This window comes from Micromys minutus (genome assembly GCF_963924665.1).
Source record: "Micromys minutus genome assembly, contig: SCAFFOLD_112, whole genome shotgun sequence".
Lineage (NCBI taxonomy): Eukaryota > Metazoa > Chordata > Mammalia > Rodentia > Muridae > Micromys > Micromys minutus.
Genome location: NW_027667875.1, coordinates 918,486 through 1,185,359, shown reverse-complemented (window position 1 = coordinate 1,185,359; position 266,874 = coordinate 918,486). Strand labels below are relative to the sequence as shown.

The 266,874-nt window shown below is 39.7% G+C and overlaps 3 protein-coding genes and 1 pseudogene across 4 annotated transcripts; 2 read left to right on the top strand and 2 right to left on the bottom strand.

Moving 5' to 3' along the window:
• Window positions 1-26,182: 26,182 nt before the first annotated feature.
• On the top strand, window positions 26,183-122,820 carry LOC308416111 (chromosome-associated kinesin KIF4-like; the record flags this gene model as incomplete). Its single annotated transcript, XM_080942590.1, is given in 29 exon segments — window positions 26,183-26,308; window positions 26,390-26,527; window positions 27,255-27,396; window positions 28,655-28,985; window positions 30,034-30,071; window positions 47,897-48,087; window positions 50,150-50,182; window positions 50,186-50,242; window positions 53,227-53,393; window positions 53,613-53,707; window positions 76,679-76,782; window positions 76,786-76,795; window positions 77,680-77,855; window positions 83,651-83,712; window positions 95,449-95,521; window positions 95,655-95,711; window positions 97,101-97,286; window positions 101,203-101,306; window positions 102,389-102,533; window positions 103,890-104,000; window positions 109,637-109,720; window positions 110,341-110,454; window positions 116,827-116,982; window positions 117,097-117,197; window positions 118,930-119,059; window positions 120,549-120,719; window positions 121,405-121,464; window positions 121,468-121,512; window positions 122,598-122,820. Coding segments are annotated over 29 exon segments (3,366 nt in total). The 3' UTR covers window positions 122,757-122,820.
• On the bottom strand, window positions 73,287-75,328 carry LOC308416102 (E3 ubiquitin-protein ligase RNF4-like; annotated as a pseudogene). The gene is made up of 2 exons: window positions 75,305-75,328; window positions 73,287-73,885 (listed from the first exon to the last, which is right to left on the bottom strand). The product of its transcript is annotated as an E3 ubiquitin-protein ligase RNF4-like (transcript).
• A 4,345-nt stretch (window positions 122,821-127,165) lies between the features above and the next one.
• Window positions 127,166-129,893, top strand: LOC308416112 (chromosome-associated kinesin KIF4-like). Its single transcript, XM_080942591.1, has 4 exons — window positions 127,166-127,444; window positions 127,608-127,724; window positions 129,385-129,507; window positions 129,737-129,893. Exons 1-4 carry the CDS (start codon window positions 127,442-127,444, stop codon window positions 129,872-129,874), a joined length of 381 nt encoding a protein of 126 aa, XP_080798717.1. The 5' UTR covers window positions 127,166-127,441; the 3' UTR covers window positions 129,875-129,893.
• Window positions 129,894-134,570: 4,677 nt separating this feature from the next.
• Window positions 134,571-161,098, bottom strand: LOC308416092 (coiled-coil domain-containing protein 186-like). The gene is given in 10 exon segments (XM_080942582.1): window positions 134,571-136,664; window positions 143,092-143,181; window positions 147,111-147,230; window positions 148,080-148,292; window positions 149,245-149,373; window positions 150,297-150,344; window positions 150,346-150,424; window positions 153,119-153,576; window positions 153,578-153,814; window positions 160,958-161,098. Coding segments are annotated over 9 exon segments (2,226 nt in total). The 5' UTR covers window positions 153,782-153,814; window positions 160,958-161,098; the 3' UTR covers window positions 134,571-135,779.
• Window positions 161,099-266,874: the final 105,776 nt, after the last annotated feature.

Here is a 266,874-nt window from a genome sequence, read left to right as displayed (position 1 = left end):
ACATGACTACTCACAGAGTGGACTTGCAGCAGAGGACACAAGTCTCTCTTTCCTCTCTGCTCCTAAGTCAAGGGACAAGGATGTGTGTGTGTGTGTGTGTGTGTGTGTATGTGTGTGTGTGTGTGTGTGTGTGTGTGTGTGTGTGTGTGTGTGTGTGTGTGTGCAACAAAAGGCCAGTTAAAATAACAAAAATTACCATCTGCTGAAATTGGTTGGGCAGGCTAGGACTCATGGAAACTCTGAAGATTCTTTAATCATCTGAGGGTGGACATTAGAAAAGTTTTTTTTTACTTAATTAAAAAAGAAATTTGCAAATTCTTTGGATACTGCTGATTTTAAAAATCACATTTTATTCATTTCTAAGTTAGTCACAAAATACTAGATCTTACCTACTTAGCATTTCACCTTAAGGATTCTGTTTTCACAAAAACAATGATTAGCACTGAAGAACTCAAGTCTAGTTCACTCTTGAACACTAGTCCCCAACCATCTTATTTCCCCAAGTGGCAATACAATCAAACAATCTAATAGTTAATGGAGAATTCCAAACTGTTAAGAGACAACTGACATTCTTGGCAAAGTGTTTGTCAGGATTTGAAGTGATTTTTATATAGTTCAGAACTCAAGACACCTACAAAAAAAAAAAAACTGGTCCTGAATCAAGGGATCTGAGGGGTTACAGGTATTATAAGTCACCTTCTAAAGGTTCTGGAAAAGAAAACTAGGTCCATTCATTTTACACACACACACACACACACACACACACACATTATGTATGCATGTATGTATGTATGTTTGTATTTTGCCTGTGTGCATGTCTGCACTATCTGTGTGCAGTGTCCATGGATGTCAACCCCTTTGGAACTGGAGCTGGTTTTGAGTAGCTGTATAAGTGCTAGAATCTAACCCCATTACTCTCCAGAAGAACAGTTTTTCCTCTTTTAACTACTGAGCCACATTTCTAGAGCCCTTATTTTACCTTCTTTCTTTATTTATGATATTAATGTAACTACAATTCATGATACCATTCTATTATTTAGTTTGAAACAGTTATTAAAGTACCATAGCTTCAATGAGTATAATAGTTGATCTTAGCATTAAGAGTTTAGGAATTGAGGCTACTATGAAGTTAGACACCTATGAAGCACCACTTGGAAAGTATTAGCTCTCAAGGCCAGCCTCATAGCACACACACATGCATGCAAGTACACACACATGCATGCACTCAAACAGAAATTGAAATCCATAATGTAAGCAACTAGGGCAAGTCATGTTTCTCTGGATCTGGGAGGAAACACTACAGGATAATGAACAAATGAATAGATATGTGTCATCTCTAAAGGCCAACCAATTTTGTATTCTGTGTTTCCCCAACACTGGTTTTAAGCTTTCTGAGTGAGAGAAGAGGGACTCCTTAAGCCGGTCTGTGAGGAATTAAGTGTGGAGCTATAAAATCCACAAAGATCACAGAACCTCCTATCAGAACCTGTTTATTAAAATTCTACCCATCTTCTATATAAGCACCATATGCCAAAAGAAAATGACTCTTAAACAGTGTCTGCATACAAGACAGTCTAGAAGTGTAGTAGAGGAACATAAGACATGTTACATAGAAAATTCAGTCCAGGCATGATGACTAATGCCTGTAACCCTTTTACTCCAGAAGACAAGGTGAGAGAATAGACAAAAGTTTGAGACTAGCCTGGGCTAAGTGTGAGCTTCAGAAGACAAGCCTTAGGTAAAGTGTGAGACCTTGTTCCAAAGACCAAACTCTAACGCCCCCCTCTCTAGATAGTAAAGCAAATATACAACTAAAATTTGGAGTCAGAATTGTTCTAAGGTTAGCAAGCTGGCTTTTCAGTTAATGGTAGCAGCTATCAGCCTGATGGCCTTGAGTTTAATTCCTGAGACCTGTGGTCTTGGAAGATCCAGTCTGAGACCACAATGTCTTGAGAGCAATGTTATTTGGACAGAGATGTAGGAGCAAACATTAGAAATGGAGATTTAAGACAGCAGTAGTAGGTCCACTTATAAACCCAGCACATTGGGAGATGCAGGTGCGAAGGAATTGGGTGTAAGTCCATCTTCAGCTACATAGTGAGCCCAAAACCAGTCCCACAGAAACAAAAACAATAAAATAAAACAGCATAACTTTGATGGTGGCATGCTAGAAAGTAAGAAAGAGCTGGACAAGAACAGGGTGGGGTGGGGCCTCCAGGTACTAGATGCAGTATTTCCATGCCAGTGTGCTTCACAGAGGAAAACCAACTATGTGCAGAGTAGGGAGGACAGGGACAAACACTAAAAGCAACAGTGAAACATTCAGAACCTCAACCAATTAGAATGGTTGGAGAGCTGACAGACTGAACAGACTGAGCAGTTGACTAAACAGGACACAAACATTAAGAAGCTACAATGTGGCTACAAGATCATTTCACTAAGAATCAGGGTCTTACCACATAGACCTGGCTGGTGTGAAGCTCGCTATGAAGGTCAGGTTCCCTTGAGATCTGCTGGCCTTTGCCTTTCAAGAGCCGGGATAAAAGGAATGTACTACAACAGACTACCCATTTTACTTAATTTTTTTTTTTTGGAAACAGGTTTCATGTGTTCCAGGTCATATCAAACTCATAAGGAATTCAGGAACCTTCCAAGTAGCTCAGTTAAAGGTACAAATTACCTTTACAGATTAAAAAAAATCTAAATTTCAATAACTATTACCTAACTTCTAATTAATCTCCTATTCCCTTTTGTAAATCTGGCCTCAAACTCATGATTCTCCCATCTCTGCATTCCCAGTGCTGTGAGTAGAGATGTCACCATTAATTAATCTTACTTCCTGTTAAGCACATCAGCCATAAGAGAGCAGACAGACTGGCTTTATGCAGTGCCCAACATGCAGGCAGTAATGCCACTGCAATCTCTGACAGATTAATCCAAGTGTTTTACAACCATTGCTCAGGAGACTGGCATCAGTGACCAACATGCAGGCAGTAACGCCACTGCAGTCTCTGACAGATTAATCCAAGTGTTTTACAACCATTGCTCAGGAGACTGGAATGAGTGCCCAACACGCAGGCAGTAATGCCACTGCAGTCTCTGACAGATTAATCCAAGTGTTTTACAGCCATTGCTCAGGAGATTGGCATACAGATCTCTAAATTCAAGGTCAATCTACAGAGAAAGATCCAGGACAGACAAACTTAGGCAGTGAAGAAGTTAGAAATGAGGAATCTAGTGATAATGTAATAGAACACGGGGGCCATGTTCCAGCTGTGCAAGCAGCAGAAATTGGCAGCTTTGGTCATTTGGCTCTGGCTTTCTATTCAGGAGAAGAAGGAGATGACAGGGACAACTGTCTGGTTAGCTGGAGCTAAGAAGTGATGATTAAGAAGAGACCAGCATTACTGAGGTGAAATCTTCTGGGAAGTTTTCTGACTCTTAGGTTGTACCTCATGCTGCAGCTGTACTTGGTAATGTGTAAGAATCACCCAGCTGGTACTGGTTTTGAAGGCCTGAAGGTGTCATGAAGAACAGCTGAGGCTTGACACTGTGAGAGGCCATGGAAGGCCATTGGTGAAAGTGTAGCCTCAATTGTAGTTGACAATCTAAGATTGAAGAGGTCATGCAAAGGATTTGAGTGAGGCTCGGCACCATGAAGGGAGCCTGTGAGAAGCTATTGGTGAAGCCTAATTGCAACGGAGGACCCCAGTATATTAGAGATGCCAGTACCATGGGATGATCACCAAGAGCAACATCAGAGGTATAGTGGATCAACCTGAGGTTGATGTGCTACAGAGGGCAGAGCTGGAAAAGTAAAGGCAGCCCTTGGAGGAGCCCAGAAGATCCATCCATAGGGAGACACAATGTCTTCATCTAATGTGTATGAAGACAACTCAGTATATTCATAACCATAAAATAAATAAAGCCAATGGTTCCTAAATCATTGATACAGAACCCACAAATACAAGAAAGCCAATTGCATGTCATGTTGATGTGCCCATAATACATATAACCCTACCACCTTCCCCATCACTCTCCTCAACAAGTCTCTCACTGAGCCTAGAGCTTGTTCTTTGGGGGGCTAGATTAACCAGCAAATGTCAGGAATTCTCATTCCTGGCCTAGCACAGCACTGCAGTACCAGGAGGCCATGCCCACTTTTTACACAGGTTGTTATGAAATAGATTGTGCATGTGCAGAGGTTGGAGGGTTATCTGGGCGCCCATGCCAAGGTGTTCCCCTGAGAAATCACTCCATGCAATGGATCTGGTATAAAGGAGGTTTGTTGCGGAAAGGGAGAGAAATGAGGGCCTGGGGAATGGGTACAGGTAGACAGATGGGAGCAGAGTCTTGGGGACAGAGAAGTGGGGACTGAGGATGAAACTGGGAGAATACAGCTAGGAACATGTGTGAACAGAGAGAGAAAGAGAAGGAGAGAACTGGGGTATCAAGCAGTCCTTTCACACACCCTCCAGAGGTAATGGCTCAGTTGAAGATGTAAAGCATTTCTAGGTCCCTCTGAGAAACCCCTGTAGGCTAACTTAAGTGCTAGGATCCAATACACATCCTCATGTTAGTGACATGTGTTCACCCAGTGCCTCATCTAAAAAAATATTTAGTTTAAAACTGTATTTGTATATACTTTATTACCAAGAGGCTAATACACTGATCCCCAAATAAAATACACCCATCCAGATATATCAACTGTTAACATTTTATATCACTTACCTACACTCATGCAGGTGTGTATGTGTGTGTGAGTGTGTTTTTCCCCAAATTTTATTTTTATTTCTTCTCTTTCTTATTCTACTATTGTTGTTTCTTGTTTAATTTATGTATAGTTGGCTTAATAGGTTAATTTTGATGTCAACCCCAACTACATGATAAAAGCCAGGTCAAGGGGCTGGAGAGATGTCAGCAGTTAAGAGCACTGACTGCTCACAACCATCTGTAATGGAATCAATGTCCTCTTCTTGTGTGTCTGAGAGATACAATGTACTCACATGCATAAAATAAATAAATCTAGAAAAAAGAAGTGTATTAAAAAACAAATCCAGGTCAATTTGAGCTACAGGTCTCAGGAAAGTCTGAGCCTTTGGGACAAATAAGACCAGTCTGGACTTAACTCCCTCATTAGCTGTGTGGCTTCTTTCAGTTTCCTTTGCACAGGAAGTCTGGGCCTCTGTGACTTGATTATCAGGACTAAGTCAGCACTCACAAGTGAATGGTTGTCACGCATGTAAATATTTCTCAAAAATGCAGTCTGATCTCCCCAACTAGTCATAGGACAGTAATTACAATTTATACAATGTATCCTTTTGGTCTTTGCCTTCCCACATCTCTCCAACTTTCCTTTAACACCTTGACATGTGCACAACAGGAAGTTAATAAATGCGTGTTAGTAACTGAGAAATTCCACGCTTCCACACAGAAACTTGCACATGTGTACAAAGCAGCTGTTGAGAGTATGCAGGCTATTCAGAATACCCATGAAGTAGAAACTGTACAAATGGATGGATAAATGAAATAAATGTGGGATGTCCATACACTGGAGTGTGACTAAGTGATGAAAAGGAAAAGCACACGCACATGCTATATCATACGTGACCACTAAAAACATTGCATGAAGTGAAAGAAGCCAGTTATAAACAGTTCACAATGTATGACTGCATTTCCAGGAAACATCCAAACAAGTTATAACAAACTCCTAATAGAGGTATGGTATGTTCGTTGTTTCTTTTTTTTATTACTTTTTTTTTTTTTTGAGACAGGGATTCTCTGTTTAAACCTGGCTATCCTGAAACTCTGTAGATCAGGCTGGCTTTGAATTCACAGAGGTCTACCTTCCTCGATCTCCGCAGTACTGGGATTTAACAATGTGCACCACCACAATCCAGCTCTAATTATTACACATTTATGTGTTTGTTTTGTGTGTAAGGGGTGTGTGAGTGCCATAGCACACAAGTGGTGATCAGAGGACAGCTTGTAAGAACTGGTTCTCTCCTTCCACCATGAGGGTCCTAGGGATGGAATTCAGGTCTTCCTACAGGCTTCAAGGAAGCAGCATAGGCTTGAGAGATGGCTCAGTGGTTAGAGCACTGACTGTTCTTACAGAAGTCCTGATTTCAATTCCAAGCAGCCACATGGTGGCTCACAACCTTCTGTAATGAGATCTGATACCTCTTCTGGTGTGTCTAAAGACAGTGGCAGTGTATTTATATATAATCAGTCTGAAGAAGAAGAAGCAGCAGGAGGAGGAAGAGAACCTTTAGCCACTGAGCCACCTTTCTGGGGTCAAATTCAGTTTCTTTAACTACTGAATAATATCACCCTCCTTAATGGTTATTTCTGAACTGATGAAGTGGTTCAGTAATTGCCTTACAAACAAGTTATCAATCTGAGTTTAATCCATATGGCTCATGGTAGAATGGAAGAGCCTCCTCTTGAAAGTTGTCCTCTGGGGCCCAAGGCGATGGTATAGTGGTGAGGAGTACTTTAGCACTTGCAGGCCTGAGGTCTGTTCTCAGCACCCACACTGGTTATCCTGCAACTGCTTGTAAGTCTAACTCCGATGGATACAACTCGTCCTGGATTCTTTGGATAGATGAACTCACAAGTACACATCCCCTACACACACATGTATACATAACTTAGAAGTAAATTTGAAAAGAGAGAGAATTAGGAACCTGTAGAATGTTTGCCTGGCCCAGGTTCAAATCCTCAGTAACACACACACACACACACACACACACATCACACATCCACACACACACACAGAGAGAGAGAGAGAGAGAGAGAGAGAGAGAGAGAGAGAGAGAGAGAGTAACATACATATACACAGACACGAGACTTATTTTTCTTTGAAACAGGGTCTCACTATGTTGCTCAGGCTGGCCTTCAACTCCTGGGCTCAGATGATAGTTCTATTTCAGGATCTGAGGTAGACAGAACTCCAGGTGCAGGTACCCATCAGATTGCTTAGCTGCTTTGTTGAAACCCTAACTAAGCCATCTTCCTTGCTCCATCAGGGACAGAGGTTTATAGGGACAGAGGCCTCAGTACCTTTATCTCTTCATTTTCTCTGAGGAACCAAAGCCTTCTTGGTGAGAGCATACTGCTGTGCCATTTCTGCCAGCATCCATCTCTTCCCTCCCAGTCTTTAGCAGTTGCAGTGAAGGCTCAAAAGTTGCCAGCTTGTGAGTGAACACAGCATCTCTGTCTTAATGGTGCTGGGCAGCTGAATTGGTTCCAGGCCTCTTCTACCCCATGAGCTTATCTCAGGCTTTCTCCCATGTGATTTGTGTCAAAAGAATTGGCTGTGCTTAAAAGGCTGAGTGTGTGGCATCAGGGCTTTCACTTTCCACACTCCATTCTGTATGAACACTGAGACGAGGAATTAGGGGGTCTTTGACCTGAAAATCTAATCCTAGCTTTATCTCTGAGCATTTAGAGGACCTACCAGCTCACTTCCTTTGAGTAGACTACAGGGGCAGGAAAGTTTAATATGTAATCCTTTATGGTGAGTTATAACCTCTATTAAAAAGAAAGAAAGAAGTTTAATCTCCAGGCTTGGTGACTGGTGGTACACATTTGTTGTCTCAAAATAAAAAGTAGAAAATGGTTTGGGGCCATCACACAGTTGTTGAGAAATTGCTGTTATGCAAACAAATGGATGCATAAGTAACCAAACTGGAACTGGACTCATAGCAGGTATCCCCAGCCTTTAGGAGGTGGGCGGCCAGAAGTAGCAGGAATCCAAAATCACCCTCAGCCACATAACTAACTTAACAACAGCCTAAGCTACATGAGAGCCTGTCTCAAAGCAAGCTAAAACAAAACACCCCAAAATGAAAAAAAAAAAAGATAAGTAAACAAATTAAGGTGTGAGGAGATGGAAATGGTACACCAGTCCTAAGGGAGGTCCTCTCAGTGGGACTGACTCTGTGTGTGTGCCGTGCCCATAAATATGTACAAAAAGTATGTACGCATGAAAGGCAAATCCCAATTCTTTTCCTTTTCCTTGTTGGCATCTCCTTGCCTCAGAAGTAGCATAGAGACTGTGAGGCCCTTTCCTAATTCACCTCATTTGGGGCTTCTCCCCTGCTGCCTCAGACCCTGTACTTAGTCCTTGTTTTCTGGAAAGACACCTGGGCCCCAGGACTCACAGCCTGCCTCCATCTCTGGGATGCTGGTTTTCAGTCCCAAGTGATTCACTCAGCTCTGTTTCCCAATGTGTGCCTTGAATTTTGATTTACTGAGGGGGAAGCCTTCCTGGAGGCATGGAAGAATTTCACACAGAGAGGAAGAGTCTGACACATGCTGGGTGACCTGAGCTCCTTTTTCCTCAGGGCATTGTCCTGTGTGTTGGTGAGGGATGATCTCCCCAACTTCTTTACCCAAAAGTTTCTGAAACATTCAAGGGAGTGGGGTACTCAGGACCACAGGCTTCCTCTAGCTCTCAGCAAGGCTGGTATGGATCTGCCACGATGATCAGCCAGTTACAACTCCTGCCTGCCCCACGTCCCTCTAGGATTGTGTTTGTGGTTCCCTGTTACACTTCTGATGTCTGTGTTATGCCAAATCCTCACAGGGAAGAAAGACGGGTGTAGTGGCTGCTAGAAATGCCAGTCTCCCAGTGAGAAAGGGTAAGGCAAGGTCTTTAGGACACCTCGGAGTGACAGCACCTTTGACACCTTTCACTGTTCTCACACCTATTTCTTTCCTCCTGAGCCTTGAAATGGCCTGCTCCAGGCTTAGTCTTAGGAGCATTGTGTGACTTTCAGGCATGCCACACCCTTACAAGGCAGCAAAACTGGAGGAAGTGTTTTTAAAACTATTTCAGAGGGCCTCCCAGATAGCCCTCCAAGACCAAGGGTGTGGCCCTGCTTTACAGGGCCTTTGTCCTTTTTTCATAACCCTGAGGCAGAGGAAGAGGAGTGCTGGGGAAAAGCTAGACTTTGAAAGAAAAGACATCTAAGTGTAATACTTCCACTGTAAGCCCAGCACTTGAGCTGAGGCAGGAAGATCATCATGGCTAGCCTGGGCTACAAAGTGAATACCAGGCCAGTCTGGACTTAGAGTGATATCTTGTCTCAAAACAAAAACAATACAAAAAATTTCAACTACAACTGCTTTTTAATTTTTTCTTCTACTTATTTCTAATTTGTTTATTTGGTTGGTTTGGTTTTTCAAGACACAGTTTCCCTGAGTAGTCTTGGCTGTCTTAGAATTCACTCTGTAGACCAAACTCTAAGATATATCTGCCTGCCTCTGTATCCCAAGGGTAAGGTAAGAGGTGTGTGCTACCACACTCAGCTAAATATATAATATTTTCCCACTCTCCCTGTCCCTGATACAGTGCTGGGGTTTTCTGCGCAACAAGAATTCAACTCAACAGCATTTGTCCCCACTCCTGCTCCTTCCCCTCACTTTTGGATTGACTGTGCCTTTAACAGATAAATGCATTTCCTTCCTAGTTCCCTTCCCTAAGAAGTCTGTCCCTGTCTAGGTCACAGAGTTCTCCCCTTTCCCAAAATTACCCAGGTGGGACAATTTTACCTCTAAGTCATGCATAGCTGTGTTTTAGTTTAGCATTTGAAAGGGACACTTTCCAATTATAGTTCAAGGGTTTGCTTCCCAAAGATGATCAATAAGTAACTCTAGGAGGCTGGGATGTGGCTCAGTTGGTGGAGGATTTGCACATGCTCAGCGTTCTGGGTTTTTATCCCCCAGCAAGATATAAAGCCAGGTATGGTGGCAAATTCTTGACATCTGAGCACTTCAGAGCACATCCTCTAGAAGAAGGAGAATCTAAAGCTAAAGACCATCCTCAGCTATGTTGTGATTTTGAGATTTGCCTGGGACACATGAAATGCTTTCTCAAATGATATTAAGGCAAAATGGGGGGGGAGTGGTCGAGAATTCATATCCTTATTGGTAGGATCTAGTTTTCAGAAATGCATGTGTTAGTTATTAGGTCACTTTCTCTCAAACCCTGGTGCTTTGATTGGGAACCTTGAGCTATCCCACCCAGATGCTTGGAATTAAATTTCTCTCACTCAAGAACAAACCTCATTGTCTCTTACTGAGATCACTAAGTACCTTTCTAAGCAGTGATGTGTGTCTCAGGGAAGGGATGAAGAACGTAGTCCTCAGATATAAAAGAGACCTAGTAGAGGGGCCCTCCTCAGGCTATGCCCTCCTGGGAGCAACCCTCTGTAAGGAAAAGATGACGGGGCACCAATGAAAGGAAAAGTCACAGGGCACCAATGTTGTGAAAGGATAATGATCCGAGTCACGGCACCAATGTTAGGGGAAGGATGAAGAGAGTGGGGGGCATATGGCCCATGGAGGTGCGGCGAGGCCTGGGGGCAAGGGAGATGCCTCTGAGGGGTCCATGTTGGGAATCCCTTCCCTGAGGGACCAGCCACACAACAGTATAGTACGGAATAGAGTTTATTCAGGTCATGGGAGAGTTAAGAGGGTGGTAGAGACAGAGAGAGAGAAGTAGAGGAGTAGAGGCCGGCCATGAGCACGAAGGAGAGAGGGGGGAAGGGAAATGGGAGAGCAAGGCTGCAAGAGCACAAGGGCAGGAGAGGCCAAGAGAGAGAGGAGGGGGTCAAGCAGCCCTTTTATAGTGTCAGGTCACTGGGGTGGAGCATACCTGGCCACTGCTGGGTAATTGAGGGGTGGGGCATACCTGGTTGTTGCTAAGCAACTGATAGGTGGGGTTTACAGAATCCCAACACCCTCCCTGTTGTCACTGAGGTAAAACAGGTTCGTTTTAGTCCAGGTAGAGATACCACATGGACGGGCAGCTAGAAGTCAGAAGCAGTGGTTCTCAGCTTGTCATATTTAGTCAGTTTTATTGACATGATAAATCTAGGGTTTGACAGAGCAAACACAAAGCAAGGCAAAACCAAATCAAAAGAATGCCTCAGGCTGGCTGTGGTGGTAAAGGCCTTTAATTCCTAGGACTCTGGAGTTAGAGGCTGGCAGACCTCTGAGTTCAAGGCCAGCCTCCTCTACAGAGTTCAAGGACAGCCAGGGCTACACTGGGACATCCTGTCTGAAAAAAAAAAAAAAACCAAAGAAAGAAAACAAAGCAAGACTGTTTTTTCCCCCAGCTCCACACAAGGCTCCAACACCCACAAGCACATGAACCAGCAAACAATAACATTCCAATACTTTTTCTGTATTTTTGAAATTATTAACTTCATTTTTGGATACAGGGTCTCGAAAAGTGCAGCCTGGCCTTAATCTCTCTGTGTATTTGGGGATCACCTTGAAATTACAATTCTCTCGATTCTCTTTTTTTAGTGCTGAGGTACTAAGCATGACTCACCACACCCGACTTCTGCAACACCAGTATTAGATCCAGGGCTAGGAAAGAACTCTACAAAACATCTAGCCTAAGATGATCGATGTTTTAACTTCTAACTGCCTGGAATCAGAAAGATCCAGTTGCCTAGATTGATGAGGGAACTGATCTTCACAGGTAGCCAAAATTTCGCTGAATATACAAAAAAAAAAATCCAAAATCAATTACTGACAAAAATATATTCATATAGTTTTATGCCAAAAAAAATTTCAGTAAGAAACATCCCAACCTGCAGAACTTAACCCTGCAGAACTTAACAACCAGAAGCCCTGTCAGCAAGAGTGAGGGCTAGAGGTCCTGAGGTTTAAGGCCCCTAATGCTGCCTGTAAGGGCAATATTTAGGGAGAGTTTTGAATGCCTTCGGCCTTTCATTCTTTCCTTCATCCAGCCTCTGTTGAGCACCTATTTTGGAACACAGAGCTTTTAATTTTAGGTCTGTGTCTTTAAATTGTCCATACAACTATCAGTGAGAATTCAATATCCATGATTACAGCACAGGCAGAACCTTCCCTCTGCTTTTTTTTTTCTTTCTTTCTCTTCTCTGTTTAAGAGATATAAGTGCCCAGGATAGGAACAGAGTCTTGGGCTGAGCATCTACTTCATTTGTCATGAAGCCATTTAGAGGATTGAAAGGCACTTTTCCAACTGGGAAGGTGGCACATAAGTTTAATCCTGGTACTTAGAAGGCAGAGGCAGGAGGATCTCTTAGTTTGAAGCCAGCCTGGTCTACAGAGCAAGTTCCAGAACAGCCAGTGTTACACAGAGACACATGCATGTATGTACCCTAAATAAATAAGGTTATCTGTATGTACCCTAAATAAAACAGGTTATCTGTGAAGACTGTCAAGGTCATTATGAGAGGAACAGAATTAGCAAACCACATGACTTTCTTATGAGGACACCTTAATAGTCCCATTTCAACTTAATCACCTGTTAAAGAATATTTTCGCTGGGTGGTGGGAAAGACAAAGCATTTCCACATAGTTGATTTCTGCAAGTTCTTTCATGGACAGATGCCTGTTGACACTGAGAGGCTGAGGCAAGAGGATTAAGAATTCCAATTCTGCTGGGCAAGCCTGGTATATGCCTTTGATACAAGCATATAGGAGGCAGAGACAGGAAGATTGATCTCTGAGTTTGGGGCCAATCTAGTCTACAGAGCAAGTTCCAGGACAGCCAAGGCTATACAGAGAAACCCTGTATTAAGCAACAACAAAGAGAAGACCCAGTCCTTCCATTTCTGGGCATAAACCCCAAAGATGCTACAACTTGCAATAAGGACACATGCTCCAAAATGTTCATAGCAGCCTCATTTATAATAACCAAAAACTTGAACGAACACAGATGTCCTGTTGTATATAAATGGATACAAAATTTGTACTATATTTACACAATGGAGTACTACTCAGCTATTAGAAACACTGACTATATGAAATTCCTAGAAAAATGGATGTATCTAGAGAATATCATCCTGAGTGAGGTAAACCAATCATAAAAGAACAGACATAATATGGAGTCACTGATAATTGGATACTAACTCCAGAGATCTCTGAATACCCAAGAAACAACTCACAGATCATATGAAGCTTAGAGAGAGAGAGAGAGAGAGAGAGAGAGAGAGAGAGAGAGAGAAGCCAAAAAGTGGAAGCCTCAGCCCTTCTTAGAATCAAAACAATAAGTGTGTAGCACCTTCTCAAAGTAGGGAACACCTACACGTTAAATCATTAGTAACTAAAGAGCTAAGAAGATAGCCTTGTGGCAATTTTTGGTATCTAAAAATCCTATGTTTAATCTTAACACAAAAAGAAAACTTTGTCTATTTCCATGTCACATTTAGTTTCACCTGTACCTTATTCTCATTGAAACTAGGAAAATTTCAATGCATGCTATCAAACCTTTAAAAGAATCAAGTGCTGACAAAAGTATATTCTTATAGCTTTATGCCAAAATGCTTTTAAAAATCTAAACATGTAACTCTTTTTTTTTTTTTACACAAAGTTGTAAGAAAAAAAAAAAACACAAAAGGGCCTGGCATGGTGGTAGTGCCTGTTTGTAATCCCAGTGCTGGGGAGGTGGAGGCAGTCCTTAGCTCACTAGGTAAAACACAGTGAGTTCCAAGCCAGCGGGAGTCCCTGTGCAAAAGAGAAGGTAGACAATACCAAAGAAATGGCAACCGAGGTTGTCATCTGACCTCTAAATGTATTTGCACACCCATGTACCTGCACATATATGTGAACACTCACACTCATGGACACACACAGAAACAGTGTTTGGGGGAGTTGATATAAAGGAAGACAAAGAGGGTCAGTAGCTTGAACACAGGGGAGGAGAAGTCAGGGAATCAGGGGAGCCTTGGGATCAACATCCTTCTGTGAAGCAAGCAATTTGCCTGGTACATCCTTTGAAACCTTCTAGGGTCGTGTTTGTTTGTTTGTTTGTTTTTAAGATTTACTTATTTTATGTATATGATGCTCTATCAGCATGTACACCTGCTTGCCAGTAGAGGGCATCAGATTACATTACAGGTGGTTGTGAGCCACGGTGTGGGTGCTGGAGATTGAACTCAGGACCTCTGGAAGAGCAGCCAGTGCTCCAACAATTGAGCCATCTCTCTGCCCCCAGACACCTTCACCTTCTAGTTTAAACACCACAGAAAAGGTGGGCGGCTGTAGGAAAGCACATGGGACATGGGCAGATCCGACTGGGGAGATGATGCTGGTCTGTGGGAGGTGATGTGGTTTGGAAAGGAATGGAGAGTGAGGAAAAGAAAAGTGGGAAGGGCTAGGATAAAGCTAAAGAGCGAGACAAGAGGCTAACCCAAGACAGCAGTCAGGGCTCCTGACACTAGGTATTGCTTAGTGCCCTTAACTAGTCAGCAAGCTTGTACAAGGGGTGTGCACTGCCTGTTTTTGGTTCACAGGGGAGATGAAGTTCATGCTTTGCTCTTTCTGTGTTGAACCAAGGCCAATGGACTTCAACTATAGGTAGAAGCCCTAAAGTCAACCTAGAAGCATGAAGCCTGCCTCCATGTTGAGGGGTTAGTGTGCCGCCCCTGCCCTGCACCTGCTCAACTCCCTGAGCACTTAACACCTCATTCTCTTCCCCTTGTCCCCATATGTTCCTCTGCCCTCAGTCCCCTTGGCCCCTGCAGATTTGAAGACAAGGACAAATATAGAGTCTCTGGTGGTATCATGGCTGCCGCCGACCTGACTCCACCCAGATCTCTAGATACAAACTCTACTAGTGAGAGAAGAGAACAGAAGATGAGGCAGATGGTGACTGCCCACCAGGGGGCCGTGAAGCTCAGTCTTGGGACGTCAGGTCTTGCAGCTGAAGAAGAAAGTGAAGCAGTGTGAGCTAACCCAGTTAGGTGAATAGTCCTGGGCTTGGGAGGGTCATGAGCAAGCTGAGTGGAGGAAGAGTGACCCCATGGCCTTCCAGCGACCTTGGAAGGCTGTACAAGTTGAAGCTGGTAGCTTTCAACAAACAGGAGGATGGCTATGCTGCTGTGTGGAAGGGCAAGACTGAGAAGGTGCCCACACTAGAGTCCCCTTTTCCTTTTCCATTGCCAGCCAGCAGACAGTGTGCATGCCACAGCCACCCAGCCTACCCTTAGACATACCCCTCATTCTGAAGCTGAGCAGAGCAAATGGAGAGAGTTTGTAAACAGAAACTTCATGTGTGATACATGACTGCATGCTCTAAATGTCATTGCAAAGAAAACAATGTTTAGGTGGCCCTAGGAATGTATCATGAGATGACTGGACTCCAGCAAGTCCAACAGGGAATATCAGAGAACTGTGAATAACTAGTTGGCTCAGACACTGCTGAGAGGCAAATGCCATTTTGCCCAAGGGCTACAAAGCTTCTCAGGGAAGGCAGGGGTGTGCAATAGCTTCCATCCAGAACCCTCAGCGCCAGTTAGCAGCATGATACCTCTATCAGGCTGGCCTTTGATAGGGCTGCTCCCTGGGATCCACACCCACTGGAAGCCTCCAAGTGTGAAGCTACTTGTGAAGAGGGCTGTGACAGAAGCCAGGTGTTCTAAAGATATCATAGGAAAGTAGAATAAACCCTAATTGCAATACCTGGCAATCATAGAATATACAAGGATGTGGTTTGGAAAGGAATGGAGAGTGAGGAAAAGAATGGAGGCACACTCCTGTGTTTACAGCACTTGACCTAGGACCTCAAACACAGAGCAAACATTTTCCCACGACTGGCCATAAACTGGAAATGCAAAGGCAGGAGGGTCTAGCAATTCAGATCAGCAGGGCTACTCATCAAGCCCCTGTGTAAAGTAAGGCCATAATGAAAAACACACAGAGATGGAGACTGCTGGGAGGAGACCGGAACCACAGGCCACCCAAGAACCAGATCTGGAGGAGGCAGGAAGGAGCTGTCATGGAGCCTGTCAAGTCAGTAATCTCCAGGACTTGAGGCCTCCAGAGCCAAAAATTTCTATTCCTGCTGTTTTAAGACAGCTATGTGTAGTCACATAAAACAACACAGCTCTGCCTCTAAGAGCCCAAGAGGAGACATGTGCTGTAGATATTTCTAGAATTTCCACAGACCATCTGTCAAACAGGCTTGACATGGAAGGTACCAACATCCTACTTTCTTATTAAATTTGGAGAGACAGCTAGTCTAACTCTGGTAGGAAGGCCTCCTGGAAGCCAGGAACGCACTCACACAGGACCCCTTTTACTATGAAAACAGAGTCTCCCTATGGAGCCTAGAGTGACCTTACAGTCCTAATCCTCCTGCCTCACAGTGACTGGGGATATCAATCTGCCTTCAAGAGCAATTGATTCATAGCCTAGGAGGAAAGATCAGATTCAGGCCCTGTGGCTGGAATCATCTAAGGCACCAGGGTGATAGAATTACCAGGATCATAGTGGGCTTCTTCAGCCTCACTGTACAGTCTGAGTCAGCTCTGCTGTAGGACAGCCCTCTGCCCCAGTGACATCACACCAGGGGACTCCATCTCACATAGGCTGATATAGGAAAGAAGTAGACACTGAAAAAGCACTGGCCTCACTCCCACTGAATCCCCTGTGGGAAATGCCTGGAACAACAGCATTTTAGATTTTAGATCTTTCTGGATTTTATAACATTTATAAATACAAAAAAGGAGATAGGCATATAATGTTTACCTGTGATCTCAGGTGTGGGAAACTGAGTCAGGGAGATTGAAGACTGCAAGCTCCAGGCCAACCTGGATATAAAGAAAAAAAATTATGGTGAAGATTTCATTCAAGTAAAAACCAAGTGCTTCCACCTGAGCTCTGCCATCCACTGGTCAGCCCTCTCACCCTCAGAGCTCCAGGGAGACCTTGAAACATTTACCACTCTCTTTAGATATCAATCCATCTCATGATTCTAAGTGAGGAATCTCCCAAAAGTTGCATCATGTGAGAGACATAGGAATATCCAAGTTTGGGAGAGATTAAAAGTTTACATTTAGAGATGATCTAGTGCTGTGGTAGAGACCTTGCCCAGCATGTGAGAGCCTCAGGTTTGACCCCAACAGTAAAAATAAAACCCCAAATGATGAAGCCAACAAAAATTCATCAAGCCAACACTCCTGAACAATCTCCCCAAAAGTTCTCAGTGACCTGGTTTTACATTTTTGATTTAGCATGGCTTCTGTGACCTGTAAGAAGAGCTCTAACATGGGAACCAGGACAGAATAGCCTGCCCTTGTGGATACCTTTGGTGACAGTCGCCACCCAACCTCCTTGATACCCACCTACATGGGGGCTCAGCACTCATGTCACCAAGAAAGCCCAGGCCCTAGCGCCAGCATGAGCAGGTGGTGTAGAAATCATGTCTCTTGTGGACATCAGTCGTTGCCCTTGAAGTGACTCTGGCCTCAGGGGATGTCACCCCAGAATGTTTGGGTGTCAATGGCTCTTCACAGGCCAAGGCTGGGATACTGTTAGAGTTTCACAATGCAAAGCATTGCCTACTATAGAACCAAATGTTCTACAGCTGTGAGAGGCAGGTGCTATGCTCGTCACGCCCCTTCCCCAGCAGTATTTAGTTGGCTCAGAATGGGGCTTCATGTCTGAGGCACTCCCGTGGAGAATGGCGGATTCATCACAGTGAGGTGCAGGGTGAGATCTGAGCACAACTGGATGGAATTTAGGGGTACCAGAGCCTTGGCAAAGAACAGATTCGGGGCTGACAAGCAGCTGAGCCAGAGAACTGGCAACCAAATAGTGACTGCCTGAATCCCTCCCAAACTGGAAGGCTTCTGTGCATGCTCCTGAGCTAGGGTCCCAGGTGCCCTTCAGAATTTGGTTTGTGCATAGATTTTGGTGCTGGCAGCTGGTGGCTTAGCCTTAAACTTTCTAGCTTTCCCATCTGGGGCACACTCACACTCCTGTGTTTTATGTTAGACATGTTCTAATATAGTTTTGGGACAGGGTGTCTTGTAGCCCAAACTCGATGTGTAGCTTTTGCTACACTGAATGTAGTCAAAAAATAACCTTGAATTCAAGATGCTCCAACCCCTCCCTCCCGAGTCCTGGCATTACCACCTCCAGCTGAGACCATTTTACTGCAGCATAGGATATGTGTGTTAGAGTGAGCTTTGGAAGTATTGGAGCTCTGATTGTTCCTTAAAATTTTGGTTTCCTTATTTCTTGAAAGACATTGTGTGACACTGAGAAGTAGTGGGGTTACAAAATAGTCAGAGTAACACCTGGGAGATAAACCCTATTTGCACCCAATTGTGCTCAGTGAAGGTGGAAGACTTAACCCTGCTGCTTAGCACTTGATTGTAATTGGGAGGGTCCAGAGTTCAAGGACAGCCCTAGTCACATACCTAAGATTCTATCTCAACAACAACTTTGTAGCCCATGTCTTTCAACTCCCTGTGTAGACAAGGCTGGCCTCGAACTCACAAAGATTCTCCTGCCTCTGCCTCTGCCTCTACCTCTGCCTCTGTCTCTGGAATTAAAGGCATATGCCACCACACCCAGCCACTAGTTAATTTTGAAATGAGAATGCTGGTACATACCATTAATCCAAGGGCTCAAGATGCAGTGGCAGGCAGATCACTGGTTTCCAGGCCAACATAGTCTACAGAGAGTGTCAGAACAGCCAGGGCTAAACAGAGAAAATGTGTCTCAAAATATAAACAACAGAATATATATATATATATATATATATATATATATATATATATATATATATATATATATATATATATATATATATATATATATATATATATTGCAAAATGAAGGAATGAGTTAACAGTGGATTAGAGGAAGAGATCCAAGGGACAGTAGGTAGTGCAGAGTCTAGTATAGGAGCTGTGGCAACAATTGCCCTTTTAGTTAATATGCTGGTGCACAAAAATACATGCAGGTATCTGTATACATAAAGTAAATTATTTTCTCATTTATTCTTTCTTTTTTACTGGAGACACTGTTTCTTTTGTGTAGTTGACCTGGAACTACCTCTTTAGATTAGGCTGGTTTTGAATTCGCAGACAAATGCCTGCCTCTGCCTTCTAAGGGCTGCAAGATGGCTCAGTGGTTTAGAACACCAATTGCTTTCCCAGATGTCTTGAGTTCAATTTCCAGCAACCACATGGTGGGTCATAACCATCTCTAATCTGATCTGATGCCCTATTCTGGTGTGTCTGAAAACAGGAACAGTATACCCAAATAATTTTTTTCATTTTTTTTAAGTCTTCTTTGACACATGAACAATGTGTGATCCAAAATATGGCTAAGTCAGTAAAGTCTTGTTGCCACAAGGTTCAACAGTTGTGAATGGCAAAGTTGAATAGATGCTGGTCAGAGTGAAAGAAAGCTGACCCTTTGCAGAGAAGGCTATTTCCTAGTCCCCTACCCCAACCCTGCAAACTCATCCCTACTACTGGAGCTAAAATAACAAATCCAGAATGTTCCAGGTCTCTGTCCATCATCCACCTAGACCTGTGCTACATGTGACCTTGTCAAGTCCTCTGTCCCATTCCTAAGGCCCCACACCTATCTGGATGCTAGTACACCAGCCTCAAAAGAAAGGAAACTTGTCCTGAGGGTAAGCTCTGGTCCCTCTCTGTCCTAAGGGTCTCTGAGTGACACAGGCATCTGAAGAGTGAGGGAAGACCATAGCCAGTGTTCTGACTTCCATGAAGGTGTGAGAAAGGTGGGATTCATCCTGTGGAGCCTGTCCTGAGAGCAGCTCTCACCTAGGGCCCAGCTCCCACAGTCAGAAGGAGGTAGGGGGCTGTGGTCTTTACACGGCTCTCTAGCTAATGAACAGTACTTCTCTCTCTTTTCTCCTGCAGGAAGCCTGCAGCTGCTGGCGCAGGTGCAATCCCCAAGAACAAGGGCAGGGAAGTGCCAGGTGAGGACTACCAGGGTCCTTTGAGGAACTCTCTGTCTGTTATGTCTTTATAATTATCTCTGTTTAATTTTGTTATTCCTTGCTTATTCATCTCACCAGAGGGGTGGGCAGGGCCATAGCATGAGGGTAGGAGATAGAAGACAAACCGTGGAAGTCCGGTAATCCTTCTATGTAGGGTACCAGACATGGAGCTGTGTCATTGAGCTTGGCCACAAGGTTTTTACATTCTGAATTTTGCTGGCTCTGATTTCTAAGAAATTCTCATAGAGCCCAGTAGGTCAGGAAACACCTGAACCTCCTACCTCAGAGTATTGCCATCTAGTCTGTAAAAGGGTTGAGTTATTAGGGGTATTGTGGCTGTGGCAGGCCAGCAATACATGTCTGAAGCTTTCTCTCCTAAGTGCCATGCCTTTTGGGATTGGCACTTTCCATTACTGAGGTGTCATTGGACTGCAGTTGTCCTCTGGAGAGTTGGATTCTCTGTTGCCATGGCAACAGGCCCTGAGAGTGGAGGTCTGGACGCCAGGCCTGCCTTCCTCTTCAGAAGCTGCATTCCTTTGAATGATGTGCTACTGGTAACTGTGGCACAGGGTCATATAACCAGTTCTACCTTGAAACCACCTGAGCTACCCAGAGTGGGCACTGGGAAGCAAATTCAGGTATCCTGCAAGGGCATCTAGTATTCCACAACCCCTTGCTTTCTTTAATTATAATCTGGGCAGGGGCTCGAATGGCATCCACTGGAGTGTCCAACCACTGGAGTGCTTTCTCTTCTTGTACCATAGAGGGCCTGAGGATCAAACTCAAGCCTTCAGGGTTGACAGTGATCCCAGGACCTGGCTGAATTAGGGTAGCGGATGGGGGTTTAGTCCTAGAAATGGAGTCCGGGACTTCAAATATGCTAAGCAAGTTCCTAATTACTGAGCTACATTCCCAGAAGTTATTGTTTTGTTTATTAAGATGGCAGGGATGGAACTTGAACCCTCACCATGTCTAAGTAGCACCTACCACTTAGTGACCCCAGCATGCTAGTCTTCTTTATAACCTCTGTGTCTGAATGCTGCCTGGTTTTGTTAATTTAGCCATGTTGTCATGGTGACTCAATCTTCATGGAGAATTCCACTGTTAGATGGCTGCAGACAGGGTCCAAAGGAGAACAGGAACTGGTGTGGAGGTCTCATGGTGCTTATGTGAAGCACATAGACTGTTTGTCCAAGATGGCAGAATGCTTAGTGGGTGTCCCCACTGTTGGAAGGAAACAGGACCCAAGATCCCTGTATTTCATCAGACCTGAAGTTTCCTAGATGACATGCTAGTTTCCTAGCACATACCTGCCATCCCAGCACGTGGAAACTTAGTCAGGAGAACCTCCTGAGACCAGGAATGTGAGGCCAGTACTTTCAGGCATTACCTGCATGTCCAGTTGCAGCCACAAGTCGAGCATTCAGACATGCTCAGCCCTGCATGTAAGGCCACATAACACACCAGAAACCCAGTGAGTTCCAGATTGCTCTGACAGAACAACTTCTGGTAAGTAATATGGAATAGGACTCCGGGTGCCCAGAGGCTGCTGTCCTTCTGAGCAGTGTCTTGGTGGGGTCCTACGCTGATGAGAGAGCAGAGTAGAGCAACTGCAAGACATACAGGAAGCAAAGAAGAACAGGCAACCCGTGTAGAGATCTTGGTGTTTGAAGAAAAGCTAGGAAGTGGGGTGCAGGGTAAGGGGAGCAGCAGGCTGTGTCTATAGAGCTGAGGAAGCCCAAGGACAGAGTTCCCTGAGCCCAGGGGACTTCCAGGGTGTCAGCAGCAAGGGGTTGGAGAGTATCTCAGGGGAGAGAATTCTGTCCTTCTTGGGACAGTCTCCATCAGAGATTGAAGAGCAGGGCCTAGAAAGGCTAGGAGAATTAGAATGAGGGAGGACTGGAGAGTTGTGGAATACATCTATGGAGAAAGTGGGGCCCACGATGTGGAATGGGTGATTCCAGGCAAAATTGGTCCTTGTTGGTCCTATATTGGTCCAGGCTGGAGGCCCCAGCACAGCAACCACCAAAGGGAGCCAAAGTGTCTGAGGAGGTCTGCATCTGATTGAGTCTCATGAGGGTTCCACCCATGGTAAGGGCAGGAACTGGGAGAGGAAAGTTTGTGAGCATAAACATCCTCACTTCTGAAGGGAAGAGGCAGCCATGGCTCACACAGTGACTGACTGTGCATGAACTGGAGCCATGTGCACTGGCTTCCCTGTTTCTGGGATGCTGAAGGCTCTTCCTGCCTTCCATTTTTGTTTTTAACCTGGTAGCTTCATTTATTGAGAAGCTTTGGTGGCTGAGGTGCAGAGGAACAAATTACAGCTGAGAGGAGAGATCTAGAGTGTTCTGTGGTCAACGGTCTCTGAGATCTGATCTGGACACTCAGGCCAGTGTTCCTATTTATCTTACTTAGGTGCAGGCTCCAGAGGGTCAGAATCCTGCATATGACCTGTGTTTTCCAAGAATTTTGCTGTATGCAAGCTCTGGGCAAATTCACTTGGCACTTTACATCCATCTACTGTGCTCTAGATGCCTTGGCTGGATCTTGGGAGAGATCCCCAAATCCCTACCAAGACAGCAGTGACATCATGGCATTATCCTGTAGGGTTCCAGGAATGGATCTTTTTCTTTTTTCCTGTTGATATAATGAATAAGGAGATAGGAAAAACAAGGCCAAACCTTGTTGAAGAGTTGAAGCAGACTCCCTCAGAGAGGGGCAGATCCTAGAAGATGTGGGATATTTTGTTGCTTAGGTTTGTTTCATGGTGCATGAGAGATGCCAATGCACACACATGTAGCAGATCTGGGGCTGGAGAGGTCATTGATCCCCTAGAACTGGTGGCACAGATGTCAGTGGGCCTTAGAAAGGCCCTAGAACTGACACTACAGACAGTTTTGGGCCTCCATGTGGGTGCTGGGAACTAAAATCTGTTCCTCTGCAGGAACAACAAGCACACAACCAATGAGCCATTTATCCTTCACATTTTTTTTAAAATTACACTTATTTACTTGGAGGGGATGTGGCTGCCTTGGTACAGAAGACTGAGGTCAGAACAGCATCTTGGTCTTACACAAGAAACTGGTATCAGGCTTATCCCTCTGTCCCCGGCTTAAACTTTATAGAATATTTCGGTATTGAATCCTACTTATTACTTGATGCTTGTTCCTAGTCCAAAAAGCTGCATACAAGAAGCGTTCTATTAATGTCATATAAACACTAAGTGTCCTGTGAAGTGTACTACCACATGCAGTAGGTGCCCTGTGCATATCTGGAAGGCTGAAAGAGCCAGTCTGCAGGGAAGAGAAGGCTGAGCACTGTCCTATCACTGAGTATAAAGGACTAGACCTCTCTTTATTGTAGGCTCCTGGTCACACTCCAGGTTTTCCTAGTGCAGGATTCATGTTCTATGGGAAACCACTGTGTGTCTTGCAGGAGGAAGAGTGGTGGAGTCCCAGTACCTCAAATATGACAAGCAAACTAAAAAGGTAAAGAAGTCCTTTACTCCTAGAGACCCTGTGAGTGGTTGAGGAGGAGGGCATGTTGTGCACCCACAGTGTGATCCTGTAGGACACATTTGGGGATTTATCAGGTGCCTCTGCCACACCCATGCTTGGACAGGGTGATGAGTCTGGTGAGTGTAGCCTTAGCATATGTCAGTCTCCATGGTCTACATCCCCTGTACCTCTTCACTGCCCTTCTTGTTTTTGGGACCCCTATTTTGTTTGTTCTTCAGGAACACCCCCTGGATAACCCAGGTAGCTCCTAAGGTATGGGAACTGACAGCAGGCATGTGGTATGGATCACAGGCAAAACTGTCTTGGGACATTTTTCAGTCCTACCCAGAATGCTGAGAAAGGCCTCACTTCCATGGAGTTCACTTCTGGAATTTCCTGAGTGATATTTTTATCAGTAGATAACAGGGCATTCAGGTTCCAGATTATCTGTCAAGTTCAGTTTATAATCAGAATGTTCTGTGTTCAGTCTCTGCCTGAACTGTACTCCAAGAAGAGTGTTGGGGGTCAAAATTTCCTGGAGCAGCTTCTAAGGAGACCACACCTGAGGGAAGGGATTCCCAAATGACCCTACAGGCAGCTTCCCAAAAGTTCCTGGTCCATTTAGGCTGCTGTTGAAGATGCCTTGAAGGCATAGGCACAGCACCCTCATGTGTTCACATATGTTTTGGTTCAAACACACTGATGCTGAGTCTTCTCCTGCCCCAGCAGGAGGCTGCTGCATCTGACTGGAGTCTTGAGTATCTGTGTTGTCATGATAACACCTGCAGTTTTCTCCTGGGGTAGAATGAATCTCAGAAGGGCTAGGCAAGTGTGTAGGTCTCTCACTGGCTGATGATTCTTGGAGGGCCTCATCTCCATGTCTTGAGTGAAGGTATAGGGCAGGAGAAAGCCTGGATCTGAAATTCTGTGTTTTCAGATCTCTGGTTTTGGAAGAGAGGTACTCAGCCTGTGTGCATGTGCACATTTATTTGTGTGAATGCACATGTGCGCCTGGGATGAACACCAGCAGTGCTCCTCACCCACTTTACACCTAGTCTGCAAGCAAGCTCTGTGGCTCATTAATTAGTCCAGCAACCCTGCTAATTGAGCACCACCAGAACAGGGATTCACATTTGCTTGAGTGCATGCGTGTGCATGTACATATGTGTTCCCTACTCATATGTGCTTCCTCTGCATATTACCTCAGAGGGATGGTCACAGATAACAGCAATTTTGGAGTAAGATGACACCATGTTCTGGAGCTGCTGCGGAGGCAGCGAGCAGGAGTCAGCAAGAGCATGGCCAAGGCAGACACCTGCCTGGCTTTCAGGCAGGTACAAGGTAGAAATTATGTTCTATTCTTCATTGTTGATTCTTTTTGTGCCCTTTTGCCTGACTGGCACCTGCCTGGAGACTGCTGGCTCCGATGCTGGCCTAGACAGCCAGTGCCATGGCTGATGGATGCCCAGAATGATCCTCAAACTGGGAAAACATCTTTTCTCCAGTCTGAATATACTTGGGTGTTTTCTGCAAGGAGTGGGTTTTAGTTTTCTTTCATCCAGCTTCCTTGTTTTCTTCAGAGGATCACCTGCCCTAGTGATAAAAGAAAAGGGTGTTAACCACAGCACCACCCCCACCATGCTTCTTCTTGATCTATGGTAACAGTCAACATAGAACCATTTCTTTAGGTAGTCCTGTTGCTGTTTCTAAGCTTTGAGAATTTATGCCAGCCTAGTAGTATGTGTAGTCATCCTGGTAACAATACAGGAATTTGGTCCCCAGGCCTCAGCACACAGAAGCACAGACCTCAAGATATGCCTAGGCATTGAAGGAGGTTCAGCAGACATGCTATTAGTTTCCTGTTTCTGATGCATGTGATTGTCCCCCCACTTAAGAAAATATGTCCATTATATAGAAAACTCTTAACCAACTCCAGACCTCTGAGAAAGAACATCAAGGAAAGATGGCTTGACCTCTTAACCTCTGTTCCCATAACAGGATTCTTCATCAGCCAAAGGAGAAAAACCACCTGAGGGAATGAAAGCCAGCAGAATACCTAGGAGAAGAGGTGGGGCCTGGTGTGGATCGGGACAAATGGATGGGTGGAGAAACTGTAGAATCAGGATAGAGGCTGCCAGGCATCCCCCAGAGCAGTGAGGACAACCACACATAGTCATGTTCTTAGGCCAGTCTGATGCAAACTGTCTCTCATTTTGAAGGTAGTGTCGGGGAACTGGAAATTGGAAACTGGCCATCATGGGGTCTCTGTCAGAAAGGATATGGTTCAAGGGTTAATTAAGGGAGCATGGGGCAGAGTGTCTGAGGGAACAGACATATGTCCACAGAACTACCTGCAGATCCAGAGAGCAGGGAGCCAAAGGCCAGGAGCTCCTGCTTGCTGATCCCTTTTAGGGGATCTGCAGAAATTACAGCACAGTGGCACTTGGGAAATGGAGGCAAGATCACTTCAGGGTCTTTGGCCACATGAGAAGATTGAGGCTAGCCATATGCTGTGGCACCAGGAACAACTACCAGCAATGGCAAAATGAAAGATAAAAAATTGGTTTCTCAGCTTTGATACTGCTGACTTGGATGGGTACATACAGTTCACCAAAGTATCAACCAACAGCTGTGGCTCCACCAAAAGTCACAAAGAAGTGGCCCAGCTCTAAAGTCAAATGTGGGCATACATTGCAATGGCTTAGGTCCTGTTTCAACTCAGATGCAGAGCTCTCAGGATCCATAAAAGTCCTGCACACACACACCTGAAAGAATTAGTTCTGGGAGCCTCAATAGGTACTAAGGGGTGAAGGCCACTGCCTCCCTGCCCAGTGGCACTGACCTTGTCATTTTTTTGGGGGGGGGAGAAGAAAGGCAGGTGATGAATACAGGCACTGTTCAGTGCACCATGCAGAAAGGGCATGGCGACATTCCACCAGACCAAGACCTCTCTACTGGACCCCTGCAGGATCTGCAGCAGATCCTGGGCATGATGAATTCACAGGAGCTGCGGCTGACCCTGCTCTCTATAAAGGTGAGCATAGTTCAGCCTCATGTGCACCTCTGTGTCTTCTGTCATCTCTCCACCCCTCCTGACTCAGTCTTGTGCCCCCAGATGCAGAAAAACATGGCTCTGCTGCAGGAGAATGTGGAGAAGTACTTCGCAGCCATGTGCCGTGTGAAAGAGAGGCTGCAGCGCCAGCTGCTTCTCCGACAGAAACACAAAGAGCTGTGTGCTTCCCTTTATGCCCAGGTGGATCTGAGCATGCTCCTGAAGCGCCCAGGGCATACGAGGGAGGGAGATCTGTGCAGAATGTGGTCACCATTTGCACTCTGACCACTCTGCTCAGGATCCTGGTGTTATCGTGGTGCTGTACTAGGAAGATTGGGAGAAAAGGCTCTGTATGGCTTACACTTCCATATCACAGTTTATCACTGAAGGTGGTCAGAACAGGCACTCACACAGGGCAGAGCTCTGACGTAGAGGCCATGAGGGAGTCCTGCTTACTGGCTTGTGCCCGGGCCTTGCTCAACCTGCTTTCTTGTAGAAACCAGGACCACCAGCCCAGGGATGGCACCACCCACAATGGAAAAGATTCTTGTAGCTGGATCTTGTGGAGGCATTACCTCAACTGAGGTTCCTTCCTTTTTGATGTCAACTTGACACACAAAACCAGCTAGTACATATTATGCAAGGACACCTGTATGCCACATGCTGTGCAGGGTAGTCTTTGGCACCTGCCAGCTCAAGGGGTAGGAAAATCAGCTTCTATCCCACCCCAGTGCTTAACACAGTAACCCTTTCCCATCCAGGGCAGGTCAGAGTGGATCCTGTTGCCTGAACAGGCTGGTCCATGAGAATGGAGACATGCAATGCCAGAGCAGTGCTTAGCATACGCAAGGCTTACTCCATCTCACACATAGCTCCTTGTTGTGTGGGTGAACACAGCATGGCTTACTGTGTCTCCTCCCACCTGCAGATTGAGGTGCTGAGGCATCTTCCGCCTGTGAAAAAGCACTTCAAGGGGGAATGCAAGATACCTGGCAAAGCCGTGGACACCAGTCGACACGAGCTGCCCGTGCAGGCTGTCCACGTGGAAGGAAGTGGTAAGGAGCTCCTAGGTAGGCATCTCCATGGCAGGAAGGAACCCTGAAACCCACAGGAGGCATTATGGGTGCCTCAGCTCTGGCTTGGTATCAGAACCCATGTCCTCACCAGTGTGGGTAGTACATGGGCAACTGAGTAAGAGATTCTGTGCCTGGGCTGCTGAGCTCACAACTAGAAGGCACTGGGGGGAATGGTGCTGCACTGGTCCTGAGCTGGGCCCTGTCAGTGAGGTGGGAGTGTCGGTGAGGAGGTCAGTGGCAGAGTCCTGCTGCATGCACTTCGGTGATTCTCTGGAGATGGTTTAGCTGCATAAGGTTTGCTTACTGCTGTCTTACCCTCATGTCTAGAGTTGTGTTCAGGACTTCAAGGACAACTGAAGCCACTGACCCTCAAGTTTCTTCTAGAAGTAGCATAGTGGGACTGGGCACAGTTATATGTCTGAAAGCCCAGCTCTTGGGGACTGAGGCAGTAGGGAATACTTAAAGCTCAGTAGTTAGAGTCCAGCCCAGGCTATACAACAAACCATAAAAGGTACAGTGGCCCACAGCTAGCCTTTCAACAATTGGGGGCTGTGAGATCCAGGATAGCATGAGCTAGGAAGTGAGAGCTAGTGTCCTAAACCGGGCACAGTGTTGAGCTGGAACCTGCAGACATGTTAGATAAACTAAACTCCTCATAGCTGATGTCCTGGACCCAACACTGACCTGTGCACTGACTGACAAGGGGAAGACAGAACAGTAGGCTGCATATACTGCAGACAGACACATGCAAGTAGTAGGGATTTGAACCCTAATGCCTTTGCTTGGTTGCATGCGTGGTGCATGTCTGGACCTGGGAAACTGAAGGCTGTGAGAGCATCAGCACCTCCCACCACTGCTGCAGGTACCAGAAGCTTGGTACTTTTAATGTGCTGTCAGGAATGACAGGGCGCAATGGAAGAACAGGATGAGAGAGAGCAGGAGGGCAGCTGGCAGGCTGGATCCTCAGCTCACTTGGCTCACAGGAAGCCAACCTTGGCAGCTGTGTGTGCAGGCCATTCCTCTGCACTCTAGACCTGGGCATTCTCTTTTCCGCCTGTGCCCTTGGCTCTCACACTTGCAAGGGACAAGTGAGATTTCTGCTGAAGTGCCTCTCTCACTTTCCACTTTATCTCTAGAAGTGAGAGAAGAGCCAACGCCAACATCACCCTCAACCCCAACCCCATCCCAACCTGACATATACAAATAATGCTTTGGGAGCAGAGACCTGCTATAATGACTTTTGTCTCCACAGATGACTTGGAGCCAGCCCTAAGGACAACCCAGCAGCTCCTGTGTGATCTGAGCATCTGCTCCCCAGGAGTCAGCTCCCAAGATCCCGGAGCCAGCACTAAGAAGACTGGAGCCAGCGCAGTAGAGCCTGGGGCCTGCACGGGGGAGCATCGGGCCACTGCTCAGGTGCCTGGAGCCAGCCCACAGGAGCCTGAGTCCAGCATGGGGGAACCTGGGGCCAGCTCACTGGAGCCTGGAGCCAGGGCATGGGAGCCTGGAGACAGCTCAATCCTGGATAGTCTGCTGAAGGAAATGAAGGCACAGCTCACTAAGAGAGACCTGGAGCTCAGCAGGTATGGGACTCATCTCCTTCTCTAAACTCCCTCCCCCTATTTCTTTTATTATGATCCTCCAACTTTTTTTTCTTTTGAGACACTGGGGATGGAACCCCACCCAGTTGGGATCTCAGATGAAAGCTCCTTCTGTCTGCCATTGAAATTATAGAAATTCTCCTGCTTCAGCTGCAGACATCTATAACACCAGGAATACACCACCATAACCACACCAGGAATACACCACCATAACCACACCAGGAATATACCACCATAACCACACCAGGAATACACCACCATAACCACACCAGGAATACAACACCATAACCAACTATTGCAGGTTGGAATTTTGTTGCATGCATGCACCTGTGTGTGTGTGTGTGTGGAAGAGGGAGAGATCCAGAGAGAGAGGAAAGACAGAGAAGAGAGTATGTGTGTGTATGCTGTTTGGGCACATACATGATACCAGGACATTAGCGTAGAGGGCAAAGGAGTTTTGAGTCTGTTCTAGCATTGTGGAGAGACTGGATCCCGAACTCTTGCTTGCTAGGCATGACAGCATAAGTCTGCCATTTCAGCTACTTAGAAGGCTATGTAAGATCAATTCAGGGTCAGCCTGGGGAATGAGGATTCTTTCTGAAGTAGTAAAAACAGAGTGGACTGTGGGGATGGAGAAATCTCAGAGTCAAGATTTCGAACTTAGTAGGCATTAGATCCTGGTCTGTCTCCGGCAAAATGAACACACACAGCACATGTGGACATATACTCATGTCCACCAACTTTACAGCCAATTCAAACATTGTACCCAGCCTCACAGCATTTGCTTGATGCCAAACACACTTATACTTGTAAGATGGCTCATCAAATAAGCCCAGAAATCCTGACTTCAGTCCCAGGACTGACATGAAAAAAGAGAACAACTCCTGTAAGCATCCTTTTACCTCCTCAGGCAAGATGTATTTTTTTGCACCACACACAAATTCACATAGTTTTTTAAAATTGTTTTTCTAGGGCCCCATTACAGTTTTGGCTACAAGCAAACTTGTCCTTTATCTTTCTCTGTCCACAGACTTGTCCAAGAAGTGGAGGAATTCTCTTCAGAGGCCAGTAAGGAGGCAGAACTGACTAACTAGAATGTCTGTGAAGAGGCACGGGGCTTTCTCACCAGCTGCCAGTGATACTTCAGTCCAGATGCTGGCAGGGACCACAGTCCCTCCCAGGACAGCAGACCCAACCCCTGATTTCCTCAGGCAGCCTGTCTGACCACCAGTGAATACCAGGCTACCACCTTTCCCTTCTGTAAATAAATAAATGCAACTGTCTATTTTCGCAGAATGAGAGCCTGAGAGCCAACTCACTGGACTGAACCCACAGGATTGTTCTCTCTAACTATCCCCATGTTTGTCTTGAAGCTTCTATCCTCCCTACAAATAATCTTCCAGACTGGCTGACTCCACTTTGTTCTTTTGAGGGGATTTCTCTTCTAAGCCTCATACTAACCTTGGCAGTACGTTCTGAAGGGCCCTAAGGGGCTTTCACCAGCTTTATACCCACCTGACTCAAGTCAAGACTAGCCCAAGTATCATCTTCCCTCCTCAGGTCAAGGATAGGCCAAGATCCATTCTCTGCCCACAGTTCCCAGGAGGAGCAGGAACATTCTTGAAAAACTGCAGAATGTACTGATAGTCACTGTTAGGGGAAGGAGGAAGAGAGTGGGGGGCATATGGCCCATGGAGGTGCGGCAATGCCTCTGATTACAAGGATTACAAGGAGCTGCAGTGAGCCTATGAAGTAAAGTCCAGATGAGCTGGGCATGGAGGGGCATTCCTACACACACACACACACACACACACACACACACACACACACACAGAGTGTTTCTCTGTGGAGTCCTGGCTGCACTGGAACTTGCTCTGTAGATCCCACTGGCCTCAAACTCAGATCCAATTGAGAGCTGAGATTAAGGGCATGAGTCAACATCTCTTGCCTAGGTAGGGCACACCCTTGATCCTAGCACCCAGTAAACAGAACAAGGTGGGTCTCTGTGAGTTCAAGGCTGGCAGTTCAGGTACAGATACCCATCCTTATTGCCTTCATAAATCTCAAAACAAACAAAACAACAATAACAATATGTGTTGGAACTGGGGTTATAACTGAGCGGCAGACGGCTTGCCTGGCATTCAGAAGGTCTTAGGTTTAGTCTCCAGTACTGAAACAGAAAGACCTGGGGGAAATGGCAAAGCAGTTAAGAGCACTTACATCAACTACTTATAAGCCCTGTTCCAGGGGGATGACACCCTTTGACTTCTGAAGGCACCCATATGCACATACATAAATTCGAAGGCACACTTACATACAAATAGATAAAATTGTTCTTAAAACAGAAACAAAAATATATTGTACATATTGAATTATACCCCAGTCTTTGGAGCTGTTGGGGTAGCAACCAAAGCTTTAAAAGCTCTTTGTTCGTGCACTAAAGCACTGGCAAATAACATTGAGAATTAGGCTTGCCTGGCTAATTTCACCTACCACCTTAGTTAGAAACGCTTTTTATCTTGGTATATGAACTTTGTACAATTGTATAAGACTCATGTAAGAAGAATACTAAGTTATTGAACTAAATATTTATGTAGAATGAACAAAAAAATATTCAAATAAAAATAATGACCACAAAACTTATAATAAACTTTTTAATACATAGCTTTAGTACTCCCCTGAGTGTAAATTTGTGGCCTTATTTCCCATAGATAACAGAAAGAAGAAACCACCTTTTAATATGGCTTATCAAAATGTTTTTAAATATTTTTTTCTTGTGGGAAGCAGACACATGCCTCCATCCCTAACCCAGAAGTTACCTCCAGTAGAGAGACATTTGCAGATGAGAAGTTAGTTTTCTCCAAGGGCATCTCACTAGGGAAACAAATCATTCTTAAGGGCAGGCCACATGCCCAGCGGTAGAAGACCAACAAGAAACAGACTCAATGGCATCTTTGGAGGGTCCTTGTCTTATAATGTGTAGTCAGAGTATGTTGGTCATTCCTACTTTACCTGTCTTTTGTGAATACATTATTGCTTTCAGTTTTGGGTCTTTACAGGGTTTCTATGTGTATTAATATATGTGTGTCTGCATAGAGATGTGTTTTTGTGCTTTTTCCTTGGCTATTTTTCCTGCTTGGTTGTTTTGTCAGACTGATTTGATTTTGAGTTGTCTTGTTTTATTTTAATTCCTTAGATGCCTGTTTTCTAAGGAGAAACTAAAAAGTCTGGATAAGAGAGGTGACAAGGAGAGACAAGAAGGAGTAGGGGTAGGGGAACCATAATCAGAATATATTGTGTGAAAAAAAATCTTTTTTCAATAAAGAAAATTTTTTGTGATTTATAGTTTTGAATTATTTTAGATTTGTGACTTATAAACAACATTAACAGGTATCTGTATAAAGTTATTGTGGAATTTGAGAATTCTTCTTTGGAGATCCTTACATGTAAGACATTGTAAGTGATTATTTTTTTCAGTGATTGGTATCAGATCTTTAACTGGTAGCATTCTTCAGATGTTTTCTAATTGACATAGCTTAAAAAAAAGCACCATTTCATGCTAGGCATCTATTTTGGTACCCACCAGCCATTCATTTGTCTGACTCTCATCACTCAAAGATGAGTTCTCAGTAACCCTGACTCATTGAACCACCCAAAGAGTACAAGGTACAACTATCTACTTGTTAGAATATAACTGCTTTTTTTTTTTTTTTTTTTTTTTTTTTTTTTTTTTTTGGATAACCACAGCTTGTTTTGAGTTGCCTTGACATTTAAGCTTGGCAGCACAGAACAGCCTTTGTTTGCTTGCAATAGATATTGAAGATCTTATGGGTTTCACTTTTTGAAAACTCTTCCCATATTCTTCCTCCATGGAAATCTCAAACTTGGCTCTGACATTGTTTATCCTGTTACCAGCTAATAAATCTGCTAATTATAATTGAGTAGAGTATATTATTTTATTCCCAGTAACTTCACACAAGCCCTATAACAGTAAGGATGCATTACTCTATACTACTTGGCCTCTCTCAGGTTCCCCAAAGCTTAAACTTCCTCAATTTCAGGGTAAATCCTCCTTTTCACCAGATCCAGATTTCTAGTCACAACCTGCAGAGAGGTTCAGTGGATTGCTACCCAACAGAAACACCCTTTTCTGGGTGGATGGGACAGAGGGCATTGCCTACTCTACTTGACTGATGTGCTCTCCTCACCTGTGAGGGCAGAGTGTGTCCAGACCCGCACACTGCTATGGAGACCGCCACTGGTTTCTGAATAGTTGATTTGCATGCAGCCTCAAACTCAGCATCACTGCCCTCTATGGAAGGTTAGTTGAATTCCACCAGCAAGCCTGGTTTCAAACTCCCACTTTCCAAGTAGCAATCGTACCCCAGGCTTTTTCAGGCTGCTCACTGGGTATGACTACAGAAAAGGTGAAACTGCCTTAGGTAAAACAAAAGCTTCTTTGTCCCTAAAGAAGGTTGGATGAGGAATAAAAACATTCCAGGTGTCTTTGTGAACAACAATGCTGGCTGTCCAGAGTAAGATAATGAAGAAACAGTTAAAAATAGGAAGTTGAAAATAAATGTAACTGCGGGAGACTGGAGGGATGGCTCAGTGGGTGAGGTGCTTGCTGTGAAAAATAAGAGAGTATGTCTGCAACCCCAGCACTAGAGAGATATGGGGGGAGGAGAAAGACAGAGACTAGCTGACATCAGCAGCGTGATGGTCAACCAGTCTAGCTAACTTGAGAAAGCTCCAGATTTCGTACTAGACCTATCTTTAAAAGCAAAATCAAAAACACTGGAGGGATGCAAGAGCAGTGGCTGCTCTTCCAGCTCTGGGTTCAGTTCCCAGCACCCGCATGGGAGCTCACAGCTGTCCTGTAACTCTACTGCAGAAGATCTAACACCTTCACACAGACATACTTGCAGATAAAACACCAACACACATAATATAAATAAATATATGATAAAAGGACCCTAAAAACCAGCCATCACAACAAAACCAAGCAATGACAATGAAAGGAATTGGAGATGCAGAAGATATGTGGCTTCAGCCTCTGGCCTCCAGACCAACACATGTAACACACAGACACAAGGAAGATTTGGATAACAGTGGATAAAGTAAGGTATATATGTAAAGTGTTAGAAATGAGTACTGTCTGAAGACTGTATTTGGTCTAAATGATTATGTATTAAGGGGGAAAAATCACATAGCTTCACCTTGTGCTGCATCATGTCTATTTTAAGAGTTCCATTGCTGTGACAGACACCCTGACTAAGAAAACTCTTATAAAGGACAACATTTAATTGGAGCTGGCTTACAGTTTTAGAGGTTCAGTCCATTATCATCATGGTGGGACACATGGTAGTGTGCAGGCAACATGGTGTTGGAGAACAGCTGAGAGTTCTACATCTTGATCCAAAGGCAGCCAGGATGAGGCTGGACTTGTTTCACACTGGGCAGAGCTTGAGCATTTAAGACCTCAACGCTCCACCCCCACAGTGGTATACTTCCTTGAACAAGCTCACACCTTCTAATAGTGCCCTTTCCTATGGGTCAAGCATTCAAACATATGAGTCTGTGGGGACCAAACCTATTCAAATCAACATGGTGGCCAGTGTAAGAATGCAATTACCAAGACTGAAAGAGAATATGTATAATTGAAAGAACTCTACTCACAATGGCAAATCTCCAAACTATAAATGAAAATAGCATTATTTTCTGAAATCAATAAGATAAAATGGTATTAAAATGGGATGAATGTATAACCAGCATCATCTGCAAATTAAATATGTACAACTTAGTGATTTGCTAATTTTTTCTAACATTTTGAGAAGATATAAATGCCTTCTTTTTAATAGCAGGCCTGCAATTAAAGTATGTAATTTCAAAGAACTTAATATTGTTTATTCATTGGAGAGTGGAGACAAGTCTCTCCTTCAGAGTCATTTGATGTAAAAATCAATGTCAATGTCTGTATCTCTAACTATTAAGAGCATGGTTTTTAGCTTGTGTCACCCTTTGCTTATGGGAGAACAATTTAATATTACTTTTAGGTAAAGGACAGACAGGAAAAGATTGATCTTCAAAAACAATTCATGGAAACAAATTGCACATTATAAATCATTCATAGGCAGTGCACTGTAAAAACAGAGACTTGGAAAAAGCCCTCTCTCATTCCAGTATGAACACAGAGCACATCTTACATTTACAGCGAAACCTGGAAAAGTATTTTTAATTGCCGGGTACTAAGTTAGATGTGATGGTGAATGTCAGTACCCCAGTCTGTACTCAGGAGATAGAGACAGGAGGATCATCACAAGTCTGAGATCAACCTTGCCTGTTGAACACAACAACAAAGTTGACTGGCTTACACAACAACAAAGTATTCCCCTACTTCTGAAAGCAGAAAGCTCAAGACTGACATGTGAACAGGGCTAGCAAGGCTTCCTTATCTCCATTATACTGTGTCTTTATGTGGCCGCCTTCTGTGCCTGTGAACTCCTGGGGTTTATCTTCAGGACCAAATACTCTCTTCTGTTTTAAGATAAATTAAACTATGGCCCCCTTAAAGACTCCACCCTACCTTAATCTCCTTTAAAATGGTATCTCCAAATATAGCCAAAATCTGAGGTATCCAGGCTGAGAGGTTCTGGCATAGAGATTTAAGGGATGCAGATGTGTCCATAACAAAATGAAATGGCTGCTTCTGAGGTTACCTGGGGGGTCTGGGAAAATGCTTCTTAGAGAATGTTTGCTCATTCCTGAATCTGTGGTGTAGGTATGTCAAAACACAAATCAGGTGGCAAGGGCCCCTAGAACCCACCAGGGGTCATAAAGGTAAATAGTAAAATTCAGGATCTGGTGCTAATTCAGGATTTTAAGAGTCTCCCAATATGTAGGATTTCAGAGTCACACTGATTCATTTTTCTAAACAGTAAATCAGTATTTCAGGGTTGCAAGTTACTCTCCACAACATCAGAGAAGACTAAAGTTTCTTTAAATTACATAACAAGGACCTTACAAGACCCCTAGCTTTAACCCTATATTACTAAATTCGAAACACTTAGCGACTTCTGTGTCTATCCTAGTCAAATTGAGCAGAAAATTGAGTAATTACTTGTTTGCTTACATTGTACAAACAATTGTCTTAATAGTAAACTTTGTTTAGCTCTTGTGAATTTGATTCCTGTCTGACTTCAATAGCATGTCTGTTTAGGTTCAGAACATTTAAAGAGACTATTTTGATGCAGTGTTATAGATTTAGCTCTTTTGCTGTCAAAAGCACTGACATATTTTTAAGACACATGGTAAAAAATATTCTATTAAACTTATAGCTTTAAAATTATGTTGGAGGACTGAGGAAATGGCTCCGTAGTTACAAACCCTGGCTGCTTTTCCAGGAGACCCAGGTTCAATTCCCAGCACCCATATGGCAACTCATAAATGTCAGTAACTCAAGATCCAAGGAATCCAATATCCTCACACTGACAAAACATGCAGATAAAGCACTAATGCACATAAAATTAAAAAATCATTTAAAAATGTATGTAAGTGGCCAATAAGATGGCTCATCAGGTAAAGGTGCCTGCAGCCAAGTTCAATGATGTGAGTTCAAGGCTCAAAACCCACAGGACAGAAAAGACCTAGGCCCCACAGACTGTCTTCTGACCTGTACATGTGTCTTATGTGGCACTCGTGGGCACACCTGAGCAAGCACAGTGTATACACACAAAGTAAAGAATGTAGATCTGTGTCCAGAGCCAGAGCTGGACACTGCCATTGGGACACACAGTCTGCTCAGAGAGCTGAGCACCCAAAGGAGACTCAGGAGCACTCTCTCCTGATACCACAGAGAGAGACCTCCGGGAAATCTCAGGGCACAGGTATTGAAGTACTGCCTGGGTCTGGAATCCTTTGGGACTCCATCTGTGCCCAGAGGTAAAGCTCAAAATTAACCGCATGCTCATAGAGAGCTGAGCACCCAGGACCAATATCCCTCTGGAGCCTATGAATCCTAAGATGAACAGGAGAGTAAGCTACAATCAGAGACAAGATCAACTAATATCAAAGACAACAAAATGGCAAGAAGCAAGCACAAGAACCTGAGAAACAGAAACCAAGACAACCTGGCAACATCAGAACCAAGATCTCCTACCACAGCAAGTACTGAATAACCCAACACACCAGAAAATCAAGTTTTAGACTTAAAACCATTTGTCCTGTTGATGCTGGAGGACCTCGAGTACCACATGAATAACTCCCTTAAAGAAATACAAGTAGAAGCCCTTAGAGAAACATCAGAAAACACAAGTAAACAAGTGAAGGAATTGAACAAAAGCATCCAGAATCTAAAAAGAGAAATAAAAACATTAAAGAGAAACAAAAGGTAAGCAACCCTTGAGATAGAAAACCTAGGAAAGAGGTCGGGAGTCATAGAAACAAGCATCGCCAACAGAATAAAAGAGATGGATGAGAGAATCTCAGAAGATACCATAGAACTCATTGACACAACAGACAGAGAAAATACAAAAACCATAAAGCTCCCAAACCAAAACATCCAGGAAATCTAGGAAACAAGGAGAAGACCAATCCTAAGGATAATAGGTGTATAAGAGAGTGAAGACTCCGAACTAAAAGGCCCAGTAAATATCTTCAGCAAAATTATAGAAAAAAACTTGAATAACCAAAAGAAAGAGATAACCAGGAACATACAAGAACCCTACAGAACACCAAATAGATTGGAACAGAAAACAAATTCCTTCCAACGCATAACAGTCAAAACACCAAATGTTCAAAACAAAGAAAGTACACTAGAAGCACAAAGTAAGGGAAAAAGAACAAGTAACATATACAGGCAGACCAATCAGAATTACACCAGAATTTTCAACAGAGACTATGAAAGCTAGAAGATCCTGAACAGATGCCATGCAGACCTTAAGAGAACACAAATGCCAGCCAAGGCTACTGTATTCATCAAAATTCTCAAGTACCATAAATGGAGAAACCAAGATATTTCAAGACAAAACTAAATTTACACAAGATCTGAACACAAATCCAACCCTACAAAGAATAATAGATGGAAAACCCAACACAAGGAGGGAAACTACATTCTAGAAAAAGCAAGAAAATAATCTTTTTGCAACTAAACCAAAAGAAGACAATCACACAAAAATAATTCTACCCACAACAACAAATTAGAAGTAAACAACAATCACTATTCCTTAATATCTCTTAACATCAATGGACTCAATTCCCCAATAGAAAGACATAGACTATCAGACTGGATACAAAAATAGGACCCAGCATTTTGTTGCATACAGGAAGCTCATCTTATCAACAAAGGAAGGGACTACCTCAGAATAAAATGTTGGAAACAAACCTTTCAAGCAAAAGGTCCAAAGAAACTAGTTGGAATAGCCAACCTAATCAGGAATAAAATAGATTTTCAATGAAAAGTCATCCAAAAAGGCAAGGAAGGACACATTTAACTCATCAAAGGAAAAATCTATCCATATAAATTCTCAATCCTGAAAATCTGTGCTTCAAATACAAGGGCACCCACATTCAGAAAAGAAGCTCTACTAAACCTCAGAGCATATATTGCACACACACAGAATAATAGTGAGAGACTTCAACACCCCACTCTCATCAATGGACAGATCACAGAAGCAGAAACTTAACAGAGACACAGTGAAACTAATAGCAGTTATGAACCAAATGATTTTAATAGAACAAAAAAATATATAGAGCAAAACAATATACCTTCTTCTCAGCACCTCAGGGCACCTTCTTCAAAATTGACCATATAGCTGGTCACAGAATAGTCATTAACAGATATAAGAACATGAAAATAATACCATGCATCTTACCAGATCACTATGCACTAAGGCTGGTCTTCAATAATAGTAACAACAACAACAACAGCAACAATATAAAGCCCACATACACATTAAAGCTAAACAATGCTCTACTCTATGATAGCTTGGTCAAAGAAGAAATAAAGAAAGAAATCTAAGCCTTTTTAAAATTTAATGAAAATGAAGCCACAACATACACAAACTTGTGGGATACAATGAAAACAGTGCTAAGAGGAAAGCTCATAGCACTGAGTGATTCCAGAAAGAAACTAACAACTTGACTGAACACCTGAAAGCTCTAAAATGAAAAGAAGTAGATACACCCAAGAGGAGTGGACATCAAGAAATAAACAAACTCAGAACTGAAAACAACCAACTAGAAATAAAATGAACTATACAAACAAGCAACGAAATCAAAAGCTGGTTCTTTGAGAAAAGCAACAATATTGATAATATTAATAATAGTCCATTAGCTAGACTAACTAGAGGGTGGAGAGTATCCAAATTAACAAAATCAGAAATAACACGGGAGACATTATAACAGAAACTGAGGAAAATCAAGAAATCATCATATCCTCCTATAATAACCTTTATTCAACCAAACTAAAAAATCTAGATGCAATGGACAATTTTCTAAAGAGATACCAGTTATCAAAGTTAAATCAGGATCAAGTAAATCATCTAAATAACCCCATAACCCCTAAAGAAATAGAAGTAGTCATCAAAAGCCTCTGAATTCTATCAGACCATCAGAGAAGGCCTAAAACCAAAGCTCTCCAAAGTAGTCTACAATATAGAAACTGAAGAAACACTACCCAATTCATTCTTTAAAGCCACAATTACACTCATACCTAAACCAGACAAAGGTCTTGCAAAGAAAGAGAACTTCAGGCTAATTTCCCTCATGAACACTGATGCAAAAATACTGAATAAAATTCTTGCAAACCGAGTTTAAGAACACATCAAAATGATCATTCACCATAATCAAGTAGGCTTCATCCCTGGGATGCAGGGATGGTTTAACATATGGAAATCAATCAACGTGATCCAACATATAAATAAATTCAAATTATAGATAAAAAAGCACATGGTCATCTCAATAGATGCTGAGAAATCATTCAACAAAATTCAACACATCTTCAAGTAAAAAGTCTTGGAAATAGCAGGAATCCAAGGCCTATACCTTGACATAATAAAAGCAATATACAGCAAACCAATAGCCTACATCAAACTAAAGAGTGAGAAACTAAAATCAGGGACTAGACAAGGCTGCTCACTCTCCCCCTACCTATTAAAATAGTACTGGAAGTCCTGGATGGAGCAATAGAGAGCAAAAGAAAGTCAAAGGGATACAAATTGGAAAGAAAGAAGTAAAAAATATCACTATTTGCAGATGACATGATTGTGTACTAAAGTGACCCCAAAAATTTCACCAGAGAACTTCTACAACTGATAAACAACTTCAGCAAAGCAGTTGGATATAAAATTAACTCAAACAAATCAGTAGCCTTCCTCTACTCATAGGATAAACAGGTTGAGAAAGAAATTAGAGAATTGACACCTTTCACAATAGTCACAAAGAATATAAAGTACCCTGGTGTAACCCTAACCAACCAAGTGAAGTATCTTTTTGACAAGAACTTCAAGTCTCTGAAGAAGGAAATTGAAGAAGATCTCAGAAGGTGGAAAGATCTCCCATAGTCATGGATTGGAAAGATCAACATAGTAACAATGGTCATCTTGCCTAAAGCAATCTACAGGTTCAATGTAATCTCCATCAAATACCAACTCAATTCTTCATAGAGTTAGAAAGAGCAATTTGCAAATGCATTTGAAATAACAAAAAGCCCAGGAAAGCAAAAACAATTCTCAAAAATAAAAAAACTTCAGGGGGAATCACTATCCCTGACCTAAAGCTACATTACAGATCACTCATGATCAAAACTGTATGTTATTGGTAGAGCAACAGGCAGGTAGATCAACGGAATAGAACTAAAGACCCAGAAATGAACCCACATATTTATGGTCACTTGATTTTTGATAAAGGAGCTAAAAACTTTCAATGTAAAAAGGATAGCATCTTCAAAAATTGCTGGTTCACCTGGCAGTCACCAGGCAGAAGAATGCAAATCAATCCTGTCTTATCTCCTTGTACAAAGCTTATGTCTAAGTGAATCAAAGACCTCCATGTAAAACCAGGTATACTGAACCTAATAGAAGAGAAAGTGGGGCAAATCTTAGAACACAGAGACACAGCAAAAATTTTCTGGTCCAGAACAGCAGTGGTTTATGCTCTAAGATGAAGAATTGAGAAATGAGACCTCATAAAATTGCAAAGCTCCTGTAAGGAAAGAACACCACCAACAGATTGACAAAAGATCTTTACTAATCCTACATCTGACAGAAGGCTAGTATTCAAAATATACAAAAGAACAAAAACAAAAACAAAAACAAAAACAAAAACTCAAGAAGTTAGACTTCAGAGAATCAAAATAATCCTATTAAAAATGAGGTACAGAGCTAAACAAATAAGTATCAAGTGAGGGATACTGAATGGCTGAAAAGCACCTAAAGAAGTGTTCAACATCCTCATCATTAGAGAAATGCAAAGAAAAGCAACCCTGAGATTCTGCCTCACACCAGTGAGAATGGCTAAGATCAAAAACTCTGGTGACAGTATAAGGTGGAGAGGATGTGGAGGAAGAGAAACACTCCTGTATTGTTGGTGAGTTTGCAAGAAAATTGGACATAGTACTACCTGAGGACCCACCTATCCAACTTCTCAGCATATACCCAAAAGATGCTCCAGCATATAACAAGGACACATGTTAAACCATGTTCATTGTAACCTTCTTTATAATAGCCAGAAGGCCAAAAAAAAAAAAAAAAAAAAAAACTGGGATCCAGGAGGACTGTATTGAAGCCTCTCACCATCCACTGGGCTTTACCCGGGTGCCATAGCACCAACAGGTGAGATTACGGAAGTGAGTTTGAATACATAGACAAAATTTAAATTTTTACACCTATTTTTAAAAATTTGGGGTGATTTTTTTTTCTTTCTTTTTTTTCTCTTTTTATTTCTCCAGACAGTATTTCATATAGCTCAGGTTGGTTTTAAACTCACAATGTAGCCAAAGATTGGATGTGATGGCACATGTGTTTCCCTATTACCTATGAGGCAGGAAGAAACAACTGATTCTCTGTAAGTTCAAGACCAACTTGGTATGGTCTATGCCTCTAGGCTTCCAGGCAGGGCTACATAGTGAGACTCTGTCTAATGTGTAGTGTTTATGAAGTGTGAATTGTACTATAGAAGCTATGGAAGCTTCACTGTCTTCCTACAGCGCAGTATGAGAATTGGAAGGATGGCATTCAACTCCTTTGTGGGAGTTTAGGTTAATTTTCAAGCATAGGGATCTTTTGAGATAGATATTGAATGATAGGTGGGATTTTTTTTTTTTTTTTAGATAGATTTTTTCCCCCGTAAGGCCCTTGAGCACTATGGCCAGCTAGTAATCTTTACTGCAGAAGCTAAGCTTTTAAGGGCAGGAGTCTAAAGAGAATAGGACCTGAGGAGATGCCTACTTGTCATACTAGTTACAGTGGTTATTAAAATTTCCCTTTTTATTAATTGAGAATTTCATACATTCATATACGTGTTTTTATCAAATAAACCCAGAGTAAGTTCACTATTACCTGTATGTCAGATCTTGGTCGCATCTCTGAAGAAAACTGATTGTCCCTCCTCCAGTTGCTATCGCTTGCTAGTAGCTTGTTACCTAGGTGTGGGACCTCATGAGTGTAACCCTGTGCCCGTTCTGAGAGTTTGGGCTGCTTTGATCTTGTGCAGATCTCAACAGTTATTCATCTGAAACTTAGAACCCTATTGTACTAGGGCTTTTAAATGTTAGATATTATCTAGTTTAACTTTTCATCCAAATTCTCTCTAATAATTGGATGAACCGTTGGTGTCTTGTTTGTGCCAGGGTCTCATTTAGTCCAGGCAAACCTCGAACTAGATATGTAGCAGAAGCTGACCGCTAACTCCAGATCCTTCTATCTTTACCCTTAACATGTTCCGGTTATACACATTGCATCACCACGGCCATCCCCAGTGCCTTTTTCAGTGTCTTCTTTGACAGAGAAGTCACAGAGACATGGAGTACCCCTACCTGATAGTTGCTTTCTTTTGGACGACTCAGTCTTTTTAGTTACTATTGTGTGTGTGTGTGTGTGTGTGTCACAGTGTGTGGGGGTGGCTCAGAGGACAACTTACAGGAATTAGTCCTCTCCTACCACATGTGTCCCCCTGGCCTTCACAGGTACCTGCATGCATGCAGGGCACATAAACCCACCCAGATATACACACTTACAAATAAATTAATCACAAATGGTTGAGGAAAAAAATGAATTCCTTATGCTATTCTTGCTGAACTATGGTGTTTTCACTGTAAATTTACAAAAAGAAAACTTAAGCAGGCAATGGTAATCTCAGCACTCTGGAGGTAGAGAGGCAGTTAGATGTCTGAGTTCAAAGCCAGCCTGGTCTAAAGATAAGTTCCAGGACAGCCAGGGCTACACAGGAAAAAAAAAAAACAAAAAACAAACAAAAGATCTCCAGAAACTTAAAAATGATGTCATGTCTCAGGGTCTCTCAAATATCTTTGCGTATGAGTAAAGTGTATGTTTGTACAGGTATCCTTGCTCATGCATGTCTAGTGAAGGTCAGAGGTATTTTCCTCTATTGCTCTCTCTTGTCTTTTGAGATAGGATCTCTTGCTGAACCATTTCAGCTAGGCTGACAGTCCAGAGACCTCAGGATCCATTTGTGTCTGCTGTCTCAGTACGGGGCTGCACAGATACACTCTATCATATCCAGTTTTTCTATGGGCACTGGTGGTCTGAACTCAGGTTTTCAAGCCTGCACAGCAAGCAGTTTACCCTCTGGGACACCTTCCCAGCCCAGCCTATATTTATTCATGTCTTCTCTACTTATCTGTTGTGTGTGACTTGTGTGTGCCTGTGCATCACGATGAACATGTGCTGGTCAGAACACAACTTGTAGGCATCAGTTCTTCCTCTCCATGGGTTCCGAGGGCCAAAGACAGGATGCTTCTTGGCCTTAAGTGCCCAACCAGGCCATCTTGTCAGCTCCTGTTTTATCTTCCTTTAAGACAAGGCTCATGGAGTGCTGGCTTTCCTGGAACTCACTAAATAACCAAGGATGACCTTGAACTTTGGGTCTCCCTGAGACCTCCCCTCGGCCAGGATTCCAGATGTACACCATCCTCCTTGGTTTGATTTATGCTGTGTTGGAAAGCAAACTCATGGCTTTGTACATGCTAGACAAGTACTCTGCCAAGTGAGTTATAGTCTCAGACCAAATACCTTGTAAAACTTGAAAACACTGTAGCTATAGAGATGTTGCAAGGACAGCATAAAGGAGCCATTTATTTCTGGAATCATTGGTAATAAGTTGTTGAGCCTGCAGTCCCTGAATTCTTTACCATATATTTCCAGTAAGAGTAATCATAACATGACAAAGCTATCAAAGTCACAGAAGTGGAAATGTCGCATTATTACTTTCTAATCCTCAGCCATATTCAAATGTTGCCAGTTGTTCCAGTAATGCCCTTGATAGAAAAGGATTTAGTTCAAAAATTGTTATGAATAGCTACACCCTTCCTTAGTCTCCAAGTCTAAAGTAGTTTTTGAACCTTTGGTTTTTATGTCTTTTTAAAGCTTTTTTTGTTTTGATACTTGAAAATTACAGGGCACTTATTTCTGTTTGCTTTTCTCTAACATTATGATAACATTTGAACTGGTTTTGGGTTTTTATTGTTTGTTTGGTTGCTTGGGTTTTATTTTCCCCCGCAGAAGCATAACAGGCATGCATTCTCACTGATTCTGGTCAGGCAGTATATGATTTTGATTTGTCTTATTACTGTTATTGTTAATATATCACTAATCTATCAAATCTTTCCCTGTAAAGTTAATTTTTTCTTCCCTTTTTGCATAATTGAAATTATGTAGTTCTAATTCTTTTCTACTTTTCTCTTTTACATGATTTTGTTTAATTCTCTTCTAGTTTACTATTTCTTCCCTCTACTTTCTTCTTCATTCTATTCTTAATAATTAAATTGCTCCCTGCTTCCTTTCCCCTCTCCAACTCCCACCATGTCCCATCACTTTCTCCCTTAAGTAGGTGTCCTCTTTTTAATTGCTGTTACATATACACTCACATACTCGACTGCATGTGTATCCTGCTTTCTTTTGAAAACAGTCTCATTGAGTGTATGCCTACCTTGAACTCATTCTGTAATGCAGTAAAGACTAGCTGTGAGCTCCTAATTCTTGTGCTTCATTCTCCTGAATGCTCGGCTTACAGGCCTGACCCACCACGGCTAACTACCATACCATTTCTTTAGCCATTTCTGAAATAATATTTTTTAGACTTCACTATCAATTCAGTTTTTTCAAATGCGCACCTCCACAGCTTAGTAAGTGTCAATAGTTGTACTTTTGTATCCTTTTTTAAAAAAGATTTATTTATATATCTTATGTGAGTACACTGTCACTGTCTTCAGACACACCAGAAGAGGGCATCAGATCTCATTACAGATGGTTGTGAGCCCCATGTGGTTGCTGGGATTTGAACTCAGGACCTCTGGAAGAATAGTCAGTGCACGTAACTGCTGAGCCATCTCTCCAGCCCTTTGTTAGTCTTTTTATTTATCTATTTTTATTATTTTTAATTGTTTATATATCTGTCTTGTCTGTCTCACTGCCTGCCCATCTGCCTGCTTGCCTGACTCTGTTTTTGTAAATATGTACATATGGCTCCAGATGCTTATAGAGGCCAGATGTGTCACATTCTCCTGGAGCTGGTTGTGAGTCACCAAAAATTGGGTACTTAGGAGTTGAACTCAGGTCCTCTGGAAGAGTAGTACATGCTCTTAAACACTTAGTCATTCCTCCAGCCCCTTCTCTTACATTCTCAACCTGGAAAACATGAGAATTAAACTGTATTATTTGCTGACAGTGGCAGGTAGAAAGTGATTCCAATATATGTGTTTTTAACACCATTCTTATTTGTAAGAACAAATCTGGTCTTTTTATATTCACCTCAAAAGTACCCTTTTATAGTCTGGACTTCTGGTACCAGAGTCCAAAGTGCTTTAGACACAGTACATGTGGTTGCAACAGCCAGTGCTCTTTAACTGCTGAGCCATCTCTCCAGCCCCCATTGAATTACTTTTAACCCACTTTTTTCAGTCAATTATATCTTGAACTTAAAAAAAAATTCTGTCCTGTTTTAGACACAGAGTATCCCTATGTAACTCAGTCTGGTCTTGATTTATTTTTAAGGCAGGGTCTTAGTATTTTATTTTACCATTGCTGTCCTGGAACTCACTATTTCTATGTAGACATTGCTGGCCTCAAACTCAGAGAACCCTCTGCCTCTGTCTCCAGAGTGCTGGGATTAAAGGTGTGTTCTATCATACCCAGCTTAGATAGAACTTTTGAAAGTGCTATAGGAAAACTGCCAGGCCTGATTCATGAACATCTATGAATGGATGAATCTTTATTAATACTCCATATTAGCAAGGGTTCTGTGTCATATTTAGTCATACTTAAAGGCTACATGTACATTGAACCCGACAATGTGGCTTTTGTATGTTCAGATAGGGACTTCTTTTCATTTATTTATCCACTTTATATCCTAATATTAGCCGCCCCTCCCCTTCCATTTTTACCCTCACACAGCTCCTTTGACCATCCCTCCTCTTCTCTGAGAGGATAGATCATGCCCTGGGTTTCACCCAAACCTGGCACATAAATTCCCTGCTGGGCTAGGTGCATCCTCTTCCACTGAGGCCAGACATGGCAGCCCAAATAGGGGAAGGGGATCACAGGGATGGCACTGCGCCCTCCCCCTCGGTTGTTTGGGAGACCACATGAAGACCAATCTGCACATCTGCTATGTGTGTATAGGGGCCTAGGTCAAGCCCATGCTTGTTCTTCAGTCAGTGGTTCAGTCTCTGGGAGTCCCAAGGTTCTAGGTTAGTTGACACTGTTGATCTTCTGGAGTCCTCAGATAAGAATTTGTTATTTGTCATAAAAAATTAAAATACTGCTTATTCAAATTCTCTTTCCATCCCAACTCCTTTTTTCTTTAAAGATTTATTTTTTTTTATTTTATGTGTATAGGTAATTTGCCCTATGTATGTCTATGTATCATGTGTTGCTGCTGGTCACAGAAGCCAAGGAGAAGCCATAAAATCCCATGGTACTGTAGGTATAGATGGTTGTGAGATGCCATGTGGGTGCTGGAATCGAACATGGATCCTCTGGAAGAGCAGCCAGTGCTCTTAACCACTGAACCTCTCTATATCTCCAGTCCTAATTCTTAATCCTTCTGTTTTAGCCACCCAATTTTTAGATACTGACATGTGCTTTCATGTCTGGCAAGACTTTCATAAGAAAATGCATACCAGAATCATTTTTGTCCCTGTGGCTGATTAGTGTTTGTTTCTCAGTATAGCCTTGGCATTTTTGGAAATCACTCTATAGACCAGGGTGGCCTTGAGGTCAGAGAGTCCCTTGCATCTTCTGCCTTTGCCTCTGCCTCCAGAGCACTGGGAAAAAGCCTGGCAGAGACTTGTATTTATTTTCCATAATTTAGAATTATTCAAGTTTGGAAGTACAAATACTCAAGTGTAAATCTTTGAAAGGTTCTTTACCATGACCTGGCGGCCTTTATTATCTTAGTCACATCTATATTTGACTTCTTAGCTCTTAAGGGCTTTCAAAAGGTGGCACAGTCGGAGGTCAGTATTTTTCTTTGCTTTTCTTGAGGAATTCAAAACCATGGAACACACAGAACTTTGCTTTGTATTTGCTGTTCTTAATAGACTCTGTCCTAAGAAAGCAACCTCAGGTTAGTTACAAGCAATGGCTCATGGAATTGTAATATGTTAACTAGACGAATAGCTTTGAGAACTACCATCCACATGGCTTCTGTCTTGCCAGGATACAATGCAACTGTCCTGGCCTATGGGCAGACTGGATCTGGAAAAACGTACTCAATGGGAGGTGCATACACTGCAGAGCAAGAACATGACTCGGCCATTGGCGTTATCCCCAGGGTAATACAACTGCTCTTCAAGGAAAATATTCAAAAGACTGACTTTGAATTTACTCTGAAAGTGTCTTACTTGGAGGTAAGTGATTTCTTTCAAGGTATTCTAAATTCAAGAATATCTTTGAGAAGGAAAATACATCAAAATGAGATTTTTCTTGGCAGGACTCAAATCAGCAAATTGAATTTTTAGTAAATTGTGTTTTAATAAATTGATAGCCAAAACTTTCTTGCTCAGTTGGATCTGGATGCTACCCAGTTCTTAATTAGAATTATATACTTAATCTGAATATTAGAAGAATTGGCACTGTTGTACAAAAATATGATAGGAATTCTTTAATTTTAGTTTGGCTTCTATTACTGATTCTCTGTGGAGTCTGCAGAAAAGTGCTCGATTTCACTTCACTGCTAAGGCTTGAATCATAATGCTGCTGCTGTTTCATGAAGAATGTTATTAAAAATCAGGCGAAATATTATGCTGTGTGTAAGTGGTGATAAAATGTATATTTATGTAACAGATACTTATTGAACATCTACTATGTGCCAAACCCTGATCTGGGTACTTAGATCATGTATTTGGGAGATATCAGTGGACTAACAGATTTTAAACACACTGACCTCATGAATTCTAGTGTACATCAGTACAAAATTGACTGTCCTACTTCATGACACCAAAAGGCATAAGGCATATTTAGAGACTCTGGCTTCTGAGAAGCTAACTTATTGGTTCTACTCAAGTGACGCAGTGATATCTATATATGAGGAACTATGCTAAACTTACAAAGATTTTGCATGTAATCCAAAATTGTATGTAAGTTGTTCATCCTGATGTTGAATTGCATTGTTATCAGATATAAGAGATAAAATGAGAAGGGGAGTTAAAGATGATTACAATTACCCTTTATTTTAATGTTTTATTTTAAATTCTGTGTTCATATATATGTAGGTATGTACACATGAGTCCAGGTTCCTGAGGGAGCCAGAGGCATAGGATCCCCTGGAACTGGAGTTATAGGCAGTTGTAAGCTGCCAGTCATAGGTGCTGGGAATTAAATTTGGGTCCTCTATACAGTAGAGGACCGTTGAGCCATCTCTCCAACCCCACCACCCAGATCAGCCTACTTAGTTTTGATTAATCCAGCCATGGTCAAGGTAATTGAATATACAATGACTGGAGAAACTAGCATATTAAATAGTGACATCAGCAATAGCAGTGAAGAAGTGTAGTGCATATCACATATGAAACATTCTCATAATCATTTAAAGTTTTACTGTTTTATTGAAGTATTAGTTAACAACTCTTCTTTTCTCTCGCTTCCAACTTCCACCCCGTCTAAAGCTTACATTTTAATTGGTTAAATTGGTAAAAGTGATGCTGTTATGATACCATTGAGGAACTGAATTTTGGGTCTGGAGAGGTGTCTCCATGGAGAAAAAGCACATGCTGTCCTGGAGAATTCCCAGATTTGGTTCTCCATGCTCTAGGGGATCAGATGCCCCTGGCCTCCATTGGCACCTGCATTCACATATGTATACCCACATATATACAAACATATACATAATTAAATAAATAATGCAAATCATTTTTACAGCACTGAATTTGAACACCAAACATAACTTTGTGTGCTTGCTATTTCCAAGAGACTATCTTAAAAGCAATATTAATTTTGTTATATGAATATATCTCTATACAATATCAAATTCATACATTTAAAGTCCTTTTTCTTCCTCTTTGCCTTTATTCTTTCTTCTACCCCTTCTCTTTTTCCTCTCCCCTTTTCCATCTCCTCTGATCTTTCTTCCTTCTCTCCTACTGCCCTCTTTTCTTCTGCTTTCCTCCCCTCTAGTCTTCTCCTGTGTCCACCCATCTTCTCTTTATTCTCTCCCTTCCGCTCCCCTCCCCTCCCCTCCTCTCCCATCCCTTTTCCTATCCTCTCTTCTCCTCGCCTTTGTTTTCTCTTTGCTTTTGTCATTTGCAATGCTAGGGTCTTGTGAATGGTAGGCAAGACCAGAGCTTTACCACAGAGTTATTCGATGCCCATTATAGCCTTTATAAGTATTATCAAAAATTACCGATAATCTTGCAATTCACATAGAGATGGCCACTATTAACGTATTTTGTCATTTTCTTTCAATAATATCAGATATATAATGAAGAAATTTTGGACCTTCTATGTTAATCTCGTGAGAAATCTTCTCAAATATATATCCGGGAGGATCCTAAGGAAGGCATAAAGGTGTGTTTACCCTTCCTTCCTTTGTTTCTCTTTTCTTGTTCTTTTTTACTTCTCACTTTTTGATGTTATTGCAAATGTTGGTAACATGTTGTCCCTTGTTTTTACCACTGTGCTTTTGATGATTGCTAACATCCCAGTCTTTCAGGTTGTGTTTAGCACAAATTCCTTTAGTTAATCTAGAATTATTAGATGAGTGTTCTTATGGGAAGAAATCCAGTTTCATCATTTTCTTGCTATTTCTTAAAGCATGTAGCAGCAATTAAACATTAATTGTTTACAGGATTTTGAAACCAAGCTCTTTAGTATGGTAGCCACGTGCTACAAGTATAGTTAATTAAAATTGAGCAAGCCAACCCTTAGGCACACTTGCCTCTTATCAAAAGACACCTTTCTGATTACTTTGTTGTCTACAACAGATGTGAAAGATAGCCAAAATCAAAGAAAATTCTACTGGATATCCAAGCCTTATAACTAAGTTTTATTTTTTTTTCTAAAACATTTATTGGAAATTCTCTGCATTTACATTTCAGATGTTATCCCTTTCCCACAATTCCACCCTCTCCCACCTCAGCACCTTGGTGTTCTCCTACACTGGGAAAATTAGCCTTCAATAATAATATGGCCTTTCCCCCCACTGATGTCAGAAAATGCTATTCTCTGCTGCATATGTACCTTGGGCCATGGGTCTTTCCATTTGAGCTCATTGGTTGATATTTTAGTCCCTAGGAGCTGTGGTGGGCTTGGATAGTTGTTAATTTTATTCTTCCTATGGGGTTGCAGACCCTTTCAACTCCTTCAGTCCTTTCTCTAGTTCCTTCATTGGGGTCCTTGTCTGATGGTTAGCTGCAAGCATCCTCCTCTGTATCAGTAAGGCTCTGGTAGAGCTTCTGAGGAGTCATCCATATCAGGTTCTTGCCAGTAAGCACTTCTTGGCATCAGCAATAGTGCCTGGGTTTGGTGGCTGCATATGGGGTGGATCCCCAAGTGAGACAGTCTCTGAATGATCTTTTCTCTAATCCCTGTTTCTCCATTTGTTCCTTTATTTCCTCCCATGAATGTTTTGTTCTTCCTTCTAAGAAAGACTGAGGCATCCACTTTCTGGTCTTCCTTCTCTTTGAGCTTCATAAGTTCTGTGGATGGTTCCTTGGGTATTCCAAGCTTTTTGGACTAGTATCCACTTATAATTGAGTGGATACTATGAGTGTTCTTTTGTGATTGAGTTACCTCACTCAGGATGATAGCTTCAAGTTCCATCCATTTGCCTAGGAATTTCATGAAATCATTGATTTTAATAACTGAGTGAGTACTACACCATTGTGTGTATGTACCACAATTTCTGTATCTACTCCTCTGTTGAAGGACATCTGGGTTCTTTCCAGCTTCTGGCTATTATAAATAAGGCTGCTACGAACATTTGTGTGCATGCTTGTATTTATAGGCACATGTGTATGGGTGGAGCATCTTTGTGGTATATGCCCAAGAGTGGTATAGCTGGGTCCTCAAGTAGTACTATGTACAATGTTCTAAAGAACGCCAGACTGATTTCCAGAGTGGTATAACCAAGTTTAATCTCTGCAACCAATGAGATAAAAGTGGAGAACTGACCCCTACAAGTCATCTGACCTCTACACGTGTTCTTTGGCAGATGCATTGCAGTAGCAGCTAAGTGTGTGTGTACACATATGCTTGTACAATAAATGAATTGTTAAAAAAGACTTTTTATAGTGAAGATAACTATAGCAGGAAAGTTAAATAAGCCTAGACCAGTCTGTCTGGGACAGAAAACTTGGTCTGGGAAATGAAAGAACATGTGTCAGAAAAAGATTATGAAACATCTTAGTTTCTCTCTATGCCCTAACCCCTACCAACAGTATGCAATTATGCAAACTTCTGATGAAAACATTGTCCTGGCTTCTCATAGTGGGTTTTTTATCTTTTGTATCTATATTTCCAATTTTGTTGCTCCTGGAACTTTAGAGAGAATTTATTGTTGTATCTTCATCATCTAGTATTGGTGTTAGTAGTATGCTGGCATTTCAGGAAGGCTGACTGGAAATGAATTGAAAGGGAGAAAGATTAGGCTAATAGAGATGCAATTGGGGAAATCATTGCCTTGTTTTTCCACACAAGGTAATGTTGCTGTGGGTGTGGTTTAAAAAAAAAAACCAAGGAAGTCATCAATTCCTAAGAATATCTGAGTTAGTGATGTATGGATATGAAGGAGTAGGAGGAACTGACAATGATTTAAAGTTTGGAGACGTTGAGGATAGTTTTTAATAAACATGAAGCAGTAGGAAGGAGGCTTGGTATCAGTGAAAGCAAGATGAATTTGGTTTATAATGTACTGATTCTAACGGATAAGCAGGCAGCCGCTAGAAATAAAGAAAGAGAAATTAGAGTCTCAGATACAGATTAGACTAAGATCATAGCATACTAAGGCTAGCAGGAAACTCATGAATTCCCTAGGCCTATCACCTGACCTCCAAACTTTTAAGAGAATGACTTCTGTAAATTCCCCCAGGTATTTCAAGTACTATGCCCAAAACTTGATGTTTGTGGTTTCCTAGATCCAGAAAGCCTGCCATACTGTTTCCTCTAAAAGAAAAGCGAGTATAAAGTGGATTGCTGGCACAGGAGGAATTTGGAGCAAACAGAAATGCTGTAGCAATTGTGTTATACTTGATCTCTTTGGGGGCAAAAGTTGACTTTGACTTGGGACTCCTTAGGAACCAGCTAACTTTCAAGATCTAGAGACCTACTCTGACTCCAGTATTATCTATTACCCTGTTTTTCAACTTTGTAGGGAAGATTGGAGACCTTGCTTCTTAGACATCATCATAGAGTTTAAAAGTCCACCTTTTCACAACTCTCGTGTATACTGCTATTTTGCTAGAACAGGAAGGCATTTCTCACTTGCTAATCCCTATATTGATGTCAAGTATTAGAAGGAATTCAAGGAAGCTTTTTTTCCCTCTTGCAATTAGATTGTGGGACTGACAGAGAAGACTGTGCTAGTTGCCTCGGACACTGTTTCCTGTCTAGAGCAGGGCAACAACTCCAGGACTGTGGCCTCCACGGCTATGAACTCACAGTCATCTCGCTCTTATGCCATCTTTACCATCGCCATCGAACAAATGAAGAAAAATGGCAAGTAAGTTAGAGTGTCACAATTGTGTTCTGTGGAGGCCAAACGCCAGGTGGCTGCCTAGGTTGATTTGACGTTCAAACTTTAGAATGATGAGCATTAATGACCACTGGAGCTACTTTTACTGTTTTGATCTAAAATGAGAGCTGGCCAATCAGCTCTGATAGCTCAACTGCTCTTAAGCTTGTATATTGTTTTCACCAAGCCTTCCTATTATTATCACAGAAATAGCAGTTTTCGTTCCAAGCTGCATCTTGTAGACCTTGCTGGATCAGAAAGACAGAAGAAGACCAAGGCTGAGGGAGATCGTCTGAAAGAGGGTAAGACATTTACAGTCAGCTCTCAAGGAAAACCCGCATGCTTTTGTTGCTATTGTTGGTATTTTGAAGGGACTCTTTCAGTTCATCTTCTAAGTGTCTACAGTTCAGATTTGAAATCACTTTCAGAAATAGTGAAAAATTATTCCTTTCCCTTGCACTGATTCACAAATTCAGGTGTGAAACTGTAATCTCCTCCTCAGTTGATTTACATCTGGTCCAATAAATTCTAGTTTTAATATATCTCTATCAACTTATAATTAAAATAGTCCAGTTTATTGTTCCGTGTACTCACTGTTCCTTTCAGATGTTGCCATGTGTAAACCTTATCAGCATGTTTTTTTTATATCTTCGCTCCAGTCACATTACAGTAACCCAGAGATACGTATGAGTTATTCTTTGGCATCTGGTTTTCGTTTCTGGATGAGTTTTATATACGCCCTTCTTGTTTTATATTCACACTTGGATTTTTAGCTTTCTTAATATACTTTTAAAGGTTCTTGCCTTCTTTTTTTTAGGTGTTTAGTTCTGAGTTGATTTTTGGGAAGAGATTTACATAATTGAAATACAATGTGTATAAATCATATTGTATTTACAACTGTACATGTAAATGGATTTTGTATATTCAGAGTTGTGCAGACATCACCACAGCCTCATCTCAGAATATTTTGTCACCCCAAAGAGAAGCACCATAATCCACAGAGCTCACCCCTCATTCCCATCTATCTCTAGAGAAAACATAGGAGCTTTGGTGACTGATGTCTCTCACTTAGCATAAAGTCATGGAGCATGTTAATCAGTACCCCGTCCTTTTATTGCTGAGCAATATTCAGTTGTATGGTTATATCACATTTTGTTCCTTTCATCAGTTGTCCAACGTTAGCTTTTGTATTATTCTCTGAACCTCTCTATATAAGTTTTCATACAAACAAACTGGTTTTGTTTTTGTTTTGAGAAAGGGACTTTCTCTCTATTTGTGGCTCACCCAGAATTCAGTATGTAGCCCAGGCTGGGGTCTCATAGGGATCCACCTACCTCTGTCTCTTGAGTGCTTGAGGTAAAGGAGTGCCACTGTGCCTGACCTCAGACAAACTATTATCTTGAGAACATACATAGGGATAGACTTGCTGGGTTATTGGTTAACTCCATTTTAACCTTTTTTTCTATAAAGACAATTCAGTCCTTTTAAAACTATACAATGAGTGGATTTTAGCATATTCATGAGGAGTTGTTTAACTGTCACCAAAATAAATTTTAGAATGTTTTTATTCTTCCTGGAAAGAAGCTGATACCCATTAGCAGTCACTCCCTTCTCTTTTCAGTGTCTGCTTCTGCCCTGGCAATAATGAATTCTCTCCTCTACACATTTCTCTTTTGAGCATCTCGTGTAGAAAGTTTTATAGTATGTGCCCTGTTTTCATTAACTGATATTTTTAGAGCTAGTACCTAAGTTCTTGTGCATGCTAATCTTGAGCTATGGCCCTAGCCCTTCCTTCATTGACTGTTTTTCTTAAATCATGTTTTCATAATTCACCCATGTTATAGCATGTATCAATGTTTCATTCCTTTTCATTGAAATTTAATAATTGGTTTTATAGAAATAACACCTTTTATTGATGCATTCTTCCTTTCAGTGGTTTCCAAGTTTTGTTTGTTTGTCTTTGTTTCTTTGGTTATTATGACTAATGATGCTAATTTGTTGGTTTGTTTGTTTTTTTAATCAAGTATCACGTAGCCCAAGCTAGCCTTGAACTTACTATGTAACCAGTGCTATTATTATAGGCATGTGTTACTACCATATTGGCTATGAATATTTATTTCTTTTTGGTATATATGAATAGAATTGCTATCCTGAAACTCACTATGTAGACCACAGTGGCCTTGAACTCACAAGGATCCTCCAGTTTCTGCCTCCTGAGGTCCGGGATTAAAGGCCTGCACCACTGTACTGGGTATTTAAGTCTTTTAAAAAATATTTCTTGAATTATTTTATATATATTTAGTATTCTATTTGCATGTATACCTGCATGCCAGAAGAAGGCATCATATCCTAATATAGATGGTTGTGAGCCACCATGTGGTTGCTGGGAAATGAACTCAGGACCTCTGGAAGAGCAGTCAGTGCTCTTAACCACTGAGCCATCTCTCCAGCCCATATTCATTTCTTTTTAATTCTAGCCCTCCTAGTAGTTATGAAATAGTATCTCATTGTGGTTTTCATCTATATGATGAAAATTGCTTCACATACTCATTGACAACTTGTATATCCTCTTAGGGAAAATGACCATTTGTACCAGTTATGTTTGATTCATTTCAAATAATTTTTGCATGGAGGTTAAGATTATTTTCTTATTTCTAATCTTGTTCGTGTGTATATCCAGTTATCAATTATCATTTGTTTGAAGACTGTTCTTTTCCCACTGAATTTTCTTGGCCCCGTAAGGAAGTACTTAGACTAGTCTCTTCACTTTCACCAGCAACTCCCTGACTTGATTACTATACTTGGTGACTTTTAAAGTTGGCAAATGTGACACCTCCCAACATATTTTTTTCAAGATTGCATTGATTCTTTGAGGTTCCTGAAATTTCCATGGCAATTTAGGGATCAACTTATTGATTCCTGCAAAGAAGCCAGCAGGAGATTTCATAGGTGTCATATCCAGTCAGCAGATCTATGTGGAGAGCTTTGCCTTCAGCAATGTTCAGTCTCAAAATTGTGAATGCTGTCTTGTTTTCTTTACTATCTTTTAATGAGCTTTACTTTTTTGAAGTATTACATTAATGGTTCTGTTAATTTCATTTCTAAGTATTCTTGTCAGAGCTATTAAAATGGAATTGTTTTGTTAATTTCATTTTAAAAGTGTTTATTGAGTTTAATAAGTTGATCTTGTATCCATTGACCTACCCAATTTGTTGGTTCTAATAGTTTGGTTAGATCTTTTGGGATGACTTTAGGATTTGTGAAGAGAGAATTTTAACTTCTCTCATTACAATCTGGATGCTTTTCTTTCTTTCTTTCTTTATTTTTCTTTTCTACCTATTTGTCCTTGTAGAAGAAGCTTCAGTACATTATTTGGTAATAAGTGAATATTGTAGTGTTCTTGATCTTGAGAGAATAAACAGTTTGTTTTTACATTGAGTTTATGTTTGCTGTGCATTTTTCATAAAAGCCTCCGCCCATGTTGAGGAAGCACCATGTCTGGTTGATGAGCATTGCTTTTATTGTGTATGGGTATTTGTCAAGAGCTTTTTATAATTTTTAACATTGTTTTTATGCTTGGATTTATTCCTAGTTTCTGGTGATGCTGTTTTAGTCGGTTTCAGTCCTGTAGCTTTCTTGAACTAACTCTGTAAAGTTTGTATTCTCTCTAGTTTGCCTTCACACCAGCTTAGTGATGGGCTAGTGACTAGTCTCATATCTCCTTAAATGTGTGGACTTGCAAATCTTCCATTATTTTCCAAGGACTTTGTGCATAGACCTTCTACACCCAGGCACCTTATAACTCTGCTTTAGCATTTATTCATTGCTTGAGCAAATCTCAAATCTTATATGTTTTTCATCAATTATTTTGCCAAATAGAATTGGCTATTGTTAGGGTGATTTTTTTCCTCTCTTTTTAAGTTTACTGAGTTTTATTCTTTACAAATAAACATCATATATGTTCAAAATAGTGCAATATTTTAATAATATAAATGTATTATGAAATGATTGGCAAGGTCAAAGCTAATTAATATATCCATAGCTTTACGGTTTTAGTTGGTGTTCTATTGTAAACACCATAACCAAGGCAACTCTTATAAAAGAAAGCATTTAGTTGGGGGCTTGCTTACAGTTTCAAAGACTTAGTCCATTATCACCATGGCAGACAGTTTGGTGGCAGGCAGGTATGGCACTGAAGAAGTAGCTGAGAGGTACATCCTAATCCACAAGCAGAGAGAGACTGGCTGACTCTGAGAGACTGGGTCTGGTATGGGTTTTTAGGACCTCAAGGCCTACCCCAGTGACACTTCCTCTATAAAGGCCACACTCTTAATTCATTCAAATATAAAAGATGACTAAAAAGATTAACAAAATATAAAACAAAGCTGAAGCAAAAAGATTATAAATTCTAGGCCAGACCGGGCCCATAGTAAGACTTTAAGAATGGGGCTAGAGAGATATCTCAGAAGTTTAGAGAATTTGCTGAGCAAGCATGACCACAGTTTGGATCACAGCACTCTTGTAACAAACCAGAAATTTTGCTAATACCTACAGTTCAGAACAGGGTGGAGACAGGAACACCATTGTGATTTGTAGGCTTCCGACCTACCAGAGAAAATGTGAGTCTCAGTCAGGTTCAGGTGAGACCCTGCCTCAAAAGAATAGGCATAAAACTATAGTGGAAGACACTCAATGTCATCTTCTGGCCTCCACGTTCACACATGCACAGATATTCAGATACACACATATATAAATAAATAAATCATTAAAAAATAAGGCTGACTTTAGTTGTAGCCAAAGAACACAGTTGTTCAGCATGCAGGAAAATGGAACCAATTGGAGATTATATTAAGCAAAATAAGTCAGTCAGAATAAAAATATGTTTTCTCTCATCATGGATTCAAGATTTTATACAGGCACATAAAATCTTTGTGTGTATATGTGTGTGTCTGTGTGTGCATGCATATTAAAGGTAGAAAATCTGTATATGAGCCTATGGGGGCTATTTTATTTAAACCACCAAAATCTGCTCCCTGGCCCCATAGGCGTGTAGCCCTGTCATAATACAAAAATGTATTAAGTCTAACTTCAAAAGTTTCTGTACACTGTTTAAAAGTTCAAAGTTTCTTCTGAGACTCATACAATCTCTTAACTGTAACCCCCTGTGAAATCAAAATCAAAAAGCAGATCACATACTTCCAACATACAATGGCACATTATCATTCCAAAAGGGAAGAAAGGAAGCATAGGGAGGAACTATTGAACCAAAGCAAGAAAGGCTGCAAACCATAAGAGCAAACCAAAAATTCTGCGTTTCTGCCTGATGTCAAAGCACTCTTCAGATCTTCAACTCCTTTCATCTGTGTTGATTATAACATACTTTCTTTTCTCTTGGGGGTGGTTCCATACCCTTTTAACAGCTCTCCTTGGCAAATATCCCACAACTCTAGCATCTTGAGCATCTTGGTGTCTCAGAGGCGATCCAGGCTTTGTCTTCACAGCTTCACATAATGACCTCTCTGGTCCATTGGTTTGCTTTGTAGTGCTGACAACTGAACTTGCACATGCTAGACAAGTACTATACTACTGAGCTGTGTTCCTCAGCCTGGCATAATGTTTTTGAGGCTTATGTATATTCTTGCTTTGGTTAGTGATTGTCTCTTTGTATTTCTGAATAATGTTCTAGCCTTTAGCCTTTTATTAGACAATGATTTGACTTCCATTATCTTTTTTGATTATTTCAACTTTTAGCCATTATGAATAAAGCTGTTCAGAACATTTGTGTGTGTGCCCTTTTGTGAACTCCAAGATATTCTTAGGAATATAAGAGGGTAAAATATGTGTTCATGTTGATTAGCAATTATCTACCATACTTGGTACCATTTTATATCTCCAGTGTATGAGGGCTTCCACTTGTTCATGTCTTCACAATTCAGAATGCTTCATACATTGTAATAGGTGTCAAATTGTATATTCTCATAGTTTTAATTTTATTTTCTAGATGATGTTTTCTGGCTCCCTCTTAATATTCTTACTGTCTACTGGCTACTCTACTTTTTCTGAAGTGTCTGCTCAGATCTTTCTTGCCTTTTTCAGAATTTGAATTTTTTTATCTTTTTGATGAGGTTTGTATTCTTGATATTTTCTGGGTTTAAGCAGAAAGTACTTAGGTTACAAATATTCTTTTCCAGATTGCAAGTTACCCGTTTTTTGTTTTGTTTTGTTTTGAGATAGGGGTTTGTTTTGTAGCTCAAGCTGGCCTGGAACTCACTATGTAGCCTGAGATAGCCTTGAGCTGTGGATCTTCCTGTCTTTGCCCCTGACTGCTAGATTATAGTGGGTCCCATCACACTTGGTTCCTGCCTATTTTGTTTTGCATTTTTATATGTGTGCATACGTTTGTGTATATGTGTATGCTCACAAGCACATGCCAAGATCGACATGTAAAGATCAGAGGATAACTCGTGGAGTTGTTTCTCTTACTATGTGGGTCCTGGGGATCATACTCAGGCAAGCACCTTTACCCACCAAACCATGTTATTTACCATTGTGTCTTTGGTTTTTTGAGACAGGGTTTCTCTGTGTGGCCCTGGTTGTCCTGGAACTCTCTCTATAGACCAGGCTGACCTCAAACTCAAAGATCTACCTGCCTCTGCCTCCAAGTGCTGGAATTAAAGGTGTGTGCCAACACCACCCAGCTAAATCATACCTGTTTTAATGATGTCTTTTGTTAAACAAAACACATGGAGGTGGTTTAAGCCGTCAATTTTTTTCTTTAATAACATACTGTTTTTGATGTCTTATCTAATAAATCTTTGCCTACTACAAAATTATTAAGTGTGTTCCTACCTGGTTTTATGGACTTAGTTTGAATTTAATATTCCGATGTGTCTTAAATTACTTTTTGCTTATAAAATGAAATAGGAACTGAGGAACATTTTTCCTTTACATGATATCCTGTTGTTTATTAAATAGGAGTTCCTTTTAAAGCACATATTTACCCTCTTTTACTCCTAAGTATGTCCTGGAGTGAAATTAAAACATCTTCACAAAAGAGCATGCACACATGTTCTGAAGAGCATTATTCATTAGGCAGGGAATGTAGCTCAGTGGTAGAATGCTCACCTAGCATGCACAAGGCCCTATATTCCGTCCTCACACTACAAAAAAAAAAAAAAAAAAAACCTTGAAAGAAGGATTTATTTCTAGACTGTTCTGTAGTATGGATCGATTGTTTTTGAGTGCATCTTTAAAGAGTCAGGTGTTTATTGTGTTTTACTCTGGAAAGGCAAGTTTCCCTATCTTTTATTTTGCCAGAATTGCTTTCTGAGAATTTTAGAATGATATAGTCAAGTCATGGAAATTGGAATTCAATTAATAAATTAAGAAAAATTTGGGTAAATTTTACAGCTGTCTTGATACAATTTATTTCATTTATTTACATGCTTTTGTTGATGTTTTCTATGTCTGTCTGGGAAAATATTCCTCTTCAGATCTTGGTCTGGTACCTACCTACCTCCTTGCATCATTGCTTTCTTCGCTTCTTTCATCTACCAGTTGAGTTTCAGAGATTGTCTCAGTGGTATCCACTGTCCGTCCATTGGTCCTTCCTCCCTCCCTCCCTCCCTCCCTCCATCCCTCCCTCCCACCCTTCCTTCCTTCCTTCTCTCCCTCCCCATGGCTGGTTCAGAACTCACTCTGCAAACCAGGCTGCTCTTGAACTCAGGGCCACCTGCCTCTACCCCGTCTCCTGAGTGATGTCACATTATTTTCAGTTAAACACTTTGGACTTTCCATTTCATTCTGCCTCACTTCTTTTGTTAACTTCATTAGGGTTATACGGGTTGGTGCCAGTGATAATTGGCATTCTTCTTTTTTTAATACTCCAGCCAGAAAGTTCTCAGTGCTTCACTGTTAGCTATCTACTGTACATTTATAGAATATAGCCATTATCAAATTAAGAAAGTGATCTTTAATTGCTCATTTGCACTTTTAAATTATTATTTTATTTTATGTGTCATAAAATAAATGTGTCCTGCTTGAATGACTGTGTACTGCATATGTGCCTGGTTCCCCCACAGGTCAGAAGAGAGAGTTATAAGTCACAATTTAGGTGCTAGGAATGGGATCTGGGTCCTCTGGAAGAGCAGCCAGTGTTTCTAATCACTGAACCACCTCTCCAGCCCTAGTTGTATATTTTAAAATAAAAAATGAGTATCAGATAGTCATAATAGACATACCATATTCCCAACATGTAGGAAGTAGAAGCCAGAGGCTCATGAGTTCAGGGCCATCTTCAGCTACATAGTGAGTTGGAGGCCAGCCTGGACTATATATATGAAATAGATATATAGGAGAAGTATCCTTTTTCTTATACTCTGTTTATAGAATTCTAAAAAATAGATTTTCTATAATGTACTTAATTGACCATGGGGGCTATGTTTTCTCTCTGCTGATGGATTTAATGTGTTAGTTATTATATCTTAGAACTTTTGCGAATCTATCCATGTAAGAAAGTGCCTATAACATTTTTGGTATACATGCTTTCTCATCTAATAGTAGTTTGAATATAAAATGATTTGGAAAACTTTTATTTTTGTTTTAATACCATTTATACAATAGTTGAATTATTTTCAAATGTGCTTTTGATGATTTGATTTTTAATATGTTGATTTAATTTTGCCAATTTGTGTTTTCAGAAAATTATTCATTTTCTGTAGCTTTTCAAATTTGTTTACATAATATTGTAAATAGGCTTACTTTATATTTTAATTTCTCTCAGATTTTGTGCTTTGTTTTAGTTAGTATATCTTCCTTTTCTGTGTGACATTTGAGAGATTGGTTGACTAGCTTTCTGTTTTTATTTTTATTCTTTCACTTTGTGCTTTGGTTGTTGGATTTTCTACTCCTTGTATGGATTTTTGGGTTGATTTATTTATTTATTTTATGTATATAAGTACACTGTGGCTGTCTTCAGACACACCAGAAGAGGGCATCAGATCCTGTTAAAGAAGGTTGTGAGCCACCATGTGGTTGCTCTAAATTGAACTCAGGACCTCTGGAAGGGCAGTCAGTGCTCTTAACCACTGAGCTATCTCTCCAGCCCCAAAAGGGTGCTTTATAGAATGTTTTACAAGCATGTACAAAAGTGGTATGGGTGATGTGATGACTCCCCTCGATATGTGAAGCAATTTTAATGGTGATTAATATGTGACCAGTCTTGTTTCATCTGTATCTTACCTACTTTCTTTCTCTGATAGCATTTTGGTGAGGTAGGCAGATTTGGGGCCAATGATGGAAAATATTCTTAAGTGAATCCCAGATGTCTTGTTTCATTTCAGTGTGTATATGTAAAAAATAAGAACTCTTTAAAAGACTCTTGTCTAAAATGCCTTGATTAAATTGTCTCCAATTTTATTTGAATAATAATATAAATAAGACCCATACTTTGTTGTTATTTGATAGGCTCTTGGTTTTGTTTCCTGTTTGAGACAGGTTCTCACCGCTAAGACCAGGCTGGCCTCAAACTCATGCTCCTTCTTAACTCCTACTTACTGTCCCTGTCACCAGACTGCAGTTGCAGTTATGAGGTGCCATATCCTGATTTCTAGATCCTTTAAAATCTGTAGATAGCTTCTCTACCCCTTCTTCCCCTCACATTCTTGGGAACTTATTGACTGAAGAATTCAGATTGTCCTACAGATTCCCCAGTCTGAATCTCACTGATTGTGTGTATTTGGAGGGCTTTATCTTGCCTTGTCTTTGATCTACTACTTTTACTTGCCTCATTTATAAAACTTATTTTCTGAGATATGACGATTCAACAAATTCATTGTTAGAAACTAGTAGAAGTCCTAGTAACTGGTAGCCTCATTATAACTATTAAATTTTTGTGTGTCTAATAAAATGATGTCTAATAAACAACAAAGTATGCTATAATATTTTTGTAGTTTGTCAGTTACATTAATACTGCAGAGTTTGGTAGGTGCTTGTTAGCATTTGAAGTAGTTTTGAGTGTAGAAGAGGGTCTTATGGGGGTAGCTTCTACCAGTGGAATTTTGTCAATTTCCATTCTCAAAGATAAGTCTTCCTCTGTTAGGATTCACGTTCTACCTGTTGTGAAATACGAAAGTTGTTAGACTCCTCCATAATACCTGCAGAGAGGGTGGGTACAGCCCGTCTGAGTACTGCTACATGCAGTATTATGGACATTGGGGAAAGCAGACTTATCTAAATGGCTGATTTGATTTTTGAGGCAAAGAAGGTAATAAAAATCTGCAGTTGAGTCCTAAATAAAGTGAAAGGTGCTAAGAACTGAAAGAAAGGCAGGAATGAAGCACAGCCATATGTCACATAATCACAACAGTGGGCCACATGCACAACTTCGGATCCAGAAGATTGTATCTCCTAGAACTATTGTTGTCATCTCAGTTCATGTGTGATGTTTACAACAATAATCAACTTACCTAATGTGCTTGTTCTTGCAATGCCTCCTGCTGCCAAGTGACTAGTAGAAAAAAGACCACAGAGGAAAAACTTTTGAATATGATTTGGAGTATATCAGATTTGGAATACATATTAGAAAAAGTCCTGGAGGAGGTAGTTAATTCTGGATATTAGAAACATCTGGGCTAGAGACATATATTTGAAAACTATGGAACTAGATAATGAGAAAGCAACACTACATAATAGCGAGGAACACATACTTTTTCAGGCCAAGAGTAAACTAGTCAAATAAGACATCATCGAGGAGTCAGAGATTGGTGTGATACACAGAAGCTCAGGTATGGGTTTCCATCCGAAAGGGATTGTCATTTGTGGCAAATGCTTCATTGTTCTTACATAATGAAAGCTGAGAAAAGGATAGATTTTCCCACTGAGGTTTTCAAGGGATTTTGCCAAAGCAGTCTAAGGAATTAGGTCAGGTTACATTGGATTAAGGGACAGATTTAACTACTATTGTAAGTGTGGGCTGTCACATTTGTCTTTTTCATTGATTTCATTATTTGTGTACTTTTTAGCAACATGTACTGATTTTCTGCTAATTTCTAAACTTAACATAAATGGCTTCATTATGTATGTGTGTTCCGTAACTATTTTCTTCAACATTATGTTCTTGAAATTCATCCATTTGGAAATATATTTGTGTTCCAATACAATTTTTATTAATTGCAGTCTTGAAGTTTCTTGATATGAAATTGGTAAAAAGAAAATTACCTCTGCCAATATTTATTAGTATTATTTCTCTTGCCTTTTTTATTTATGAGTAAGAGGGGTGTCAAAGAATATACCCCGGGTTTATGAAGTTGTTTTTCTCATGGGAATGTAGCTTCCAGATTAAATTTGAATTGTTTTAATATTTTATTATTTGAGATGATAAATGGTATTGTTTTTGGCAAATAATAGTTAATTGTTTTAGTTCTTTCAAGAGTTTTTTTTTTTTTTTTTAATACTAAGTTATCTTTTTCCTTCAACTTTAAAACAAAACAAAAGTTGTGTTTTAGTATATTGCTTCTCCTCTCTGGCTGTTTAGTACCTTGAGTATATAAGTTTCCTTTGTTCACTGAGGCTCAAGCATTCGGCTGCTGTGCCATGGCAGCCATCTACATGGAAAGGGCACAATGCTTTCTTCCCATGAGCCAACACTTAGTAGCAGCCATGCCACTGAGCAGCCTGGAGGAGGCGTCAGAAGTGAACAAACAGCCCTCACCGAGTCTCTCTGGCTGCACTCATGCAGTCTTACTCGTACGACTGGCCCAGCAGCTGCTTGGTGGAAGAATACTCAACTAGATTTGAGAATCTAGGGCATGTGGCATACCTCAATTTTCCATCCTTTCCCAAAGTACAAAATTTTAAAATAGATGCTCTCTTATTCCCAAAAAGGCACAGCATGAGTTGATTCCTCTTTGTACTAAATATTGTTACTGATTTGCTAAGTGAAATTGTTGCCTCATGGGTTGAATATACTTTTATGTTTATAGACCATGTTTGTTCCTTGTTGAATTGCCTCTTCCAGGTATTTTTCTTCCTTTAGTTAGTAAGCATATTTCCCATTACATGTATCCCCATTTTTGTTTAGATTTTGGCTATTTAAGCGACCACCAGATAGATTACAAATACATTACAGGAAGTTAGCAAGTGTGTTAGCTCACTGAAGTATTAGTGTACACATATGAAAGTGCCTGATGATAGTTGTACTGTTTTAGTGAATGTTTACTAAGTAAAATACACACAAGGAGCAGTAAGATGAAGAAACGGTATTAGAAGTTCCCAGAAGTTCATTTGTGCTCTTTTCTATTCTCCTTAAAGGAGAACCACAGCCCAAACCTCTAGTCCTACATTATTTTTTTCAGTATGGACTCCTTTGTATCCGACGTCTTGCACTTAGTATAAATTCGCCAAAGAAAAACCAGTATTCCCAGCCTAGTTTGAATTTCTACAGTTAGAACTACTGCGAGGTGTATATATTACAAATGGGTCCAAACTGTGTTTTCAAATATTACCTAACTTTTCTGGCTGTGCGTGTGTGTTTGTATGTAAAACACAGAGGCCAGTCTCAGAAGTCATTCCTTTGATGTTGTCCACTGTGAGTTTTAAGACCACATCTGTCACTGGGTCCTGGGGTTTACCATTTAGCCTAAGCTTTCTGGCCTGTCTCTGACCTCCATGGAGTTAGAATTATAAGTATACACTTTGCCTGCGTTTTTACATGGATGCTGGGGTTTGAACTCAGGTCTCTATGCTTGCCAAACAAATCTCTTCACTGACTATGCTATCCTCGAACTTTTGTCAGAATTTTTAAAAGGCTTTTTATTTATATGTATATATGTATGTTTTTAATGTATGAGTGATCTATCTGCATGTACACCTGTATGCCAGAAGAGGTCATCCAATCTCATTTTAGGTGGTTGTGAGCCACCATGTGGTCACTTAGAGTTGAACTTAGCAACTCTGGAAGAGTAGGCAGTGCTCTTAACCACTGAGCCATCTCTCCAGCCCCCTGTCAGAATTTCTAACTTTTGCTGGTTGAGTAGGAATGAAATCACATTTCATTGTGGTTTTAATTGTCATTCCTGATGGCTATGGGATTCATTATCCTCTCATATTTTTATTGGCTACTCATCTTAAACTCACAGCAATCCTCCTACCTCAGCCTCCCAAGAGCTGGCATGAGCCACCACACTCAGCCTTCCTTGCAGTATTTTTAAAGAAGGGTTCTTTATATGTTATTCATATAATTACATTCATTGGAGCTCTTCCAGTCCTGTATGGTGTGCCTGTGTCTTCTCCACACTCATTCTAGAGATGGAGCCAAGGCCACGCACATGTAACTGATCAAGCTACATCCTTAACCTTTACTTTCCTCACTCATGTAGATGTACTTTTCTACTGTATTTAAGGTCTTGAAGACATTCTGCATTATTGGTGAAAGTTTCACAGTTTATCTTTCACAGTTAAGTCTCTTATCTACCTAAAATGTTTTTGTATGTGATATGATGGATAGATCTAATTTTGCCATATAAATATCCATTTGTCCTAGCTATATTTTTAAAAATTTCTTTTCTCACTGAAAAGCAGCCACTTCTTTTATATGTATAGATATGTATTTATCAAGTACCCAAATATGCCTTGATCTGTTTCTGGGTATTCTATATTATAAAAATTAGGATGGTGTGGTACCATGTACTCCAATAGTTGGAAGGCTGAAGCTGAAAGATCACATGGGTCTAGGAGTTTGAGGTCATGCTGGGCAATGAAGCTATTTCACCTCAAAAATAAATGAATAGGTAGCTAAGTAAACCTGGGGAGATGGCTCAGTTTCTAAAGTACCCACAGCATCAGATGGGGGCCATAGTTTAGATCCCTCACACCCATGTTAAGGCATGGCAGTGTTTATCTATAATCCCAGAGTTGAGAGAGGCGTAGTAGATAGGATCCTAGCTGCTAGCTGCCCATCCAGTCTAACCAATCTAGTTTCAGTTTCAGGGAAACACCCTTTCTCAAAAATAAGGTGGAAAGCAATAGAGGGAGACACCTAACAACCTCACACATATGCATAGGTGGACCATGTACACAAATAAAACATTTAAATAAATTATTAAATATCAAATATTCTTGTATACATGGGCCAGAGATATGACTCAGTTTATTGAATTGGCTACTCTTTCAGAGTACCCAGGTTCGATTCCCAGTGCCCACATGGCAGCTCACAGCCATCCATAACAACAGTACGAGGGTATTTAACACTCCCTTCTGCCTACTGTGCAGTACATGGACACAGACACAGATGCAGGCAAAGCATCCTTCCATACAAAATTAAATTAAGAATATTAAATCTATATAGTATTTCCATACTTACTTGTGGCTTCAGTATTTCCAGTATTTTCTTTGTAGAAGTTTTATATATCTTTTGTTGTAGTCCTATGTGATTTTCTGTGAGGCTGAGGCATGAATTCAGAGCCTTGTGCATGCTTGGCAAGTGCTATACCACTAAAGCAATCCTTGGGTTTTGCTGCTCTTTTTTTTTTTTTTTTTTTTTTTTTTAAACAGTCTTAGCTAAGTACAGCAGGGCTACATAGCAAGCTCTAGTCCATCTTTGTTATTAAACAAAAGGGTACTAGAAGGGATGGAGAGATGGCTCAGTGGTTAAGGGCACTGACTGCCCTTCCAGAGGTCCTGAGTTCAATTCCCAGCAACCACATGGTCGCTCACAACCATCTGTAATGGGATCTAATGCCCTCTTCTGGTGTGTCTGAAGACAGCTACAGTGTACTCATATAAAATATGTAAATAAATTTTTTAATAAAAGAGGGTACCAGATCACATTATAAATATATGATTATGATTCTTGTACACATTATTATAAAAAAAAAAAGATTTGGTTAACCTTCAATGGACAGAGAGATTGGATAACGTGTTTATTCTTTAGGAATTTCATGCAATGTATTTTTATCATATTCTTTCACCTTCCTTAACACCTTCCAGATCCTCCTCTACCCAATCAGTTTCATGTGTTCTCAGCCCCACTCTTCCCTCAGCAAGTCCAGTTTGTATTGTCTGACTGTTCCTCTCTGTGAGGCCTGCTCTGGAATGGAATCAGTATGTCTGGTGTCACACCATAAAAGAAAATTGACATTCCTGTCAGAAATCAAATACCAGTAGCTCCCCAGGCATGGGTAGGACTTTGCACTCACCTCTTGTCCATGCTGAGATTCTGTTTATATTGTGGTTATACAGGTGTTATTCATACTTTTACAAGTGCAATGAGTTCATGTGTACATCTTCCCTTTTCCCTTAATGTCATCAACTATCTGTGGTTCTTAGCAGCTTTCCATCCCCCTTGTCCCCATCCTCATTCTTGTAGATCCATGAGGGGTGAGTTGTGGTACAGATGATCCTTATGGCTGAGTATTATTCCACAGTCTCTTGTTCTCTGCATGTTGACAGTTGGAGCTCTGCTCTGTTTAATCACCATCTACTGCCAGAAGAAACTTCTAATTAGGGTTGAAAGAGATGCTGATGTACGTATGTATGGGTAATAGTCATTAGGAGCGTTTTAAGCTAAAACTGGATACCCCTTTTTAAAAATTCTCTTGATTTGTACATTTTTACTATCATTTTTTTAAACCCATGATTCCTTTTCTTTTTGCTGTTCCATTAGATCATTTTTGCACTCAGAGTGATTGCCCCAATTGGGAATGAGTGCCCACCACCTGCTGTTAGCTCTTCCTTAGCACTATTGTGGAGATGCACCTGTTTCCGTTCTCTCCATGTTGTCTTTGCCAAGTTACCACCATCCTGCACATCTGGACATAGTGGTCTGACTGACCATTAAATTATACTACATTCCAAATACTACACTATATCAACTCTTTAAATGCCACTTCATTTGTGATGCCTGTTGCCAAATAGAAATTCAAAGAGCTTGTCCCACTTATAGGATGAACTCTAAATACTGCCACCTTGTCTTTCAGGCCCTTTGTCCCCAAACCCTCACCTAGCTCCTCTGCTATAGATTCCCAACACACACTATCCACTCACGCTATGTGGCCCCCACAACATTATTTGGTTTCTGCTGGGTTCCCTAACAATCAAGCTTTCTCCGTCATTGCCTTTTAAAAATGATTTCCCAAGATTTTTTTTTTTTGTTGTTGTTGTTTTTTTGCGGGGGGGGGGTCTTAAAGTCTGTGGTTCCAGGATACTGTGTTTTTACTCTCTGGATCCTGTGCAGATATTAAAATATTTTAAGCTCAGCAACTTATGTTGTCATCCATACAGACCATTATCCAAATAGTTGCCCCCTTTCCTGTTTCTCCCCATACCTGATCCATTTCCTCTCTCCATCTCTTCTCCTACCCAGTTCCCTCCCTCCATCTGCTTTTCATGACTTTTTTTTTTGCTGAGCTTAAAATATTTTAATATTTGTACATAGTGTCACCAATTTCATCATATTAATCCTCACATACTATATGTGTCTTCTATAATGTACAGAATGTCAAACATATTCCAACATTAACCTCATACATGATGTAACTAATGAAAACAATCAAACTAATAGGATGAAAAATTATCACTGTCAACGATTCACGGTCACACAAAAAGAGAATTCCTTTAATGTGTCCTCATTGCTGATTCCTATGACTTTTTTATTCCACCTTCTATGGGATAGTCAAGATTTCTCACTTGAGACTTCCTTCTTGTTTAGCTTCTTTGGGTCTCTGTAAAGTAGCGTGAGTATCTTGTATTGTAAGGTTAATATCTACTTATCAGCAAGTACATGCATGTCCTTTTGGGTCTGCTTTTCTTAACTCAGGATAATATTTCGTAGTTCCATCCACTTGCCCACAAAATTCATGATGTTTTCATTTTTTAATAACTGAGTAGTATTCTGTTGTTTAAATTAACCTCATTTTCTGCATCCATTCTGCATTCTTTGGTTGAGGGACATCTGAATTACTTCTAGTTTGGGGCTATTATGAATAATGCTGCTATGAATATAGTAGAACATTTTTAAAGTAAAAATAAATTGTCTTTTAAAATTCATGTGTATATGTGTATGTCCTTGAGTATGTATATATGAGGACAGGTTCCTACAGAGACAAGAGGAGAGCTTAGGCATCTGTGAGCTGTCTGACTTGAGTGCCGGGGACTGAACTTGGGTCCTCTGCAAATCAGAATGTGTTCCAAACCTTTGAGTCATCTCTCTAGCTCCAAAACAAATATTTGTTTTAATCCCCAGAGTTCTCAGGGACTAAACCACCAACCAAAGACTATACATGGAGGGACCCATGGCTCCAGGTGCATATGCAGCAGAGGATAGCATTTTCTGGCATCAATGGGAGGGGAGGCCCTTGGTCCTGTGGAGGCTTGATGACCCAGTGTAGGGGAATGCTACAGCTGTGAAGAGGGAGTGGGTAGGTAGTGGGGGAGCATCCCCATAGAAGCAGGGGGGATGGGATAGGGGGATTTCTGGAGAGGATACTGAGACTGGAATAGCATTTAAAATGTAAATGAATAACATGATTAATAAAGAAAATTATGAATGAAGGGAGAATGAGTATATATGGGCTGGTATGTGTGAGGCCTGTGATGTACTTTGGGTGTGTACCTTGATTATCCTCTTTGCTTGCTTGCTTTTCAACAGAATCTCTCATGAAACCCGAAGCCCATTGATTCAACTAGGCTAGCCAGCCTGTGAACTTCAGGGATTGACTCTCTCCTCTTGCTGAGGTTCCTGACATTTTTTTCCTTGATCTCCTGAATCCAGATTTCTATCATTTCAGTAGCTATCCCTTCTCTAGTAACTTAAAAGCAAAACCAACCATTTCTTTAATCATTCATAGCTCCTCCTTGAAGGTTAAGTAATTGTCTTCAGATAAAGGATTTCAGTCTCAGATATCTGACTTAGCAAATACCTAGATTATCTAAGATACTCCACATATTTAACAAGAATTAACTTGTATATGGCTCTCAACAGATGACATTTTATTTCTTCTTTTTACTTGGTATAAATTGTTTTATTTCTATCTTTAATACTAGTCCCAAAAAGACTGATACCCATTAGCATAGTTTAAATGTAACAAAGAAACAAACTGTCTTTAAGAAGAAAATGAATTTTTAAGTGGGTGTCACCATAATTACCAGTGAACTGGCTGCATGGTTGCCTTGTCTCCTTGAAGTCTGGCTATCATTAGAACTAACAAGACCAAGTCCATGAGGCCTGCAGGGAACTCAATGGCTGTGACATCCAAGGGGAAGGCACATACCACACATCACAATGATGAGGGTTAATGCTTTTACCCTCTGATTCCATGTAAAAAACTTATTCCTCTCATTCAAACTAACTGAAGTCAACCAGTTAAGTCAGAATGAAGAATAAAACTATTCTCTTTTCACATAGAGGAGGGACACTCGTTCAGCTCCATTGAAAGTGAGTTCTGTGCGAAATCCCTGCTTCAGAACAGTAAACTGAAAGTCAGTTATTGCTAACAGAGCTCCAGTGGTCCCTTTCCCACCTCAAAGATGTGTCACACAAAAAGGCTATTGGTTTGGCTTGAAGCCCTCTGAGAAAGTAGTGTGAAGGTGAAGGCAGGCTGGCATTCAAGGTCCACCCTTTACGAGCCATCCTGTGCCTGGTGTCCCCAGGGGCAATTCACCATCTTCACTGTCTCCAAGATCACCAGGGGCGCCCAAACATAGAGAGTGGAGCAGATTGTTATGTGGTCCCACTGGGAGGAAGAGGCACCACACTTAACTGATCAAAACCTACTGAGCAGTCAAAAGTCCAGAGGATCAAAGCTCAACTGGCCAGAAGAGCGTCTTTGGAAATACCTATCTATTAAAGGGGTGTGGGAAAGCCAGGGCAGTCATAGGTTGAGTAGGGCAATACCTCTGATACATGGACAACAGTGACTTGGGCAAGAGCATGTAAGTGAACAGCTGATAAGGCCATCATTCCTGCTACCACCTCCTGGTATCTATGCTTGGGCAGACATTAGGCAGTGGGAACTGAAAAACTGAGAAGGTTATTGTAGACAACACGGGACACATCTTAGCAGAAAGGAAAGGACACTCAAAAACTAGCTTGTCCTATTAGCCTTGGATGCTCTGTGCCAGGCAAAGAACTTTGGAGCATGGGAAGGTTCCTGAGAATAGTTGGTAAATAGAGATGGGGTAGGATGGGCACTGCTTCCATAGGCAGCACTGGGCTGAGGACACTAGCAGTGCTACATCTTCCAGATTGCTGAATGGATGAAGAACGGACTTTATTGCACTTTCTCATTCTTAGGAAACAGGGTTGCCCTGCAGAGTCTGTTGATTTGCAGAAAACACTTCACATCAATAAGTTTCAGGCATAATCACAGGTCACCTCTGCTCTCATGGGAAGGAAAAGTAAGTCCACCAGCTAGTCTTTTTCATGGGCAGTTTATGTACTGGTGTCCTTGGGCTAGATGGACTGTCTGGCCAGGTCACTGTTTGGCAGGCAGAATAGCTAACTGGCAGGTGCCTTGGGAAGGTTCTGCACCCATAAGAGCTGGGGCAAACTTTCCCAACAGGGAAACATCTTGGCCAACATGTAAGCTCCATAAAGCGGCTGGAGCCATGATGCTCAAGTCCAATACGCCTGACTCCATTTTTCATACTCTGGGTTCAGACCACCCAGAAAGGCGGAGATGCTGATCTGATCTGGGAGCATCCCTGGATCGTGCTCCATAGCATCAAGCTGGAGATAACAAAAGGATGTAAGGGGTTGGGGAAAAAAGACCAGTTTACATCAGACATTGATTTTGAAAGTCTTTTTGAGCTCAGAAAACTGGAGGTAGATACCATGCAGAAAAACCAGTTCTGTCCATTGGTCCATCTTGAGCAGCCGTGAATATTTCATATATATATGGAGAGGTACTGTTTATTGTTGGATCTTTTTCCTGCAAGTTTGGCAAGTGCTAGCATTCTTAAGGGAATCACGGAGGCACTGGCTACAGAAGACGTGGCCACATTCTGTAGAAACCATGAGACGCCCTTTCTGTACAATCTTAGAGTATCCATCCATGCAGATTAGACAACTGACGGTACCCGAGGGCCTAGGTCCAGTAACTCCTTCATCCTTGGTGCTTGAAGGAGTATGGGTAGTCACATACACATCTTTGTCTCTAGACAGCTCCTCATCATCACTGCTAACCACACAGCTGTCAGCATGGTCTGCACAACCTTCTCCCATTTCTCCTTGGCCTTCTTTCTTCAACAATCAAAACAGAGTCATTGTGAGTCAGGTCCACAACCACAGGCTATAAAGATTCACAGGTGAGGTCCACGATTTCCTCTCCAACAGTTTCAACAAGCTCTATAGATTTGGATTCTGCTTCCAAAGAAATCTCGGGGGTTGAAGTTGTTTCCCGAGTTCGCTTCTGGGTTTGTGTAGAATTTACAGTTCCACCACGCCACTTTCTCTGAGGATTTCTTGTTCTTACTGTGCTCTCAGGCTTTAATCCACAGGACAGGAAGTGATCTACACCAAGGTTTATGTTGTGGTAGAATGTTCTCGATCTCTCATACCCACTGAAGACTCTTCTTGTGGTTTACAATTTGGAGCCAACTAGATACCAAGTATTTCTAAATTCTACGCCAGCAGCTCAAGCAAGTGGAGACCAGCTCAAGCAAGACTCCTGATATTTTATTTCTTATCATAGTGCATTATTTAAGGAAAGGATTGCTCCTGTTTTATGACAAAGGAAAAGTTGAAATATGTTGCTAAGTGACCGAGGCCACCAGGGACTCTTCTCACTTTCTCTCTTTTGAGTGGTTACCTCTGTAAGGGTTTTTGCTTGTGTGGTTGTTTTAAAACCACAGATACCTCAGGCTGGCTTTGAACTTGTTATATACCCAAAGGTTACTTTAAAATCTTATTCTTCTGCTGCTACCTTCTTCTAGTGCTGAGATTACAGGTATGTGCCACCATCAGGATTTAGCAACCCTGAATATAGAATCCAGGGCTTCCTGCAGTACCTGCTTGACAGGTATTCTACTAACTGAACTACATCCCAATCCCCTGTGTAAGTTCTAAAATCTATCTTGGTAACATATTATTTCATTCCTTCTTGACTGAACACCATAATATACTATTATTTAAGGTTTTACCAAAACTTATTAGCCAGTCTACCTGCCTTATATTCATACATAGTTTTCCTCTCATGTTAATCAGGATTTCTCAGCTATGATAATAATGACAATTAGAATAGAATAACTTTGGAGGTATGTCTTATAATAGCAGCCTTAGTGTTCTTAGATGCAAGAAGTATATGCAAGGCTCTCACGTCAAGTTGTGACAATCTCCAGATACTGCCAACTGTCCAGTAACAGAAAGATTGCTACTTCATGTTTCTCCTACACAGGCTTTTCCCTACAGTGGAGGTGCCCTTCTCTCTCAGCAGCAATGACTATTGTAATGTGCCTCTGTGGTAGCTTTAAAGTTGTATTTCTGTTTTTACTGTTAAAAACTTATTCTTTATAATATATTTTTCCATAATGAATAAGAACTCAGTAGTACTGGGTAATAGCCTCAACTTTCTTATTGCTTAGTCTGTTTTCAATCTTACAGAGTTTTAAAAGAACTCTTCAGCACATAATTTTACCTGGGAAGTTTTTGTTTTGCTTCTTTTCTAACCATCCTTAACCCAAACATTTAAAAAAGATTATTTATTTTATGTGTTTGGCTGTTTTGTCTGCATGTATGTATGTGAACATGCATATGACCAGTGTTCATGCAGACCAGAAGACTGTCCAGTCTCTTGGAACTAGAGTTACAGACAATTGTGAGCCACAGTGTGGGTGCTGAGAACCAAACCCAGGTCCTGCAAGAGCAACAGTGCTCTTAACTTGGACCACCTTTGCCAAGAACTTACCATTTTAATGTCTTCTTGTTTCATTTTTCAAGACAGGTTTTTTTTTTCCTGTGTAGTTCTGCCTATCCTGGAACTCAGAGACCCCTCTGCCTCTGCCTCCCAAGTGTGCGTTGGTGCCACAGGCTTCTTTTGAATGTCTTAATGACAGAAAATTATATGGAAAGCAGAGGGCTAATCTGGGGCTTAGTACCTGTTCTGCAAACAGACTTCCTGAGTGAAGTAAAGTGCTCTGCAAACTGCTACATTTTCCAAATTGCAATAAAAAGAGAACAAAGGGATCAATTGCTTAAAAATACTGTCTGTGATATAGATGAGGGGCACTTAAACATGTATATATAGATTATAAAGAAGGAATTAGTGGGAAAAATGAAATGAAGGTCTATGAATGGGAAAATACATAAAAGCATCTGAGACTAACAGAGGTAAAGGACAGAGCCATATTACTACCTCTTAATAATGTTTGGAGATCAAATCTCAACGTGAATTAGAAAAAGATAAAAACATTTAAGCCAAAGTAGCATATATTTAACATTTAATTTTCTTTTCTTTATAGCAGCTCATATAATTCTTAGCACAAAGCAATAGAACAGATATATTTGCCTTATTTTTACAGAGGAAGTAATCTATGCGCCTATGACATTGACAGAACAAGGATTGGAAATGTAGGTCTCCATGACACCAAAGCCCCTGGACTCAAGCAGTATCCCATAAAGCCTTTGTACTGTAGCTGTAAGAGCGGGATAAGTCAAATACTTTAGAGAGACCTCAAAGATTTTGACCATGTTTGAATTAATTAGTAAAGTCCAACTCAGGATGCTGAGGTGGACAGATTGCCATGAGTGAAGAACAGCCTGGGCTGCAGAACGAGGCTCTATTTCAAATTAAAAGTAGATAATAAAGTAATACAACAATAAGTATGGTATTCTAATGTGGTTTGAAAAGCATAAGATTTGGCTGAAATTCTGAAGTGGAATCTCATGCTTACCACTTACTTTTGTATGTAGGCGGTCATTTGACCCCTCTACTGCTTTCCTTACCTGTGGAAAGAGAGTGGTGGTGAAAATAATGATAATGAGGTTACTAGAATACTTATAGACCAGTGCTAGTTTAATAATGGATACAAAAGTTACTAACTATATGATTGTTATCTATGAGAAAGTATAATGGGCTCAAGGGCACAAACCTAACATTTGAACCTTTGTCCTTTGAACTTTAATTAAGCATCACTCAGCAAAATGAATAGAATTAAGACATTACCTTAGTATTGATGGCAATATTTCTATGAGGTCTTTGTTTTTCTTTACCAGAAAAAAAGTTGATATTTCTTAGCTGTTTTCCAAAACAAGTTTTTGAATTTTGTTTCCTGCTTATTAGGTATTAATATTAATCAAGGCCTTCTGTGCTTGGGAAATGTAATCAGTGCTCTTGGAGATGACAAAAAGGGGAACTTTGTACCCTACAGAGATTCCAAGCTGACTTGACTGCTTCAAGGTGAGCCTAAAACACCTCTAAAATAAGGAGTGGCTTGGAATGATAGTGTTGAGAAAGCAAAGGTGAAACAGGCAACAAACTCACGGACTGTCACGTCTACTACAAGGTGATAAGTAGGCAATCAGCTCTCAGATGATGGAAATGGCTTACCAGATGGCTCTAAGAGCCAAGAAACCTGGACTTAGGACTTTGAACCTGAAAGTGAAGTTGCTTATTGTTTCTTTAATTGAAAATATGCTAAGAAGAATTCTTTGGAGAATTAAAATCTACATGGGGGGGCATCCTAGGAATATTTAATCTCAATAGATAACTTACCTGAGTTGGACCTGGTTGTTTTAAACCTGATTAACTGATGAACTCATAGTTTCTCTTGAGTATAATGATATTTAAAATAAGATTATTAAATCTATGTCATTTTACACAGCTGAAATTTTACTATTTTTATATCAAAACAAATTTTTAAAATGACCCAACATTCATGAGTATATTGCCGCACAAATTGCAATCAGTGAGCTATAAGAACAAAAAAAAAAAGATGAAATTAGGAGGGGATATAGGATGGTTATGGGAGGAGTAGGGTGAAAACAATATATATATATATATATATATATATATATATATATATATATATATATATATATATATATAGTGTGTGTGTGTGTGTGTGTGTGTGTGTGTGTCGGTGTGTGTGAGATTCTCAAGCAATACTTAGAATTATTTTAAAAATTAAAGCCAAGTAGTCCCAAAAAATAAAATCAAGATCAAACCAAAAGCATTACTATAAATTTTTCTTTCATCTTTGAATTTAATCAATCCAAATAGCAGCCTTTGTTTGCATCCCGTTTGTTCAATTTCATTTGCTTTCATTATCCTTTCTTTTGCAGATTCTCTAGGAGGCAACAGCCATACTCTTATGATAGCCTGTGTGAGTCCTGCTGATTCCAATCTAGAGGAAACATTAAATACCCTTCGCTATGCTGACAGAGCAAGAAAAATCAAGAACAAACCTATTATCAATATTGATCCCCAGGCAGCTGAAATAAATCATCTTAAACAGCAGGTATAAGATTTTATAGGAAAGTTGTAAGTATGTGGATGGAATGATAGAGTGTCTATTTTTTTGTTCTATCTGTACTTTTAAGATAAATCCTAATACTGTATTTGCTATCCATTTAAAAGATTGGGGGTACCATCAGGGATTTTACTGATAAAAGTAAAGGGTAGAAGATGAAGTAAGAAACCCTTACAGGAGCCAAATCCTGACGTGCCTTAATATGTTCTGTTAAAGATCTTGGAACTGGAAAGTACTGAGAACTACAGATTTTAAGTAAGAGAATAGCATGATTAAAGTGTGGTTGAGGGAAATCTGTTTTCTATGCACTTGTACAGAAAAACACATGAAAGGAGGCCATAACTAAAAAGAAGTGAGTAAGCCAGGCTTTGTATTACCCTGGTGAGAACTGTGCCCTGAATTAAAAACAGTAACAATAAAGAAGGAAAGGTAGCACCTTAGAAGACAATGAGCAAGAGGAAAGTAGAGTTTGGGGAAGTTGCTTAGTTGTGGAGTAAATGTAGAAGAAGGTCTAGTAGAAGGAGCCCAGTTTGATCTTCAAGTTTCTTACTTGGGTTAGTGAATAAACGTCATGTTGTCCAAGGAATGCAAATGGAAACCCAGAGTTGCACATAAAAGCACAAATGATATATTTAGTTTGGGCCATTGGGGAAACGTGAGTGGAAAGAACACATATCCAGGTGGCTCGAATGACTCATTACCAGAGCCTGTTACTAACTGATCGAACAACTTTTGCTCCCCCTGCTATCCTCAATCCTGCCACCCTACTCCCCGAAGCAGGTGACTCTACTCCTGTGCACCGATGTGCTAATGTCCTGGCCAAGGAGACTGGAATGAGAAAGGACCTGACTGATCAACCTTGGCCAGGCATGCCTAGCTGGTATACGGATGGCAGCAGCTTTGTTGTGGAAGGAAAAAGAAGAGCAGAAGCAGCGGTGGTAGATGGGAAGCAGGTACTATGGGCCAGCAGTCTCCCAGAGGGGACGTCTGCCCAAAAAGCTGAACTTTTGGCACTAATTCAAGCTCTACGCCTGGCAGAAGGTAAAGCTATCAACATCTATACTGACAGCCGCTATGCCTTTGCCACTGCCCACATTCATGGGGCCATCTATAGGCAGAGGGGCCTGCTCACATCGGCAGGGAGAGACATTAAAAACAAAGAAGAAATCCTGGCTCCTCTAGAAGCCATACACCTACCCAAGAAATTGGCCATTGTCCATTGCTTAGGACATCAAAAGGGGACTGATCCAGTTACACGGGGAAACCAGATGGCAGATCAGACAGCCAAACAAGCCGCCCATGGAACCGCGGTGCTAATAGAAGAAACCAGAGGTTATCCACCAGAGCCCCCTGAGCTCCCACACAAAGACTGTGCCCTGACTGAAGATGGGCAAATTGTCTTACCGGCTAAAGAAGGGCAAGACTATGTAAAAAGATTACATCAACTAACTCACCTCGGAACTGAAAAACTTAAACGCCTAATTAAAAGTTCCAAATACTATGTTCAAGACTTACATACCATAACAAAACAGGTAGTGGAGACATGTCAAGCCTGTTCTTTGACCAATGCCACCCGACCGTTCAAGGAACCTGGAAAGAGAATGAGGGGAGATCGACCGAGAGTTTATTGGGAAATAGACTTTACCGAAATTAAGCTGTGAAAGTATGGTAATAAATATCTTCTAGTTTTTATAGACACTTTTTCAGGATGGGTGGAAGCCTTTCCCACAAGATCTGAAACTGCTCAGGTGGTGACCAAGAAGATACTAGAAGAAATTCTGCCCAGGTTCGGGATTCCCAAAGTAATCGGGTCGGACAACGGCCTAGCTTCTGTTGCCCAGGTAAGTCAGGAGTTGGCCGCCCAGCTGTGGATTAATTGGAAATTACATTGTGCTTACAGACCCCAGAGCTCAGGACAGGTAGAAAAAATGAATAGAACTCTAAAAGAGACCCTTACTAAATTAGCTATTGAGACCGGCGGCAAAGACTGGGTGACCCTCCTCCCCTTTGCGATTCTTAGAGTCCGAAACTCGCCAGGGCGTTTCGGCCTTACCCCTTATGAAATCCTACATGGGGGACCGCCCCCCTTAACGGAGTCGTGCGGAATATTGGATCCTAGCACTATCTCCTCCTCCTCCTCTGTTCTATTTGCCCACTTAAAGGCCTTAAAAGTTATTAAAACACAGATCTGGAGTCGAATCAAAGAAGCCTACGCTCCAGGAACCACTGCGGTGCCCCACGGGTTCCAGGTTGGAGACTCAGTCCTGGTCAGACGACATCGCGCTGGCATGCTTGAGCCCCGGTGGAAGGGACCCTACCTGGTGCTGTTGACTACCCCCTCGGCAGTTAAGGTCGACGGAATTGCTGCTTGGGTCCATGCCTCCCATGTAAAGAAGACACCCACTCAAGGCAGAGATAACCATGAAGACAATTGGACAGTGGCAGCTGGTGACAATCCTCTTAAGCTGTGCCTTCGTCGTAGCCCCAACCTTGGGTAATAACCCCCATGCCCCTCAAAAATTAACCTGGGAAGTGCTAAATGAAGAGGGCGACGTCGTGTGGTCAACAACCGCAGTGCACCCCCCTTGGACTTGGTGGCCTGATCTTGCACCCGATGTCTGTAAGTTAGCAGCCAGCTCTATGGCCTGGGATCTTTCCAGTTATACCAATTTAGAAAAGCCACCCCCAGAAGAACAGTGTGTCCCTCATGGCATAGGGAGCACATTGGGGTGTTCAGGACAGTTCTTCCGAGCCAACCTTCAGGCAGCAAACTTCTATGTCTGCCCCGGACAGGGACACACTAGAGAAATGAAGAGACGGTGTGGAGGGGCCTCAGACTATTTTTGTAGTAAATGGAGATGTGAGACCACGGGAGAAGCCTACTGGAACCCTTCCTCCACTTGGGATCTAATTATAGTTAAAAAGGGTCGTAGGCCAGGGGAGCCAGAGAAAGGGGAAAGAGATCCATCCAAATACCCGGCTTATAGGACTGGGTGTGCCTCTGAAAGCTCGGGTAGCCCTCAGGGACCGTGCAAAGACAGTTATTGTAACCCTCTAAATATCAGCTTCACCCCACAGGGAAAACAAGATCATCAGTGGGTAAGAGGAAACTGTTGGGGATGGAGAGTCTATACTGGCAGAGGGGACCCTGGATTAGTTTTTGTTATTAAGATAAAGATAGAGAGTCCGCCCACAAAACCCGTAGGCCCCAATTCGCTGCTTGATAACCCTGTACCCAGGCCTGAGAGACCTCCTCGTCTCACTCTGTCACCAAAGGAGGACTTGTATCCACTTTTGACCACACCCTCCTATCTCCCTATGAGAACTGAGGACTGCCTGTTCAATCTGCTTGATAGTGCATTTGTTGTTTTAAACCTCACTAACCCTGCTGCTACTCAGTCCTGCTGTCTGTGTTTTGCTTCCAATCCCCCTTACTACGAAGAAATAGCTCAGCTACGAAGCTATAAATGTGACTCCTGACCACTCACTCTGTCCCTGGGGAAGCAAAGGAAAGCTGACCCTGTCTGCAGTATCAGGAACTGGGCTATGCATAGGAAGAGTACCTACCAGACACCAGCCCCTCTGTAATGTAACTATCTCCAACCTGACAGCAGGCCCAGATAAATACCTAATACCTCCTCCCGATACTTGGTGGGCTTGTGGCACCGGCCTGACCCCCTGCCTGCATACTTCACTATTTAACAGTACTAAAGACTTTTGTGTTTTAGTCCAACTGGTGCCCAGGGTCATTTATCATGATGATACCTCGTTTATAGATGAATTTGACCACCATACTCGATACAAGAGAGAACCTATAACTTTGACCTTAGCTGTCTTGTTAGGACTTGGAGTGGCAGCAGGAATTGGAACAGGGGCAGCTGCCCTCATCCAACAACCTTACTACTATAATGAACTCAGAGCAGCTATGGACGCAGACCTGGGAGCATTAGAACAGTCCATAACCAAACTAGAAGAGTCATTGACTTCATTATCAGAGGTAGTGCTACAGAACAGGAGGGGATTAGATCTGCTTTTTCTAAAGGAAGGAGGGCTCTGTGCTGCCCTAACAGAAGAATGTTGCTTTTACATAGATCATTCTGGTGTCATAAAAGATTCTATGGCAAAGCTTAGAGAAAGACTAGAAAACAGAAAAAAAGAAAGAGAAACATACCAAGGATGGTATGAAAATTGGTTTAACCGGTCACCCTGGTTCTCTACATTAGTCTCAGCTTTGGTCTTTGGTCGGGCCTTTACTCATTTTAATGCTAATCCTAACCTTTGGGCCATGCATCCTCAATAGATTGGTGACTTTTATAAAAAAAAAGGGTGAGTGCAGTACAGTTAATGGTCCTAAGACAACAATACCAGATATTACAAGAAGCTGAGGGATTGCTCTAAGATTAGAACTTTTTACAAAAAGAAAAATGGGGGAATGAAGAGTAAAAGGTTGTCAAAGGACACTGATTCCTTGCCCTAGGGATTTTCTCTGCAGGAAATTGCTCCCAGGAAATCCCACCTAGGAAATCCCACTTTCTTGAGATTTGAGTTCCCAAAATACCACAGAAGGTCCAGATGACCTCTGTGGAATGTTTCAACGCCCTAGGTGTGCCCCGACTGTACTGATAAAAAAATGTATGATTCTTCCCCTTTGAATGCCCGCTTTGAATTTCCTCATTCCCCCTGTCCTCCCCCTCCTTTGTGATTTTTGCCTTTATAAGCCCATTACAAGTTCAGGCCGGGGTCGAACTCCTCTACCCCTGCGTGGTGTATGAGTCTCGACCCCAGCATGCTGGCCTGAGATCTCACTCTGTTTCACTTTCAATAAACTTCCTCGTGCGATTGCAGCAAGTCTGGTCTCGGTGCCTCACTGGGTGCGCGCCTCTCCTGAGATTTGAGTGAGGGTCTCCCTTCGGAGGTCTTTCAGTGCCAGTGTGGCCACTGTGTAGAAAGCAAGGAAAGAGTATTACAGTGTGGAGTTAAAGGAAAGCTAATATCAGATTAAGGATTTGTGAACTGTGTAGAAAATTATTTTAAGGTAACACTGAAAGTTGACATTGCTAAAAGATAGCTTGGCTACTGTATGGAGCAGATTAAAGCTGTACATGAATGTGTGGATCCCATTGCAGAAGGCCCCATAATTCAAGTGGGAGGTACTGGGGACTTGAACTTAGGATGATAGAAGTGGTGATAGGAAAAGGTAATGAACAAATAAGGGTTTGGACATATAGAAATAGATATTCACTGACCTGGAAAGATACCAGATATGAGGATAGTAGGCAATGAAATGAAAAATTAGGCCAATTGTAAGGTTTGAGTTGAAAAAAGATAACAGTTAAGATAGACTTAGAAGGCACAAATTTGTATATGGTAATTGAAAGAGTAGATGAAAGTTGAGAATATAAGGAAATAGTATATAGATGATGAAGATCTTCGGGAGACTTGGCCATTTATGGGATGAGTGAAACAAGATGAACCAAGAGACAGCAATCAGAAACATTGAAGAAAAATTAGAAAGTATATATAGTATTCAAGGTTTCAGAGGCAATGAATAAAATTACCCTATTGCTAATTGTGGTGAATTCATTACAAAGAGATAAGTAGCATTTTGCTGGTTGGGGTTGACAGTCTTTAACTATGTATTCTGGTCTGGCTTAGAGCTCAGGAACTCACTGTGAAGCTAGGGTTGGCCTCGAATTTTTAATCCCCCTTAGATGTATGTACATGCCTGGTGATGAGTAGCTTTTAATTGGCAACTCGCTGATTGTTTTCATTGTTTCTCTCAGGTCCAGCAGCTGCAGGTCTTGTTGCTACAAGCCCATGGAGGCACTTTGCCTGGGAATATAAAGTAAGTCATAGATGAATTTTAAAGATGTATTTTTTATGGGCTATTCTGTCTGGTAGCTGTTTTCCTCTGATAGCCTATGCTTTCTCAGGCCACTTGATGTTCGGGAAGTGATCTTGCTGACCTTGTTGATTTCTTAGGACTTGGGGAGTTATCCTTTTAGTAGCCCAGTGTAATGGAAAGAGTATGGATTCCAGACTCAGAAATGTATTAATTAGAATGTTCCTGTATCAAAGAGCTATCTCTGCCATATACTTATTTGACTGCTTAGTTATATGCATAGATACATGAATATTTCTTTTATTCTTAGGGTAACATCCAACATTATCATTTGGTTTATTTAATTGTCTATATAGAGCTTCTTCAGATTGAGTCTTATTTTCTTTAACAAGTGTGTGAAGATTTTCACAAGATATTACAAATGATTCTCCCTGCACCCAGTCAGAAATTAATCATTTCTCCAAAGAAATGCATTGGAAAATTCATTGGAAAATGCATTGGAAAATGGTGTTTAGAAACCAAGATCTGTGGTTTCTCTAACTCTGCTCACTGTTATTGAGGTGTCATTGCCGCTGGACCTTGTTGGTGGGTAGAAGTTTCGGTATGTGTAATAGCCTACACATTTATTCAGTTACATTTTTTGGATCTGCTTTATATATATATTTAAAAAAACAGTTTTCTACTGATAATTCCTGGTTTTATTCCAATGGGATTTATTGTATTTTTACATCTTAAATTTGATTGTACCCTGAATATGCCTAAGTGATTTTTAAGTGCAGAAAAGATAAATATGTGACTAAATTGACCTCAACTCCTCCTATTTCTTCCAATTCCACTGAGCTATATAGATAGATTTTCCTAGTAAGAGATTTATAGCACATCTTAAGCCCAGCAGGGAATACTGTCTTCAGCCATTCACTGGGATCAATATCTCTCTCATCCACATTACTGGGAGCAGTGATCTAGACTCCTCCCTTCCCACACCAATGAAATGGTATATGCCTCTGAAACTTAACTGTTTCTAGGTTGAATTCACCAAGAGAGCCCAAGTGCTAGATTCTGAATCCACTGCCCCAAATAGGCTGGCTATCCTGATTGCTACCTACACCTCATGAACCTGTGTGTTACACAGAGAGCTCAGGCCCCAAATAAGGAAAATGGGAGCTTAGGTAGCATACCACAGAAAAGGAGATATTTATTATTTCTTCCCCCATCAGTAAGAACTTTTTTATTTATTTGCAATCTGCCTATCTATGTACTCAATTCTGATATATACATAAAGCAGTGCCAGAAACTATATTAGTTAAGGATAAACTAAAGCACTATAACACATGAAAGCAATTTGGGAAGGAGTTCCTTTGCTTTATAATTCTACACTGTAGTTCATCATTGAAGGAAGTCAGTTTATAAACTATTCAACAGGAACCTGGAGAAAGGAGCTGATACAGAGGCCATGAAGGGTGTTGCTTACTGGCTTGCTCGACATGGCATTCTTGCCTGCTTTCTTACAGAACTCAGGACACCCACCAAGGGATTGTAGCACCTACACTGGGCTGGACCCTTCCACATTGATCAGGACAAAAAATGCCCTACAGGCTTGCCCACAGTTCATTGATATTTTATGTATTTACATTTTAAATGTTATCTCCTTTCCTCTCTCACCCCTTCCCCCACCCTATTCCCTTGCTTCTATGAGGATGCTCCCACTCCCACCCACCCACTCCACATCATTGCCCTGGCATTCCCCTAAACTGGGAAAATGAGCCCTCACTGGACCAAGGGCTTCTCTTCCTATTGATGCCAGACAGTGCCATGCTCTGCTACATATGCAACTGGAACCATGGGTCTCTCCATGTGTGCTCATTGGTTGGTAGTTAAGTCTCTAGGAGCACTGGGGAAGGAGCTAAAAACATCCAGTGGAAAAAAGACAGCCTATTCAACAAATAGTGCTGGTCCAACTAACTGGCAGTCAGCGTGCAGAAGAATGCAAATTGACTCATTCTTTTTTTTTTTTTTTTTTTTTTTTTTGTCTTCAAAACAAGATTTATTTTTTTTTAACATGAAAATACATGGAAAATACATTGGTCTCTTATCTGTTACAAATAAGACTCAAATTATTAATCATAACAAGAAGTGTTTCTTGAGATATTTTAATCTACACAAAAGACTAACAGCTTATTATTTTTTTTAAAGATTTTAAACATTTGTTGCTTAAAATTATACATTTTTGTCAGTACTGTTTTTTCAGACATTAAAATAAATTTTACATAAAACCATGTGAATATGTTTTTTAGTCAGTACTTGATTTTTTTTTCAAGGGCTTGACAGTATGCATTGAAAACGTACTAGTTGCAATAAGCGTAAAGTACATGCAAAACAAAACGCAACATGGAAATAGTCAAAGTCTTCTTGTTTTGTGAATATATGTATAGTTTTTGTTTTCTTTATTTCTTGGACTTCATACAGTCTGTGAGTTGTTTCTGGGGGAGTGCAAGCCTCTGGGGTTAGCATCCCACTATCAGTGACTGCATATTATGTCTGTTCTTTTGTGACTGGGTTATCTCACTCAGGATGATCTTCTCTAGATGCAGCCATTTTCTTAAGAATTTGGTTAAGTCATTGTTTCTGGTGGCTGAGTAGTATTCCATTGTGTATATGTACCACAATTTTTGTATCCATTCGTCTTCTGAAGGACATCTGGGTTCCTTCCAGCTTCTGGCTATTATAAATAGAGCCGCTATGAACATTGTGGTGCATATATCTTTGTTGTGTATTAAAGTGTCTCTGGGGTATATGCCCAGAAGTGGAATAGCTGGGTCTTCAGGTAGTACTATATCCAATTTTCTGAGGTATCGCCAGACAGATTTCCAGAGTGGTTGTATTAGCTTGCAACCCCACCAACAGTGAAGAAGTGTTCCTATTTCTCCGCAGCCTCGCCAGCATCTGCTGTCATCTGAGTTTTGGATCTTGGCCAATCTGACTGGTGTGAGGTGGAATCTTAGGGTTGTTTTGATTTGCATTTCCCTGATGGCTAAGGATGTCGTGCACTTCCTCAGATGTTTCTCGGCCATTCGGTGTTCCTCAACTGAAAATGATTTGTTTAGCTCTGTACCCCATTTTTTAATAGGGTTATTTGATTCTCTGGTGTCTAGCTTTTTGAGTTCCTTGTACACCTTGGATATTAGGCCTCTATCTGATGTGGTGTTGGTAAAGATCTTTTCCCATTCTGTTGGTTGCCGTTTTGTTTTCTTGACGATGTCTTTAGCCTTACAGAAACTTTGCAGTCTCATTAAGTCCCATTTGTTAATCTTTGACCTTAGAGCTTGAGCCATTGGTGTTTTGTTCAGGAAATTTTCTCCTGTGCCTATGTGTTCTAAGGTTTTCCCTACTTTCTCATCTAATAGTTTCAGTGTATCTGGTTTAATGTGGAGATCTTTAATCCACTTACACTTGAGCTTTGTACAAGGAGATAAGAACGGGTCTATTTTCATTCTTTTGCATGTTGAGTGCCAGTTGGACCAGCACCATTTGTTGAATAGGCTGTCCTTTTTCCATTGAATGTTTACTGCTCCTTTGTCAAAAATCAGGTGACCATGTACATGAGGGCTCATTTCTGGATCTTCTATTTTATTCCATTGATCCACTTGCCTATTTCTGTACCAGTACCATGCAGTTTTCAGCACAATTGCCTTGTAATATAGCTTGAGGTCAGGGATAGTGATTCCCGCAGATGTTTTTTTGTTGTTGAGGATGGATTTCGCTATTCTAGGTCTTTTGTTATTCCATATGAAATTGCACATTGATCTTTCCAATTCCATGAAGAACTGGGTTGGAATTTTGATGGGGATTGCATTGAATCTGTAGATTGCTTTTGGTAGGATGTCCATTTTTAAGATGTTGATCTTTCCAATCCATGAGCATGGGAGATCTTTCCATTTTCTGAGATCATCTTCAATTTCTTTCTTTAGAGGTTTGAAGTTCTTGTCATACAGGTCCTTTACTTCCTTAGTTAGAGTCACACCAAGGTATTTCATAGTTTTTGTAACTACTGTGAAGGGTACCTTTTCCCTAATTTCTTTCTCCACATGTTTGTCCTTTGAATATAGGAAGGCTACTGATTTGTTTGAGTTAATTTTGTATTCGGCCACTTTGCTGAACTTGTTTATCAGCTGTAGGAGTTTTCTGGTGGAATTTTTGGGGTCACTCAAGTACACTATCATGTCATCGGCAAAGAGTGATGTTTTTATCTCTTCCTTTCCGATTTGTATCCCCTTGATCTCCTTTTGCTGTCTAATTGCTCCAGCCAGGACTTCCAGTACTATGTTGAATAGGTAGGGAGAGAGTGGGCAGCCTTGTCGAGTCCCTGATTTTAGTGGGATTGCTTCAAGTTTCTCGCCATTAAGTTTGATGTTGGCTGTTAGTTTGCTGTATATTGCTTTTATTATGTTTAAATATGAGCCTTGGATTCCTGTTCTTTCCAGGACTTTTAACATGAAGGGGTGTTGGATTTTGTCGAATGCTTTCTCAGCATCTAGTGAGATGACCATGTGATTTTGGTCTTTAAGTTTGTTTATATGGTGGATTACATTGATGGATTTACTTATGTTAAACCATCCCTGCATCCCAGGGATGAAGACTACTTGGTCATGATGAATGATGGTTTTGATGTGTTCTTGGATTCGGTTTGCAAGGATTTTTTTGAGTATTTTTGCATCAAGGTTCATAAGTGAGATTGGTCTGAAGTTCTCTTTCCTTGTAGGGTCTTTGTGTGGCTTAGGTACGAGGGTTATTGTAGCCTCAAAAAATGAGTTGGGTAATATTCCATCTGATTCTATCTTTTGGAATAGCTTGGCGAATATTGATGTTATATCCCCAATAAATGTCTGATAAAATTCTGCACTGAACCCGTCTGGACCTGGGCTTTTTTTGGTTGGGAGGCTTTTGATGACTTCTTCTATTTCTTTAGGTGTTATAGGGTTATTTAGATGGTTTACTTGGTCCTGGTTCAACTTTGGGACCTTGTATCTGTCTAGGAATTCATCCAATTCCTCCAGATTTTCCAATTTTGTGGAGTATAAGTTTTTGTAGTAGGATCTGATGATTTCTTGAATTTCCTTAGTTTCAGTTGTTATGTCACCACTTTCCTTTCTGATTTTGTTAATTTGGATACTCTCTCTTTGCCCTTTAGTTAGTCTGGCTAGGGGTTTATCAATCTTGTTGATTTTCTCAAAGAACCAACTCTTTGTTTTGTTGATTTTTTCAATGTTTTTTTTTGTTTCTATTTGGTCTATTTCTGCCCTAATTTTGATTATTTCTTGCCGTCTACTCTTTTTGGGTATATCTGCTTCCTTTTGTTCTATTGCTTTTAGCTGTGCTGTCAGGTTGCTGATGTGAGCTCTCTCCAGTTTCTTCTTGGAAGCACTTAGGGCAATGAGTTTTCCTCTCAATACTGCTTTCATTGCATCCCATAGGTTTGGGTATGTTGTGTTTTCGTTTTCGTTGAATTCTAGAAAATCCTTAATTTCTTTCTTTATTTCTTCTTTGACCCTGCTATCCTTTAACAGAGTGTTGTTTAGTTTCCATGTGTATGTGGGAATTTTGTTGTCTTTGTTGTTGTTAAAGACCAGCCGTAGACCATGGTGATCTGAGAGGATGCATGGGAGTATTTCAATCTTCTTATATCGATGAAGGCTCGTTCTGTGTCCAATTATGTGGTCAATTTTCGAGAAGGTGCCATGGGGTGGTGAGAAGAAGGTGTATTCTTTTACTTTAGGATAGTATGTTCTGTATATATCTATTAATTCTAGTTGGTTCAAAGTCTCTGCTAGTTTTGCAGTGTCCTTGTTCAGTTTCAGTTTCCCTGATCTGTCCATTGGTGAGAGTGGGGTGTTAAAGTCTCCCACTATTATTGTGTGAGGTGAAATGTATTTTTTGAGCTTTAGTAGAGTTTCTTTTATGAATGTGGGTGATTTTTTATTTGGAGCATATATGTTAAGGATTGAGAGTTCCTCCTGACAGATTTCCCCGGTAATGAGTAAAAAGTGTCCTTCTTTATCTTTTTTGATAACTTTTGGTTAGAAATTTACTTTATTCGATATTAGAATAGCCACTCCAGCTTGCTTCTTGGAGCTGTTTGCTTGGAAGTTTTTTTTCCCACCCTTTTACTCTGAGATAGTGTCTGTCTCTGTCTCTGAGATGAGTTTCCTGTATGCAGCAAAAGGCTGGATTTTGTTTATGTATCCAGTCTGATAGTCTATGTCTCTTTATTGGGGAGTTGAGATCATTTATGTTAATAGATATCAAGGAATAATTGTTTCTGTTTCCTGCCATTTTTGCTTTTTTGGGTTGAGTTGTGTCTGTGTTTTTTTCTTTAGTTTTCTTGTTTAGGAATTTTCTTGTTTTTACTAGGCTGTATTTTCCCTCCTTGTATTGGGTTTTCCACCTATAATTCGTTGTAGTGCTGGGTTTGTGGTCAGATATTGTGTGAATTTTGATTTGTCTTGAAATATCTTTGTCTCTCCATCGATGGTGATTGATAGTTTTGCTGGGTATAGCAGCTTGGGCTGGCACTTGTGCTCTCTTAAGGAGTGCATGATGTCTGTCCAGGCTCTTCTAGCTTTCATAGTCTCTGCTGAGAAATCGGGTGTGAGTCTGATTGGTCTGCCTTTATATGTTACCTGACCTTTTTCCCTTACTGCTTTTAGTATTCTTTCTTTACTTTGGGCACTTGATGTTTTTACTATTATGTGTTGGGAGGTATTTCTTTTCTGGTCCAACCTATTTGGAGTTCTGAAGGCTTCTTTTATGCTCGTGGTCATCTCATTCTTGAGGGTAGGGAAGTTTTCTTCTATGATTTTGTTGAAGATATTTACTGTGCCTCTTAGTTGATACTCTTCTCCCTCTTCTATTCCTATTATCCTTAGGTTCGGTCTTCTCATTGTGTCTTGTATTTCCTGGACATTTTGGGTTAGGAGCTTTTTGTTTTTTGCATCTTCTCTGGCTGTTTTGTCTATGTTTGCAATGTTGTCTTCTGCCCCCGAGATTCTCTCCTCGATCTCTTGTAATCTGTTGGAAATGCTTGCTTCTGTGACTCCTGATTTCTTTTTTTGGTGTTCTGACTCTAGGGTTATCTCCTTTAGCGCTTTCTTTATTGTGTCAATTTCTGTTTTAATTTCCCTCTTCCATTCCTTTATTTCTTTGGTTCTGTTTTCGTCTCGTTCTTTGAGTTCTTTGAGTGTTTTTCTTGTTTCTTCTTTAAAAGCTTCTGAATCTTTTTGCTTTTCCTCCCTTTCTTGTTTAAGTAACTCTATCAGCGTCTTGAGGCATGTTTTCAGGTCTGTGTCTTCTTTCTCTGGAGTGTTTGGAATTCCTATGTTTGCTACTATCGGAGAGCTGGGTTCTGGTGTTGCTAGATTGTCTTGGTTTCCTTGGGATATACTCTTTCTCTTTCCTCTTGCCATTTTGTTGTCAGTGATATGTTCTTGCCTTTCCCTTGTATCTGGTCTGTGTCCCTGGTACACTTTCCGTGTGCACTCCTCAGAGATCTCTCTACTCCCCAGCAGCCCAGGTTCCGGGTGGCAGCTGGGACAGGCTCTGCTCTGCGTCCTGAAGTCACCCCCAGGTGGGAACAGACGTTCCTAAGATCTGTTCCTGGTCACAGATGCTCAGCCTCTCCGAGCCACCTTTCCGGCTGGCTGTTGGGCCAGGCCCTGCTCTGTGTCCTGAAGTCGTCTCCGGGTGGGAACAGAAGTTCCTAAGATCTGTTCCCGGTCACTGGATCGGGGAGGACAGGGCAGGTCAGGGCAGGGGGTGCCCTTTCCGTGTGCACTCTGCAGAGATCCCTCTGCTCCCCCGCAGCCTAGGTCTCCCACTCACCAGTTGCTCAGCCTGTACGAGCCGCCTTTCTGGCTGGTGGTTGGGCCAGGCTCTGCTCTGCATCCTGAAGGCCTCTCCGGGTGGGAACAGAAGTTCCTAAGATCTGTTCCCAGTCACAGTTGCTTAGCCTGTACGAGCCGCCTTTCCGGCTGGTGGTTGGGCCAGGCTCTGCTCTTCATTTCTTGAAGCTAATACACATTTCTAATTTTGTAAATTTTTGCTGAAATAGCTAAACTGAACTGTTTGAAGAAGAGATCATGAAATATCGGACATGTTCTGACCATTAAGTTTATTATATTAAAACATTTATAGGATATATATATATATATATATATATATATATATATGTAATTATACATAAATATTTATGTTTTCTAGCAAACTGGTGATGCAGATCTGTAATCTTGTATTCCCAGAAATTAATAATATTAAGTCATGGTTCATCATTCTCTTCTCTCTTTCCTCTCCTCTCCTCTCCTCTCCTCTATTCTCCCTCCCTCCCTCCCTCTCTCTTCCTCTCTCTTCAGGAACATCACAACTTTAAGAGTGGTCTAGACTATTTAGCAATATTCCTTCAAAAAAACAAATACTCTTATTATGGATGTAGTTTATGGATAGAGGTCCAGTTTTATTTATGTTCTATAATTTATTTTTTATGTTCTTTGGTGTCTTACATGCATGTGTGTCTTGTGAGGGTGTCAGAAGCCCTGGAACTATGTATATACATATATGCATGTAATATCATCAGTGAAAAAAGAGACCATGAATTTAAAAGAGAGAAAGGGAGGTTGTATGGGAGTGTTGGGAGGAAGGAAATGGAACAGAGAAATGGTATCATTTTAGAGTAATTTCAAAATAAAAAGAATGTACTGAGTTAATCCCAAAACTTGTGAGGCAAAGACAGAGCCTAGTCTACATATCTAGCTCCAAGTCACCCAAGGCTACATAGTGAGACTTTATCTCATTTTTTTTTTAATTCGGGAGCTAGAGAAGTAGGCCAGCATTTAAAAGTACCCATTGGTTTTGCAAAGGATTGGTTCCCAGTTCTAGAGAATTTGATGACTTTTTCTGGCTTCTGCTGGCACCAGGCATGCATGTACAGGCAAACCCATAAAATAAAAGTAAATAAAAATTTAAAATTAGTTCACTCAAACGTTATGGTGTAAGATCACTTGTATAAATGGTGATAGCGTTTGGAAAAAGCAGGACTGAAGAAAAGGGACACTGGGACCCTTTCAGCATCTATCTAGCCTTTTTGTTACATTTGCAAATAAACGATTCTTGAGGCCAAAAGATGTGCTTCCAAAAGCAAAGAACCACTGAAGTTCTTTTAGAAACTTTTAGAAAATGGCAAGATTTTATATACTTGTTGGAGAATGACCAGCACAAAGAAAATTTCTCCCACTTCTAATTCTGCTTAAATTGATCTGAAATATCATATATAAGAAAACCTTGTGAGTTGCCCCAAAATTATGATGATATAAGGTGTAGAAGAAGCCTACTAGAGCTAAAATTTACAACCACTGAAATTAAGGCCTCAAGGGTGTAGTGTTCGTGGCCACGGTGACTTTAGAGGATTTTATTCTTCTCATTTCTGAGCTCTGAGATCACGAAGGCTGAAGGAATGATTGTAATACAATAAACCATCCTCACTGAGGTCTGGCAATATCACTTGTGCCCGGTGTGCCTGTAGGCAGATCTGTTAGTGGTGACCGGCTCAGAGGAACTCTAGAATTGCTGTCTGCCACTAAAATGCACTTGGCACACACAGTTGGAGAGTGCTGAAGATTATTACAAGCTGATAAAGTTATTGGCTTCCATCCATCATCATAATTAAGCAGAGTAAACCCTTTTAACCAAGGCTCCTGCTAGACTCTTGAATCAGTTTTCCTTCTCTATTGTCTGAAGACCCTCCCAGTTGCTTAACTTTTTAAAATACACAATGTATCTCCCTGGCTTTTATTAACACTTACAACAGTAAAAGCAAAGTGTTTCAAATATAAGTACATGTGCCCTTCATTCTGAATTAAAACTATTTTTATTTTAAGTGACAGGTGAACACCCCAATTTCAGTTATGAAAGCAACCATTGTTCCTGGACTTTCCTCCTGGGGCTTTAGGTACCAAGCTGTACCCTTAAAATACAATCAAAATAAGCTTTTTTGGCTGCAGTATCCTGTGAGGAAATCCAGGCAGTCATTTGAGTTCCTGCAGAATCAAGTACTATTTTTGTCTGATAGATACCCTCCTTCAAAGCAGAGTTCATAAAAGTATTTAGCAAGCCCTTTCCAAGCACATGCTTCATCAGGAAGGCTCTGCTGTTTAGTGTAAACAAACTACCCTGCTTTTCATCCCATGACCTTGAGTAAATAGTATCTTTTACTTTAATGAGGTTGTAAGCTGCAGTCTTAGATTGGTCAAAGAAGAGAAAAGGATAGTTAGACTGAAATAAATTCCATCGCTACATATTTTTACACTTGGAGTTGTGAAACCAGAATCATTCTATGATTATACAAAACACGTCACCATAGCCAGGAGCTGAAATGTTGGCATTGTAAAATTTCACTGGGCCAAAAGCCATATAGTTTGATCTTGACCCTCTTTAAGGTGCCAGGAAAAGACTTTAGGTTGGATGTTTTGTTGACTGCTATAATCCTGGATCTTGGGACATGGGGAAAGAGGACAATGAGTTTGAGAGTGGTTACATGAGTCCCAGGCCTGCCTGAGCTACATTGCAAGTGGCTATAACAAAATGGGGGTGTGGAGTCAAATAAGACAGTGTTATAATCCTTTATAATCTATGATAGTTATATAAATAAATATACTGAAATTTGAACATGGGAGAGAAGAAAGGGCCATCATTAAGCAATCCTAGATTGGTGCTCCATTTTAAAGGACTTAGTGTGCCCTACACCTGGAGGCTTGCCAAAGCTGAACATAAGGATGAGAATGTGGAAACACTGGCGCTTCCTTTGAGTTCTCTTTGATCCTCACTGGCTAGAGATTTCTGAGCAGGCCAAGGGAAATGCTTTACAAATAGCTCTTATTAAAGAACCATCTCCTAACCTTTAAGATAACCAAGACTGCAACAACTATGTGTTCTTTCACAAAACTGATACAGACTCTGCATGTTTTAACTCTAAATTCCTTCATTGCTAAGAAGCCAACAATTCTTTCACCTCTAAACTGCTTTACCACATGACTTCCCAAGAATAAAACTTTGTTTCTAAGGTTTCAGAATCAATGGTGTAGAAGCAGGGATGTATATGCTACAGTGCCAAGTAACACGTAAACTTCAGTGATGAGAACAGCCTGCTCAGAGGATCATCTGGAAACAAATTTCTCTTAATAAGTAGTTTTCGGTTACATTTCTAGGTGTTTGTTCCAGTGCCCAAAAGGATTAGCTGTTCTCTAGGAGGGGACTTAACCTGCTGAGGTGCTTATTGTTTCTCTCCTACTAACTACCTACAGCACCTTCATATGTGAGGAGCAGAGCTCATAGGACATTTGTGTGACTTGATGAATACACGTTTGTCCCCAGCATACTGATTAGGACATCATCGATTTCCTTATGGAATAAGAGCTTTCTATCTTGACTGGCTATAAAACTCAATGCTACAAATTAATTCCACCCACTTTCCTGATGCACTGCCATTCTTTTCTGTTTGGTTTTTGATGGTTTGTCTACGCAGGCGTGCCTGGGCTTCTACCTCCATGGACAGGGAGTGATAAAACGAAGCATAAAACGAAAGCGCGGCCATCTATAAAATGGATTCAGTTTTGACCTATTAGAATGGTTAGATGTTTCACTCTGCCTTGGTGATCTTTGACTTCTTACCACGGAGACCTTACTTTGTTTTCTCAGAGACTACATAATCACCCTTTTGAAAAAAGAAAGACCCCCGAGAGCTTGGAAATGGGAACACGTAGCTGTTAGGGTATCTGTGACTACAAAACCAGTCCAGTACCTTAAATGACTTCTGTGTATACTTCTAAAATATCAACTTTTAGAATCAGATAACCAGTATAAAAACATTTTGTAATTTCACTTTTGTATTTTTTTTGCTACAGGACGAAGCTGTTGCTTGCATGAGTGCCACCATTGATAGTGCAGGGGAAGCTGACACTGTAAGTAATTGACACCTTTTGTGTAAACCCTGGAGCTCTCACTGCCGCTTCTAAACCTTCCTAGAATTGATCAATCATTCAACTCTGGAGAGGATCTGTGGTTATTACCATTAGTCATAGAATCCTCTAGAAATTCTGAAATCTTTAAGATCTCAGTTTCATAATACTTCATACAAGGATGAGCCCTGTTTCTGATTATAACTGGTAATGAGCAGTGCCTCTCAGGGGCATCATGTTTTATTTTTCAGTCTGACTTACTTCTTTTCTATGAGGTGCTAGGTCTGCATCAATTACCCAAGAAGTTAAAACAAGGAAAGGAACCAATTAGGTAATTATGACAAAGTCAAAAAGCATTGCAGGAGAATGTTTTCTGAATATATTTTACTATGGATGCAGTGATCATGGGCTGAAAAAAAAAGAAGGAAAATGTTCTGAGTGTTCTAAGATCACAAGGATAGCTAAGGTGCATCTGCTGTTGACCTTGACTTAAGGTTGCACAGTAAGGTTAAAAAAAAGAAAAGAAAGTTTAGTCAGTGGCTTCTTGAGGCAACCTTTTACCCTGAAACAAATGCACGTTAGTAGTTCCTTATTCTGAATGAAGCAAGATAGGAGAAAAACTAGGTGATAAAAGTCAGCCGTGTCAGAATAAGTGACTCTTCCATTTCCAACGTAACATTTCCAGTGTCCTATCCTCTTTAGGGGCCCCTTGAGATGAAATTAAAGTAAGGATTGTTTGTCAGATTAGTATAACAAAGAACAAGAAAACTTGTACATGTTACAGAGTATTTTAAGAGCAAGGGAATACGCTCCATAATTAATTTCAGCTGTTTGAACCAATAGCATATAAGAAGCCACAATAGTGAAAGAGCACAGGTATTGCTGATGGAAAACAGATGTAGAGAGTAAAGTACCTAAGGAACTCCAGCTTCTTGCTTCTCTTAAATTTGTATATGGGGTGCACAGCTTTATTAGAAGGATTTATAGGCTGTGGTCCAGCTAATCCAATAACAGCTGCCTATGTACGTTAAGGTTCAAAAATCCAGTAATTGTTCAGTCTACAAGGCTGGATGTCTCGGCTGGTCTTCAGTACATGCCAGAATCGTGAAGAAGTAGGCTCTAATGCCAGTGGAGGAATGGACTGTGTAGTGTGGTTGAGAACAAGCAGGCAGAGAGCAAGCTTCCTCCTTCCATGTCCTTTATCTAGGCTTCCAGCAGAGGTTGTGACCCATATCAGAGGTGGGTATTCTCACTTCAAATGATACAGTTAAGTGAAAAAAAAAATCCTTCATAGACTGTGCTTTGTGATTTTTCGGTTTTAGTTAATTCCAGATGTAATCAAATTGACAACCAAGAGTAACTATCACAAAACTATTATCTATCTTTTCTCAGCAGGTGCAAAGCAGTCCAGATACCAGCAGGTCTTCTGATGATTTCAGCACCCAACATGCTCTATGTCAAGCTCAAATGTCCAAGGAGCTGATTGAATTGAGTAAAGAACTTGCATTGAAAGAGGCCCTGGCTAAGAAGATGACTCAGAATGACAACCAGCTACAGCCCATTCAATTCCAGTACCAAGTAAAGTGTTTTCTTTTTTCTAGTGCAGCAGTTGGTCATGTGTACCATATTAAATGGGGGGAAAGCAAACTGGCGAGACAATTTTGGTAATGAAAAGATAAGTGTTTCCCCATTGTCTGTTTCCAGTGTTGCTGATAAGAAGTATCTGGTGATCTAGAGTTTTTCCCTCTGGCAACTCGGTATTTTTTTTTTCCTGGCCCCAGGTAGCATATGCTCTCACAATGCTAGGCTTATTGTTTCCTTGGGTACTGTCACTTCACTCTATTTTCTTTCTTCAGCTGCCCTTACTCAGATAATTCACTCTGCTTTTCTTGCTGCCTCCTTCCTGTTCTCTAAACCCTTGTCCACTCTCTAGATTTCCTTCCACTTCTGGTGACTATTTTTATTTGCTTACTAACTCCCAAGATCCTTTTGATGTTCCTAATTGTTCTTGCTATAGAAATCTTTTTGTGGATGTAGTGTCCATATCTAAGATTAGGAATTAAAACCTATCAAAACTTTATTCTTCTTCTTTGCTTCTTTTTTCCACATTTCCTTTCTTTTGTATGTTTTATTCTCTTTTACTTAAGAACCTTTCTTCAAATTTCTGGTGATCTTTGGCCATCAGTACAAATGTAAGAGAGAGACAAGCCAATAGGAAGTTTTCCATGCATACACTTCTCCTGGGTTCCTTAGTTACCCTACAGAACTCTTTTCTTCTCAGCCTGGAGCTATGTGGGCACAGTGCTGGGAATGTTGTGGTCTCTGTGCTCATTTATTTCACACAGGTCAGCAACATGACTCCTCATGTCTTCAGTAGCTAGATCCGGGCTGGCCATGCAGCCTGAAAGTTTCATCACTGCAGAAAGGAAGTTTTTACTCTTCTCTGTCTTTCCATGATACAAACTAGTGTGTTGCTCATTGGCATTCATCCTGTAGGAATCATATTTTAACATTTTTCCATTCCAGAAGGCAGTTACTGTTTTCTCTTCCCAGAGTCTGTTGATATGTCTTCAATATTGACTGCCTACTCTTCATGCTTGCTCATTTACACAACTTTTTGCATCATTCTAGGCAGGATTACAGGAGAAAGGTTAAATATGTAGGTCAGTTGTCTATCTGTGATTTAAGGCATACAATGCAGCCTTTCTCAGGTCAAATGTGGTTCTGACTTTTCCAGGATCAATAAAAGATTACTAAGTTTCTCTCTTTTTTGTTTTTATTAGTTTGGCTTTTTAAATTTCTTTGTTTGTTTGCTTTACTTACTCCCTTTACATCCCACTCCTTACCCCCTCCTAGTCCCCCTCCCCTTCTCCTCTGAGTGTGTGGGACCCTCTGACTATCCTCCCACCCTGGCACTTCAAGTCTCTGAGGCTAAGTCCATCCTCTCCCACTGCGTTGTCTACCTTGTCTAGTCCTTCTTCTTATACTACCCAGAAATGGGAAGCTCGTTCCACCAGAGTATTTCCTACTCTATAAGGAAGCATATATAAATAATGTGGTGTAGCTCTTAATTCAGTAATAATATCTAGTCTTTTCCCCCTAAAAACCAAGAAAATTAACTCTTAATAAAAAGTAATACCTTTGAATCACATGGAAATCACCACTTCTCTTTTTAAGAAATATGCATGTGTGAATTGCTACATGTTTGCAGAGGTCAGAAGGCCACGTTGTGGAGCTGGTTTTTTCTTTCTATCTTCACATGGCTTTTATAGCAAGTACTGTTATCTAGTGAGCCATCTCATAACTACGAAGTATTTTCCTACCATGTATTATACACACACACACGCACTCATATATATAAAATGTTAAATATGTAAAATATACATATGTAAATAGGGAAATGTCTGGAAGATAAAAAGCTATGATTTCCTTCTGAAAAGAGGAGGGTAGATGTTGGCAGGGCTGAAGTAGTCAATGTGTCTTACTTTTTATATGGGTTACCTGAATTATTTTTTATAGGAGATCATAATTAAATATAAATGCATTTGCATGTACTTTTTTATTTTCTTTTATTACCAACCAGTTTAAATATGCAGGGTAACTATAAAGCTATGATAATGACTTCCATTGCTTATACTGGAGTGGCTAGGCCTAATGCTTAGAAAAGAGCTCTAGCAAATTTAGAAATCTTAATATAGCCTCCAACCTGTTTTTGCTGCTTTCTGCCGGTCCTGTATTAATCCTGAGCCTTCATGTAATTTTGGTTCTCAACCACTGACTTAGTCAATTTTCTTTGGTTCTGGTTGTGAGGACAAGATAAAATCTGACCAAAGGGATTTTTACAGCCTAGAAAACATCTAAATTTCAGTTTCTAAAAGTTACTACATAAATGCATGTAGAACTGCAGTTGCTATTGAATTGATGTTTGAAAGTTCCAATATAAGAATACTGAAGGCTGAAGATATAGCCCCATTGGTAGCATGTTTACTTAGCATGAATAAAACCCCAGGGTTGATCCCTAGCACCAGATAAACCAACTGGGTTTGGTAGCTTGTAATCCTAGCACTTTGAGGCAGAGGCCAGAAGATTAAAAGTTCAAGGTCAGACTCAGCTACATAGGGAATTCTAGACCAGAAGAGATCTTGCCTCAAAACAAAAACAAAACAAAACAAAAAAAAAAAACCCAAGTTTATATAGCTCTTTATAGGTTATAAATGTCCTTACCATTTAATCCCGTTTTATCTTTTTAGCAATCCTATAAAGTAATATTAGTGTAGAAAACATTGTTTTTTTAAACTTGTTTTTGAGATGGCTCTTGCTATTTTATTCAGTCTTGCCTCCAGCTTCTGGGCTCAAGTGATACTTTTGCCTCAGCTTTCTGAGTAGCTAGGACTCAAAGCATGCACCAGTATACCTGGTTGTTCACATTATTAATACGGGTAGAAAAACTTGAGAGAATCCAAGATGATTTCTAAATCTAATAACCCACTAGAAAGACTCAAAAGACTCAGTAAGTACTCATAGTCACAGTAAAGATTTATTATGGAAAGAGTACAAAATAAAACCAGAAAAGAGAAAAAAGACAGTATCCAAACACAAGCTTCCAAAAATCCTTTCCCAGTGGATTCCACAGACTTTTTATTCTTCCATTTATTTAATTATATGTGAAATATTCTTTACCAGGACAGAACCCCCTGACCCTAAGCATTCGGGGGTCCATCCTATAGGCTTTCTTTGTCTAGTGCATACCATAATATCTATAACCCCTGATAGAAGACAGGTGTTCTGGGAAAAATTGCAGTATTTACATAGTTTAATCGTAAGTGAGCCACTGTTACAGACAAGGATGGCCCTACCAAAAATCAAAGTTACCAGGCACAATCAAAGAGCCAGTCTTGCAAGGAACCCTTTTTATTGATAGTAGTCTCAGAACTACTATATTAACTCTTTTCATCATAGAAACTAGGGATAAAAGGGGTTGTTTCTGATATGCTTTGTGTTATAGTTAATATTCAGATCCAGGCCTTTGAACTTCAAGTCCATATACATATATATACCACACAATTTTATTCTCAAGTCAAAAGGAAAAATATTGTAGTATGCAATTGATGTAGTAAAATTTAATTCATAAAGCCAGATGTGGAATCTCTATAACCTTAGTCCTTGTGAAGGCATGAGTATAGGAAAGAGTCCAGCCTAGCCTCTATACTAAGGCCCTGTTTGTTTACAAGAAGCAAGGGGGAGAGTGGGAGGGGAAAGAAGGAAAAATAAATTAATAAAAATAATTCGAGGTTGTACACAATTTTAATACAAACATTCAAGAGACAAAAGCAGGCTTATCTCTGAGTTTGATGCCAGTTTGCAAGTTCCAGGCCAGCCAGAACTATATGAGACCATGTGTTGTTGTTAATGGTTACTAGAGACAGAATGCTGAAGCAATTATCTTTGTGTTCTATATAAACTTTTCTTTTTTTCTGACCTGTACTGTTTCTAGGATAATATTAAAAATCTAGAATTGGAAGTCCACAGTCTACAGATGGAAAAAGAAGAATTGGTTCTTGAACTTCAAACAGCAAAAAAGGATGTCAACCAAGCCAAGTAAGAATATAGTCATTAAACGTTAACTAAGTACCTGCCATATGTAAGATGAGTTGTCAAGACTAGAGAAATAGAAGACCCATTTACTGCCCCTAAACAATTTTATCATAGTAGGTAGGGAAAGGAAACCTAGATACAAGAAAAATAATTGAGACTTTACTTTTTTTTAAATTATGTTTAATTGGGGGGGGGGGGTAGTATGTGCACATGAGTGCAGTTGCCCATGGAGACCAGAAAATGGTACAGGATCCCCTGTCCGTGGAGTTACAAGTGGTTGTGAACCACCCAATGTGGATGATGAAAATTGAATTCAGGTCAGCTTCAAGAGCAGCATGTACTCTTAATTCCTGAGCCATCTCTCCAGCCCTAGTAAAATAGCATCTCAGGATGACAGTAAAACAATTCTGTAGTAAAGCAAACAACTACTGCCCAAATAACTTTTAGCAGTGATTAAGAATTATGTTAAGACTAAGTAGAATTTAGAGTTTACAGACAGGGGCTGTGATCAAGAAAGAATTTATATGAAGTTAAATGAAAGCTGACATTTGGAAAATAATGTATAGACCTCTGAGATAATTTCTATGCCCCTGCTTGTGAATATTAATGTCCAAGCTAATAATTAAAAATCAATGTAACTATCCCTTGATTTGGGATATTTCCTTTGAATATGACTAAGCCAATCAGAAGCCTCTCCTCCTTTAGACTTCTACCTTAGAAAAAGCCTAACTTGCCCAAATTATTTTTATTTGATCTTGAATCTCAACTTTATGTTCTTTAGAGTGATGATAAATGTTTACTTTTCTGTCTTCAACTTACGTCATCAGAATTATTCCCTTACAGCTCATGTACAGTGTCTTCCTTTTGCTCTGAGTGGTGGGGAAAAGTATATTTGAAGCAGTTCCTTATTGTATAGACTCAAAAATATGTTGCTTTACTCTGATATGAAGCTCTCATTAGTGAAATAGTTTTGATTGGGTGGGTTATAATCATTATTTTAGATGACTATATCAAGGTGTGTCCCAGGAGTGTCCTATTTCATATTTTAGAATAAGATATTTCATTCCTATCACACTTGCGTTTAGGTTGAGTGAGCGCCATCGCAAACGTCTTCAGGAGCTGGAGGGTCAAATAGCTGATTTGAAAAAGAAAGTACATAAACAGTCCAAACTTCTGAAGCTGAAGGAATCCACTGAGTATACTGTCTCCAAGCTGAACCAGGAGATACGGGTAATAAGTCCTACCCTATGTTAATAGCTGATAGTTGAATTTGTCCATGATCTTAGAAAATAATTCCTTTTTTAAAGAATTATTTATTTTGGGGCTGGAGAGATGGCTCAGCGGTTAAGAGCACTGACTTGCTCTTCCAGAGGTCAGGAGTTCAAGACCCAGCAACCACATGGTGGCTCACAACCATCTGTAATGAAACCTGAAGCCCTCTTCTGGTATATCTAAAGACAGCTACAGTGTACTTATATATAATAAATAAATAAATAAATAAATCTTAAAAAAAGAATTATTTATTTTTTGTTCACTATACCTGTCTTCAGACACATCAGAAGAGAGCATCAAATCTCATTACAGATGGTTGTGAGCCACCATGTGTTTTCTGGGACTTGAACTCAGGTCCTTAGGAAAAGTAGTTAGTGCTCTTAACCATTGAGCCATCTCTCCAACCCAGAAAATAATTTTTTGGAGCCACCTTTAATTCCAACTTGGAACTCAGGATACAGAGGCAGTGGGATTTTTTTTTTTTTTTTTTTTTTTTTGTAAATTCAAGGTCAATTGGATCTATGTAACTATTTATTTATTTATTTTTTATCTATTTATTTATTTATTTGCATCCCAACTGCTACCCTGCTCCACTCCTCCCCCCCAGAGTCCATCCATCCTCCTTGTGCCTCCTCACAGAATTTCTACCTCCATCCTTCCTCTTATTTAAGAGTGTGTCCTCCCCCATCCCCCTGTATTCCCCTACCCTGTCATATCAAGTCTCTGCCTGATTAAGCACACCCTCTCTCCCTGAGGCCAGACAAGGCATCCCTGTTGGGAACTGAAGGCCAATGAGAGTTGCATTGTCAAACACTGTCTCAAAAAAATTCTTCCTTACTTTAAGGGTCTGGAGAGATGGCTCGCTCAGGGAATCCAAATTTTGTTCTCAGCACCTACACCCAGTGGCTCCCAACCTATCACTCTAGCTCCAGGGAATGTAACACCTCACTAACATCATAGATACACAGACACACACATGCATGCACATACACATGCTCACACACGCAAAATAAAAAATAAAGCAAATCTTTAAAAACAAAGAAAAGAATTCCTTGAGATTCAGATTAACTAAAATAAATGTGGGGCAAGATTTAGCTCTCTTACTTTTGGGTCTTTGTATAGTCTATACTTGAAAACTCTAAGTTTAGCAAGAGATAGCAAACCTAATGAGCATTTGTGGTTGACCTCAACTTAGCTCTGACTTGTCTCTCTTTATGGTTACCCTGTACACCTGTACATCAGCCCAGAATAAAGTGCACGTGACTAATACACTGGTTTTGTTTGATTTGGCTTAGTTTTGTTTTGTTATGACAGATGATGAAAAACCAGCGAGTCCAGTTAATGCATCAAATGAAAGATGATGCCCAGAAGTTTAGGCAATGGAAGCAACAAAAAGACAAAGAAGTAATCCAGTTAAAAGAACGGGTACGTTAATTAAAGCTCCTCAAAGGCCCAGGGAATGAGCCTTCTCTGAGCTAGAAATACTAAATATTCTTTGCAGATATCTGATATCTCCAGATGTGTGACAGTCACGAATTAAACAGCTTTCGGTTGAGTGTCTGCCATGTACAAGGTACTTTTGACTAGGTACTATGGAAATTTTCTGAGTAATAAATGTGCTCTATCCTTTAATAATGTCTTATCTATTTAGGAAGAAGGTGCAGTGTAAGCATGGGTTTCTTCAATATATGGAATAAGCCATTTAAGAACGATACAGATAGGCTAGTGTGATGGCTCTGCAAGTAAAGCTTGACAACTTGAGTGATTCCCCAGAGCCATACAAAGATTGAAGTATAGAACTGTCTCTACAGATGGTCCTATGGCCTCCACACATGTGCCATGGTGCATATCTCCACAGAATAATAAATAAGATAAAATAATTCTAAAAAGAACAACACACAAGAAAGATAGATAGTCACTTGAGAAGAAAAAACAGTAAAGGAAAACCAGGACTAGAAAGTATGAGACATAAAGCAGAAGGCAGAAGATGTGTTGAAGCACATTTTTCACATTCAGTGTTGCTGTGAGACCATTTCTATGCAGGGACACTTTCTGCTTTTGTCCAGTGATGGTGTGCTAACAGCAAAAAGATCTTACAAACAATTCAGCCACTTGGATGTTTCTAATCCTAAATACATGAGAGATTTGTCAAGGGGAAGTTCTGAAGAAACTGGTGTCTTCGGGGGATACATACTCCTGATGATCACTCATGGGGATATAGAGCTCAAAGAATCAAAAATATAAAACTCGCTTTAGCAAAATCTTTTTTAAAAATATTTATTTTATTGGGCAGAGGGATGAGGACACCCACAGTCTGAGAGGTCGGTTTCTCCATTATGTGGATTTCAGGGGGTTAAACTCGGGGTTGGTAGTAAGCACCTTTTTCTACTGAGCCATCTAGCTGAGACATCAAGATTTTTAGCATAGCATTTTTCAGAAGGATTTTCTAAGTGTCTATATGTGGGTTTTTGTTGTTGTTTTGGGCTTTTGTGGGGGTTGTTTTTGTGTTTCTTTGTTTTTTTAGTTTAGCCTTAACAATGAGCAGTTCAAAACCAAGCAAAACTATTTTATATGGTACTTAGGCAAAAAAAAAAAAAAAAAAAAAGAGAAGAAAGTGTGGTATATATAACACTAATCAGACAACTGAGTTGTTTATTGGAACATGTATACGCATAGAAATCACAGTGCAATAATCACCCCATATCCAGCCACTATTGTTTATATTTATTTATCTCGTATATGTGAAGATCAGAGGACAAGTTGCAGTAGTATATTTTCTCTACATGTGAGTCCAAGGAATCAAACCCAGGTATTTGAGCTTGGCAGCAGGTACCACCACCCTCTGAGACATTCTGCTGGTCCAAACAGAGTTACCATAAAACTCAGAGTACTTGAGACCCTGGCTTCCATCCTTAGCATGTGCACACATGTGCACAAACACACACACCAACTTTAATCCCCAACACTCACATATACAAAATCTTCACACATACCAGACAAAAAAGGAACTGACAAAATCCAACATTGTTTGATGATAAAAACAATCTTTGAAGATGATTTCCTGAATCTGACAAAGTTGTATATGAAAACCCTACTGCCAATCTTAGGTTATACTTAATGATAAAAACAAAAAAAAAATCCCTTCCATCAAGAACAAGGTATACCTAAATTCACACAACACATTAAATAAATAAATAAATAAATAAATAAATAAATAAATAAATAAGCACAGTCAACACAGAAATATTTTATTTGTGTATATATAAAAATAGGGAAACCATCCAGTTTCAAATAGTATCAATACAAATACTTAGGAATAATTAGCAAAATAACTTTCTAATTTTCACTCTGAAGACTACAAAACATTGAATTTAAAAACCAAATAAAAGAAAAGCTAGTTCATATTAATGAGCAGAAAGATCTGATATTCTAAATATAGACTATCCCTCAAATCTCTTTGCAGATTCAACACAATTGTAGTCAAAATTTCAGTGATTAAAAATGCTTGCCTAGCATGTATGAGGCCCCAAGGTCAGTCAGAAGTGCTAGAAGTAAATAAAACCCATCTGACCTTTTCACAGAAATCCACCAACTGAAATCCTAAAATTCAAATGGAAATGTGAGAGCAATCAAAAAGTAAAGGCTGAAACAACTATGACCGCTACTGCCAGAACTTAGTTTCTTATTTTTAAGATTTATTCTTTGGAAATTTCATACACGACTGCAGTGTGTTTAGATCTTATTTATGCCTACCAGATTTCTTTACCTAATTCCTCCCACACTCCCCCTTCCTATCCCATGTTTTCTTTTTAATATATTCATTTTTCCAACCCCAGTCTCACTGAGTTGTGCAGACTGGCCTGTAACTTGCTTTCTCCCAACCCCTGGGTAGTTGTGGGATTACAGACATGTGACACCAGACCTGGTGACCCAATTGATTTTCAGCATTGGTGCCAAGACAATGAAGAAATAATAGCCTTCTAAAAGGGGAGGTACTCAATACCCAACCAGCCTGGGCTGTTCTATAAACCATAGGTCCCAGTGAGACTGTGTCTCAAAAGCAAGATGGACTGCTCCTAAGAAATAACACTTGAGGCTCACCTTTACCAGCATGTGCACACATATGTATGCCACACATCTTCACACACATTTATTTTCATATAAGCAATATATACAAGAATAGTCTTTCCATCCTACAATGCCAAGTTGACAAGATAATCATGTAATAAAGTTGGGACATGCCTCACACCATATATAAAATTAAACTAAACTGTATAAAAATCTCTTTGTGACCCAGTGAGATAGTTCAAGTATCTCTCACCAAGCCTGAGTTCCTTCACTGGGAACCACATATTAGGAAAGAACTGCACGCACACACATATACAAAATAAATAATAAATTTAAATATTTGAGCTAAAACTACAAATCTCTTAGAAGAGAGCATAAATGATAGTTTTGTGAGTTTTGATTAGGTAAAAGGTTTATTATTTTTAATGGGATACCTAAAGGACAGTCAAAGAAAAATAATATTAAACAAGCAAAAGCTTTTGCACTGTAAACAATACCAGTTTGAACATAGTCAGTACACAAAATAGTAGAAAATATTCATGTCATTAAAATAACAAGGATCTTGTAAGCACAATTTATTTAAAAAATACTTACCACTCAATAAACATAGCCTAGTTGTAAGATTAAACAAACAGTAGAGTTCACAAAAGTCAATCGGCGTCATTTGCCACCATGAAAATGCAAATGGAAACCACAGTGACATACTATTTTACACCCATGAAGATAATTATTGTGAAAAGATAAGGCTTGGCAAGGATTCAGAATTAGAAATGCCACACATTTGCTGGTAGGATGGGCAAAGTGGTATACCCGCTGTGACAAACAGTCGGCTGTTAGGATAGATAATCTACAGGTATTTATGATCCATTGATTCCACTCTTAGTTCTTTCTACTGAGAAGGTTCAAAGACATGCCTGTGTGAAACTTGTATGTGTATGTTCATAGAGCATAAGTGCTATTAACCAAAACTGTGGAGGCAAGCTTTAGTATATCAATAAGTAAACTGATAAATAAAAATATGCATACAGTGCAATATTATGATCATGAAAAGAAATTTAGTACTGGCACATGCTGCCACATGAACGAACCTTGAAAACATTGTGCTAAGTGAAGAAGCCATTAACAAATAATGATATAATATATTATAGGGCATACCCAGAATTGGCATATTTATAGGCAGAAAATAGTAAGTACAGTGACAGGGTTGTGTGCCATTACATAAAGGACAAGAGATTTCTTTCTATGGTAATGAAACTGTGGCAACACTTGGATTGTGATGGTGGTTTTTACATCAACTCTTTGAATATGCCAAAAGCCATGAATCATACATTAGGTCATTAAGTGGTATCATGCATTAATTATCTCAATAAAAGCACTAAAGAAAAGAGGAAGGCTTATCTGTAAAGTACTAAATTAATTTACAATAGTGGATATGCTGTATTGATAAGAATCTTCATTTTTGTTAAAAATAAATACAAATAAAGAGAATCTTTATCTCACAGAATGAAGATTTTAGGACTGAGAAGGGATGAAGTAAGGTATATTGGGAGTGCTAATGATACTGAAAGTTGTTAAAAGTAAGAACAATAAATAAAAAAGACACTGGGTTAAATAGGGAAAAGTTTTCAGGACAGCAGTGGGAAGTAATTTCAAGTAAAATGTAAGAAAAACATATCACATTAGTTGTATAAAATGAATAGCTGTCTTCTTTTCCCTGCTACTCAGAATTAAACCTAAGACTTCATGCTTGTTGGACCAGCATTCTGCTCCTAAGCTGCAATCTTGACTGGTAAAATGAATAGCTCTTTTTTAAAAAAAATAATCAGTCTTTTAATTTGTCGTGGATGCAGTATCATTTCAAAACTTCTCTCCAATTTTAAGCAGTTATATGTTGTAATTTTCAGGATCAAATAATTTCAAAAGGTGAATGAAAACGAGTGCACCAAGAATCAGCATGTTCGACTCTTTTATTTAATTGAAAAAAATTTTCATGCAATAATCACAAACTCCATGCCTTCTCTCTCTCTCTCTCTCTCTCTCTCTCTCTCTCTCTCTCTCTCTCTCTCTCTCTCTCTCTCTCTCTTTCTCTCTCTCTGTGTGTGTGTTTGTGTTAGAAAACAAATAGGCAAACAAGCCAGAATAATTTTTTAAGTACAAGAAGTATGTACACAGCAACACACACACAAACTCTTAAAAATAAAAAATTTGAAACTATTTTATATATAGTTCAACTATGTTGGCCATTTCATAAGAGTTCTTGTATGTATGCTGGCAAAGATATGGCTAAAATGGCTGATCACTCACATCACCCACATTGGGTAAGCAACAAGTAGAACTGGAGAGCTTAATGGATTAGGAAGATAGGGAAGGGGGCTAGAGATCACAGTGTGTGGTTGTTTGAAGCGAGTGATACCCCTAGTGTTTCATGGTCTTGATTTTTCTTTTCTGAGCAGAGAGGCTATATTCAGGGTATGCTATATTTGTTAAGAAATGAGAAGCTTCTTTTACTGGAGTTGTCCTAATTTTATAGGTATCTGCCTGTGTAGTATCTTTCTCCTTTTTCCCCAACCACTGGGTTATATGACCAATCACCTCATACAGTGGAGAATAAAAGAATACTGATCTATTTATTAATCAGTAGACCTGAGTCCTAGCTCTGTCAGTAGCAACCTATGTAGACAAGGCTGTTCATTGAATGATCTTTCAGATCTCACATTCTACAGTAATATTTAAAATTGACATAAGTCTGAGAAACAAACAATTTGGCCACAGAACAATAAGCTGGGGAAGACAAGGATCTGTATGTATATGCAAACCTAGTTTCTAGAACTTCCAGTTCCTAATTCTGATAAAAGAATATAAAAGCAACTCATAGAATTGTACTAAGCCTTAAATATAAAGGACATCTGGGAAGTCTTCTTGGTTTAAGGATTTATTTTAGTTACCTGAACATCAGTTAAGATATGTTTGTTTGTTTGTTTGTTTGTTATCAGGATCGTAAAAGGCAATATGAACTGCTCAAACTTGAAAGAAACTTCCAGAAACAGTCTAATGTGCTCAGACGTAAAACTGAGGAGGTATGTAAAAAAAAGCCAATCTTCTGGGCCACAAGCTTTATCATCTTAAACATGCTCACGTATCTTAGGAAACAGGATGTTAATATTGGCCTGCAAAATTCATGAATTATTTTCCTTGATTGGTTTTTTTAGTGGGTTTGTTCTTGGTTTCTGTTTTTTTTCTGAGGTCAGAACTTATGTAGTTCAAGCTGTCCTTGAAATATGTAGCTAAGGCTGGCCTTGAACACCTAGTCCTTCTGACTCTACCTCCTAGGTGCTGGGACTGTGAGCATGTACCACCATGCAAGCTGAGTAAGTCCAAAATCTTGATCTCTTTCTTTATCTAGTATGGCTTGTGAACAAATAAAACCTAGGTTGAAAACTGTACCATTCAAATGTGAATTTTTCTTTCTAATAGAGTTTTTTCTAACACAAACAAAACAGACTACTAGCAGTACATTGCCATTCAGTTTAGCCTGAGGGATTTCCTATCCTCCTGTGCATTCTGAAGCAGTAGCTATCCATCCATTATCATGTCCATGGCAACATAAAAACCCAATTCCTTTAGGAATTGAAAACTACACATTTTTTTTTTCAAATTAAAATGTTCTTCAGCATAGCCACTCACCATTTGTATTTAGGCAGCAGCTGCAAACAAACGTCTTAAGGATGCTCTCCAAAAGCAAAAGGAGGTTGCAGAAAAACGGAAAGAGACTCGGAGCCGTGGGATGGAAAGCACTGCAGCTCGAATGAAGGTATGAACATTTTTAACTGACATTTTTTCTTACATGCTCTGGGGATAGGAAATAACTTTCTTCTGATTTAAAAGTAAATACGGAATTGGAAGGTCTGCCTGAAATCCTTATTTTCCAAAAGATACATCTTTAAACTATTGTCAAAGAACAAGCTGACTATGTATTTCTTAACTGGCTTCCTTGTCTGGCCTTAGTGGGAGAGTGTGTCTAATTCAGCAATGACTTGAGGTGCCAGAATGTGTTGGTACCAAAGGGAGACCTCCCACTTCTCAGAGCTGAAGGAGAGGGGTGATAGGAGAGGGGCCATCTGATGAGAGACTGGGGGGGGGGGGGGCTGATATCAGGATGTAAAGTGAATGGATGGATGGATGGATGGATGGATGGATGGATGATGGATGGGAAATACTTTTTAAAAAATCTAGGACCAAAAAAAAAGAGTGGAGAATTCTTTGTATCCCTGCCTATCATAGCTCAGTTACTATTTTATTCAGGTATAATTGGCATACAGTGAATGGTTTATATTTAAATAGCACGGTTTGATGAAATGTTGGGTCACACCATACCATGGACTGGGGTCTTAGACTGAATAAAAAGAAGAAAGTAAGCTGAGTGTTAGTATTCCTCTCTGCTTCCTGACATTCAGCACAGTGTGATAGCCCACCTCCTACTCCTGCCTTCACACTGTGAAAAACAAAGAATTGCTCTTTAAGTTGCTTTTGTGGGGGGGAGGGGGTGGTAACCAATATACATCATCAGTAGAATCATCAGATGTGCTTTCTGGCCTGGTATGGTAGCATACCTGTGACCCTCACAGCATTTGTGAAGCTGAGCAGAAAAATCTGAGTTCAAGTCAGGTCTGAGCTCCATGGAATCCAATTTGAATCTAATGGTTCTTAAACATACATGCAGGCACACAGTGCCTCTAAAAATTTTAAACATTTTTAAAATTAAAAACACATCACTGATAATTGGATACTAACCCCAGAAAGCTCCAAACACCCCAGAAACAACTCACAGACTATATGAAGTTCAAGAAAATAAATAAATAAATAAATAAATAAATAAAAGAAAAAACCATTATGCTCAGTCCTTACACACCAAGAAAACATTGACTAATTCCAGGTTACATCTTGTTTTACATGTACTTTATGCTCATTGTAACTAGTAAGGTCTTAATGCACACTATCCAACCTTTAAAAAAAAAAAACAAGCACTGACAAAAATATATTCGTATACTTTTATGCAAAAAAATGCTTAAAATTTGTACCTTTATCTTTGTTTTTTAAAATAAAGTTGTTAAAAAAAATCCACAGATATAACCAGGTCGTGGTGGCACATGCCTCTAATCATAGCACTGGGGAGGCAGATGCAGACAGATATCTATCTGTGAGTTTGAGGCCAGCCTGGTCTACAGAGTTTTAGGATACCCAGGGATATACAGAGAAACCTTGTCTTGAGAAAACAAAAAGAGAGATTTTTCTATCACTATATATTTGTTTTTATTTTTTATAGTTTTAATAAAATGGAATTGCATGGTTCTCTTATTCAGCATAGTTATTTTCACATTTGTCCATATGATTACATACATAAATTACTTTTATTACTGAGAGACATCCCATTTGTAGTATCAATATGCCTTGTCTTATCTGATCACCTACTGGTGGTCATTTGAGTTCTTTCCATCCAGTTTGGGCTATTAGAGACATTGTGCCGAATATCCTCATACCAAGTTTTTGTGGGCACCATATATGTCTTATTTTACTTGCTTTTTAGTTTTTGTTTGTTTGGCACACAGGGTCTCTGTATTCCTGACTATCCTAGAACTCACTATGTAAATAAGGCTGGCCTCGAACTCACAGAGATCCACCTATGTCTGCCTCCTGAGAAATGGGATTAAAGGCATGCACCAACACACTCAACCTGCGTGTGTGTGTGTGTGTGTGTGTGTGTGTGTGTGTGTTTTGTGTGTTGTGTGAAGTATCTAAATATTTTCTTTTGATTGGTTTGTACTTTCTATAAAATTTGAATTCTTTCTATAACCTCGAAATATATCCAACAGATAATCCTGTATTTAACAATTTATTTTTTCTTAGAGTGTGACCTTTTGGGGGGTGGGTTTTGGGGTTTTTCTGTTTTGTTTTGTTTGGTGGTGGTGGTGGTTTTAGGGTATTCTTTTGAATACCAAAGCTAGCTACTTACTTTTCTTTTTTGAGACAATGTATTCTTGGCTAGCCTCAAATTCACTGTGTAGCTGTGGGTGACCTCTAACTCCCTGCCTCTATATCCCAAGTGCTAGGGTTTCTGTTCAGATTGCATAAATCTTTCACACTCAAGTTCCAGGGTCACAGGTATGCACCACCATACCCAACACAGGGTTTTAATTGATAGCATTCAGTGTATTGATGCTTGCTTTTTATGATTCATAGTCTTTGTGTTTTATTTAAGATCTTTAGTAGATCTCAAGATTGCTAAGATTTTCTTGAATTTTCTTCTTGAAATGTGTATTTTTAATCATGATACCTCTGTCAGAATTATATGTCTGCATATCTATTTGTAAATTCTATTACATTGATGTACATATATACTTTTAGTAGTAAATGCTGTCCCTTGATTTCCAAACCATCAAATTGTGCAAGTCCTCATAAGTCCTTATTCTTTTTTTCTTTTTTTCTCTGCATTTCTATGTGAAGTTTAGAATTGGCTTACACATTTCTAGCAAATCTCCAAGTTTGATTAGGATTACATAAAATTTATAGCTAAGACATAAGAATATTAAGCTTTTTATCAAAAATGGAGGGGAGTGGAGTGGTGGCTAAGTGGTTAGAAGCACTGGTTGTTCTTCCAGGGGAACCAGAATCAGTTCCCACACCACATCTTAACTATCTATAACTCTAATGCTAGGAGATCAGACATCCTCTTCTTGCTCCAGCCAGTACCTGGAAAACACGTGGTACATAGACATACATTCAGACAAAACACCCATATACATAAAAAAATACTTTTTTATTCAAATTTTTTCAGAAGTTTTTCCTTTACTAAAATAACCTTATGGTTTGCATATTTTAGCCTTCTAGGATGGCAAATGACATTGTAGGGTTTTTTTTTTTTTTAACCCAGTTTATTTTATTAAGGTATAATTAACATGAAGTAAAATGTGTGTGTTTTGTTGGACATTTCAGTAAGTGCTAAGGATTAAACCCAAGGCCTTGTACGTGCTAGGTAGCTAACTCCACTGATGAGTACCTCATCTCTCCTTTGCATTAGTCTTATAGTTAATAACGTAAACTATGACTTCTTTTAATGTGATGCATTTCAAAGATGGCTGTGTTATTTTTATCAATACTTTATGCTTTATTTGTATATCTATTTCAATGAGTCATAGTCCATTGCCTTTTTTAGACAAAGGATGGTCTGGACAGGTTCTGTGTGCCCAGGTTGACTAGTCTCTAACTTGCAGTAGTCCTCCTGCTTCAGCCTCCACAATGTGGTAGTACAGTCAGGAACCGCCACCCCCAACTAATAAGTTTGAATTAGATTAGTTTTTTCAGAGAAACAAAACCAATATATATGAAAGATTTATGAGGATAAATGGCTCACACGGTTATGGAGGTCAAAAAGCCCAAAGTGGTTATTCTGCAGGCTGGAGATCCAGGATACCAGTATCACCGTTCAGTCTAAGTCTGATAGCTTCTAAACCAGGAAACTGATAGTGGAACTCTGAGTCACAGGTAAAGGCTTGAAAATCTGGAGGTGTTGATAGAAGTGCTGGAGTCCAAAGATCAAAGTGCTTGAAGCTCTCCTGCCCCAGCTCCAGGAAAGACAGGACTTGTTCTTCAGCCTGGTCGGGGTGATAGCTGTCCACACTGGTGGTAAATCTTCCCAATTCCCCAGGTGTGAGTAGGAAGGAGCTTTACCTGTTTAAGTATCCCTTACTCCAATCAAGTCACCACCTAAACTCAGCCATTACATGAATTAAGTTGCTATTTTAAAAGTTCACAGGCAGCTTTCTTCCTAAGTATAGTCGTTTCACTTTGGCATAGAACTAAGAAACGGATTACACAATAAGTTCATACAAAAACCCTATATGTGTTTGTGTTTGTGTTTGTGCATATGTGTGCAGTGTGTTGGTAGGTGTGAACCTAGAGGAAGTCAGAGATTGGTGTTGAGTCTCTCTGCTGCTGATTTCTCACTGAACCTAGTGAAAGACCCCCGGAGGGTATCTTCCGTCTGAAGTGACCCCTCCCAAGGAGCAGCAAGACCACTCACTTCGGATGCAAGTAGCAAGAGGTTTATTTACACAGGTACCTGTGGGCACACAGTCTCTCAGAGGACTTGTGCGCCGGACAAAAGGGCAGTCCCCTTTTTATAGGGCTTGGGGGGCAGAAGCAAGGTACAGAAGCAGAAGCATAGCAACAGGGTTCTAATTGGTTAGTTTAATTGTGGCCAGGGAGTGAGCCCAAGGACAGGGCTCTAAGGAAACAGCTCCTGATACCAGCTGGGGCTGCAGCTCCTGAGAATAGTTGCCTTGGGCTTATCTAAGTATGGGAACTATGGCAGAAATATGGCTTTAAGGAGGCAACTCCTGGTACCAGTCAGGCTGCAGCTTCCGAGGATAATTGCTTTGGGCTCATCTAAGTGTGGGGACGGTGGCAGAAATATGGCTTTAAGGAGACAACTCCTGGTTCCAGTCGGAGGCTGCAGCTTATCTGAAAGCTGGGCTTGTCTGAGTGTCTCCCTTTCTTTGTCTATTGCTAGCTGGCCTCTCACCGGTATCTTGCTTGGCCACCTGGGACCCTGACCTAGCCTGCCCCGTGTGTGCACAGCCTTACAGACATGGCATTTACTGTTGCTAAGCGGGGGTCTTTCACTAGAACTCACAAGTTCAACTAATCTAGCCGTGATACTCAGTTACCCTGAGTGCTGTCTCTGCCTTCCAAGTGCTAAAATTGTGCACAGGTCATCACACCCCCATTTCTTATTTTTACACAGATGCTGGGAAACTAAGATCGAGTATTCATATTTCTGCAGCAAGTGCTTAAACCACTGAGTCTCCTCTCTCTTAAGATTAGTTTTTGAAGTTGAATAGGGAAGGAAGTAGAGGGTTCTTGTTTTTATTTTAACCCCACCACTCCAACTTGTGACTCTTTGCTGTGTGGCCATCCACAGGAGTGTGGTCTACCTACCAGTAGCTAAGGTACACTAATTCTTCATCCACTGACAGTTGTCCATGGCTCCTTCGTTAGGGCCAGGACTTTTAAGCCCACTTTCCACCTCCGGGAATTTTGTCTGGTTTGAGTTTGCACAGTTCTTTTGAGAACTTTCTTCAACTTGAATTGATGGTTGGTTGATTAGTTATTTGTTTGTTTTGTTTATTTGTTTTCCTTTTTCCTATTTTGATATTGGGGGTTACATTTATAGCATTTTGAATATGTGCTCCTATTCTACCAGTAAGCTATACCCAGCCTTCAGGTTTTACTGTTTCTAAAATTAAATTAAGATAATTATATTCTCCTTTTAAAAGCCTTTCCATCTACTTTATTTATGCTTTATTTTTAGTTTATTATATTTGATGTGTGTGCGTGTGGCTGTTTGCACATGAGTGCAAATGTTTGAGGGTGGCCAGAGGCATTAGATTCCCTAGGAGCTCGAGTTATAGGCACTTATGAGCCACCTGACATAAGTACTGGCGATCAAATTTGGATCCTCCGGAAAAGTAGTATGTCCCCCACCCCTTAACTGCAAAGCCATCTCTCCAGCCCCTCGCCCACCATCTACTTTAAACATGTCATGACTAGTGAATGGCAAAAAAACAAATATTCTAGTGAACAATAAATAGTAGTAGAATACCTGGAGAAAGCCTCTGTGAACACTGAGAATTGAAGCCCAGGGCAGTACATTTGCATTTGAAGCTCAGGGCAGGTTCAGCAGACTTAGGTGTGGCTGTCTCTTGGGATCCCCTTTTGTCCCTGATCTTCACACCTGGCCTCCAAGAGAGATGTTTACAGGATTTTTGATTATTAACTTGCTTGTTCCCTATGTTATCTTTCTGCATGAATTAAAGTGATTTAAAAGACGACTAAATAAAGAAGACTTCACTTCAGCCTCAAGACTGGCAGAAGTCATGTTACAAATTTGAAAAATAAAAGAAAGAAAGAAAGAAAGAAAGAAAGAAAGAAAGAAAGAAAGAAAGAAAGAAAGCCTCTCTGACTGTTGATAATAGTTCTTGGGAGGGGGTGGTTTTAGTGCCTTAGACACATAAAAATCTCACTTCTGCTTTCACAGGCTCTGGTCCCAATGAAATAAGTTCAACAGGGTCTATCTAGCCCATGTAGTCCTCATCCCCAACTCCCACATGACTGATTTCTCTTCTAGAATTGGCTAGGAAATGAAATTGAGGTCATGGTCAATACTAAGGAAGGCAGACGACATCTGAATGGCCTTCTTGAAGAGAGAAAGATCCTTGCTCAAGCTGTGGCACAACTCAAAGAAAAAAGAGAATTTGGAGAGAACCCACCACCTAAACTCCGAGTAAGTGTCATGGGAAAATGCTGTCAATAACCACAGGGAATTTCCATCAAATCCCCACTGCATTTGAGGACTCTTTCCTTTGAAATTCCATCTTCTTGCCCACTATCTTTGCAGAGGCGCACATTCTCACGAGATGAAATACATGGTCAAGATTCAGGAGCAGAGGATTCTAACGCAAAGCAGATTCAAAGCCTAGAGACTGAATTGGAGCTCAGGTAAAGAGGCTCTATCTGAAACATGAAATATGCCTGGAACCCAAACAGACACCATCAATCCAGTCATTCAAGGGTCTCCTTCCTTTTCAGAAAATTTTTATGGGGAAAAGAACCCCAAAGAATGTAACAATGTTTTGAACCTGTGTGTTTAAAGTTATGTTGTGCTATATAGATTGCATCCATTGTGCTAGGATGAGGTAAGTGCCGTTCTTCCCACCTTACAAATGTAAAATGAAATTGGAGATCTTAAACTTTTTGAAAAAGGGACCAACAATACACATTGCAGCAGACAGCACCTTCACTTCAACAAATGGTATAGTTCAAGCTGCTTGGGTAGCTACATGTAGAAGAATGAAACTAGATCCTCCTCTCTTGTTCTACACAAACAACTCCAAATAGCTTAAAGCCCTGATACCATAATTTAATAGAGGAGAAAAGAATGAACACATTTCAACTTATAGGCACAGAAAAGGGCATTCATTCAGAATAGGACTCTGGAAGCACCTGATTTTGACAATTGACAAATGGGAACTCATGAAATAAACAAGTAAAGGTTTTGTATGTCAAATGACACCATCATTTCGGTAAAGAAGCAGCCTATAGAATAGGAAAAATTCTTTGCCAGCTACGTATCTGACAGAAGGTTAAAAACTGGACTTTACGGGGAACGAAGACAAATGAGCCAGGCTGTGGTAGCACACCTTTAATCGCAACATTCAGGAGGCAGAGGCAGGTAAATCAGAGTTTGAGGCCAGCCTGGTCTACAGAGCAAATTCCAGGACAGCCAGGGCTACAAACCCTGTCTTGAAAAAATAAAAATAATAAAATAAAAAATATCCAACTGTTGGGGTCCAGGAGTCTCCCCACAAACCACCGGAGCTCTGGTCTCAGTCAGGCAGGGATGGTTTATTGAACACACACCTAAAGACTGATCATCCAGGGCAACAGCTCAGACTCACGAGCTGAAAGCTGCACACTGGACATTTCTCAGGGACAGCTTATAAAGACCACAACGAGCTCATACGCAGGTGCTGGAAGTGCTGCTGGTAGCTGGCCCTGACTCAAGCCATCTTAGACAGAATAGTTCATACTGGCCTTTAATTTGATAGGTCCTGCCTGAAGCTTATGGTTGTGGAATTTTTTAAGATTAACACACCTCATAGCATATAGACTATAACAGAGTATGTGGTCAGCATGACCTTGCTCTGAGTTGTTATTTTTCTGGGTCAATGACTGGCAGGCATGTTATAACAAAGATATGAAATAGGTGGTGGCCATGGAACAGAATGGCTACAGCTATGCTGGGGGGATGGGCTTCAATACAAATACAATACAAATACAAAGCCAGGTATACACATACCTGGCTTTAAACAAAATTGAGAAAACAGTGAGACAAAGAAGTAACAGAAACTTCACACACCATAATGTGATCACCTCTGTACCTATATATGCACAGAGAAATAAATAAAAGGTAGAATTTTTTCTACATTTCAATATATATGTTCCATTTATTTCAACTGATATTTAATTAAATGAAAGCCATTTGGTTATTTCATTGGGGTTCTTTTTGTTACAGGTCTAGAAGTACCACATAAAATTTGAATCAGGTGCCTTAATTTTCTAACTGATCATTTCATACATAAAATTTTTTTCATGTTTTACTCAGAGCTCCTCCCTTTCTCCTTGCTCTTGAGGCTGATCACAGTAAATGTCACTGTTCTCTCCCTTGAAGGAGCGCTCAGATTGCCGACCTACAGCAAAAGCTTCTGGATGCTGAAACTGAAGACCGGACAAAACAACGCTGGGAGAATATTGCCACATATCTCGAAGCTAAATGTGCCATAAAGTATTTAGTTGGAGAGGTAAAACCATTCTTCTTAGCAACAGCTCTAGGGGAACTGCTGCGTAGGTCAAAGTATACAGTGCTGGTCAAAGTTTCTTGGTGCTGTAGCTACTTTTCATGGTAGAAACCCCAGTGATGCTAATACTAAAGCCTTTAATGAGTAAGCATTGGTTAAAAAGAAGTAAGTCCAAGCCAGTTACTTAGAAAGAGCAGAAATTTATACTCATCATACCTGACATAAAGCAAATATTCATTTATGTGAGCTACTGTTACTAGGAAAAAAACCCATAAGAAGTTACTGGTTAAGCATAAAGTATTGTACTACATTTAAAAACATGTATGAGGTGTGTATTTAAAAACTTGAGACACAGTCCCAAGGACAAAAACTTAACCATTTTTGATATATATAGATTCATTTTAAGGAAAGTTGATTTGGAGGGAGTTGTTTGTTTTCTGTTTTATTTTAGTTTTGGTTTTTATTGAGACAGAGTTTTTCTGTGTAGCCTTGACTTTCCTGGAACTCACTCTGTAGACCAGGCTCCCAGAAATGTGACTGTCTACCTCCAGAGTGCTAAGATTAAAGGCGTGTGTCACACCTGGCTTTCTTCACTCATCTGAAGTTCATAATAAACTGTCAGAAGATGAATCAAAGTTATCACTCAACCTATATATTTCATGAATCCACAAGTTTCTGCATTGCTATGCTTTATACATTTTTGTCTTGGGCTAGCTAATGTATTCTGCTAAGGAATCCTGACTACTCTTGGGAACCTACTCATTATCTGAGCTATTAGTAAAAATAAAAGTGGGTGGGCCAGTGCAAGATACTAGTCTTGCCTAAAGAGGTATATCTAGAAAGATCTGCAATTTTAGCACTCGTGTCTATGAGTTCTAACATGTAAACAGGAATTCTAAAACAAAATTGGCTAATACACTGTGTCCTGTGTGAATTCCTGCTTAAAATTTAAGATCTACTTAAAGTTTCAGAGTTTTGGAATTGTCAGATTCTGTCCATGTTAAGTTTATTCTTGCCTTGAAAGAGAGCAACAGATAAATGACCCAGTGTGGCTTCTACCCTGTCTTTGCATAAATATTGACTTATGGCCTAGGAATGAAACTATCCTTTTAGGGGGCTGGAGAGGTGGTTCAGGGAACCCATTTTTGACTCCTAGCATCCATGTGGTAGCTCACAACCATTTGTAACTCTAGTTCTAGGTGATCTGACATCCCTCTTTAGGCCTCTGCAGGCACCAAACATATCATATACAAATGTACATGCAGAAAATATTCATATACATCAAAAGTAAAAAAAAAAATTAAAGCCAGTTAGTAGTATTACTTCAATTCACTATTAGAACCCACATGACATGGGAAAAAATGACAATGGATTTAGAGTTTCTTGGAAGCACTTTTCTCAAACTGTTTCAAAAAGCTGACCTTTTCTTGCCAGATGAATGGGAGAAGATAGCTCATTCTCCAAATAAAATTACTTTCTCTTATGTTTTCAGCTGGTCTCCTCCAAAATACAGGTGAGCGAACTTGAAAGTAGCCTGAATCAGAGCAAGGTCAGCTGTATTGAAGTGCAGAAGATGCTGTTTGAAGAGCAAAATCATTTTGCTAAGATAGAGATGGATTTCAAAGAAGAGCTGGTCAAAATGGAGCAACAGCACCAAGAAAAGGTAACTGAGCAAGACAAGGATTTGCTGAGGCATGGGCTGAGACTGCCTTTGGTTGCTCAGCTTTTCAAAGCGGTGGAATGTGCCTGGCATGCTGGTGCTGCCTGTAATCCTAGCACTCTGGGAAGCTAAGGCAGAAGAATCATCTCAAGTTCAGAGTCAGTCTGGGCCATATTGAGACCCTGTCACTATTTGAAAAATAAATAAGCAGGCACCAGTGGCCCATGAAGCTTCCTTTCAAAAGTTTATGTGGCCTTTTCCACATTTTGCAAGTACCTGAAACAGAAATAACTTGTCTAAGTGGCTCTTAACCACTGGCTCAAATTCTAAGATTAACACATGGAGAAACACCCTTTCTAGGTTTATTACTTTGGACCATGAAAAGACATTCTTTATCTTTAACTCACAAAATAGTTACCTGGGGCTGGAGAGATGACTCAGTGGTTAAGAACACTGACTGCTCTTCCAGAGGTCCTGAGTTCAATTCCCAGCAACCACATGGTGGCTCACAACCACCTGCAATGGGATCTGGTGCCTTCTTCTGGTGTGTCTGAAGACAGCAACAGTGTACTCATATATAATAAATTTTAAAAATCTTTAAAAATTGTTACCTGGACCCTGCTTGAGCTAAAGAACACCCCTTCCCCTCACCACTTGAAACCACCCAGTGTGTTGTGTCTCTCTCTAGGTGTTGTACCTTCTCAGCCAGCTGCAGCAATGCCAAATGACAGAGAAGCAGCTGGAGGAATAAGTTAGTGAAAAGGAACAGCAGCTGCTTAGCACCCTGAAATGTCAGGTATGCAAAACATGATGGATAGTCCTGACTCATTTGGGCCATGGCACTTGGCAGCAGAAAGTAATTAACCACTTACAAACCTGAGCCTTTACTCCTTTGAGGCCCTGTTGAATCTGGTTAAGGGAAGATCAGCACAGCTCCAATAATAGCCTAACTTTCAGAACTAAAACAGAAGCCTCCACATCATACTTATGCCTCCTGATTCTTGTGCCGAAACCCTAAGCTTCAGCGCTGAAGAAGTACACTCATCTAGGATTTACCTAAAATCTTGATGGCAGTAAGCTGAAGCAGGCTTTGTGGTGAAGATTGCTCAGTGTTCTTGCAGAGGGCTTGAGTTCCCAGCACATGTCTGTCAGCTAACAACTGCATGGAACTCCAGCTCCAGGAGGAATCCCATACCTGGCTGTCAGCCTCTCCACACATCTGCACTCAAAGGCACATGCACATAATTAAAAATGATAAAAAGAAATCGAAAAAATCCTAAGGGCATTCAACGGTTCTGAGCCAATGCCTGCCATGTTAGTAAAATGTCCAGGATCTAAAATTCTTTCAAAGGCTGGGAACACCACACCCTTTAGAAACATGTTGGAGCACTATTTAGTCCAATGTAGAATCTTATTCCTGCTCAGTCTCCAGGGTTCCCTTAGCTCTTCCTACTGTAAGACATATTCAAACTCGTTAAAGTTGTATACATGAATCCTGTTGCCTTAACTGCAAACAAATATAATCGGGCTTGTTAGAATAGGGTGCAGACTAGTCTGTGTGAGAAGGGTGCACAGAAGCACCTGCAGATTTCAGGGAACAGCTAAACTAATGCTGTGTGGGATTCTGAACCAGCCTGCTTATGTGCATAGGCGAGAATGGGAAAGGATAAGAAAATTTGCTTCCTTCAAGTATATTCATGACTATTGGGGAATACTGAAATATAAGAGACATTCAAAGAAGTAAAGCTGTGTCTGGCATTTAAAATCAAACAAAAACTATCATCTACCAGACACTTGAAAGCAGTGTTTTAATCTGAGTTATTTAGTAACTCTTTATGTGGACCCAAAATAACCCCACCTGTAACTGCAATCTGGAACTAGAAGGAAGAGCTTAGGAAGATGCAAGAAGTGTGTGAGCAAAATCAGCAGCTTCTCCAAGAAAACACTGCCATCAAGCAGGTAAGACGTCTTTCTACCCACTTAATAAGCCTCAGGAGACTCCCACTGAGGCTCACCCTTGGAAGCAACCTTCAGTATTGATGACTATATTACCCAGTTTTGTGTGGTCTCCATTGAGTTTTTATATGACACAGTCATGTACATTTCAAAGTGTTAGAAACACAAGATTTTGCAAGGTATGGTTGTATATACCTGTAATCCAGCATTTGGGAAGCAGAGACAGGCTGAACTTAATGAGTTTTGAAGCCAGTTTGGTCTATAGTAAACTCTTAAGTCAGCCAAGGATACATAGTAAGGTTCCGTCTCATAAAAACCCACAAAGAAAGAAAGGAAAAATAAAGTATACCCCTTCCTAAATCTAGTAGTGATCTGAGAAAGTCAGTCCTCAACAACAGTCCTGTCACACACCTCACTTGAATAGCAAAACAGTAAAGGTTAGCTCCTGTCTGAAATCTTTGGGTTAGCCACTCCTCAGCAAACATTTATACTATTATAATTGAAATAGTGCTGTGAGCTGAATGTAGATTAAATGGCCATGTAAGCCAAGGAGGTAGAGTTCAGAAGCATACACAGGAACAGAAGGATCGAGGACCTAACTAACACCTTTGGAAAGGAGTTTGCAGGCATGAAGCAATTATGGGTACACTTGTTCTTGGGGAAACACTGAAGCATAGCAAATATTGTAACCACATACTACCTAATATGAATCATAGTCTATTTCTAAAACACTATGAAATGATGCTTTTTAGTTTGGCAAGTGACTATACATGAACTTTAAAGAGATCAAGTTGACTCTCCTACTTAATAACCTCACAATATGCAAATGCTTTGGCCACTCTTGATCAGACTGCTTGGAAGACACATTAGTTATACATAAAGACCATCTTTATTGTTGTTTCACTATCTTGTACTTACTAAAAGGATACTGTAGCAGGCACCGAGGATGGCTTTCTCAGAACTAATGGCTTCCTCACTAAGACGCTAAATGATAGGTCACATGTTATAGTAGACAGAGTAACAACCCAGAAGCTAAATAGGCATGGAATCTATCTAATCTGGAATTTATCAATAGTTCATTGAGTAACTTTGAACGAGTCATTTACTCTGCCTGAGTCTGCATTCCCTTGTATGTACAATGAAGAGATGAAACCAGCATAGATTACTTCTAGTGCTAATGTCTTGAGTCCAAGGACTAGTCAAAATATTAATAATAGTACCTTTATATGATGTTATAATATTGTATATGACATCATATAAAGGTACTATTATTAATATGTGTGTGTCACCTTGTGAAGAATAAGATAATTATTTATATTTTTATTAAGGTACTGAAAGCATCTTTAAATATTTCTCATTTATCACCTGGGGGTGGGGCACATCTTTATTAGTTTTGTTCTTTTCTGAGACACTAGCTTGACCTTGAACTCCCTGTGTGGCTCAAGCTGGCCTCATGTGTGGGCCTCCCAGTACAGGTGTGTGCTGCTATATGTGCTCAAAAGAAACAGATACTCTTGTCTATATTTTGTTGATAAAGAGCTGAACTTGAAAGTACTTTTTCAACGGTCATGGCAAATGTTAATTTTAGGAGTAAACACTTCTAAGTTCTACCCTGGTATTCTTTATTCTTTGAGTTTAAAACTTGTTCTTCTGAGATATATTGAACACTCTGCTAGAATTACAGACTGTAAAATGGTATCCTCAACCCTAGTTTTTCTCAAGGGAAATCTTTAAAATAGAACCTGGGACTCTACCTCTAGATGTTCTGACCAGGTTGATCTGAGGTAGGATTTGGCATTTTAGAACACTTCCCCAAGATTTCCTTTCTTTCTCTCTCTCTCTCTATTTCTTTCTTTCCTTCCTTCCTTCCTATGTTATATGTTGTGGGTCTATGTGGGTGAATGCCACATGTATACAGGCGTTGAACATAGATCGTTAGAACCCTTGGAGCTAGAGTTACAGTTGGTTACAAGCCACCTAATATGGGTGCTGGGAACTGAACTCAGGTCCTCTGAAAAAGCAGCAATCACTCTTAATCACTGCTCCAACCCTTGCAGTGATTTCTTTAGCCCCTGCTGAGAATCTGCAAGCCTAGGAGTCTTTCTGTTCCTTGTGATATGCTAGTGGTTTGCCAGCAGGTTCGGTATAGTTGTGTCAAAGTCTCTCTGGCATTCTAATCTGCTTTCTTGAATGAGGGAGAAAAAGATGAAATTATACCTTACGTGTGTGACACTCCAATCTGCCAAGTGTATTATGAGCATTCAACTATACTGTGACCACTACCATCTAGCCTCTGCTGCCTTGAAGATTAGCAAGAGCAGAAGTTCATAGCAGCTGCTGGGTCCTGCATATGGAAAAGTCCAGTCACCCACGACAGTTCTTGAGCTGTCATTTGTGATATTTATCCCATAAGATGAAATAGACAAATGCTGACAGGGTAGAAGAGCATTTCTGAAGCCTGTAGCTAATTCACAAGTGGACAACGGACCCAGGCTACAGTAGGAAATGGAGCCCATTCTGAAGGGGCTTCTATAACCAGGTCATAGAACTCTTTATCTTTCACTAGTTTTATTCAAAGGAGCTAAAGGGATTTTTAATTTTATTATAATGTATCTTGTTGATAAAGGTGACTAAGATGGGCATTCTTATCTAATACTGTTAGACATGTAAATTGGTTTACCTACTCTAGAGGGCAACCTGAAACTAATCAGAAACTTTAAAAATATCCCCATCATGATCACTTTAGGAGCACATATATTAAAACTTTTTATATTCTTTGATCCAGTTGTTATATACATAGTAAGGAAATAGCCATCAATATGGAGCTTGCTGTATTCATTCAGTGAATCTTTTCAAAGTAACTTTGTGCCAGGAATGAACACTATTTCTGAGAATATAGCAGTTAACTTTGTCATTGTGAACATATTCTTGTAGGAAAAGACATAGTAAGCAGAAAAACAAAATAATTCTGGATAGTGATACAGAAGAGAACAAAAATTCCATGTTGACTTTGTAGGAAGGATGGGGAGGGCAAAGGCTTTCTGCGAATCAAAGAGAGGGTTAAGATGAGATGGAGACAATGTGAGGAAACCAGGCACCTGTAATCCTGGTTCTCTAGAGGCTAAAGCAGAAGAATCTCACATTCACGGCCAGCCTGTGCTAAGTGATACAGGCCTAAGTCCCAAACAAGAAAGTGAGGGGGAGGGAAGTGAAGGAGAAGAGGCAATGAAAAGACCTCAGGGAAAGAGTGGACTTTGTGTCTCAGCACCCAAGAAGGTCATTGTCAAGGAATGAGTGAGAAAGGTAAAGATAGCCATAGAGGCCCAACTAGTCTACCTTCTATTTGTGTATGAGAATATCCACTGCAACATGATTTGCAGTAGCAAATGTTTTCTTTCAAAACTATCCTAATATCTAACATTAGGGGACTAGTTAAATAAATTGGTGTATCGGCATGATGGAATATTGTGTATAGCTATTGAAATCATGGCTTTCACATTTTGTACTGATATGTGTTATCCTCCTGTTCAGAAAAAAAGATGTTATTATGGTTTCCTTTATAGCTACAGAACAAACACGATAGATCTCATGTGCAAAGCAGCTAAGATCTTGAATGTTATTATAAACTTAGAATGAGTCCACAGAGATGTGCAAGAAAAAAATGCTGACAGTTATGCTTTCAGGGCTTGGGGTGTTTGGTTTGGGGTTTGGTCTTGGGAGATTTTTTGGTTTTTGTTTTGTTTTGGTTTGGCTTTTTGCTTTTGATTTTTTTTCAAGTCAGGGTTTTTAGACAACCCTGGCTATCTTGTAACTCACTCTGTAGACCAGGCTGACCTCAAACTCATAGATATGCCTGCCTCTGCCTCCCAAGTGCTGGGATTACAGGTGTGCACCACCACTGCCCTGTGATTTCAGGCCTTGTTAATCACCAGACTATTGGATTCACTTTTGTTCTGGATTTGAAGGGGTGGTTTTGGTTTACTGAAAGGATCTCACTATGTAGCCCTGGCTACCCTGGCCTTGGCGGCCTCTGCCCCCCTGAGTGCTGGGGTTAAAGGTTTGGGCTGCCATGACCTGCTGCACGGACTACTTTAAAGCTAGTTCTCCCCATGTATTACACTCATACAGATGATGTAGGAGACTCAAATGCCAAACTTGAATTTATTATCCCTATTGTATTTTTTATTTCTCCTTTCAGCCTATAATTGCAGCCTGTCAAAATATTTTCAGATTGTAATTTTTGTTATCTTAACTATTAATCATCCTTCCAGCTTTCTGCTATTGTTAGAGCCTGATAAACATGGCTACACTGTAAAGTGGCTGTGAGAGAGAGAGAGAGAGAGAGAGGAGAGAGAGAGAGAGAGGGAGGGAGGGAGGGAGGGAGGGAGGGAGGGAGAGAGGGAGAGAGGGAGGGAGGGAGGGAGGGAGGGAGGGAGAGAGGGAGAGAGGGAGGGAGGGAGGGAGGGAGGGAGGGAGAGAGGGAGAGAGAGGAAGAGAGAGAGAGAATGTAGATGAGTTAGTGCTCCAAACAAAGCCCTAGCTGGACAAAATGTAAAAATGTGCATTGAAAGAAAATCTAACTCGGTCCTAAAATAAACCTAACTGTACTACCATATTGCTGCCTGCAGGGCTTTGCCCCTGAAATGGTCCCCAGTGTTTATCTGGTACTTGACACAAGCAGGTGTTAGGACAGCCTCCTTATCTATCTTCAGCTATACTGCCCAAAGTAGAGCATTGGATTGTTTGTATAACCTGCTCTTCATTAGCCTATGGTACTTCCTGGTGAAATGAAGGAAGGGAATAGAGAAGACAGATTTGATCAAGATGATGAACTTTCCTTTCTTTCTAAAAAACATGTGCATGTAGAGGGATAGGACTTTAAAATGTCCATCAAATCCTTTCAGTAATGTGTCCTTCCACAAACTTGTTTTGCAGTGTTCCTGCAAAGGCTGGTGCGGGAACAAGCAATGTGGATGCAGAAAGCAAAAGTCAGACTGTAATGTGGCCTGCAGCTGTGACCCCACAAAGTGTCACAACCGCCATCAGAACCAGGTAGGAACAGTATTGCTTTCCCTTAACCATACCTTTGAACCTCTCTGGAGTTTGTATCCTTCTTCTTCTGCCCCAAAAACCTGGAATCTCCTACAGTTATTCCTACCCTTTTTTTCTGCACCCAGAAAGAGGCTCACTCCTCAGGTATGCACTCCCCACCCTCACCGCCAGCCTTGCCATGAAGCTTCTGTATAATTTCTGAAACAGGAACAAGGGACAGGAATGCAAGAACTTACAGGTAAACAGGGACACAGGATCAAACTAGTCCAGAGGCTTGGCTGAAACTGTGAAAACCTCGTGCTGAGATGGCAGCTTCTAGAAAGGAATTTAATCCTTCTAATATCTTGAGACAGTAGTTAGTAGACCCTAAAGGAAGCAAGCATTCTGTGGCTGTAAGAAAAGACCCACAGGAATTTCATCTACTAGTCACTGTTGTGAGCCAAGTTAACTACAGCTTTCTTTATGTCACTTCTAGGAAGAGCAAACTCTGAGAAATAAAATGTGCCCTGAAAGAAATAAAATGAGCCATGTGCACAGCAAGCAGGCTCAATCCCTGACCTCTCCTTATGCCTGCCTGTGCAATGGCAAGAAGGCTTTGCTATAGCCCTTGATCCAGAATCCAAGACTCCCACCAAGTGTGGTGTAGCAGACATTTGTCATACAGTTCCTAGACATTTACACAGGAACAATTTGGCTTGGGACTCTCATTTCAAAGGTTAGTTCTAAACTAAGCATCAGAGGACTAAAATGACAAGCTATGTAGGTCAGGATAAATGTCAGGCACATATTTGGGACCTGTAAGGGTTCCCTGTTTCATGGTTTTTCATTTAGGGTTCTAAAACACTGAAGCTGCTGCATGAAGGAATCTTTGGCCAAAACCTTTAGAATTCCATTTCCATCAAATCCATGTGCTCTTCACCTACTTTCCTTTTGGGCCTCCCTCAGGATTTCAGTTAAAGAAAACTATTGATCTGGGCCAGTGCTTCCATTTTACAGAAGAGGAAAGTAAAATCCGGAGGCAAGCTGACATGACTTGCCTGCTAGACAGCTGGTCATGGCAACTGAGATGAAACCTCTGGGTTACAGACAGCTACAGTTTTAAGCCCAGCTCTATGCAGAGTCACCTTGTGATTGACCTAAAGTGACTTCTGTCCTTTGGATTTCATTTTCTTATCAGAAAGGAATACTAGTGCAGGTGGCCTCCTATAGCAGTGCTGTTGTAGGTAGTAGAACTTTAATCAAAGAAATAATCAAGGCTTGGCCTAATTTCATTCTAGTTTATTTCTTGAGTAGGTCTTACTTGTTAAATACCCAGGTTAGACTCAAACTTGTCATCCCTCTGCCACAGCCTCCCAAGTTCTGGGATTGCAGATATATACCACCACATCTACCCTGGCCAAATTTTTAAAGTTTCTTTCACAGTATGTCTCATTCCAGACCTATACAGATCATTGGAGTCTGCCTCTTAAGTATGACAACATTTATCTCGGAACAGAACATGTTAAGTGAGCCCTATGGCTTCTCCAAATTGTAGCTCCCTTACGTTTGCTTTGAGTAATTGGCTGATCAGGTCCTCAGAGCTGGGACCTACCTGACTGAAGAGGAGCTGTTCTGTAACTCAGATAGCTAAATTACATTAAGCCTATCTGCTTGATTTCAGGACGACTTGGATGCTATTGAGCTAAATCAAGATTCTGAAAATTCCTTCAAATTGGAAGATCCCACAGAGGTGACCTCAGGATTAAGTTTCTTCAACCCTGTTTGCGCAACTCCCAGTAGCAAGGTGGGTGGCTAAATACAAGACTTGAATGAAAACTAAACATACATCCTTTTCTGCATTAGCTGTGATAGAAGGTTATGGGAGATAGTTGTGGGGAAAGATATTATCAAATTGCTGGCCACTGGCTGGAGTCTATTTATCTAAAAAAGCAGTTGCAGGGGATGCCTTTTGTGGAGCCTTTGTACTGGCTCAGCTGGGTCCATGTATTCACTTCTGTCTCTGTCTTTCCTAGATCCTGAAAGAAATGTGTGATTCTGATCAGGTACTGCTGAGGCAGCCTGCTTTTTCCCCTTCTTCTGACCACCCAGAACTGAAATCTATAGGATCAGAATCACAAGAAAATAAGGCCACAGGAAAGAAGAAGAAATGAGCTCTGGCCAGCAATTCGAGCTTCTTCTCTGGCTGCTCTCCTATCCAAGAGTTCCACTGAAGTTAGGGCCATTGTCTCTTCTTTCTGCAATGGACACACTCTTAGCTGCAGCACTGAGGGGAGGGTCACTAATGACTTCTGTAGCTTTTAGGTCTTCTTGCTATTGAAAAAAGGAGAAAAAGTGTCCCTAAAAGGAAGAGGATCTTTGCTGAGTGTTGGCCATTACCGTCTATGGCCTCCACTTACAGACAACTACTTTGCTTCTCTAGAAGGTGCTGAGCCTTCTACTGGAGAGAACCAACTGACCTTCCTGATACTCAAAAGGAACCAGTCCCCAGGACAGTCTAGCTCGCTCTTTGTCAACAGTTGAGTTGTCTCTTCATGGAGCCGAGGCCAACATGTTCTCTCGCGATCACATCAGCTTAATGGAAGAGCTTCGAGTAAGATGGAGACCTGCTTGACTCCCTCGCCAAACCCCAGGAATTGGGCAGGGAGCTTTCTACTCCATTTCAACTCCGGACTTTATAAACCCTTCAACTGTCTGTCACATGTGTTACTGAAGTTAGTGAAACATTTTTAAATGTTAATAAATAAACCTTAGCTCATTTACAGTTTGAAGGAGATCCTTCTATGATAGAAGAAGAAATAAAATTCCAGCATGTTTTCTTCGACCCCTGGGAAGTCTTAAAGAGATCCATTTCAATTTCCCCACAAATACACATACTTCCTTTTTCTGGGAAGGCTGCCTAGTTTTTTGTTTGGTGGTTTGTTTTGTTTATAGGGGTAGGGATTGAGCAAAGGGGCTCAGACATGCCAAGCAAACATTCTATCACAGAGCTTCCTGACCCAGCTTCCTACCCTTCCTTGGAATGTTGTGCCACTGTTGCTCTGCTGCTCTGGGGGAAGAAGGACACTGACACATTTAATGAGAATCCCCATACCATATTTATGCCAGAATTGTATTTGCTTCTCAAAAAAGAAAAGAAAAGAAATCGCTGGGCCTGGAGAGATGGCTCAGAAGTTAAGAGCACTGGCTGCTCTTCCAGAGGTCCTGAGTTCAATTCCCAGCAACCACATGGTGTCTCACAACCATCTGTAATGGGATCTGATGTCCTCATCTGGTTTGCAGGCATATATGTAGTTAGAGCATTGTATACATAGTAAACAAATAAATCTTTAAAATGTTCAAGGCCAATAGGAGCCTGTACTTTGCATAGAAGAAAATAAAGTGTCAGCTTTACCATCCAATAGCATATTTCTGAGAGAACGCTTTCATTGGGAGAATGTGTTTATCGTAACTCATGGTTTGAAGGTCCTAGGACATGGTTAGAAGCCCATATTAAATCATGACAGAAGCATGGAACAGAGCAGCTCACCTCATAGCCAGGATGGGAGAAAATAGTGGAAGGACCTGGGTCCTATCACCAGCCTTCAAGAGCATACTTCCAGTGGACTAAAGACACTTCACAAGAACCTACTTTTTAAAATTTCCCTCAAATGGTACCACTGGCCAGGGAACAAGCCATGAACACACCACCCTTTTTGGGAACATTAAATATCTAACATGCAGATGGTACTGTGGTACAAAGAGGTAGTTATAATGTCAGTGAGTAATAGAGCTAGGAACGGACCCCAAACATTTACCTTATAGTTCTTTCTAATGTCCTGTAATCTGATTAACGGTAGAGAGCTTTTGAGTTACAGAACAAAACTATTGCCCCTTTGCTTTCTCCCTTTAAAAGGGAGTGGAGGGACAAGGATTATAGAAGCTAGAAGGGGGCCAGCCTTGCAATGCCACATACAGGCTATATTTGAAGCCTCTGGGAGTTTACAAACCTTGATACTCATCTATGCATACTGACTCCTGTCCCCACCCCCACAGCCCCTAAAAGGCTCTTAAACCATCCCCACAAGAAAACAAGACTCCAGAATCCACCACAACCCAAGCAAAGGAAATTGAAAAACAACCTGCCAAGAATGACTCCCAGTGGAGGACTAGGTGACCTGCTGGCCCTCCCTGGCTTCCTGCCAGCAAGCAGTCTTGCTTCTCTTTGCATTTTAATTCTGAGAGAGTTAGAGTATCTCTGTCATTGCCAAATACAGCCTCTGGATACAATGGGAAAGGTGAGAGGGAGGGAAGCAGCTCCTGGCAGAAAAGAGCAGTCTCCCTCACAGGATAAAATCCAGTGTGTGAAGGGGGAGGGGAAGCCAGCTTATCTGTAAGGAGTCATCCTTTTCCACCAACACCCCTATAGTGCTCACAGACCCCAAGTCACTGCATCAGCCACAATCTAAGCTGTCCATCAAGCCCCTCCCAGCTCACGTGCAACCCTGTACTTTTTATACGAAGCTGAACATAGCTTGCTAGGCCACCAGCTTCTTTTGTACACATTCCTCTTCCAAAAGCCTGGTACCCTAACACCTGTTTGCAGTATAAACCTGATGAACTGAGCTTGATCCCAGGAACACAGGGTGGAAGGAAAGAACCAACCCCAATAAGCTGTCCTCTTATCTACACATACACAACAACAACAACAGCAAAACGGCCCAAAGTCAACGGTAGAGACTCAAAATCGAAAATGACTGAAATCACTGCCAAAGTGACGGAAAGGTTGAAATGACCCAAAAATCACCCAAAACGGCACAAAAGTCACCGGAACAGTTTCAAAATTGAAAATGACTGAAATCACTGCCAAAGTGACAGAAAGGTTGAAATGACCCGAAAACCACCTAAAATGGCCCAAAAGTCACCAGAACAGACTCAAAATCGAAAATGACTGAAATCACAGCCAAAGTGACGGAAAGGTTGAAATGACCCGAAAACCACCCAAAACGACCCTAAAGTAACTGGAACATTCTCAAAATCAAAAATGACTGAAATCACTGCCAAAGTGGCGGAAAGGTTGAAATGACCCGAAAACCACCCAAAACGGCCCTAAATCACCAGAACAGACTAAAAATCAAAAATGACAGAAATCACTGCCAAAGTGACAGAAAGGTTGAAATGATCCGAAAACCACCCAAAACGGCCCAAAATTCAACGGAACAGACTCAAAATCGAAAATGATTGAAATCACTGCCAAAGTGACAGAAAGGTTGAATTGACCAGAAAAATCACCCAAAACGTCCCAAAAGTCACTGGAACATTCTCAAAATCGAAATTAGTGAAATCACTGCAAAAGTGAAGAAAAGGTTGATATGAACAAAAAACCACCCAAAACGGCCCGAAAGTCACCGTAGAGACTCAAAATTGAAAAGGACTGAAATCACTGCCAAAGTGACAGAAAAGTTGAAATGATCCGAAAACCACCCAAAACGGCCCTAAATCACCGGAACAGACTCAAAATCGAAAATGAATGAAATCACTGCCAAAGTGACAGAAATGTTCAAATGACCCGAAACCACACAAAACGGACAAAACATCTCCCGACCAGACTCAAAATCGAAAATTACTGAAATCAATGCCAAACTGACGGAAAGGTTGAAATGACCCGAAAACCTCCCAAACGGATGAAAAGTCACCAGAACAGATGCAAAATCGAAAATGACTGAAATCCCTGCCAAAGAAACAGAAAGTTTGAAATGACCTGAAAACCACAAAAACGGCCCTAAATCACCGGAACAGACTCAAAATCGAAAATGACTGAAATCACTGCCAAAGAGACAGAAAGGCTGAAATGACCCAAAAACCACCCAAAACGAAAGAAAATTCACCGGAACAGACTCAAAATCGAAAATGACTGAAATCACAGCCAAAGTGACGGAAAGGTTGAAATGACCCGAAAACCACCCAAAACAGACGAAAAGTCACCGGAACAGACTCTTCTGGCAGGCAGGTATTCAGGCTTTAGATAGAGCACACATATATATTGAAAAAAAAAATGGAAGGAAGGAAGGAAGGAAGGAAGGAAGGCACAAAGGAGGGAAGAGAGAGGAAAAAAATTCTAGCTTTTGTCTGGCTGTGTGGGTGGCAGAGGCAGAGAGAATGGACCTCAGTGAGTTCACAGATAGCCAAGTCTACAGTGCAAGTTCCAGGGCTCCCAGGGCTATACAAAGACAAATCCTATGTTGAGGTACAACAAAACAAAGCAGAAAAAGTCCTGGCTTTTATTTTAGAGATGTCTCTTCCCTCTAGTACTATTGCCTATAGAAATTGATCATGTAGGCATGTTGATCTTATGACAGGGTTTATCTTTGTGTGTGTGTGTGTGTGTGTGTGTGTGTGTATGTATCTCTATGGCTTAGCTAGGTCCCACGTCAGAGTTGTGTTTCAGTGGTCTTTATTTTTTGTGCTTGGGCTTGTGTAGGTACTAAGCTACCACAGTCCTGAAAACACACACACACACACACACACACACACACACACACAAATCACCCAACAAACCAACCAAGCAAATAAATATGCCTGCCTGCATGCCTGCCTGCCTGCCAGCCAGTTGCATTTTGTTAAACAATTTTTGACTGACTTTATTTCACCTCTGATTGTGTATCTTTCTTAGGATAAGAAAGTAAAACAATAAATGTACTCAAGGATCATTTTACGATGAGCTGTTTTCGGAGTTTTGTTTATGTAACTGAAAGACCTCCGAAGGGAGACCCTCACTCAAATCTCAGGAGAGGCGCGCACCCAGCGAGGCACCGAGACCAGACTTGCTGCAATCGCATGAGAAAGTTTATTGAAAGTGAAAGAGTGAGATCTCAGACCAGCATGCTGGGGTCGAGACTCATACACCACGCAGGGGTAGAGGAGTTCGACCCCGGCCTGAACTTGTAACAGGCTTATAAAGGCAAAAATCACAAAGGAGGGGGAAGACAGGGGGAATGAGGAAATTCATAAGGGGAAGAATCATACATTTTTTTTATCAGTACACCCCCAGGCACACCTAGGGCTTTGGAACATTCCACAGAGGTCATCCGGACCTTCTGTGGTATTTTGGGAACTCAAATCTCAAGAAAGTGGGATTTCCTGGGAGCGGCAGAGGAAATCCCTAGGGCAAGGAATCAGTGTCCTTTGACAACCTTTTACTCTTCATCCCCCGTTTTTCTTTTTGTAAAAAGCTCTAATCTTAGAGCGATCCCTCAGCTTCTTGTAATATCTGGTATTGTTGTCTTAGGACCATTACCTGTACAGCACTCACCCTTTCTTTTATAAAAGTCACCAGTCTATTGAGGATGCATGGCCCAAAGGTTAGGATTAGCATTAAAATGAGTAAAGGCCCAACCAAAGCAGAGACTAGCATAGAGAACCAGGGTGACCAGTTAAACCAATTTTCATACCATCCTTGGTATGTTTCTCTTTCTTTTTTTCTGTTTTCTAGTCTTTCTCTAAGCTTTGCCATAGAATCTCTTATGACACCAGAATGATCTACGTAAAAGCAACATTCTTCTTTTAGGGCAGCACAGAGCCCTCCTTCCTTTAGAAAAAGCAGATCTAATCCCCTCCTGTTCTGTAGCACTACCTCTGATAATAAAGTCAATGACTCTTCTAGTTTGGTTATGGACTGTTCTAATGCTCCCAGGTCCACGTCCATAGCTGCTCTGAGTTCACTATAGTAGTAAGGTTGTTGGATGAGGGCAGCTGCTCCTGTTCCAATTCCTGCTGCCACTCCAAGTCCTAACAAGACAGCTAAGGTCAAAGTAGCGGCGGTTTAAAACAACAAATGCACTATCAAGCAGATTGAACAGGCGGTCCTCAGTTCTCATAGGGAGATAGGAGGGTGTGGTCACAAGGGGATATGAGTCCTCCTTTGGTGACAGAGTGAGACAAGGAGGACTCTCAGGCCTGGGTGCAGGGTTATCAAGCACCGAATTGGGGCCTACGGGTCATGTGGGTGGACTCTCTATCTTTATCTTAATAACAAAAAATGAATCTAGGGTCCCCTCTGCCAGTATAGACTCTCCATCCTCAACGGTTTCCTCTTACCCACTGACGATCTTGTTTTCCCTGTGGGGTGAAGCTGATATTTAGAGGGTTACAATAACTGTCTTTGCACGGTCCCTGAGGGCTAGCGGAGCTTTCAGAGGCACACCCAGTCCTATAAGCCAGGTATTTGGATGGATCTCTTTCCCCTTTCTCTAGCTCCCCTGGCCTATGACCCTTTTTAACTATAATTAGATCCCAAGTGGAGGAAGGGTTCCAGTAGGCTTCTCCCGTGGTCTCACATCCCCATTTACTACAAAAATAGTCTGAGGCCCCTCTCTTCATTTCCCTGGTGTGTCCCTGTCCGGGGCAGACATAGAAGTCTGCTGCCTGAAGGTTGGCTCGGTAAAACTGTCCTGAACACCCCAATGTGATCCCTATGCCATGAGGGACACACTGTTCTTCTGGGGGTGGCTTTTCTAAATTGGTATAACTGGAAAGATCCCAGGCCATAGAGCCGGCTGCTAACTTACAGACATCGGGTGCAAGATCAGGCCACCAAGTCCAAGGGGGGTGCACTGCGGTAGTTGACCACACGACGTTGCCCACTTCATTAAGCACTTCCCAGGTTAATTTTTGAAGGGAATGAGGGTTATTACCCAAGGTTGGGGCTACGACGAAGGCACAGCTTAAGAGAATTGTAACCAGCAGCCACTGTACCCAAGCAGCAATCCTGTTGACCTTGACTGCCAAGGGGGTAGTCAACAGCACCAGATAGTGTCCCTTCCACCGGGGCTCAAGCATGCCAGCGCGATGTCGTCTGACCAGGACTGAGTCTCCGACCTGGAACCTGTGGGGCACCGCGGTGGTTCCTGGAGTGTAGGCTTCTTTTATTTGACTCCAGATCTGTGTTTTAATAACTTCTAAGGCCTTTAAGTGGGCAAATAGAGCAGAGGAGGAGGGGGAGTTAGTGCCAGGATCCAATATCCCGCATGACTCCGTTAAGGGGGGCAGTCCCCCATGTAGGATTTCATAAGGGGTAAGGCCGAAACGCCCCGGCGAGTTTCGGACTCTAAGAAGCGCAAAGGGGAGGAGGGTCACCCAGTCTTTACCGCCGGTCTCAATAGCTAATTTAGTAAGGGTCTCTTTTAGAGTTCTATTCATTTTTTCTACCTATCCTGAGCTCTGGGGTCTGTAAGCACAATGTAATTTCCAATTAGTCCCCAATAAACAAGCTAATATCTAACTTACCTGGGCAACACAGATGGCCCATTGTCTGATCCAATTACCTTAGGGGTGCCAAACCTAGGGAAGATCTCTTCTGGAATTTTCTTAGCTATGACCGCTGCTGCCATTTCTCTCTTTGTGGGGAGGCTTTTACCCACCCAGAAAATGTATCTATAAAGACTAATAGATACTTATATATCTATATCTTCTTGGCTCAGTTCTGTAAAATCCACTTCTCAGTAAACCTCAGGTCTATCTTCTCTCCTCCCAGCCTTCTACATACATTTGCTTTCTAACATGGCACACAGTTATCTAGTCAAATCTGGCACAAAAGAATTTGACCTCAAGACAGTCTTTACAAGTTTGTCTACCTCTAGATGAGTCCATTGATGCATTTTCTTCAAGTGCAGTGCTGTACACCAGGTCCTGAATAGGGCAATGAGCTCAACAGGTTATAGGGGTTAAGTACTGTGAGGTGGAGTTCTGCCACCAATTTGTTTACCTCTCAGAGATCTTGAACTGTCCAGCAGTCGTTGGTTCCATGTTTCCGCACCAGTAGGAGAGGCACACCTCAGGATGATGGACACATACGAAGTTGTTGGAGTAACTGAATGATGAGTGTCTTGATCCCGTCTCATGCCTCCTTTGATATGGGGTACTAACGCACCACTAGCCTGTACTTTCAGCTCCATATGGGCAGGGGCTGGTTCTTAGCCTTCCTCATTCCTGAAGTCTCCGCCCAGGCCTGTGGATATGCCTGCAGCCACCAGTCCGTCTGATCTGAGGCAGGCTGTTTAGAGTTGGTACTCGTCCTCCAACTGGATGGTTAGAACCTGCACAGGCTCCCCTTCTGGACCTCTAACCTGTGGTCCATCAGAGTGGAAGTGAATCTGTGCCCCATCTTAGTCAGGAGGTCTCTCCCCAACAGGGTGCAGGGACAGTCTGGCATTACAATGAATAAGTGGGATACCCGGCCCACTCCGAGATCCACAGATCTTCGGGTAGTCCATAAATATTTAAAACTTTGGAGCCACATGTCCGGGGCTTCTGTTGCTGGTGTCCCCTTTTTTTCTTGTTGGGGCAATTTTTGTCTCAGTGGCCTTCTTCTTTATAGTAAGCACATTGACCTTTGCCAAGAGGCTCCCTCCTAGTGCCAGACTTGATTCCTAACTCCCTGGCCCTTCACTACTGTGGCCAAAATCCTACAAATTCCTTTTTTGTCTACTACCCTCCGGTCCTCTCTTTCCTCTGCCTTCTGCTTCTCGCTTTCTCGCTTCTCTTCCTCAGTCTCCTCCTTATGAAACACTTTCTCTGATTCCTTCACCAAATCCTGAAAGGTATAGTTTTGGAACCCTTCTAGCCATTGTAACTTTCTCTTAATATCTGATGCTGACTGCTGTATAAAGGCCATAGCCACCTCTGCCTGCTGACCCTCAGAGGTTGGGTCAAGGTATAACCCCTGTCAAGAAACACAGACGGCGGTTCAACAGGTCCCTGAAGAACCTCTCTTACCTTAGCCAAATTCGTGGGTCGCCTTGCGGCTCCCTTGAGACCTGCCACTAGAGCCCGGCGGTAGACCTTGAGACACTCCTTACCTTCTGCAGAGTTGTAATCCTAGTCAGGGCGGATCAAGGGAAAAACTGCATCTATAAGATTAGGGAGATTGGTGGGGGTCCCATCTGGTCCTGGAACATTTTTTCTAGCTTCCAGGAGGATCCTCTCCCTCTCTTCCGTAGTAAAGAGGACCTGCAAAAGCTGCTGGCAGTCGTCCCAAGTGGGCTGATGAGAAAACATCAGGGACTCAAGGAGTCCCGTCAGGCCCGAGGGGTCCTCTGAAAAAGAGGGGTGGTTAGTTTTCCAGTTATACATATCGGCTGATGAAAACGGCCAATACTGTAGAGGGACTAGTTCTCCTGGAGCTGGGGCGGGTCCATAAGCCTGTAATGGTAGGACAATAGCAGAGCCAAGCCCCGCGCCATTTCCCCCTGGGCTTTGAACCCGGGGGCTTCGGGTCCCGGCCGCTGGTCCTGTTTCAGAGGCCGTCTGGGAGTCAGTGGGAGTCGGCGCCTGTGGGGGACTTGCATGAGAAGCCGGTTGAGGGTATGGGGGTGGAGGGTTGTCGAGGAGAAGAAAACCATCATCAATTTCAGGATAGATCTGCGTGGGGGCCGATGGAGCAGGTGCCGGCTTGTTCGAGGCCACGGCCACCGTTGCCGTTTCTGCCCCCGCTGTCCAGGGTCTCACCCAGGATGTCGGGTTTTGGACCAGGTCCTCCCACACGATGATGTATGGAACCTGATTGGGGTGTCCCCCTGAAGCCTGAAAAACAATTCGCTTAACAGCGGAGATAAGAGATAGATTAAAAGTTCCCTCCGAAGGCCATCCTACGCCAAAACTCGGCCATTCGGAGGAGCAGAAAGTTTGCCACGGTCCTTTCCTGACTTCAACAGAAAGATTATGGGCCCTTGTCTTAACGTCCGTCCAATGGTTCAAAGTCAGTGTTAGTGGGGTTGTCACAGTCTGGCCCATTTCTAGTTCTGACACACACACACAAAACACTCACAGATACTACAAAACAGAGAGACAAAGTCAGTCGCCGACCTCGAGTCGACCTGAAATCCCGAAAAGAGCCAGATGGCCCACAATTGGCCCTCTGACACAGATCGTCAAGGAGAAAAACTGATCTCCCGACTTTTCCCGTGGGGGTCCACCAGGCGTCCCTGGTCCTCCCCCTGTCCTCCTGGGACGTCTCCCCGGGCGAGCAAACGGTGGACCCTGGACACGTCTATCCCCGTCCACTCCACTCCTCCCTTGGAAGAGCAGACTCGGTTAGAGCGTTTGCGAATACCGAACTGCGATCGCACCAGACCTCTGAACAAATCACAAACACAGAATCACAATCTGGACAATCCACAAACACAGAATCACAATCTGGACAATCCACAAACACAGAGTCACAACAGGACAACAAAGAAAGAAAGGAAAGAAAATCCTTACCTCCAAGTAGGTCTAGGGCCCCTGGGTGGTCGCGCAAATCCAGGACGAGCCCCCAAATAAAAGACCTCCGAAGGGAGACCCTCACTCAAATCTCAGGAGAGGCGCGCACCCAGCGAGGCACCGAGACCAGACTTGCTGCAATCGCATGAGGAAGTTTATTGAAAGTGAAAGAGTGAGATCTCAGACCAGCATGCTGGGGTCGAGACTCATCATACACCACGCAGGGGTAGAGGAGTTCGACCCCGGCCTGAACTTGTAACAGGCTTATAAAGGCAAAAATCACAAAGGAGGGGGAAGACAGGGGGAATGAGGAAATTCATAAGGGGAAGAATCATACATTTTTTTTATCAGTACACCCCCAGGCACACCTAGGGCGTTGGAACATTCCACAGAGGTCATCCGGACCTTCTGTGGTATTTTGGGAACTCAAATCTCAAGAAAGTGGGATTTCCTGGGAGCGGCAGAGGAAATCCCTAGGGCAAGGAATCAGTGTCCTTTGACAACCTTTTACTCTTCATAACAAAACTGAGAAGGTGGTGAAATGTCTCTCCATGTATTTTTGGCTGTCTGGAAAGTCGCTATATAGACTGGTTCACTTGGCGTGATAGATATCTGAAACCAGGTCTACCTAGAAAGTTTCTTGAAGTTCCAGAACAATGAATGATATTTATGTTGATTTTTTGAAAAATACGATTAAAAACTTAAAAAAAACGGAGGCCAAAAGAAAACCGAAGAAAATCCAGAAACCCTTCCTGGGTAAAATAAATAGACATGAAACTGGGTGTGGACATGCCTTTAATCCTATCACTCAGGGAGGAGACAGAGGTTGGTGGAATGCTGAGAACTGGAGGAGAGTCTGATCTTGACAGTGAGTTCCAGGGCTATGTAGAGAGATATCTTCGTGAAATCAGTGAGTGATGACAACTAACTCTCTGTTCTCTCAGGTCCATCTTGCTCTGGCTCCTGCAACTGACTGAACAAAAAAAAAAAAAAAAAAAAAAAAAAAAAAAAAAAAAAACCCAATGGTTCTCACCTAGCTCTTTGGAAATGCTAATGGCGTTGTTAACACACCCTAACAGAAAGAGGAAGCCTTCATTGAGTTGTTCTCAACCCAGCCTCGCCCTGCCCTGCCATTTTAGGGATTTCAAAGGCCAGGCTGCATCTGAGCCATAATTACAGAATTTGGTATTTCTACTTAATGTTTAGTGTTTAGGTAAATAAGGCTTGTGAATCACAAGAAGAATGGCTAAGAGCACTAACTGCTCTTCCAGAGGTCCTGAGTTCACTTCCCCAGCAACCAACATGGTGGCTCACAACTGTCTGTAATGGGATCTGATGCCTTCTCCTGGCATTGTGCCTGAAGACAGCTGCAGTGTATGTACTCCTATAAGTAAAAGCAAATACACTTTTTAGAAAAATAAAACAAACCTCTCGAAGAAATCGAGGATCTTGAAAATACCAGGCATATTTATCCATCTCTCTACTCCTTTTATTTTATTTTATATATTTTTAAAAATATTATACACTGTATATATATATATATATATACAATGTCAAATAAAGAAATAGATGCAATTAATTTGGAATAAACCGAACAAAGTAAGAAAAAAAGGAAGGCAGTAATGCGGTGGCCTAGCTTATTTATAAGATGAGCAAACACTGGTCTGCCATTGCTTCCTCAGTTGAAATCACACACACACACACACACACAAACACACACACACCCCACCTAGGATGAAATAAAGGAGGGGGGGATGCGACAGGCGACATGGTAATGCATGCCTTTGATCTCAGCTTTGGGGAGGCTGAAGTAGAGGCAGGATTTACTTGAGAGGCCAGCCTGGTCTGTCTAGTATGTTTTGGCACCATGTAGAAAAAGGTTGTCTCCCATCAATGAGCAAATACGGGAAAATCTATCTGTCCATCTACATATGCTTTGTGGCTCAGAGGGTGAAGCTGCTGCCTATTGAGGTCTAGGTAAAATCTCAAGGAAGGCCTAGATGAAATGTGAAGGCCTAGGTCAGATTGGTTAAGGCCGAGGTAACTCTCACCTGGCTAGCTTACCATTTTGTGCTGTTACTGATATTATAAGGATGCTTTCTCATATGTCCATGTATGTGGACAAATGACTTTCTGGTTGGCAGGTCGAGACATAAATGTTAGACAAGGCAAGTCCCCTGCCACAGTCCAGTTCCCCAACTAATGGGAGCAGGATAAGTGGGCGGCCAAGATGTGTTCCTAGAGAAATTCACCTATCCTGAATCCAGATGGGTGTAATAACTTGGTACAGATTTTTGACATATGCAGTTCTGGACTGTCCCCCTACCTCACATGCTGGGCCAGGTGCCTGACAACCTGATTTTGTTATTTAGCGTGTGTGTGTGTGTGTGTGTGTGTGTGTGTGTGTGTGTGTGTGTCTCTATGGCTTAGCTAGGTCCCACGTCAGAGTTATGTCCAGTGTTTTCTGCAACTTTTTGATGGGAAATCTCTGATAGGATCAGTCATGTGCACACATGATGCTGAACATCAGGTTTGTATTCCCAAGACTAAGACTGGTACGGGTCCCGAACCAGGGCTATATATTATCTTGGTGTATAAAGGTAAATATTCTCTCTGTCTTAGCATCTGATGTTTGAAAACGTACAAAATATACAGTTCCATGTCTCTAAAAAAAAAAGAAAAGATCAATCACGTGGTGTGCGTGTGTGTGTACCTGTGTCATGGAGGCCAGAGGTAACACCAAGCCTCTTCGCCAATTGCTGTCCACTTTATTTCTGAGACAGAGTATGGACTTCTGAGAACTGATGGACTTGGCTAGACTGGCTGCCCAGTGCACTACATGGATGCATGGAGCCACCTGCCACATCTCTCTTCACCCCAACAAAGCCAAGGTTAGGGGTTCACACTGCCTCACTCAGCTTTGTCTATGGGTGCTCAGGTCCTCAAGCTTGCACAGCAGGTACTGCCCAAGGAGACGTCTCCACACCTTAAAGTGCAGATACTTGAATGCAGGAACTAACCTGCATTTTAACTAACTGCTTAAGAAATGTATGCACACGCCCAATTTGGCAGGTCTGGAACGTGTATGAAAACAGAGTTCTGATAACTGATCTATTTCACAAAGGATACGTACCATATCCTGACAGTTTTGCCGGATTTGCTCAGCTTCCTCCTTTGCCTGGGTTAGTTTTGTAGTTGTTTCTTTGAGTTTATCTTTGGTCTCCTGCAGTGAAAACATGAGAGACAACATCAGCCACAGTAAGATGGAGGACAATGAGAAGAAAGGCTACCCTCTTGTGGGGGGCTCAGTAACACTAACAGGGAGGTATGGCCTTGTGGTTTCAAAGCTCACACTTTTTGATACCCAAGGACCCAGCTGTACTCTGAGTCCTTCTCCAGCACCATGTCTGCCTGCACTCCGCCATGCTTCCCACCATGCCGACAATGGACTAAACCTCTGATGCAGTCCCCAGTTGAATGTTTCCCTTTTCAAGAGTTGCTGTGGTCATGGTGTCTCCTCACAGTAATGGAAACCCTAACTAAGGCCCTGCTGTAGACCTAGACTGGGGACTAAGCAGGAGTCTAACAGTTTGCTTGTTTCTGACAGGGAAAATGGTTAACAGTAAGACTGACAGACATTAAGTAAATGACTACAGTGGTAAGAAAAGCAGAGTGTTCCAAAAGTTCTTTGCACACCCCAGAGACCCTCTGGTTGTGGCTTGACATCCATTTGAAGCTCCCTTTTGATTGAATGATGCTACTAAACATGGCCTCTGTTTGGAGACTGCTGAAATGGCAATTCTTCATATGGGATTTTTAGGGATTGTCTTCATTAAAACCTGTTGCTTTTTCCTCACTCATTTTTTTACTCACCTGTTCTAGTCCTGACTGCCCAACTCTGCAAAGTTCCTTGCCCCCAATTCCCATTGAAAACACACTTTCTTTTGTATATTCTATCTTCCTTATTCCTTGCTTGATTCCTGCCCTCTGGTGATCTCTCCCCCAGCTTCCTGACTGCAGATGGAATATGATCAAGACACTCAGACTGCTGGCCATGCCTTTCCTGCTATAATGCAAAACCACAAGCCAGAAAGACCTTCTTTCTGGCACAGCGATGAGAAAAGTAATGACTGACCCCTGCTGCTCCTGTGGAGGTCCAGGCACCAGCCTCTGCTCAGCATCCCACTCCCTCTACATCTCTCTTGTTTACACTCGGACAGCTTAGCCTTTCTCTCTTCTACATCTGCCCTGCACCTGGGCTCCATACACTACTTCATATGTCATTTTAACAACACACATCGTATAATTAAGCACTTATCTACCCTGAGGTACTGGTCTTTGATAGTCAGTGTCCGGTATCACTTAACATATAGTAACTAAATAACCTGAACACTCGTTCAAAGAGTCTTAGACTAGGTATAAAGGACTGTGGTTCTGCATCCTCACTGCTATAACTAAGACACACTGACATATAGTCCAGTCTGTTTCAACACCCTAAATCCAGCAAGTGAGACTCCTGTGTGCCAGAAAACTTTAAACATTTGAATACATGAAAACAAAGTGTCACTTTGTTAGGTTAAGGATGCTTACTGTATATCTTCTACCCGTGAGCTGAGCACTTGCTGACACTGCCCCTTTCTGTGAAATCTTGTATTTGAGTGTGCACATGTGCAGCGCTCACAGATAACCTCAGCTGTCAGTCCAGACCTTCCACCTTGTTGCAAATGCAAGCACCAGACTAGCCTACAAGCTTCTGCCACCGCCCCCCAACAAACATAAGCAAGCACACGCGTGCACACATGTGTACCGACATAAGCACACATGAACATACATAAGATACACACAAGTGCCCCTGTTTTGACATGAGTTTTTGGAAATTTGCCCTCAGGTTCTCATTTGCACAAGCACCCTGACCCACTGAACCATCTCTGCAGCCTTTATAGGCACTGTTTGATTCTCAAGGGAAAGAGCTGTGTAAGCAAATAAAAATCTCTACCCTCAAGAAGCTGACAGTCTACTGCTAGAGGTAAACAAACTGTTAGGGACAGGTGCTAAGGAGAAATGAAGTGACAGCAAAGCATGGGGAGTGGGCAGTTCAGAGCTAGAGCAGAAAGGCTAAGCCGCTTCAATGTGCACAGGCTTGAAAAGAGTAAGATGAGAGGCTGGATGTGCTGACTGAGAGATCAAGGTTGAACCCAAGTCTTTTGTCCTGAAAGTAGAAGAATGGGCTGTCATTTATTGGGATAGGGAGGTGGTGGAGGAAGGAACACTATTAGTTCATCTTAATCTGCTGGAAAATTACTGAAGGTGTCAGGTATAAAGGATACAGCTGAACATCACTAAGTTATGTATTTGGGAATCACTCACATGAAGTTTGTTACTGCTAATTTGTTGTTGTTTTGAGAGAGTGTCATGCAGCCTAGGCTGGCCTCACACTTGCTATGTGGCTCAGGTAACCTTGAACACTACCTAAGTGCTGGGGTCATATGGAAATCGAATCCAGGGCTCCATGCACTCTTAACTCTTACCGACTGAGCCACAGTCCCAGCTTGTGTATGCCTGTCTAATCTTATCTTGTCGTCTGCGGTATTTCATCTTGTTAGTTCTGCACAATACCCTTTTCATTATGAACGCTGTATCTATATTAAATTAAATACCATCCATGTCTCCTCTTATCTGAGTCAAACTGTCCTTATGACCTCAGAGATTCTACACCGAGTCACTCACTCCTTTGTTCTGTAGACTGCATTTTCCTACTTCTTTGCACGCTGGTAATTTTTCATTAGATGCTAAACACAATGAAATATATGCCTAAGCAAAGCTTTTTATAATCATTTAAATATTTATATAATTCATTTACCACAGAATTTACTTGAAATAAGCTTGCTTTTAAAGCTAAGGTGGCCTCCAAACCTAAAGAGGTATTTTGCTGAGGGCCACCTGATGTCACGCTCTTTGAGAGATCCTGCAATCTGGCTAGTGTTAACAGTGACATTTATTCTCCAGTCAGTCCTGTGTGAACTCCAGTTTGGGCCCTATTCCTTTTGCACTTCTGGACCAATGCCCTCCTCTTTTCCATACCTTCAATTCAGGAAGACTGCTGGGCTTGGTGTCAGTTCCTCTCCCAGTGCCACATACAGAGCCCAGCGTTAACCTCGTTTGTGAGGCTTCACTTAGAGAGCACTCTATCTATGTCTTTCTCTCAAGTCTGAAAACCTTCACATATTTTTATTCTTTTCCTCCCTTTGTGTGTTTCCTTTTATTTTCATTTCTTTATTTTTTGGTGGCCGTTAGTCTAAGGTGGAAGGAAATGTCTGAATCTGGCTACCAACAGAGTATAGTCCTGGATCTGTAAAGTAAGATGGCAGCTTACTAAGTGAGCTAAAACGGCAACAGTGCCATCCCGTCAGCTCTAAATCCCAGCTAAGGAACCTGACGAGCCATGTGAGACTGCGGGCGGCAGACGGAGGCAGACGGAGGCAGGACTAGCAGGAGCCACAGTGACTGCAGAAAGCACATCACAGGTCCTGGCTTCAGGCAGCTGAGCAGAACAACACATGCAACATGCACCACGCAGCACAGAGGCTCCAATGTGTGAGGGTTAGACAGATGGAGCACCGGGAGAGTGCCACAGACAGTAGCAACGACCGAGCGCTTTAATCCGAATTTAAAGCAACTTAGGCAGTTAGAAATGATTCTTTATGGATTCCAATTTTTAATTCCTCAATCAGAATTAGAGAATTCTGAGTAGCTGAGTAGGGATGCCCCACAGCTTTGGCAGCTCTTCATAGCTTCCTCACGCAGCCATGGATTTTGAGTGAAGGACCATGGGCTAGTGTCTAACACGTGTATCATGTACATACAAGTAAGCTATTGGTATTAATTATATTTAAGTATGAACAAGTATTTTTTAATTATAGGAATCAACATAACTGATACTTTAATTTTTTCACCTTAATTCCAATTGCATATTAAATATTTTTCCTTCCCTCAAATTGTATTAAAACAACAAACTAAGAATTACGAAATTTAACATTCTAAGCCACACCAGAAGTCTTTCTCGTGATGATGTGAACTATGCTGTAGGAGCCCCACCCTACTGGCTGCCAGCCCTCAGTACTCAACAATACCCCACAGCACAGCCACACTCACCTTGTGTGAGTCCATTTCAGCTTTTAACTTGTTTTGCGCCCACTTTACTTTAATGATATGAGAATTCATCTCCTCCTTTAGTTTCTCTGTTTCTCTCATGAGTCTAGTTGTTTCACCTTCCTAAAAAGACATTGTCATTTTTCACGTAAATAATCAACTATGCATCTGGTCTATCCCCTTGTGCAGTTACACAGTAATTCCAGGGCAGGTATACTATGGCCCAGAAGCCATAAAGCTGGTTTAAGGCTCAAATAGTAGTAAGAGAGTAATAAAGTCCTAAATCAAATCAATAGGCACAAAGATAATTTTTCCCTAGATTACTCAGTTCTTCCTAACTGACAGCAGTAAGGTGACTGAACCGGTTCTGCTACAATCTGAGGACCAGAACAGCATTTCTAAATGGAGATAATAGCAAGTGCTCTGAATAGCTACACTTCTGAGAGTCAACCTTCCAGGACAGCTCTAGAATAATGTTTTCTATAAGAAAATACCAGTTGTGCTTTCTGGTGAACTGTGCTGCACTAAGACTCTGGACAGGCCTGCAGCCCTGCTCATTAGGAGAGACGCTGCCCAGTCTATACGAAGCCCTACATCCAATTTCTCACATCGCAGGGGGAATATGTATTAAATAAAAAACCAAAGTAGACCCTGGCCAAGTTATACTTCTGATGTAAAGCCATTCACAGCAAACACTGATGTGGACATATCTTAGCAAAACATAATTTTTACAGACACAAACTAATTTTTCCAATAGACTCTAAAAGAAAGTTTTTTAAAGGATTAAGAAAATGTAACTGATAACATTTGACAATACTTTGCCTTTCCCCCAGCAAACCTTTCTAGCAGCAGGGATGACACACCCAAAAACACAAAGTAAGCTAGTGAGAGCGTGCCCTGAGTGCTAGCTCTACACCACTGTGGGGCTAAGGAAAAGCAGAGGCATGACCTTCAAATTAGGCACAGTTATACCTTCGATTCATAGAGTTGCTGCAGCCGCCCTTTCTCTTGAGACAGCTGCTTAATTTTGTTAGTGTTTTTCTCCAATTCCTTACTTGCATCTCTAAGTTTCCTCTCAAGGGTTTCTTTTTCCTTTCGAAGGTCTAGAGACTCCTTCTCGCCTCTCACATACTTCATTACCATCGCTTCCTTTTCCTGGCGGGCCTCTTCACATTTCTTATTAGCCTTGGAAAGAAAAATGTTACCTGGCATTAATAAAAAAATATTTTCAAATAAAAACATATGCAAACAAATACTGTTCCCTGCAGTGTTAGTATATTTTGTGCTGTGATTTCCAGCCCTTCCTTATCACTCTTTACTTTGGTTGCTGTGGTTTTTATTTATATAGACCTTCCCGACTTCTCCACATCTACTTTCTTACCAGTTTCTGCGCCATTGTGGGCCTCAGGAAGAGATCATGGTCCACATTAAAAAACTCCTTTAACCTCACACTTGCCAGGGTCAGCTGTCAGAATCAGTAGGCAGAAGCTTGGAAGAGTGGAGCCAGGCTTCTGGGTCACCAGAGGTCAGCTAACACAAGCACTCTCACATAAATATGCTTCTCATTTGTAACAGAGTATCTAGACTCAAGTATTTTGTTGTAGGAACACAAAGGGGCTAATAAAAACTCATCTATATTTCATGTGTCACCAGTACATGTATATGCTATGGAACAAAATGTTAGCTATGAAACAAGGAAAGATATAAGAAACTAGACACAGGTGAAGAGATGACTCATTTTCCCCGTATATTCCTTAATTAACTTTTTTTTTAAACAATTAGGATGTACTTAAACTTATGTATTGCCACCTTAGCACAGTTTAGGATTTCTTTTTTTATTTATGTGTAGGTCCATGTCTGTCGGAGCACATGCATGTGAAGACTCTTAAAGCCACAAGAGGGCATCAGAGCCCTGGCACTGGTGTGACAGGTGGTTGGGAGTCTTGTGACTGGATGCTAGAAAGCAAACTCTCAACTTCTGGGAGACCAGTGAGCATCTTCACAGTTGAGTCATTCTTCCAGCCCTCAAATTCCTTTAAAAGCGTTTCTATAAATGCCAGCAATGCCATCGCCCGACTGCTGCAGTCTAATAAACAGAGCACCACCAAATTATAAAATTAATAGTGACAGGAAATACCTGGTCCATCCGCTGGGCCATCTCTTTATGAAGTTGCTGAATTGCATTTTTAGCTGTGACATCCTGTGCTACTAGCTGATCTTTGGAAGCTTTAACTTCTTTATTCAGTTTCTCTATTCTTAATTCTAACTGTAAAAAGAATGATTTCCAGGTTATATTTTATAGTTGCACCAAATAAACAAATGATACCTTAATTAATACACAACACACAATGCAAGAATGTAAGATCTAGACTATTCTCCTCAGGTCCCTCACAAGCTTTTTACCCTTGTAAGTTTGGCTTACAACTCAGTCTTTCTTTAAACATGTAAAAGTGCAACAAATACATATCAAAACACAGGAAAATGAAGGTGTGCTTGAACTTACTGTATTCTACAGCTGTCTGCCGCTGTTTTCATTAGAGCCTTCTAGATGGACAGGAGGTCCACTCCAAGGCTGCATCCCCTACTGTCTCACAGCACGTTTAGTTGGAAGTGCATCTTATGATGCTGACATAAAGGAGGAAAGGCCCAAGATACATTTCTCAGAACATATCAGTGCTGAGTTCTTCCATTAATGACAGGACACTTATACGCTGTCCACAGAAGGAAAGTAGGTCAGAAAAATCTAAAGGTTTTTGCTTTGTTACCAACCTAAGCACTTACCTGTGCATCCATGCAGAAAAGACACCATAAAAAAGGGGCAGCAGATACCCTGACATGACCTTCACAGTAGAATTCAGCAAACCCTGGGGATGAAGCCGTGCTAACACCTAAGTGAGAAAGTGCCCAAAGCCAGACAGAGACACTAGGGTGTTACTACTATTAACACTTCTTCCCTTCACTGGTAAAAACTTAAATAGAGCCTTTTTTTATTATTTGGGCAGAAAATGTGCTATATTTGGAACAGTTAAACATATCATAATTTATACAACACAATTCAGAATAATTCTAACAATTTAAATATGAAGCAGTTTCCTCCATTTGAAATGGTTTAATGTACTTGACTACATGGTTTGTTTTTTTTCCAGGAGTTTATAAATTTAAGTATAGTCTTGGAAGACTTTTGTTTACCTGTTTAATTGTGTTCATATGCTGTTTCTCTGTTTCTGTTCTTTTTTTTCAGTTCTTCCCTTAAATGGTCTTTTTCTGAACAAATATTTAAGATAAGTTCCTGATGATTCTTATTCTCTTTAATTAACCTAAATTAAAAGGGAAATAAGATATGAAATATTATCTAACTATAGATTAGATATAGACACCTACAATCAATACTCTCAAGTAATCTTTTTATAATAAAATACCAGATCCGATAAGAACCCCCTATGCCTAATGATGCCTTCTCTGAGCATGTCCTCACCATTGAGTGACTGAGTCTGAGGGTAAACTGCCTCGCAGCCTGTCTGTCACTAGAAGTAGATGAGAGAGAAGGTAAGAGCAGCCAGCTTTGTTACAAGCTTAGGTACTCACACTCTGTTGATTAACACACCAGATTATAAAAAATTCTCTGGCCAATTAGCTCCATTAGGCAGGTACCTTACCACTGGGTCACACGCACAGCCTTAACTCGTTTCTTTGATAGTTTTTGTTATTCTTAGAAGTTATGTACACATGCCACACAGACAACTGTTCTTAGGAGTTTAAGTCGGGTCACTGAACAATACTACTGATCTATGAGATAACAATAAAAAGGGCGGAGTATTACTTTCCAGGATCTAGAAAGTAGATAGAGGAGATTGATCGTGAGGGTACAACGTTCCAAGTTCAAACAAGTGCTGGGGAATTTAATGCACAACCCAGTGGTAACAGGACTGGGTGTGTAGCAGAGCACATGCCCAGCATGTTTAAGTCCTCTAGTACTAGACAAGGAGAAGAGGATGAAAAAAAAGGAAGAGTGGGCAAAGAAAAGAATGAAGGAAAGGGAAGTAAAGAAAGGGAGAGAGTGGGGTATACAGCAAGACACAGACCCAGGAGGGAGAGAGGAAACCTTGAGTTTGTGAAGACTGTATCTTAAGGGTTAGGACACAAACTAACTAACTATATGAGAGGATAAATAAACATAGTAACCGATTTGAGTGTAGAATCATTTCACAATGACAATATATTTGTCATTTCACAATGACATTTGTGCAAGGGGAAAACAAAAGAAAACTTAGCAAGTGGGGATGAACACATAATCAGACATCTGGGAAAAGATATATTTATGAAATTTTCAATAAAAGGAACTGAAACGTTAAGTGTTCTTTATAAAAAATTAAATGGAGGTAAAAGTTAAGAAAAACATCTAGTTATTTACCTGAATCAACATGTATTTTATTTAAAATTAAAAGTATTATATGTAAAACAAAAGATCAATGCAGGTTACAATACACTTACACAAGAGTAGAGCCAGGCGAGAGCACTGTCTGACTCAGCTGCTGTCCCCTCTGCTAGGCAGACAAAGAGCTTGTTTGTTTTTACCCCTAATACTTTTTAGTTAAATCCAACAACTTGCAGCCAGATGGTTTCCAGAAACAACTGATAAAACTTCTGAAGCCAAAGTCAGAAGCTTGGATCTGTAGATATTTGCATTTGACTCAGAACAACTTTCTTAATGTGCCTCAGGTACCTCACATACCTCAGAATGAGTCAGAGTCGTAGATGCTGCATATCTGTGAGGATCCCATGAGTTAACATGTGTGCCAGTCACATAATTAATAGCCTATGAGATTATTAATGTATTCATCTTAAAATGTTTAAGTGCTGCATAAACTGTGAAGATGAGGAAGTAGGAAAGGGCACCAGAGATAATCATGTGTGTGTGTGTGTGTGTGTGTGTGTGTGTGTGTGTGTGTGATGGGGGGTGATCAGAGCGGGTCCAGATTGTAGGGAGTGAAGAAGTTACCCCAAGCCTAGACGGGCTGGAAACACAAATGTCTGAAGCTGAAAGCAAAATGTAGGAACAAGTCAGCAGTATTCCGAGTTAGGACCTAAGTGAGCAGGGGTGCTCTTGAAAAGGCACTGGAGTCTCACAGGCATGTGATCCCCAGACCCACACAAAGGTAGACAGGGGACAATGTCTCCAAAAACCTTCCTCTGACTTGCACATGTCACACCCCTCACATACGTCTTTTTTTTTATTATTAGAAATAATTTTTAAAGTTTAAATTTAAAGTAAAAAATACAAAATGAGTACCAGCAGATTGAAGTTCACTGGGTTAAAAACAATGAAGCGTGAGCTGCTTTAGGGCAATCTGGTGACTTTACCAGAATAGTATGGAAAAACAAAGCAGCAAGAAAAGGCAGTTCCCTATCACACAGCACTTGGAGCGGGGTCTGTCTCCCTGTAACCCTCTCCTGGCACAGGCCTCCTTTTTCTACTCTCACACTTCATTAATTAAAAAGAAAAAGAACAGCCTAGTTTAAAAGTGTGTAGTTTAGTGAAAGATACTACGTATTATTTTAACAGATTGTAACAGTATGCCCAAACTTACGTATCACTTTACTATAAAATGTTCAATAAAAATACAGAATAAATCCTATTAGAAACAGGATGAAGGAAATCAAACTCATCAAAACACTGTACAAATAGATGTTTAAAAGCAGAATGTGCTCAACTAATTCTTCTGTTCTCTAAACTGTTAGCTTCTGAACTTAAATTTCATGACTTTGAATTTCCCTTTGAATTTATTTTGACATACCTTGTTTCAAAAATGAATTGCTCCCTAATGAACTTACACAATTTTTGCTGTTTTATGATAGTAAACAAGCAGCAAATATAAGCTGCTCAGTTATTTGGGGAAGCACACCAACTCTGCATGGCTGCATTCTGAAACAAAAGCAGAGAGCAGGGCCCTTTCCTTAGAGGAGCTGGTCCTACTGGAAGTGGGAAGGGAGCGCTTACAGCAGTTACTTACTGTTTAATAGTGAGCTCCTGCTGCAAGTACCTGCTATGCACACACTTCTCAAACAGGGCTAAAGCATGCTCTCCTTTATTCACTCCATTTGGTACTTGGTGTTCATCTGCAAACTCAGCAGATAAGAGCTCAGATTCTATTTCTCCCAACAAATCGTCTGATGCTGAAACAGTCTTTATCTCTGAAATGAGTTTCCTGGTGCAGTCTGTATCATAGAGGCTTGCTGAGGAGGTCATTGGATTACCAGCTTCTGTGGGTGCAGACGACTTTAACTCCGCCAGTATCTCTGTTACTGTGTGTTCTGGTTCACTGGTTTCTGACACTTGTTTTGCAAAGTCTCCACCAGGAAAGTCATCTATTTGTTCAGAATTTTCTGGGCATGTGTCTGTTTTAGCACAAGAATTCTCACCACTGCCACAGTCTGGAATATGGCCTTCCTGTACTTCAGGTCTGTCTACAGTGTTCATTAGTCTGACATAAAATTCTGTCAGAGTTCAATGACAATGGTCCAGATCCCGTTTCTAATCTGCTGCTTTCATCGCCAGAAACTGAGGTGCGTGAGTCGTCCTTCAACTCGGATGTTTTCCCAGGGGTTGCATCAGAAGAAATAGAGGCTATGTGCTGAGTCTCTGCCATGCTGACTGGCACCAATTCACTCTGCATTTCTTCAAATCTGCTCCTGATCTTCACTTACATCTAAGGAATCAAAATGTAAAAGTTAGACTAAGACCCTTTACACCTTTGCACACTCCAGGCATGCCCATGAAGTGTCCCCAGAGAAAAGAAAGAGAACAGCCTACCCAGAGTGGACACAACCAGTGCGGCCACCGTAGTCCCCCGCCCCGCCCCGCCCTGGGCCAGGTGGCCTCACTAGTTAAGGGGCAGAACATGTGATGGGAAGATCGGGAAGGAGAATGGCCTCCAGTTCTGTGAGCACACGCTACTGAAGCCCTTTAAGGAGATGGGCAAAAAGCCTGCAGCAAAAGCATTAGGCAGCAGTCTGAGAGCAGGCGGGCACACCTGAGCGATGGCAGACCGCAACTAGGCAGACGAGCAGCTACAGTGAAAGAATTCGGATGAAACATATACACGGGGGAAAAGACTACATTTTATAACAGAAAAACATATGCTCACTCCAAGCTTTGAGAAAAGTGAAACAAGAAAACTGGCTGTGTGGAACCCTCAGCACTAAGCAGGAGGGATTTTGTTAAGGGTGAATTATAATAAGTCCCAAGATTTGTACAACATTTGATTTTACTGTATGAATCCTAGCACCCAGTGAGCTCTCAAACACTTGCTGACCTGTAACCTGCATAAAATAAATTAGGCTACTGCTTGAAGAACATTATTCTAGGACTGTAGAAAGGAGGCAACTGTAAGGAGGAAAAGGCCATCCTGTGTGCCAAACATGCTGCTTCTTTGGACCACCTGTGAAGACAGCAATTACTACAGACAGAACTCAAGCTCCACATCACTCCATTATTTATTACCTACCTCCAAATGACACAAATTAACACCACCGTGCTGTATATGCTTCATCAGCAAGCTGGTATTGATACTAAAGACACCAGACCAGACAAATAAATGCAGTGAACACTTGAAAATCTTAGTAATTTATTCCAAAATCTTGGAATAAAAAATAAATCTCAGGCAGGTACACTAGCTTCAAAGCAACTTACAAACTAGCTCACTCAAAGTAACTCTTTAAAAATAGAACACGTGATATGATATACAATAGCTCGCTCAAAGTGACATTTTAAAGATACCACGCATGATATGACATACTAAGTATAAGATATACTATGCTGCTGCTAATGTTAAAACCTTACGAATGTGAACCTGCAGGGGCTTTAAACATCACAGCTAGCTGATGCTCACAGCAGAGAAACACTCACTGGTTGGCAGATAAGGAATGCCTTCAGAAGAGAACAGACCTCAGGGGCATTGTGACTCTCCAGCATTCCGTTAAGTAAAAAGAAATTTTATCAACAACTTTAAGAGTCTTATTTATGTGTCATGACTTGTCTACAGAAAAGCACATCCTTTCATTCAGCTTCCTCTGTCCCCAGGGTTCACTCTTTCTTCCTCCACAGCAGGTGCGCAGTTAGCTGAGCTGAAGCAGTAACTCAGAGCTGATGCCTGGATGAGAGTTTTCAGTCCTGCACCCTGAGTTAGACACACACTTATCCTTCTTCATGCTATGCCTGTGCTATATTACAGTCTACCTGAAAACAGGTGTTCCTACTGGAGCTTTTTCCAAAGTCTTAAACTCAAGCCCGCTAACCCTCAATTCTGCCTCTAATGCTTGTAACTGAGCACCCTGTTCACAGCATCATGTGCTTAGTTAACAAACATCTCTTTTCTCCCTCTGCTTTCATAATCTCTTCAACAATTGTGCTCCTGCTTTTCTGACAATATCCCCTCCCTTCCACCCAACCTAAGCCTCATCTCACACCTGGAACACTTAGTTTCTTAATCTCATTCAATTCTCTTTTGGTAATTTCAAATCAAAGGGCAAAGTAGTTAAAAGAAGGCTAGATTATTTGTGACAGTCATGGGGTGGGGACAGGGTTACTAAGGGAAGTGACAAATCACCAGATTCAGAAGTGATGAAGTATGTAGTATCCTGGCTATCAAAAGGGACCAGGAGCTACCTGTGAAGTGAGCCTTCTACCTTAAGAGGGCAAGTGTGCAGGCTAGGTAGCTGCAAGACTGCTGCTATGCCTTTCCACACTTAGCTCCTCTTCTTTGCAGTCATCAGACAGACAGCTGAAGTCATGCACCCAAGACTGGCCTTTCCCTTCTTGAAAGTTTCAAGTAATGAAATCCTGTCTACACTCTGCAGTGGTTAGCCAGAGTAAAGACACAAGCCTGTCTCTCCTGGGAGGACTAGACAGACACTGCTACATCAAGCATTTATGGGCTAAGAACTGCAAGTTTTCTTCAGGGAGAATAGGATCTCCCCCCTCCACACACACACACACACACACACACACACATATACACACACACACACACACATATACACACACACACAAAGTTTTTTGCTATTTTTTTTAATGAAATTACTGAGATTCCTGAGTGAAGTAGTTACATAAGTTTCCAAACTTGATCTCTGCCCACATTCAGAAAATGTTGCTCTTCTCCTGTAATGTCTTACTCCACCAAGTACACTCACTGTGCATACTGAGGACAACACAGACCTGCCCTGTTTTTCCTTTCAGTCTACCTAGTGACCAATTGTGCTTGAGGATTTAATTTTAATACTGTATCTTTCTTCAAGCCACCCCTATGACAAGCACAAGAACAATCTGTACATTGGAACACACTGCCTATACTCACTGAGCAGACATGGCCCTTCTTGACTCTGAAGAGGCAGCCACCTTTTAAATGAAATGTGTTCTTGCAACAAGAAATTTACTCAGAACTGAAACTCTGTAACATCAAACAATAACAGCAATAAACAGATAACCAAAGAGCTCTGTACAACACTTAAAACCAATTTTTGCAAATACTCTTCAGTGCTCCACTGTGGCAGAGGAACCCACTGGCTCTGTGAAATGACCTGGGGTAGACAATGTTTAGTGGGCAGGCTGTAAGGAGACATCTAGAGTACAGAGTGTAGAACCACCAATGTATCTTACATTCTACAAGGAGCTTCATCTACATAACAACAAAACCAGCTATCTATCCAAGCTTAGAATTTGTTTTATGTATCTTATCAATTAAACACTAAATTTAAAAGACAAGTAAGTTACATAGAGTCTCTCAATATGTCAGGACCTCTGAAAAGGTCATTATACAAATCTGAGAACCATTAAGACTGCACATTTGTTTGCTGATGCCCGAGTGAACACTGACCGGGGACTGGTGGAAAAGGAGATGTCACAGAGGAACCGTGCTTGTACATGCGGCAAGGGCAACAGCAAGGGGCATGAAAGAACTGTGCAGACAGGAACCAAACAACATTATGAGAAAGAAGCTCATCTATTCACCATTAAGTAGGGGAAGGAGAGTCAGCTGCTCCCCTACAGGCATCCCCAGGTAGTGATGCTGATGGACTGCAATTTGGATACAGTCCAAGTATTTGTTTTATTTGTTTTTTTTTTTTTTTGGAAGGAATGCTGTCATGAAAATTATGAAAAATTAAACAACTTAAAAATAATCTATAAAAGGGGGAAAAGTAAGCCTAGGGAAGGGCTGCAAGCCTGTTTTAAATGCTGCTCAGACCAACTTCAGTCACAGATGCATGTATGCTTATTGATTACTGCGTGCGCTGCGACTTTGACTTTGTAGTAACTGTTACTTAGGAGAAGTACTTGTAATCACAAAGTTCCTCTGGATCCCTTGCAGTCCCTGTAGCTCCTGTCTGACTGCAGCAGAGCAGCTGTAGGTGACCCAGCAAAAAGGTGTCACACCAAGCACTATCCCAACGCCTTCCATTCCTTAATGAGCTCACTCGTGTTTCTAGAAAGTCGTCCCCACAAAACTACATAAACACTGACAGCTCTCAGTACTATTTCCAGTTTCCTGTAATTAGCACTGTGAGAACAAAACCATAGGCTGCCTCACAAAACTATAAATAGAAATGAATTCAATCTATAGCTAATTGGTAACAGGTCATCAAATAAGCATCATGCAAAGGAACCAACTCAAAAATAAAGTCTAAAGTGTTCACCTGCCAAATATATATATGGGACAGCTTTTCCATGCGGACACTGTTGTCGGTACTGGGAACATGGTGCAAACTAAAACAGGCACCCTTGGGTGCAGACCTCAGGTGCAGTCTGACTAAGCTTGAGCCTGTCAAATCTTTGCTGCTGTAAAATGCTGAGACTACGGATCAGAATCCTTCCCAGTGCAGCTCTATAAAGCACACCATCATTTCAAGATAAAAGCTTGCTTTAAATCCACTGAATAATCTTGCTCAGATATTTTTATAATTTTTAAATTATACACCACTCCACCCCCAAATAATTCTAGTTGTATACTTACTTCTCAAGTTAATATGCATTAACATATACAACCTAGACCTGTGAGGTCACTTCTCCAATAGGATGGTTCCCTGTCCTTTGTAAGAAAATACAGTCTTTAAGACAGTTTTGCATATTTCCCAAAAACAATTTGAAAGCAGCATAGCTAAAATAACTTACCTTTCCTATTAGTTCTTGCAAAGCTCTAGTTTGGCATCTTAGAAGTAAAAAATTTAAAAGCATCTAATCATTATCTCCCGATAAACCCTAAATAGTACATTTTGACACACTTTTCTAGATTAAGCTTTTAAATTAAAAAACAAAGTAGTGAAGCAGAAGATAACCTGTGTAAGAACCTGAGTCTCCCCAATGCAAAGTGCTGACCCTGAGGTTTCACAGAAGGCACATTTCTGCACATCAATCCTTCCTTCTAAGAGAAGGAAGCTAAGACAGTTGTTTCAAAGACTTCTAGAATTTGTTCTAGGAGGAAGACTTGAGATTCACAGTTGGACACTGTCTCCTCAGCCCTCGATCCATCACATACTGTGCTTCCCACGACATCTTCAGTGAGACAGGGACAGCTGGCGGATGCTGCACAATAACCCCCTCACCTTTGTAACAGGCAGTCACAGTCTGAGTACTTCCCACTCTAAATGGCTTTTAAAATATTAAGACATAAAATTAATACAGAAATCTAACTTGAAGCTACTTGTACAGAACTCATCAACTGCAATGAAGTCTAAGAAAGTGTCAGTATTTCTATTTAACTGTTTAAAAAAAAAATCTGAAAACTGGGGTGGAGATATGGTTCAGCAGTTAAGAGCACTGGCTATTCTTGCTGAGGTCCTGAGTTCAATTCCTAGCAACCACATGGTGGCTCACAACCATCTGTAATTGGATCTGATGCCCTCTTCTGGTGTGTCTGAAGACAGTCTACTGACATATATAAAATCCTAAAAGAAAAAAATGTCTGAAAACCAAATATAAGAAAAATGGCATTAAATAAGAATTTCTACATTTACTTAAAGATTTGGACTTATGCCTCAATTTGGTTAATTTGCTAAGATTTCGTTTAATAAAAAGAACTATTTAGCACTTACTACGTAACCCTACAGTGAATGATCAGCTCATAACGGTTAGCATTATCCTAGGGTTTGTTTCCACTCTTGGTGTCTATTGCCCCTTTACCCAATAGCTTACGTCTTAGGGGAAACAAACTCTCTGTAAAGCAAGTTCAAATGAGTTTGAGATGGTGTAAAGTTACAGTAGCATTTGTAAGTCTAAATTATCCTATTGATGCTTCTAAAATAAATGCTAAATAAAACTAAATATTGTAAGTGAAGTGATGTTTATGAGGAAAATCAAAATTTGACCTTAGTCACATAAAGACAAAAAAAATAAATAAATAAGAAAAACCTTAGTCTTATTAGTGAATAAACAAACCAGAATTTGAAGTTAAATATACTTTCTTTACATGAGCTGAGTAACTTTTGTAAACCAGGGTACAATGCTAGCACCTGTTGAGTGGAAAGACAGTTTTCTAAGTAAGGCTGCCGTGCTTCCAGCCGTCACTGCCTTCTTTAATGAGCTGGCTTGACTGTTCTGTTTATTACACATGGCCACATAACTATAAACTGACTTTCAGAACTGAACATGCTAAGCAAGCAGCAGCAGCCCCATTGCCACTCTGCATGGCATCAAAGGATAATTCTTTGGTTCCTGTGTGAAGAAATTAAAGGTTTATAAGTGGTCCCTCTTCCTCACACAGCCTTTCATCCAAAACACCAGACTTAGAAATGTCAACCCCTACTCCATGGAACCTGTTCTTAAAACAAACACACACCTTGAGCTTCTATTATTTCGAATTAGACAGGCCTTTAAAAAATTAAACACAGTCCATGCATCTTCTGGGTGTCTTCCAAAATTATACTTACCTATTATACTGTACAAAGAAGCGTTGGTTTAACAGTACAAGATTATGGCCTTCCCAAAAATCTTCCCTGAACATAAAAAAGACCAAAAAGGAAGAATAAAAGAAGTAGGCCAGTCATTACTGCTGTTTCATTTGTGTGGCCATTAATTAACAAAGAGCTGAAAAGTAGCTGCACACAGTGTACTTCATACTCAGGAGATCAGTTTCCCTATCACTTGTCTCTGGGTCCTTAATCTACTCCACAATAGCTACACTAGTTGCAAAGGCCACATCCACACCGATAAACCTAACACTTAACATACTGACTTCCCTTTGGGTGGCTGCACGTGCGCCTCTCAAACACTGTCATGCTAGTTTGTTTCATATTTTCCTCAGACAAGCATCCTGTGTATCACTTCAGAAGAAAAGTCTGACCATCAAATGAATGTGACTCAGAGTCTGATAACTCTTTCTGGTTCGAGGTCACGTTTTCACTATATTCTTTTCTGACTCTAACAAACGGAAGTGGCAGGACTGAAACTCAGGTACAAACCCGGGTTTCCTTAAACAAAAATCGAGATGCGAATATTTAACAAGTTACGAACTGTTAGCTGAGCCACCATTCTACCCGTGCTGTTTCCCTGCGATTGCTACTTTGAGAATACGTAGAAGGGGAGAAATAAATTTGAAATGACTTCCCTGCCAAGATTCATGAAATCCACTGGCATCTCTGGGAAAGTCAAACGCTGCTGCCCGCATCTCTGGAGATCCCGAGCTGGTGAGGCGGGGGAGCGGCTGCGCTCCAGGCACAGCCCTCAAGGGCCCCGCCAGCCCCGTTACGTCCACGCGCGGAGTCGCGTACCGCCCGGGACTAGCACCTCGTCACGGCCACGCGCGCGGACCCGCGCCCGCCGAGCCCCCGGCACCCGCCATGGACGCCCCTCGGCCACTCACCGTCCGTCGCCCAGCCCCGGGCCGCACCCTAGCGAGGCCGATGGAGCTCCGGCTCCGGAGAAGGCGGACCCATGGCGGCTTCTAGCCGACGCGGAGTGGGTGAGGAAGTCACCCGCGGAGACCACAGCCGATCCCTGGCTCTCGGCCGAGGTTTTCCTCCAAAAACCCCTGCGGAGCTGACACATCAACAAAAATGGCGGCGTTGCCGAAGCCAGCGCGGCTACAGCTGAGGGGGCGGGGTTCCTTGAAGGAGCCAATCAGCGCGGCTCGGACCGCGTGACGCTAACATCTGGGTGGGCGTGGTTTTTGAGGCACCTCCTCCGGCCCCCGCGGTTTCTAGAGGAACCCGCCCAGCATCTCGGCGCCACCTCCACTCTCAAGGAGGCTGAAGCAAGCTGACTTGGCTGTAGCAGGCTGACACACTGGCCCTTGTCCAGTTGGGCCACTCTTTCCCTTTCCAGCTCCAAGCCGGTGCTCTCTGTCGGTAGGAAGTTGCTCACTTTCTCCCACACCCTTTGACCGGTCATCTAATGAGTCAGTGGCATAAAGTAATAAAAGAGAACTCGAGATTGTGGCTTCCCGGTTCTAATGGTACAAACTTTGCACTGGCCATGGGTGAGCCAAGTCCTTAGGAGCAGCTGATGTGGGCATTCAAGCATTCATCCCTGGGAGAGCTCTGCAGGGTTTCCATAATACCCTTGACCTAGAATCTGCTCGCGGCACCCGGTTTACTAGTAAGCTGTTGCTGTGCTCCATGCAAAGAACCGTGGGCTGGGTATCCCATCTGGTTGTATGAAGGGTGTATATTATAGTGACTAAGCCCACTTACAGGAGGTAGAGAAGGTGAGAAGCTTTAGTCTGGAGGTTTTGCAAACCATCTCTGTTCAGAGAAAAGATGTTTTGAAGTCTTGAACCGTGTAGATATAAGTCATAAGTGAAAATAGTTTAAAGAGTCACCTCTAATGGCAGGTTTGTAAATCAAAACATGTTACTGTTAAACTACTTCCAAAATATTGCTAAGGAGGAAAACTTCAACATGGCATATTACTAACCCTCTGTCTGTTTTTAATCAGGAAATGATGCCTCCCTCCTCAAATTAGGGTAATGTATTACAGCGCATTTGACAGTCAAGGTGCTGTGGTGATTTTATCTGCTCCTACTGTTAGAAGTAACATTAGCGTTATATCTGAAATGTCTTTCAGAATTTATAACTAGTAATAAAGTGTATTAAGTATGTCTTGGAAACTAAATTTTTAATCAGAAGAGAGAAGAAATCCTTGTGTAAAAAGCCAAAGAGATAAGATAGAAATGCTGCAATCCGAAACTCTAACGGTTCTTTGGAAAGTCAGTTATGTTGGAAGGTGTTTTGCTGGGGCAAACATGTGAAGGAACATTTTGTTAAAGTGGACACAGGCGTGAAAGGCTAAGGCAAATTTGTGAAGCAAACACCGGAATGGGGATGGTCTGCTAAAGCAAAGGCTGAGGCTTGGCTGTCTCTACTGGGTAGTGTCACTGTGGCCGACTCCTGTCTGCCGTGCCGATTCTGCCCACCTGGACCACCGCTGTGCCCATGAAATGTTTGGACATGAACGGAGCTGCTCACCTGTGAACTCAACCACGGATTTCCATACAACACAGTTGGGATTAGCTCCAAAGAGCCTTTTTATGCAGGTCCAGTTCCTCGTATCCTTTCTTTTCCACTACCTCTGGTGGGTGGTGGGCTAGTAGGGAGGTTAAAGCGTTTAAGAACCATCATTAAAAATAGGTTTAAAAAATTAAAGTTATAGCAATCCTACATTTGGATTTATAAATACCAAAATAAATTGGAGATTTATTTTTCACGAAGAAGTCAGTGCTACAACATTTGCCTTAGCATGGGCAAGGCCTGGGATTCAGTCCCTGGGGTGATGGCTGTCAACTGAAAAGCATCACTCGCAGCCTAATGCATACCCTTTGTCTCCACATCTCCATTTCCCATCAAATGATCGTGTACTGAAAAGTTACAGGGTGTAGCTCCAAATTTGGAGCAAGAAGTGTGTAAAATAGCGTAGGACATATTCTCTGCAGAGGTGGGTTTGGCATCAGGACTTTCTCCCACAGCACATTGTATAGAAAGGGGAAAACTTTACAGGGCAGACATGTAATCCATGTCAGTCATATGATGAAACCTGTTTTTCATTATCATAAATCATATTCACGAAATGTATCAGACAACATCATGCAATAAAAGTGTGACTCTGCCTCTGTGGTCTTTGGAACAACTCATACTCCACCCCTATCAGAAGTGCATCCGACAAACTTCACGATCATGGGGTATGCTTCCAATAGCCCTGATCAGTGCTCCTGGAAGCTGCCAGTCAGGAGAGGCTGCCTCAGCCACGGATGGATAACTGAATGCAATGTTGGATTGCGGCTCAGGAGACGTAGAGCAGCAGGGCAGGAGTTTGAATAAACCATGGGCTTCAGTTAATAACAGCAGTTTCAAACGTGTTCATTGAAGGAGAAACTGATTGTAACTTCATCATGAGAACTCTTTTTATTCTAAAAAGGTAAAAAGCATTCAAAAATTTATTAAAAATTAAAAAGACAATGTCAGGCATGGTGGCTGGATGAAAAAAGAGAAAAATAAACTTCAAAGGGAAGGACATGAAGGCTCCTAGGTATGGTGTATGAGAAGGTTTGTTTATCATAGAGATGAGGGAGAGCAGAGACAGACATCTAGGAGAGTCCGGAGTGAACTGGATCCTGAGCTGGGCCATGTGAGGAGACAGGGATCAGGAGAGCCAGGAGACAAAAGGGTAGACAAAAGACTGGAGAACCCAACATGGCTGGATTAGAAAGGGAAAGGCAGCTGGGGGGGAAGCACAGCCCAGGCCCCTGGGCTGGAGAAGTTTAGTGACTGGGGACCCTGTAACAGGTAGGGACTGAGGGTTGCTGAGCGAGTCTATCTGCCAGGTCCAGTTTGATATATTCAACAGGCACCTCAGCCATTTGTCCCGGGTTTGAGACATAACAGTAGTCCACGCCTTTAACCCTAGCATTCCAGAGACAAAGATAGGTGGTTGACTATCTCTGAGTTCACAGACAGGCTGGTCAACATAGCAAGTGACAGAGGCAGGTGGGTGTCCGTGTGTTCAGGGATGGCCGGATCAACATCCAAGTAACAGGCCAGCTAGGGATTACATTACGAGATGCAATCTCAAAACACGGAAACTGAGTCCCAAAAGCTGTCCCTAACTTCCACATATGTGCCATGGCACAAAACAAGCGAAAAATGTAAAAAGAATAAAGACATAAATCTGGGCATTGCTTCTAAACATTCAAGAAGCGACTGACAAGGGGACTGGGTCTGGTGTGCTTAGTTTCCACAGGAGCCAAGCACAGCGTACACTGAAAAACCAAAAGTCCTCACATAACTAAAATAGCAACCCCAGTGATTCTCAGGGTGGCCTTTCCTCCTGGAATCTGTCCCCAGAGCTCCTGGGACACCTTTCTAGAGAAAGCCAGAAAGTCCTGTAAAGTGTTGATGCGCCTGCGCAGCCACCAAGCACCTGAGAGCCATCAGTGCAGAGCTGCAGCACCTGCCACACTGGCGCGTGGGCGGGGCTGCGCGCACATGGGAGCAGACTGCGCAGGCGCGGGACGGGCAGCAAGTGGTGGCCTTGGGCGTCCGAGGCGAGGTGAGCACGGGTGAAGCTCCGGGACCTCGGGGCTGTGGGGCATGGCAAACGCCGGCTTGAGTGGGCTATTTCAGAGACCATTCGGGGCCAGCGCCCTTCGTCTTTTTCCGGTCAGGCGGCCTGGGCTCCCCGTGTCGAGACCACCTCGGACGTGAGTCGTTGGGAGCCGGAAGTCCAGAGCTGGACGTTGAGGTTGGGCGTTAAGTCGGGCGTTGGGCGAGCACAGGAGCCGCACGTGGGGACAGGCTGGAAGGACAGAGGCCCCAGGGCCGTCCCAGAGCCGTGGGTGTGGGTGGATTCTGTCTGGGTTATAGGGAGGGGAGCAGAGGAACTGGGGCGTGGGCAAGCAGGGGCCCTGAGCATGATTTGGAAACAGCGCGTATAAAGTGTCAAAGTGTATGTGTGCGTGTTTCCACGCAAAGACTTGTGGCTTCAGTGATTTGAAGTCACTGCTGGAGTGCCAACTGTTAGATCCTTTCCCCAAACTCCCTCGCCTCCTGTACAATCGATGGGTTCATCAGGTCTGTAAAGTGAGATGTCTTACATCTGCAGGGTCTCTCTTGGCACTTGGCTTTTCTAGACCCCAGGTGTAAGTTTCTCTATTTAGGCCTCTGGAGTTAAGCAGACTGGGTATAGTCTAACTAGGTATCTCAAGTGGGAGCTGGGCCTGAGTCGGGTATTGTGGATGGAAGGTGGCGAGTTTTCCCATTTACTAGTCACTTAACATTTAAAAGTAAAGAAGTGTACTTGAACCAGGAGACTACATCTATCTTAAATGTGCAGCCCCTCCCGGGGTTGGTGCTTTACCTCCCAAAATCTTACTCAGCACTGAGGTTGAGGCACAAGGATTCTTGGCCAGCAAACAAAATCTTGCCAGCTTGTTCCTCATCGCACAAAGGAAGGTTGGGGAGTATGTATTGTGATAGAGTGTCTGTGTGTGTATGTGTCTCTGTCTGTCTGTCCCCCCATCTGTCCATCTGTCCATCCATCCTCCCCCCATTGAATCCTTGAATCATAGAAAGATGAAGCAGTTTTAAGGAAAGAATAGATAAATGAGGAAGGTGGGGCTTTGGCTCATGGCCCACCGAGCCATTGACTTTTACAGCCCCCAAATGCCCTTTTCTTTCAGGTAGAATGTCTCTCCTGGAACACAGGAAGTCACCAGGAAGTCAGGAACAAACTTGAAGGGAGGAAAGGCATTGTGCCTTCAAGTTTGAGTACACACTAATTTTTACTAGCAGGGCCTCTAAGGCATAGGCTCTGAACTCCTGGAGGGAAAAGACTATTCACTGTTTGTAGGGATGCCTCCAGCCACATAAAAAGGCACAAAGACAGACTCTATGGGAATAAAAAGAATAAAAAGTCAGGGTCTTCTTTGGAGAGCTTTACTTCTCACTGCACTCAAAACACAAGAGGAATACACACAAAGTGAAGGTCTCTCTTTTTCTGAGTCAACAGAACTATTTCATTAAATTCACTTTTTTCTTTTGATTGACAGTTCTATACATTTCAACACAAGCCACTGTACATTGATTTTCAGTTTTCTTTAAGAAATTTGAGAGCCCTTCAGGTCTCCTTTGTTACCTAAACCAGCAGATAATCACTATGAATTCTGGGATTGTTATATTGTAATTCATCACCAGTGTCTTATAAAAATAGTGTGTTGTGGGCTGGAGAAATGGCCCAAAGATGAGGAGTACTGCCCTGGCGGCTCTTCAGAGACCCAGGCTTATTTCCCGGCACACGCCTACCTGGAGCTCCAATCCCAGGGCTTCTGACGCCCTTACACAGACATGTAAAACACCAGTGTACATAAAATAAAAATAAATTGTATGTGTTTTAAAATAGCGTGTCACGTAGAGAGGTTGTTGGTGTGGTTAGACCAGGAGGTACCATTTGGAATCACTAGTGAACTCTGTATACATGTACATCAGGAGTCTGTAAGTGGGAAGTCACAGCACTACACACATACCCACTCAAGAGTCAGTGATGGACATGAGATGAATCTGAGCGACTGTAAATTGTCTTGCAGCTGCTGTTTGGTTTTATCGTGTGTACATGCCAGTCCTGTGACACATGGAGGCCAGAGACAGCTTGTATGACTTAGTTCTCTCCTACCACAAGAGTCCCAGGGATCAAACTCCGCCATCAGGTTTGGCAGCAATGGTTCTAAACTGCTGAGCCGTCCTCAGCTCCTATGGCGTCTTTTTGTTCCCTGGGGTTCTTTAATATTACATTCAGCTTTAAAAGGCTATGGTGTCCTGCTTGTGGTGGTTATTATAAGTGCATGTGTGTTAATATGTATAGAATAATAGAATGCACATAATGAGGAACTGCATGTTATAGAAAGTCACAGAGGTGAGTGCTTCACTCATAACTCACAGCCACCCTGGCTCTACACGCTTAAGCATGAGTGGTTGCTGAGCGTCCTAGTCAGGGAGTCCTGTTCCTGCTTACTGTCAGGATGTGTCTGACTCATACTCGGTTGTAGGTCACAGTGTATGGATCTCTGATAATAAAATGCAGTCATGAGGAATCTAGGCATTTCATCTGCAGGTGCAGAGAGCACCAAGTGTTTGCAGGTCTACACATGAGTAAGAGATACAAAGAAGACAGTTTTATTTATTTTTAAATAAATCCCCAGACAAAAGTGTCAAATTGTGTAAGTCCAAATTTGTATTGCAGTGGGAATTTCTGATCTGGCTGGAGTAGTGGAGTAGCAAACGAAGTGGTCCACCTTGGCTGGGCCTTCCTCCAAGCTTGGGTCTTCTCTGTTTGTGGCTTAGTTCTGTAGTGATGAAATACTACGGGGAGTTTTCCTGCTAATAAGATGGATGTGCTTGTGTAATTTACATAAAGAACTAAGCCATACCTAAATACCTACACTGCTCCGTAGACTGTTGGAACTTTTCTGAGTGGACAGATGCTTTGGCTTTATGGTAGCCAGTGCTAAAGTACTGCTTCAAGTCACACAGAGTTTAAAAAATAAACAAAAAACAACAAAAGAAAAAAAAAACAGGACAAAAGCATATTTAGAACCATTTCAGAAACTGTTGGAAAATCTCTAAAACTCTAGCCAAAATTTAAGATATTTTATGAAACTCATTTATAGCTTAAAAAGCAATTTTCAAAATTAAGTATTCTAACACAGTTTAGCTCAAAGACTTACCAATTTCATATATTTAGAGGAAAAAAGATAGGAAAAATACTAGAAATCTGTTTTTAATTGAACAACTTTATTTTAAAAAACAAAGATAATTGTACAGATTTTAAAAGCATTTTTGGATAAAAGCATATGAATACATTTTTGTCAGTAATTGGGTTTTTTAAAGGTTTGATAATGTGCATTAAAATCTTACTAGTTACAATGAGCATAAAGTACATGTAAAACAAGATGCAACCTGGAAATAGTCAAAGTTTTCTTGGTGTGTAAAGATTAAGCATAATGATTTTTTGTCTTTTTTTGGCCTTTGTTTTTCTTTAGAAATCTGTTTTAACTAAGTTATTTCTGTATCTGTAAAGGCAGAAAGGATGAGAAATTCTGAAAGGTGACAGCAGTCGTGGGTCTGGGCTGAGATGCTCTGGGCAGGGTTTGACAGCAGCATGGTCACAGTGTCTGTTCAGGACGTGGCCCACTCCATCCTGATGGAGCTGTGCAGCTGCAAAGTCAGTTGTCTGTATGTCTGAATCTGAATTGCTGTCTTGGATGCTGCATGCTCAGGAAACTTTTAGTTGACAGGGGTTTTTTCATGGACCCCAAATTCATTATGTATTGGCAGGGTTGTACTATAGTATTATCTAATTTAAAACAAGTAATAAAATACACATTTTAGAGCACAAAAGGGGAGCATTTTTTTCTACTGTTTGTTTGTTCAAAACCATCTTAAGTGACATTTAGTTTCTGGCTTCTCCCTTTGAAGGTTCTCAGGGCATAGGCAGTCTCAGCTGCATGTTATGTGTCACTCTGCTAAAAAGAGGAGTTGCTGGTGCACTCCAGGGACTTTGGGCAGTGAGAACACTCCTCAGAGTGACAGGTAAACATCAAGCCAGCAGTGTCTGACAAGTATGCCTTCCAGGCAGCAGCCACTGTAACACGGGAAGCTTGCTGCAAGTCAGACTAATTTCAGAGAAAGCTATGTATATAGGTCCTTGAAAGAAATATATTTTTTTTCCAGCTTATGAAGCTTAGCTAGAGATTGTCAAGCCAGACAGAATAGGCACCAGCTCAGAGGAGTTGAGCAGGGTGGTTTGGATGATCAGGCAGAGGGAGGAGCCAGGGCCTCTGGGTAAGTGGTGGTTCTGATGGTAGAAGAGTCGTCATGGTATAAGCAAGAAGGCAGGATGGCGTTGTGATGTAAGCAATAGACTATGTGATACTCCACCAGGAAGAGGCCGGCTTTATCTAGGAAACAGTGCTCAGTTGTGAGAGAGCTTTTCTGTTCCTGGAACCTCAAGAACTTCTCATGTTCTTGAGTTACTATAAATGAATCTGCCAAGCCTGGAATTTATACTTATGAATAAAGAAATATTTGTATATTGTAGGCCAGGTTTTGAATGCAAGGTTAAGTCTCTTGGAACTGTCGATGGGAGTGATCTGAAGTGTGATGTTTGAATGAGTCACCTGTGCTTCCAGTTCGCCTGATTTCACAATGAAATTCACCTCTTAAATATATTTATTTTCTCAGACGTCAGTGAATGTTAAATTATACCTTATATGATGCCACAAAATAATTTGGAAGCCTCTACTTGTAAAATGGCAGAGCCATTTACTTTTGAGAAAAAGGAAAGCAAGCTTCCACCCCACGACTCTCTAAGAAGTTCTGCAGCACAGCATAACCATCCTAACTTCAGACTAAAAAGCCCAGAGAATGGAAATAAAAAGAACAATTTTTTGCTTTGTGAACAAAACAAACAGTATTTAGCTAGTCAGGAAGACAGTTCAGTGGTCTCTTCAAACCCTGCTGGTGTCAATGGAGAAGTAGGTGGGTCCAAAGGAGACAGGAAGACATTACCAGCAGGTGAGTGGAAACTGCACTCTTCCTTGATTCTGACGGGCTCTCTGACTTGGTTTGACCCAGAATGCAGTGGGACAGGAGGACAGCCGAGAATGCAGAAGCGCTCTCCCGTCCAGTTATCATTCAGACGGAAGGCCAAGTAAGAGCCTTGGCTTTGCCGCCCACAGAAAAGATTGCACAGGGGAGTGACCACAGCTGAGCTTCCCCAGGAGTGTGGAAAGGATGGCACCTGGTGCTTTTAAGGGCATTTCCGAAGCTGACTTAGAATTTCCTGCCAAATAGCCAACCAACAGTTATGTTAGTAATTGCATGTGATTTGCTTTTAAGTAATTTTTTTTTACTCATTCTGAAAGCTTGCTCTTTAAGGAGAGGGCTTGGTAGGATTTACCTTCTGGGTGTATGAGATGTGATATTTTAACGCTGTGTTAACCCAGTCTTCAACGTGACCCTTGGACTCTAGGAGGCCCTTAAGAAGTAAGAAACTAAGGATATGTGAACTGCATTTCAGGTCCTGCACCAGGTTAGGCTAGTGGTTGTTGAATTTTTCCATTGCCGTAAACTAGTAAACAAAAACCCAGATATGCCAGTTTTGTTAAACAGTTATGTTCGATGGAACAGTAAAAATTACCATGTTAAACCTTAATGCTGTGTAGAAGTAGCTTTTTGTAATTTTTGCAAGGAAGAAAGGATTAGCTCCAATTCACTTGAGACACTGGAAAGCATAGGGTTGCAACCTAAAAGCAATGCCAGGCCTCCTCAGACTTAGCTGTTTGCCCGGTGCTTCCTCACGGCTTAGCAAAGTGAGTCTGTCACTACAGGGAGAAATTAGAATCTGAGGAACAAGAACCTGGCACTACAAGCTTAAGTGTTTTGTGCATGGTGTAGCTGACACACTGAACTGCTGTTCTCCAGATGGGCAGTGGCCACTCAGGTGTGGACCGAAACTATGGTTCTAATGTAACCGTGGAAGTTATTGCTGTGGTCTGGGGCTCTACACTATATTAGCGTTGACACTTTTTTGAATTTTTTACACTTTATTGAAAATAAATTATTTTCATCTAATATATTCTGAACATAGGTTCTCCCTCTCCAACTCCTTCCAAATCCTCCCCACCCGCCCATTCATCCTTTCTTTCTCTTACCTCTTCAGAAAACAGGGAAACAACCCAGAATTTAAAAAAGATAAAACACCAGGAAAAAACAGAAAACTCAAAAGCACAAAATCAAAAACTATAATATATAAGCAAAAGATCAATAAGGCCAAAAGAAAAAAAAATAAAACAATCCAAAGCCACACTGCAGAATTTGCTTTGTGTTGATGTGGTCTCCCTGGTATGGGGCTGCTATTCCATGTCAGCCAGACTCCTCTGCAGAAAACTAATTTTTCATTGGTACGTGGGTGTCCGTTGCAGAGATGGAATCTTGGTCAGGAATGGGAGATCCTGTTCACTTCCCCTCAGTGCCGGGACGGCATCTGGCTTGGACTCTGGCAGGCTCTGTGCTGCTGCCACAGTCTGAGTGCATGTGCCAGTCCTGCTGTGTCTGACTCTGTTTCCTTGGTGTCTTCCATCTGTTTTGGTCCTTAGAATCTTTCCACTTCTCTTCCTTACAGCTGTCGGGGGCAGGGGGGGGGGTAATGGAGACATCTCACTTAGGACCAAATGTTTCAAAGTCTCACTCTTGCAGGTTGTCTGTTATGCGGCTCTTTATTTGTCCCCACCTCCTACAGGAGGCGTCTCTGATGGTGGCATTCAGCGCTGGTCTATGAGCACAGCAGAATGTCACTAAGTCATTTTATTGCTATGCTCCTAACAGAACAGTAGCATTGATTTTCCCCAAAGTCCATGGCCTTTCTACCTTCTTGGCCACCTCAGCAGTGTCAAGCGTGGAGCAGGCCTTGATCCTCTGAGAGTTGGAGCTATTCCCATAATGCATCTGTGCTACTTGGCTCAGTGCATCTTGTCAGCAGGTCAGCTAGTATAGATGTCAGGGTTTTAGCTGGGTTGTTGGTTCCCTTTCCCCTCAGGTAATGTGCAGAGTGTACTATGGGCACGAGTTAGGGCAAATGCTGTAGTGTGGTGCCACCTCTAGTTCTCTGTGCTCAATAATATGTAAGTGTCGTCTGAAGCAATGGGGCCTTACCGTCAATTTGTGGAGATTATCCATTAGCCTTGGCAGTACTCTGAGACGTTTGGAGGTTCCCATGGGGTCTTTGGCCAGTGACTCAACTAGATGTAACCTTTTTCTTCAATTGGAGGCTTCACTTGGGAGTGACATTGGGACATTGCTTCCCTGATATTTTTGGTGACTCCATTTAGATTTCTGTCACTATTGTATATATTTTAAGAAGCCTTTACAGTAGCAGGTTTCCATACAACCCCTCAAATGGACCTGAATGTTAGCTGTCTCTCTTCTTACCCTGTCCCCTTCTCCCCTCCCCTCTCCGCCCATTTAATTCTTCTGTGTATCAATACTATTCTTAGTGTACTGCTTAATCTACGAAGACCGTGTGATGCTCCTTTCCCTGTCCGTGAGCCCAGATTCTCTTAAGATACTTTAAAGTCACCTCAAGGGTGACTGGTGGAGAGGAGCAGCAGGAATCTAACTTGTCAGGCCATTCATTTAAAAACTGCACAGTAGAGTTCAAAGGGAATGACTTTGTGTACTTTCTGACTGGAGAGAAGTTTACAGTGAAATTTCTAGTTAAGAAAAGATATGCATACCTATGATCCTAGCAAAAGAGGAGCATGTCACTTGCTTATAGTGTAGCCAGGACGTTGTTGGGGTAGCTTACTGTTTGGCTGTCAGTGAGTTACACTATTTTACATTATTAGAAGTGAAAAGCAGTAATTGGCATTTAATAGGTATTGTATTTTCTCTCTCTCAGGAAACCCAGTGTCATTAAGTCTTGGAAACAATTCACCACCTAACCAAGTAAAAGCTGTAAGTCTGTTTTCTTCGTTCTGACATTCTCTGCATTACTAAGGAAGCATCGGTTTGTTAGAGTCAGTCAAGGCCATTTGTGATTTCTCTAACCTTAGGAAAATGTCCTTTTTTTTACTTTTATTTTTTTAAGATGACTATAGATTCCCATTCAAGCATCTGTCATGTTGAGAGTGTGGCCCCTGTAAGCTTTACCCAGCATCCTCCAGGATCATAGCCAGCACTGACGGAGAACATTGCTGTCCTCACAGGGCCCCCTAGATTCCTCTGTGACCATCTCTGCAGCTCTGCCCCTCCTTGAGTACTGGCAGTGGCTGATACATTCTGAGTTATACAGCTGGTCACTTTGAGAACGTTTTCTAAGTGGAATTCTATTGCATGCTTCTCTCTCCGAGCAGTTCCTTGGTGACTGGGCTGGCTTGATTGCTAAATACTCATGTCTTGTCATGAGATGAAGTACTCATTGGAGAAAGACTTGTCTTTTGTCCATTTTCTAGGTGGGCCATCTAATTGTCTTATGTTTTGGTTTGTGCTTCTGAGACATGAGGCTTCTCTGTGGCCCTGGGAGGCCTGGAATTCACTCTGTAGACCAGGCCACCTCTGCCTCCTGAGTCCTGGGATTAAAGGCGTGCACCACTGCTTGCTGGTTTCATTTAGGATTTTTTGCTTTTTAAGCAATATATTTAATTTTATTTTATGTGTAGGGTTTTGCGTGCATTCATGGCTGTGTGAAGGTGTCAGATCACCTAGGGCTTGAATTATAGCTGTGAGCTGCCATGTGGGTGCTGAGAATTGAACCTGAATCCTCTTAACCACAGAGCTATCTCCAGCCTCACTCGGGGTTTAACTGTTTTGAAAGTTCTTTTTATGCTTCAGAGTCTAAGTTGTGTTTGTTGTTGGTTGGTTGGTGAAGCATGGTTTGATTGGCCTTGCTCCTGCTGGAACCTCAGTACTGGAGGAGGCTTGGGTAGAACAAAAGGCTTCATTTAGGAGCTGACTGGCTGACCAGTCTTCACGTGCTTGCACATTGGACTTGGGAGTAAGATTGCAAACTCTTTGCTACTCCAGATCACTCAGACATGTTCTTTCTCAGAAAAATGTCAGAACTTTTATAATTTGATCTGTTTGAGTTTATTTTGTTGAAGGAGCTTGAGTCGAGGTCTCTTGGCCTTTTGTTCTGCTGTGTTGTGTCAGGTTGTGCTGTGTGTCAGGTGTTGTGCTGTGTGTCGGGTGTTATGCAGTGTGTCGGGTGTTGTGCAGTGTGTCAGGTGTTGTGCTGTGTGTCGGGTGTTGTGCAGTGTGTCAGGTGTTGTGCAGTGTGTCAGGTGTTGTTCAGTGTGTCGGGTGTTGTGCTGTGTGTCTCAGGTGTTCTGCTGTCCTGGCTGCTGTTTGTGGGAGGTTCGCTTACCTGGGTTTTCTGGGAATTAGTCAAGTCAGTCGAGGATACATAAAAAGTTGTGGATGCTGAAGGTCTGTTTTATTCTTCATGGCTTTCCACTCGTTGGCCTGTCCCTCACTTAGCACCAGTCAGTCAATGCTCAGCAATGCCTGAAATTCATTGGTTCATTCAACTTTGATTTTCAAGGTTATTTATTCTAGCCATCGTAGTTTGCTTGCCTTAAGATAGACTGATTAGACTAATCTTGTCTGTGTCTTCTTGGAGACCTTGCTCTGATTTCAGTATGGATTGCATTGAATCTGTCGCCTGTTGTAGAGTTACTTTTCTGTACTGAGTCTTCTGAGCACAGACACCATGTCTCCATGTGCATGTCTCTGATCCCTTTCACTTTGCAGCGTTCGGCTTCTGTGTTAAGTAGTTTGTTAGATTTATGCTTAAAAATTATTTTTGGGTGATTCCTTACATTTGTGTGTCCTTGAATTCATTGCTAAGAAGCAAAATTGATAGAGCTTTCTAAACTTAGCTTGAATACTGTGACTTTGTTGAAGTCATTTATTCTAGAAATCAAATGCATTTACTATACTGATTCATACAGTGACAAATATTATAGTCTGTTTTGTGGGTGTATTTAATATGTTAATTAACTAACCATCCTTGCATCTCTGAAGTAAACACAATGTGTCATGGAATAAGTGTTCTTTTCTGTTCCTTCAACAGGAGACTCCATTGTTGTTGAAACATTTGGTAAAATTCTCTGGTGAAAACATCCTGGCCTTTGACATTTCTTTGGGGGGGGCTCTTAAACTGTGATTTGTTTCTACATTTTAAGAGCTGGTGTGTGTTGCTTGTGTAGTCAGTTTCTAATGTGTGCAGAGTCGAGTCTGTTCTTGACTGGTTATGCAAAGTGTGTCGGGTGTTGTAGTCCAGTTATACTGCATTTTATCTTACTTGGAGGCAGAAGAGAGAGAGAAGTCACTGTCATGGTGCTTGTTTCCTGTGCTCACGGGCTGCTCTCACTTTCTCTCTCACCAGAACTTTTAAGTGTCCCATAAACTTTGATAATGTGTAGGGCTTGCTGTTCCGTGTTCTGTTAACTCTTGAACAGAGTGTGTGTTCTGCCCTTGTTGGTACAATGGCTGTTGTGTGTCTCTACTGAGCCTGCTGATGACACGACGCTGCTGAGTTCTGATGCTAGCTGCTCTCTGTCTAGTCACACCAGTTGTGAGAACATGACTCTGTCTGTGCTCACACATCACTCTATCATGGTTGCCTTTCTCTTCTTTACATTGTGGACCTCTGCTGCTGACTGCAAACACACCTATGGCCTGTTAGACTGACAGGCCATATAATGCCCTCAGTGGAAATTATCTTTTCTCTGGAACCCTTTATCTGATTGTAATATGCTGTCCCCTGGTCTTTGTTAATTAACATTTGTGAGCTAATGTTCTATCTTCCCACTGCTTGGATTTTTCATACAAGATGTATCTCGGTGACATCTCCTTGACCTGTTTAACTGTATTGAAAGCTTATCTCTGCCATCTCTGGTCCCCCACCCCACCCCACATTCTTGTGAGTTAAATGAATTCATAACTTTAATTTGATTGCTCCATGTCTCTGAATAGCTTTCCTCGTGGTTACTCTAAATTTTATGATACATACACACAAATGCGGAGAGTCACCATTTTACCAACTTGAGTATAGCTGATGTCTTCTCTGCTTCCTTTCAGAGTTAGCCTTATGCTTGCTTTGTATGCTAAGTTTGGGGCTTCAACTGTATGTAAGTGAGAAACAAGGAAAGTCTTTCCTGTCTGTCTTCCCAGTGAGGCAGCCCCACACGGATGTTGGAAGAGACTTCTAATACTACTGTTCTTTGTTTTATAGAAGCCCAGCAATACTGTGACTCCTGAAAAATCAAAAAAATCTCACAAGTTGTTTGAGAATGCCTTGTCTGTAAATAATCCAGCACTCTTCAACTCTTTAGGACCGCCCCTTCGGTCAACAACCTGCCACCGCTGTGGCCTGTTTGGTAAGCAAGTTTGCTTTTGGTGTCCACAGGGTGCTCTGTATATCTGAGGAGTATTTTCTTATGGTGAACATGAACTGTGTACTGTTTCCTGAAAGTGCTGATGGTTTAGGTGGTGTCAGGTGCCCATTGCTCATCCCCAGAGGTGGCAGCTGCTCTTTGCAGCCTCCTATCGCTCCCGCTTTCTCACTTACTCACCACATTGATGGTTTAAACAAAGATGACAGGTCCTGAAATGCAGAGACATACATCTTATCAAACAGAGAATGTTTCTGTCACCTCAGAAGCTGCTTTCCCACCCCCTCCATCCTTCTACCCCTGAGGCAGTCATGTCACCAGAGGGATTACAACACCATAGGCCTGCTTGTATGCTTTATTTCATTAGGAATGGTTATCAGATAATCTGTCGGATACACCAACTGTTTGTGTTTGTTGAGAAATAGTAGCCACTGTATAACTGTATCATAGTATTTCACAGTTTATTTTCAAAAAAGAACAGATGGCTGTATACCTTTGCCACATAGAATGTGGTGTTTTGGCAGTTTGTCTGTCCCTGGTAAGAGATGTTGTGCTTATGTGTAGCTTTTGGTTCTGGCAATCAGAGCTCTGAGCACCTTTGCCCAGTTTGTGCACAGTGTCTGCACCAAAGGTCTTAGGAACCTACAGTCCTTTAGAACTGCAGTCAATGCTCATAACCACTATCCCTCTAACCCCTCTCTGGAGCTGGGTTTTGCTATTTTGTGGGTTCTTCTTCTTTCCACCCTTCTCCACTCTTTTTTCACCCTTTCCACCCCCAGCACTAAACAGGAAAGAAGAAAGGACAGAGGGAAAGGGGACAACATAGAGTACTCCCTGCTGATTAGGGACATCAAGTTCCTTGGAGCGAGTTGATCTTCACTGTCAGGACCTTTGAGGTCCTAGCATTTACATAACCGTCTAAAAGGTCCCCAGAATCCAGACATCACATAATTGCAACTATCTGCTGCTGGCGAACTCATGCCATTGCTAGAGCATGAGGGAAAATCATGGCTGCTGCTGCTGCTGCTGAGGACGGTCTGAGGCAGCCCCATACCCACACCTGGGATCAAAATGAGAAGATACAATATTTCTGTGATTTTTTTTAAAGAGATGAAATGATAGAATTGTTACTACACCCTTCTGTAATGCCTTAGACTGAGACAGACTGTGCTCCACAGGGTCACTGAGGTGTTCCCAGTGCAACCAGACATACTACTGCTCCACAGCATGCCAGAGGAGAGACTGGTCTTCCCACAGCACCATCTGTAGACCTGTACAGCAAAGGTTAGCTCTGATGATTTCACTCTTTGGGGACAGTGACCATGAGTAGTTCTGACACATGAGGATGTAATGAGTTAAGCAGGCCTGAGTTATGTGCATGGTATTGCAAACCCTCTGAGCCTGCTTGCAAGTCTGAAGCACTAACTAGTACATAGGAAGACTTGGGACCACAAGTTTTTGTGTGTATGTCTGATCACATGTGTATCTGGTACCTAAGGGAATGGTGAGCCTCGTCATGGGTGCTGGGACTTAAACCCTGGTACTTTGCAAGGACAACAATACTCTTAACCATTGAACCAGCTCTCGTTCGCTTAAGTACATTTCTAATGACTGACGTCTTACAGTGCTCTGCGTGTTACCCTTTATGCAGTCCTGGATGTTAATGACATAGCCTCGTAGTGCCTTGGGAAGTATGGCTTTGAAATGAACATGTCATAATATGATGGCATTTTCCAGTTTATACACAGTTGTCTATGGGATGTAAGGGTGTACTTTACAGATGAGGATCTTGCTGGAAGCCTGCCCAGCCTGGAATAGCCTTGAGGTGGGCCACAGCATTGGACTTGGCTTTAAAGACTGATGGTCTCTGGCCTTCTAGGTCTCTAACTATACTGAGTGCTTGCTGAGAACTTCAAAAGATTCTAAAAACTTTCTTGCTTATTCTATGGTTAAAAAATGCTGACTTCTTTTCCTTTTAACTCTGTTTTATTAAACATTATAACTGTTTTATTTTACTTATGTTTAAATAAGTGCTTGGAAAATTTAACCCCTTCTTACTGTTCTGTGCTAAGAACTTAACTCTTCCTTGCTGTGTATCATTAAGTGCTAAAACCTCAGCTTTTTACTAGCTACTTCTTACTTGTGCTTTAATAAGTGCTAATATCTGGTGAATAACACACTGTTTATCAGCAGGAAATTAAATAAAGGGATATATTACCAGTGCTCCGTTCTCAGGTCAGTCAGTCAGAAGCCTCTCTGGCTAAGCTGGTTAACTCTTTGTGAACCAGAGAGGAAGGAAAGGAAAAGAACCAAGATGCTTTGTACAGACAAATGTGCACAAACACATACATATTCAAACATTCATATACTTACACTGTCAGTCACCATCAACTCCACAAGTGTTTATACATGCTTACACACATACACAGATAACCTACACACAAACATATAGACAAATGGACACACACATATGGATGGATGGATGGATGGATGGATGGATGGATGGATGGATGGAGCAGAACTCTCAAGCCAAACCATTCAACCAACTTTATTTCTTTTCTCTTGCCTTCTATACCTTCTTAGACAAAAAAAAATGTTTAGGAAATTACCTCAGAGATAAAATGATATATAGAATAGGAGTTACAGAAGGATGTTGATGTTAAGTCCAAAGCAGTGTTTGATTATAATATGTTCATTATAAGTTCAAAGCCACAGTTTTTACATGGCCTTGCCTTATAGTGCACACCTGTGACTGTCCTTGGAACTAAAAGTGTTTTCAGGAACACAAAATTGTCCCAAGTCTATTTCTCTTTGTAGTGTTACTATGAAAGCGCATTGTATTTCTTATTATGTAGTCTTTATTTACTATTCTGAGGAGCGGGCAAATTCTGTTCTTGATTCTAACTTTATTACATGTTTCTAACAACTAAGACTATCTCTAAAAACTTTCTTCCTAAAATTTTTTGAATCAGATCAGGAATTCTATAGAATCATTATCTGTTTGTCTGTATAGCATCACTACAAGATCTGCTAAAATGGGGGGTCAATACCTAGTCATTCTTATATATTTAATAATAGGAAAAAATGTATTACTAGCATCAATCTTTCCTCAGATTTAATTTTCTCAGCCTTGCCTAGAGAAGCAAATTTGTCATAGATTTTTAGTCCATGGCAGAAGTATCTCAAGAAGATCACTTGCTAGTTTTCAGCTTTTCCTAGATGGCTCTGGGAAGATACTGGGTCCTGGGCTGTTCTAGGCCTTCATATTGGGGCTTTTGAGGACACACAGCTTCTCCTATAGAGGAGCCTGTCATGGCAAGTCAGGGCTACTGTTCTCCACAAGTTTTTCCCTTCTAATTTTTGTTGATTAAGTGTTTAAAGAAATTGAGATTTGTGACCCCTCTTAAGTTTCTTTGTACTGTGAGTATCATAATCACTTGTTTTATTGCAGTCTGCACAAGCTTGAAGATAATAAATCAAAATTTGAAACAAAGACTATTGAAGTGAAGAATGAGGTAGGATATTTTTTAGCATTAAAGTAAATTTTAAATGCCCTTTATAAAGATATGAAGAAATTGTCATGTCTGCGTTTAAAAACTAAGCAAGCCCCATTATTCCATAGTGGTGGGATGGGATGGCAGAGTGTGCCTGTCTGGGGCATTGGGGAATTGTTTCTTTCCCGTCAGTCGTTCCTCACAATGTCCTTGAGCCAGCTGTGTCTCTGTGTAAAGTACCGTAGACTTTAGACCTACACAATCGGTATTAAACACTTTTGAACATTGATCTACAAAGTGTCTGGATCATAGCTTCATAGTTGACACATCCTATCCATATACAGAGACATAGATAGAGACCAATAGACAGACACATGCTCACTCACACACACACACACACACACACACACCCCACCTAGGATAAAATAAAAAAGAGAGGAGGGGGGAATTCGACAGGCAACATGGTAATGCATGCCTTTGATCTCAGTTTTGGGGAGGCTGAGGTAGAGGCAGAATTTACTTGAGAGGCCTGCCTGGTCTGTCTAGTATGTTTTGGCACCATGTAGAAAAAGGTTGTCTCTCGTAAATGAGCATATACGGGGAAATCTGTTTATCTACATATGCGTGGCTCAGAGGGCGAAGCTGCTGTCTACTTAGGTCTAGGTAAAATCTCAAGGAAGGCCTAGATGAGATGTGAAGGCCTAGGTCAGATTGGTTAAGGCCGAGGTAACTCTCACCTGGCTAGCTTACCATTTTGTGCTGTTACTGATATTATAAGGACGCTTTCTCATATGTCCATGTATGTGGACAAATGACTTTCTGGTTGGCAGGTCGAGACATAAATGTTAGACAAGGTGAGTTCCCTGCCACAGTCCAGTTCCCCAACTAATGGGAGCAGGATAAGTGGGCGGCCAAGATGTGTTCCTAGAGAAATTCACCTATCCTGAATCCAGATGGGTGTAGTAACTTGGTATAGATTTTTGTGGATTTTAGACATATGCAGTTCTGGACTGTCCCCCTACACCACCCCACATGCTGACAACCTGATTTTATTATTTAGTGTGTGTGTCCTACACAATCGGTATTAAACACTTTTGAACATTGATCTACAAAGTGTCTGGATCATAGCTTCATAGTTGACACATCCTATCCATATACAGAGACACAGATAGAGACCAATAGACAGACATATGCTCACTCACACACACACACACACACACACACACACACACACACACACACACACTCACACACACACACACACACACCCCACCTAGGATAAAAATAAATATATCAGCAATCTATCAAATCTTTCCCTGTAAAGTTAATTTTTTCTTCCCTTTTTGCATAATTGAAAAAGCATTATGTAGTTCTAATTCTCTTCTACTCTTCTCTTTTACATGATTTTATTTAATTCTCTTCTAGTTTACTATTTCTTCCCTCTACTTTCTTCTTCATTCTATTCTTAATAATTAAATTGCTCCCTGCTTCCTTTCCCCTCTCCAACTCCCACCATGTCCCATCCATTTCTCCCTTAAGTAGGTGTCCTCTTTTTAATTGCTGTTACATATACACTCACATACTCGACTGCATGTGTATCCTGCTTTCTTTTGAAAACAGTCTCATTGAGTGTATGCCTACCTTGAACTCATTCTGTAATGCAGTAAAGACTAGCTGTGAGCTCCTAATTCTTGTGCTTCATTCTCCTGAATGCTCGGCTTACAGGCCTGACCCACCACGGCTAACTACCATACCATTTCTTTAGCCATTTCTGAAATAATATTTTTTAGACTTCACTATCAGTTCAGTTTTTTCAAATGTGCACCTCCACAGCTTAGTAAGTGTCAATAGTTGTACTTTTGTATCCTTTTTTTAAAAAGATTTATTTATATATCTTATGTGAGTACACTGTCACTGTCTTCAGACACACCAGAAGAGGGCATCAGATCTCATTACAGATGGTTGTGAGCCCCATGTGGTTGCTGGGATTTGAACTCAGGACCTCTGGAAGGATAGTCAGTGCACGTAACTGCTGAGCCATTTCTACAGCCCCTTTTTTATTCTTTTTATTTATCTATTTTTATTATTTTTAATTGTTTATATATCTGTCTTGTCTGTCTCACTGCCTGCCCATCTGCCTGCTTGCCTGACTCTGTTTTTGTAAATATGTACATATGGCTCCAGATGCTTATAGAGGCCAGATGTGTCAGATTCTCCTGGAGCTGGTTGTGAATCACCCAAAATTGGGTACTTAGGAGTTGAACTCAGGTCCTCTGGAAGAGTAGTACATGCTCTTAAACACTTAGCCACTCCTCCAGCCCCTTCTCTTACATTCTTAACCTGGAAAACATGAGAATTAAACTGTATTATTTGCTGACAGTGGCAGGTAGAAAGTGATTCCAATATATGTGTTTTTAACACCATTCTTATTTGTAAGAACAAATCTGGTCTTTTTATATTCACCTCAAAAGTACCCTTTTATAGTCTGGACTTCTGGTACAAGAGTCCAAAGTGCTTTAGACACAGTACATGTGGTTGCAACAGCCAGTGCTCTTTAACTGCTGAGCCATCTCTCCAGCCCCCATTGAATTACTTTTAACCCACTTTTTTCAGTCAATTATATCTTGAACTTAAAAAAAAAAAATTCTGTCCTGTTTTAGAGACAGAGTATCCCTATGTAACTCAGTCTGGTCTTGATTTTTTTTTTAAAGGCAGGGTCTTAGTATTTTATTTTACCATTGCTGTCCTGGAACTCACTATTGCTATGTAGACATTGCTGGCCTCAAACTCAGAGAACCCTCTGCCTCTGTCTCCAGAGTGCTGGGATTAAAGGTGTGTTTTATCATACCCAGCTTAGATAGAACTTTTGAAAGTGCTATAGGAAAACTGCCAGGCCTGATTCATGAACATCTATGAATGGATGAATCTTTATTAATACTCCATAATAGCAAGGGGTCTGTTTCATATTTAGTCATACTTAAAGGCTACATGTACATTGAACCCGACAATGTGGCTCTTGTATGTTCAGAAAGGGACTTCTTTTCAATTATTTATCCACTTTATATCCTAATATCAGCCGCCCCTCCCCTTCTATTTTTACCCTCACAAAGCTCCTCCCACCATCCCTCCTCTTCTCTGAGAGGATAGATCATGCCCTGGGTTTCACCCAAACCTGGCACATCAATTCCCTGCTGGGCTAGGTGCATCCTCTTCCACTGAGGCCAGACATGGCAGCCCAAATAGGGGAAGGGGATCACAGGGACGGCACTGCGCCCTCCCCCTCGGTTGTTTGGGAGACCACATGAAGACCAATCTGCACATCTGCTATGTGTGTATAGGGGCCTAGGTCAAGCCCATGCTTGTTCTTCAGTCAGTGGTTCAGTCTCTGGGAGTCCCAAGGTTCTAGGTTAGTTGACGCTGTTGATCTTCTGGAGTCCTCAGATAAGAATTTGTTATTCGTCATAAAAAACTAAAATACTGCTTTTTCAAATTCTATTTCCATCCCAACTTTTTTTTCTTTAAAGATTTATTTATTTTTTTTAATTTTATGTGTATAGGTAATTTGCCCTATGTATGTCTATGTATCATGTGTTGCTGCTGGTCACAGAAGCCAAGAAGAAGCCATAAAATCCCATGGTACAGTAGGTATAGATGGTTGTGAGATGCCATGTGGGTGCTGGAATCGAACATGGATCCTCTGGAAGAGCAGTCAGTGCTCTTAACCACTGAGCCTCTCTATATCTCCAGTCCTAATTCTTAATCCTCCTGTTTTAGCCACCCAATTTCTAGATACTGACATGTGCTTTCATGTCTGGCAAGACTTTCATAAGAAAATGCATACCAGAATCGTTTTTGTCCCTGTGGCTGATTAGTGTTTGTTTCTCAGTATAGCCTTGGCATTTTTGGAACTCACTCTATAGACCAGGGTGGCCTTGAGGTCAGAGAGTCCCTTGCCTCTTCTGCCTTTGCCTCTGCCTCCAGAGCACTGGGATAAAGCCTGGCAGAGACTTGTATTTATTTTCCATAATTTAGAATTATTCAAGATTGGAAGTACAAATACTCAAGTGTAAATCTTTGAAAGGTTCTTTACCATGACCTGGCGGCCTTTATTATCTTAGTCACATCTATATTTGACTTCTTAGCTCTTAAGGGCTTTCAAAAGGTGGCACAGTCGGAGGTCAGTATTTTTCTTTGCTTTTCTTGAGGAATTCAAAACCATGGAACGCACAGAACTTTGCTTTGTATTTGCTGTTCTTAATAGACTCTGTCCTAAGAAAGCAACCTCAGGTTTGTTACAAGCAATGGCTGATGGAATTGTAATATGTTAACTAGACGAATAGCTTTGAGAACTACTATCCACATGGCTTCTGTCTTGCCAGGATACAATGCAACTGTCCTGGCCTATGGGCAGACTGGATCTGGAAAAACGTACTCAATGGGAGGTGCATACACTGCAGAGCAAGAACATGACTCGGCCATTGGCGTTATCCCCAGGGTAATACAACTGCTCTTCAAGGAAATTAATCAAAAGACTGACTTTGAATTTACTCTGAAAGTGTCTTACTTGGAGGTAAGTGATTTCTCTCCAGTTATTCTAAATTCAAGAGTATCTTTGAGAAGGAAAATACATCAAAATGAGATTTTTCTTGGCAGGACTCAAATCAGCAAATTGAATTTTTAGTAAATTGTGTTTTAATAAATTGATAGCCAAAACTTTCTTGCTCAGTTGGATCTGGATGCTACCCAGTTCTTAATTAGAATTATATACTTAATCTGAATATTAGAAGAATTGGCACTGTTGTACAAAAATATGATAGGAATTCTTTAATTTTAGTTTGGCTTCTATTACTGATTCTCTGTGGAGTCTGCAGAAAAGTGCTCGATTTCACTTCACTGCTAAGGCTTGAATCATAATGCTGCTGCTGTTTCATGAAGAATGTTATTAAAAATCAGGCAAAATATTATGCTGTGTGTAAGTGGTGATAAAATGTATATTTATGTAACAGATACTTATTGAACATCTACTATGTGCCAAACCCTGATCTGGGTACTTAGATCATGTATTTGGGAGATATCAGTGGACTAACAGATTTTAAACACACTGACCTCATGAATTCTAGTGTACATCAGTACAAAATTGACTGTCCTACTTCATGACACCAAAAGGCATAAGGCATATTTAGAGACTCTGGCTTCTGAGAAGGTAACTTATTGGTTCTACTCAAGTGACGCAGTGATATCTATATATGAGGAATTATGCTAAACTTACAAAGTTTTTGCATGTAATCCAAAATTGTATGTAAGTAGTTCATCCTGATGTTGAATTGCATTGTTATCAGATATAAGAGATAAAATGAGAAGGGGAGTTAAAAATGATTACAATTACCCTTTATTTTAATGTTTTATTTTAAATTCTGTGTTCATATATATGTAGGTATGTACACATGAGTCCAGGTTCCTGAGGGAGCCAGAGGCATAGGATCCCCTGGAACTGGAGTTATAGGCAGTTGTGAGCTGCCAGTCATAGGTGCTGGGAATCAAATTTGGGTCCTCTATACAGTAGAGGACCGTTGAGCCATCTCTCCAACCCCACCACCCAGATCAGCCTACATAGTCTTGATTAATCCAGCCATGGTCAAGGTAATTGAATATACAATGACTGGAGAAACTAGCATATTAAATAGTGACATCAGCAATAGCAGTAAAGAAGTGTAGTGCATATCACATATGAAACATTCTCTTAATCATTTAAAGTTTTACTGTTTTATTGAAGTATTAGTTAACAACTCTTCTTTTCTCTTGCTTCCAACTTCCACCCCGTCTAAAGCTTACATTTTAATTGGTTAAATTGGTAAAAGTGATGCTGTTATGATACCATTGAGGAACTGAATTTAGGGTCTGGAGAGGTGTCTCCGTGGAGAAAAAGCACATGCTGTCCTGGAGAATGCCCAGATTTTGTTCTCCACGCTCTAGGGGATCAGATGCTTCTGGCCTCCATTGGCACCTGCATTCACATATGTATACCCACATATATACAAACATATAAATAATTAAATAAATAATGCAAATATTTTTTACAGCACTGAATTTGAACACCAAACATAACTTTGTGTGCTTGCTATTTTCAAGAGACTATCTTAAAAGCAATATTAATTTTGTTATATGAATATATCCCTATACAATATCAAATTCATACATTTAAAGTCCTTTTTCTTCCTCTTTTCCTTTATTCTTTCTTCTACCCCTTCCCTTTTTCCTCTCCCCTTTTCCATCTCCTCTTATCTTTCTTCCTTCTCTCCTACTGCCCTCTTTTCTTCTGCTTTCCTCTCCTCTAGTCTTCTCCTGTGTCCACCCATCTTGTCTTTATTCTCTCCCTTCCCTTCCCCTCCCCTCCCCTCCTCTCCCATCCCTTTTCCTATCCTCCCTTCTCCTCGCCTTTGTTTTCTCTTTGCTTCTGTTGTTTGCAATGCTAGGGTCTTGTGAATGGTAGGCAAGACCAGAGCTTTACCACAGAGTTATCCCATGCCCATTATAGCCTTTATAAGTATCATCAAAAATTACCGATAATCTTGCAATTCACATAGAGATGGCCACTATTAACGTATTTTGTCATTTTCTTTCAACAATATCAGATATATAATGAAGAAATTTTGGACCTTCTATGTTCATCTCGTGAGAAATCTTCTCAAATAAATATCCGGGAGGATCCTAAGGAAGGCATAAAGGTGTGTTTACCCTTCCTTCCTTTGTTTCTCTTTTCTTTTTCTTTTTTACTTCTCACTTTTTGATGTTATTGCAAATGTTGGTAACATGTTGTCCCTTGTCTTTACCACTGTGCTTTTGATGATTGCTAACATCCCAGTCTTTCAGGTTTTTTTTTAGCACAAATTCCTTTAGTTAATCTAGAATTATTAGATGAGTGTTCTTATGAGAAGAAATCCAGTTTCATCATTTTCTTGCTATTTCTTAAAGCATGTAGCAGCAATTAAACATTAATTGTTTACAGGATTTTGAAACCAAGCTCTTTAGTATGGTAGCCACGTGCTACAAGTATAGTTAATTAAAATTGAGCAAGCCAACCCTTAGGCACACTTGCCTCTTATCAAAAGACACCTTTCTGATTACTTTGTTGTCTACAACAGATGTGAAAGATAGCCAAAATCAAAGAAAATTCTACTAGATATCTGTCACGCGCCCACGCTTCCCGCCGCTAGGAACAGGCGTGCAACAAAACAAACAGCTTCTTCTGCGGATAACCTTTATTGAACAGCACTTTGAGCAGGGGCTTCATGAGCAGGAAACTTGTCTCTGAGTCGGGGACTCCCTACCGAGTTCTACTGTCTAGACGGCCTCTCACGCGCAGTCCCCCACGAACGATCTCTCTGTCCAGTCTCTGTCCACGTGGGACCTCCCGCAATCTCTTTTACTGAGTCTCTCTCCACGTGGTGCTTCTCCGCCATCCCTCCACGTGGGGTCTCCAGCAATCTCCCCAGTGTCTACCTCTTCTCCTCACGTGGGGGAGAAAATGCACTGCTATACATGCCTAGGAGACTCCTGTTGCTACCTGATTGGTACATCCTCCTGTAGCTCAATCACGTGCCCCGGGGGTGGGCTGTGACTTATGTGGTGCATGCGCATTAAGTCTCTTGGCTGGGCAACAGATCTGTTTGCTGAGTTCTCGGCGGGAAGCCGGCACCATGTTTGGGTGCAGCACAAACGGCTCCCTACATCTCCCCCTACTTTCTTAAATAAAAACATGGCCGATCAACCATCAGGCTCTTGTTGGACCTTTAGGGTTCAAGACCATGATCAGTAATAATTTTTGGGTAAGGCACCTTCCTGCGTGCAATGGGAACAAGCCCTGCAGGGTGCAAAGGCTGCCTTAGTGTAGGACACCCGATCCTGGTGCAATGCCTTGTAAAGCTCAGGGTGCAGGGGCTATCCATACACAGACCCAACATTTTTCTTAAAGCATACTAAGCCAAACAGAGGGAGAGGTGCCCATTTCGAGTGCAGCAAGAGCTTGTGCTATGACCACTATGTCACGTTATTGTTGAGTACGGAGTTTGCACACCATCTAGAGCAGAAACACAGTCTCTCTGCACAAAAGCATGCCAAAATTACTTGATAAGGCAAGAGTTCTATAATCCCCATAACCCTGCTAATTCTGTGTCTAAGGGCAAGTAAAAGGTTACAATAGTGACAAACAAACAAGAAAATAATTTTGCATTAAGGCACATGGGCATCGGTTTTGGGAACACCGACAGAATCTTCCAACTCAGTTCTGCTTGAATCGTCATGCAGGACAGGCTCATCTGAAGCAGGTGGAACAGCTTCTTGTTCTGGTAGCACTCGACGTGTCAGACGTTCTGGGATCCAAATTGGACTTTTTTCTTCCTGTGGAGAAACACAAATAGCTCCCCTGGATTGTATTAAAATAGGATCTGGGCCTTTCCAATTATCAGTGAGGACATCTTTCCATTTCACTAGCTCTTTAGGTGGCACAGGCCATTGTCCATGGCGCTCGGCAGCTGAATGGCCATGAGCGTCCAAATTTTAAAAAATTTAAAGTAAGAAGTATAGTAGAAATGGCCATTTTAGGCGTAGGGGGTATCTCTCCAATTCCCCGTTTTTGTTTGTTTAAATAAACCTTTAGGGTTCGATGGGCACGTTCAATGATGCCTTGACCCTGAGGATTATAAGGCAATCCTGTCAGGAGTGAAACTCCCATGTGATGGCAAAATTCAAGCAATTTTGCTGAGGTAAATGCAGGAGCATTGTCCATTTTTAACACTTTAGGAATGCCCCATGCACTCCACGCTTCAAGACAATGAGTAATAACATGAGAAGCCTTTTCTCCTGATAAAGGAGAAGAAAAATAACTTTTGAACAAGTACCAATGGACACATGTAAAAGATACTGAGATAATGGTTTAGAATAATTTGCAGATTTAGTAAAATTTTTATACTAAATAGTGGTCACACATAATCCTGAGAACTTTCATTGGCAGCCCAGCTGGGCAACCTGCCACAATATATCCATTCGTTTTTGAACCAGATCAATTCTCTAAGGTATTATCATAAACAGTTTTTATATTAGAAGAAAAGGTAAAGAGGCCCTTAACTGCCCAATGTACTCTCCGAGATTGACAGCTAGTCTAAGGATGCAGGGCTGAATCTCCTTTTTCTGTACAGAAAGGTGACCACCTAGGTTGGGCTGGAATAAACAAATTACCCTTTGGCTGGGAAATAGGCCAGTGACCGGCAATCCAGGTAGCATTAGCCTATCCAGGTTTACTGTATAATTAGCAGTAACTCTATAAACTCTATTTCCTTCTCTCTTTATATGACCGGGCTTTCCGCATTGAAAGCAATTGACACCTTTTTAAAAAAGACCTAGCTGCCTTATGGCGGCAGCCAAACCTGCATTAGTTAATGGTCCTCCTATCTCCCTGCAGGCTTTAATCCAGGCTTGTAGTCCTTTAGCCTTGCAGGGGGTGATGGCATTACGACATTCTTTACTACATTGTTCAAAAATTAGTTGCTCTATCAAGGGCATAGCCTGTTCTTGGTCTCCAAACATTTTTCCAGCTGTCTCTATCATTCTGGCCACAAAATCCGAAAAAGGTTCACTTGGACTCTGAATAATTTTTGTTAGATTTCCTGAAACTTCCCTCTTATTAGTGAGCGATTTCCATGCCTTTACGGCACAAAGTGCTATTTGGCCATAGACTTCTACGGGATAGGCGGTTTGATTTACCACCCACTGCCCCTGTCCAGATAACATATCAAAATCCCAAGCCGGCTGTCCTGCGGCTGCATTGGCGCGAGCCTGGACCTGACAAGCATCCTGCCACAAGGCTTTCCACTCAATGTATTGTCCCATACTTGGGAGACAAGCTTTAGTAACAAACTGCCAATCAGCAGGTGTCATGGCTATAGAGCTTAATCTTTCAATTAACGACATAGTAAAATTAGCAGTGACTCTGAAAGACCTCCGAAGGGAGACCCTCACTCAAATCTCAGGAGAGGCGTGCACCCAGCGAGGCACCGAGACCAGACTTGCTGCAATCGCATGAGGAAGTTTATTGAAAGTGAAAGAGTGAGATCTCAGGCCAGCATGCTGGGGTCGAGACTCATACACCACGCAGGGGTAGAGGAGTTCGACCCCGGCCTGAACTTGTAACAGGCTTATAAAGGCAAAAATTACAAAGGAGGGGGAGGACAGGCGGAATGAGGAAATTCAAAGGGGAAGAATCATACATTTTTTTATCAGTACACCCCCAGGCACACCTAGGGTGTTGGGACATTCCACAGAGGTCATCCGGACCTTCTGTGGTATTTTGGGAACTCAAATCTCAAGAAAGTGGGATTTCCTGGGTGGGATTTCCTGGGAGCAGCAGAGGAAATCCCTAGGGCAAGGAATCAGTGTCCTTTGACAACCTTTTACTCTTCAACTCCATAAATTCTGACTGCCTCTGCCAACTCTTTGACTTGCTTATGTTCTAGGGGCTGATAACTGCATATGTTTTTCTCCTCAAATACCAGAAACATTTGCCTGAGGGCATGGAATGTCTCTGGCGGACAAAAGGAAAATTCACACTTCCTCTCTGCATGAGGTGATAAGGCAGAGGCCGCCTTTTGTTTTGCTAAAGTCTTTTGTGTCCCCCCCCCCCCCCCCCCCCCCCCGAGACTGCTCTGCCTCACATTCTTTTGTCTCTTCTTTTTCTAAAATTTCCTCAAATTGAAATTCAGTTTGTGATCCTTTTTCTGCCAGCTCTGGGGCCTTTTGTTCCTTTAACAGATACAAGGCATTCTCTCCGGGAAACTTGTACTCTGTTTCCCTGGACGCAATCCTATCTTTTTCCAGTGGTTCCACCGCCACCTCTCCGATTCTGAATTGTTTTGAACATGTCTCTCAGAGACTATCTTCCTTGTCCTTTTCTTTATCGCGTTCTGTTTCTGACCCACTCTCTAGGTGCTGCCTGCTAACTTTCCGTCTAGATAACTTCCACAACAGTAATGTTATAACAATTACCACAAATGCAAGCAATACTCCTTCTACTGCCGGAGAAAATCCAAGAAGAGACATGTCTAAGTTTTTGGCATGTTCTTTTGGCACCCCGTAAAAACTAAAGAGTGACATTGAAAGACCCCCGGAGGGTATCTCCTGTCTGAAGAGACCCGTCCCAAGGAACAGCGAGACCACTCACTTCGGATGCAAGTAGCAAGAGGTTTATTTAGATACACAGGTACCTGTGGGCACACAGTCTCTTGGAGGACTTGCGCGCAGGACAAAGGGGCAGTCCCCTTTTTAATGGGCTTGGGGGGCAGAAGCAAGGTACAGAAGCAGAAGCATAGCAACAGGGTTCTAATTGGTTAGTTTAAATGTGGCCAGGGAGTGAGCCCAAGGACATGGCTCTAAGGAAACAGCTCTTGATACCAGCTCGGGCTGCAGCTCCTGAGAATAGTTGCCTTGGGCTTATCTAAGTGTGGGAACTATGGCAGACATATGGCTCTAAGGACACAACTCTTGGTTCTAGTTGGGGGCTGCAGCTTATCTGAAAGCTGGGCTTGTCTGAATGTCTTCTGTTCTTTGTCTATTGCTAGCTGGCCGCCCACCGGTATCTTGCTTGGCCACCTGGGACCCCGACCTAGCCTGCACAGCCTTACAGACCCAAGTTCTCGGAAGAGGAGGGCGGCCTTGGCCCCTCCTTTGGGACAGGGAGTTGTTTTTCGTCCTTGCTTCAACATGTGTGGCAGGATGTCCTTGCCTCAACATGTGTGGCAGGATGTCCTTGCCTTGGTCCAGGTGGTCAACTGCAGATATTTTTGTTCTGACAGAGACTCGGCTGTCCTCTGGCTCACTTTTATTTCAGTATTTTTTATCCCTGACTGCTCTGGGCCTAGCACGAAATGGCGTTACTGCAGCTAAAGCAGGAGGGGGTCTTTCAACATGTCTCTCAGAACTTACCTTTTAATTCTTCCGCAGTTCTGAATCTAGTTCAGCGGCCTGAAATTTTATTGGATATTTTCTGCATTTACATTTTAAATGTTATCACTTTGCCACATTCCCATCCCACATCCCCCTCCCATCGTCTCCATGAAGGTGCTCCCTCTCCCAACAACCCTCTCCCACATCAGCACCTTGACATTCCCCTACACTGGGAAAACAGGCCTTCACTGGACTAAAAGCCTCTCTGCCCATTGATGTCATAAAATGCTATCCTCTGGTGCATATACCTGGGGCTATGAGTCTTTCCATGCAAACTCATTGGTAGGTGTGTTTTAGTCCCTGGGAGCTGTGGTGGGTTTGGGTAGTTGATACTTTTGTTCTTCCCAAGAGGTTTCAGACCCTTTCAGCTCCTTCAGTCCTTTCTCTAGCTCCTTCATTGGGTCCTCATGTTTAGTCTGATGGTTAGCTGCAAGCATCCTCCTCTTCATCGGCATTTCTTTGGCAGAGATTCTGAGTAGGCATCCACATCAGGTTCCTACAAGTAAGCACTACTTGGCATCAGCAATAGTAGTTGGGTTTATTGGGCACTTATGAGGTATATCTCTAGGTGAGGAAGTCTCTGGATGATCTTTTCTTTAATCCCTTCTCCTATATTTGTCCCTTTATTTTCTCCCATGGTTGTTTTGTTCTTCCTTCTAAGAAAGATTGAGACATCCACTTTCTAGCCTTCCATATCTTTGAACTTTGTAAGTTCTATGGATGGTTTCTTAGGTATTCCAAGCTTTTAAGGCTAGTATCTGCTTATAAGAGAGTAAATACTATGAGTGTTCTTTTATGACTGGGTTACCTCACTCAGGATGTTAGCTTCAAGTTCTGTCCATTTGCCTTGGAATTTCATGTAGTCATTATTTTTGATAGCTGAGTAGTACTCCATTGTGTAAATGTACCACAGTTTTTTTATCCATTCCACTGTTGATGAACATCTGGGTTCTTTCCAGCTTCTGACTATTATAAATAAGGCTGCTAGCAATGTTAACACGCATTGTGTGTCAGGTTCTTCAGAATTAGCTATGTCTATTAAAAGTCTCAGTGTGTTCTTTCAAATTAGAAACATGACATATCTGCTATTCATGCTTACTTATATTTTTATTCATCTAAGTAAAAGAGAAAATAAAACTTAAGGTTAATTCATGATTCTCAGCTCAGAGTTTTTTTTGAGATATTTAATGACAATGTTTAATATTTTTACGTTTTGAGTATATTATCAAACAACATTAGATGCTATTAGAAAAGACTAAAAAGAAATTTACATATAATGTTACAATTTCATAAATTGTAAACCCATGTTCTGTTATTCTCCTGTAGGTTCTCCAAATCTAAGATACTATTCATGAAGGAAAAATGGTGCCTCATGTATAGTATTAGAAAATATATAATCATGCATAGGTAGAATTGTGCTTTTGCCTTATCCAAATGCCAGATCCATGGATTTGCATGATTATTTCCCTTGCAGGTGAACTTCCTCTAACTGCTTTACCTAAAAATAGGGAGGAATCACCTGTCACCTTTTCCTTCTAATGAGATTTCTAAAACCACATGGGGGCAGCTATCTTTCACCCTAAGGAATCAAGTGCTGTCATTCTGCACTAAATTACCCCATTCTTCCCCATCTTCCTGATTCCTGAACTTAGAAAGCAAAAAAATAAAATAAAAATAAATGTGTCATTGCCTATCCACATTTTATTTATTACAAAATACTCTAATATTACACAGCTGGGCTGCATGATAAATATTAGATCATCAACATTATTCTTTAGTGTGATTCATTATAGTTTCTTTACTAGCTTAAGTTTTTTTTTTTAATCCAGAAGATTCTGTGTTATGAGAATGAATATGGCCATATAATATGAGTTCCCTTTCTATTGTTCATACTGTATTATGACATCCGCTTTGATTAAACAGAATAGCTATGTTTTAGAAAGGAATGTCATTGTGTCTAGTTGGGCAGCTGAAGGGAAGGACAGATATAGAACCTCCCTTACACTTCTGGCTTCTAATACTGAAATAGAATACAGTGCACTGCACATCCATGATACACACTCAAGAGCTGAATGAACCAACGTGAACACGAGGAACATACCGATTGCTATTCTTCTGCAGCAAGCTATATTCTCTATAAGAACAAAGAATATTCAGAGACTGGGCATCATTCTCTAACCAGGCACTCATAGAAGTGAATAAATTTTCTCCTTTTACAAGTTAAGAAACGTTTTTTTCTTTTTTTACAGTTTTTCTCAAAGAACCAATTACATTCCAAATTATGTATCATAATTTTAGTTCTTATAAAATTAATAATACCACATTTACATCAAATTTTCACTGATTTTGCATAATAGCTCCTCAGTCATTTGGACTTGCCTTTACCCAATTACAGTAAACTTAACTTCATGTTTTTTTTTTTCAGTTTTCATTCTGAAACCTGTTTATATAGGCTATTCTATTGTTATAATTAATATTATATGCTCGTACATTCTAAACAAATAAGATTTATAAAAGTGTAGAGTATTTATTCTCACACTAATTGATGTTTCTTCTAAGAGAGATTATTGCTACTAACTTATGAGAAGGACTAAAAATAGGAAGAGATTAGAGAAATTCACAGTTCTAGTGGAATGGTGGCAGAAAACAAAAGTAAGTGCACAATTTTATTTTTCTCACATTCTGAAATGTAACTTCCAAAGGTTGTGACAAAAGTAAGCAAGAACATTTCCATTTTAGGTAGAGGAAACCTTTAAAATGATTCATCTGTCATTCTGAGGTAGGTATGTAACAAGAATTAATTTAGTTGACAACCATCAAACAATGACGGAAAGAGTTTTAATTATTTATATATGAAATAAATAATAGGCAGTCAACTATTTGACTTTGCAGTCAATCCACATTTAGAGGACAGTTCCACAGATATTTTGCTTGGAATAGCCACTTTGTATATCTTCTGGTGCCCTGAATGTTACAACAGCTTTGAGGGAATTGTCTATCATGGGGTCCACAATACAGATTGCAGTTTTATTATCAATCTCTCCCTGAGGGTAACAGGAATTAACAATAGTATAGCAAGTTAAACAAGGTTCAGGATGCTGAATGAAATCATCACTGTTGCTGGGTTTTAACAAGATTTTTAGTTAGCATATACCTCGGCACACATAGAAATTTCTTGTTACATGTTAACTAGACATTTCTAATAAACGGCACAATGATTTCTCATGGGAAATGTTTATGCTAAAATAGGTAATTATAAGTCAAAATGTCTTTGGGCAAATATAAATTACTTCTGGAGTCATAAAGGCTGCTGAGTAAGGTTTGGAGCCTAATAAAATGATTCACTGGGGGTGTGTGTGCTATGGGGCGCATCCTCATAGAAGTAGGAGAAGGGGAATGGGAGATGGGGGAACTGGGAAAGGGGATAACATTTGAAATGTAAATACATAAACCATCCAATTAAAAAAGGAGAGAAAATAAAAAGACTCACTGTTTTATGCTAGGGTTCTTAATTCCTTTCTATTTCATTTGTATCTTTTCTTATTCATTCAGCCATAGCTGTCCTTATTTGTTTATGTTGTTCACATACAACTTTTGAAGATTATTAATTTGGGATACCTGAAATGATTTAAAGGAAAATATGAAGCATTGTCTTGGACTAGACCCAGACAATGATCAGGAAACAAGCACACAGCTGTGAATCAAGGAGCACTACATAGATGGACTACAGCAATAATTATTTTACCTACTGAAGCTTCTGATTGTCAAGAGCATCAAGAGATTGTGTCTTCTGTATTTCTCTCTTCAGTTTTATGACTGACTTGTTTTGGTACTAAAATCCATGAGGGGTTTGTGCCCTCCTGACAATCTATCAAAAGGCCTATTAACTACTGTGATATCTCTGCTTCACCATATAAAGACAGGGTGTTAGGATATGTGAAGCTTTCCCTTTGATTTATAGCTAATAATTTCACTGATAAAGAGGAAGCAGGGTTGACCAGCATGCCAACAAGGCTGACTTGAATGTGTAAAATGTACTGAGTAACACAGGCTGTGAGTCGTCAGCTGACAGCAGGATCCAAGAGTCATATCTTCACTTACAGAGACAAATGATGGGTCACACTATATGATTTTAAATAATCATGCTGTTACTTTATTTAATTAATACTTTTATAATAATTGTAGTATTTATTCACTAAATGCTCCATTGACCACTTGTAGTATTCATATACAATTTAGAAATGTTGATATCTATGTGGCTCAATAAGCACTCTTCCATGAGATATCTACAGGAAAGAAATTAAGATGAATATTAAATAGCTACACACAAAATTGTCACCGTTGATTAATGTGATGTAAAATCTGATGGTGAAGTGGAGACTGAAGGAATGAATGCTCTTTACATTGAGGGATAAGGCTATTTGTGAAATTAAATGAAATTTCAACAATACTAAAATTAACAAAATACATTCCATGAAAAGGGTAGAACAGCTATCGTTTGTTAATTTTCTTTTTTGCCAAAAGAGGTTTATAGACATGAACAACATTTACACTCTATATAATACATATTTGCATAATATTTCTATGATGACCTTTCATTGGTTAAAATCGTCTTGATGCTATTAGGTGCTATTACCATACTACGGACAATACAGCACGAACTTAGCATGAAGGATGTTAGAACCTAAGAAGGCTACTTGGGAGAATACAGAGAGTTGAAGTAATTACAGACTAAAGATTGCCTGAAAAATGAAAGTCATCCTAGATGACACATATTAAATATATTTAATCTGTGCAAAACTCAAAAAGCTTTTCTGAAAAAAAAATGGTTTCTAGGTTGACACGATAGATCTGTGAGGCGAGTGTTTCTCCGATAGAAAGGCACTGAATTTGGGGCAACAGAATCTCAGGAGAAGACCCTACCCTGCAGAAATAAAAGGAGCCAACACTGCACTAGAAGCACATAACATTTTCCAGCTTCTCCACCACATCAGAAGTGAGGCAGAAAACAGCTGCTCCTTGAGATGAGTGACAGAAAGAACACACATGTTCACTGACTTCCAGACAGCGAGGTGGAGACGTTCAGAGACGGTGACTCCCTGAACAGAAAGTATGAATATGTGTCAGGGTTGCTACAGACTCTGAAGGACCTCTGAGAGTGGGCACCAGAAAGAGGAAAAGAAGCTGGTACAGATGGCCGGAAATATGTTTGTTTTTATATCCCCAAGACCCGCTGTCCTCCCCTCTTTCCTGACTCGAGTGGCTGGGGGCAGTGGGTGATTCACACAGTTACGGAGATTCCTTCAAACGAAGCAATGAAGTATGAAGTGTCTCACACACACACACACACACACACACACACACACACACACACAGACACATACAAGCTGTGTTGAGATTGTAAAGAAGGGAAAGGCAGATGGAAACCAGGAGAAATCTCAAAACTTCTTGCATGTGCTCAGCTTTCCAACGTTGCTCCAGGCTGCTCCGTGTCTCCACGTTGCAAAGGTCAGAGAGTTTTGGAAGATATGCCACTGGGCTGGATAAATATGTTGGTCAGAGAGGGTACTGAGGCTAGATAGACTCCGGGACCAGTCCACACGTTGGTTCCTCACACAGGTTACCGGCATGTGCAGGACCGGTAGTAGTCACTGGCTCCAGTCTTTGGAAAGCACAGGCAGGACTCAGCCTGAGGACAACACTATTTGGGTCTGAGAAGGGACAAGTGTCAGTGCCCTCTTCTCATGTTCATCAAATGAACTTTAGAACCACCGTCCTATCTATCTCTGCGTTGAATAAAGTTTTCCTTTGATTTTTTTTTTTTTTTACTTATTATTTTAGGTTTACATTTGATAACTTATCTGTCACTAGATAGACCTCATGTTCCTTTCTTTTTCATGTTGATTCTTTCTCTCTCCCTTCATCATTTTATAAACAGTCTATTTATATTACCTGCTTACCTCTCAGTTTCTCCTATCTCACAATCCACAATCCACAATCCACAATCCACACCATCCTTTTATATCATCACAGACTGCACTATAAACCAGTATTGGTTTCCATTTATGCATCTGCTGTGCTTTAAGTATATGGGCACTGCTTTTGTTTACCCTTGGAGTCATGCTGGTAACTGATGTCTCAAAGGAAAGCTTAAAATGGAAACTTCTAGTTGCTTTGTAAAGTCGGTTATGTCAAAAGATGTTCTGCTGAGGCACACAGGTGAAGGGATGCCTTGCTAAAGCAGACACTGGAAAGAATGATTTCCTGAAACAGACACAGGTAAGAGGGTGTTTTGATATAGCAGACACATGAAAGGATATGTGAGGAAGGAGTATAGACGTGATCCCACAGACAGCGGGAGAGAGCACAGAGTAGTAACTAACTTGGTTTGCTCCGCCCTGATCTTCTTCACTGACAACAAGCACGCATTGATCTACCTTACACAGAACTGTTGAGCTCAACTTGTAATGACGCCACCATAGAGAGAAACTTGTCCAAGAACTGCTCATGAGGTTCCTGCAGCAGCTTGCCTCTTCAGCGGCCCTGCCTCAGGCCAGTTGGTAGACCTCGCAGTTTCTTCAGGATTCAATTGAACTATTGGTTTGTGCCTGATGTCTGCCTGCTGTAAGGACTGGACAGTAGCTGCTGAGTCACATTTCATGTTTGTTAGATGACTAAACTGCTCCCGAAAAGATCAAGCACGTCCTCATAGAACTATTGCTGGGCAGGTCCACTTCCCTCATATCCGAATAACTTTTCTCTTTCATTGCCTCTGGATGGACAAAAGGAGATTGAATGTAGGCTGCAAAAATAAAGGAAACCCAATGTGGCTTACATATAATGGTAACTCTGCTTTCAATGTGGTAAAGGAAATGGCAGATTATGAGGGGTTAGCAATGTTGCTTAAGAAGATTGTCAAAATGCCAGTTACTGCTGCTGGGTGGTGTCCTATTATATTCCTGGAGGGGGAGGGTTCTGTAGTCTTTGTATATACTGCTTTGAGAAAGGTTGGGGGAAATTTGGAAACTCAGAAGGTTCACTCAATTTCCTTCTGCTAGCAAGGACCACAGCGTTGGCTTTGCTTGTAGATTATCTGTGAATAGAGGTGGAAATGCTGGGAAAGCCAAGGGTATGAGAACATGATTGAGGCTTGGTGAATGCAAAATGCATCTCCTGATGAAAAGGGGAAAGAAAATAGTCTGGAAGGTAAAGTGATGCCCCATGTCTTTTCACTACCAGGTGACCAAAGCGAGGGAAGAGGGTCCAGGAAGAGAAGACCAGGCACAGGAACAAAAGGTTATTGTCCACTAAGAGTGCACCACAGGAGGTTTGGCTTTTGTATACACTACTTTCAGCTTTCCCAGTCTTGTGCAGCATATGCTTGCTAATGATGGTATTCCTGCCTATCATGAATTGACCTAGTAACTAATAGAAGTTTTAGATTTAAAGCTTTTTAAAAAGGCTGTTGTATTGTGTGGCTTGCATTTTTATTATGTTAAAGAAATGCTAAGTAACTGGGCTACACCGCATAGAATGATCCCACCAGATTGAAAATGATTGGTATTGGCTGTTTCAGAAGCTGGTCAACAATTACAATCATGGTCCTGGTGGAAGCATGACACCTCAAAACCAAAAAAAAAAAAAAAGCCCAAAAACATGGAAATGTAACAAGTGAATGAATGGCACTATGCTCATTTGCAAGAACAAATAAGATTTGATGATGGTGCTTTAAGAACTTGGGGTTTGATTGAGAAACATGGAAATTAAAAACTCTTTCATTTAATAAAACAATACAGGATTCTGCAGAAGCCTTTGCAGAATTTTTACAGAGGTTGAGTTCAGCTGTGAACAGAAACATTACAGACCCCAAAACTGGTCATTGATGGAAATTGTATTCCTTGAGAATGCGAACACTAAATGTTAGATCATTAGGAATCAGATCATTTAAGGCATATGGAGTCCCTACAGATGATGGATTGGTATTGGTTCTCCAGAATATAAGGCAAATATTATAGAGCAAATAGTAGTTAGAAATAACAGGAATCAAAATGTCTAATGTTTTAATTGTGGTAAATTTGGTCATTTCTAAAGAAATTGCAAAGCTAAAAGATTCAGAACTAAAAATAATAGGTACACTGACTCTAGAGAATATGGTTATCATAGAATAGAACAGTCATGTTCCATTTGCTATGTGGCACAAAGGCTACCAGGGTATTGTAGCTGCTGTGGAAAGGGAAAACAATGGTCACATTTGTCATTCCAAGAGAGATATACGAGGTAACCTCTTATCATCAGAAACAAACCAAGAGGCCTGTCAGCTCAAAGTCTGGCAGCAAACAATTCAAGCCATTTTTCTTTGGTCATTTAGGCGGTACCAATCAGAACAACAAGAAAGTATGGAATTTCTGATCATATACATGCTACAAAAGGAAGTGCAGTTTTGTGTGTGGCCACAGATATTCATCGTACATTATCCCCAAAAGTTGAATGTTATAAATTAACTACTAGTGTGTATGGTTCCTTACCTTTCGTGACAGTGGCAATAATCTTGGGGAGAAATGTATTAACTTCTCAAGGATTTATTGTATATACAGGTGTAATAAATGAAGACAGCAAAGAAGAAATGAAAATCATGGCAGAAAAGGAAACAGAAATTGAAGCACAGCATAGAATTGTTTAGCTGCAATTTCCTTACATCAAGACAGGAAGGAGCTTTTTGGGGAGCACTGGAAAACATGTATTGTGACAAACAATGGCTAAACATCAGAGAACAAAATTAATGAAAAAAAAAAAAAAGAATAGTGTGGGCATAGAAGGGTTGGTTGATACAGGAGCTGTTGTTAGTATACTTTCCCAAAAGTCATGAAATCCTAATGAACCATTTGAGAAGGTTCAGAAGCAATTTATAGGAATTGATAAATTATCACCAATAGAAAAAGTATCCAAAGAATTTCTTGTGTGGGACCAGAAGAGCATCAAGGAGGTTGAGACCTAATGTGGCTGAAATACCCATAAACTTACAAGGAAGACGCCGTTTACAATAATGAGGTACTCAAACTGAGAATCCTACATTTCTGGGGCAAAGATATTGTAGTAATTTGCTCCAAACCTTATCAATCCCTTGTCTACTTCAATGATAGACACAAAAATTTTCTAACCAGACTATTAATTAGTTCCTGTTACAGGACTACCAGGTATTGTCCATAGAGGAGCCTGATGTGAATGTTTGCCAAGTGGACCCCAATGGTGAAAGCCAGCTGCACCCCCTAAGATGTCCCAAGACAGCAGGAAATAGCCAATGAGACCCTTGCCACCCCTATTCCCCTTTCATCATTGGCCTCTCCCTCCCCTTTTTCTTCTCTTTACGATAAGAAAAGGGGAGAAATGGCAGCAGTAGGACTACTCCTGAAAAATTTTTCTTTCTTCCAAACCAATGTATGTAATATCTCCCTATAATGTATACATATATATGTTCCAGCCTCTTGCCAAATCCAGGCTCTCATTACACCTAGAACAGCTCCAGAGAAGCAACCTACAGATGCTTCAGTCTTCTCTTGCAGACACAGCTGCTTCTACTGGACCTGTTCCTTCTGACCTATCCTCAGGGGCTTCCACAGACCCTGGACACAAGCAAACAGCCAACTCTAAGACTGTACAAACATCCCTACCCCCACTTTTCTGGACTCTCTAGAAATGTTGCCACAAACAAGCATGAAGCAGTCAGAGATTACACCTTATTCCTGGTCCACTATCACCTCTTATTTTTCTTTTTTAATTAAATCAAAATGGGGGAATATTGGGATTCTTAAACCCTACCCCTGAATTTCCTGGCAGTAGCCAGGTATGCTCTGCCCCAGTGACCTGACACTATAAAAGGGGCTGCTTGCCCCCTCTTCTCTTTCTTCCTTTTGCCTTTAAAAGTGACATGGACAGTGCTCTGAGGAAAGATATTGATAAAGATGATCGAGAACAATGGTAAGATGTGCCCATGGTCAAAAAACAAACAGAAAACCAAACAAGCTATTAAGAAGGGTGTCTAATTTTACTAATTTCTTTCTCAGCCTGTATGTCCTTTGAGTAGAGGAAAGCTACTGATTTGCTTGAATTAATTTTATATCCAGCCAGTGTTCTTAAGGTGTTTATCATCTGTCATTGAGTAGCACAATGTTTAGCTTCCATGTGTAGGTGTGCTTTTTGTTGTTGTTGTTCTAATTGAAGACCAACCTTACTCCATGGAGATCTGATAGAACGCATGGAATTATTTTGATCTTCTTGTATCTGTTAAGGCCTGTTTTGGGTCCAACAATATGGCAAATTTTGGAGAAGGTGCCATGAGATGCTGAAAAGAAGGTATATTTTTAGATGTCTATTAAATCTATTTTGTCCATAACTTCTGTTAGTTTTACCATGTCTATCTTCAGTTTCTGCATCCATGATTTGTCCATTGCTGAGAATGAGGTGTTGAAGTCTCCCACTATTATTGTGTGTGGTATAATATATGCTGTGAGCTTTAGTAGAGTTTCTATTATGAATGTGGTTACTCTTGTATTTGGAGCATAGATGTTTAGGATTGAGAGTTACTCTTGATAGTATTTTCCTTTGTTGAGTAAAGTGCCCTTTCTGTTCTTTTTTGATGACTTCTGGTTGAAAATCAGTTTTATTCGATATTAGAATGGCTACTCCAACTTGATTTTTTGGAACCATTTGCTTGGAAAGTTTTTCCCAAACTTTTACTCTGAGGTAGTGCTTGTTTTGTTTGCTGAGATGAGTTTTCTGTATGCAGCAAAATGTTGGATCCTGTTTGCATATCCAGTCTGATAGTCTATGTCTTCTTTTAATAGAGAATTAATTTAATTGATGTTAATGAATATTAAGAAATAGTGATTGTTGTTTCCTGCTGTTTTTGTTGTTAGAGGAAGAGTTATGTTTGTGTGCTCTTCTTCTTTGGTATTTGTTGCAAGAAGATTAGTTTCTTGCTTTTCCTAGGGTGAAGTTTTCCTCTTTGTAGTGTTGTTTTTCATATATTATCCTTTGTAGGGCTGGATTTTTGGACAGATATTGTGTACATATTTTTTCTCCTGGAACATCTTGGTTTCTCCACCTATGGTAATTTAGAGTTTTGCTGGATATAGTAACTTGGGATAGAACTTGTTTTCCATTAAGGTTGAATGATATCAGTCCAGGATCTAAATTTTACCAATATTATTTATTTTAGTCATTTGTTAATTATTAGATTTATTATAATTCAACACATATTAAGTTATATAATATTTTATATTTTGACATTTAATTTTGTTCCATGATTAAATTAAGGTTATGTAAATTCTGTATTTACGTTTTCTCATATGCAATATTTTACACTATTAAAAAACCCTTTAAGTGTAACACTGAGCAATTTGCTTTTTATTTATACTTATTTCTTATTGATCAAATAGTATCATAAAACACAACTTGAGATTGTTTAGAGAGTCTTAACAGGCAAGCAGAGCCACTCGTAGACCCCACCCCTTCATGGACAACAGCTCTCACTATTTGTGATAGTTTGTCCTCTTTGACCAACCAAATGTGCAGCTTCAGGAACAAGGCACATGGAGCTCTGAGGGAGGAGAGGACAACAGAGGTAGGGGGAGATATCCATTAGGAAACCATATCTGTCCATCAGTTCTGGGGATCAGTCAGTGGTATAGCAGATGTTACAGGCCCAACACTGAGATACTGTGAGTGTGAAAGTGAGCAAGAAGGGACATAAAGGAAAGATGCACATTAGAAAGGGTGTTTGTGTGTAGGATAATATATAATAAACTCAAAAGAAAACATAAAATTGAAAATTAAAAATTAAGACCATTGTGATCTGATTCACCATTTTAATGTATAAACCATATGTTCATTATGACCCAATAAAGAACAAAAAGTAAAAATGTAATAAAGGTAAAACATTATTTTTGAGATAATGTACAATTTAATTTATCTGTCACATTTTGCACTTATTTAAATTTGTATACCTATATATCTGTCTTACTGCACAGCTCTTAATAATTATTAGCAAGTTTCTTATTTTCACTTAACAAATGTGCTGTTATCATTATTTCTATTTCATTATGTTGAAAAAGTTTATAAATGTTTACAAGTACTAGGAAATTACCAATTGTACAGTCTAACAAATTGATTAGAGAGTTCAATAAATGCAGTGTTTTAATTTTATTAGATAGACATAGTCTATCATTTATTTTTAGTTATATGTAAGTATATATCTTCTAGTTGTGCATATTTCTTACTGGTTTTCATGAAGATCCAAGCTATTTTCTATGGTCACAAAACAATGTTTTACTTTATCCATATATTTTGTCATTTAGAATTGCTCTGTGAATATGAACATATTTAATAAATGTATAACAATACCATGAAAAAAGTATTGATATTCAAAATCATTCAAACATTTGTTTGGTAAGACTGTTGTAAATATTGCAATTTTACCAAAGCTGTATTTTGAGAATCTTAAAAAACAGAGCTTTAATTGCATATATGTTCAATATTATGAAATATAAAATGCAAACCTAGGGGCTGAACAACACTAAGACAGCCAAAATCTCAGCATTAATCAAGGTGCAGGCCATGAAATTTTATTTTCAGTTTAAGATTTCTTTGCAACTAATGGCTTCTGTGAAGGGGAAGTAAGGCTTCATCAGAACTGTGAGGGCATTCATGACCCAGTAGATAGTTCTACACTCAGGCACATATAGAAAATAGTAAAGACTAAGTGTTTTAAAAGGAAACACAATATCTTGTAAGAAAAAGTGGTAGACAGTAAGGAAAGAAGTAAATAAAACAGTAAGTGGATTTGTAACAAACATACTACATATATGTATAAAATAATCAAATAATAAAAAGCACTTTAATAACAGGTTTAGATATATTACCCATACATTCTGTAATATATGAGAAAAATTAGAGAAATAGCATGCAATCACTCTGTGACTTTAAGAGAGTTTATTCTCCAATATAATCTTACTTCTTTGCAAGCATGTTTTATTTGCTCCAGCATGTGAGGTAACTTGCAAAAGAACATTTCATCATAAATAACTATAGTTTCCAAGCCACTGTTTTCAAATTAAAATAAACTTCAGACTTGGCCCGATTCCAAACCAGGAAAAACTCTTGCTCAGACAAATTAATACATTTTAGAACATGAAAAGAAAGAATACCAGATGTTCCCAAGGAAGGGGAAAATGATTTCAAAGTCACCAAGTTGTGGGACACAAGCAATGAAACAAAACATTAAGCAAAATGTGGTGCAGCTGCTGAGCTGTGTGTCTCCAGTGGCTACAGTCTCGAGGGAAAGTGCTGAAGCACTGCAAAGAGAGGCTAAATTCGGGGAAGACTTTCCAAAATTATCAAATAAATACAAGCTAAAAGTTATCCAATTTGACTAATTCAAATTATTTAATACACAGGTGAAATATGAAGTAGAATGATTTCTTCTTTTAACTCAGTGTGGAACCATCTGGAAAAGCAGTATAAACGAGGACAAGTCTAGATTAGGTTGGTCTCCCGAACCCTTTCTTTGAATTTCTTCTGTAGGGGTGTTTTGTAACAGGGGTGCATTGTAACAAGAGGAATGACATTAACACCAAGAACACTTAAGGTTTTATGTATTAAATGAGACACGCTAAATAATATGAACATTAATAGAGTAGCATCCACATAACACCAATGCTTTGGTGAATACCTTTGTTTGAATCTGAACTGTTCATGGACAGTTTAAGTTCTACATATTTGGTGTGCAGAGAGTAGACTATTTTTGATCACAGACATATAGGATTCAGGCCTAGCTAGCTGAGAAGTGAGGAGATTTTAAAGGTTATACATGTTCCTGATTATTATCTCACATTTTCCTGATCTACCTTGATCAGCCTGCACATGTTCTCCCTCTTTAGCCAAGATGCTCCTATGTGAGTTCTCTATCATAATGTATAAAATTCTTCTGAAGTTTTGCCTAAAATGGACCTTCCACCTGTAAGAGTCTTTCTGCAAGGCACAGTTAACTAATGCAGACAACTGGCACCAGAAGATGATTGTCCTTGTATCTAAACATAATCATGTAGGTCTTAGATTTTAAACGGTACCTTGACAAAAGGACTTTAGCTAGATTTGAAATGCATATTACCTGAGTTCCCTACTTTCTCTTCTAAAAGTTTCAGTGTATCTGGTTTAATGTGGAGATCTTTGATCCACTTACACTTGAGCTTTGTACAAGGAGATAAGAACGGGTCTATTTTCAATCTTCTCCATGCTGAGTGCCAGTTGGACCAACACTATTTATTGAATAGACTGTCCTTTTTCCATTGAATGTTTACAGGTCCTTTGTCAAAAATCAGGTGATCATATATGTGGGGGCTCATTTCTGCATCTTCTATCCTATTCCATTGATCCACTTGCCTATTTCTGTACCAGTACCATGCAGTTTTCAGCACAATTGCCTTATAATATAGCTTGAGGTCAGGGACAGTGATTCCGGCAGATGTTTTCTTGTTGTTGAGGATGTATTTCCTTATTCTAGGTCTTTTGTTATTCCAGATGAAATTGCGCATTGATCTTTCCAACTCAGTGAAGAACTGGGTTGGAATTTTGATGGGGATTGCATTGAAACTGTAGATTGCTTTTGGTAAGATGGCCATTTTTAAAATTTTGATCCTTCCAATCCATGAGGATGGGAGATCTTTCCATTTTCTGAGATCTTCCTCGATTTCCTTCTTTAGGGGTTTGAATTTCTTGCCATACAGGTCCTTCATTTGCTTAGTTAGAGTCACACCAAGGTATTTCATAGTTTTTGTGACGATTGTGAAGGGTATCTTTTCCCTAATTTCTTTCTCCACATGTTTGTCCCTTGAATATAGGAAGGCTACTGATTTGTTTGAGTTAATTTTGTATCCAGCCACTTTGCTGAACTTGTTTATCAGCTGTAGGAGTTCTCTGGTGGAATTTTTGGGGTCACTTAGGTCCACTATCATGTCATCTGCAAAGAGTGATATTTTTACGTCTTCCTTTATGATTTGTATGCCCTTGATCTACTTTTGCTGTCTAATTGCTCGAGCCGGGACTTCTAGTACTATGTTGAATAGGTAGGGGGAGAGTGGGCAGCCTTGTCGAGTCCCTGATTTTCGTGAGATTGCTTCAAGTTTCCCACCATTAAGTTTGATGCTGGCTGTTGGTTTGCTGTATATTACTTTTATTATGGTTAAGTATGGACGTTGGATTCCTGTTCTTTCCAGGACTTTTAACATGAAGGGGTATTGAATTTTGTCAAATGCTTTCTCAGCATCTAGTGAGATGACAATATGATTTTGTTCTTTGAGTTTGTTTATATGGTGGATTACATTGATGGATTTCCTTATATTAAACCATCCTTGCCTCCCAGGGATGAAGCCTACTTGGTCATGGTGAATGATCATATTGATGTTTTCTTGGATTTGGTTTGCAAGGATTTTGTTGAGTATTTTTGTATCAATATTCATAAGTGAGATTGGTCTTAAGTTCTCTTTCCTTGTAGGGTCTTTGTGTGGTTTAGGAATGAGGGTTATTATAGCCTGAAGAAATGAGTTAGGTAGTATTCCATCTGATTCTATCTTTTGGAATAGTTTGGCGAGTATTGGTGTTATATCCACAATAAATGTCTGATAAAATCTGCACTGAAAAGGTCTGAACCTGAGGATTTTTTGGTTGTGAGGTTTTTGATGACTTCTTCTATTTCTTTAGGTGTTATGGGATTATTTAGATGGTTTACCTGGTCCTGGTTTAACTTTAGGATCTTGTATCTGTCTAGGAATTCATCCATTTCCTCCAGATTTTCCAACTCTGTGGAGTATAGACTTTGTAGTAGGATCTGATGATTTCTTGAATTTCCTCAGTTTCAGTTGGTATGTCTCTACTTTCCTTTCTGATTTTGTTAATTTGTAAACTCTCTCTTTTCCCTCTAGTTACTATGGCTAGGGGTTTATCAATCTTGTTGATTTTCTCAAAAAACCACCTCTTGGTTTTGTTGATTCTTTATATGGTTCTTTTTGTTTCTATCTGGTCTAGTTCTGCCCTAAGTTTGATTATTTATTCCCCCACTCATCTTGGGTGTATCTGCTTCCTTTTTTTCTAGAGCTTTTAGCTGTGCTGTCAAGCTGCTGATATGTGCTCTCTCCAGTTTCTTTTTGGAAGCACTCAGAGCCATGAGTTTTCCTCTCAGTACTGCTTTCATTGCATCCCATAGGTTTGGGTATGTTGTGTTTTCATTCTATTTTAATTAAAATATATTCTTTTTTCTTTCTTTTTATAAATTTAAAATTAGTCAACTAAATTAATCAGTAAACAGAATTTCAAGCAAAATTAAATAATAGCATTTAGTTATTGTATGCTTATTTTATTGTTAATGTGTGACTTAAGATTTAAAATGCACAAAAGAGGTAAGATGATAGAGCATAGTGATTCAAATAAAGAAATAAAGGAAAACTAGAATGGGAGGATTAAACAGGGTAGGAAATGGGAGGACAGAGAAAAGGAGGGAATATGGAGAGGCCTTTTGAAAACCAAAGGAAACCTACTACCATAAAAGTTTTCTAAAATTATATACATATATAAAAAGAAATCAAGTAGAGTCTGCATAGATCATTGAAGAAACTATTCCAGTTAGTTCTTGTGTTACTAAGTAAACCTGGAACCTCCAGTTTCATGAATAGGTAACATAGTGGTGACTCATTGGCCAAAGATGTGCCATAACTCCCGAAACAGCATAGCCTATGGCCAAGGGTATGTAATACTGTTCACAAGTGAACTATAGTAGCCTATTTCTTAAGAGACCAAATATTTATGCAATCAAGCATGAAAAAGTTGATCTGGTGCCCAAATAGAAGAGTCACCCATACTAATTATCATTTATGATGTGTAAAGTTGCTTTGCACACCACAAAGAACAAAAGTTACAAACCCTGCAACCTGAAACAGCAAACGTGCCTGTAAGATAAACTGCTGTAATAGTGGCACAAGTGTTCTTGCTATAACTAACCAGGTTTGATTACATTGAAGGCCTACTCCATGAGATAAAACCAATTCCTGACACTGCTACATGACCAACAAACTGAGACTAAATAACCACAAACCTAGGGAAAAGCCTACTACTATTTATTCTACTAACAGAATATAGAAATAAAATGACTTCTCATGGTGTATTGCTATGCCCTCATCAGAGAACCATTTTCTAAAGAAAGATGGTAATTAACTTCATCATAACTAAACAATGTGCAGAGTTTAAGACTTCACATCATTCAGCCCTAATTATCTAATCCAGCTCTTCAAGGCAAAGGGTTCTATGAAAACAGGAGGGAGAAAGTGACAATATAGAAGAAGTCAACTTCAAGAAAACACTATCATCTAGGTACCCCATTGCTGATACCTACATAAATTCAAAGACACAGTGACATCATGCCCAAAACCTGCATAGGTTCACAGTAGATATTTCTCATTAGAGAAGGGGAAAGGTATACAAAGACCCACAACGAACCTTGAAGCTATTTGTGGTACGTTCTAGGGAAGGAAAAATCAGGTTCTTCAATGTAATGACACTGTGTATATCAATCACACACCTAGTTATGCCCCATGTAAGGTAGTGATGATGTTGATGATGATGATGTGGTGGTGGTGGTGGTGGTGGTGGTGCTGGTGTGTGTGTGTGTGTGTGTGTGTGTTTGTGTGTGTGTGCTTTTTGGGTTGCTTTATTGTAGTATTTTGTCTTGCTTTTTGTTTGTTTTGACATCTGTGTGCCTTTTGTTTTGTGTTTCTTTTTTATAAGAGAGAAAATATTGAGAACATGTACTTGGGTAGACAAGAAGGTAGGAAGGCATTGAAAGGATTTGGGGAGATGAAAGAACATGCTCAAATCATATTGTATGCAATATATTTCAGGAAACAAAAAATAACATAAAAGCAATTTGACTATAAAATGTGACCATATCAAAAATAGTGTCAAAAGAAACTATATGTATTTAAAGATGTTAGTCTCATTAAAGAGAATCTAAATGCCTTCTTTGGGGCATGGAAAGTATGCTTTACACAGACCCTCATCACTGGACTAATGTAAGTTGTATAACTGAAATAATTTAACAGATTTTCAATTAAAGAACTAAATGCCTCTGGGGTGTACTGTTCATATAACTATGCCTTGGAAAATGTTTTTGAAGATTCAGCAGCCCAAGTTGAATGTGTCATTATCCATATGCTGCTAAATTTGCAAGTATACAAGGTTGTTATTGAGCCATGGGTGTTTCCCTTAAGATTCTAGAGAAAACCCTGTGAAGTTTTCTTCTGCATAGGATAGAAACAGATACAGAGACCCACGGTTAGATATGCAAAGATTAAGAGACTTGGAATACTCAGCTCTTGAGTGAGATGTCTATCAAATCTCTAATAAAGAAGTAATTTTCAATTGATAACCACTTAAAAATCAAAGTTTAATTTAAGCCAAACTGATCTCCCTGGGGAATTAGACTCTTCTTTTAGACAGCCACAGAAGTTTCTTATCCCATAATGTTCTCACATAGATTTTACTGGTTAATTTTTAATCTTGCTTTTAATTTTTATGTTTTAAATATACCTTCATCATTTTAACCCTTCAATCCTACAAGTCAAATGTGTATATATTTTATTGTTCTGTTAACATTCATGAGTATGAGAACAGATGGGACTTGTCTCCTTGTTTTCTGTACCTTTTCTTCAGTTCTTCTTTAGTTTGCATTGTCCTATTCCAATGTGTCATGGGTTTTTGTTTGTTTGTTTTATTGTATCTTATTTTAATTTAATGCTATAGCATAGAACCCTGTTTATTTTCTAAGGAATGTCAGAAAACAGGTGGATCTGTATGGAAGGAAAGGTGGTGTGAAAATGAAAGAAATAGAGAAAGAGAAACTATAATCAAGATATATTATGTGAGAAAAATGTACATTGATATGATACATTGGGCCTGCACCTGGAGCAGAGCTGGTGCCAGAGCACTCTGTAACCAGACCCCACTGGGAAAGGGCCTTTCTCACAGAAGAGCTGTCACATCTGAGAGAGGTGAAATCACCACTTTTGCATAAATCCCTGGTGCAAGAGAAACCCTCCAGAAGTCCTCAGGAAACAGGAACTGAATCTTGGATAGTATCTTTCTGGTTTCTGCCTAGGCTCAGAGCTGACCCTCTACTACACCCAGACTGCTCTGATAAAGAGCTGGTCCCCCAGTAATGTTGACACACAGGCTTAATAGAGTGTTAAGTCACTTCAGAATAAAGAAGACCACCTAACTAACACTAGATATAAGCAGATGGTAAGAGGGAAGTTCAAGAACCTAAGCAACAAAAACCACTTGATATCATCAGAACCCATTTCCCTGACCATAGCAAATTCTGAATATCCCAGCAGCATGCCAGAAAAGCAAGATTCCTATTTAAAATCACAACTCATGATAATGTTAAAGAATTTTAAGAAGGTCATTAATAACCCACATAAAGAAATACAAGACAACATAGGAAAACAAGTATAAGACCTTAAAGAGAAAACAACAAAACAGGTAAAAGAATTGATAAAAAAAAAAAAATCCAGGATCTTAAAACAGAAATAGAAACAATAAGGAAATATTTACAATGAGATATTCTCCCAAAGAGAGACAAACCTGGAGATAGATCACCTAAGAAAGAGATCAGGAAACATAAACACAAGCATCACCAATAGAATACAAAAGATAGAAGAAAGAGTCTCAGGAGCAGAACATACCATAGAAAACATTGACACCGCAGTCAAAGAAAATGCAAAATACAAGAAGTTCCTAACCAAAAGCATTCATAAAATCTAAAACACAATGCAAAGATCAATCTTGAGAAAAGTGGGTATAGAAGAGAGTGAAGATTCACATCTTAAAAGGCCAGTAAATATTATCAACAAAATTATAGACGAAAACCTCCCTAACCTAACAAAAAGAAATAAAAATGCCCATAATGGAAAGAGAAAAGAAATTCCTGTATTTGCATAATAGTCAAAACAGCTAATGGACAAAACAAAGAAATAATATTAAAAGCAGTAAGGGTAAAAGGTCAAGTAAAATATAAAGGCAGACCTATAAGTATTACACCAGACTTTTCAGCAGAGACTATATAAGCTAGAAGATCCTGGGCAGATGTCATATAGATCCTAAGAGAACACAAATGCCAGGCCAGGCAACTATATCCAACAAAATTTTCAATTAACATAGATGAAAAAACCAATATATTCAATGATAAAATCAATTTAAATAATATCTTTCCACAAGTTCTACAAAGGATAATAGATGGAAAACTTCAACATAAAGAGGCAAACTATTCCTAGGAAGATCAAGAAAGTAATCTTTCAACTAATCAAGAAGAACACAGCCATAATTCCACTTCTAACAACAAAAATAACAGGAAACAATAATCATGGGTCCTTAATATCTGTCAATGTCAATGAACTCAATTCCCCAATAAAGAGATATAGACCTACAGACTAGACACATGAACAGGACCCAACATTTTGATGCATACAGGAAACATACCTCATTAACTAATACAGAACTACCTCATAGTAAAAGGTTGAAATATATTTTTCCAAGGAAAAAAATCCCAAACAGCAAGCTGAAGTATCCATTATGATATTGAATAAAATCAATTTTTAACCAAAAGTCATCAAAAAAGATCAAGAAGGACACTTCATACATGTCAAAGGAAAATCCCCTAAGATGAAATCTCAATTTTGAATATCTATGATCCAAATGCAAGGGCACTTACATGCATAAAAGAAACATTACTAAGGCTAAAAGCATGCATTGGACCTCACAGTATAAAAGTGGGAGAATTCAACACCGTACTCTCATCAATGGATGGATAATAGAGGCAGAAACTTAACAGAGACATAGTAAAACTAACAGAAGTTATGAACCAAATGGATTTAACAGATATCTATAGAACATTTCATCTTAAAAATAAAAGAATGTACCTTCTTATCTGCACCTCATTTTACCTTCCCCAAAATTGATCATAAATTTTATCCCAAAACACCATCAACTGCTAAAGATGATTGAAATAATTCCACATATCCTATCAGATCACCATAGACTAAGACTGGTCTTCAATAACAACAAAAACAACAGGATGCCCACATACACATGAAAGCTGAACAATGTGCTACTCGATCATACCTTAGTCAAGGAATGAATAGAAAAAAAAATTAAAGACTTTGTAGAATTTAATGAAAAGGAAGGCACAATATACCCAAACTTATGGGACACAATGAAAGCAGTGCTAAGCAGAAAACTCATAGTTCTGAGTGCTTCCATAAAGAAACTGGAAAGAGCATACACTAGCAGGTGGAGACTACAGCTGGAAACTCTAGAACAAAAAGAACATTGCTCCCAAGAGGAGTAGACTGTAGGAAATGATCCAACTCATGGTTGAACTATACCAAGTAAAGACAAAAAGAACTATAGAAAGAATCAACAAAATCAGAAACTGGTTCTTGGTGAAAATTTAAGGAATAGATAAGCTCTTAGACAGACAATAAGAGGGCACAGAGACAGTATTCAAATTAACAAAATCAGAAATCAAAAGGAAGACATAACAGAAGAAAATGAAGAAATTAAAAAATGCAACAGATGCTACTACAAAAACCTATACTCAACAAGACTAAAAAATCTGGATGAAATGAACAATTTTCTAGACACATATGTGGTACCAAAGTTAAATCATTATCATATAAACCATTTAAACAGTTTAATAAACCCTGAAGAAATAGAAAAAGCTGTTAAAAGTCACCCAACCAAAAAGGCTCAAGACCAGGTTGGTTTAGTGTAGAATTCTATGAGACATTCATAGAAGAGCTAATAACAATACTCTTCAAACTATTCTGATTAATAGAAACAGACATAACACTACCCAATTTCTTCTATAAAGCTACAATTATGCTTATGCCTAAACTACACAAAGATTCAACAAAGAAAGAAAACCTTAGACTATTTTCTCCTATGAATATCAATGCAAAAATACTCCATAAAATTCTCTCAAACTGAAGGCAAAAACATCAAAACGATCATCCATCATAATCAAGTAGGCTTCATCACAGATATGCAAGAATGGATCAATATAAAGAAAGCCATCAATGTATGCACTACATAAACAAACTCAAAGGAAAAAAACATATATGGTCATCTCATTAGATATTGAGAAAGAATTTGACAAAATTTAATAACTCTTCATGTTAAAAGTCTTAAAAATTTCAGGATTTCATGGCCTATAGTAAAAGATATATACAGCAAACTGCTGGCCAACATCAACTAAGTGGAGAAAAACTTTAAGCAATTCCACGACAATCTTAAATTAGACAAGGATACCCATTCTCTTCTTACCTATTCAATACAGCAATCTAAGACTTAGCCTGAGCAATTATACTACAAAAATGATCCTGAGGAGATACAAATTGGAAAGCACGAAGTCAAATTATCATTATTTGCAGATGTAACTTGCAGATAGTGTAATTAAGTGACACCAGAAATTCCACCAGAGAACCCCTAAGCCAGATAAACAACTTCATCAAACTTGTTGGATATAAAACAAACTCAAACAAAACATTGGCCTTCCTTTCCTCAAAGCATAAAGAGGCTAAGAAAAAAATAGGGAAACTACACCCTTAACAATAGTCACAAACAATTTAAAATACCTTGGTGTGACCTTAACCAAGCAAGTAAAAGAACTGTATGAGAAGGTCTTCAAGTCTGAAGAAGAAAATTGAAGAAAATCTCAAAAATAGGAAAGATCTTCCATGCTCATGGATTGGCAGGATTAATACAGTAAAAATGACCATCTTGCCAGAATCAATGTACAGATTCAGTGCAATCCCCATCAAAATTCCAACTCAATTCTTCACAGAGATAGAAAAAGCAAATTGTAAATTCATTTGGAGTAACAAAAACTCCAGGACATCAAAAACTATCCTCAACAACAAAGAACTTCTAGGGGAATTACCATCCCTGACCTCAAGCCCTATTACAGAGCAATAGTGATAAAACTGTTTATTGGTACCAAGACAAAATGGTAGCTCAGTGAAATAGAATTGAAGATCCAGAAATGAACCCACACACCTATAGTCACTATCTTTTGCAAAGGAGGTAAAAACATTCAGTGGGAAAAGAAAAAATTTTCAACAAATGGTGCTGTTCAACTTCTGGTCAACATGTAGAAGAATGCAAACCAAGCCATTCTTATTACCCTGTACAAAGCTCAAGTCCAAGTGTATCAAGGACCTCCACATAAAACCAAATTAAAAGTACAGAAAGTTTGGAAGGGCCTCAAATTCATGGGCACTTGGGGAATATTTCCTGAATATAACTCAATTGGCTTATGCACTAAGATCAAGAATTGATAAATGGGACCTCATAAAATTTCAAAGTTTCTGTAAGGCAAATGACACTATCAACTTGACAAAATAGCAACAAACAGATTGGAAAAAGATTTTTATTTTTAGTAACAACTTTATTTTACAAAATAAAGATAAATGTACAGATTTTAAACATTTTTGCATAAAATTATAAATGTTTGCCAGTACTTGTTTTTTTTTTTTAAAGGTATGATAGTGTGATAAAGATCGCACCAGTAACAATGACAAAAAGTACATGTAAAACAAGATGCACCCTGGAAATAGTCAAAGTTTCTTGGTGTGTAAAGATTATTATTTTTTTTTATCAATGAGCAGACAGTACATGTAATACAGGGTACAACCCGGAATTTGTCACTGTGTTCTTGGTAGGTAAAAATTGAGCATGACTATTTTTTTTGTTTTGTTTTGTTTTCTTTTTTTCTTGGACTTCATACAGTCTGTGAGTTGTTTCTGGGGCAGTGCGAGCCTCTGGGGTTACTATCCCATTATCAGTGACTGCATATTATCTCACTCAGGATGTTATTCTCTAGATGCAGCCATTTTCTTAAGAATTTGTTTAAGTCATTGTTTCTGGTGGCTGAGTAGTATTCCATTGTGTAAATGTACCACAATTTTTGTATCCATTCATCTTCTGAAGGACATCTGGGTTCTTTCCAGCTTCTGGCTATTATAAATAGAGCTGCTATGAACATTGTGGTGCATATATCTTTGTTGTGTACTGAAGTGTCTCTGGGGTATATGCCCAGAAGTGGAATAGCTGGGTCTTTAGGTAGTACTATGACCAATTTTCTGAGGTATCGCCAGATTGATTTCCAGAGTAGTTGTATTAGTTTGCAACCCCACCAACAGTGGAAAAGTGTTACTCTTTCTCCACAGCCTTGCCAGCATCTGTTGTCATCTGAGTTTTGGAACTTGGCCAATCTGATTGTTGTGAGGTGGAATCTCAGTGTTGTTTTGATATGCATTTCCCTGATGGCTAAGGATGTCGAGCACTTCCTCAGATATTTCTCAGCCATTCGATATTCCTCAACTGAGAACGTTTTGTTTAGCTCTGTACACCATTTTTTAAAAGGGTTATTTGATTCTCAGGTGTCTAGCTTTTTTGAGTTCTTGTATACCTTGGATATTAGGCCTCTATCTGATGTGGAGTTGGTGAAGATCTTTTCCCATTCTGTTGGCTGCCGTTTTGTTTCTTGACAATGTCCTTAGCCTTACAGAAACTTTGCAATCTCATTAAGTCCCATTTGTTAATCTTTAACCTTAGAGATTGAGCCAGTGGTGTTTTGTTCAGAATATTTTCTCCTGTGTCTATGTGTTCTAAGGTTTTCCTTATTTTCTCATCTAATAGTTTCAGTTTATCTGGTTTAATGTGGAGATTTTGATCCACTAACACTTGAGCTTTGTACAAGGAGATAAGAAAGGGTCTATTTTTATTCTTTTGCATGCTGAGTGCCAGTTGGACCAGCACCATTTGTTGAATAGGCTGTCCCCTTTTCATTGAATGTTTACTGATCCTTTGTCAAAAATCAGGTAACCATATACAGGAGGGCTCATTTCTGAATCTTCTATTCCATTCCATTGATACACATGCCTATTTCTGTACCACTAACATGCAGTTTTCAGCACAATTGCCTTGTAATATAGCTTGAGGCCAGGGATAGTAATTCCTGCAGATGTTTTCTTGTTGTTGAGGATGGATTTTGCTATTCTAGGTCTTTTGTTATTCCATATGAAATTGCACTTTGATCTTTCCAATTCCATGAAGAACTGGGTTGGAATTTTGATGGGGATTGCATTGAATCTGTAGATTGCTTTTGGTAGGATGGCCATTTTTAAAATGTTGATCCTTCCAATCCATGAGCATGGGAGATCTTTCCATTTTCTGAAATCTTCTTCAATTTCCTTCTTTAGAGGTTGGAAGTTCTTGTCATACAGGTCCTTCACTTGCTTAGTTAGAGTCACACCAAGGTATTTCATAGTATTTGTGACAATTGTGAAGGGTACCTTTTCCTTAATTTCTTTCGCCACATGTTTGTCCTTTGACTATAGGAAGGCTACTGATTTGTTTGAGTTAATTTTGTATCCAGCCACTTTGCTGAACTTGTTTATCAGCTGTAGGAGTTCTCTACTTGAATTTTTGGGGTCACTTAAGTACACTATCATGTCATCGGCAATGATGTTTTCATCTCTTCCTTTCCCATTTGTATCCCCTTGATCTCCTTTTGCTGTCTAATTTCTCCAGCCAGGACTTCCAGTACTATGTTGAATAGGTAGGGGGAGAGTGGGCAGCCTTGTCGAGTCGCTGACTTTAGTGGGATTGCTTCCAGTTTCCCACCATTAAGTTTGATGTTGGCTGTTGGTTTGCTGTATATTGCTTTTATTATTGTTAAGTATGGACATTGGATTCCTGTTCTTTCTAGGACTTTTAACATGAAGGTGTGTTGAATTTTGTCAAATGCTTTCTCAGCATCTAGTGAGATGACCATGTGATTTTGTTCTTTCAGTTTGTTTATATAGTCGATTGAATGGATGGATTTCCTTATATTAAACCATCCCTGTATCCCAGTTATTTATTAATCTTGTTGATTTTCTCAAAGAACCAACTCTTGGTTTTGTTAATTTTTTCAATGGTTCTTTTTGTTTCTATTTGCTCTATTTCTGCCCTAATTTTGATTATTTCTTGTCCTCTATTTTTGGGTAGATCTGCTTCCTTTTGTTCTAGGGCTTTTAGCTGTGCTGTCAGGTTGCTGATGTTAGCTCTCTCCAGTTTCTTTTTGGAAGCACTTAGGGCTATGAGTTTTCCTCTCAATACTACTATCATTGCATCCCATACATTTGGGTATGTTGTGTTTTCATTTTCGTTGAATTCTAGAAAGTCCTTAATTTCTTTCTTTATTTCTTCTTTGACCCTGCTATCATTTGACAGAGCTTTGTTTAGATTCCATGTGTACGTAGGCTTTTTGTTGTCTTTGTTGTTGTTAAAGACCAGCCGTAGACCATGGTGATCTGAGAGGATCCATGGGAGTATTTCAATCTTCTTATATTGATTGAGGCTCGTTCTGTGTCCAATTATGTGGTCAATTTTCGAGAAGGTACCATGGGGTGATGAGAAGAAGGTGTATTCCTTTACTTTAGGATAATATGTTCTGTAGATATCTATTAATTCTAGTTGGTTCAAAGTCTCTGCTAGTTTTGCAGTGTCCTTGTTCAGTTTCTGTTTCCATGATCTGTCCATTGGTGAGATTGGGGTATTAAAGTCTTTCACTATTACTGTGTGGGGTGAAATGTATTTTTTGAGCTTTAGTAGGGTTTTTTTTATGAATGTGGGTGCTTTTATATTTGGAGCAAATATGTTAAGGATTGAGAGTTCCTTCTGACAGATTTTCCCGGTAAAGAGTAAAAAGTGTCCTTTCTTATCTTTTTTAATAACATTGGTTGTAAATTTACTTTATTCGATATTAGAATAGCCACTCCAGCTTGCTGTTTGGGGCTGTTTGCTTGGAAGTTTTTTTTCCACCCTTTTTCTCTGAGATAGTGTCTGTCTTTGTCTCTGAGATGACTTTCCTGTATGCGGCAAAAGGCTGGATATTGTTTATGTATATAGTCTGAAAGCCTATGTCTCTTTATTGGGGAGTTGAGTCCATTTATGTTAATAGATATCAAGGAATAGTTGTTTCTGTTTCCTGCTATTATTGCTTTTGTAGGTTGAGTTGTGTCTGTGTCTTTTTCTTCTTTTGGTTTTCTTGTTTAGATTTTTCTTGTTTTTACTAGGCTGTATTTTCCATCCTTGTATTGGGTTTTCCACCTAAAATTCATTGTAGTGCTGGGTTTGTGGACAGATATTGTGTAAATTTTGATTTGTCTTGAAATATCTTCATCTCTCCCTCTATGGTGATTGATAGTTTTGCTGGGTATAGCATCTTGGGCTGGCACTTGTCCTCTCTTAGGGTCTGCATGATGTCTGTCCATTCTCTTCTAGCTTTCATAGTCTCTTTGGAGAAATCAGGTGTGATTCTGATTGGTCTGCCTTTATATGTTACCTACCTTTTTTCCCTTACTGCTTTTAGTATTCTTTCTTTGCTTTGGGCATTTGGTGTTTTGACTATTATGTTTCGGGGGGTATTTCTTTTCTGGTCCAACCTATTTGGAGTTCTGAAGGCTTCTTTTGTGCTCGTTGTCATCTCATTCCTGAGGCTAAGGAAGTTTTCTTCTACTATTTTGTTGAGGATATTTACTGTGCCCCTTAGTTGATACTCTTCTCCCTCTTCTATTCCTATTATCCTTCGGTTCAGTCTTCTCATTATGTCCTGGATTTTCTGGACATTTTGGGTTAGGAGCTTTTTGTTTTTTGCATCTTCTCTGACTGTTTTGTCTATGTTTACAATGTTGTCTTCTGCCCCTGAGATTCTCTCTTCCATCTCTTGTAATCTATTGGAAATGCTTGCTCCTGTGAATCCTGATTTCTTTTTTTGGTGTTCTACCTCTAGGGTTATCTCTTTTAGTGTTTTCTTTATTGTGTCAATTTCCGTTTTAAATTCCCTCTTCCATTCCTTCATCTCTTTTTCTGTTTTCCTCTAGTTCTTTGAGTTCTTTGAGTGTTTTTCTTGTTTCCTCTTTAAAAGCTTCTGAATCTTTTTGCTTTTCCTCTCGTTCTTGTTTAAGTATCTTTATCAGCATCTTGAGGTATGATTTTAGGTCTGCTTCTTCTTTTTCTGGAGTGTTTGGCATTCTGATATTTGCTGTTATGGGAGAGCTGGGTTCTGGTGCTGCCAGGTTGTCTTGGTTTTCTTGGGATATACTCTTTCGCTTTCCTCTTTCCATTTTGTTGGCAGTGATATTTTCTCACCTTTCCCTTGTATCTATCTGGTCTGTGTCCCTGGATCTTCACTGGTCCAGATGGCAGATGGGCCAAGCCCTGTTCTGTGTGCCTCAGAGTTGTTGGGTGGAAACAGAAGTTCCAATGTTGTGTTCCTGGTCCCTGCATCGGGCAGGGTTGGGCGTTCTTTCTGTGCACACTCCACAGAGATCTCTCTGCTCCCTGACTGCCTAGATCTCCTACTCACCAGTTTTTAAACCCCTAGGACTTGCAGGTCCAGGTGGCAGGTGGGCCGGGCTCTGTCAGGAAAAGATCTTTGTCTATCCAACATCTGATAGAGGATTAATATCCAATATTTAAAGAAGTTAAGAAGTTTGACTCCAGAGTATCAAATAGCCCTACGAAAAATGGGGGACAGAGCTAACATAGAATCCTCAACTGAAGACTATTCATTGGCTGCGAAACACCTTAAGTAATGTTCATTATCCTTAGTCATTGGGAAAATACAAATCAAAAAACCCTGAGATTTCATTTTACACCAGTCAGTATGGCTAAGTCTAAAAACTTAGGTGAAGTCAGATGCTGTCAAGGATGTGGAGACAGAGAAAGACTCCTCCACCATTGGTGGGATTCAAACTTGTATATTCACTCTGGAAATCAGTCTGGAGGTTCCTCAGAAAATTTGGCAGAATTTTTACTACCTGAGGACCTAGCTCGGGATCCCACTCCTGAGCATATACCCGAAAGATGCTCCAACATATAACAAGGACACATGTTCCACTATGTTCATATCAGCTTTGTTTATAATAGCCAGAAGCTGGAAAGAACTTAGATATTCTTCAACAGAGAAATGAATAGAGAAATTGTGGTACATTTACACAATGGAGTACTACTAAACTCTTAAAAACAATGACTTTATGGAATTCTTAGGCAAATGAATGGAACTAGAAAATATCATCCTGTGGGACCTTGCTTCAGTAGCCACACAGGAGTCTGTTTGGAACAGTGCAGCTTCTGCCACTTTAACCACTAGGCTTGGAAACATGAGAACAAAGCTCAGTGGGGCGCTAAGAGTAAGTCTGCAGTGCATGCCAAAAATGACTCCAAAATTTATCCTGTCAACAAAATATAGGCATGGGAGATGGATCAGGCTTTGCAGGAATGGCCAAACTAGTCCAATTTGAGCTCCATCTCATGGAAAAGCACCAATCTCTGACACAACTGATGATACTCTGTTATGTTTGCTCCGAAGATCCTAGCATGGCTGTCCTATGAGAGACTCCACCCAGCTTCAGAGTCAGACAGATGAAGACACCCACAGAATAATAGTAAATGGAGCTTGGGGACTCTTCTGAAAGAATAGGAGGAAGGATTGCAGCCTCAAAACAGATTGGTACTCTACAGGTAGACCAACAGATTAAACTAACCTGGATCATTGGGGCTCTTAGAATCTGAACCACCAACCAAAGCACATGCATAGGCTGGACCTAAGCCTCCCAGAACACTTGTAGTCTTTCTGTGGGTCTCAAACAACTGGAGCAGGGGCTATCCCAAAAGTTGTTGCCTCTACCTGGGAGAGGTTCACCAGCTCTTCTAGCTGGACTGTCTCGTTTAGCATTAGTGAGAGAAAAAGCACCTAGCCTCACAGAGACTTGAAGATCAGGGTATGTGGATTCCTCAGAGAGCCCCACTTAGTCAGAGAGGAGGGAATTCTCAGATAGGGGAAGGTTTGTGCAAGAGGTGACTGGGAAGAGGCCAGTGATTGGGATAAAAATTGAATAAATATAAAATAAAATAAAAATTTAAAAAGTTTCATCTTCTACCTATATATTGATTCTTAATTTATGTCCAGAAAATCTTGTTGTAATATAGTTTATTTTGTATTATTAAGTTATTTTACTTTGCTAGAGTAGTATTTAATGATTTGTGGTATTTAAACTTGTAAAAATTTTAAATTAACAATACAGATAAAACAACATAATTGGGTATGTGATGTAATTAGGGTTTTACGCCTGTGAAGAGACACTATGATCACAGAAACACTCCTAACAGAAAACTTATTGTTGGAGCTGGCTTACGGTTTTAGGGGCTTTGTCCATTATTGATCTGGAGAGAAGCATGGCATCATACAGGGCAACACAGAGCAGGAGACGGATCTCCGAATTCTTCATCTGGAACAACAGGCAGAGGAATGAAGATTGAGTCACAGTGGTCTAGACTGAGCTCACCCCACAGTGATACACTTCCTCCAACAAGGCCACACCTACTCCAACAAGGTCACAACTCCCAATAGTGCCACTCCCTATGGGAAAAGCATTCAACTATATCAGTCTGTGGGGGCCTTTCCTATGCACAACAGTACATTTTCAAATATTCTTTACAAGTGTTTTCTATCTTTAAGTCAGTTTTTAAAAAAGTAAAGTACTATCTGATATATTTCTCTTATGTATTGCTATTAATGTTTTATACAACAATCTTGAGCTTAACCATCAATTCAAATTTTTCATTAACTTAAATTTTTATCAGAAACTTTAGCCTTTAAAGCTAAAATTACAGGAATTTCTTAAGGCTCTTCATTTTACCAGTGGATAGGGAGGTGTTACTATTATTCATCTGAAACTAGGTTTGTCCTTCCTCTTTCTCTGGACATAATAAATGATGGTACAGCTCATAATGAATTTTCTTGTAATGAGAACATAAGATAGTTCAGGACTAGACTATGTTTACATGTAAAAATTTCATTCTATTTACCCACACTAAGTATTAATAAGTGCATGAAGAATAGAGTTTACCTGGACTGGAGGGAAAATACTACATTTATAGAATTTGGTTTCTAAGCTATCTTGTTCTTTTCAACATCATTCTATACTATAACTAGCCGCACAGCCAAATAAAAGTCTACATTACATTCCTTCAACTTTCATTTATTAATCATTTGGAATCCTGAAACACACTGTGATAATATATTGAATTTCCCAGAGTATAATATTTATTTAAATTTGTCTTGCCATTGTCATAGGATAGTGCAGCTACAAAAGAAAACTGACAGAATTTTGTCACTCATTAAAAAATTTTTATACAAAAATTTTTACTTAACTGATCAGATCTAATTACAATAACTATATTATGTGTTTGGTTGGATAATATGAATATCTTACTAAATTAAATAATGTATAAAAATATAATTGAGCTCATGTAGTTGTATTTCAAGTAATTTATTTTTTCATAAGAAACATAAAACGAACAGAAAGCCAGTGAACTGTATCTTTAATCATAATTTAACTCATTAATTCTCTTCCTATTTTTGCCAACATTAACTTTATGAGATATCAAGTAGTCTTTCCTTATTCTTCATAATTGCTTTCAAATATCCTCTACCTATTTTAAATCCTATATATAATTCCTTAAAAAATTAAATGCCAAACTTGATTTTATGCACTTTATAAAGAACTGGAAAATATGATTTGAGAGTAGAAGAAAATAAAAATCCATGCTGCATTGCTATTCTTACATTCTTCTAGAGGTTTTAGAAATAAAATGTGCATAAATCTCTACTGCAAAAAGAATTGCCTTATTTCCCTACAGTGGCAGAAAAGAGGAGGAGCAGCATATGCTCTACAAGAGGAGATGGAGGAAGTCGCAGGCACAGGGCACTGAAGACATATTCATATGAGCATATCACCCTTGACAACTTGCCACGAACTCTAAGCCCATTTTAAAGCAAAGATACTTAAGAAATATGTATTCAAACCAAGAAGAAATGTTTATAAATGTCTATAAATGTTTAATAGCTTAGACAGGAGTTCAATAACTATATATGGGAAACGTGGAATACTGTGTAACAAACCGACCTAGCTTCAACACACCCCTTCAAATTTTACCTTTTTTTTTTTTAGAAGTTCACTCTTATTTTTCATCAATAGAATCTGCCATACATCATAACAAAAGCAGAGAATCAAAGACACACTCAAACAAGTATTGAATTGAACCATAGGTAAACTTAAAATGATCAAATTAAACATTTTTTATTTGAAAAGTCATATGTAATCATACAATCACACAAGCTATATGTACTCTCACCTCAAGGGTGAAATAGAATTAGAATATTCAAAATTGTACTTTTCATGTTAATATGTCAATGTATTTTTAAAAATTGAGCCTAAGTAAGATAATACTCGGATGTCATTTAAAACAATCACTTATTTATAGATAGATGTGCACATCAAGCATGACTTGAGCTTATTTATGCCACATTAAAAAAGAAAAAAAACAGATATTTGGAAGAAATAAGTAAAATAATTCTTATATACAAATATGATATTTGAAAAGTTTGGGGCGCCCAGCTTTGATAGCTATGTTTGAAATTACTGTAACATTTAGAATTAAATGGAAATAAAGTTAAAATTTGAAATGAGTAAACTTTCAGAAGAGGTTTCACATTTAAATGTAGTTATAATCTATACTATTTAATGCTTCCATATGTAGATGGCATAACAGAATACACGCTTGCAGAATTATTATGAACAATGTTATATATCAGATATGTCTATATTATTTCTAAATAAGCATTGTAGTCAATAAGAGTACTATGAAAAATTTCAATATTGTTATCTGGAGCTAAAAATATCTGGATTTTTTTTTTTTTTTTTTTTTTTTTTTTTTTTTTTTTGTGAAACAGAATTATAGGTGAAGGCAAAACAGAGTCCGGCCCATCTGCCACGCGGACTGCCAGCCCCTAGGGGTTGAGAAACTGGTGAGTGGGATATCTGGGCGACCAGGGAGCAGAGAAGTGCTCGACATCCTTAGACATCAGGGAAATGCAAATCAAAACAACCCTGAGATTCCACCTCACACCAGTCAGATTGGCCAAGATCCAAAACTCAGATGACAACAGATGCTGGGGAGGTTGCGGAGAAAGAGGAACCCTTCTCCACTGTTGGTGGGGTTGCAAACTAATACAACCACTCTGGAAATCTGTCTGGCGATACCTCAGAAAATTGGACATAATACTACCTGAAGACCCAGCTATTCCACTTCTGGGCATATACCCCAGAGACACCTTAGTACACAACAAAGATATATGCACCAGAATGTTCATAGCAGATCTGTTTATAATAGCCAGAAGCTGGAAGGAACCCAGATGTCCTTCAGAAGATGAATGGATACAAAAATTGTGGTACATTTACACAATGGAATACTACTCAGCCACCAGAAAAAATGACTTGACCAAATTCTTAAGAAAATGGCTGCATCTAGAGAATATCATTCTGAGTGAGATAACCCAGTCACAAAAGAACAGACATAATATGCAGTCACTGATAATGGGATGCTAACCCCAGAGGCTCGCACTGCCCCAGAAACAACTCACAGACTGTATGAAGTCCAAGAAATAAAACAAAACAAAACAAAAAAATCTCTATACAACAAGAAAACTGGGACTATTTCCATGTTACATTTTGTTTTCCATGTACTTTATGCTCATTGTAACTTTTAAGTTTTCAATGCATACTATCAAGCCTTTAAAAAAATCAAGTACTGACTAAAAATATATTTATTCATACAAATTTATGTAAAAATTATTTTAAAATCTGAAAAAAAGTACTGACAAAAATATATTGTATAATGTTATGCAAAAAATGCTTAAAATCTGTACATTTATCTTTGTTTTGTAAAATAAAGTTGTTAAGAATTATAGGTGAAAAGTTTATTATGTATATTAGGAATAAATACATGTCAGTAGGCTTTGTTGTAACATGATACATATACCATTAGGCACACTCACAGTTAATCTCTCATGCTATCATATCAGATGATAAATCAGCTGGTCTTACAGGATCCTGTTCTGCATATGCATGATCTTTTCATAGATGGCAGAAATGCCAGACCTGTGGTTCTAGCTTGTTCTTGGTTCCTTGTGACATTGTATTAGTAAACAATAACCAAGCCTTATTAAGATATTTTTGTGCATATGTTATTATATGTTGTTCTTATGTCTTACACCAAAGTTAGGAAAAGAATTTGTGGTTTAAATTGCAATGAATAATGACTTTTCAATGTAAAATAAGATGAATTTGAATATCTAATCCTATTATATAACCTATACACATTGCTCATCGGTCATTAGTGCAAAACCATTACATAAGGGAGATAGTGATCAACAGAGATCCACAGCTGGACAAGGAGAACAAAATAAAATTTTGGGAAAAGTCCAGCCTTAAAGGAAGCTAATGTATGGCATCCCTTTTTTCTTTTTCTTTTCCTTTTTCTTTTTCTTTCTTTTTCTTTTTTTGCATCATGACTTTTTTAAAATTTATTTTTCAATTTTACTGAGCTCAAAAGAGAGCTCAGAATACCCAGGAAACAATCCACAGAAATTATGGAGCTCAAAAATTAGGGATACCAGAATGTTGATTCCTCATCCTCTTTTTCAAGGCTCAGGACTTATGGTGGAGGAAGAGTCAGAAGGATTGTGAGAGAAAGAGGCAGTGGGTGACTACAGAAATGACTGACATCAGGAAACAGCAGAGCACAGCACATAGGTTCTCATAGTAGTTGTGACAGCATGTGTAAGACGTGTAAGCCTGAGCCAGAATACACTGAGTATGAAATCTCTCTCTTAGTTGTAGAGCACTGGCAATTGTTAACTGCTGGGACAGAGACAGTTTTCTCTAGTTGTTTATCTCTGGTATATGTGGAAATTAACCAGATTCCACTGAAAGGCTACACATTGGGACTTTTTCAGCAGCACAAATTAAAACCTTTAAAAAAAATGGATAGGTCCAGAGGAGAATGCAGATCTGAGAGGATTTGGAGATTAGGGAGTAAATGTGATAAAACGCATTGTCAAAATTCTCAAAGAATTAATAAAAATCAAAAATAAAATGTAATTATTTTTATAACATGCATATACATTAAATCCTTTGACATCTTTCTATTTCATAATTAGTTTTTAGTCATTACAGACTTTTGAACTGTACTGTATGAACCTATAGCTTATTTGTAGGATTTACACCACTGTCATATCTCAAGGAGTTGATGTATAAAGACGTATCATTACATAGTCTGGCTGTATGAGGTTGGAGTCCTGCTTACTCAGGAGACTAAGCGGGAGGTTAGAAAGTTCATGACATTCCTGGACTATAGGGTGAGTGAAATTATTATGTATAATGTCCAATTTTAGTTATGTCAGGATTCTTTGTATATAAGCAGTGGATCCAGTGACATTAGGCTAAAAGTTTCAATATTGTTTTCTGGCGCTAGGAATTGTAGTTTTATGTCTTGTGAATCCTAGACAACTTAGCTAGAACATATTATCCAAAAAAATAAGTCAGGATAGCACTCGGGATATTGATCAGAGTTAAAGTACCAGTGTGTATGGAGTCCTAGGTTCACTCAAAGAACAGCTAAAGCAAAGAAACAAAGGTAATATAAGTGAGCACTCAATGTGATAATAGAAGAATGACACATCTTATTATGAAATAGAAATGCTGTGGGCATAATCAAAATTCGTCAATCACTTTGTTCTTTCCAGCCATATACATATGGCTACAGTGATTTCCATGAAGATGACATCTCATACTTTTTTGTACATTGAGAATAAAACTTTTTTTTTTCAGCATGACACACACTTTATTTAGTCACAGTGGTAAATGGTACATTTATTCTTCAGACTCTCCAGGCTTACGGATGTCATCAGTCTTCAAAATCATCCTGACCATCTGTGTGGCAAGAGAGATCTGCTGCTTCTTGCCAATCAAGGTTTCTATGACATGCTGATACTGCATATCGTTACTGCCCTTGTGCAGTCAATCCCAAGGGCAGGGTTACTCTCCTTCACTTGTCTGGCTCGAACTTCAGTCATGGTCTGGATGGGATTCATGCCACTATTTTCTGCAAGGGCCACAGGGATGACCTCCAAGGCATCTGCAAAAGCTCTCATAGCATACTGTTCTAAAGTTGGGCACTTGTCTGCCTCTTGGCTGACTGCCAGGGCAGATTAAAGAAACTGGTGCTAACCTAGCTATTTGTCAGTGGGGCTTTGACGATGAAGCCAATCATTTACTTTTTCAGAACGGCCTGCCCGCAGTTCGCTGGGTAGGAGGACCTGAGATTGAGCTGATCGCCATTGCAACAGGAGGACGGATTGTCCCAAGGTTCTCAGAGCTTACGTCTGAGAAACTGGGCTTTGCTGGTGTGGTGCAGGAGATCTCGTTTGGCACTACAATAGACAAAATGCTGGTTATTGAGTAGTATAAGAACTCTAGAGCTGTGACCATCTTCATGAGAGGAGGGAATAAGATGATCATCGAAGAAGCAAAACTGTCCCTCCATGATGCCCTGTGTGTCATCCAGAACCTCATTCGTGACAACCGTGTTGTGTATGGAGGAGGAGCAGCTGAAATATCCTGCGCCCTGGCAGTCAGCCAAGAGGCAGACAAGTGCCCAACTTTGGAAAAGAATAAAACTTTCAAATGTAACTGGACAGATGGCAAGCCTCTGCTCTTGGACATTACCTAAGTTTGGTCCCAAGCTCCCAAAAACTGATTATAAGTTTGTGTAAAAACAGTTTCAGGAATTCTGACACTCTCTTCAGGTGTCACCTTCTTGTGTAACCACAGTTTCAGGGATTCAGACACCTTCTTCAGAGATTCTGATCTCCTGGAGCCCTGCACTTATGCACCTGTGACTCCTCTGCACAGACATACATTTACACATGTAACAAAAATGGAAGAATTTAAACAATGTATTTTCTCATTCCTTTCCAGTCTATGGAACTTAGAGATAATATGCATAAAGACTTAGGTTTTGTGTAAAAGTATACACTTACTTAAATAATTATATTTTCTTAAAAATATTTAGAGGATAGTTGCTTAAAGATATTTGCTTTAAAAGTAAACATGAGACAATTGCTATATTAAAAATGCATTGAAGAAAGTTTATTTCTTAAAAATGGTAAATGAGACATTAACTTTACATAGACTTGGGGATCATCTTCATATGATGTACTAGTGTTCACTCCAGTGTGATTGATTCACTATCTGCAACATGTACACTTATTCTCTTTCCTAGCAAAACACTAAACTTGCAATGAAAAATCCATCCATACCCAGGATCAGGCTGCCCTCTCCAGGCAGAGGCACTAGATCTAGACGATACACACCATTTATGCTAAATGCATGAGGAACATGTTTCTTAATTCTGAGTTCACATAACACTTCTATCAGCCCTGTTACAAATAGGGATGCCCAAAATTCAAAGATAACATCATCAGCTATCATTCAGACATACAATCTAGGCTATCCTTACACTTTCAGGACCATCTTATATATCTTCAATTTATGGTTAAGTATTATGTAGACCCATGTATTTTATGTCTTTGCCTCTGTGTTAATTGGCATCTAATGAAAACATAAGCTTCTGTGATGAGAGTAGACAGAGTAATTGATTTATATGTTAATATACATATAGGAGTGAGTTTACCATTATTTCCATTTAGTAGCATAATAATGGTTGTTCTTCTAAGGCCTATGTCCAGTATCCTATAGGTTATTGGCCCTATAATGATGGTAGGTATAAACTTCACCTGGTAGAATTGAATTAAAGCCAATCACATAGTAGTCAGTTATTCTCATAACATTTGTGTTGTGATTATATCAGTGGGCATGCTTCACCATATCAGATATTATTAGATTGTTTTTAATTGCATGACAACTGACAGTGATATTTGAGGAAGTAAAGTAAATGTACACATTCCAGAGTAAAGGGGAAATAGTTTAGATATGAAGAGTTGGAGGGAGAAAGAGAACTGGGATGGGGAAGTAGGTGCAGATGAGAACAGGGAGCATCTATGGGGAAAAGGATAGAGAGAGAGGGGGAGAGGGAGAGAGGGAGAGAGGGAGGGAGTGAAAGAACAGTAAGGACAATTGGATTGTGTGTGGGGGGCATCTCTGGGAGGAGCTCCAAACCTAGGACAGTGGAAACTCCCAAGAATCTATAAAGATAACCCTAGCTAGCACTCTTCACAATGGGGAATATCAAGCCTGAACCAGCCTTCTCCTATAACCAGACAAGACTTCCAATGGAAGGATTGCTACACTCACAGTTTGTCCTTTCTATAGGATGAGCAGTTGTAAAACATAGAGACGACTTTAAGGACTATAACAATAGGCAAAGCAATGACTGGTCCGTCTTGAGACCCATGCCTTGGAGGGAGCCATCCTCTGACACTATTAATGATATTCTGCAATACTTGCAAACAGAAGCCTATCATAATTGTCAATAAAGAGGCTTCATCTAGCATCTGATTAAAACTGATGCAGAGACACATAGCAAAACATTAAGTAGAACTTGGAGATTCTTGTGGAAGATGGGCAGATGGATTGAAGCAGCCAGGGGCCTCAAAGAGACAACAATAAAACCTCCAGAATTAACTAACCTGGGCCCATGAAGGCTCACAAATATTGAAGTACCCAGAAGAGAGCATGCATGGGACAGACCTAGGCCCTTTATATATATATATATATATATATATATATATATATATATATATATATATATATATATATATATATATATATATATATATATATATAATAGTTGTGCAGCTCGGTCTTCATATGGATCCTAAATTGGAACCAGTGGTTGTCTTGAGATACATTACCTGCTTTTAAATTCCTGTTTTCTACCTGGCATACCTTGTCAGCTTCAAAATAAAGCTACTTTGAAAGGAGTTTGAGAACTAAACTTATTTCTGGTTATAAATATAAGTATTAGTATACTTTTAGAAATTGTATTGGTTTAGGAAAATGGCAGTCATAAGTTCTCCTCTAGGATCTATGGTCACTTCAGCCAGAGAGTTGATTTATATTCCTCTATTGAATAGAACTTAAGTCCAATTAGATAACTGTTGGTTAACCCGAAGCTAAAAGTTCTACTACCTCACCATTAGATGTATGTTGTTGATTTTGGTATGGATGTACATTATAGGCTTTACATCCCAATAGGATGACGAATTGTCTTTATCCTTTTGCAACTTCCACAGCACATTCAAATACTGTGCGAGTTAATCATTAGGGAATATGCTTTCAAGCAGCTCCAGCTCAGGTCTTCAATATTCTGTGTCTGATGTGCATGGTTTCTTCAGTAATAGGGTGCTACTTCAAATTCAGGGGGCAATCAAAGAAAATTTCAGTAGCCTATATTAATTTTAGCTTCTTTTGGAATCAAGAGACTCTTCTAGTCAAACAATAGACACATAGATCTTCCATTTTGGCCACCAGAGTTCTTGTTTGACAGATTATGACTCTTAGGGGAAACATTATCTTCCATGTTTTGTAACTCTGGTAATATAGTCAAAAACTAAATATTCAGAGCTAGTCTCTACAAATAAGAAAGAATATGAAGCCAAATCATTCCTATTCACTAAGTAAGTCAGAGTGCTGATTTTATCTAAGATTTAAGGAAGAAATTCTCATTGTTTTAGGCTTGACTGTTAGCTAAACAAGCAGTCGATTAGAATAGTACTAAATAAATATGATTATAATTAATGTACACACCTGCAAGGTGGTTACATAAATTAGGCTGAAGTAAATGCCCAGGATATTTACATTAACCATTAGCATAAAATCAAATATTTAGCAAAATAATCCATTTCCTGATTTGTTTGCATAAAAGCAATTAATCCTCTGCCAGCTTATGTACTTCAGTAGTTATTGCTGTCACAAACATGGACAGTTCCACTAACTGCATAATGACAGTGTTCCATGCCATATATCATATGAAGTGTTCCTTAGCTATTAGAAAAAAATTGGTAACATTTATGGAAATGTAAGATATAAATTGCTTTATTTTTGACATTTCAGGAGAAGGAAAAATGGCCCCAGATGATAGAAAAAAAATACTCAGACTCACATATCTTGTGTTGTTTCAAAGCAGTGCACAGAATACCAAGATTTATGTCTATTATTATCCTCAAATGATATTTTCTGATATAAAAAAGCAAGAAAATCCCTCACTAAGCAGTGACCTATTTTTATCATTTTTCTCATTTCTCTGTTACTAAGCAACAGAAAGAACCCAGAAAAAAAGAAAGATTTGTAACACTTTTACATATATCAAAGACAATATTATACACCAAATGTGCTTTATATATCAAGTAAAAATAATGTTTTTGTGCTTCTGTTTTGCAAGATTTATAGATCTGTCACAACAGAATACACAAAAGCTTTCTATCACTATATATTTTATAGACATTTTTATCTCAGGAGGTATTTGTTTATGTAGGATCTAAAAGATTCAATTATTGAAGCTTTTTAAACTGAACTTGTATCGTGACAACTTGAATTGACCACCCAGGATTCGAAATCCTTCTACAGATTTTCTGATATCAGTTTAAGCCAGCCTCTACTCTTCACCTGGAAATACTTTTTCATTGTCCACTTCATATGATTTATATTTTTCTTTCTTTTAAACAATCAACATACACAGTAAATTACATTGTCATTGCCACAGTAAAATTTAGTGAAAATTAGATCCATTACTTAGATTTATACTAATTCCTGGGTAAATCATTGTTATATTCTACTGTATTTTGCTTCATTCTATATAATCTGCCACTTGTCATGTTTGCATTACGTTTTATGCTTCCATCACACACTAGTAGTAGTAGACTTTAATAGTTAAAATTTGCCATTAATCAGGTCATCTAGAATAAGACAATAAATACTACAGTTAACTGAAGCTATAAATCAAATAATCCTCATGGATATTTATAAAATGTTTCACTATAACACAAAAGAATATACATTCTCTTCAGGACCTCATATAACTTTCTTCAAAATTGATGACTTAGTTGGACACAAAGCAAATTTAAACATATACAAAAATATCAAAGCAACAGCCTGTTTACTATCGGATCATTGCAAATTAATGCTAGGGATAAACAACGAAAACAACTTAAAGCTTACAGTCTCAGGGAAACTAAGCAACTGTCTTCTGAATGAAAAATAATTCAGGACAAAATTTAAAAAAGAATTTAAACATATTTTAGAATTGAATAAAATAAATACTTAACATACATAAACTTATGAAATACAATGGATTCTGTTCTAAGAGTTCATATTACTAAGTGGTTATGTTTAAAAAGAGAAAAAGGAATTAGAGATCTCATACTAGCAATTTAATGACAAACTAGAAAGTTCTAAAAAACTATAACAAAAAGAAAACACATTTTAAAAATAGTGGACAACAACAAAACAAAGAATATCAGATTAAAAATTAATAAAACAAAGAGTCAATCTTTTAGAAAATGAATAAGATCTACACACAATTATTTAAATTAACAAAAAACCAGAGAATATATTAAAATTAACAGAATTAAAAATTAATAGAGGGACATAACAACAGCTACAAAGAAATCTCTGACAATCATAAGGATATACTTTAAAACTTGCACTAAACTCAAAGGCATCTATAAGCCCTAGTAAAATAGAAGTATTAATTAAAAGTTTCCTACACACACCTTGCCAAAAAATAAAAGAAACTCAAGGCCATATGGTTCTAGCACTGAATTCTATAAGATTTCCAAAGAATAGTTAATGCCAATACTCCTCAAATTATTCTACCAGATACAAAAGAAAGAACAGTTTACAATTTTTCAAAGCCATAGTAACTCATAGACCCAGACCACATAAAGATACAACTAAGAAAGAGAATTACAGACCAATATCTCTTATGAACAAAGATATGAACTTACTCAATAAAAAATTTCAAACTGAATTCAACAACACTCCAAAAAGATTAATCACTATAACCAAGTATGCTTTATCTCAGAGATGCTTGGGTAGTTCAACTTATGTAAATCAAGAAATGTAATTAACTTAAAAAAAACATAAATGAGAAAAAAACACATTATTTGACTTGTTAGATGAGGAAAAGACTTGTGATAAAATTCTAACACCCTGGCATTTTAAAAATTTTTTAGAGGTTAGGGATAAAAGGGCATATCTCAACTCAAGAAAGGCAATTTTTCAGCCAAACTAGTTAATGGAGAGAAACTCAAAGCAATATCAATAAAATAAGGAGCAAAAGAAGGATATTCTATACCCATTCTACATGATACTTAGCCATAATGATAAGACAGCTACATGATATCAAAGGTATACAAAATTGGAAAAAAAGAGGTAAAATTTTCTTTTCTTACAGTGAATATGACAATACACCTAAGTTACCCTAAAATGCCCACCAGGAAACACCTGTAGTCAAGAAATATGTTCAGCCAAGTAGCTAAAAAAAAAATCAATCTGTAGCTCTTATGTATACAAATGACAATAGGTCTAAGAAAGTAATAAAGGGCTCAATACCTTTTACAATAGACTCAAATAGTATAGAATATCTTGGGATATCTTCAGCATGCAAGTGAAAGAATTGTATGATACAAACTTCAAGTCACTTTAGTAAAAAATTGGAGGACATACCAAAAGTTGAAAAGATCTCCTGTGTTAATGTGTTAGTAAAACTGACACAGTAAAACTAGCTATCTTACCACAAATAATATGTCAATTAACAACGATCAGAATGTCTCTGAATGACTGTAAGGCATGTGACCCAATTGTAATATTTATTACTGCCAGTAAAACTGGAGCATATATGAATTATTTTGTAAAACAGTTTGGCAGTTTTCTTAAAACTAAGCATCACATCATCACATGTTTCAGTAATCATACTCTTCGGTATTTACAAAAGAATATAAAATTTCATTTTCCAACAGACACTTACTTAAACAGGTTTATAGCAACCGAGTTCAAGATACCAAACTGTGGATGCTACTAAGAAATCCTCAAAATGGAGAATAGATTCCAAAACAATGGTTAATCATTTAAGCAGTAGAGTACAACATAGTGTTAAGTATGGATGATCACTTCCATTGTGAAATCACTCATTGGTATTGGTAAAGTCAGAGATAGTTGGTTGGGACAGAGGCCAACTTCTCAAGGAAGCATCACCACAACTCCAATCTGACAATTATTACTAAAAATGAATCAAGAGTTTGGTGCATGCAACATTTAGCTTTAAAAAAATGAACCACCAGAATACTTCATAGCTGAATCAAAGCTAAAAGTTAAAGTAGTAGGAATAAATTGTATTCGTATACGTAGTGGGCTTTGGGTTACTTATCAGTATCTTTAGCTTATCATAAGAGTTAGGCTAATAGTAATAAATGTAATTATTCCTTGCTCATTTGGCCCAGGAGGTGAACTTCTGTCTTAGGGCTAAAGATTTCCTTCTTCCTAAAGGTCACATTTTTGCATACTTCAAGAAAAATGTGAACTGGTAACAGGCTTCTTGTTCTTTTCAGGCATACATACTTCTGCAGCACATGCTTTTCAATGTCCTGAGGTTGAATGTTCCCTCATAGTGTCCTGTGGCTCGGGCTTCATTCTTTGTTTGGGAAGGTTCTCTACTAGATGAGCCACTGACTGTAAGCCACCCATGTAAAGACCCATGTGGCGGAATTTTAAAAAGCTTTTCTCTTACTCATATTTACTAAATAGGTAAAAATAGACAACCCTCTCTTGTTTCAGATTGTAGAGGAAGTGATTTCATATTTAAAACACTCTTTATGTTGTTGACCATAAGCTTGTGCTATATAGCCTTAATTGTGCTCAGTTTTCAATATTTTTTCTACATTTTTAAGAAGAAAGAAATAGGGAATTTTTTATATACTTTGATGTTTTTTTTTATTTCATTTGCTGGTACAATGTTGTGCTAAATATTTTCTACAAATTGAACTGTCCTTGAATGCAGATTGAACTTTGTTATGTGTGAGTAGAGTCAGCTCGCTGACACTTTATTGAAAGCACCTTTAATCTCCATTTGTTTTGATTTTCTATCCTTTTTTAAAATATTTGTCTTTAATCTTTTTGTACAGTCCAGTTGGGATCCCTGTCCCAGTCTACCCTCCACCAATTTCTCATCCATTCCTCAGCCTCCTGTCTCCAATAGGATGTCTCACCCCCACCTCCTATACCCGTAACTCACTAGGTATAACATTTTCTAGTTACATCCATTTACTTGAAGTTATAATGATCCTACTTTTTCTTTAATACTGAATAGTAATTTATTGTGTACATTGAACTCATTATTGTTAGTCATTCCTCAGAATAGTTGTTTCCATTTGTTATAATTTTGAGTAGAATAGCATTGAACATGGCAGAGAAAGTAGCAAAGGAAAAGGACTTTTGAGTCTTTGAGCATATTCTATGATGCATTATAGTTGAATCATATGAACAATTTAATTTTAGCCTTTTGAGAATTCATCATACTGATTTTCAGAGTGGCTGAACCAATTTCCAATACTACCAAAAGGAAATTAATATTCAGCTCTTCCATAGTCTCACCAAAATTTGTTTTAAAAGTTTTGTTAATTTTTATTCTGATTGTCTATAAAGGATGCTAGAGATTTCAACAAGGTGTTCAGTGATTCATGGTTACACTGTATTCCTTAAGTTCTTATTACTGTCTTCCAGGGACCCTGGAACACTAGATATTGACACAGGTTGAATGGTATGTTTGCATTTATTCTTCACATGTGAACATTCAGGTTTGGTAACACTATAATTTGAAGATGCAATTTTTTTCTTCAGTGTATGATTTGAGAGACTGTCAAATATCAGACATTTGTAGCTATACTTACTTTTGTTTAGATATGTTATTATATTTTATTGGTATAGGTGTCTATTTTGAGCCAGTACCTATAGCATATTTGATCTGTTTTTGATAGGGATTCTTCTCTCTATTTAGTATCATTTTCCCTCTAGGTTCATTCTACGATACTTTTTATATCTGGGAAAAATGTTTTAGAAATTTTTTGGCATTGTTTTTAATATATAAAGTAGGAGAATACAACTGGCATGATAATAATTATCAAAATCCTAATTCTGCTCATTCATTAGCATTGTGGTAGTGGACCTTTACACTCACAAAGACACTCTTGCACACATGCACACACACACACACACACACACACACACACACACACACTTATACACATGGAAAATACACATTTAGATTTGTTACATAGAGTAGTCTAGCGTGATATCTTTTTAAGATTGTTCTTTGTTTGTTTTAGATGTGGAGAATATTATTTCAGGATTTTCTGACATTTAAATGTTCTAATGATAAATCATTAGTTATTCTAAGAGATTTTTTCATATGTGAATATTTTGTCTGACACTTTTAATACATTTTCTTTGTTCTGCATATTTCATGTACTATTTACCAGTTCTGAGTTTGTTTACTGGTTATGTTGATTTGGTGTTGTATTACTGCTTCTCATATCAGAATGGGTATGCCTTTCCTATGCTTAGAAACATTTTATTCTATGATCTTGAATACGTCTGTAGGTTAATGTGAAGGTGATACATGATTGGACAATAAAGAGTAGGGCAGAGACAAAGTTGGAGAAGCAGAAGAGGAGGAAAACTGCATCAGATTCACAAAGGAGGCAACATGGAGAATTCTCTCTGTGTGTCTCTAGATGGATATTGTTGTTATGATTATTTCTAAAGGTTCCTATGGATCAATTTACCTTATCTATCTGGGCAGTTTATATCTTTGTCTACTGGCTGTAAACTCATTGTGTAGAAAGATTGTAGATTGAGAATTTAGTATATAAACCTGTTTGGTAAGTTAATGATTGTAGAGTCAGCTTTTTACCAGGTGGTGGTGGACAGTATGAAAAAAGCAGCATGCTGGTGTGGTTGTTGACCACCCAGGACAGAAGCAGCAAGAGCTGATCATGCGTGAGTCAAAAGAAGCCAGTGTCTGTGTGTACCTAAGGTGGTGTGACGCTGCTAAGATACAGATACCCCACATTGCCATGTGGTCCTATGAGAGCTGGCACTAGCATAGGTTAGAAGGTAACTCACCTTTTCATATTTACGGCAACATGTGTCTATACTACTAACCTAAGATTCTTCTTCATCTGTAGCTTTAATTTATTAACCTTTCCTGGTTTCATATCAACTCTGCATTTTCCTTTATTGTGTGTTTTTACGGCGTTATTTTGTTTTATTTCTCATAATATTTGCTTGTGGTGTCTTATTCCTCTGCTTTGTATTATAGTTCTGTTGTGGCGTTTTCTATTTGATTAATTCTACTTGTAAAACTGTTCCTGGCTTTTCTAATTTTGCTAATTGGGTATTCAATTCCATCTTATTTTACCTTGAATTCCTTTCAAAATTTCTCCTTATTAAATTTGCTTTTCAAATCTTGGACTGTTTTTCACTCGTTGTTCCACTCAAACTCATATTTGTGTTTATTTTGACATTCTTTAGGGATATGTTCTTTTTAAGTTTATTCTTTTTTGTTTTAATTTAACTGTTCACTTGTGCAATCTTTAAATGCTTTTAATTGATTGATGGATTTTATTATTATCATCTAAGTTCTGTGAACCGTAGTCTAAATAATTCTTGTTAGAGAATATTTCTATAGAACTAAAGGATTTGCGGAGTAGGAATATCCTGTCTTGATATTTCATACTGCTTTGTGTATGATACAGGGGTATGTGGATGTCATTTGTTGATTTTATATTTGATATAAACATGGAGAATTGGTTTGGTACACAGGTTGTACCACCAAACTGTATCTTAGAGGTTAGAAAATGTACAAGCAGGATTCACTAGATGGAACTTTGGTTGTGGGGATTGTTGTATGTCTGTTGATTGAAGAAGGTAGCTTAGAGTCACGTCAACACAAAAGGCTGGGTGAGAGCAGTGGTTTAAAAGCCAGGGTGAATCTGGAGGATATGTCTGGTTTCAAGCAGTTCTGGAGACACTGAAGTATGCATGTGGCAGGCACTGTGTATGTGAAAGAGATAACAAGTAGTTTACCCATGTCTCTGAGTCAGTTGTACAGGCTACATTGTCCCTGCTAGAATCAGTGATCTGCTAAAGACACTTTCCTTGGGAAGGGAGAAAAGTTGTTGGAATGTCAAGATCATAGCAAGATGTCACAGTGTAAGCAGAGTTTGGAAGAGTGGCCATGACAGAGGTGGGAGATAGGCTACCTATATATCTGTAAGTTGAGAAAGCTAGACAGCTCTTTGTTAGGAGGCTTCTGTTTTGTTCCATTTCTCAGACAAAATTTTCTACCAAATACATCAACATGAAAAAAAAATACATGCAGGTAGATGGTCTGTGAAAACTGTGTATGGTGTTGGAAAATGCTTCACTTAACCTAACAGAGTTCTGGGTGTAGTAGGGGAAATTAAAGGCCAAAAGAACAAGAAAACCCAGTAGCTACAGCTACTTGGCATTGAAATCTATCTTCTGATATTTACTGTAGCAGAGTATACATGAGTTTTGGTGTTGATAGCATACACAAAATTAACAGATTTCCTTCTGGATACAGATGCTTGCTTAGATGAATTTGGAACCGGAACTGCCACAGGTGCGGAGAGTTTAGGGTGGTTTAATTGCTTGTTCTTGCAGAGTGCTGCTTCACTAATACCAATATGCTCTACTTGCTTCAGTCACTTAGGAAGGTCATTCGGGCATACTCAGATCATTCCCCACCTGTGCGCATCGTGACAGGAAGGTTTTTTTTTTATAGTGAAGGCAGGAAAACATGATGTCCATTATTAAATTACAGAAATTAAAAGCACAGGATCATCTGGTCAATTTTAGCAATTCAGAAATTTAGAATTTATTCTATTTTCCATGCTATGAAGATATCAATCTGATATTTATGCTAATATTTTTACTATTATTTGTTTATGATTTACATTTTATTTCTATGCATACATGTGTCATATATGTAAAACTGCCAAGAGAGGCTGAGAAAGCTTTAGCTCTATTAGAGCTGAATTTTAGGTTTTGCGAACAACCTGACATAGGTTTCCAAGAACCAGACTTTTGTCCTCTGGAAGACCAACAGCTAGAGCTCTTAATTGCTTAACTATTTCTCCAGCCTTTTGTTTAATTTTGAAGATCCTTATTATGTGGGTAATCCAGGCTGCTCTGGGTATCATGAACAAGTTAGCCTAGATCTTGCATATATTCCTTTGAATTTACTTTCTGAATGCTAGGAAGAAAAGGCATGATACATATTTGGTTTAAAACTATTTTTAAAAGTTCAGGTTAAATTATATCTTCTTGATTCAACACATTGTATATTATTTTTATAAGTCATGCTTTGCAAATTATTCCCTTATTCTATGTGTTATCAACTCCATTTGAATAATAATCACTATGAGGGTGGTCATTAAGATGTCTCAGCAGATAGAGCTCTTTCTGTTCAGTACCAACAACCCACATAAATGTACAAGAGGGAACTAGCCACAAAATGTGTTTCTCACTTCACCACAGCTCAGTGGCAGCAGCAATATCACCTCTCTCTCTCTCTCTCTCTCTCTCTCTCTCTCTCTCTCTCTCTCTGTGTGTGTGTGTGTGTGTGTGTGTGTGTGTGTGTCTCTCTCACTCTCTCTCTCTCTCTCACACACACACACACACATACACACACACACACATACAGAGAGAGAGAGAGAGAGAGAGAGAGAGAGAGAGAGATTTAAGATTTGATGTTTATATGTTTAAAACTACAAACGTGATCTTCTAAAGTGGATACCAAACTTCAGTAGTTTGAAAAAGTTGAATAGTAAACTTAACTGCATTAAAGTGAACATACATTGCTTTTGCTCTATTAGGCCATGTGAATCTCGGAGAGCTGTGCCTAAAAATGAGGTGGATTAATTTTTATTAAATAGCAGTTTTATTCAGAGCATCAGACTCTGAGGGTTAACAGGAATCACAGAAAGTCTTTACAAGGAAAAGCCACATGTTTTGTTTTGTTTTTTCCATAGAGGAATATGGATAACAATGTCTGAAATAAACTCATACATATTTACTATACCTGAGATGAGTATAAAAATCCATTCCAAGAACAATTCTGTGTTCTAAAGAAAGTGAAGCATCTAGTCTCTGGTCTTCTTGGAGGTTTCCCACAAGAACTCAGAAATGTTATCCAACTCCATTCTTTGACCACATTCTGACAATACAGTATGATGTTCAATGTATACTCTTCACATGGTTATATATGTAATCATTTTAAGCAATATATATTATGCAATTATAAAATAAATTGTTAATTAAAATCTCATAAACATAATAATTTTGACAAAATAATTTGACAAAAATAGGGAACACTATATTTAAAATTGCATTTTATGTTTGTTTTACATAAAATGTTATAATGTTTCATAAGCTCGAGAATAAGTATAAATTTGAAATCTTGTTACTAACTGGAATTGTTACAAAGTGATGCCTTTCTTTCATTTAAAAAATTATTTAGGGGCTGGACAGATGACTACATGATTAAGAGCACTGACTGTTCTTCCATTGGTCCTGAGTTCAAATCCCAGCAACCACATGGTAGCTCACAACCATTTGTAATAAGATCTGATGCCCTCTTCTGGTGTGCCTACAGTGTACTTATAAGTAATAAATAAATAAATCTTTAAAAATTATTTAAGACAATAAAAAATGTATTTTAGCCATAGACATAGCTGGCTGAGTACCCTGCAGTACTATTTTGAAAACTAGGGACACAATGTTTTGCTCCATCTGAATTTAATTATTTATATAATAATGTAACAAAATGAAACACTGAATTTGCTTATATTTAAATATTTGACCATTTTTTTAATGTTCACAAGAAAAGCAAGTGGACAAAATGTAATTTAGAAGATATATAATACAGAACTGTGTCTGTGCAAATGCTTTAAGCCTGATTGGCAAACACAGTAGGTGAGTCTAGAACAGCCAGTCTACATGGTAAGACCTTGTCTCAAAACAACCAACTCTGTAAAAAAAGAAAATAAAAGTAAACAAAAGAACAATAACAACAAAAACTCACCAACAAAATATTTACTATGATAGAAGAAAAAATAGTGGGCTTTGGAAAAAATTATGAAGTCTAGAAACAACCAAATTATTATCAAGTTTTCTGGAAGTACAAAGGAGGACATTTTTGAATTTTGATATTTCAATTTGTATCTTGAAGTAAATAATTAAGTTTACAAATACGTGCAGTTTTAGTACACTCTTATAGTGACCTAACACTTTTCTTATAAAAGCTCCTTTTACTTATCTTTAATCTAATTACCTTTCATTATTATTTTCTTTTTTTGAGCTGACTTAGAGTAAACTTCTGTTTGATTATCTCTACCCTCACATACCTAATACACAAAATCCCCTTTATCTAAGTTGCAAATCTGTATAGATATCTGTTTGTATAGTACAATGTTTTCAATATTTAACATATTAAAAAATAATAATTTGACAAAAATAGGTAACACTATATTTAGAATTGCATTTTATGTTTGTTTTATATGAAATGCTATCATTCCTTACTTTTAATTTCTACAATCTAGACCAGCAAAATGAAAGACATTCAAGATATACTTTGCTTTGCAAGAATTATTTTCAGTCTGTGTTAATACATTACCAAAATATTAACTATTGCTAACAGTGTTTTCATCTTTTTTGTTTTTATCTTATTTTATTTTTATTTTTTATTGAGAGGCCTTTGGCTAAACTATTTGCTGTTAAGGATTTTTCCACTTAAGTCCTCATTATTGTATGTAAAGCCATAACATTGTTTGAAGTCACTATCATTTAATGTTTGAGCATTTCCACATCTTGTAGAGACAATATTCACATTCTTCCATGTATAATTTGAATATCTTTTTCTTCCTTTACTTATGAACTATGTTGATTTTTCAAAAAATCATCTTTAGTTTACTTTCTTTCTCCACATTTTCTCTCCTCTTTATAGTATCAGTTGCTGTTGTAATAATATATTGGGATTTTCTGTTAGTGCCAAAATGTAACATTTATATTTTATGGTTAATACTGATGCAATAAATTGAGCTGTTTTTGTATTCTATGCTCTTAGTTAAAAAGGAAGAGAAAAAAACATATGGCAAGACATGCAGATATGAGCATTGAATTGTTAGTTCTTTGCACTATATTTATGAAATTGGTTACATAGGTTATGTCTTATACAAAGAACTTCCTACATGAAACCGAAGAACAATTTAATGAAAGAAATAAAGTTTACAAGAGGAGACATAACAAAAAAAAAAAAAAAAAAAAAAAAAAAAAACAAAAAAAAAAACAAAAAAAAAAAAAACAGGAATTTAAAGAAAAGCATTTCTATAGCTAAATTTTAAAAACATCAAAATAAACATAGGAACTTTCTTATCAATTAAGGAACATTGAAATAGAAAAAAATATTTACTAGTGTCAACAGAAATGCATGAATGGTAGAACATTCATATAAATTATACAGGTTAAAGAAAATATGTAAAGAAAGAATGTTAAATAATATACATACAAAATGGATGAAAGCTGGGCCAATGGTTTTTGGTATCCACTGTCAAACCTGATGAATTAAGTTCCATCCTCAAAACTGTGTGGAGGAAAGTGAGAAACAACTTCTACAAGTTACCTCTGACTTTTTCATAGATAGATTGTGACACAAATATGCGTGCTGAAAAAATTAAAACATTGCAATTGTAGTTTATAGAAGAGACTTTTAAATAATAAACAATCTTTAGGAAATATGAATAGGAGTAAAAAAGAAACCTGCTCTTGAGAGAAGATTTTGGAAATAAAAATAAAATGATAAAATATTTAGAAGTAAAATTATAGAAAATTGCAATTTGATTCATCAAGAGTAAGGCAGGGAACATTTCCCCAACAAACAGGTAAGGTGCTGGGGCAGTAGCTGCTATCACACCAGAGAGAAAGATAATGGGAATAGCAAGGGCTTTGGGTGTCAAAGCCTGTCTCCAATTACTCAACTCCTATAGGCCACACCTCCTCTTCCTTCTCAAAGAGTTCTACCACTCTTCACACATAAGCATATGAAAGCAGTTCACATACATACAACCATTTTTTCTGATACATATATCCAACTTTCAAACATAAGTATGAGTACTAGAACTATAAGATATAGAGATATAACGATTTACTTTAAAACAATGTTTTTGTATGTGTATATCTGTGAGCCTGTGTGCACAGTCAAGTGCTATACTTGTAGAGGTCACAGAACAACGTAATTTTTCTGTTTTTAAAATGATACAATTATCAAATGAAGATAAAAATACTTTATGTTGAAAGAACAACTTAATGTTTTTGTTTCTAAAATGATACAGGTGTCAAATAAAGCTAAAGATAATTTAAACTAATATCCAGAAAATGTATTTTTTCTAATTTAGTGGATCTCAAAACGTAAACATACAAAGATACCCACAAGTACATACACTTATGTGTGGGACTCAGGTCAGCCCCACACAGCCTGTCTGAGGGAAGCAGATTCTGCTGCTTTTAGGCCAGCAAGCAGGAGCTCAGCTGGGAAGCTGGGAACAAATCCCAGTGGGGCGCCTAACTTAAGTCCAGTCCTAGAGCTTTGCAGATCAGAGCTCATTAAGATGCTGAGGTTAAAACCTGGACAGTGGGGCATGTTGACCCTGGCCTGGCTCTCAGAAACAGTGCAGAGATGACGATAGGGCTCTTGACCAGAGTGTTCACTAGAGACAAAAGGAGCCCCGCAGAGATGCCGATTTCCACCCCTGTGCTTTATTTTTTCCATTTTTCCTCCAGCTTCTTCTGTTGTTCTGTCTCTTTAAACAGCTCGGGATCCAACCACCCACTTCCCATTGGTTTGCCTCTGAGACTGGTCAGAGCTTGTTTGTCTCCGGCTTTCAGGGGAGGGACTTAGGGAGTGGCCTAAAGTCTATGTCACTTCTTTCTGTGGAGGTGGGACTTAGGGCATAACTAGAGCCTTGTAAGGATGTGCCACTGTGGTAGCATTAAGGCAAAGTGAGTTTCCAAATCCTGGAGTTCAGAAAGCACCTTCTGCTTTGTGTTTGCTTTCGCAGTCAAGTTTGGGGTTTCAACTAAACTCAACCAGTTTTTTCTCCCAGCACTGCCTGTCTGCCTCACACTCATACACACACACACACACACACACACACACACACACACACACACAAATACACAATGTAACCATTACAAGCCTTCTGAATGTTAGTGACCAGCTTGATCAAATTAATAACACCTTAAGGATTTATTAGTCTAACCAATTTAGCCACAATAATTATTAATGTGCCTGCAATGGGGTTTAAAATGTAATACCACTCACTGACAAGCCTAATGACTTGACTGTCATTCCCCAGCACCCTACTAATGAAAGGAAGGAATTTGACTTATTACGTGGCAATTTCTTATATCTATCAAACATATTTAGATCATTACCAGCTCACTCCTTAAGTTCTTACCTGATTCCAATTTCCATCTCTTCCCAATTTCCTCTTATCTCTGTCCCTAACTTTGGCATTTTAGTTGACAGGCTTACAGTACTGGAAATAAATGCTTCTAGTGCTATGAAACATGATGCTTTCAGTTTTACAAAATAATGAGTTTTAAAATAAACTTTGCATTTTGTGTGGTAATTGAAAGCTCTACTCTTTGCTATGTTATTAGGTGTGTCTCTTTTCCTTTCTAGATTCTGTCACTTCAGTGACAAAACTGGTTAAAATAATTATGAATTTAATTTAATCTCTACAAATTCGTAAGAAGTAAACCATATCTTAGGAGAGTTCTTATAAAGCTGGGCTTTAGTTAATTTTCAAATGTAGCAATTGATACCATGCTAAGTCTAGTTTGGAATTGGTATTTTCAGAGAAGCAGAGAAAACATTATCTTTTAAAGCATGTTTTACATCAGAATTTTAGTATGAATAGGGTATATGTTAATTAATGATTTTCTTCTTTAATTAAAATAACAGCCTATATGTATTAAATGTGTTTTCCATGAGTTTCTATTACATGGCTTAAAAGTATTACCAAAATATTATGTTACTTTTCTTCATAATCTTCATAGTGGAACTGTCAACCATTAATTAAAAAATTAAATTTCTAAATAGAAAACCTTTTATAAGAGGAAGAAAATTAAGTATATACTGTAAATTAATTATAATATGTACTTCTCAACAGGTGTGATTTCTCTATATTGAAAGGACAACATCGTTTTTAAAACACAGCACACAAAGGGAACCACAAAAGTATTAAAATAGACCTGTTTCCCAGGTGTCTCTGCAAGCAAAGTGGCTGAATGCATGAACCCTTCCGTATGCAAACCTCTGACGAGCTAGCTTCTGTCAGTGTCCTACAGGCAAAAGTGAGATTTTTTTTATTTTTGAAATTACAATTTCTTTCTTTGCTTTATTTTAAATATTAGTTATATTTCCTATAAATAATGATACCAAAAAAAGATTAAAAAAATTCAATGTATTTGATGGTAAGTGCAGTCAAGCTCCAAAAAAAGATTAAATATTTTTACCAGAGAAGCCAACCTTATAAGTCCGGAGTACTTGGTGGGAAAATAATGGCATGAAAAAATGGTAACAGAAAACTGTGAGTATGAGTGAGCATGTAGAATTGTTCTTTTAACTTGATAACAGATATTTACTCTTGGTGCATATGCATGCAGATGTGTGCAACTGTGTGTGAACTTCTGGATTCTTCATGCTTTCATTGGCCTGCTGACCAGGCAATGTATGGCAGGATGTTCCTGGTGTGGAAACCAAGGAGTGAAGCTTTGGATTCCATAAATATCTAGAGACACTGGAAATGTGCTAGGTAAATGGAGAATCTGTTAAAGATGGCCGAATGAATGGAGTGGAGTAGAATCAGTCCAAGTGAGAGAGCTTAGTGTCAGACATCAAGGCTTGCAAGGCAGAGGTATCTAAGTTCTCTGACAAAAGACTTCATGTTAATCCTGCTGGATTTTGATTTTGCTCGGTTTGAATAATTCCTCATGTTACCCAATCATCCCTTTTAGAATATAATACATATTTTGTGAAGCTATCTACCGAAAATACATACTCTTCAATTTGATGGTATTTATGTTTAGGAGCTTGACTGGAATTTCAGAAGAGGCATTAGACTTTGGACTGTGTGTGTGTGTGTGTGTGTGTGTGTGTGTGTGTGTGTGTGTGTGTGTGTTTTATTTGCATTTCATATGTTATCTCCTTTCCTGATTTATCCTCCGGAAACCCTTTATTCTACTGTTCTATGATGGTGCACACAGAAGTTCTTTCTCTAACTTCTCCATTGGACTAAGCCTATGCTTAGTCCAATGATTGGCGGCGATTATCCAAGCACCCACCTCTGTATTTGTCAGACTCTGTCAGAGCCTCTCAGGAGACAGCTATATCAGGCTCCTGTCAGCAAGAACTTTTTGGCATCAGCAATAGTATCTGGGTTTGGGGTCTGAATGTGGGATGGATCCTCAGGTGGGGCAGTCACTGGATGGCCTTTCCTTTGGTCTCTGCTCCACACTTTGTCATCGTATTTTCTTTAGACAGAAGCTATTTTGGGTTAAAAATTTGGAGATGATTGAATGGTCCCATCCACTATCCAGGGGCCTTGCCTAACCTCTGGATATGCTCTTTATAGGTTCTCCCTCCCACTTTATAGGCATTTTAGCTAATCTCCTCTTCCTTGTGTCCTGGGGGTGTCTTCCTTTTCTGGCATATGAGAGTTTCTGGTAGCTAATCCCCAGCTCCAAATCTTCTATTGCTCCATACCTTTCTTCAAACTTCTGAACTTCTGTATATTATCCTCATCTCCTACCATACCCAATCCTGTTTCCCCTTCTCATCTCTTCCTCTCAAGTCCCCCCCCCCCCGACCTCTACCTACCATGAGTATGTTATTACCCCTTCTAAAAAGGAGTAAAGCATCCACACATTGCTTTTCCTTCTTGAACTTCATATGGTCTGTAAATTTTATCTTGGGTATTCTGAGTTATGGGGCTAATATTCACTTATCTGTGAATATTACATACATACCATTCATGTTCTTTTGTGACTGGGTTACCTCACTTAGGATGATGTTTTCTAGTTTCACCCTTTTGCCTAAGAATTTCATGAAGTCATTGTTTTGAAAAGCTGAGTAGTACTCCATAGTTTAAATATACCACAATTTCTGTATCCATCCCTATGTTGAAGGACATCTGAGTAGTTTCGGCTTCCAGTTATTATAAATAAGGCTTCTAGGAACATAGTGAAGCATGTGCCCTTATTATATGCTGGAGCATCTCCTGGGTATATTCCCAGGAGTGGTTTAGCTGGGTCGTCAGGTAATACTATGTCTAATTTTCTGAGTAATCTCCATACTGATTTCCAGAGTTGTACCAGCTTGCAATCTCACCAATAATGGAGAAATGCTTCTCTGTCTCTACATCCTCACCATCATCTGCTGTCATCATTTCTTTTTATCTTAGTCATTCTTACTGGTGTGAGGTGGAATCTCAGGATTGTCTTGATTTGAATTTCCCTGATGACTAAGATGTTGAACTTTATGCATTCTCATTCATTTGATAATCCTCAGTTTAGAACTCTTTACCTTATTTTCAGTTGAGAAATCTGTACCCTATCATTTACTAGGGTTATTTAGTTCCCTGGAATCTAACTTCTTGAGTTTTTTTTTTTTTTATATTTTAGATATTATCCTTTTATCAGATAATGTCCTGAGTTCTTAAAGTCCCTGGGAAAAAGGGGAGCACTAATTGCTCCAAGTTCTCCATTTCCATACATATCTTGGAATAATGAAGATACACACACTGGTGGTTGGAATGAAAATGGCACCAAAAATAATATGTTTGATTACTTAACCCCAAGTTGATTAAAGTCATTGGGAGGATAAGGAGTTCTTGTTGGAGGAGGTATGTCACTGGTGGTGGGCCCTGTGCATTAATAGTTCACACTATCTCCAGTTAGTTCTCCTTTTCTGTCTTCTACTTATGGATCAGATATAAGCTCTGAGCTGCTACTCCAGAGCTATGCCTGTTCCCTGTGGCCATAAACCTTGCCATCATAGTCATTGATTTAAGCTCTTGACCTATAAATAATTTTTCTATAAGTTGTTGATCATAGAGATTTGTCCTAAAAGCAGAAATGTAACTAGCATGCACACACACACACACACACACACACACACACACACACACACACACACACACAACTAAATAAACAGATGTGATTAAAAGTTTTTTAAAATGAAAATATCAACATGACTTTGTTCTTGCATGACAGCTACAGTTACATTTCTCAAAAGTTACAAACAGTGTTATGTGAACTTCTGAGTCTGTTTTGTGTTGGTGCTGGTAGGTAGCCAGAACAAATTCATATGCTCAGAACTATAAGAGATTTTCTGTGTTGGGACAAGTTGGCTTGCTTTCAAAATCACTAGAGAATCAAGAGCAAAAGGCTGATAGAAAAGCACCCTGACTGAGATTAGATGACAGACTGAATAACAATAGATGTAATTGAGTTTAAAGCATCTCTATTATCCTGATTATGTATTTATCTAAAAATGTAAGTATTGATGATATGAGTCTAGGGAACAGGCATAGTGAATTTGAAATGATCAGCAGAGGGAGAGAATAAAGAAGTTTCCCTCAGTTCTACATTGCTTGCTTTAATTATCTAGGAATTCACATATGACATAAATTTGAGGCAGGATTGTATGTGTTTTGTTCACTCTCATATACTGTTTGTTCTAAAGTCTTTAATAACTGACTAAATGAAAGAAGCTAATATGAGAGTACTTTGATAGTTTCTATATGCTTGGCTCAATAGAGGGTATGACCCTGTTGGAGTAGGTATGTCACTCTGTGTGTGGGTTTTGTCCTAGCTTCCTAAAAGTCAGAATGATGCTAGCAGCTTTCAGATGAAGAGGTAGAACTCCAAGTTCCTTCCGCACTATTCCTGCCTTGATGCTGACATGCTCCCACCGTAATGATTATGCACTGGACCTCTGAATCTGTAAGCCAGCCCCAATGAAATGTTCTTAATTAGACTTGCATTTGTCATGGTGTCTGTTCACAGCAGTAATACTATGACAAGTACATTTAAGTAGAAATGTCGTCTTTCATACTTCCTATGTCTCCATCAGTGAAGACATCCTTTTAAATAATATAAATTATAGTGTAGTTTATAGAAAAAAATTCATGAAGCCCATCAACTGCCAATCATCAACTGGTCTTAAATAAATTCTGGATTGATTATAGGTTTTTCTGAAACTATTCCTACAACCTTTGCAGGTGTTTATAATAGACAGAATTTATCCATCTGCAAATGTTTGCATGCAAAGACCATAACTACAGATCCATAGATTCAAAATAGCTCAGCTCTCTGCAAGCTTTGATCAGGCATCAGCTTATGTGATTAATTTTATATACACTAGAGTGCCACTATGATATTCACAATGAAACAATAAGTCTCATGAGGATGCAGATGTCTGGGCTTTAGTAAATCAGCTAGCCTATAATTCAAAAGGGCTTTTTGGAAGATTCTTGATAATCTCGGGCTGTAAATGCTACTGATTGGCTTTTGTATGGAGTTTCCCATTTAAAAGAAGCATCACTGAGGGTAGATGACAGCAGCCACGGCTTTACTGAAACCTCCAATGATACAGTTCAATACCAGCAGATGAATCTGTACTTTATATAAAATATACATTAAAAGAAGAAAGGTTAGGCACAAAGATGATATTCTTTTTCCATGGTTCTCATCTTTAACTCCAAATAAAATAATGATAGAGAGATATTAAATTACCACCTGTCAATATCAGGTGTGTGTGTGTGTGTGTGTGTGTGTGTGTGTGTGTGTGTGTGTGTGTGTGTATGTGTGTGAATGATAAGAAAAGATTATTGGTAACTATGTAATTAAATTTAACTTTCATATTCTAACAGGAAATCACAGATATATTTAAGTTACAGATAAGGATAGATGAGGAACAGGGAGAAGGAGAGAGAGGGAGATAGAAGAGGCACATAGATTGTGGAGAAATGTTTCAGTGCAAACAAATGTAAAGATGTATTTCAAGGAAACTAGCCTAGACTTGAGGGAGAATCTAGGAAATCAAGTGAATTCTCTGCTTGTATGTTTCCCATGGATGGTAGATGCTCCATGTTTCTGATGTTTAAATTCAGAAAGATACTTGTGAAAAAGTAAAGATATACTCAAAGTTGCCTTGCTTCTGGGTAACAAAGATGAAGTTAGGTTCATTTGTCTTGGCATAAGTGAGAAAGTACATTCTTTATCATATTGTTTCTGACAATGGGGAATGCAGCTCCATAAAACTGTGGTTAAATCTCTTCCTGCATGCATTTTCTCTCATGGTTGTCTTTTCTTAAAACACCAGGTCCTGCATATAGACTAAAAAAATTGCTCTAAAAATATATATAGAAACCATTTGAAAGGATTATAAAATATACTAGAGACTGTAAAATGCAATTGTAGCAGCTCTTCCCTTTCACCATTAAAAGCAGGCATTCTCCTGATATATTATCTGAAGGCCCCATGTAGCAGACATACTGGTGCTCGTAGGTGGTAAACAAGTTGAAGAATTGGTGTCAATGGCTACATATTATGCAGCCCACCCCTTCCCTGCCTTCTGTCTAGGAACCAAAAGACTTGAACTATCCTCCAACCTCTTGATATTTTACCTATGTGTGCTGTAACTTCTAAATAACGCCTTACTCTCCTGCTGCTTAGCTTAGTGTTCACCTTGAATTCTGCCCTCCAAAACCCTTCATAACCTTTTTATTCTGTCTCAATATAGCTGGAAATCTTCCCCAAACATCTTTAAGACGCTGTACAAAATTTTAAGAAAAATGAGAGTAATTAAATTAAACAAGTATAATCAGTTCCAAAAGAATATCAAGTCAGGTATATATCAGTAAGATGGATGTTTTAACATTGGGAAAAGCTTTTAAATTAAAAATCATGCATGTGTTTTAAGTTTGTAATTTGATAGTTAAAATGATTTAAAGTGGAAAACAAAAAAATAACTTTATAGTAGAGAGAAACTATATGAAACAAAACAAAAAAAAATAAAGAAAAACCCAAAATATTGCTGTGATATGTATGCTTAAAAGAAAGTCTAAATATCGATAGTCAGAAAAATAAGATTTTTTAATGATCTTGTCATGTTTATTACAAGTCTAGGTAGAGTTTAGATAGCTACAGTTTCAGTTCCCAGGCCAATGTATTCTATAGGCAGTATATCTGTGACCTGTTCAGTTATGATCCACCCTGCTTTCTTTTCTTGCCTCTTTACTTCCCTATTTCTGTTCAAGATATATTCAGAACCCTTAACTTCACATATGGAAAAAATATTCTTCTGTGCTAATCACTACACTATTAAAAAGCATAACAAGACTAATCAGTCCTAAACATTTTGGTGTCTATAATTGCATTTCTCCAAAAAGCATATGTATGTTCCAGGAACTTATAAAGTTGTTACTTGGCATGTTCTGTGCACCATCTCTTTGTCTGTTGTATATTACTATAAAAGAATATCTTAGACAAACTGAAATTTTTATATGAAAAATTACTTTATTTCTATATAGTCTGTAGGCTGGGTAAACTAAGACCGGAGGGTTCATGTCAGTAGAGACATGTGTGTATGCATCCTCCCATGGCACAAAAAATTAAGATGAGTTAGAATTGATATAGGCGTGATGATAGGGTCTACACACTGCCTTTTACCCAAACACTCCTTTGTGACTCCCTGACAAAGGTACTAATACAATAATGTGCAATGAACTTTTGTGACTATGTATTTTAATAAAGACCTGAGTCCTCCACAATATTTCATTTAGTCTTGAGTCTCCAAAATAGAAACTATTAATGCTCTCATTAAACTACAGAGAGTCATCTTGTTCATTCTCACCAACATTCCTACACTCTACCATGTATTTCATGTTAGTAGGTTATAATATTACTTACAGTAATACCAGCTAATACATTCAGTGTTTAGAGATTCATTTGACTCAAATAAGTGATAGTCATGTCAGATTAACTGAGATAAATTTCTCACTAGCTGGTCTCTAGTGAAATCAACTAGATGCATGCAAAATACAGTGGTAGACAGATAGGATTCATTTTTTTGTTGAGAGCCATTTCTGCCGCACCAAAAGATGGCACCGGGTTCCCGCCGATAACTCAGCAAACAGAGCTGTTGCCCAGCCTGAGAGATGTAGTGCTCGTGTACCACAGATGTCACAGCCCGCTCTTGGGGCATGCTAATGAGTTACTGGAGGGCGCACCAATCAGGTAGCGACACGAGTCTGCTGGGCATATATAAGCAGTGCATTTTCCTTCCACATGGTCCCCTGCTCAGAGTTCTGTACAATAAAGGTTGTTCACAGAAGAATCCTGTTTGTCGCATGTTGTTTCTGCTGGCAGGACGTGGGGCACGCAAAAATTTTTCTTAGGGGAGAATATAGCAATTAGAAAGGATGACCCCCTCACGGGGGAGTTTTAAACCTTGTGGCAGGGGCTACTGAGGGGCCTCCACTGATTCTCTATCAGCTGAACAGAAAACCCAAGCTTGTGTTGGTTTCACTGAAGCTTGGAAAATTATTATTTTCTTTATGAGCACCAGATTAAATACAATGGTTATTAATTCATATAAAGATATATAGAGATATAGATAGAGATGACAGAGATAGAGATAATCTTTTGACAATTCTCCCATCTTCAGTGTAGTGAAGCAGAAATTATGCAAGGCTTTAGAATGCCTTTGTAAAGTTTGTTGTACCAGTTGCTTATTAGCTTCATAGGTTGGATTCTACTTTTTGCTGGTAACTTGAGCTGAAGTTGCTTTAAAAAATTTTCTGAGACTTTTAACATGAAGAGGTGTTGAATAATATCAAATGCTTTCTCGGCATCTAGTGAAATGACCATGTGGTTTTGTTCTTTGAGTTTGTTTACATGGTGGGTTACATTGATGGATTTCCATATATTAAACCATCCATGCATTCCAGGAATGAAGCCATCTTGATCATGGTGAATGATCATTTTGATGTGTTCTTGGATACAGTTTGCAAGGATTTTGTTGAGTATTGTTGCATCAATAATAAGTGAGATTGGTCTAAAGTTCTCTTTCCTTGTAGAGTCTTTGTGTGGTTTAGGAATTAGGGTTATTGTGGCCTTAAAAAATGAGTTGGGTAGTGTTCCATCTGATTCTATTTCATGGAATAGGTTGGAGAGTATTGGTCATATGTCGTCAATAAATGTCTGATAAAATTGTACACTGAACATATCTGGACCTGGGTTTTTTTTTTTTTTTTGGTCTGGTTTTTTTTTTTTTTTGTTGTTGTTGTTTTTGTTTTTTAGGTTAGGAGGCATTTGATGAATGCTTCTATTTCTTTAGGTGTTATGGGATTATTTAGATGGTTTACCTGGTCCTTGTTTAACTTTAGTATCTGGTATCTGTCTGTAAATTGATCCATTTCTTTCAGATTTTCCAGCTTTGTTGAGTATAGGCTTTTGTAGTAGGATCTGATGATTTTTTGAATTTCCTCAGTTTCAGATATCATATTTACACATTCATTTATGATTTTGTTAATTTGTATACTCTCTCTTTGCCCTCTAGTTAGTCTGACTAAGGGTTTATCAATCTTGTTAATTTTCTCAAAGAACCACCTTTTGGTTTGTTTATTCTTTGAATGGGTTTTTTGTTTGTTTGTTTGTTTCTGTTTGATCATGTTAAAAGTCTTGGAAAGGACAGGAATCAAAGGCCCATACCTAAGCATGATAAAAGAAATATACAGCAAACCAACAGCCAACACCAAACTTAATAGTGGGAAACTTGAAGCAATGCTACTAAAATCAGGAACTTGACAAGGCTGCCCACTCTCTCCCTACCTATTCAACATAGTACTAGAAGTCCTCGTTGAAGCAATTATATAGCAAAAGGAAATCAAAGGGATACAAATTGGAAAGGAAGAAGTAAAAACATCACTATTTGCAGATGACGTGATAGTGTACTTAAGCAATCCCACAACTTCCACCAGAGAACTACAGCTGATAAACAAGTTCAGCTAAGTGGTTGGATATAAAATTAACTCAAACAAATCAGTAGCCTTCCTATATTCAAAGAACATGTGGAGAAAGAAATTAGGAAAAAGACACCCTTTACAATAGTCACAAACAATATGAAATACCTTGGTGTGACTCTAACTAAGCAAGTGAAGGACCTGTATGACAAGAACGTCAAATCTCTATAAAAGGAAATCGAGGAAGATCTCAGAAAATGGAACAATCTCCCATGCTAATGGATTGGAAGCATCAACATTTTAAAAATGGCCATCTTACCAAAAACAATCTACTGATTCAATGCAATCCCCGTCAAAATTTCAACCCAATTCTTCATAGAGTTGGAAAGAGCAATGTACAATTTCATCTGGAATAACAAAAGTGAAAGTGGATAAAAGATCTCCTCATTAAACCAGGTACACTGAAATTATTAGAAAAGAAAGTAGGGACAAATTTAGAACACATAGCCAAAGGTGAAGATTTTCTGAACAGAACACCAATGGCTTGTGCTCTAAGGTCAAAAATTCACAAATGGGACTTAATGATATTTCAAAGTTTCTGTAAGGCTAAGGACACTGTGAAGGAAACAAAATGGCAGGCAACAGATTGCTAAAACATCTTTATCAACCCCACATCAGATAGAGGCCTAATATCCAAGGTATACAAAGAACTCAAGAAGCTAGACACCAAAGAATCAAACAACTCTATTAATAATGTGGTACAGAGCTAAAACAGAAAGTTCTCAATTGAGAAATATCGAATGACTGAGAAGCATCTAAGAAGTGCTTGACATCATTAGCCATCAGGGAAATGCAAATCAAAACAACCCTGAGATTCCACCTCACACTAGTCTGAATGACTAAGATCAAAATTTCAGATGACAGCATGTGCTGGCAAGGATGTGGAGAAAGAGGAACACTTCTCCACTGTTGGTGAAGTTGTAAACTGGTACAACCAATCTGGAAATCAGTCTGGCAATTCCTCTGAAAATTGGAAATAGTACTACCTAAAGACTCAGTTATTCCACTTCTGGGCATATACCCCAGAGAAGCTCCACCATACAACAAAGACACATGTACCACAATGTTCATAGCAGTCCTATATATAATATCCAGTAGCTGGAAAGCACCCAGATGTCCCTCAGTAGATGAATGGACACAAAAATTGTGGTATATTTACACAATGGAGTACTACTCAGCTTTCAGAAACAGTGACTTTATGATATTCTTAAGAAAATGGGGTTGGAGAGATGGCTCAGTGGTTGAGAGCACAGACTGCTCTTCCAGAGGTCCTGAGTTTAATTCCCAGCAACCACATGGTGACTCACAACCATCTGTAATGAGATCAAATGCCCTCTCCTGGTGTGTCTGAAGACAGCTACAGTGTACTCAGAAAATGGATGCATCTAGAGAATATCATCCTGAGTGAGGTAACCCAGTCACAAAAGAACAGACATAATATGCAGTTACCGATAATTGAATACTAATCCCAGAATGCTCTGAACACCCCAGAAACAACTCTCAGACTGCATGAAGTTCAAGAAAAAAAAAGAAAATGAAAAACCTCGATGCTCAATCCTTACACACCAAGAAAACTTTGACTAACTTCAGGTTACATCTTGTTTACATGTACTTTATTCTCATTGTAACTAGTAAGATCTTAATGCACACTATCAAACTTTTAAAAAAACCAAGTACTCACAAAATTGTATATGTATACTTTTATGCAAAATGCTTAAAATCTGTACATTTATCTTTGTTTTTTAAAAATAAAGTTGTTCAATTAACAAAAAGCAAATAAAGCAAATAAATGTCACCAAAATTGTAAAAAAAAAAAAAAAAAAAAAAAAAAAAAAAGAAAGAAAGAAAGAAACCTGGTTTGATAATGTTAGACACCTTGGTTTTCAGCTTATGCCATCGAAAGTGCTGTCCAGAGTAATTGGAAGAAAGCCTCAATGGAATGTTGATATTAGTAGAGGAAACAGACAATAATGAAAAAAGACAAAAGATGGTGGTTATTAATTAAAATTTACATTGAAATATAAATTTGCTGGATTGGATGTTTTTGCGATAAAATACCATGACCAAAACAACTTATAGAAAACTTTATTAAAGTTAAAAAATAAACATGAGAGTTTGTTATTTCAGGGAACCATGGAAAATTGTACTAAGCCCTGCAGGCAACTGAAGTAAAAACTGAGGCCATGCATCAGAACCACAATCATGAAAGAGAAAGAGGAATGGCCATCCAAAGACTACCCTTGGGAGCTTTAGAGGTGTCTGGTTGGTTGATATTATTGTTCTTCTTAAAGGTTGCAAGCCATGTCAGCTCATTTAGTTCTTCCCTTTGTTCCTCTGTTGAAGTCCCCACTCTCAGTCTGATGGTTGCCTGGGCTACAAACAACCCCATCTGTATTTGTCATGCTCTGGCAGAGCCTCTCACAAAACATTTATGGGATGAATAAGAGAGGGTGGAAAGGGGATAACATTTGAAATGTTAATACATAATATATCCAATAAAAAAGAAAAAAAGTTGTTAACAAAAAAAAGAATGCAGGACTCCAAGCTTGGTGGCAAGTACCCTTACATGTTGTTTCATCTTGTTATCCTGTGATTTCTTTCTGTTAAATTTTTGATTTGTAATTGTTAGGTTAAATTAAAGTAAAAAACTGATTTTGTTGGTCTTTTATTGAATATGTGCTATGTTGCTAGACTATCTCAATACATTTTTAAACACAATACAATTTAAGAATAATATTGTACATATCTTCAATTAGTAAATGTTTTAGAATGAACTATGAGTAAATATGAAAAGTAAAAATGTTGGATATTCAGCATTATTTGGTGAAAACAATCGATATTTATCCCCTCATTACAGAAAGTATAAACACCGTATATAAAATGTAATCGATTATACACTCAAAATAATAGTTTAAGACTATATAGACGTTCTAATAATCTTCAAGTAATCTGAAAAATGTTATTATTACAACTTCATATATATTCAGTAATATGAATCAATACAATCTACATATGATAATGCACTTGCAATTTAAAAAGAATTAACACTGAGATTCCTATCAATTCAAGTATAATCTTGTAGCACCATAGCGACTGACAACAGAAAGGTATGGATTATACATGCTGTTTCTCAATTTATTTTAATTTTTAATTAACTAAGTGTCTTAATTTGTTAAGTATCTAAGTATTACTTATAGTTGCTAGTGTCTTTTTCAATACATGTGTTCATAACCTTCCATCAAAGTGCCAAAACATCCCAGGTTATCTATTTCTGTTCCTGTGGAGGTTCGAGGTCCCAGTTTATGGGGATGGTAAGGTGGGAGTGGGTGGGTTGGGATCACCCTTACCGAGTCATGAGATAGGGCACATGCAGAGGGGAACCTGGGAAAGGGGACAACATTTGAAATTTCAACAAATAAAATAAGCAATAAAAAATAGGTAGAAAATAGTTTTGGCTCACATTTCCTAAAGTTTCTCACTTTGGCCATTGACTCGACTCTTATAGGGGTGTGGAGTCAGATTTTGGTGGAGGAAAAGCATATATATCTATATATAGATATAGATATATATAGATTAAAAGATCTCTGTAGTGAGATACGCAGTTCCTTGCTTACGCGTTCAAGCATGTTACAGCTAGATGGGTCTTACAGTAGTTTTAATTTTGGTGAAAGTCACTCACTGATCTCCATAAACGCTGAGCTCCCACCAACAAGAATAAGAATGCTTGTTTCAAACTCTTTTCATATCCTTACCAACATTGTTGTCTTCAATTTTCTTCAAAACACCATGGAGGCCAGGGCTAGATGATACCTCAAAGAAGTTGTAAGTTTTATTTCCCGGATAGTGATGAATATAAGGTACTCAAAAAAAGCATGCTGGCCATTTAAAGGCTTTGTTGTGGTTTGCTTTTACAAAAAAAAAATATTTTATTAGTCAATTTGTTGTTTGGAAGATTTAGTTTGGAGGTTATTTCCTGGTGTTTAATTTTTGTGGTTTTGAATAAAATTCTTAATATTAGCTTTGATTCTGAAAAATTAAAAATTATTTTGTACCTTTCTGGAGACAGTACACTCTAATTATAGAGTTTTATTTCTTTGTTTTGTTGTCATTAGTTTGTTTTTTTTTCTATGTGAATTTTTAAAAAAGTATTTATTTATCTATATGAGCACACTGTAGCTGTTTTCAGACACACCAGATCCCATTGCAGATACTTGTGAGCCACCATGTAGTAGCTGGGAACTGAACTCAGGACCTCTGGAAGAGCAGTTGTTGCTCTTAATAACTGAGCCATCTCTCCCGCCCCTAAAATGTGGACTTATTTCATCTTTATTCTAATTCCCTGATTCATATGCTACTAGAATTTGTCATCATTTATAAGCAAATATACATAATACTATTTTTTATGCAGTGGTTTTGATACTTCAGATTTTAAACTAATGTCTGTGTTTTCATTTGAATTAATTTTAAAAGTCGTGGAACTATTTTCAATTTACTCTACACAATTTGGTATTGGGAAACAAACTGATGTTCTTTCTTGGGGATGTGTGTTTTCTGGCTTTTAATATTCCATACTTGCCTGTAGATTTTTATGAGTGGCTGAGGTCTTGTGACCTTTTTCCTCATCCAAGTTAGTACATCTACTGGTGTTTTGTAATTCAGCTCATGTATAATCAGTTGTGGTTTTGAGACTTTGATGGGGTAGCTTTTAATATTCCTAGGTGACATAATCTCATATCAAATGTACTCTTGCTCTTAAAATCTTTCTACCCGTTTGTTTTCTATGTCCTCTGTGCCTTAGGTGTTAAGAGTTGTGTTATAGATGTATCTATTAAAACTTGGCTCCACCACTTTGAATTTTGTTAAGTTCTGGTATTCTGTAATCTGTCCTGCGGCAAAGAGATGATTCCTTGATGAGGGGTGATGGTTACACTTATCTGTAGGCATAAACAAATATTTATAATGTAGTTAGGGATTATTTGGGCTTAATGAAGGGTCAGGTGGTTTTTCTTCAAATATCTAACCAAGACTTCACATTGTGAAAATTCATCTGGTTAGACCCCGGAGAAGGATGTACAAGATCTAGCTCGGTAAAGAGGTTGCTAGCTTTGTATTTATGTCCCTCTGTTTAGCATCTTAGGCAGTGGTGATAATAATAATAATAATAATAATAATAATAATAATAATAATAATAAATGATAATAATAACCCTAAGACTGTTTATACTACATCACATATATCTGAGTATGTCAGCTTTTGTCATTGCCTCAATCTTCTAACAATTCGTTGATTCATATTATACTCCTGGTATCTGTATGGTGGAAAAAATTGATACTTATTGATGACCTTTTATTTTCCCAATGACCTATGTGTGCCAGAGGGGAAAAAACACATTTTATTGCTAGGTAATTTGTTCCTACACTATTCTTTTAGGTTCTAAACTGTAAATGGTCCCTAAAATAATTCTAAGATGACATTTTTTGTGTGTATACTGTGTTATATTTGTTAAAGGACTCTGACCATTGGTTTCTGCCATAATGTTGTAAGATTGACAACTTTTGCTACACAAAATGCAAAGAGGAGTGAAAAGCACTTTACTATGTAAGCATATTTTAGAAGTTGATAGTTTTAAGCTCCAGAATTCCAAGGTAGCTATATCAATAACAGTCTTACAATATAGTTATTTTCCAGGTAGAAGGAATAACAGATTACTATACCAACACCTATAATATTTAAAGGATTCTCTGGCAATTCCACTTAAAATAAAGCATTGTAATTGAAATTACTAAAATGAGCTAAAGTGCTTTTTGTATTTGTCTTATACTGTTTTGAAGGTATTTCATTAGTGTTTCAACTAAACAATAAGAATTTAAGCCATTTGCTGCTTTAAGAGTGATATTAAGAACAATTAATCTGGCAGAGCGGAGCCTGAATACCTGCCAGGAGGAACGGCGACTCATAGAGGCTGGGCGACTGCGATTGGGAACAGAAAATTAGAACTTCTGTTTCCACCCGGAGGCGACTTCCGGACACAGAGCAGAGCCTGGCCTACCTGCCAGGCGGAACGGCGGCTCATAGAGGCTGAGCAACTGCAATTGGGAAAAGAAAATTAGAACTTCTGTTTCCACCCGGAGGCGACTTCCAGACGCAGAGCGGAGCCTAGCCTTCCTGCCAGGCGGAACTGCTGCTCATAGACGCTGAGCAACTGGAGACTTCCGGACGCAGAGCGGAGCCTGGACTTCCTGCCAGGCAGAACGGCGGCTCATAGAGGCTGAGCAACTGGAGACTTCCGGACGCAGAGCGGAGCCTGGCCTACCTGCCAGGCAGAACGGTGGCTCATAGAGGCTGAGCAACTGGTGAGTGGGAGACCAAGACTGCAGGGGAGCAGAGAGATCTCTGCGGAGTGCACACGGAAAGTGCACACCGTACCTTGCTTTGCCCAGCCTTGCCCGATCCATCGATTGGGAACAGAAAATTAGAACTTCTATTCCCAACCGGAGGTGACTTCCAGATGCAGAGTGGAGCCTGGCCTACCTGCCAGGCGGAACGGCGGCTCATAGAGGCTGAGCAACTGCGATTGGGAACAGAAAATTAGAACTTCTGTTTCCACCCAGAGGCGACTTCTGGACGCAGAGCGGAGCCTGGCCTATCTGCCAGGCAGAACAGTGGCTCATAGAAGCTGAGCAACTGGCAACTTCCGGATGCAAAGAGAAGCCTGGCCTACCTGCCAGGCGGAACGGCGACTTATAGAGGCTGAGCAACTGTGCCTGATCCAGCAAAAAGAAACAGAACGTTGGAACTTCTGCTCACACCCGACGACTCTGAAAGCTAGAAGACCCTGGACAGACATCATGCACTCCTTAAGAGAGCACAAGTGCCAGCCCAAGCTGCTATACCCAGCAAAACTATCAATCACTATCGATGGAGAGACGAAGATATTTCAAGACAAATCAAAATTCACACAATATCTGACCACAAACCCAGCACTACAACGAATTATAGGTGGAAAACCCAATACAATGAGGGAAAATACAGCCTAGTAAGAAAAAGAAAACTCCTAAACAAGAAAACTAAAAGAAGAAAAAAAAAAACACAGACACAACTCAACCCAAAAAAGCAATAATGGCAGGAAACAGAAACAACTATTCCTTGATATTTATTAACATAAATGGTCTCAACTCCCCAATAAAGAGACATAGACTATCAGACTGGATACATAAACAAAATCCAGCCTTTTGCTGCATACAGGAAACTCATCTCAGAGACAAAGACAGACACTATCTCAGAGTAAAAGGTTGGGAAAAAAACTTCCAAGCAAACAGCTCCAAGAAGCAAGCTGGAGTTGCTATTCTAATATCGAATAAAGTAAATTTCCAACCAAAAGTTATCAAAAAAGATAAAGAAGGACACTTTTTACTCATTACCGGGGAAATCTGTCAGGAGGAACTCTCAATCCTTAACTTATATGCTCCAAATAAAAAAATCACCCACATTCATAAAAGAAACCCTACTAAAGCTCAAAAAATACATTTCACCCCACACAATAATAGTGGGAGACTTTAATACCCCACTCTCACCAATGGACAGATCAGGGAAACAGAAACTGAACAAGAACACTGCAAAACTAGCAGAGACTTTGAACCAACTATAATTAATAGATATATACAGAACATACTATCCCAAAGTAAAAGATTACACCTTCTTCTCACCACCCCATGGCACCTTCTCAAAAATTGACCACATAATTGGAAACAGAACCAGCCTCCATCGATATAAGAAGATTGAAATACTCCCATGCATCCTCTCAGATCACCATGGGTTACGGCTGGTCGTTAACAACAACAAAGACAACAAAATGCCTACATACACATGGAAACTAAACAATGCTCTGTTAAAGGATAGCAGGGTCAAAGAGGAAATAAAGAAAGAAATTAAGGATTTTCTGGAATTCAATGAAAACGAAAACACAACATACCCAAACCTATGGGATGCAATGAAAGCAGTATTGAGAGGAAAGCTCATAGCCCTAAGTGCTTCCAAAAAGAAACTGGAGAGAGCTCACATCAGCAACCTGACAGCACAGCTAAAAGCCCTAGAACAAAAGGAAGCAGATATACCCAAAAAGAGTAGACAGCAAGAAATAATCAAAATTAGGGCAGAAATAGACCAAATAGAAACAAAAAGAATCATTGAAAAAATCAACAAAACCAAGAGTTGGTTCTTTAAGAAAATCAACAAGATTGATAAACCCCTAGCCAGACTAACTAGAGGACAAAGAGAGAGTATCCAAATTAACAAAATCAGAAAGGAAAGTGGGGACATAACAACTGAAACTGAGGAAATTCAAGAAATCATCAGATCCTACTACAAAAACTTATACTCCACAAAATTGGAAAATCTGGAGGAAATGGATGAATTCCTAGACAGATACAAGGTCCCAAAGTTAAACCAGGACCAAGTAAACCATCTAAATAACCCTATAACACCTAAAGAAATAGAAGAAGTCATCAAAAGCCTCTCAACCAAAAAAAGCCCAGGTCCAGACGGGTTCAGTGCAGAATTTATCAGACTTTTATTGAGGATATAACACCAATACTCGCCAAATTATTCCAAAAGATATAATCAGATGGAATATTACCCAACTCATTTTTTGAGGCTATAATAACCCTCGTACCTAAACAACACAAAGACCCTACAAGGAAAGAGAACTTCAGACCAATCTCACTTATGAACATTGATGCAAAAATACTCAACTAAATCCTTGCAAACTGAATCCAAGAACACATCAAAACGATCATTCATCATGACCAAGTAGGCTTCATCCCTGGGATGCTGGGATGGTTTAACATAAGGAAATCCATCAACGTAATCCACCATATAAACAAACTCAAAGACCAAAATCACATGGTCATCTCACTAGACGCTGAGAAATCATTCGACAAAATCCAACACCCCTTCATGTTAAAAGTCCTGGAAAGAACAGGAATCCATGGCCCATACTTAAACATAGTAAAAGCTATATACAGCAAACCAACAGCCAACATCAAACTTAATGGCGAGAAACTTGAAGCAACCCCACTAAAATCAGGGACTCGACAAGGCTGCCCACTCTCCCCCTACCTATTCAACATAGTACTGGAAGTCCTGGCTGGAGCAATTAGACATCAAAATGAGATCAAGGGGATACAAATCGGAAAGGAAGAGATAAAACATCACTCTTTGCTGATGACATGATAGTGTACTTGAGTGACCCCAAAAATTCCACCAGAGAACAGCTACAGCTGATAAACAAGTTCAGCAAAGTGGCTGGATACAAAATTAACTCAAACAAATCAGAAGCCTTCCTGTACTCAAAGGAAAAACATGTGGAGAAAGAAATTAGGAAAAACGTACTCTTCACAATCGTTACAAAAACTATGAAATACCTTGGTGTGACTCTAACTAAGCAAGTGAAGGACCTGTATGACAAGAACTTCAAACCTCTAAAGAAAGAAATTCAGGAGGATCTCAGAAATTGGAAAGATCTCCCATGCTCATGGATTGGAAAGATCAACATCTTAAAAATGGCCATTCTACCAAAAGCAATCTACAGATTCAATGCAATCCCCATCAAAATTCCAACCCAGTTCTTCATGGAATTGGAAAGATCAATGTGCAATTTCATATGGAATAACAAAAGACCTAGATTCGCGAAATCTATTCTCAACAACAAATAAACATCTGCGGGAATCACTATCCCTGACTTCAAACTACATTACAAGGCAATTGTGCTGAAAACTGCATGGTACTGGTATAGAAATAGGCATGTGGATCAATGGAATAGATTAGGAGATCCAGAAATGAGCCCTCATGTATATGGTCACCTGATCTTTGACAAAGAGCAGCAAACATTCAATGAAAAAAGGACAGCCTATTCAACAAATGGTGCTGGTCCAACTGGCACTCAGCATGCAAAAGAATGAAAATAGACCTGTTCTTATCTCCTTGTACAAAGCTCAAGTGTTATTGGATCAAAGATCTCCACATTAAACCAGATACACTAAAATTATTAAATGAGAAAGTAGGGAAAACTTTAGAACACATATGTACAGGAGAAAATTTCCTGAACAAAACACCAATGGCTCAAGCTCTAAGATCAAAGATTAACAAATGGGACTTAATGAGACTGCAAAGTTTCTGTAAGGCTAAAGACATCGTCAAGAAAACAAAACGGCAACCAACAGAATGGGAAAATATCTTTACCAACACCACATCAGATAGAGGCCTAATATCCAAGGTGTACAAGGAACTCAAAAAGCTAGACACCAGAGAATCAAATAACCCTATTAAAAAATGGGGTACAGAGCTAAACAAAATGTTTTCGGTTGAGGAACACCGAATGGCCGAGAAACATCTGAGGAAGTGCTTGACATCCTTAGCCATCAGGGAAATGCAAATCAAAACAACCCTGAGATACCACCTCACACCAGTAAGATTGGCCAAGATCCAAAACTCAGATGACAGCAGATGCTGGCGAGGATGTGGAGAAAGAGGAACACTTCTCCACTCTTGGTGGGGTTGCAAGCTAATACAACCACTCTGGAAGTCTGTCTGGCGATACCTCAGAAAATTGGATATACTACTACCTGAAGACCCAGCAATTCCACTTCTGGGCATATACCCCAGAGACACTTCAATACACAACAAAGATATATGTACCACAATGTTCATAGCGGCTCTATTTATAATAGCCAGAAGCTGGAAGGAACCCAGATGTCCTTCAGAAGATGAATGGATACAAAAATTGTGGTACATATACACAATGGAATATTACTCAGCCACCAGAAACAATGACTTAACCAAATTCTTAAGAAAATGGCTGCAACTAGAGAATATCATCCTGAGTGAGATAACCCAGTCACAAAAGAACAGACATAATATGCAGTCACTGATAGTGGGATGCTAACCCCAGAGGCTTGCACTCCCCCAGAAACAACTCACAGACTGTATGAAGTCCAAGAAATAAAGAAAACAAAAAATATATATACATATATTTACAAAACAAGAAGACTTTGACTATTTCCATGTTCCGTTTTGTTTTGCATGTACTTTACGCTTATTGTAACTATTAGGTTTTCAATGCATACTGTCAAGCCCTTGAAAAAAATCAAGTACTGACGAAAAAAATATATTCACATGGATTTATGTAAAAATTATTTCAATGTCTGAAAAAACATTACTGACAAAAATGTATAATTTTATGCAAAAAATGTTTAAAATCTGTACATTAATCTTTGTTTTGTAAAATAAAGTCGTTTAAAAAAAAGAACAATTAATCTGAATATTTAAATAATTTTCAATTTTCTATCAGGTGACAAATACTTTTAAATTATCATTTATAGGTATGAAAACAGAGATTAAATTTTATGTTTTTATTTTAAATACTATTTGTAATATGTATGCTAAGTTCTTTAACTTCAGAGTTCCATTATGTGCCAGGATCTCCTGTTTTAGAGTAATATTCTATATTAGACCATGTCTGTGTGACCTGCAAATAAGCAAAGACAGATATATATCAGTGATACAGAAAGAAAACACTGAAACTAAGTCAGTAAAATGTCATAAGCTTAGGCTTTGCTAAAATTAATATTCAAAACACTATGTCTTCAATTATCTCAAACTCAATTCATTAAACTGGCTGGATCGGAGAACCAACAATAGACAATAAAAACTTAAACATCAATGAAATAACAACAGATTTTTATTATTCTTAGTTAATCAAACATTTGAATTACATGGCCAACCTCTAGAGTTAAGTTATAATCTAGAAAATTTTCATTAAAAGAGAAGAAATTAAAGTCTAAAATATTGTACACATATCAGTTCACAAAAAATGTAATTTTATATAAAATCTGGAAAATTATCTTTTGTTATTTACTTCTATATTTATTTAGGTTTTTTAAGTGAACAACTTTATGTAAAAAAAAGATAAATGTACAGATTTTAAGCATTTTTGCATAAAAGTATACAAATACATTTTTGTCAGTACTTGTTTTTTTTTTTTTTAAAGTTTGATAGTGTGCATTAAGATCTTACTAGCTACAATGAGTATAAAGTACAGGTAAGAC

Bases quoted from the DNA above. Each gene is read 5' to 3' on its own strand.
- LOC308416112 (XM_080942591.1), top strand. The intron at 127,725-129,384 runs GTAGGAACAGTA...GCTTGATTTCAG, and splicing joins ACAACCGCCATCAGAACCAG to GACGACTTGGATGCTATTGA. The intron at 129,508-129,736 runs GTGGGTGGCTAA...TGTCTTTCCTAG, and splicing joins GCGCAACTCCCAGTAGCAAG to ATCCTGAAAGAAATGTGTGA.